This window comes from Panulirus ornatus, chromosome 5 (genome assembly GCF_036320965.1).
Source record: "Panulirus ornatus isolate Po-2019 chromosome 5, ASM3632096v1, whole genome shotgun sequence".
Classification (NCBI taxonomy): Eukaryota; Metazoa; Arthropoda; class Malacostraca; order Decapoda; family Palinuridae; genus Panulirus; species Panulirus ornatus.
This window is the reverse complement of record NC_092228.1, coordinates 43860472-44115471: the sequence shown is the minus strand read 5'-3', so window position 1 is coordinate 44115471 and position 255000 is coordinate 43860472. Positions and strand designations below refer to the sequence as shown.

Below are 255000 nucleotides of genomic sequence, written 5' to 3'. Positions count from 1 at the left end.
TTACGTCACACCAAGACTATGCTGTGGTGTGTGCTCACAACACCTTACCCTACCACAGAAATCCAACTTCGAGTGTGACTTTAACACAACGAAGCAAAATCCCTTCCATAAGTGTGAGGTTTTGGCCCAGAAATGTGAGTGTGGTGGAGTGACCAAATCTTCCCCTTCCTTCTGCTTCTTCTTTCTCCCTCTTCTTCTTCTTCCCCTTCTTCTTCTTCCTCCTCTTCTTCTTCATCCTCTTCTTCTCCTCCTCTTCTTCTTCCCCTTCTTCTTCTTCTTCTTCTTCTTGGGGAAACACACACACACACACACACCCATCCACCCACACAGCCAAAGGGATTTTGAGACACACACATTCTTCTTCTTCCTCTTCCTCCTCCTCCTCCTCTTCTTCTTCTTCTTCTTCTTCTTCTTCTTCTTCTTCTTCTTCTTCCCCTTCTTCTTCATCCTCTTCTTCTCCTCCTCTTCTTCCCCTTCTTCTTCTTCTTCTTCTTGGGGAAACACACACACACACACACACACCCATCCACCCACACAGCCAAAGGGATTTTGAGACACACACATTCTTCTTCTTCCTCTTCCTCCTCCTCCTCTTCTTCTTCTTCTTCTTCTTCTTCTTCTTCTTCTTGGGGAAACACACACACACACACACACGTCCATCCATCCACCACCCACACAGCCTGAGGGAGATTTTGAGAAACACACATACACACACACACAAACACACGAACCTACCCTCTCTCTCTCTCTCTCTCTCTCTCTCTCTCTCTCTCTCTCTCTCTCTCTCTCTCTCTCTCTCTCTCTCTCTCTCTCTCTCTCTCTCACCACCAACACCTCCTCCTTCTAAGATGGCCACGTCGCGTCCAGTTACATTACAAGGGCCTTGCGTCTCGCCTTTGCTTCCACTCACACACTCACACCTCCCACACACCCTCCCTCCCTTCCTCCTCATTAACAACACCTCCTCATTAACCAACACCTCCTCATTAACAACACCTCCTCATTAACCAACACCTCCTCATTAACAACACCTCCTCATTAACAACACCTCCTCATTAACCAACACCTCCTCATTAACCAACACCTCCTCATTAACCAACACCTCCTCATTAACCAACCACACCTCCTCATTAACAACACCTCCTCATTAACAACACCTCCTCATTTAACAACACCTCCTCATTAACCAACACATCCTCATTAACAACACATCCTCATTAACCAACACATCCTCATTAACCAACACATCCTCATTAACAACACCTCCTCATTTAACAACACCTCCTCATTTAACAACACCTCCTCATTAACCAACACCTCCTCATTAACCAACCACACCTCCTCATTAACAACACCTCCTCATTAACAACACCTCATTTAACAACACCTCCTCATTTAACAACACCTCCTCATTTAACAACACCTCCTCATTAACAACACCTCCTCATTAACAACACCTCCTCATTAACAACACCTCTTCATTAACAACACCTCCCTATTAACAACACCACCTCATTAACAACACACCGCCATACCCTCCTCATTAACAACACCTCCTCATTAACAACACCTCCTCATTAACCACACCTCCTCACTAACAACACCTCTTCATTAACCACACCTCCTTATTAACAACACACCGCCATACCCTCCTCATTAACCACAACTCCTCGTTAACCAACACCTCCTCATTAACAACAACACCTCATTATCAACACCTCATTAACAACAACTTCTCATTAACAACACCTCCTCATTAACCAACACCTCCTCATTAACAACACCTCCTCATTAACAACACACCGCCATACCCTCCTCATTAACAACACCTCATCATTAACCAACACCTCATTAACAGCACCTCCTCATTAACAACACCTCCTCATTAACAACACCTCCTCATTAACCAACACCTCATTAACAGCACCTTATTAACAACACCTCATTAACCACACCTCCTCATTAACCAACTACACCTCCTCATTAACAACACACCGCCATACCCTCCTCATTGACCACACCTCCTCATTAACAACACCACCTCATTAACAACACCTCATTAACAGCACCTCCTCATTAACAACCTCATTAAAAACACCTTCTCATTAACAACACCTCCTCATTATCCAACCACACCTCCTCATTAACAACACACCGCCATACCCTCCTCATTAACAACACCTCCTCATTAACCAACACCTCCTCATTAACCAACACCTCCTCATTAACCAACACCTCCTCATTAACCACACCTCCTCATTAACAACACACCGCCATACCCTCCTCATTAACCACACCTCCTCATTAACCAACACCTCATTAACAACACCTTCTCATTAACCACACCTCCTCATTAACCACACCTCCTCATTAACCACACCTCCTCATTAACAACACACCGCCATACCCTCCTCATTAACCACACCTCCTCATTAACCAACACCTCATCAACAACACACCGCCATACCCTCCTCATTAACCACACCTCCTCATTAACAACACCCCCTCATTAACCAACACCTCCTCATTAACAACACCGCCATACCCTCCTCACTAACAACACCTCCTCATTAACAACACCTCATTAACCACACCTCCTCATTAACAACACCTCCTCATTAACAACACACCGTCATACCCCCCTCATTAACAACACCTCCTCATTAACCACACCTCCTCATTAACAACACCTCCTCATTAACAACACCTCCTCATTAACAACACACCGCCATACCCTCCTCATTAACCACACCTCCTCATTAACAACACCTCCTCATTAACCACGTCATGACACTTTGATTTACCGTAATCCACATGATTATCACCAATCAAGGTTTAATTGGGTTTAAGCATCGTAAACCAGTTGGTTATTGATCAATGTGGATGGTATACACTGACCATGTGGATGGTATACACTGACCATGTGGATGGTATACACTGACCATGTGGATGGTATACACTGACCATGTGGATGGTACATACCATGTGGATGGTATACACTGACCATGTGGATGGTATACACTGACCATGTGGATGGTATACACTGACCATGTGGATGGTACATACCATGTGGATGGTATACACTGACCATGTGGATGGTATACACTGACCATGTGGATGGTATACACTGACCATGTGGATAGTATACACTGACCATGTGGATGGTATACACTGACCATATGGATGGTATACATTGACCATGTGGATGGTATACACTGACCATGTGGATGGTATACACTGACCATGTGGATGGTATACACTGACCATGTGGATGGGAGACACAAGAGAGAAATATTTCTCTCTTGTGTCTCCCCTGATGGTGTGATTATTACACGAAAGTGCACTTGGGAACTTTTAGTGCTTCATTTTCCCCGTGGACTCATGGGAATATCTTGATCACGCGCAAAATTGTGATCCTTTCCAATATATTCCAATATAATTGCGCACCGCGCAGGAGGAGGGTTATGTGGGTCCCACTTCTTTGGTGGGGGGCAATTGGAAGATGGGGTAGTTTCGTAATGGGGGTTTAGGGGGAGGCAGGATCCAGTAGTTGTGTCGTTAGCTCGCGCTCATCTCTATATATATATCTATCTCTACTTAACGACCATGAACTACTTAGGTGCTGACGAACCACCTCGTTGAAAACAACCAAAGAGAGTCCAACCAAACGAGCGGACATGGCCACACACACACAGAAGGCGTAACCCACACCAAAGAAAATAAAACAAAGGAAGGAATTAAAAACAGAACCACACAAAAAATGGTATAATGAAACCTTTCCACCAACTCAGTTTAAACTTTCATGCACACACACACACACACACACACACGCACACATAATTACATTTAAGAACTTCCGCCTTCGGAATTCCATTACAAGAGATAATTCTTCTCAAATATAATTCTTCTCAAATGTAATCATATTTAAGAACTTCCGCCTTCGGATTTCCAAAATATAATTCTTCTCAAATATAATTCTTCTCATATAGAATTATATTTAAGAACTTCCGCCATCGGAATTCCATTACAAGAGATAATTCTTCTCAAATATGATTATATTTAAGAACTTCCGCCATCGGAATTCCAAGATATAATTCTTCTCAAATATAATTATATTTAAGAACTTCCGCCCTCGGAATTCCATTACAAGAGATAATTCTTCTCAAATATAATTCTCAAATATGATTATATTTAAGAGCTTCCGTCTTCGGCATTCCATTTCAAGAGAGAATTCTTCTCAAATATAATTCTCAAATATGATTATATTTAAGAACTTCCGCCTTCGGAATTCCATTACAAGAGATAATTCTTCTAAAATATTATTCTCAAATGTAATTATATTTAAGAACTTCCGCCTTCGGATTTCCAAGATATAATTCTTCTCAAATATAATTTTTCTCAAATATAATTCTTCTCATATAGAATTATATTTAAGAACTTCCGCCATCGGAGTTCCATTACAAGAGATAATTCTTCTCAAATATAATTCTTCTCAAATATGATTATATTTAAGAACTTCCGCCATCGGAATTCCAAGATATAATTCTTCTCAAATATAATTATATTTAAGAACTTCCGCCCTCGGAATTCCATTACAAGAGATAATTCTTAAATATAATTCTCAAATATGATTATATTTAAGAGCTTCCGTCTTCGGCATTCCATTTCAAGAGATAATTCTCAAATATAATTCTTCTCAAATATAGTTATATTTAAGAACTTCCGCCATCGGAATTCCAAGATATAATTCTTCTCAAATATAATTATATCTAAGAACTTCCGCCCTCGGAATTCCATTACAAGAGATAATTATTCTCAAATATAATTCTTCTCAAATATGATTATATCTAAGAGCTTCCGTCTTTGGAATTCCATTTCAAGATATAATTCTTCTCAAATATAATTCTTCTCAAATTTAATCATATTTAAGAACTTCCGCCTTCGGAATTCCATTACAAGATATAATTCTTTTCAAATATAATTCTTCTCAAATATAATTCTCAAATATAATTCTTCTCAAATATTATTCTTTTCAAATATAATTGTTCTCAAATATAATTATTCTCAAATATAATACTCAAATATAATTGTTCTCAAATATAATTGTTCTCAAATATAATTATTCTCAAATATAATTATTCTCAAATATAATTCTCAAATATAATACTTCTCAAATATAATTCTTCTCAAATATAATTGTTCTCAAATGTAATTATTCTCAAATATAATTACATGTTGACTGGCGCAAGTAAATAATTATAACCCAGAGCTTCATATATTACGACGATTCCAAGACATATCTAAAGATGGAGTTAGACTAATGAGAAGATGCTAATAACTTTGTTCAATTCAAATGATTAAAAAAATTTAAAAAAGAGAAGAATACATCGGTAATATTTTGGAAAGCTGTGAATATATATATATATATATATATATATATATATATATATATATATATATATATATATATATATATATATATATATATATAAAATATCAAGTGTTTACTGAAAACCTTGATATAAAATATCAAGTGTTTACTAGAAAACCTTGATATAAAATATCAAGTGTTTACTGAAAACCTTGATATAAAATATCAAGTGTTTACTAGAAAACCTTGATATAGAATATCGTGTTTACTAGAAAACCTTGATATAAACTATCAAGTGTTTACTGAAAACCTTGATACAAAATATCAAGTGTTTACTAGAAAACCTTGATATAAAATATCAAGTGTTTACTAGAAAACCTTGATAAAGAATATCAAGTGTTTACTAGAAAACCTTGATATAAAATATCAAGTGTTTACTAGAAAACCTTGATATAAAATATCAAGTGTTTACTAGAAAACCTTGATATAGAATATCAAGTGTTTACTAGAAAACCTTGATATAGAATATCAAGTGTTTACTAGAAAACCTTGATATAAAATATCAAGTGTTTACTAGAAAACCTTGATATAGAATATCAAGTGTTTACTAGAAAACCTTGATATAGAATATCGTGTTTACTAGAAAACCTTGATATGAAATATCAAGTGTTTACTAGAAAACCTTGATATAGAATATCAAGTGTTTACTAGAAAACCTTGATATAAAATATCAAGTGTTTACTAGAAAACCTTGATATAGAATATCAAGTGTTTGCTGAAAAACCTTGATATAGAATATCAAGTGTTTACTAGAAAACCTTGATATTTATATAGATCTACCAACCATGTAGAGTCTCTTTTCATTGAAATGTTTGTCTTGACGACAAACAAACATAAACAAATTCTCTAAATAACAAATTAAAACCCAAAAAATGGAATCCATTCCTAAATTTCGGCTGGGGTGCACGACAGATGGCGGGGAGGTGTTGCTGACCCAAAAGTTTTTCCCTTCATGATTAACGCCTAAAAAACGGAGTAATATACATGGAAGATGTTCTTAAAAGCTGCAAGGGGTTAATTTGATCTTCCTTCTCGTGGGAAAATGGAGAAATGAGGCGATGCAGTACGTGGAAATGGTAGAGAAATGCAAATTAGTTAAGCGTCCTTCATATCCGTGGCCCAAACAGGGGAAGGCATGTGCTGGGTACTTTTATCCCAAGGACGAGAGCAGTCATGGGGGCAAGTCTTGGTCATTTAATTCATTTATCCCAATTTATCCCAAAATTTTTAGTTACCTAGTGAATCTATCGAGACTGAGATACTCCATCATACGTCTAGGCTGAGAAATTTTCAAATAGATATTCCAATTTGTTTTTAGTGGCTGACGAGATTGTAGCCATATGAGCTTAAATTAATCGACTTACTCGAAAAACCTGATATTAAGGACATTTATGATTCATAATATATTTGTTATTTAGAAGAATAGTAAGTCGATATAGTTGTTTTTTTTTTCTTAAATGCTTTTGAGGGAAAAAATTGAGGAGAACGTCGTTGTCCATCCTGGGAATAAAGTATCTCGTCGCCGTTCCCCCCACCCGACCTCCTCCCCCACCAGAAGGTGTCATGGTCTCTGGCCGCCATCCGGTTCCGAGTTCCATTTACATAATCCCCCTTTCCTCCTCCTCCCCTGGCGCGCCCTTGGGGTATATAAGGCAAGAACCTGCCGCGCTGGGGACTCCTTGTGTCTGCTCGATCTCTTCCCCAACGGGCGGCTCTTCAAGGTGAGAGAAAGAGAAAGAAAAACACCACAACTCCCCCACCGACTTGTTTGGCGGTGGGCCGCCATGTTGGCTCGAGTGCGCTGTGGCATAGAATTTTTAATTTCTCGATTTTTAAAAACTTTTCCAACATAGATTTTTTTTTTTTTTGATATGTTAAGGCGTTAGAGAAGAGTGTAGTATAGTTTCGTGTTCAATTGAGTGGCTCTGTCACGTGAACGAGTTAAAAGAAATGTTTTTTCATATATATATATATATATATATATATATATATATATATATATACATACATTTATATAGTGTTGAAGCTGAACTAGAGAACAAAGTAGCATTTATTTCTGTGTAAAATCGTAAAAAAAAAAATATTTTTTTTTTCTTACACTCGCTCCAAAGTTAAGGTCTATTGAGCTCTTCAGGTAATCATTGTAATTCAATTTGAAAAAAAAAAATTTTTGCGTAAAAATTTCTGGTAAAACACAACTTGCTTTGTGGTTGGCAAATTTTACCGTCTACGGAAATGTTAAAAATGGAAATATTTAAATTTTGTAAGATAATACGCTATGGATAGATCCATCAATTTTAAAAATTATACGTTTTATAAATTTTTTTGAGGGAAATTATGATTATTTCTGTTCTATTTTTTTGGGGGAAATTATGATAATTTTTGTGTTCTAATTTTTTGAGGAAATTATGATAATTTCTATGTTCTAATTTTTGGGGGAGGAAATTATGATAATGTAAGTGTTCTAATTTTTATGAAGGAAATTATGATCACTGTTTTCTATTTTTCTAGGGGAAATTATGATAATTTCTGTGTTCTCATTTTTTTGGAGGAAATTATGATCTCTTCTTTTTTCTACTTTTAGGGGTAATTATGATAATTTGTGTTCTAATTTTTGTGTAGGAAATTATGATCATTTCTGTTTTCTATTTCTTAGGGGAAATTATGATAATTTCTGTGTTCTAATTTATTGGGGGAAATTATGATCTCTTGTTTTCTATTTTTAGGGGTAATTATGATAATTTGTGTTCTAATTTTTGTGGAGGAAATTATGATTAATTCTGTGTTCTATTCATTACGGGAAATTATGACCATTTCTGTGTTCTAATTTTGGGGGGAAATTATGATAATTTCTGTGTTCTATTTTTAGGGGAAAATTATGATCATTTCTGTGTTCTAATTTTTATTTAGGAAATTATGATCACTTCTGTTTTCTATTTTTTAGGGGAAATTATAATAATTTCTGTTCTAATTTTTTAGGGGAAATTATGATAATTTCTGTGTTCTAATTTTTATGGAGGAAATTATAATGTCTTCTATTTTCTATTTTTTTAGGGGAAATTATGATAGTTTCTGTGTTCTGATTTTTTAGGGGAAATTATGATAATTCCTGTGTTCTGATTTTTATTTAGGAAATTATGATCACTTCTGTTTTCTATTTTTTAGGGGAAATTATGATAGTTTCTGTGTTCTGATTCTTCAGGGGAAATTATGATAATTTCTATGTTCTAACTGTTTTCCATTTATTAGGGGAAATTATGATAGTTTCTGTGTTCTAATGTTTTAAGGGAAAATTATAACAATTTCTATGTTCTAATTTTTTATGGGGGTAAATTATAATAATTCCTGTGTACCTTAAGATGGTCAAAAAAATGTTGAATCCTCTCTGACAACAATTATTATTGCCATATTCATCATTTATTGTTTATCATGTTATTTTCAATCACCATTTTTTTTTCTTCTTTTAATGGTTCTTTTTCGTCCTTGCAGGTTTTCAGGAAGGGACTAAAGGGACAAATTTAGATAGTGGCGACCGACAGCCACCTTCAGCCAATATATAACGCGCCAAAGCAGTAAGGTAATAAAAAAAAATTTATTCCTGATTTAAGATTTTTAATTATGACAGAGGGGCGCCATTGCATGTTGGCTCCCCCCTCTAATAAGGTCTGTCGAGGCCAAGGTGTAGTATTCAAATTAGGTCAGTTTTTCAGTAAGGGGTAAAATATATATAGAAAGAGTGTGTGCAGAAAGATGCTTCTGAAAAATTTTTATTTTTTTTTTAAATTTTAATTTTTTTCTAGAAAAAATTAATTTTTTTAAAAAATCTTTATTTTTTAATTTCTTTTATGTTGTAAATTGCTGCTTCGATTCTGTGTTCCAAAATTTTTTCGATTTTGTGTTCCAAAATTTTGGTGTTTTTTTTTATTATTTGTTAACGAATATGGGGATCAGATTGCTTCTAAAAAATTTCAATTTTTTTAGTTTTTTTAATGTAAATTGCTGTTTCGATTCTATCTTCCAGAATTTTGGTGTTTTTTATGATTTTTTTAACGAATATGGAGATCAGATTAGGACATTTGTAGTTTAGACTCTGGTTTTTAATGTGATTTGTGATAGAATGGTAAATTGAACGCGGGTTCCTCACTGTTCAATAGAAAATTGAAATTCTATAGGTTTTTTAAAATTGGTTTATTGAAGAATGACTTTATGAAAATTTTAATGATAAGGGCGATAGAAACGGGCATATCTTTGTATATTTGGTTTAATTTGGGTTTTATTTGGTTTAATCTTTGACAAAGAAAATGCCATGTTTTTTTTTAAAACAGCAGAGAATCGTTAAGTTGCAAATTAATGCAAGTAGTTCATACAAACAGGAATAAAAGAACCAGTAATTTGCCAATTGGTTCATGTTATATTGCTGTACCCTTCCCAATTCGATTGTTAATTAAGAAACGCGGTAATTAACGAATGCTAATTACAGTTTTTTTTAATTAACTCACGTGACATAATTGCCCATCGAAAGTCATCATTTTTTAAGGTAACACATTTAGTATAATTCAACCCTAATAGCCTAGTTAACATCATTAGTAGAACTTGATGGTAATGACTTAATTATATTACTCATATTTTGTCCCGCAACCGGAAGTAATATAACATAACGATACATATTTTTTTCAACCAATCACAACCATTTTTACATTTGTAATCGACCAATCACAGACATCCATACGTCTTGGGTTAGTCACAACCATATTTGCATACGTCTTGAGCCAATCAGAGCCTCTGTAAGTGCCTTCCCAAGGGACCAGGTCCACCAATCATGGCTCTCCTTTCATTTGGATATGTACATGTGTATGGATATGTACATGTGTATATATATGTATATGTTTGTGTATGTATATGTATGTACACGTTGATATGTATAGGTATGTATATGTGCGTGTGTGGACGTGTATGTATATACATGTGTATGTGGGTGGGTTGGGCCATTTTTTTGTCTGTTTCCTTGCGCTACCTCGCTAACATGGGAGACAGCGACTAAGTATGATAATAATAGAAAAATCTTCACTTGATTGTTACGATAGATACAAATGATATTTACGAGAAATAGATATGTTTTATATAGTTGGAAAAGAAACTATATTCTATGCAGAAAGAACTCTTGATAGAGATGGAGGAATGTTTATGTAAGTGGAGAATTGAATTTAGAACGAGTTTAGATAGATTGGCTATATAAATCCTAATTGGCTGAGCCAAAAGTGTGATGATGATGAGATTATGAAGAAAACGGTTCGTGGTTCTGGAAGGGAATGGCGATTGGGGGAAAAAAAAATATATGGTTGTGGGTGATTGTGGCTTTTTATAAGCCAGGCGTGGAGGACGTAAGTGTAGCACGTTAGAGGGTGTGTGGGGGTGTGTGTGGGAGAGAGAGAGTGAGAGAGAGAGAGAGAGAGAGATAGAGAGATAGAGAGAGAGAGAGAGAGAGAGAGAGAGAGAGAAGGGGATTTAGAACACTCAAAAGATGTCAAGTGATTTTTATAATTTTTTTTTCATGATTGAAAATTTTTTAGGCAATTACTTCAGATAATTATTTTTGAATTTATTTTTTTTCTTTTTTGGTAAAATGGAATTTATATTGAAAGTCATGTTCACCCACGAGTGGGAGGTCATGTTCCCTCACTGGTGAATACACAAACTCACTATCACTCACCATCAGTCAACTTTATAGAGGTGAAAATGTAAATGGAATTATATATATATATATTTTTTTTTCTCCAGCAAATTTAAAGAGAATAGGTGGACGAAAAAGACATTCGTGTGCAAATTGGCGTGACTTTATTGGCTTATGATTATAAAATATATATATATATATATATATATATATATAAAATATATATATATATATATAAAAATATATATAAAATATCAAGTGTTTACTGAAAACCTTGATATAAAATATCAAGTGTTTACTAGAAAACCTTGATATAGAATATCGTGTTTACTAGAAAACCTTGATATAAACTATCAAGTGTTTACTGAAAACCTTGATACAAAATATCAAGTGTTTACTAGAAAACCTTGATATAAAATATCAAGTGTTTACTAGAAAACCTTGATATAGAATATCAAGTGTTTACTAGAAAACCTTGATATAAAATATCAAGTGTTTACTAGAAAACCTTGATATAAAATATCAAGTGTTTACTAGAAAACCTTGATATAAAATATCAAGTGTTTACTAGAAAACCTTGATATAGAATATCAAGTGTTTACTGAAAAACCTTGATATGAAATATCAAGTGTTTACTAGAAAACCTTGATATAAAATATCAAGTGTTTACTAGAAAACCTTGATATAGAATATCGTGTTTACTAGAAAACCTTGATATGAAATATCAAGTGTTTACTAGAAAACCTTGATATAAAATATCAAGTGTTTACTAGAAAACCTTGATATAAAATATCAAGTGTTTACTGAAAACCTTGATATAAAATATCAAGTGTTTACTAGAAAACCTTGATATAAGATATCAAGTGTTTACTAGAAAACCTTGATATTTATATAGATCCACCGACCATGTAGAGTCTCTTTTCATTGATATGTTTGTCTTGACGACAAACAAACATAAACAAATTCTCTAAATAACAAATTAAAACCCAAAAAATGGAATCCATTCCTAAATTTCGGCTGGGGTGCACGACAGATGGCGGGGAGGTGTTGCTGACCCAAAAGTTTTTCCCCTTCACGATTAACGCCTAAAAAACGGAGTAATATACATGGAAGATGTTCTTAAAAGCTGCAAGGGGTTAATTTGATCTTCCTTCTCGTGGGAAAATGGAGTAATGAGGCGATACAGTACGTGGAAATGGTAGAGAAATGCAAATTAGTTAAGCGTCCTTCATATCCGTGGCCCAAACAGGGGAAGGCATGTGCTGGGTACTTTTATCCCAAGGACGAGAGCAGTCATGGGGGACAAGTCTTGGTCATTTAATTCATTTATCCCAATTTATCCCAAAATTTTTAGTTACCTAGTGAATCTAACGAGACTGAGATACTCCATCATACGTCTAGGGTGAGAAATTTTCAAATAGATATTCCAATTTGTTTTTAGTGGCTAACGAGAGTGTAGCCATATGAGCTTAAATTAATCGACTTATTCGAAAAACCTGATATTAAGGACATTTATGATTCATAATATATTTGTTATTTAGAAGAATAGTAAGTAGATATAGTTGTTTTTCTTTTTTTAAATGCTTTTGAGGGTAAAAATTGAGGAGAACGTCGTTGTCCATCCTGGGAATAAAGTATCACGTCGCCGTTCCCCCCACCCGACCTCCTCCCCCCACCAGAAGGTGTCATGGTCTCTGGCCGCCATCCGGTTCCGAGTTCCATTTACATAATCCCCCTTTCCTCCTCCTCCCCTGGCGCGCCCTTGGGGTATATAAGGCAAGAACCTGCCGCGCTGGGGACTCCTTGTGTCTGCTCGATCTCTTCCCCAACGGGCGGCTCTTCAAGGTGAGAGAAAGAGAAAGAAAAACACCACAACTCCCCCACCGACTTGTTTGGTGGTGGCGGTGGGCCGCCATGTTGGCTCGAGTGCGCTGTGGCATAGAATTTTTAATTTCTCGATTTTTAAAAACTTTTCCAACATAGATTTTTTTTTTTTTGATATGTTAAGGCGTTAGAGAAGAGTGTAGTATAGTTTCGTGTTCAATGGAGTGGCTCTGTCACGTGAACGAGTTAAAAGAAATGTTTTTTCATATATATATATATATATATATATATATATATATATATATATATATATATACATTTATATAGTGTTGAAGCTGAACTAGAGAACAAAGTAGCATTTATTTCTGTGTAAAATCGTAAAAAAAAAAATATTTTTTTTTTCTTACACTCGCTCCAAAGTTAAGGTCTATTGAGCTCTTCAGGTATTCATGGTAATTCAATTTGAAAAAAAAAAAATTTTGCGTAAAAATTTCTGGTAAAACACAACTTGCTTTGTGGTTGGCAAATTTTACCGTCTACGGAAATGTTAAAAATGGAAATATTTAAATTTTGTAAGATAATACGCTATGGATAGATCCATCAATTTTAAAAATTATACGTTTTATAAATTTTTTTGAGGGAAATTATGATTATTTCTGTTCTAATTTTTTGGGGGAAATTATAATTTTTGTGTTCTAATTTTTTGAGGAAATTATGATAATTTCTATGTTTAATTTTTGGGGGAGGAAATTATGATAATGTCAGTGTTCTAATTTTTATGAAGGAAATTATGATCACTGTTTTCTATTTTTCTAGGGGAAATTATGATAATTTCTGTGTTCTCATTTTTTTGAAGGAAATTATGATCTCTTCTTTTTTCTACTTTTAGAGGTAATTATGATAATTTGTGTTCTAATTTTTGTGTAGGAAATTATGATCATTTCTGTTTTCTATTTCTTAGGGGAAATTATGATAATTTCTGTGTTCTAATTTATTGGGGGAAATTATGATCTCTTGTTTTCTATTTTTAGGGGTAATTATGATAATTTGTGTTCTAATTTTTGTGGAGGAAATTATGATTAATTCTGTGTTCTATTCATTACGGGAAATTATGACCATTTCTGTGTTCTAATTTTGGGGGAAATTATGATAATTTCTGTGTTCTATTTTTAGGGGAAAATTATGATCATTTCTGTGTTCTAATTTTTATTTAGGAAATTATGATCACTTCTGTTTTCTATTTTTTAGGGGAAATTATAATAATTTCTGTTCTAATTTTTTAGGGGAAATTATGATAATTTCTGTGTTCTAATTTTTATGGAGGAAATTATAATGTCTTCTATTTTCTATTTTTTTTAGGGGAAATTATGATAGTTTCTGTGTTCTGATTTTTTAGGGGAAATTATGATAATTCCTGTGTTCTGATTTTTATTTAGGAAATTATGATCACTTCTGTTTTCTATTTTTTAGGGGAAATTATGATAATTTCTATGTTCTAACTGTTTTCTATTTATTAGGGGAAATTATGATAGTTTCTGTGTTCTAATGTTTTAAGGGAAAATTATAATAATTTCTATGCTCTAATTTTTTATGGGGGTAAATTATAATAATTCCTGTGTACCTTAAGATGGTCAAAAAATGTTGAATCCTCTCTGACAACAATTATTATTGCCATATTCATCATTTATTGTTTATCATGTTATTTTCAATCACCATTTTTTTTTTCTTCTTTTAATGGTTCTTTTTCGTCCTTGCAGGTTTTCAGGAAGGGACTAAAGGCACAAATTTAGATAGTGGCGACCGACAGCCACCTTCAGCCAATATATAACGCGCCAAAGCAGTAAGGTAATAAAAAAAAAATTTATTCCTGATTTAAGATTTTTAATTATGACCGAGGGGCGCCATTGCATGTTGGCTGCCCCCTCTAATAAGGTCTGTCGAGGCCAAGGTGTAGTATTCAAATTAGGTCAGTTTTTCAGTAAGGGGTAAAATATATATAGAAAGAGTGTGTGCAGAAAGATGCTTCTGAAAAATTTTTATTTTTTAAATTTTAATTTTTTTCTAGAAAAAAATTAATTTTTTTAAAAAATCTTTATTTTTTAATTTCTTTTATGTTGTAAATTGCTGCTTCGATTCTGTGTTCCAAATTTTTTTCGATTTTATGTTCCAAAATTTTGTTTTTTTTATTATTTGTTAACGAATATGGGGATCAGATTGCTTCTAAAAAATTTCAATTTTTTTTAGTTTTTTTTTTTATGTTGTAAATTGCTGTTTCGATTCTATCTTCCAGAATTTTGGTGTTTTTTATGATTTTTTTAACGAATATGGGGATCAGATTAGGACATTTGTAGTTTAGACTCTGGTTTTTAATGTGATTTGTGATAGAATGGTAAATTGAACGCGGGTTCCTCACTGTTCAATAGAAAATTGAAATTCTAGAGGTTTTTTTAAAATTGGTTTATTGAAGAATGACTTTATGAAAATTTTAATGATAAGGGCGATAGAAACGGGCATATCTTTGTATATTTGGTTTAATTTGGGTTTTATTTGGTTTAATCTTTGACAAAGAAAATGCCATGTTTTTTTTTAAAACAGCAGAGAATCGTTAAGTTGCAAATTAATGCAAGTAGTTCATACAAACAGGAATAAAAGAACCAGTAATTTGCTAATTGGTTCATGTTATATTGAAGCTGTGCCCTTCCCAATTCGATTGTTAATTAAGAAACGCGGTAATTAACGAATGTTAATTAGTTTTTTTTAATTAACTCACGTGACATAATTGCCCATCGAAAGTCATTATTTAACACATTTAGTATAATTCAACCCTAATAGCCTAGTTAACATCATTAGTAGAACTTGATGGTAATGACTTAATTATATTTTGTCCCGCAACCGGAAGTAATATAACATAACGATACATATTTTTTTCAACCAATCACAACCATTTTTACATTTGTAATCGACCAATCACAGACATCCACACGTCTTGGGTTAGTCACAACCATATTTGCATACGTTTTGAGCCAATCAGAGCCTCTGTAAGTGCCTTCCCAAGGGACCAGGTCCACCAATCATGGCTCTCCTTTCATTTGTATATGTACATGTGTATATATATGTATATGTGTATATATATGTATATGTTTGTGTATGTATATGTATGTACACGTTGAAATGTATAGGTATGTATATGTGCGTGTGTGGACGTGTATGTATATACATGTGTATGGGGTGGGTTGGGCCATTTCTTTCGTCTGTTTCCTTGCGCTACCTCGCTAACGTGGGAGACAGCGACTAAGTATGATAATAATAGAAAAATCTTCACTTGATTGTTACGATAGATACAAGTGATATTTACGAGAAATAGATATGTTTTATATAGTTGGAAAAGAAACTGTATATTCTATGCAGAAAGAACTTTTGATAGAGATGGAGGAATGTTTATGTAAGTGGAGAATTGAATTTAGAACGAGTTTAGATAGGATGGCTATATAAATCCTAATTGGCTGTGCCAAAAGTGTGATGATGATGAGATTATGAAGAAAACGGTTCGTGGTTCTGGAAGGGAATGGCGATTGGTGGAAAAAAGAAATATATGGTTGTGGATGACTGTGGCTTTTTATAAGCCAGGCGTGGAGGACGTAAGTGTAGCACGTTAGAGGGTGTGTGGGGGTGTGTGTGGGAGAGAGAGAGAGAGAGAGAGAGAGAGAGAGAGAGAGAGAGAGAGAGAGAGAGAGAGAGAGAGAGAGAGAGAGAAGGGGATTTAGAACACTCAAAAGATGTCAAGTGATTTTTATAATTTTTTTTCATGATTGAAATTTTTTTAGGCAATTACTTCAGATAATTATTTTTGAATTTATTTTTTTTCTTTTTTGGTAAAATGGAATTTATATTGAAAGTCATGTTCACCCACGAGTGGGAGGTCATGTTCCCTCACTGGTGAATACACAGACTCACTATCACTCACCATCAGTCAACTTTATAGAGGTGAAAATGTAAATGGAATTATATATATATATATTTTTTTTTCTTCCAGCAAATTTAAAGAGAATAGGTGGACGAAAAAGACATTCGTGTGCAAATTGGCGTGACTTTTATTGGCTTATGATTATATATATATATATATATATATATATATATATATATATATATATATATATATATATATATATATATATATATGCCTATGAGTCCACGGGGGAAAATGAAACACAGTAAGTTCCCAAGTGCACTTTCGTGTCATAATCACATCATCAGGGGAGACACAAGAGAGAAATATAACAGTCAGTGCGCATGTGCATGCGCACATGGCTAGAGAAAACGCGCATTCTCTCCGCTTGCGGGGTTCCCCCCCCCCCCCCCCTGCGCCGCTCCACACTTCCTGAAATTTGAAGAGGAGCCACAGCGCAGACCGTGACGTAATCAAGTAGGCGCGGAGGGGGAGTGAGGTGGTAGTGTGAGTGAGTGTCCACTTACATCCACCCAGCTTAGGGGGGGGGCGGGGGGGCGGGGTCATGCGCCACACTGCATGACCCCCCCCCCCATCTCGCTCGCTGCCCCAGCTCCCCTCCTCATTCAGGCAGCTCTCGTGTGTGTGTGTGTGTGTGTGTGTGTGTGGAGGCGCAGGCGCAGAAGCTGTTTCTCCTGCGCAGCGAGTGAGTGGGGGAAAAAGGAAGGAAGAGTGTGTGTTGTTGTGTGTGTTGTTGTGTGTGTGGTGTTCCACATATTGTTTCAGTCGATCGAGACAGTCTACTCTAGGTGAAGCTTTCGATCTAGCGTGTTCCTAAGGTGTCTCTCTCTATCTAGCTGTTGAGACAAAGGGTTCGAACCTGCTTCAGGGTTCGAACCTGCTTCAGGGTTCGAACCTGCTTCAGGGTTCGAACCTGCTTCATTCAGACAAACCCGAAGTTCCGGAACACGTCGTCGAAGCTGCATTGAACCCTCTGTGTGTGTGTGTGTGTGTGTGTGTGGAAAGGGAGCTGTGGTTTCGGGCATTATTACATGACAGCTAGAGACTGAGTGTGAACGAATGGGGCCTTTGTTGTCTTTTCCTAGCGCTACCTCGCGCACATGAGGGGGGAGGGGGATGGTATTCCAAGTGTGGCGATGTGGCGATGTGAATGAATAAAGGCAGACAGTGTGAATTGTGTGCATGGGTATATATGTATGTGTCTGTGTGTGTATATATATGTGTACATAGAGATGTATAGGTATGTATATTTGCGTGTGTGGACGTGTATGTATATACATTGTGTATGGGGGCGGGTTGGGCCATTTCTTTCGTCTGTTTCCTTGCGCTACCTCGCAAACGCGGGAGACAGCGACAAAGCAAAATAATAATAATAAAAAGATATACATATATATACATCTAATGGCCTTTGATCAATATGTAGATGTTATAGAAAAAGGGTTTGGTCGTGTTTCGAAGCCATTCCACCAACACAGGTTCGATCTTTTGAGAATGTGTGTTTGTTTATTTGTGTGTTTTGTTCAGAGGATAATTTGCATATGAGCCATTTTTTTTTTTGGGGTTGGTCGACACCGGAACTCTGAATGAGACTGGGGAAATATTTACATATATTTACATATATTTTTACATATATTTTTTTTTCTTTCTTTTTTTAATGAAGTCAGTGTAGCAAGAGGTGTAAAGTGTCGACCAGTTTTAGTGTTTAGGTAATATGAACCCGCTCCGGCCCTTGAACACTAGGGTACGACCCTTGAACACTAGGGTACGACCCTTGAACACTAGGGTACGACCCTTGAGCACTAGGGTACGACCCTTGAACACTAGGGTACGACCCTTGAGATCTAGGGTACGACCCTTGAGCACTAGGGTACGACCCTTGAGCCTTGAACATTAGGGTACGACCCTTGAGCACTAGGGTACGACCCTTGAACACTAGGGTACGACCCTTGAGCACTAGGGTACGACCCTTGAGCACTAGGGTACGACCCTTGAGCACTAGGGTACGACCCTTGAGCACTAGGGTACGACCCTTGAACACTAGGGTACGACCCTTGAACACTAGGGTACGAACCCTTGAGCACTAGGGTACGACCCTTGAACACTAGGGTACGACCCTTGAGCACTAGGGTACGAACCCTTGAACACTAGGGTACGAACCCTTGAACACTAGGGGTACGACCCTTGACCACTAGGATACGACCCTTGACCACGACGGTACGACCCTTGACCACGACGGTACGACCCCTTGAGCACGCCGGAACGCACGCCCTTTAGGTATGGTGATTGCCTAACCATTGAACTGGACCTTCCCAGGGAGTCGTACCGTGGTCGTCTTGCTGTTCGAGGGTCGTCTAGTCGTATCTAAGGGTCAAAGAGGAGCCTTAGCCTTACAGATGATGATGATGATGAGGGAAGAAAGAGACACACAGGATTCAAAACACGACACACCACCAAGAATTCGATCGCTTCTTTGGGCAATGCAGTCGCCTCGCTTCCTTTGTTTTGAGACAGTGCAAGAAGCCATCATTTAACAGTACCCCATACACACACACACACACACACACACACACACACACACACACACACACACACACACACACACACACTGGATTCAGGATTGAATTGGACGCGAACTGAGGACACACACACACACACACACACACACACACACACACACACACACACACACTGGATTCAGGATTAAATTGGACGCGAACTGAGGATAAATGGACTGTTTACAGACGTGATGGTATAGTGATGGTGGAGAATGGGGTTAATGATGGTGCATGACAGTGTTGGTGATTGTGGAATGTAGTGATGGTGATGGTGATGGTGATGGATAGTGATGGTGGAATGTAGTATTAGCCATAGTTTGTGGTGATTCGTAGTGATGGTGATGGTGGACTGTAGTAATAGAAGTGTTGGTGATAGTGGTGATGGTGGAATGTCGTTGTGGTGATGGTGAAATGTAGTAATAGAAGTGTTGGTGATAGTGATGATGGTGAAATGTCGTTGTGGTGATGGTGAAATGTGGTAATAGAAGTGTTGGTGATAGTGATGATGGTGAAATGTCGTTGTGGTGATGGTGAAATGTAGTAATAGAAGTGTTGGTGATAGTGATGATGGTGGAATGTCGTTGTGGTGATGGTGATAGTGTTCGAGGTGGAGGTAAGGTGTCTCATATTATCTCCCTGGAAAAACCAGTTGTATGTTCAGCTCTGCTTAGCATACATAGTTCACCTCTCCAATACCACCAACAGCTTTTGAAACTAGATGGGCAAAGGAAGGGAAACGAAAGGCACTGGACAGGACAAGGCATGGTGAAGAAATAGGAGACACAGGTACAAAGTGTATGGATATATGGCATCTGCCTTTCTAAAAAAAAAAAGGGGTTTGTTTTGGAGAAGGTTTTGCTAAATACGTGTTTGGAATGCCTTGTTTATCCACCTCCCTGCTGACTTGGAATGTAAGGGAGTTGGATGTAGGGATGATGTACGTTGGTACAGGATGGATGATAGCGAAGCTAAGGCGCTATTCATTAGGGATGTGGAGGACTGGACTGTCGACTAATATCCATCTAAGTCTTAGGTCTCTGAGGCTCCGTTGGGAGTGTGTGACATATATCTCTTGGACGGAATCAGTTCATCTTCTGTCTCTCTCTCAGTCTCTTTCTCTCTCGCTAGATTTACTTCGTCATCTTCTGTCTCTCTCTCTCTGTCTCTCTCTCTCTCGCTAGATTTACTTCGTCAAGCCATCTCCTGTCTCTCTGTCTCTTTCTCTCTCGCTAGATTTACTTCGTCAAGCCATCTTCTGTCTCTCTGTCTCTTTCTCTCTCGCTAGGTTTACTTCGTCAAGTCATCTCCTGTCTTTCTCTGTCTCTTTCTCTCGCTAAATCTACTTCGTCAAGCCCGCCAGCCACTATCCTCCGGAGTTTCAAACACACACATACACACACATCCTCTCCTCCCATCTCCCAACTTACCCCTGTGGACAGAATTTCATCCCACATCTTCCCTGGGTCACGTCTTCCATCCTGTGACTTTTGTGTGGCTACAGCTCCACCCTCTGACACGGGCGTCCTGTGATACCTCTGTCCCACGCCCAGCGTCCAGTGACCCTTTTTGAATGTCCCTTCCAGGCGATGGGCGGGAAGGCGAGGTGGAGGAAGCTGAAGCGTGTGGTCGGCCCGCTACCCCAAGTTGCCAGTAAACAACGATTCAAAAAGGAAAGGACCAAAATCAGAGACGCCAAGAGGAGAAGGATGGTTGAGGAAGAGGAAGAGGATGATGAGGAAGCAAGACCCATGCAGGGACAAGAGGACAAAAAGGGAGGCGCTGAAGAGGACGAAGTAGCAGCAGCTGCAGCCAACAAAACAGACGGGATGAGGAGCCTAGAAGGATCGAGTGAGCAGAGCGACGAGAGCCAAAGCGCAGACGAAACCAAAGATGAGGGAAGAGGAGGATTAGACGGTGAGGCGAAGACCATCCCAACAACCACGGTGCACAAAGAAGGGAAACAAGAAGCCAATGGCATAGAGGACCTCGTCGAACTCAAACCGAGCGTGGTGGCCACAGACCTCGACAAGGACTTCGATTCCCCTCTGGCGGAATACTTATACGACCCCCTGAGCGAGACGTCACTCGAGGAAGAGCTCAAGAAAGCCCGAGAAGACATCAGCGACTTCCCAATCCTGGAGGAGGTGAATAGCAAAGTCTACAGCCTTCACTCCAGCCTGAAGAAGACCTCCTCCTTCAAGAACGGGCAAGGAGGAGACAAATCTCGCCACGTGGACAGCGAAGTCGTCGGCAACAGCGAGAAATCCGTCAAATTCTTCATATCCGACGATGAGAGCGACAGCGACACTGCCATCTTCGTCGACGCCTGCCAACACACGATGGGCGGCGACGAGGATGGCCATATGATGGACGACGAAGGGGAGGTCGCCCTTGGGAACCCGAGAGCTATCGACGGGGAGGCGGAACCCGCTATGGAGGTCGTCCTTGAGAGTGGAGACATAGAACTGGTCATTGGCGACTTGGGCGGCGACGACGCTAACGTCACTGATGGCGAGACTTCGAATCCCCTCGCGGAAATCTTCGCCAAGGAGGAGAGTTCGGTGGCCACACAGACAACGCCCACGAGGGAACCTAATATGCTGGAAGGGGCAGCTAACCCTCTGGTCACCGACTTTACCACTCAGGCGAAACTGAATTCCTTGACTGGACAAAATGACATGGACACAATCAGCAAATCTTCGACCAATGACTCGACCGATGCTGACTCGACCAGCAGGACGTCTGCGAGCGACCAGGTCGACGCCGACAGCGTCAGTCGAACCTCAGCCAGCGACGCGGACGCCATCAGCAAAACCTCAGCCACGGGGTCTCTGGAACCCGACGCGGCCAAGAGAAACGTAACAGACAGTTCGGGCGATCCGAACGCGCTGACCACACCTTCGGGAACTGAATCGTCTGACTCCGAGAGCGCCAGCAGGGTGTCGGCCGTTCCCCAAGACCTTATGACGACCTCCGTCACCGAGATGAGTAAAACTGAGAGTCCCGTTGGGTATCTGGCGTCGCCCACTGGCTCAAGCCCGACCACGAAGACACAGAACGCCCCTAGGATATTCCTAGACGCGGCCACGACGACGTCCGCCAGCGAGTCTGGCGATGTGGACGTCTACAGCAAGACTTCGACGAGCGAGTGTGAGGGCGACGGGACGAGCCGGACGTCGGTGAGTGAATCGGGGGACACCGACAGAACCAGCAGGACTTCCGTTAGTGATTCTGAGGCGGACCTAACGAGTAAAGCGTCTGCTAGCGAGTACAGCACCGACGGGACGAGCCGTACTTCCGCCACCGAAACGGGAGACACGGACGACACGAGCAGGACGTCTGCTGGCGACACGCTCGAACACACGAGCAAGTCCTCCGTCAGCGAGTCGACGGAGTTCGATACGGAGAGCTTTTCGTCGACGACGGATCTCTCGACGCCGAAAGACGACACCGCCACCTTCAACTTGGACGGCCTTGTGAAAGCGGGAGCCGAAGAGCCACTTGAGATGGACGCGGGGACACCCGAAGTCCCTATGCTAAGTCCCACCGACAAAAGGGAGAGCGAGGAAGTCTTCGTCGAGCTGGGTCATGACGCTGACGCACGTCTCGTTGACGTGGACCACTTAGTGACGCCTGTGAGTAAGGTTGCCAAGGAGGCTGACGCAGAGAGCGTCTTCTTCAGTCTCTATCCAGAGTACCAGCCTGGCGAAGGAGACGACCTACAGGAGGACCAAGCTAGGACCCCAACGGGGAATCCGAAATTTCTATGTTTTCGAGGCAAAAGACAAGGACAAGGCGAGAGTCAAGAGGACATTTACATGGCCATGGAAAAATCAGAGACCAAGGGCGGCAGAAGCAAAGGGACCGTGCGTGGAAAGATCAACAAAATTCAACAGAGACTCTCCCAACCGAAGAAGTCTGAGGGAGAGAATAAGAACGTCTCTGAGCCGGAGGGATCTTCCTCACGTCAGAGCAGCGGGAGCAGCATTGACGACCAGCGCGAACCCACTTCGGGAACCTCGGACGAAGACCAGAAAGCCAAAGAGGAGGGCAGCAAGAGGAGCGACTCCGAGCTCTCCTGCCACGCCGCCGGAGGATGGTCGATGCCCGAAGTTCTGGATAGCACATCTTCCACTGCCTCTGATGGTAATGCCAAGGAGACCCAACACGCCCCCCTCAACCAGGACGACGTGGTATGTGCTCCTGGACGAGCTGGAGGCGAAGTAACCGAGCCAATGGAGGCCACAGCGGATGCGGCGAAGGACCCCGTCGCGCCAGTGGATCTGGAGGCGTCCAGCTTGACGGAGACTGGACAGGAAGCCCTGGAGCTGGAGAATAAGAGCAACGCCACCGTGAAAGATCGCAAGACCCTCGTCGGGAAGGCGAGGGATTGGATCAAGGGGGTCACGAGAATGGGGAGCAAGAAAGAGGACGCTGCCCTTGACAAGGCGAACGGCAAACCAGAACCCGCAAATGGTGCAGAGACGAACAAAGACGAAGCAAAGAATCCAGAACCTAAGCTGGAGGACAAAGAGGACACAAGCAGTAAGGAATCTTCCGTCACCTCAGAGACGAGGATCTCCGACGATGAAAAGGGGAGGAAGAGTGAAACCAACTCCACTGCAAAGTCCGACACGAATGACAACGAAAATACGAAGGAGACATCTCCAGAGGAAACTGATGAAGAGAAGCCCTCAGCCAGTAGCGAAGAAGTCAGTGCAGAGAGCCAGGAGGAGGTATCAGTGACCCCTGTCAATACGAAAGATCAAAACCCCGACCTGGAAAGCCCTAAACTGGAAACAGGTAACGTAGGAGTGGCTGAAGAAGTGATCGTACCTGAAACAGTGAATAAGGCAGAGAATAACAATCACAGGACTAACGAAGAGGAGAAGCCTGACGAAGAGGAGAAGGCTGACGAAGGGGGATTGGTCGACGAAGAGGGGAAAGCTGACGAGGAGGTGATGGCTGACGAAGTGGTGATGGCTGACGAAGAGGTGACGGCTGACGAAGAGGGCAAGGCTGACGAGGAGGTAAAAACTGAGGAAGTCATAAACGCAGAGGAGGTAGCGGCAGAACCCGAGAGCACCCCTGAAATGGTGGTCAACGCTGGAGGCGTAGAAATCGAAGAGGCACAAACCCAACTCGAAGAAAACGTCAGTCTAGAAAATGGTGAGGAAGTTACTGAAACAAACGCTCCGCCAGACGACGTACCCAAATCAGACGAAGAGGAAGAAGTAGTGCCACCCAGCACTGAACCCGAATACCTTGCTGAGAATACCAGGCCTGTGAAAGAAACTCCGGAAGAGACACTCGGCTCCACTGACAAAATAGAAGACAAGGCAGAAGTCGCTGGTGAGGCGAACACTGTTAATGGAGTCGGCGAGAAGCCAGAGAATGGCTTGGGGGTTGAAGAAGTCGTCTGCACGGAAACCAAGAAAGAGGAAATAGCTGAGGGAAATCCCGTGGGTGATAAACCCAATATTGAGACCGCCCCTCGTGAAAATGCAGAGGAAACCCCGAAGGAAACCAAGGATAAGGTCAAACGTCATCGTAAAACCAGGGAGAAGTCGAAGTCGCCCTCCGTCTACAAGGAAGGAGGTGAGAAGGAGAGAAGTCCAAGAGTGGCGCGAAAGGACAAGGAAGGGAAGTTGCTGAGCAAGAAGCGTAAGCACCGGCGTCGCACCAAGAGCCAGGAGGAACCCGAAGTCCAAACTACGGTCTTCCAGGCCACGGAGATCACACAGGAAGGAGAGAAGGAACCAGCGGCCCTCATCTGCCCTCCTGAGGAAGGTGGGAAGGGAGAGGTTCCTGTCCGCGATGATGCGCGTCAGATGGAGCCGACAGAGGGTACGATTCAACCCGATTCGGCGGACATGATCCTTCCACCTGAAGAAGACATACCCCAAGAAAAGACACTGGAACCAGAAGCTGTCCTTATGGATGGCAAGGAAGAAGAACCTACTCCGGAACAGGGTCTCGCCGAGGAGGACAGAGGAAGCCCTTCCACAAAAGGAAGAGGCTCTTCCAGAAGAGGATGTCGTTGAGAAGGCAGAGGAAGCCCTTCCAGAACAAGACGTCGTTGAGAAGGAAGAGGAAGCCCTTCCAGAAAAGGAAGAGGCTCTTCCAGAAGATTATGTCGTTGAGAAGGAAGAGGAAGCCCTTCCAGAAAAGAAGGAAGAGGCTCTTCCAGAAGAGGATGTCGTTGAGAAGGAAGAGGAGGCCCTTGCTGAACAAGACGTCGTTGAGAAGGAAGAGGAAGCCGTTCCAGAAAAGGAAGAGGCTCTTCCAGAACAGGATGTCGTTGAGAAGGAAGAGGAAGCCCTTCCAGAAAAGGAAGAGGCTCTCCCAGAAGAGGATGTCACTGAGAAGGAAGAATTAGCCATCCCGGAACAGGACGTCCCTGAAAAGGACGAAGAAACCCTTCCGGAAAAGGACGTCACTAAGAAGGAAGCAGAAGCCATTCCAGAACAGGAGGTCAAAGAGAAGGAAGAGGAAGCCCATCCGGAAAAGGAGGTCACTGAGAAAGAAGAAGCTTTGCCGAAAGAGGAAGTCACCGAGAAGAAAGAAGAGGCCATCCCAGAACAGGAAGTTAATGTCAAGAAAGAGAAGGCAGTGACCGAACATGATGTCAGTGTTCAAACCGAGGAGGTCCCAGCAGATGTACCACAGGAACCTCAGGCAGACAGTCGTACTTCGAGTCTGCGAAGGAGACGCTCGACCAAATCCAGCAAGGACAAGTTTTCCGACGAGTTCTGGAAGGAGAAATTAAGCAGCAGACACAAGAGGCATTCAAGACACAGCGAAGAGTCGAAATCCTTTGGCTCAGGGGAATATACCGGCCTGGATTACGAAAGCCCATCCAGGACCAAAAAGGGCAAGAGTTCTGAATCGAAGCACAGGTCGAGAGACAAAGAAAGAAGGGAAAAGACATCCAAGAGTGCTGAAGCTGGTCATGAGGTTCAGCCAAAGACAGAAGCAGAATCCACAGCAACTGTACCTGCAGAAGGCGATGCTGGCGACGCGACGACGTCTTTTACTGCCGCCGCTGCTACGTGGAGCCCCCGCGTAGGTCGGAAAGAGAGAAGGAGCAGTAAACGATCAGGTGATCGTAAGCGAGACAGAAAATCGTCAGACAAATTGGCGAAGGCAACCGCCGTGGATAAGACAGCACGTCAGCCCTCTGAAGCTGTGGTCACTTCGCCGACGCCAAAAGTCGAACCATCCGCGTCTGACACGCTCCTGAAGGAGGGACCACCTACGTCTCCCACGCAAGATTCGGCATATCCCGGTTCTGACACGGTCGTCTTGGAGATCAAATTCCCCGAGGGCATTTCGAAGCCCCGCTCTCCTTCACCACAGATCTACACTTGGCCGAGGGGACCATCAACAGCTGAGATGGGTGCCTCCGTGCCATTCTCAACTGTATCTGACGAAGGAACGCTTCAGATAGAAATCCCACCGCCCGCATCTACAGATTCCAGCACCGTCTTACTGGAGATCAAATTCCCCGAAGGTATTTCAATGCCTCCTTCACCCATACCAGAGCAGTATACATGGCCCAAGAAAACAGAAGAGGTTTCTGAACCTCTTTTGACCGTATTGGATAAAGCAGAGGTTCAGGCAGAGGTTCCAAAGATCGAATCGCCTGTATCTATGATGATGCAGGATATTGCTGCCGAACCAGCACTGTTGCTCGCTCCCTCCGTCACACTTCAACCCGAAGAACTGGCCTCGAGGCCGCTTCTCTCGCCCACCCTAACATTGAGGTACCCGGAGGGGATCTCGCAGCCACTGTCGCCAACGAAGCCTCTGTCTATTGATTCCAGCTCGGTCTTGCTGGAGATTAAATTCCCAGAAGGTATTTCCATGCCTCGTTCGCCTGTGCCACAGAAGTATACGTGTCCGAAGAAGCCTCCAGCTGCTGAGGAAGCCCCAGAAGTCCCTCCGTCTGTAGCAGATGAAGCAAAGGTTCAAATAGAGATTCCAAAGACGGAAACACCCGTGTCGAAGGCTCCGGATGTTGTCTCTGAACCAGCGTTGCTGATGGCGCCCTCCTTCACACTCCAACCTGAAGAAGGGATCTCGAGGCCACTTCTTTCGCCAACTTTAACATTGAGGTACCCAGAAGGTGTGTCTCAGCCACTCTCACCGCCCAAGCCTCTTTCTGTTGATTCTGGTTCTATTCTGTTGGAGATCAAGTTCCCCGAAGGGGTTTCGATGCCACGTTCACCGGTTCCCCAGAAGTATACTTGCCCCAAGAAACCATCAACAGATGAAGCTGTCCCCGAGCCCCTGGTAGCTGTACCCGAAGAAGTAAAGGTTGAGACTAAGATCCCAAAGATTGAAACACCACCTGTAACCCAGATACAGGAGGTGGTCCCGCCTGAACCATCACTGCTAACTCCTCCCTCCATTTCCGTCGAGTCTCAAGAGGGGATATCGAAGCCACTTCTCTCTCCAACCTTGACGCTAAGATATCCTGAAGGGATCTCGCAGCCTCTATCACCGCCAAGACCTCTCTCAATCGAGTCTGGTTCTATCTTGCTGGAGATCAAGTTCCCCGAAGGCATTTCGATGCCCCGTTCGCCTGTCCCACAGAAGTATACATGTCCCAAGAAACCATCAACGGATGGAGTCTCTGAACCCCTTCTAACGGTGCCAGGTGAAGCGAAGGAGGTTCCAGGCGAGTCTGAAATGCCCGTACCTTCAACCCCAGGATGTCCCCTCCGAGCCAACACTGCTAGTTCCACCTTCTGTGACGGTCCAGTCAGAAGAAGGGGTTTCGAAGCCTCTCTCTTTCCCAACATTGACGTTGAAATACCCAGAAGGAATCTCGCAGCCTTTATCGCCCACCAAACCTCTTTCAATCGACTCTGGTTCCATCTTGCTGGAGATTAAATTCCCCGAGGGCATTTCCATGCCGCGTTCGCCCGTGCCGCAGACGTACACTTGTCCCAAGAAGTCCACGACAGGTGAAGAAGCTTCTGAATCCCTTCTATCAGTATCGGAAGAACCCAAACTTGCGATCGGATCACCCGTGCCCAAGGCTCAGGACATGATGTCTGCACCCACGTTGCTGCTCGCCCCTTCCAGTGCACTCCAACCTGGAGATGGGTTCTCAAGGCCACTTCTCTCGCCGACCTTAACGTTGCGATACCCAGAGGGCATCTCGCAGCCTCTGTCACCCCCGAAACCTCTGTCACTCGAGTCTGGCTCTTTCTTGTTGGAGATCAAATTCCCCGAGGGGATTTCAATGCCCCGTTCGCCTGTCCCACAGAAATACACGTGTCCGAAAAAGCCATCAGGAGGGGAAAGCGTTCCCGAACCCCTTTTAACGGTATCAGACGAAGCACAGGTCAAGGCAGAGATGCCAAAGACTGAAGCACCAGTGTCTCAGGTCCAGGATCTCGCCTCTGAACCAGCTCCGTCAGTCACGCTTCCCGTGACCGTTCAAGATGAGGGTATTTCGACACCAGTTCCCGAACCAACGTTGAAAGCGAAACAGCCCGAAGCCCCCTCGCTTCTCCCACCGTCTACACCAGAAGAAAGTTCGCCGCAGTTGCCATTGCCAACACAAGAGGTCCCAAAGACCCCAGAAGAGACCTCCAAACCACGTCCCCCAAAGAAAAAGAAGACGAGACCACGCGTTATCATCCCCAAGGCAGGGTCTCCAACATCTCAGGTCATTAAGAGCTCGTCTGACCTCGCCCAGCCAACCTCACCTCCGATAACCTCGAAATCCTCTAATGGCATTTCTAAATCCACCTCATCATCACCTAAGGTAATAACCAGTCCGGTCTCGCCAACCAAGAAAGTGCCTCTGCCAAAACCAGTCAAATTGGGTTCCCCTTCCGGCAAGACGGCAACGTCTTCTTCGCTGCCAACGACACCTCACGAAGAAACCACCAAGACAATGCCGAAGACCCCGGAACCAAAAGAAATGTGTAGTTCCCCCCTCAAACAAGAGTCTTCAGAGGCAGCCACCCACTCCCCAAAGGTAGATTCTTCGTCACCAACAAGGCCAACGCCTCAGACCCTTCCAGTTTTGAAGCAGTCGAAGGAAGCATCAGAGAGTAGCCCTTCGGTTGAACCTAAATTAGTAGAATCACCCTCACCGCAAACCCCTGTAACACCCGAAACTCCTTGCAAACCCACTTCACAGAAAACGTCTTCGCGAACCAAGACTGAAAAGGTACAGTCACCCACTTCAGTGTCGCCAGCAACCCTACCCTCAACCACCACTGAAGAGGCGACAGACGTAACTACGTTGGCATCAACAGTGTCGAAGCCTCATAAAGTTAAAAGATCACTTCTATCCGCAATAGAAAAGATCACTCGAGAATCCTCCAAACCCTCACAAGAAGTTAAATCCCCAGTCGATTGTTCGAAACCCATAACACCTACGCCTGAATCTCCTTTGCGATCCTCAGAACCTTTTGTAAAGGCAGACAAACCTGCGCTCAAACCTAAGCCCTCCTCAACCTCGCCACAGATAGAGAAGTCAGTAACAGAAGACGCAAAGACATCCAAGGATGCTTCCAAATCCCCAGTAACGTATTATAAGTTGAAAGTGGAATACACCCACAAACCAGCAGAAGTTTCCAAGCCTCTGGCTGAAGACTCGAAGCTACTGGAAGAATCTGTACCATCACCAGGAGTCGAAGACTCGAAGCTACCATCAGACCACAAGCCATTGGCGGATCTGACCCCAATTGTTGAGGACGTAAAGCCACCAGCAGAGCTTACACCACCATCAGATGACCTGGAACCGCCACCCAAAGACTTGGAGCCTCAGGCAAGTGACCTGGAACCAACAACCAAAGACCTGGAACCACCATCAGTAGACCAGGAACCACCAGCAAAGGACCTGGTACCTCAAGCAGATGACCTGGAACCACCAGAGAAAGACCTGGCATCACAAGCAGAAGTCCAGGAACCACCTGTGGAAATCCAGGAACCTCCTGCAGAAGTCCAGGAAACACCTGCAGAAATCCAGGAACCTCCTGCAGAAGTCCAGGAACCACCAACAGAAATCCAGGAACCAACAGTAAAAGACCTGGAAACACCTGCAGAAATCCAGGAACCACCTGCAGAAGTCAAGGAACCACCCGCAGAAGTCAAGGAACCCCCTGCAGAAGTGGAGCCACCAGCAGAAATCCAGGAAGCAACTGCAGAAGTCAAGGAACCACCTGCAGAAGTGGAGCCACCAGCAGAAATCCAGGAAGCAACTGTAAAAGACCTGGAACCACCAGTAGACCAGGAACCACTAGCAGAAGACCTCAAACCACTAGCAGAGGTCCAAGAACCGCCAGCGGAGGTCCAGGAACTGGCGGCAGGAGACCTGGAACCATCAACAGAAAGGTCGCAACCACCAACGGAAGAGCCAGAAGAACCACCACCAGCAGAAGAAGTCCAGACACCACTGGCGAAGGACCTGGAACCACTAGTCGAAGACCCTGAACCACAGGTCCCTCCTCAACCACTGCTAGAAGAATCTGTCGCAAAGGAAGACTTCAAAGCGCCACCAGAGGACGTTAAGGCTACAAAGCCAAGTGCGACCCAGAAACTTAAACCTCCCGAAGCCTTAGCGGTTGTCACCTCCGTCATGACCAAGTTGAAGTCCACAGATTCCCTCAAAAAAGTCTCTTCCGGAAAGCTGGAATCCACTCCTTCAAAGATATCCTTATCTGCACCGAAAACCAGTTCCTCAACACTGAAAGTGGTGTCTCCTACCCCAAAAGTAACGTCCCCAACCTCCAAGATAGTTTCGTCTACACCTAAGGCAATACCAAAGACATCTGTGTCCAAAGTGTCCCCTTCTACACCGAAGCTCGTTTCACCCTCACCTAAGCTAACCACATCCACCACCAAGTTAATGTCGAGTCCACACAAGCTCACGTCGCCCTCACGCAAAATCACTTCACCCATGCGCACTGTCGCTTCACCAACGCCAAAGACAGAGTCCCTTGAAACTAAGGCGGGAGCTCTGCCACTAACTCCCTCCCAGATCTCTGACGCACAGCTTCTCAAAATGGTCAGATCAAGTCTTTCAGACTCGGTGCTCCAAAGCCAGCAAGAATCCCACAAATCCTCCGTCTCTCACATCCACCCAACCTCTTCGGAAGTTCCGAAAATGCCCTCTTCCTCTCCTAAGCCTTCACGGTCTCCAGCACGCAGGACTCTCGAAACAGAGCAGCCGAGTTCTATGTCAATGACCGGGGTTAGAATGAGTACCTCCGCCTCTAAGACAAGAAGATCTGAAGTCCCAGACAGTGATGTGAGCCTGCAAGACAGAGACATCCAGACGACTGACGCTACAGATGCACTCTGTCCACCACAAGACCTTCGTACCCCTCACGAAACCCATGTCTCTACTCACGAAATCCGCCTCTCCCCCCACGAAACTCGTCTCTCCCCCCACATCCACTCGTGCTACCCTCGCGAAGGGTCGCCCCCATCCAAAGAAGGATCCCAGTCACCTGGAACTGACCCATTAGGAAGGAAAATTCGCAGGAAAAAGCGACGTTAAATCGAAAAGGCCCCCACAGCCATTGGAGATGGCCAGGGGGGGTGTGATGAGCTTTACACTTAATTATTTTGCTCATAAAGCTTCATAGAGTATCTTGGTAATCTAGAAGACCTGTCAAAGGGCATCTGGGAGCACAATCAACCCACAGAGCCACTGGATCCAGCCCCCTCACTTAAAGAGAACACTCCATCTAGCCAACTTGGGACCCCCCTGCTCCCATGTGGAAGAAAAGGAGGTATTCCTATTATCTTTTTTTTTGAAGCCGCTGGCATGTTCCACATTTTGCATCTTATCCTCATCGCATTTGCTTAGTGAATTTAATACATGGTATGCTTATGACGAAAAGCCCATGAGAGAAATATATATATACATACAGTGTTGATTCACTTACAACTACTTACAGTGAGAGGGGGCAGTGTGTTTCGGGCGAAACTTAGGACGACCCTTCTGCAGTAGACAGTCCAGTGTCCTTCAGGCGAAGTGGTGATAAGGCACGTCTTGGTGACGACTAGTGAAGCAGATAATGGAGTCCACTGAAGCACCAAGTCGCTGCAAACTAAAGGCGTCTGATGGCAGGAGCAACCCCGACACCACCTTCTGCGGAAGTACTTGGTGATTTTTCAATGTGCTGTCACTTCCAATCAAGATCCTGCCATGGCCAGTGAAGGAAGAGCAATGTCCAGGGTCGAAGAAAACTCCCAGAACTTTTTTTATTTTATATATGGCCAATGCTTGGCATCTACTTAATCACTATGATGTTAATCGAAAACGAACCTTTATGTTATAGAGTAACCTATACTTATGTGATATCTTGCTGGTTTTCATTTAATGATGATAATATATTGATATTGGTAATTATATAATATGATAATATATTGATGATAATGGTAATAATAATTCTAATAATTCTAATAATAATGATAATATATTGATGATTATGGTAATAATAATTGTAATAATAATGATAATATATTGATAATAATGGTAATAATGATTATATCATAATTTTGATAATAATAATGATTATAGTAATGATAATAATACTGCAATAGTAATAATGATAATATATTGATGAAATAATAATAAGTTTAATGTTGATTCTTTAGTAGTTTTAATAATATTTGAAATAATTATACTAAGTTTATGCAAAATAATATTATTATTGGTAATGTTAATTAAAACTTGTTTGTATTTTATTGAATGACTATAAATCTTTTTATTTAATATTTATGTAAGAGAATGATGAATTATATTTGTTGATCCAAAGCTGTATTTGTTATTTGTTAATTAAATTCAGTAACGACTAAAAACAACCTTGTTAGTATTCCAACAATGAGTGGAAGAGGCATTAGTATCATATGAATGACAACTTGTGATTATGCTGGTATGACCTATGCCCAAGAAGTAATACTGACTCTTGAAACAGGTATATATCCACATCAGACCCATCCCTGGCATGTATACTCTTGGAACTTTAGTTATCATGACTCCTTTTACTCTTCTTTCCTGCAGTGTGGCTAATTTTAGGGTTTTTCTTTATAATTTGTTCCATCAGACCCATCCCTGGTGTGTATACTCTTGGAAGTTTAGTTTTCATGACTCCTTTTACTCTTCTTTCCTGCAGTGTGGCTAATCTTAGGGTTTTTCTTTAGAATTTGTTCCAGTCTCTGCTGGTACCATTCTTGTGGTGTTCCTTTGCACCCTTTCCAGCAACTCTTGTGTGTTCTTCAAGTGAGGAGATGCAACTGATCCCACATAGCTTAGGGTAAATATAAGTCTTGTTATCCTTCTAAACATCTCACAGTTCATGATTCTGACCAGAATATAGCACCTTTCCCTCATGATCCTCCTTACGTGTGGCTTGGGTGACATTGTTCGTGATGACCATAAATTCCTGTGATACTGAACTCAAGATATGGACTTGCTGAACTCTCTCATGGCTACATTATTCAAGGTAAAGTTAAGGTAAAGCAATAGTCCAAACATTGATGCATATTGCTTAGGTCTCTTTGCTGCATCTTGTAGTTCCTGCGACTCTCCACTTCCTTCATTATCTTAACATCACCAAACATATTCAAATATTAATTAACTTCATTTGGCAAATCATGAATAGTCGTAGCCCCAAACACTGAGACCCAAAGAATCCCATTTGCCATCCTTTCCACTCAACTTGAAAGGATTTCCTCAGTATGTGTTCTCCATTTCCTCCCATCTAGGCAGCTGTCAGTCCACTTGAGCAGCCTTCCCATAACCCCAACTTGGGTGTCTAGTTTCATCAGAAGTTTTCTGTGAGGTACAGCATCTAAGACCCTCTGGCAGTCTAGGAACATACAGTTTATCCACATATCCCTCTTTATCTTAAACCTTGCTTCCTTGTTCAAGAAGAAAAATCCAGTAGATGATATTTTCCTACTAAACCCATGTCGTCTCCAACCTCAAGTAATTCATATACTTACTCTTGTATATGCTATTTGATTACCTTTACTAACATCTTAAGTGTATGCATTCAGGGACACTGGCCAAAATCCTAGGCTACTTAACTATTAACCTCGAGTATTGATATAACTTTGGCCCTCCTCCAACCCATTCTATAACATTTCCTTCATGAGAGGTAATTCTAAACTTAATCCCCTCTGAATATAAATGGTGGGATACCATCTGGACCATAGTCTTTGTTTCTACTAGGTGAACTTATATGATCTCTCTAAGATATTTTCCCCTTCCACATCCAGTAGTTATGGTACCTTCAAGTGAACAAACGCTGACACCTTTTAATATGTCCTGTTTTGATTGCTTTTCCTTCTGATTCCTCTAAAGACTTAGTCCGTATCTCATTACTTTTTTAATTTGTGAAATTCCGTCTTTCATTCCTCACCTGGAATGAGAGGCATGCATGGGATAAAGTGAGCTGGAATAATATAGTACACAGAAGGCAAAAGGTTACAATGGTTTGAAACTTGGCACATAGAGCAATCTGGGGAAACAACAGACAGGTCTTTGGGGCATGGCTGTGAATGAGGGAGGCCTGGTTTTGGTGCATTATAACAGAGCAGCTGGTAATGTGAGAAAATGAGGCCATCTTTTCCTTTTCCTGGTACTATCTCACTATATGATGATACAGTTGTTTAGATTCTTGACCTTTCTCAAATATGGAAGATAATTAACTTCACCATTAAGGTAGGTAGTAGTTGGTAGCCAGCCAACGACCAGGGAAGTATATTACCAGTTACTACCCACCTGGGTATCAGTGGGGTTAGTGACAATTGCTTAGTGAGCCAGCTCTTCAGTGGATACCAAGTTCCATTCCTCTGATCCAGGTAACTGTCTTTCTGCCTCACCCATGTGTATTACTGGTATTGTCCATGTACAGTCTATCCTTGTCATATGTGACACTTGACAACACTAACTCGCACAGCTTATTCTACGTAATTAGATTTTCTTGTGTTGAGCACCAAGTGCTTAGACCTGCCTTTTGGCAAAATGGTAGGAGCAGTAGACAGTAGTAGCAGGTGGGAATAGGTAGAAAGATTTAGGTAAAAGTAGTGGGTAGGAGCATTACGAATTAGTAATCAGTAGGAACATCTGGTTGGAGCCTCTGCAAACACTGCACGAGTTATCCTCTGTCTGTGGCTTGGTAAGGGTGAGGCACTGGAGTTTACTAGTAATTAAGCCTGTATTGCTGTGGCCAAACTCTTGAGAGACTTCCAATTGGAACGGGCATTGGAGATATAGGTATCTAGATATATAGTTAGCTAGCAAGGATATCATGGTGACATTAACCCCATCCACAAAAAAAGAAAAAAAAAAACTTTCAGGATTCTCACTGTGGGAGGGCACTACCCCCATAGCCATTTTTGTCATTTCCCATCAGTGAGGGAACTTCAGGAAGACATATGGCCTCGCTTCTTCACATACCCTCTAGTTTTAAATAAAACACCTTTCCCTCAAAACCTATGTACTGTGATCTGAATTGCCTACTGGAGTATGTCCCAATTCAACTCACTGGTTCCAGTATTACTTAAAAACTACATTTTTTTTTTATATCCTATGCATGCCAATCACTCCCCAAATGCTTAGGCCACATTAACTCAAGGCCTCTTTAAATCCACCCTTCAATCTCCCACACACCCTTGCTCCTTTGCCTTTGGACACAAATTATCCACTCAGTCTCTATTGTCAAAACTTACTCAGGATTAGATATGATTTACTTATGAATGCAAACAAATAGTAGTTTCTGCGAGCCCAGTCCTAAATATCCCAGCGATTTTCTTGACTATACTTACAGAGATGGATAACAGTTTCCATAAAAATACTATATACAAGCTTGCATATTTATTAATAAATATGTCCGTATAAAAAATGAACATTCCATGTGTACAAATAAATCAACATTCTCTTGAGCACCTATAGGGAAAAATTACTGTTACAAAAATGCACTTTTACATTCTTCAGCGTACAGCACACTACAGATTTTCCTTTTACATTCTCCATTATAGTTTATGAAACAAAGTCTCTGGAACATAATTCTGATGAACCCATTACTGTACTCAATTCAGCAAGTGGAAATGGTGACTAAATAAAAGTATTACATTATCTAGTTTGAGGAAAAGTCAGCAAACTTCACAATTTTTGCAAACATGGGAAGTAGTAGCAAGTTCTGTTGATGAAATGTGCTTACAATGCAGTAATATACTTCAGCTACATCTTTTCTAGCAAAAATACAATATAAATGCTCATCCAATAACCAAGAATACATGTATATACTTATAAAATCAGAGATCATACTTGTAGAGTGAAAAGAATGCACAACATAATCTGTAAATTACTGGTAAACTAAAACTTCATCTAAGATTCCCTAAATCATAAGTCTCTCTCTACATGAAAGATTTTAACCAATCACACTTAAAGTATTGTAACCATTCAATCTCTTGCTAATATCAGTATCAATATCCCATTCCATGTCATCAAACCAAAAGTGTCATCCTTCAAACTTACAGCACTGTTAGAAGAAAGGTAGTCTTGAAGTGCTGCTTACATTGTCAACAACATTAGGCTTGTTACTGGTAACATTACAAGTGGTATTTTTCCCACTCTCATCAATATCAGTAGTGTTTTTCCCACTCTCAGTCAGGTTTGAAGTGCTACCACTCTCACTGGTCTCTGTATCTGTGCTCTCTTCCGTAGAGTCCGTGTCATCTGCCATATTCACAATCCCAGTGGAGCTGGTAGTGTCACTTCTGTCGCTATCCTCAGTTCTGTCGTCATTATCTTCCTCAGAATCTGTAGAGGTGGAACTGTAACTTTCCTCAGTCTCAGAATCCACATCACTATCAAGATAAAAAATATTATCCTTTGAGGTCTCAGAATCGGTATCTGTCTCAAAATCGGTATCAGTCTCAGATTCAGTATCAGTCTCTCCTGAAACAAAATATACATTCTCAAGGACAAACGAATTGCCAGTTTTCTCTTTGCTTAAACCAGCGTCACCTCCTATCAGACTGTCATATTGAGGAAAGTCCGAATCTTCTCCCTCTGATAATGTACCTGCATCAACCATGGTGTGTGGGTAATCAGGTGGGTTCTTTGCAAGCTTGGCTGGACATCCATGTTCTGCAGACTTTTTGTCATTTCTACAATCAAGAAATTTTTACATTAATGACGGGTAATCTTTAAACAATGTAAGGCATTTGTCATTTGAGAACCAAGCTGCCCAGACGGACCAAGTTCCTAAACACCAACCTAATGGACAGCTATAAAAACACTTTTTCACATTTCCTCCCTTTAACCATCCCTAATAGTCTTCCCTGTACCCTTTCAACTCACATAAATATAATCCTCATGAATTTCCAGTCCAGTTCAACATCAATGTGCATCAAACTTCCAAGAGAGTGATGCAACTCAATAGTACTAAGTTAGTGAGACACAAGATACAAATGTGTAACTGCAGAATAGCCAAAGTAAAGTATACAGGACACTAGCTAATATATATTTTCTATTATACTTTGTCGCTAAGTTGTACTCGCGCTTACACATGGTATCATAAAACAGAGGATTGTCACTATATAAGGCTTAGCTAGACTACAATCTTTATGAAAATGGAGGGAGATGAACAGAAAAAGGATGAATGGGATTTTGAGAGTTTTTCAGACAGGGAAAAAAAAAAGACTGAGGGGTAAAAGATGAGTCTTTTATGGTGATAAGCAAAACAGGAATTAAGGTTACTACAAAAGCATGATGATTGGAGAGAGAGAGAGAAATGTATGACCACAGAAAGTGTTAGAGAAACAAAAGGTGGATATTAGGAAAATGAACAATATAATCAAGGAAGACTATTTCAAAATCAAAGTGCCTGGGTCTATTGGGAGTAAGTCATTATGGGAGGAACAAGTCGGATGGTTTTCAACACTAAGAGGTTACTGAAGACCAAAACTGTTCGTAATGTGAGTGAAAAATGGCAGGTATACTACACTGGCAAAAGTCATAGACTTTTTCTTATCCAGTTACACACAACACCCATGTGTCAGTATAAATGGGAAGAGCCGAGAGCTCCAGTGCACTAAACCCAGAACTAAATGCAGAAACTCGCTCTGTGGGTTAGATGATCACAAGATCATCACCAAATGATGTAACGGCTGATCCAACAAAGTGACTGGATACCCAGGAATCATGAGGCACAAAGACAAATATCATTAATTTCATTATACACCAAAATACAAGGTTTATAATCTCTACTTTCAATACACATTATGAAAATATCATGTAATAAGCCTATACAATATAGCTATGGTCTTTCTTTACACTAGAAATCAACCTAAGCATACATTCAAACAAATATTCATTACCATAACAAGCAAGGCCATATTACATTTAATATTTCTACACAAATCTAATGAAAGATTCCAAACAAACCTGTCATCCATTAAGCTCTTCTCAACCTTCTTTCCCTGTTCTTCATCAACAGGTTGCTTTGTGGGCAAATTGCCTTCATTCTTGTTCTTAATGCAACCATGCACATCCTCCCAGAGTGCTAGGAATATGAAAACATAACCCAACCTGTAAAAGAGTAATATTTGTATAGGGAGTAACCTGACAAGCTAAAAGATTGCCACTAAACGATTTCTAATGTTACTAACAAGCATAGATATGCAATTAAATCCATCAGTCTTACTGCAATTCCACTTGTGACTATGGATACATTTGTAAATTCTTTGAACTACTCTCTTACAAATTTCACAAGTCTGAGAAATAATATTGGAGCTTATACACTCTTGTCTGGTCTAAGCTGACATCAGCCTTTGTTAATAGGGTATAGTTAATGAAAATCAAGCATCTGCATTTATGTTTCTTCATCACTCAAAAATTGTTAAAAATTATGTCGACCTTGAGATGGAAATTCGTAATTTCATTCAGAGACATTTTCCTTTGGCGTGTTATATATTTATTAGGTCCACACACAAATTTCTAATATCAACCAGCAGACAAGCCTCCTTGTAATTTTCCTGATGTGTTCTAGTAAAAGGCTGCGTACAAATATGTTGACGTCAAAGTACATTTCAATATCAGTTATGGTTAAGTTGAAAAATAGTTCACCTTTAATCCTGGCAAGCTTAATATTCAATTTCCATAAATTCTATGTGCAATATTCATAAGTAGCATTTAGATATATACATGGAGCCTAAAAAGTATTCCTTTTTGTAATAAACCCTTTTAAGTTCAACAGCTTCACTAATGTTGGTTATACCTCTGTACAGGGGGAAAAAAAATCATCTGAACATCCACAAATCATAGACAACAACAGAGAAAAAGGAGGAGTGAATGGTCTGGAAGTCCACCATCTGTGTGTCAACTTTTCTAAAGTGCAGTACAGAAAGAGGAGCCACATGAGCATATTTCCTTAACTGTCTAGTCATCTCGGCTTACTGGTTGGTACTTCACTGAGATGGCAAAGGTGAGTAGATTTGAAAAAGTAAATCTATTCTTGGTATATCTTGTGGAGTATTTCTTCTCTGGTTTAGTGCTCTAAACATCTTTCACTATGGATCTCTAAAATGCAAACATCAATGATCAAATACAATGAAAAAAAATACTTAAATCATTAATATTATTAGAACAAAATCAATTTTGATGATCAAAATAGTCCCCAGGACCTCTTTTCAAAGGCTGCTCTGCTTCCAGTATAGTAGGAAAATGTGGATACTGGAGTCTTTTGAAGAGACTGTGTTCCCAATGATGACTTTTTCCAACATGGTGTAACTTTGAGCAGCTGGAGAATTCACAGTTAAAAAAAAACAGCAAAAGGAATATATTTGAAAGAATATTTGATGTGGTCCAGAGTGGCAGTCACTGTTTCATTATTCTGGCTCTGTAGATAATCATAATCATCTTAAATAATAGTTAACATCAGAGGAAAATCATAAATATATTTAAAGGTCTAAGACTGTAATACATAAAAATCTGGAAAACATTAAGCAACGTATCATTGATCTAAATTAACATCAAAATTTTGCTTGAGAAAATTAATCTCATTTTACATTTTCTGGAAGTCATGAAAGATTCTTTTTATATAACAAAGGTTTTATAGAAGATAAAACTATGACAATGTGTAATTTCATTGCTTCATTTTTAAGAATTTCTTTTTAAGATTGTTATCTCGCATAGATGAAGTAACCTACAGAGCAAGATAACAATTACTGAACTTCACCATTACTTCTGCATTGTGGGGTTGGGCTGAAAATTCAGAATATATTATATATATATATATATATATATAATATATATATATATATATAGAGAGAGAGAGAGAGAGAGAGAGAGAGAGAGAGAGAGAGAGAGAAATGATTTGATAGAGAAGAGGTAGTAAAAGCTTTGTAAAAGATGAAAATTGGCAAGGCAGCGGGTTTGGATGGTATTGCAGTGGAATTTATGAAAAAAAAAAAAAAAAAAAGGGGGTGACTTGTGTTGTTGACTGGTTGGTTGGTAAGGATATCTAATGTATGTATGACTCAGGGTGAGGTGCCTGAGGATTGGTGGAATGCGTGCATAGTGCTGTTGTACAAAGGCAATAAAGGTGAGTGCTCAAATTACAGAGGTATAAGTTTGTTGAGTATTCCTGGGAAATTAAATGGGAGGGTATTGATTGAGAGGGTGAAAGCATGTACAGAGCATCAGATTGGGGAAGAACAGTGTGGCTTCAGAAGTGGTAGAGGATGTGTGGATCAGGTGTTTGCTTTGAAGAATGTATGTGAGAAAAACTTAGAAAAGCAAATGGATTTGTATGTAGCACTCATGGATCTGGAGAAGGCATATGATAAGAGTTGACAGAGATGCTCTGTGGAAGGTATTAAAAATATATGGTGTGGGAGGCAAGTTGTTAGAAGCAGTGAAAAGTTTTTATCAAGGATGTAAGGCATGTGTACAAGTAGGAAGAGAGGAAATTGATTGGTTCTCAGTGAATGTCAGTTTGCGGCAGGGGTGCGTGATGTCTCTATGGCTGTTTAATTCATTTATGGATAGGGTTGTTAGGGAGGTAAATGCAAGAGTTTTGGAAAGAGGGGCATGTATGCAGTCTGTTGTGGATGAGAGAGCTTGGGAAGTAAGTTGCTGTTTGTTGATGATACAGCGCTAGTGGCTGATTCGGGTGAGAAACTGCGACGCTGGTGACTGAGTTTGGTAAAGTGTGTGAAAGAAGAAAGCTGAGAGTAAATGTGAATAACAGCAAGGTTACTAGGTACAGTAGGGTTGAGGGACAAGTCAATTGGGAGGTAAGTTTGAATGGAGAAAAACTGGAGGAAGTGAAGTGTTTTAGATATCTGGGAGTGGATTTGGTAGCAGATGGAACCATGGAAGCGGAAGCGAGTCACAGGGTGGGGGAGGGGGTGAAAGTTCTGGGAGCGTTGAAAAATGTATGAAAGTCGAGAACATTATCTTGGAAAGCAAAAATGGGTATGTTTGAAAGAATAGTGGTTCCAACAATGTTATATGGTAGCGAGGCGTGGGCTATAGATTTAGTGCGGAGGAGGGTGAATGTGCTGGAAATGAGATGTTTGAGGACAATATGTGGTGTGAGGTGGTTTGATCGAGTAAGTAATGAAAGGGTAAGAGAGAGGTGTGGTAATAAAAAGGGTGTTTTGAAATGGTTTGCTCACATGGAGAGAATGAGTGAGGAAAGATTGACCAAGAGGATATGTGTCGGAGGTGGAGGGAACGAGAAGTGGGAGACCAAATTGGAGGTGGAAAGATGGAGTGAAAAAGATTTTGAGCGATCGGGGCCTGAACATGCAGGAGGATGAAAGGCGTGCAAGGAATAGAGTGAATTGGAACGATGTGGTATACCAGGGTCGACGTGCTGTTAATGGATTGAACCAGGGCATGTGAAGCATCTGAGGTAAACCATGGAAAGTTTTGTGGGCCCTGGATGTGGAAAGGGAGCTGTGGTTTCGGTGCATTATACATGACAGCTAGAGACTGAGTGTGAATGAATGTGGTCTTTATCTTTTCCTGGCGCTACCTCGCGCGCATGCGGGGGGAGGGGGTTTGTCATTTCATGTGTGGCGGTGTGGTGACGGGAATGAGTGAAGGCAGCAAGTATGAATTATGTATATGTGTGTGTACGTATATATATGTATATGTTGAAATGTATGTGGACGTGTATGTATATACATGTGTATGAGGGTGGGTTGGGCCATTCTTTCGTCTGTTTCCTTGCGCTACCTCGCTAACGCGGGAGACAGCGATAAAGTATAATTAATAAAATAAATAATATATGGTATAATAGATGGGATGGATAGACAAGGCCCTGGGTCTGGCTGGGGTGGATGTATCCTGCGGTCCTGGGACTTGCCTTGGTTCCCAAGACCGACTGCGTGGCCTTTGGTCCAGGGACCAACTGCGTAGCCTAGGGGTCCTAGGACCGACTGGGTGGCCTAGGGTCCTGGGACCGTCTGGGTGGCCTAGGGTCCTGGGACCGTCTGGGTGGCCTAGGGTCCTGGGACCAACTGCGTGGCCTTGGATCCCAAGGCCGACTGCGTGGCCTAGGATCCTGAGACCGACCGCGCGGCCTAGGGGTCCTGGGACCGACTGCGTGGCCTAGGATCCCGGGACCGAATGCGTGGCCTATGATCCTGAGACCGACCGTGTGGCCTAGGGTCCTGGGACCGACCGCGTGGCCTTGGGTCCTGGGACTGTGCGTGGCCTTGGATCCCAGGACCGACTGCGTGGCCTAGGTTCCCAGGACCGGCTGAGTGGTCTAGGATCCAGGGACCGACTGCGTGGCCTAGGTTCCCAGGACCGGCTGAGTGGTCTAGGATCCAGGGACCGACTGCGTGGCCTAGGTTCCCAGGACTGACTTGCTGGCATTGGGTCCCAGGACCAGCTGCGTGGCCTAGGATCCTAGGACCGAATGCGTGGCCCATGATCCCGGGACCGAATGCGTGGCCTAGGATCCCGGGACCGAATGCGTGGCCTAGGATCCCGGGACCGAATGCGTGGCCTAGGATCCCGGGACCGACTTGCTGGCATAGGGTCCCGGGACCAACTGCTTGGCCTAAGATCCTGGGACCGACTGCGTGGCCTAGGGTCCCGGGACCGACTGCGTAGCCTAGGATCCCAGGAACAACTGCGTGGCCAAAAATCCCAGGACCGGCTACGTGGCCTAGGATCCCAGGACCAGTTGGGTCGCTTAGGATCCCAGGACCAACTAGCTGGTATAGGGTCCCATGACTGGCTGCGTGGCTTAGGATCCCAGGACTGACTTGCTGGCATAGGGTCCCAGGACCAGTTGCGTGGCCTAGGATTCCAGGACCGAATGCGTGGCCTAGGATCCCGGGACCGACTGCGTGGCCTAGGTTCCCAGGAATGACTTGCTGGCATTGGATCCCAGGACCAGCTGCGTGGCCTAGGATCCTAGGACCAACTGCATGGCCTAGGATCCTGGGACCGACTGCGTGGCCTTGGATCCCAGGACCGACTGCGTGGCCTAGGGTCCCGGGACCGACAGCATGGCCAAGGATCCCAGGACCGACTGCATGGCCAAGGGTCCCGGGACCGACTGCGTGGCCAAAGATCCCACGACCGGCTGCGTGGCCTAGGATCCCAGGACCAGTTGGGTCGCTTAGGATCCCAGGACCAGCTTGCTGGTATAGGGTCCCATGACCGGCTGCGTGGCCTAGGATTCCAGGACCGAATGCGTGGCCTAGGATCCTGGGACCGAATGCGTGGCCTAGGATCCCGGGACCGACTTGCTGGCATGAGGTCGGGTCTGCCTGGTCCCAGTGGAAGCCATTTCCAGGCAGTCCATATATACCTAATAAATTCATGAAAAAAATGAGAAATCCCATTAAAAAAAATGCGATATCCCAGACCAGGCAGGACGTGAAGGCCCAAAGAACATTGCCTGGCCTCCAGCCTCCATTGGGATCTCCAAGAGATGAATGCTGAAAATAATCATATAAAATTGATAATGTACATATATATAGATATCATTTATACCCGGCTTTCCGAGCGCGTAGACCCATCAGCAGCCTCTCCCAGGGAAGCCAGGAGATAAGCCGCCATTTCCTACGGCCCCGCCCCCCTCGTCCATGGCGTACAAATCCATGAACAAGAATTTTTAAATTCAGATAATTCTCTCTCATCCATCACTCTACTGCCATCAGAGTGGAATAAAAATCATCCATCACTGTGCCTGAAAATAACTTACCACATTTTGATGCTCAGAAACTCCCTGAACTCGGGGAAATTCTTCAATTTCGCAGGAGAAATTTTCTAGACGAAGAAGCGCCCGCCAAGTCGAAGGACATCTAGATAAAATGAGTTTCGGTTCAATATTTCAATATATACTTGAAATGTATAATTCTATATACATTTTATAGGAGTTAATTAATCAAATGTTTTTATTAATATTGTATTAATAGAATTTCTATCTTATGAAGCTCCAAGCATTAAAGAAGACTCTAATAGTTTTTATTTGACTGATCGTCCGGCAGCATCTCTCCTTCCAACCCAGATAATATCAAGGAATTGAAGAATAATTACCATCGAGGCGATATATATCATTCATTTTACCCCAAAATAACCATGACATCTTCAGTTTACAATACCCAATAAAAATACTTTTATATATTCTTCCTTAACATCGCCGTAAAACACAAAATTGAGTTACAGAATTGCGATTTATCTTTTCAAGATTTTTTTTCCTGAATCATCATTTCAAATTCTCTCACCTGTCATGGACGCCCCTCAAGGCTTCTCTCATCTCCACAAATGGCGAAATGATGCGCGTAAAAGTTCAGTGATATGTATTTGTGTCTTTATCGACATAAACATTGATTTTAAGCTAAAGTAAGTTGAAAATGAGCTTATAATTATACGTATCTGTTGTCAGTGGATATATATATATATATATATATATATATATATATATATATATATATATATATATATATATATATATATTTTTTTTTTTTTTTTTGCTTTGTCGCCATTTCCCACGTTTGCGAGGTAGACTTAAGAACAGAGGACTGAGTCTTAGAGGGAATATCCTCTCCTGGCCCCCCTTTTTTTGGAAAAGAAAAAAATATATATATAATATAATATAATATAATATAATGTAATATAATGATCGCCGTTTCCCTCGTCAGGGAGGTAGCGCCAGGAAATAGTCGAAGATTGGTCCATCCACTCATATACATACATAAACGAACACGCACGCAAATATACATACAGATATACATATCAACATACACATATACATACATATACATACACAGACATACATACATATTCATGCTTGCCTTCATATATATTGGCCATAGAGTCATTTCTCGTGAATATAATGCATTTAGAAATGACCTTCACGCATCAGAATTAATGTATATTCAAATATCAATGTTGGAAAAGTTAATTAATCTAATCATAAAGTTAAAAGAAATTAAAATGAACTTGTTGCTTAATTACCGTATGACCCACCATTGTAGACTAATGGGGGAAAATAACTAATGTGTAAATGAATTCATTATATATTGGCAGGCGTCCATTTTCTTTTCCCCTTTGAGAACATAACTTTAGAAATTGAAATTGAATTTGGTAAAAATATTTAGATGGTCAGACTAATTTTATTGCACGAAAAGGAATTTATTTGTCAAAATATCTTTAATTTATTACTTTAATAAAGGTATGGAAAAGAAGAAAATATATGAAGAAAATGGGGTACGGTTATTTCCACTCTAGATGTGATTGTATGAACTTTTTTTTCGAGTGGTACCTTTTATACTAATTTTTCAATTCATTTTACAGCACCAATAACTGCTAATTAAATATTTTAATTATAACTGCCGTAAAAGAGTGAGATTAATTAGCATTAATGAGATAATTAATATTAATTCCTTAACAAACGCAAGACTTCAGAAGAAGGGTTTGTGGTTGTCAACATGTACCACATTACGGGCAGAGTTCTTTTGGCCAAATGGTGACTGTCACTTGTTGGTAAGTTGTCAAATTGTGAGAGATATGTTAATGCCACTTTTTTTTTTATACCGATTTGGATAATGAAGTGATACAATTTTACAATAGGAACACAGTTAAATGGTTTGCTAACTTAAATGCCTCGTGGGGAAGACTGCTGGTTCGAGTGTGTGATTTTAGCCCCTTATTTGAATCAAGTTTAGGGAAATGGTTGCTTTACATAGATCATTATGATTACAGAATTACCTCTATAGATTTAGTTTATCATGCTGATTGTTGTCTAATTAAGGCAATGGCGGTATGTTGGGTAATTCATGAATTTAAATCACTTGAAAGCTCGCCACACCTTCTTAGCAGTCAGGATTTTAATGATATTGAATAATCATGTTGGAATATATACGTCAGGCTTTAATGGAGATTCCTTGACAGCATGTCGTTGGATATCAACAAACAGCTGACACAGCTTGCTTCCCTCTCCTTAAATGCTGTTTTGGAGACTAGTCACTCCTTCCAGTTATTTGGCACCTATGGTACCCTAGCCCTTTTCCATGGTTTCATATACTTTTTCAGTTCCGCTCCTGAGCAGATTCAATCGACAAATCACCACCTCAAGCACCACTTCATCCATACTTTTTTCCATTCATTTTTATTTACCTCTTTTTTTTTTGTCTTCCTATCTTAGGTATCTCTTCATCCCTTTCCGTATCAATTTTGCGCGGAATATATTTTTCAAGTTAATAGAGTCATGATAAAAGATTAACGCATCTCTGTAATGCCATTCATGGTTGATAGAGTCATGATAAAAGATTGACGCGTCCCTGTAATGCCATTCGTAATATTAAAAACCACTTTTTATGTGTAATTTGTGATATATGTTTTTTCTTAACGAGACGGTATGGCTAGGCTGTTACATGCAGCATGTTTTGCAAAAATTCATATAGTTGCACGGATGTTGCTAGCCTCCAAGCGAGGAATCACCTTTGGTAGGGCTTTCTCATTGTCATTGGACAGGAGGACTCATCCAGGACATTTTTACTTCAAAGGAAGCAATCGGTTCTCAGCTTCTTTGCGGAGGCAGACTAGAAACTGCACGAGCACCTAGGCTATATTGTTAGTGATAATTTTATGCATATATGATTATTGTACGTAGTGGTGCATACTGAATAGATTCATTAAGTATTATCACAGAAATGCCATTATTCCTAAAACTTCATAGATTTTTTATTCATCTGAGTAAAATACTCAGAATTTTTTTATTAATACCTATGAAGTACATACTGCATCCTTTATGTTCTGTTGTTTTCTGTGATCATGTACCAAATGAATTTTTCGCATTATTGAAACAGATCACAGTGTAAAATCAAGGGTAGACGTCTTGAGGAATACATAGTTTTTTAACAAGAATTTTTCTTTCTTTTCAGACAGTATCTGGTCGAAATGAATAGTGATTTCTAAAATCTCCAAAATTCAGCTGTACTTGCCATCATTACCCAAAGTAAAAGGACTATCTTCATGAGAAATTCAACAAGTAAGTTGATCATAGTTTACGTAGTAATACTTTTGATATGTTTGATATGGGTAAATGAGCTTCTCCCAGATATATCAAGAGCAAAAAGGATCAGAATTGATTTTGATACAGTCAACTGATGGAATGGGATTACGATTTAGATTGTGGCTCTCACCAATTTCATCAAAAGTTCTTATTAGATTTTTTCAACATTGCGAAGCATGATTACTGGGATACCAAGTAATTAATAGATTTATATATTTGTTTACAATGATGATGAATTCAAAAGGTGAGATTCTTATTACTTTAAAAATTGTTATGTAAATTCAACATGTAAGCTGAGCATAGTGTACTTGATATTGATTTTTGAAATTTTTTGATATGGGTAAATGAGCTTCTCCCACTTAAGTCTAGCATAAAACAAGATCAGAATTTATTTTAATCAGTCATCTGATGGAAAGAGATTACAATTTAGATTGTGTCTGTCATTAACTTCATCGAAAGCTCTGATTAGATTTTTCAACATCACAAAGCATGATTATAAGATTGCAGATTGAGGTAGCAAGTAGTTGATAGATTTATATATTTGTTGACAATGATGATGACTTTAAAGGTAAGATTCTTATTACTTTGAATATTGTTATGCAGATTCAACAGGGAAGCTGAGCATAGTTTACTTTAATATTAATTTTGATATGTTTGATATGGGTAAATGATCTTCTGCCAATTAAGTTTAGCATAAAAAAAGATCAGAATTGATTTTAATCGGTCATCTGATGGAATGAGATTGCGATTTAGATTGTAGTTCTCACCAACTTCATTAGAAGCTCTTATTAGATTTTTTCAACATTGCAGAGCATGATTATAAGATTGCAAATTGGGACACCAAGTAGTTAATAGATTTATACATTTGTTTTCAAAGATGATGACACAAAAGGTAAGGTTCTTTTTACTTTGAATATTGTGATGTAAATTCAACAGGGAAGCTGAGCATAGTTTACTTGATGTTAATTTTGATATGCTTGATTTGGGTAAATGAACTTCTGCCAGTTAAGTCAATAGTAAAAGATCAGAATTGAATTGAAAACAGTCATCTTATGGAATAGGATCACTATTTTGGCTGTGGTTGTCACCAACTTTATTAAAATCAATTATTAGATTTTTCAATATTGCAAAACATGATTGTCATGCTGATTTTGTACCGAGTAGTTAATAGATTTATAAATTTGTTTACAAAAATGATGACACTAAAGGTAAGATTCTTTTTATTTTGAATATTGTGATGTAAATTCATCAGGGAAGCTGAACATAGTTTACTCGATATTGATTTTGATATGTTTGATATTGGTAAATGAAGTTCGACCAATTATGCCAAGAGGAAAATAGACCAGAATTGAATTTAAATCAATCATCTGATAGAAAGGGATTGTTATTTAGTTAGTGGCTGTCACCAACTTCATTAAACCAATTATTAGATTTTTCAATATTGCAAAACATGATTATCTTGTTGATTTTGTACCAAGTAGTTAATGGATTTATATGTTTGTTTTCAAAGATGTTAACTCAAAAGTTAAGATTGTTTTTACTTTGAACATTTTTACTTGCCTCTATTCATACATGTTAGTAAACATTCATTTTTTGTAATGTTATTTGTCACTTTTATAATTATGTCTTTGGTTTAGCACCTTATTATAGTGAAAACAAGTTAATTATTTGGTATCATGTTACTTGGTATTGTGTGATGAATTTTTTATTTGAATTACTTGAAACGAGAAAGTGTACCTTGTTACAATTTTTTGGTATAATAACAAAGAACATATTGTGAAGAAATGGGGTTAGAATTTTTAGGCCATACAACTGCAGCACATTTAATGAAGGATTTTGAGGTAGGAATTACTGTGCTTCTTGATATTGTGGTAGGAATTAGGGGTAAACTCCTTTGATGTATAAAGAATTATGCCAGTAGAATGGAACAAAGAATGCATGTCAGAGGAACCTTCTCAAATGGGTTGGGGTCACCAGAGGCATGCCATAGGGCTTAGGGAGTAACGTTCTTTGGACCATTGCTCTTCTTGATGTGTAATTAACTTAGAAGTTGCTGACTTCTAACTAATTACATTTCCTGAATGATGCAAATTAGAAGTCCTGAACTCGTAACTGAGTGCATTTCCCGGATGATGCCAAAGTCATGTGTTGTGTGCATGATTAACAAAATTCAACCTGAGTAAATGGAAAGTAATGAGGATGGGACATGGTGAGGGAAGACTCCAGAATAGATATTGAATAGGAGGAAATAAAGTACGGGAATTAGTGAATAGGAGGGACTAGGGAGTTAAATGTGTACCTAATCTCGTACCATAACTTCACCTCAAGCGAGTTACCAGTATTTAGGGGGCAAACTGTCTGCTGCCAAATGGTAGAACTGCTTTTAAGTTCATAGAAAAAGAAATTTTAGGAAACTGAAATATGTTTCATGTGTGTCCATCTCAGTTAAAGAAAAATGGTATAAAGAACTAGCTGAGAAGGTATAAGTAGGGTAACAAAGATGGTAAGATGGTGCTTAAATTAAGAGAGTTAAATTACAGTGAGAGACTGATGGCTATGAATCTGCCCACCATAAGATAGGGAGAAGTAAGGTTGACTTGATCTCGGCATTCTCATTTCAAAATCAGTTTGGTATGTAGAATTAACGTGAACATTTTTTTTTTTTCTTCATTGACAGTATGGTGGATGAATGGGATAAATGGAGTGATAAAGTTGTGAATGTTGGTAGTCATCACGCTGAAGAGTATTATAATGTTTGAAAGAGTTTAAGAGAAGAAACCCCATGATTATAGAACTCCTCTGCTATGATATTCATTTAGGTATTTGCATCAAACATTATACTTCTCGTATTGTCCAGATATCAGAGGGTGAACCAAAAGTAAAGTCCCAAGTTTCTCAGCATTTTCATTAAACAGTGGGATGCATTGAAACCATAAGTAGCACCTTTATTGAAATTGGAGGTTGCAGACTTCATGTGTTTCATGTAAGACCATCATGAAATATAGATAGTGGTAGCTGTACCTATTTGTACATGGAAGTATCAGGGAGTAATGTTTTCCTCCTGTGGTTACTGTGGTACCTTTGGAGTTGAAGACATAATTTCCTGAGAGGGCAGTGATTTTTACTGTATTTTCAGTATTTTTTCCCTTTTTTTTTTTTTGTCAGAGGCTTAGCCTTAATGGAAATATAAAAGGGTTAATGAAAGGAAAAATGAAGAGACAAGAAGTTTTTACATATATTGGAGGTGAAAAACCTGCTTTTTAGAAAGCGCTAAATCATAGTTATTGGGAAAGACACGAGAGGATAGAAAGTTCCAAAGCTTCAAGGTGTAAGGAGAAAACATGCCAAAACAATTACTGTACTGTATATTTTTTGTTAAGGGCTGTTCCTGATCCTCTTGCTCTTGTAAAACTTCATGTTTTCAGAAGCATAACTAACTTTATGTATCCTTTCGTAGTTATTTTTTTTCTATCTTATGGAAGAAATTATATATATTTTTCATACTTGACCACCATTTCCTGAATTAGCAAGATATTGCCAGGAACAGATGAAGAAAGGCTGCATTTATTCACAAAAATTCTATAGTTGTTATATTCAGTGCACTGATACCACTGTACCCTATCACCACCAGGCCATGGTTTCCCCCAGCTGCTTCATGTGCCTTGGTTTTCTTATATTATTTGCTTGTTTGTGTTTTTGTTCTTCGAAGAGTATTGCTTACATTTTTTGGTGTAATTTTCTTACTAGTTCCATCAATGCCTCTGCTGAAAAATGGTTTGTTTATATGATTTTCTTACTGATCCCATTCTGCTCCAGTCTTATTCCTTCTATATTTTTTGTTGTGCTATCTTTGTTATTCCAGTAATTTTTCAGATGCCATGTCCTGCTGCTTCCAGTCTCCCTCCCCCTTTGCTCCATATCCTATCATCATTCCGTATGTTTTCCTGTGGCACTTTCTCTATACCCTCTCTTGCTCTTTGTATCTAACTCGATCACTTATATTTGTCTTGTCTTTCATTTGGTGCCATTTTTTTTTGTATGCTCCATCAAATGTGTAGACACCACCAAACTGTAAGGCAAAAAGCTACAGCTGTTACCCCATTTACATTCAGAAAATTTATCGAAGTTCTTGCACACCTTGGAGTGTTATGAGCTCACAGTTATTGTTCATACATCCTTTTGCATTGAAATCTCTAAAGAAATACATTGTTTTACAAAGTTTCAAATGTTTATGTCAGCCACTTTTATTAAATGTGTATTCTAAGGAAGTGTTTACATTCATTTATGTATATTTATTATACTTGATCACCATTTCCCATATCAGCAAGGTAGTGCCAGGAAACAGAGGAAGAAAGACTTATCCACTCATATACGCATGACCATACACACGCACATACACATACATATACATATCAACATATGTATATTAATTATACTTTGTCGCTGTCTCCCGCGTTAGCGAGGTAGCGCCAGGAAACAGACGAAAGAATGGCCCAACCCACCCACATACACACATATATACATACACGTCCACACACGCACATATACATACCTATACATCTCAAAGTATACATATATATACACACACAGACATATACATATATACACGTGTACATAATTCATACTGTCTGCCCTTATCCATTCCCGTCGCCACCCCGCCACACATGAAATAACAACCCCTTCCCTCCACATGTGCGTGAGGTAGCACTAGGAAAAGACAAACAAAGGCCACATTCGTTCACACTCAGTCTCTAGCTGTCATGTATAATGCACAGAAACCACAGCTCCCATTCCACATCCAGGCCCCACAGAACTTTCCATGGTTTACCCCAGATGCTTCACATGCCCTGGGTCAATCCATTGATAGCACATCGACCACGGTATACCACATCATTCCAATTAACTCTATTCCTTGCATGCCTTTCACCCTCCTGCATGTTCAGGCCCCGATCACTCAAAATCTTTTTCACTCCTATCTTTCCACCTCCAATTTGGTCTCCCACTTCTCCTCATTCCCTCCACCTGTGACACATATATCCTCTTTGTCAATCTTTCCACACTCATTCTCTCCATGTGACCAAACCATTTCAAAACATCCTCTTCTGCTCTCTCAACCACACTTTTTATTACCACACATCTCTCTTACCCGTTCATTACTTACTCCATCAAACATATTTATCATCGTATACATGTACATATTCATCCTTGCTTGCTTTCATCCATTCCCGTGCCACTCCCCCCCACAGGAAACAGCACCACCACCCCCTGCGTAAGCGAGGTAGCATCAGGAAAACAGACAAAAAAGCCACGTTCATTCACACTTGGTCTCTAGCTGTCATGTTTAATGCACTAAAACTACATCTCCCTATCAACATATAGGCTCCACAGACCTTTCCATTGTTTACCCTAGACATTTCACATGCCTTGATCCAGTCCATTGACAGCACGTTAACCCAGGTATACTAAATCATTCCAGTTCACACTGTTCCTTGCGCACTTCTCACCTTCCTGCATGTTCAGGCCCTAATCGCTCAAAATCTTCACACCATCCCTCCACCTCCAATTTGGTCTCCTGCTTCTCCTTGTTCCCTCCACCTCTGACACATATATCCTTTTTGTCAACCTTTCCTCACTCATTTTCCTCATACGCCCAAATCATTTCAACGCCCCCGCTTCTGCTTTCTCAACCACACTCTTATTATTACCACACATCTCTCTTAGACTTTCATTACTTACCTGATCAAACCACGTCACACCACATTTTGTCTTCAGACATTTCATTTCCAACACATCCACCCTCCTCCATACAACCCAGTCTATAGCCCATGCCTCGCAGCCAATAAATATAGTTGGAACTACTATTCCTTCAGAAATGCCCATTTTCACACTCCCAGATAACGTTCTTTCTTTCCACACATTTTTCATCGCTCCCAGAACCTTTGCCCCCCCCTCCACCCTGTCGCTCACTTGCGCTTCCATGATTCCATTCGCTGCTATGTCAACTCCCATTTATCTAAAACACTTCACTTCCTCCAATTTTTCTCCATTAAGACTTACATCCCAATTAACTTGTCCCTCAACCCTGCTGAGCCTAATAGCCTTGCTCTTATTCACATTTACTCTCAACTTTCTCCTTTCACACACTTTTCCAAGCTCAGTCACCAACTTCTTCAGTTGCTCTCTCGAATCAGCCACCAGTGCTATATCATCGGTTGACAACGACTGACTCGCTTTCCAGGCCTTCTAATCCCCAACAGATTGCATACCTACCCCTCTCTCCAAAACTCTTGCATTCACCTTCCTAACCACCCCATTCGTAAACAAATTAAGCAACCATAAGAACAACACACACCCCTGCTGGTACAGACTAACCTGTACTGGGAACCAATCTCTTTCCTCTCTTCCTACTCGTATACATGCCTTAGACCCTTGATAAAAACTTCTCTGTTTCTAGCACCTTACCTCCCACACCATATACTCTTAAGGCCTTACACAAAGCATCTCTGTCCACCCTTTCATACACCTTCTCCAGATCCATAAATGCCACATACAAATCTATTTGTTTCTCTAAGTATTTCTCACATACATTCTTCAAAGCAAACACCTGATCACACATCCTCTACCACTTCTGAAGCCTTACTGCTCCTCCCCAGTCTGATGCTCTGTACATGCCTTCACCCTCTCAATCAATACCCTCCCATATAATTTTCAAGGTATACCCAACAAACTTATACCTCTGTAATTTGAACACTCACCTTTATCCCCTTTGCCTTTGTATATTGGCACTATACATGCATTCTGCCATCCTCAGGCACTTCACTATGATCCATACATACATTGAATATCCTTACCATCCAGTCAACAGCAACAGTCACCCCCTTTCTTAATAAATTCAACTGCAGTACCATCATCACTAAATTCACCTACCTTGCCTTATCATATCTGTTCTTTTATCCATTGCCTTCTACCCTTGCCACTGTTTATTCCGGTAACATCACTGTGAACATGCAGAAGCTCAAGTTTAGAGCTGAGGCTCCACACAAGCTGTGTTGCTAAAGACACTGGTGCAGTGTGTGGAAGGGAAGTTCATTGTCTGTGAGGGCAGATGGGGATTTCCTAAGGTATTGGTGTTCTGATGGTGTTGTATGAATGCAAGTTTTAGACCCTAAATGCAAAAGAACAGAAGAACATGGATGAATTGGAAATGAAATGCCTGAGAACAGTATGTGGTGTGAAGAGGCTTGACCACGTATAACAGCATAAGGCTGAGTTTTGTATGGAAGCATAGTCTGATAGAGAGAGCTGACTTGGGTGTGTTGAAATAGTTTGAACAATTGGAGATGATGTGTAAAGAAGGTTGATATAGAGGATCTGCTTAGTTGAAGTAGAGGGATTGAGAGGAAGGGGAATAATGGAAGGATGGAATGAAAGCTTTGATGTGCTAGGGCCTGAACATTTACAAGGATGAGAATTGTGCATAGAATAGAGCTAATTGGAATGCTATGCTGTCACCGAGATGAACCAGGTCATACGAAGTAGTCAGGGAAGCCCCTGAATTGGGGTGTGTTGTTTGGTTGTGTATGGTAGACTCTATTTAAGTGCATTATTCACAATAGCTAGAGTATATGTGAGCAGGTGAGGGTGTTGTTTCATCTTTTCCTAGCAATACCTTGCTAAAGCAGGAAACAGCAAGCAAGTATGGAGAAAGAGACATTGTCTTTCACAATGGAACCTAAAATACATTTTTTTTGACTTTTTGAAGTATCTGTGGTTAATTGCCCTCAATAGTAGCAAAGAAGTGGAGGTTTAATAGCGTTAGGGGCATGATGGATCTCAAAGTTGAAGAAAAGTACTTCTTAATTTTTTTTCCTTTACTTTGAAGGTTTGGTAATCATACAACAGTTATCATATACATTTATTCATGAATGGAATGTATTCACAGGTTACTTCATACAGGACATTGGAACACAAGCACAAAACCTACTTTTGAACATGGTTATATGGCATCCGCTTGAAATTTAACAAAATTATGCAAGCTTTAGCACATTAATATCTTTTATGCGGGCAACCTTGTTCATAATACAGTGAATGCTTGTGCCTTATTGCCTCTGTGCCACTTAATAATAGTCAACAGTATGTACATAATCTGCCAAGTCAGAAAATGCTATGCCACTCATGATCATACCATTTAAGCGTTATTATGATTTTTCTAATATTTACAAACTTCATCGTTTCCTCGAACTGTCAATAACCCATCACATTATTCAGTTCTCCAACATAGGGAAAGTATGTATCTTTCATACATACTATTAAGACTTTTGTAACAATACGACAGTGAGTCTCTGTAATAAATCACAAACTGAGAGATAGTAACATGAGTGGATTACCACTATTCCTGACTTTTAATCATACAAAACAGAGCTATTTTCCCTAACTGTCATGGCAGGTGACTATTTGCATCTAAAACTAAGTTTGCAAATATATTTATGAATCTTTTATAGCTGTGATAACTTTGGCAAGATCAGGGCTGGATATATAAGTTCAAGTATGACCACCTTCCTCTCATACAGCTTTTGTTAGGGTAATTGGGGAATATGTTTTTTTTTTAAATATATCCTCTGTTCAGGATGCAGTACCTGATGGAACTGCCAGGAAGTACCTGACCAATATTAAGATTTCATTTGTAAGGTGCATAGGTGCTGATATTGTTTACTGTTGAGAGTACAAATAGGGAAATATCCTGCCCTCACACTTTTTATAAGATGTTATTTTGAGCTAATACATCACTTTGCAACAAACATATCAACAGCATTTGAATACCCAAGCTCCGAATATGGTAATTGTGTGCAAGGCTTTTGTTCTGCAGCAAAAATTATTTCTTAAAATTCTCTGAAAAATCATGGCGCAAACTAGCTCGTCTGACCCACCTTGACCTTGGCAAAAATAAAACGTAACCATTTTACAACTGGTTCAATTAGACAGAGTTTAAAACTCTAATGATGCACTCTGTTTTATAATGATAAAGGTTCTTATTTTGAGATACTTAAATGTATACGAAAATATATTTATTTGTCAAACAATTCAACAATAACAGAGAATTATTACATCAAACTTTATTCAAAGTTTTCAACTCTGAATCAATCAACATTCCATTTATAATTGTTGAAAATAATTGTCCATGAGACAGATAGAGAAGGATTGTTGTGATTAATCTTGGGAGATGACTGTCAAAATTTATGTTTTACCTTTGTAGCCTCACTACACATCAAATTTAATAATCCTGCCAAAGAAAATTATTGATTTTTGTGTCACAGGATATTGAAAACTTTATCGACAAAAGACAATTACTGGGCTAGCAATAAATATCATTATGAACATTAATATTCAGCCCTGTAAAAACCGTTCTAGCAAGGTTACTAGAAACACGGGTAAATACTCCAATATATTGGCAAATATCCAGCATATTCTACCTAAGGCTACTATACAGGAACACTTAAAACAGTGGTTAAACTGCACGATTTCTGGCATAGGAATGACCTAGAAATCATCAGTGTACTTTACAATAGTTCAAGATGTCTGTCCAAATTTTGGCATTGGAATGTAGCTGCTGCAAAGGTAGTAGTATTCCATATATATTATTTTTTATGGCAACGATGGTTGTCTTTCTAAAAATGATACAACCCTAGAGCCACAAAACTCTTTTGCAGACTCGCAGTTAAAATGCCAAAGCCTGTGACAAATCTTTTCTCCCAAATCTTCTCATATTTTGAAATTATTCTAAACTTATCACTTGCCAATGAACCAGCAATGGCAAATGTAAATTTAAATTTGACATGCAAAACTTTGGTTCAGTTTCTGGACATACTAGACCCAAGTGTATATACCTTTTCAGTGGACAATTTTTTTTTATTTTTTTGAAAAATACTTCAAATATGAAAAATATTTAGCATGTTTTGGCTTTAAAATTTTTCATGCCTACTGGTTGGGGACATATGTTTCTAGTTGAACATCAGTCAGGTATAACACTGTTAAGGACAATTTTGTTTTTTACCAAACACCATCTGGCTCTAACATTGTCAGGACTCCTTTGTATGAAACTACTTTCGGTGGTTCATTAATCATCAAGTTCCCCAATTATGAATGAAACATTAGAACCCAACAATAGTGCAACTACAAATTGGCCAAGATAATGCACAAACTTACAGATAGTAGAATATGTATAATTCTAATTTCTTTAGGTTCATCTTTTCTAACTAGGGACTACACTTATCACTTAACCAATTCAAAAAAAATAGTAATACCTTTTGATATAAATGGAAGAACTTTTAGCTACATGTGTGAATGTAAATATCAACAAAAGGGATTCAATATCTTCATGGCTGCAAATGACACAACTAATGTGGGGGGGGGGAAAAAAAACCCGTTTGTATACCGTTACAAAGAAACCATTTTACCTAATATTTATGCAGTTTATATATCATTTTGCTTCAAGAGATTAAAGAATATGAACTTGAAGTTTCAGTGAAAGTTGTGACCACTGTAAATTTTCTCTCGTTTCCTAAAAGATATTGACAAGTTAATTGTTCACCTGAGCACTATACGTTTCATGTAATGGTCAAGATTGAAAGTAATTGTTTATTAGTTTTTGTGCAAATCTGACTATGAATTTTTCACCATTTTACGATGGTTAACCATGCACGAAATGAAAACTGCTTTTTGTATGTTAGTTAACCAGGCACAGATTTACAGCTACCACACTTCCTTTAAATTTAAAGTCTGGCTTTCTTAAACCTTGGGAGCAATTGTTACATTTATCCAGTGATGGGGGAATATTTAGTATGTAAGTGGAAAAGAGCAGTAATGATATTGAGCTTTTCAAAATGCAGTTTCCATGATGTGCCAAATTTTTCATGAAATTTGGTCATAAATAAAGCTCATACCAAGAGGCAAAGTTGCTCCTAATAAGATGAGGTCATCCCACTTCAAGGTTACCAATGAGCTCATTTCAGATTTTTTTTTCTTTTACCATTCTGTAACGGTTTCAAAACTGTACATATTTAACGTACTTCAAGGTACTTCCACAACACACCATGCTGAAAACTAATGGTTATAAATACAAATATCAGTAATCAAGATGCATTTGGTATGAAAGCAAGTATAATTTTACAAATAATGGGAAAACAAGAATAAAAATTGCCAGTTTTCTGCCACTTTTGTACTAGTATTAGAGTTTGAAAAAAGTCCTACTTAAATATTTTGGTAGAGAGTTTTCCATCATTCAAATTATGCTGAAAATGAATTCAAGGTTAAGTACTGTAAAGCAAGAGACATATTTTACCCCATTTATCAGTCATCATATCAGTTCTTTCCAATCCAGGAATTAGCCTGTATATAACCTACATCATAATCTTGTAGGTTAAACATCGTAAAGCACTAAAGCAATGTAGTTTATCAAAATTTATAGTATTTTCAGTATATGAATATACAGGGGGGCTAATAATGTATAGTGTTTAGACATCCAAGGTGAGCATAAACTGCATAGTGCTTGCGCTAATAAAGATGTCTTGATTTCGTGACCGAAATATATGCTATGAGCATGATCATTTTACAAAGTTAGATTTTGTGCAGCACCTCATGTGTCTTTAAAGAGAACTGATTATAAATGAGGTAAAATCTGTAGGTATGTGTAAGATAAAATTTGTATATTCTTACTTTTGAAAAGAATATGAATTAGGAATCTGCTAAATTCAGAATTAGGTAGCCAAGTTGTGTAGTTACTTTACATCTTGCATTCTGGGTAGTTGATTCATGATCCATTTTCTACTGTACAGCAGGGTGCCCCAACACTTAAGATATTATATGAAAAAGGAATTAACAACTGTGCTTTAGATTGGTACTTATGAAAACAATATCCCCACAAACAAATACAGGAAAAAAATCAAGCACAAAGATTAACTATGACAATTCAGGTTTGTGGAAAATATCAAGTCTATGATAATTTCCACATCAAATTCAAGGCACTGGAGAATATATACCTCCATCCACACTTAACCATTACTAGTATCTGGTAGATGTGACAGAACACTAAATTAGTTTCTGTGAAAATCATGTGTAGAGTAAGAATGCTCAAGTGAAAACCTGCTGCATGACCCAACAAAGAGCATGTGCAGAAGTTGAGTGAAAAAGTCCTTGATGATTACCAAGATATCTTGGGAATTCAATGAAAATGAAAGGAAAGGTTTTGAGTGAGTGAAACATGAAAAAAATATGGATATGCATCCTCATGTAGACCGAGATGCCATTTCTTTTCTCAGTAAGACGATGACTTCAAAATCTTCTCAGCTAACACCAGAATCATTTCATACTTGTAAGATAATAGTGCTAGATTATGAATATGGATCACAAGGTTAAAGTACAGCATTTACTTACCTTGATTTTGATTAGTGATGGTTATGCCATCAAAATATTTACAGGGCAGCCTACATTGGCTTAAGTTGTAATGCACAAACTAGGATAATATCCATGAATGCCAAACTTTCTCCAGCTACTTGTGGAATCCTAACATTATCTTTCAACTGATGCAATCTTTAAAACTTCACAGTTGTAGATCAGTGATTAAGATGCCATTCAATTAATAAATTCCGGGTAAAGAGATGATGGCTGCTGATATTTCTGTATTTTCTTAATTTCTTAGCCCAGCTAGCTGAGCTCAGTGACAAAAACCATCAGCAGAGTCAAGCTTAATGTAGATACATTGTTGGAGGTATCTCAAGAAACTTTGTTGACAAGATCCCTACTGGAAGTGTATTAAAAAAAAAGCCAACTCAGCATAAAGTCTTATCTAGACACATTATTATTTCATAACTGACTAACCACCTTGGAAATGGTACTTTCCATCAACAGCTAACCTTCAATATCACTCAAAAAGAAAATTTAGTCTCACAATGTATGCAGTATCTTATGTATTATGTATTTATATTTACAGTCTTTACAACATGTAAGTGATCGTAAGCATTAAAATCCACCAAAGGTAACAATATATTAACTATAAAAACATTGCACTAATGTTGAAAGGATCAGTCACTTTAAACATGCATACTTTTGCCATTTTATCTATATTTGCATGAACTCTCTTGTTACTGTATCATATTGAGTGGCACACACAGTATAACCTCTAAATTATTATACGGTCCTCACGTCAACCTACAAGAATAGTTTAATGAAGCTTTGAATAGATGAGCCCATCCATCATATTGAATGAGTTGCCATCAGGATGGAGAGTAATTGTCATACCCGATGTCAGCTGGGCTTCAAGGAACCCATAGTTATCAATTCCAATGATAACAGCTGATTCTGTCTGTCGATGTTCATTTTGAACTGTTACTGTTGCGTTTCTAGAATGAAAAAGCAGAGAGAAAATATATTTAATAAATCAGAGTTTAACAATAAGAATTAGCAATCAGAATACCACTCGTTCAGATTAATTTCAAGTATTTCATATTTGCATGACCTTGCCAAAAATCTTGTATATGTAAATAATGGAACTGATTACATGAGGATATTTTATATATTTCTACACATTTCTTGTTGGAAACTTTTGTTTTTATACCTTACTGCCTCTCCTGTCTTAGTTAGGTCTCCTCAGGAACAAACAAACATCATTCGCACACATTTAGACTAGCCGTCATATTTGTATGGAAATCAGAGCCAAGCTCAAGAGCCTATGCCAGACTTTATCTTGGCCACTTCATGTGCCCTAGTTCAACCCACTGACAGCTTGCTGCCCCTAGCATACCACAAAATGTGCCAAAATCATAGACTTCTTGTCACAGCCATGCCCTGTAAAGCTTTTATTATGTTTTTTCCTGATTACTTCATATGTTTAAGTTCATCTCATTGACAACACATCACCTCCTGAATACCCAACTGCTCCAAGTCACTTTATCACCTCATATCCTCCAGCATGTTCAGGCCACTGTAACTTAAAGCCTCTTTTACTCAATCCATCCATCGTCAGTTTTCCCCTCCTTGATCAACCCATCTTTGTCACACGCATCCTCTTCATCAGTCTCTTCTCACTCGTTCTCTCCATAAGTCTGATCCATTTCAGCACACCCTTTCCAGCGCACTCAAATATCAGGTACTATTGCACCTTTCTGTTACACTTTCACTTCAAACTAAACCTTCCTCACATCACAAATTATCCTTGAGCAATTAATTTTCAATAAATCTATCCTCTTTTGTGCTTTTGCATTTAAGGTCCTTTACTCACATCCATGCAACAATGTGACTTCTCTCTCAATGCACCCACAACTGTGCCACCCACCAAATGGTTTACTTCAGTTGCCAATGTTTCATCTGCTGTTGTGTGCACTCCCAGATATCTGAATCACTCCACATCTTCCATGGTCTCTCCACTCAGACTCACACTCAAACAGAGCTGTCTTTCTCCCTTGTTAAAGTTCGTACCAGTACTTTTATTCAGCAAAACACAACTTCCTCCTTTTATAAAGTCTCCCAAACTCAGACACCAGCTTCAACAGTTTCTCACTTAGGTCCACCACCAAAGCTACTGACTCAAATCCCAGTCCCTCTCCATCCCAAACAGAATGTAAAGCCACCTCTCTCTCTCTCCAAGACTTTTGACATTATTTCCTTTACCATCCCACTAATATGCAGATTTAACAACCATGGTAATATCATCACCCTTGATGCAGACCCACCTTCACTATAAATCACTTGCCTCCCTCCCTTCCTACTTGCACACATACTTTACTCCTCACTGTTTCTACTAGCTTAACTTTCACTTTTATTTGTAGAACCTTCCCCAAAGCATCTGTATTAACCCTATCATATGCTTTCTCTAGATCAATATATGCCACATGCAAATCCCTCTCTTTCAGTAAGCATTTCTCACAAATTTTTTGAAGAAAATACCTGGTTCACGCATCCCCAACCACTTAAAGCCAATTTGCTCCTTCTCAGTCTAATACTTTGCTCAGTTACCACCCTCCCATACAATTCTCCTTGTATATTTAAAAAGACTTTTACCTCTGTAATCTGAGCAATCACTTTTGTTCCCTGTGCCTTTATGTAGAGACACTAAACAAGCGTTCCCCTAGTACTTAGGCATCTCACCTTGAGCTAAACATTCACTGAAAATACTGACAAACAAGTTGATGACACTGTCACCCCCTTTCTTTTTGAGTTCAGTAGTGATGCCATCCACTTGCCACACTTTACCCTACATGAGGCTTTCACCACCATTTCCTTATTCATCAAACCATTTTACTATGATTCTCTAACACCACATCTTAAACACCCTGCATTTGCTCAGTCATTAGGGAAGTGATAAACAAGGAGAATTATATCACCTTACAAGAGGACCCAGACCGATCTCAAAGATAGTCTGATAAGAAGGCCTCAACACAGATATTATGCATGATGAAATAAGCTGCAGAAATCTGTCTCTAAGAGAGGTTTGGTAGTTGATATCCTCCCAAACCTACCTATCTACAAAGTTCCACATTAGAAGACTAGTATAGGAGAGAAACTGTCGGCTGACAGTTACTGAAGTTACATTCGAGTGTATGAATAAGGAAATATTCAGCAAGCAGCTCATATCCTATATTAGACCAGGTTCTTTGCTTTAGATTTAGTAGCCTTACATAAGGAAGCACAAAGAATTAATAAAGAAAGTCCAAAGGAGGGTAACAAAGATGGTATCTGAATTGAGACGGAAAGGTTAGAGGTCTTAAATATACTTATCAAAGAAGAAAGAAGAAGGAGTAACTTGATCACAACCTATTAAGTTTTTTATCCAGTTTAATGAGGTCAAAAGAGAACAGTTTTTCATAAGAGGCAAGGATATATGTTTTTATTTTTCATACATATTTGCCATTTCCTGTATTAGTGAGGTAATGTTCAGAACAGAGGACTGAGCCTTAGAGGTAATATCCTTACTTAGCCCCCTTCTCTTTTCCTTTATTTTGGAAAGTAAAAAAGAAAGGGGGGGGGGGGGAGAGGAGGATTTCCAGCTCCACCTCTGACACGTATATCCCCTTCATATATTATATACACCACATTAAATATTAATGTTATCTTGCCCAATTTTTGTATCTCAAGTATCTAAAACTTGAGATGAATGCTTAAAATATATATAAGCTTTCCGGTTGATGATCTGGTTTTCTTTCACATGAATATATACACAGTACCTTACCTCAAACTACATTGTAGTAGGTTGAAATACCATAAAGGTTATTCTTACCTGTGAAGCCAGTATTTGTAATAATGATGCTGCACTGCTCCTGGACCTTTAGTCTGGAAAACTTCAATTAGGTCTTCAAGAGCATTGAAAATTCTGGCCAAAAAGGATTCTCGATCAAGTTCACAGAGAGACGTGTTGTGCTCCTTACTGTGTTGCCGGACAGCATCATTGATGCAGTAAGTAGGGTTACTGTTAGACAGGTTGACTCCACACCCTAGAAATACTACTACATTGTAGTAGGTTGAAATACCATAAAGGTTATTCTTACCTGTGAAGCCAGTATTTGTAATAATGATGCTGCACTGCTCCTGGACCTTTAGTCTGGAAAACTTCAATTAGGTCTTCAAAAGCATTGAAAATTCTTGCCAAAAAGGATTCTCGATCAAGTTCACAGAGAGACGTGTTGTGCTCCTTATTGTGTTGCCGGACAGCATCATTGATGCAGTAAGTAGGGTTACTGTTAGACAGGTTGACTCCACACCCTAGAAATACATCTTACATTACATTTAAAACAAATTCTCTATGCATTGCAAGATACTGTTTTCGAAAACCTTGCATAGAAGAAAGTAGGAAAATAAAAAAAGTCAACTAGTACCTTGGCATAATGCACAGTCATTTTTGTTAAACAAAGGCTTATTTACCCTCATCAGAAAGTCAACAAATAATCTTTCTCTGATTTTTTTCCTAGTTGATCATCATTTCCTGCATTAGCAAGGTAGCACCAGGCAACAGATGGAAAAAAGCCTCACCCACTCTTATACAGATGCTCCCTGACTTATGACCTATGTGACCTACAACTACCCGGATATATGACTGGAAAAAATATAAATTGAATAATATATGTAAATATAAAATTTATGCTTGGTTGTACGTCCGCCAATGCCAATGGATGCATGCGTATGAGAGTGAATGTCAAATGATCTCAGCACTGTGTACATCACAGCATCTCTCTCAGTTCTTGCTCTCTCTTACCATCAGTAAGTGCATGTTATTCAAGTGAATCTAAAAAATTTTCGTTCTGTAGTAAACCATTTTTGTATTAATCCCCAAAGAAGATGACAAGTGAGAGGAAAAACCCATCACATGTTGATAGATCTGGCAAGAAGCAGAAGGTGCTCAATTTTGAATAGAAAATGAAGGTAATCGCCCAATATTAAGGAGGAAAAAATGTTAATGTGATTGCGTGTGATCTACAGTTTTCCCATTCGACAGTTTCTGCAACTTTAAAGAACAAAGAAAAATATGTGAAACAGTGAAAGGTTCAGCAAGCATGGTGTACAATAATAACAAAGCAGCAACAAGGGCCCATCCATGAAATGAAAAAGTTGTTGATGCTGTGGATGGAAGATCAGGTTAAAAAACGTGTACCACTAAGCTTACTAAAAATTCAGGCAAAGGCTAGAAGTCTTTTTGAGACTTTGAAGGAGCAAATGGGAGATTACATTACGAACTTCACAGCAAGTCATGGTTGGTTCAGTAGATTTAAAAGAAGATATAGCTTGCACAATGTTTGAGTCATGGGTGAAGCAGCAAGCGCTGATGAAAGAGCTGCTGAAAAGTTCATTGAAGGTTTGGACGAGTCAATCCATAAACTGAGGAATATTAAATAAAAGGTAAAAAGAAACTACAGAATCACAGAATAAAGCTGGTTGATAAAAAATGAGATAATCTTGATAGAAATTGAGTAGGATAAAAGAACGCTGTATAGGTACAGGTACACCACCGAATTTCCAGCAACTGATGGTTCGGCACCTCGCTTAGTCTGGACAAAATTATGATGGAACTTGAAAATACTATGGCCACCAGACTAGTTTACTGGGTGGCTACAGATAGCGTTGTGTGTAGGGCATGCTTATTTACATTCTTTACACTGTTCTCATTGGTGGTGATACCATGATTCTGTGAGATTCTTAGCTTATTTTACTTAAATTTAACCCTAGCTATGGCTTCTAAGACATTTGAGAGTGTCAGTCGTGGTGTCATACATAAACACCAGTCCATGTCGATCCAAGATAAAGTAGAACAGTTGATAAAAATGGACTGTGGTGTTTTGGTACGTAAGCTGTGTGACATGTACAGTATTGTTTCATCAATTGTTAATGATATAAAGAAGCATAGGGAGAAAATATTGAAATTCAATGCAGACAGTGATTCCAAGAAGCAAATGATGATTAGAAAAATTAAGAAAGATGGCAAGAGTACTGAGCACGATCGAGTGATGATGGAATGGTTTTGACAACATTGGAGTGATGGAGTGAACTTGTCAGGTAGCACGATAATGGACCAAGCTAAGTTGTTCGATAAAGAACTTAAATTACAACATGAGCGTGACTTTAGTGAATGATGGCTTTAAAGATTCAAGAAGCATCATGGAATTTCCATAAATAAAGTGTGTGGAAAAAAGCAGTCTGTAAACCATGAAGGAGCTGCCGAGTATGTGGACGAATTTGCGAAACTTGCAGCTGACGAGCACCTCAGTCCTGAGCAGGTGTATAATACAGATGAAACTGCATTATTCTGGTGATGCTCACCTAGGAAAACACTAACAACAGGAGACGAAGAAGACCCCACAGGATTCACACAGGGGTGTATCTAGGGGAAATAGTGCCTATGGCAAGCACTGAAATTGCGCCCTTGTCCAAATATATGAGACCAATATTTTTTATTCTTATTACCTCTGCCAAGGAGATTATGTTTTTACCAGTGTTTGTTTGTTTGACTTTCAACAAAAGTTATGAACAAATTTTGATGAAATTTTCAGGGAAAGTCAGAAATGACACAAGGACCAATTGATGAGATTTTGGGAGTGATCCGAATCATTGTCTGGATCCAGTATGCCAATATGGAAATATCAATTTTTGTGAATAACTATTGAACTAATAATGATATCAATGTGATTCCAAATGCCAAAGATATGTTTTCATGGTCAAGAAATCAAAATCTTTATGATCCAAATCATTGTCTGGACCCAGGATGCCATTACGCCACTGGCACCCCCCTCAAGTGGTGCCCAGGGCGCCTGCCCTACCTGCCATACCCTAGATATGCCACTGGATTCAAACAATGTAAGGGCAGACTTAGGGTGCTAACACATTTAATATTTGTTTAATTTAAATTTCTAGCAGTCCATGGTATACTTTAGACACATGGGAGATGTATGATTAGTGACTTAGAGGTGTGTTGATGAATTATTATTACGTGACCACGGTTGGTCCGGCAACATGGTTAATCTGACAAGGCTTTGGAACCAAGAGTGCTGGAAATCGGTGGTGAACCTGTATATGAATTCTCTATTCCATGTTGACATATGTCCAACTTACGTCAATTTCGAGATATGATGGGTCAGTCAGAATGGAACTCAGAAGTATGTTTGGAAGCATCTGTATATATATTTATATATCGAGGATGTAAGACATTTGTACGAGTAGGAAGAGAGGAAAGTGATTGGTTCTCAGTGAATGTCGGTTTGTGGCAGGGGTGCATGATGTCTCCATGGTTGTTTGATTTGTTTATGGTGGGGTTGTTAGGTAGGTGAATGCAAGAGTTTTGGAGAGAGGGGCAAGTATGCAGTCTGTTGTGGATGAGAGGACTTGGGAAGTGAGTCAGTTGTTGTTTGCTTATGATACAGCGCTGGTGGCTGATTCAGATGAGAAGCTGCAGAAGCTGGTGACTGAGTTTGGTAAAGTGTGTGAAAGAAGAAAGCTGAGAGTAAATGTGAATAAGAGCAAGGTTATTAGGTAAAGTAGGGTTGAGGGACAAGTCAATTGAGAGGTAAGTCTGAATGGAGAAAAACTGGAGGAAGTGAAGTGTTTTAAATATCTGGGAGTGGATTTGGCAGTGGATGAAACCATGGAAGCAGAAGTGAGTCACAGGGTGGGGGAAGGGGGCCAAAGTTCTGGGAGCGTTGAAAAGTGTGTGGAAGGCGAGAATATTATCTTGGAAAGCTAAAATGGGTATGTTTGAAGGAATAGTGGTTCCAACAATGTTATATGGTTGGGAGGCATGAGCTATAGATATAGTGCAGAGGAGGGTGGATGTGTTGGAAATGAGATGTTTGAGGACAATATGTGGTATGAGGTGGTTTGATCGAGTAAGTAATGAAAGGGTAAGAGATATGCATGGTAATAAAAAGAGTGTGGTTTAGAGAGCAGAAGAGGGTGTTTTGAAATGGTTTGGTCACATGGAGAGAATGAGTGAGGAAAGATTGACCAAGAGGATATATGTGTCAGAGGTGGAGGGAACGAGAAGTGGGAAACCAAATTGGAGGTAGAAAGATGGAGTTAAAGAGATTTTGAATGATTGGGGCCTGAACATGCAGGAGGTTGAAAGGCATGCAAGGAATAGAGTGAATTGGAACGATGTGGTATACCGGGGTCGACGTGCTGTCAGTGGATTGAACCAGGGCAAGTCCTGTGGGGCCTGGATGTGGAAAGGGAGCTGTGGTTTCGGTGCATTATACATGACCACTAGAGACTGAGTGTGAATGAATGTGGCCTTTGTTGTCTTTTCCTAGCGCTACCTTGTGCACATGCAGGGGAAGGGGGTTGTCATTTCATGTGTGGCGGGGTGGCGACGGGAATGAATAAGGGCATACAGTATGAATTATGTACATGTGTATATATGTATATGTATGTGTGTATAAATATGTATATGTTGAGATGTATAGGTATGTATGTGTGTGTGTGTGTGGATGTGTATGTATATACATGTGTATGTGGGTGGGTTGGACCATTCTTTCGTCTGTTTCCTTGTGCTACCTCGCTAACGTGAGAGACAGTGACAAAGTATAATATAAATATAAAAAAATATATATACATATATATTATAATACACCGAAATCAGAGCTTCCTGTCAACATCCAGGCCCCACAGACTTTTCCATGGTTTAGCCCAGACGTTTCACATGCCCTGGTTTAGTCCAATGATGATACATCAATCCCAGTATACCATATCATTCCAGTTCACTCTCCTCTTTGCATGTCTTTCACCCTTCTGCATGTACAGGCCCTGAACACTCAAAATCATTTTTTTACTTTATCCTTCCATTTCCTGGTTCTCCTTATTCTCTCAACTTCTGACTCATATTTACTCTTTGTCACCCTTTCCTCACTCACTTCTCTGTGATATTTCCTAATTTTCAAGCTAAAGCTGAAGTAGATGAACAGTTTGATGGATAAATAAGTGAAAGAGCAAATTGACTTTTGTCATAGACTGACAAACTATGAGCCAGGGTCCCTTTTCAACATAAACAATATTTCTTTTTAAGTGCCCAAATAAGTGACATAGCTGATGTAGTAGGGGATGTCGGGATGTCTGTGATGAGAGTCCTAAGGGGTTCAATCATTTGCTATCTGGGAATGATATGGCTCTGGTGGCAGCCTCCAGTGAGGAATCCCAGAGACTGTGATTCTTATGAAAGAGAATAACCTAGACAAACCTTTGATTGGAACTACAATGCATACAGTAAACTGAATTTAACAGTTTATAGGAGGAAAAAACTCGGTTATAATTAAGTTTAAATGATTTGTTTGTTGAACACTAACCAACATTTGCAATAATTTCACTCCCAATTGTTGAGGCCTCGACAATCACTCCTCCAATCTTGATATTAGTACCGACATAGATATCATTAGGCCACTTGAGGTGGATGGGGATATCAGCATAACCAGGAAGTTCTCTCACAGCTTGTACCACTGCTATGGCTATAAGATGTTGCAGGAAGGGAAGGTGTTGGCCCAGATTGGAGGAAAGTGCAATGTGCAGCTGCGTGGTAAACATGGCGCAACCCAAGGGAGACAGCCATGTATTCTTGGTACGACCTAGGAAAAAGATGGGGGTATAAGAAGAGTATCTAATAGAAACACTTTCTTTGAGCAGTTCTTCTTAGAAATGACCATTCATTCTTTGGAAACTTTATTAATCTGAAATCACTTTCACTAAATACCCTTAAATTATCTGTTGTCAGTGCAAGGGGTACTTTAAAAAATTAGAGGATCATTTCATCTCCATATGGTCAGTGTAGTCACAAAAACATCTTGCATAAATTTGTACACTAAAAAGATATGTATTTTATTTCACATCTCAAAGTGCAGTTGGGACACCACATTCATGCCTCCCTCATCCTTCTGTAATCTTGCGATGTTGGAGTGATTTTTCTTCCTATTTTTCGTTTTCTTCTTCATTTTCTTACCAATTTATATATAAGTTAATATGGATCCAACAATCACATACTTTCTGTGGGGTCACTTTATGCAGACAACCTTCAGGTTGATGGCCATACACCTACAATGGTGGTTGTAGGGGTACAGAGGAAATTTTTTCTTCATATCTATTTAGTGATGGAAGAGATCTCTATAGGCTACAAATATAAGGGTACAGTAGGTCAAGTGGATACCTAAACAGAAGTAGGAAAAGTTAATGCATCAATTGTTGTTGGCTCCCAGTCTTTAGGAGCACATCAATTCTTGTTGGCTGCTGTGTAAGGGTTAAAGAAGGATGAATAATTCCTCTATGAAGGAAAGAACAGAGGCAGCCTCTAACCTTTGCCCTGAGTTTGTTGTGTTGGTAACACAACTATGCCATGAACAAGGGAAGGAAGGCCTGTTGTCACTTTCATGCTGGAGGCCATCACATCACAATAGATCACAAGACGACCAATAGCTGTTGTCTTCAGAGTCTGGTGAAAGATGAAAATTATTTTCAGCAATTAGTTTTTGTAAATTTTCCAATAAATAGTAAGCAAGTGCATAAGTTAAAGTACTATACAAGATTTTTTGTGCTAAAGTGTTTCAGTGAAAGTATATATAAGCCTTCCATTGCTGTGGTACGAATAAAGTTCTGTACACGCCTTACAGATTTAATGAGTACTGCAGCAGGTAAAGCACCAAAAGAATATGGTGTTAGCAGTGGATTCAGATCTTTATTAGGAAGCTATTGAACAATACATGCAAAAATATTTATTGGGAGTTAGAAGTAAATGTTCCCTTAATATTTAATCTTTACCCTAAAGTTTCCAATTACCTCTGTGGTCTTCCAGACATTCTATCATCACCATAAAGGATAAGTTTCAGTAGGCAGGGCTACTCAAAGAGATGGTGTAGGGAATGGGGCAGTTTCCTTTATACCTTCTGCCTCAAGGTGTTTCCCAGAATACTTTAATAATGATTCTAGTATTGCAGTAACAACCTTGAACATACTGACTACAGCAACTGTGTCTCGGACATTAATCTCACTTTCCTTTGAATAATACTCAACAAAATTTTAATTTCTTTGTTTTTTATGTCTTTGCATAAGTACAAATACCAGTTTATTCAAATTTTGGGGATTTACATGTATACACAGGTGATGAGTATGAAGTGGCCCTGTCTAATCACCCTTAACCAGTTGGTAACTTGACTGCTGAAGAACAGTGCATCAATTTTGGAACTTGCACTTCAAACTGACTTACCTCAAAGTACTTAACAGTAGAGAAAGTTAGGGGGCAGGCATTCATAAGGATAGGCAATACATCCTCATCTGGCTGTCTCCCTGTCATTTCAGAGGTCACAAACTGGAGTGTTATATGAGGTCTCTTAAGCTCCTGGCCTTCCATGTGTGGTTTCAGTTTACTGAGGAGAGTCTGTTTAAGCTGCAATAATGGATTGAAATAAATGCTCCAGACACAAGAGAAAGATTACAACTCTGTGCATCATAGCACATTAAAATGTTTGGATATAACTTAGATGCAATTTCTGTATTTTGGGTCAAAAGTTTGATACCTAGAATTAGCATTCTCAGTTTTCTTTGTATTTACTGGGTCTCCATTGCATCCACAAGATATAGGAATGAAAAGCCTGGATGTTAGTGTACCTGACAAATTTAAACCACTGGATCTTGTTTTGGGGCATGCAGAGGATTTAGGCTTTAGCATTCATCAGTCAGATCATAATAGATTAGAAAATGTAACCTTTATTTCTTCACGTATTTATTCATGTTCACATTAGCAAGGTTGTGCCTGTAATAGACGAAGAATGACCTTTGTTCACATCCATTCTCTAGCTGTCAAGTATAATGACTGAAACTAGAATCATCTATCCACAGCCAAGCCCCAAAGACCTTTCTGAGGTCTCCCCCGATCTCTTCATGTGCCTTGGTTCTGCCACCGACAGCATGTTGCTCCCATTATATCACATACCTTCTGTTTGCTCTATCTCATACATGCCTTAACCCCCCCCCCCCCCCCAATCTGCATGTTCAGAACTGTTTCACTCCATCCTTCCATTTCATTCCTGGTCTTGTTCCCTCCACTTCTGATGGTAAGTGCTCTCTGTCACTCATTCAGGCCGAAGGACATTTGTCAAAGATGTCTCTTAAGGCAGTCTTTGTGAAAAATGTTATCTCCTTTGCCCTGTTGATATGCTATCATGGTGTCAGGGGACAAACTAACCCTGGAAGGAACTGTAAGTTTTGAAGTATGAAAATCTTTTTATCCAGGATGGTATCACACATGCTTTTTGCCAGTTGTGTTTCCCATTCCACCTTCCTCTTTTTTTAGGAAAAGCTTTCTCTAAATGATAGTGACCAGCATTGGTAAGAGATCAATGAATAACGAGGTGCATCTCTTCCTGTGAGCTGGGGACAATGACATCATTGCTTAGTGGAGAATGCTGGTTGATCAGAGAGTGAATCTGGGCCGAGCCATGCCATAACTACCTATCAGGAAGTTAATGAAGGAGGAAAGGCATTTATCTCACACATAAAATAGGGGGTCAAGAGGTTTCTAACTCCTAGAGGTCTGAGATAGCTCTAATGGACTGCAGGACAGCTTCCTGGAGAAAAATTATTTTTAATATTATAGGCATCACAGCTAGAGACTGAGTGTGAATGAATGTGGCCTTTGTTGTCTTTTCCTAGTGCTACCTCGCGTGCACGTGGGGGTAGGGGGTGAGCTATTTCATGTGTGGCAGGGTGGCGACAGGAATGGATGAAGGCAGCAAGTATGAATATGTCTGTGTATGTATATGTATGTATACATTGAAATGTATAGATATGTATATGTGTGTGTGTGTGGGCATTTATGTATATACATGGGTATATATCTTGGAAAGCAAAAATGGGTATGTTTGAAGGAATAGTGGTTCCAACAATGCTATATGGTTGCGAGGCATGGACTATAGATAGAGTTGTGTGGAGGAGGGTGGATGTGTTGGAAATGAGGTGTCTGAGGACAATATGTGGTGTGAGGTGGTTTGATCGAGTAAGTAATGAAAGGATAAGAGAGATGTGTGGTAATAAAAAGAGTGTGGTTGAAAGAGCAGAGGAGGGTGTTGTGAAATGGTTTGGTCACATGGAGAGAATGAGTGAGGAAAGATTGACAAAGAGGATATGTGCGTCAGAGGTGGAGGGAGCAAGGAGAAGTGGGAGACCAAATTGGAGGTGGAAAGATGGAGTGAAAATGATTTTGAGCGATCGAGGCCTGAACATGCAGGAGGGTGAAAAGTGTGAGGAATAAAGTGAATTGGAACGATGTGGCATACTGGGGTCGATGTGCTGTCAATGGATTGAACCAGGGCATGTGAAGCATCTGGGGTAAACCATGGAAAGTTTTGTGGGGCCTGGATGTGGAAAGGGAGCTGTGGTTTCGGTGCATTATACATGACAGCTAGAGACTGAGTGTGAACGAATGTGGCCTTGTCTTTTCCTAGCGCTACCTCGCGTGCATGCGGGGGGAGGGGGTTGTCATTTCATGTGTGGAGGGGTGGCGATGGGAATGAATAAAGACAGCAAGTATGGATTATGTACATGTGTATATATGTATATGTCTGTGTATGTATATACATGTGTATGTGGGTGGGTTGAGCCATTCTTTCGTCTGTTTCCTTGCGCTACCTCGCTAATGCGGGAGACAGCGACAAAGTATAATAGATAAATAAATAAATACATGTGTATGTGGGTGGGTTGGGCCACTCTTTCGTCTGTTTCCTTGCACTACCTCGCTAACGCAGGAGACAGTGACTAAGTATAAATAAATAAGAACTTGTTACTCCTATTCCAATATCTAAAACTCTCCACAATTTTTCATCTCTTTTGATGGCTTTATAGTTCCACCCAACAACACAATAAATATACTTTTTTATAGTAACCAACATACCACAGGCAAAGTCATGCCCCACTCATTGCCATCGTAGGTGAAAGGTAAGATGATAATTATGAAAGAAAAATAAGGCAGGGATTAATAATTTCTCCTCAGATGTTTGCTTTGATCCAATAAGAAATGATAGGGTTAAGACGGAAGAGTGGTAGTAAGAGTGATATATGAGAAACCTGAAAAGGGTGTTCTGAAATGGTTTGGATGCACAGGGAAGAAGAAAAAGAGGGTATACATGTCAGCAGTGGAGGGATCAAGGTAAACGAGGGAAACCAAGGAGGTTGAAGAATGGAGTGATAGGTACTTTGAGGGGTCAGAGGTGTATGGAATGGGAAAGAGTGAACTGGAGCAATGTGATATACAAGTGGGTATGTGTTGGCAATGGGCTGAACCAGGGCATATGAAGTGGTAGGGGAAACCATGGAAAGGTCTGCCGGGCCAGATTGTGGAAAGGGGAACCTTGGGTTTCGGTGCATTATTCACAGCTGGAGAGTGGATGTGACTGAATGGGGCTGATCTTCACCTGCTCTCTTGTCTCTCCTATCATTCAAGACCTGCTTTCTTTTTAAAGGGCACGTTTTCTGCTCCCTCAAAGACTTCTAGATTCTTCTTTTTATCTTACTTTATCTCTTCCACCTATTTTTTTTCAGTTTCTTCTCACCTTATTTGTTCATCTCTAGTCTTTTTTTGTGTTTCAATTGTCGAGGCAAAATTCTTTTTCATTCCTAGGTAGCTCACATACTCAAAGAGCTAAGACATACACATGCACACACGTACATGCATATAACACATACTCCTATAGATGTCACAGTTGAGAAAGATGAGGGACAAATCTGTGGATAAAGGGCTGTGATAAGCAGGACCAGAGTAGCTTAAAGAAGAACTGAAAAATGAAAAGATTGATCAAATTTTTTATGAACTTGAGGAGGTCACTAGGAAGACAAGTATTGTGTAAGGCAAGCTATCAAAATGTTTATAAGATTTACAAAAGTGGCTGGCATAACCAGACTCCTTGTGGTTTCGATGTGAATCAAAAGTCACCTTCAACATTCTTGTATCAAGGGAGCACAATTTCAACAAATAAAGCTGTACGAGCCCCTGAAGAAGGAGTCCTGGGGTTATATGATATAATGAAGCAGAGCGAAGACAAAAATTTGAAAGGATTTCCAAGTTGAATCCAGTTGCCCCTAGGGACTAACCTCATGTCTCCCTAAGAAGTATGCTGGACTATAAGCAGATACTGAAGTTAGTGTGGTGGTGTCAAGAATCAGTTCTGAGGACAACAGGTCCCTTAGTATTTCCAGTCGAGCCTCATTGCTGATTGCAAGTTTCGAAGTACTCTCTGATGTAGCAAAGCATTCCCTTGGATCACGCTCCAGATGTACCTGTGAAAAGAATTATGATTTGGTATTATACTATCAGGTCTGAAAATTTGTTGGAAAAGTAAAAGAAGTTAAGAAAAATCTACTTTCAACTATGCTCAGTTCACAGGTATTCAGAGTATAAATTTTTTTGTATTGGACTGTCCATAAGGGTATACATTTATGCCAATACTATAATTTTTTGTAGACAACTTTTGTTATTCACTGGCCTTGAAGAACAGCTACCAATTGTGGGGCTACCACAGTCTGTCGATGGAGTGCATCATGACCTCATTTTGTTCTTGTGATAAGCGTAGCATCAGCAAACATTTGTGTTACATTGCATGATGTTCATTCATTATGGAGAGAGAAGGTCTTATGATGATTACCGTAAATCATATAAGGAATGTACTAAGTCTCCCATGACATATGAGACATGCCAGTTTTAATCACCAAAAAAACTTTTATCTCCAGAAGAGTGTACAATGAGCATGAGATACATCTCATTTTGTAAAGAAAAACAGTTTTAACCCTCATTGAGCAAAAACCCTGTCTGGTGCTTGATGGACCCTGTACATGGGTGAGAAATAAAAGGACTTGTCAAAAATTTACTTATTATACAATACTGTGTATCAGTAAACATTATTAACATATCACCTGTGAGAACACTGCTATGCCTTTACCCCCGTCGACCTTGGCAGAGAGTAGGGAAGGTGCCCCCCAAGTGTCATCTGTTGCTAAGATCTTTAGGTTAAGGCGGTGCTGACTTCCATGCTCATCAATAATTTCCACATGAGTCGGCTCAACACTAACAGCTGACCTGTATGAATTATGTACAAATGACAAAACCAGTTAGTAGAAACACAAAGTATTTAAGCTCATTACAGTAAGTTATGTCTACAAATAGCTTTCTGTCTTCAAAAACTCTCCAGGGTGGTGTACCATGAGCAATGAGTGATATGTCAGATCCCCAAGGGTTGAAAGCCTTATAACCTCTTGTTTTTTTGTGAGATAAGTCTCTCACCCATCCTTAACCCTTTGGGTGCTATGGACAGCTATATATGTCACAGTAGCCGGGTGCTATTGGCTTCTGTCTAAATACTTTATTTCCTGCCTCAAGTTAAATTCAGTCTGCATTGCAGACTTTATTGGCTGCCCATTGATAGCAACCCAAACAAAGCATAATCAGTGAAGCAGTGTTTAGGGCCTCTAACGATCACAGTAGAGTCTGCAGAGCTTGGTGCATTTATAATTCTCTGCGGAACATGTTCCTGCTGGAAAATTTCTTAGCTGTCCTTTAATGGTAAGGGTAATAAGGTAATCATCTATCTAATAAAGGGGTCCCCTCCGTATTCCATTTGGGAGATCCAGCTTTTTAACAAATCTCCTATAAATGGTAAGGCAATCTCCCATAAAGAATAGAATCAAACCCTTCCTGATAGAATCATAACCAAATTCCAGGCCCATATAAAATACTTATTAAAGATGAATGAAAATACTATGGATGATGGTATTAAAGAAAAATTAAAAAATACACACAAAAATAAAAGTATTGGTCAGGTTAGCCATGACCAAGCAAAAGAGCATGAAGTTACCACCATACTGTGGGAGCTGTCGCCAGACATATTCGCAAGAAGCAACAAATGTCTTACAATTTGTCATGGAAAGAAAATATTAGAGAAATTGTTCCAACACTTCTGAAGGCCACAATACATCATCAGACATCAATTGCTAGTTTGCACTGTGCCATCATGAGCAAGTGACTGATGAGAGAGGGTAGCCACCTGGTATTACCCCACCTTCACTCCATGACATCACAGACCTGGATAGGTTACTTCATGGTCATGGAGTATCTATTAATAGGTGTCTTCTATGTTTTATGATCAACAAAGGGGAGAATCCTCATTGATACACATTATTTTTTTGGGGAAAAAAAATATTACTTTAACCCCTGGTGAACAAGTCCATACTTAGATGTTCACAGGGACACCTGCCCTTAAAAGAGAAATTACTGTATAAAGTAAAAAATGAAAGACAGAGGCTTTAAGAGAAAGCTCCTGCGTGGCTCCTTTTTCTGTTCCCACTTTTGGAGTGATAACACAGGAGGGAAGAAGATTTAGTCTCCTGTTCCAAACCATTTTAATCACCTTCTATGGTATGCTGAAGGTATGAGTATACTATTCATCTTCCCCTATACCCCAAGAACAATCAGGTTTTCATGTGCTGGTAATATTCTTTCTTCTGTGTCCCCTAAGACAATTGGTTTTACATTAATAAACCAAACATAAAATTCCATACCTGGTGCCTTTGCCTTTACTATTTTCCAAGTCTCGAGAAAATCGCTTGTGTTGAGGTGATGAATGAAAGCAATGTTGATGGTGAAGAAGTTGAACACTGGACCACTGACGGTAGCTAATGGACACAACTGCCTGTTCCTGAACTTCTACAGTTCCTGAGGAGGTGTAATTCAAAGTCATGTATGATTCTTGGCGTGTGACTTATATTAGCTATGATAAAAGAGTTCCCAATCACACATTAGTAAACGGAGAAGCTTAGTTACATATCATTAGCTATCAACAGATTAACATCCATTATCAATAAAAGTGTGAATTAAAGTAAACTTCAAAGCAAAGGGTAAATACTGCCTGCAACCATATAATCTAAACTGAAAATGGCCAGTGCTTCTTAACAAAAGAAAGCAATATGACTCAAAAAAAATTTTGAATTGGAGCATATACTGTCAAAATGTTTGTGTGAATGTATGTAATTTCCTATTCATACTCTATAAGGAGTGAGTTTTGTACTTGAAGGGCCCCATCATGAGCATTCTTTGCTGCTGTACAACCTTTTAAATTTCTATATACTGTCTGCAAATACATCTTTATTCAGTTTATTCCATTCCTCACACACTCTTATCGTACAAATATTTTTTGCTTAATTTCATGTTATGTCCTCTGGTTGTTCTATTCTTATATCTCTTAAAGAACTGTTCACCACACATCATCAATCTGTTTTGAAAACTTAAAGAGTGTGACCAGGTCATCCTTTACTCTTCTGTCTTTCAATATGGGCAAATTTAAAGCCTCTAGCCTTTTCCTGTACTTCAGCTTTCATAATTCTGGTGTGTCTTTGTGTGTAATTACATATTTGTACTGAACAGAGAGTTTCATACTTGTGGATCTCCCTTCTCTTGAACATTATCTTTTGTAATACAATCTTTTGACCATATGTATGATCCTCTTTCAGTTTATTCCATTTAACTACCACTCTTATGCCACAAAAGTTCTTACTTACATCATATTTAACAAGTTTCTTGCATAATTTCATGTTGTCCTCAGGTTGTCCTGTCCTTAAATCTTTCAAAGAATAGTTCACTCTGTACACCATCAATTTGGTTTGAAAACTTATGTCATCTCCGAAGTCCTTTTTACACACAGATTCCTGAAGCTTATTTCCTGCAAGATAATAATCTTATTGAGGCCTTATTTCACTGTCATATCCACATTACTCCCGTAGAATTTCACCAACCATGTTTCAGACCAACTTTGGAGTCTGTTTAGGTCCCTTTGTAAGTTGACTTTACTCATGACCTTTGCATCATCTGTAAACATATTCAAGTGAGAGTCCATACCTTCTGGCAAGTCATTCACATAGATCAAGAAGAGGAACGATCCCAAAATAGAACCCTACAGCACTCCATAGGTGACTTTGACCCATTTGGAGAAGGGTTCTCTGATATGTGTCCTTTGTTCCCTTTCACTAAGATAATCTGTCACTTACTCCTGCCTGTTGATCTAGATTTTTAACTCTACTTCCATATAATAGTCTCATATGCTTCTGGCAATCCATATACAAACAATCCACACAGCCTTGTGTTTTGTCTAAAACAAAGCTCATTTTCTCTTAGTTAGTAAGACGGTACATTACAAATGACCTCCAGTCCTTGAAACCATATTGTCTCACACTTGATTTTTCTTCTTTAGTCTTCCATTTGCTTTCTAATATTTTCCTGTACCTTACAGACCACAGTTTTCAGGGGGACTTGCCTTTAATTCACCATTTCTTCCCTCTCCTTTCTTCATTGATAGGTATAAAGTCAACCCTTTCCCACTCCTCTGGCACTTTGCCTTGCTCCAGCAACATCTAGAACAGATTTCAGTCCATACCTTCTGGCAAGTCATTCACATAGATCAAGAAGAGGAACGATCCCAAAATAGAACCCTACAGCACTCCATAGGTGACTTTGACCCATTTGGAGAAGGGTTCTCTGATATGTGTCCTTTGTTCCCTTTCACTAAGATAATCTGTCACTTACTCCTGCCTGTTGATCTAGATTTTTAACTCTACTTCCATATAATAGTCTCATATGCTTCTGGCAATCCATATACAAACAATCCACACAGCCTTGTGTTTTGTCTAAAACAAAGCTCATTTTCTCTTAGTTAGTAAGACGGTACATTACAAATGACCTCCAGTCCTTGAAACCATATTGTCTCACACTTGATTTTTCTTCTTTAGTCTTCCATTTGCTTTCTAATATTTTCCTGTACCTTACAGACCACAGTTTTCAGGGGGACTTGCCTTTAATTCACCATTTCTTCCCTCTCCTTTCTTCATTGATAGGTATAAAGTCAACCCTTTCCCACTCCTCTGGCACTTTGCCTTGCTCCAGCAACATCTAGAACAGATTTCAGTGGGTCTGTCTTATGTACCTGCACATATCTTCATCGCATGGTGAAATTTCACCTGGACCATGAGTCTTTTAAGTATTCTGTTAGTCTTTTCTGGATATGTCAATACTTGCTAAAATCTCCTCCCCATCCCATCTCACTAGTGTTGGGTCTATTGTGTTTTCCATTAGGAAAACACTTTCGAACCTGTTATTCAGTTTCTCACATATCCTCACATCATCCTTCATAATTCTTCCCTCTGAATCCCCTCGATAAGATGAGAGGAATTTTCCCAGGTTATATACTTTTTAATTGTGTGCATCATGTATATATATTTCACCTGTAATAATTTGACTACTGTACTTTGAAGATGTGTTATATGAAAGATTTCTCAAATCGTCTTAACATGTTCCTGTGTTTTTTGTTGTGTATTATTATTATAATTACCCCAGGACCAAAATCTATGAAAGGCTCTTATTGTTACCTAGGATCCCTCTGAAGATTTGTGCCGCCCTAGGCTGTGCCACCTCCAGTAGTAGGAAAATGTAGACTCCTTTGGAGTGAAAAGCTCTTTGACGAGACTTTACTCATGATACAGCCTTGCCAAAGCTGAATTTCCACCTTCATTCAGTTCATTGACAGCACATCCCTCCCTGTATGCCACACAACTCCAGTTTGCCGTGCACACCTTACACCCACCTGCATGTTCAGGCCTTGAGCACTCAAACCCTCTCCAATTTGGTCTCCTCATTCTCCTTGTCCCCTGCACTTCTGACACACATACCCTCTTTGGCAGCCTTTCCTCACTCATTCTCCCTGTATGTCCAAAACATTTCAGCTCTCTTTTCTTATTAGTTTCTTACTCAATCAACCCTTTGCACACCACATATTGTCCTCATACATTTAATTTCCAACACATTCACCTTCTTTCATACTTTCTCATTTAGAACTCTCCTCATACATTTAATTTCCAACACATTCACCTACTTTCATACTTTCTCATTTAGAACTCACAGCTCGCATTCGTAAAACACTGTCTGGCTTACCACAAAGTAGAAATGAAAATCTTCTGCTTTACACCTCAACATCCTATACTTACAGATTCCCCACTACTAGCAGTCACAACACTGACAAGACATAGACACCAAAACTGTCCAACAGGCACTTAACAGTTGCACTCCCAAACACTGCCCCACCAGACAGACACCTAACTGAAACCACACTCTCCATACATATATGAGTTACTCTTTCTCCTCCCTGCTCTGGACATTACCTATCTCTGTAACATTGCAAACATCAGTTTTAACATATCTCATGACTCCTTATGCCCCAGGTGTAACTTACATGCTGAAGACACAGAACACTTATTGCAAACATCAATTTTAACATATCTCATGACTCCTTATGCCCCAGGTGCAACTTACATGCTGAAGACACAGAACACTTACTCTTTGTTGTCCTCCATTCACCTCAGACAGATATGTACAGAACATCACTGCACTCCTTGACCTAAGGTCCCACCCAGTGGATATGGCTAACTTCCTGAGTGCTGCAGGAGCTTTGTAGAAGGGGTTCCATAGGCAGAAAGATAAAGGTATATGGATTCATATGGACTCCACCTACTTGAGGTTGAAACATGAGTGAAAAGTTGCCTAGCTGACAAAAGGTAGTTCAGTCTTACTGGAAAACTTCTTGCTCCAGAGGAGTCCATCAATTCTTTGTCTTTTACTGCCGTTCAACATTGAAGTTGCAGGAGCCCAGTAGAAGGGGTCCTAGGGCTATATATAATAATAATCCATGCATGTTTATATGGGAGAAGAGTAGTACACAGAGTAGCTATCATATGTTACAGCACCCAAACTGAAGAATTCATTGGAAAGCAATAAACTGCTTATCATTAGTTTATATGAGAGCCTGCAAAACTACAACATCCATAATCATAACTATATCTTGATCTGCATTTATTCTGTTGTTTGTAACAGAATAAGAATTACGGAAGGAAGAAATTATTTATATAAAGTTATTGAATTAAAAAACTTCTCCAGAGATAGCACTACAATTTTAACTTGGGAGACAAAGGTTGACCCTTATATTTGGGCAGGGTTGGCAGGTCTTTATAGGCTTTGTGAACCACAGTAAAGATACCTAAATTATGCAAATCCTTGTTATCCTCGGGACTGCTTTTCTTTTAAAATTTGGGAACAGCAAAGTGAATTTTTCTTCCTTTGTTTCTTGATTCTCGATCAATTTGGAAGAGGTCATGAGTATAACTTACATGCATGCTGGAGGTAGATGATGCGGACAAGTAAAGAGTTCAGTCCTCATGGTCAAACACTGCTGACATCATATAAAGCCTTAATACATGTAATTCAACTTGTGTATAGTGCATCTCCAAAGCCCAGACTTACATGAAGAATTTATTTACCTTTTGTTCAACAGATGTTCAAATTGCATGACATGAACTGACGAAAAAATAGCCTTTAGTCCAGAGAATTCATGGCTATGTGTACACAAGTTTGATTCATACAATTAAAATATTTGTAGAGCTAAAGGTAAGGAGTATATTCTGTCTATAAGTCTGGGATTTTGAGACACCTTGTACATCTGTAATAAAACATAATGCTATACCAATAACTTCGAAGTTGAAAGCTTAAATTATTTTACACAGGTGTAGCCAGTCCTATGTACCTACTGTACAATAAAAAATAAACACATCTAGGGACTATCTGCATTTAAACAAATCTCTTGCTACTTTACCTATCTAACACATTATGGAAACTGAAGCAAACTAAAATAGGTTTAAGGCACTGTAAATAAAAAAAAAAAAAGATGTTCTTGCAACAATTGAAGACGCTACAAAGCCGTACATTTCTAAGAAGAAGCGATGGATATAGTGCAAAAACTGCCAAACACATATAGCTACAAGCTAATAACAATGTCACACGTGCATTCTAAACAACAAATGTGGGGTCCTATGCGGGACTGGGTGTTAGGATGACAACATATCTGGGAGGAAATACCTGAGGCTACAAGGCTAGAGGTCCAGGGCAGCTCGAAAGCTAAAACCCATAGCACCGAAAGGGAAGAAGATTCCATTATTACAATGTTAAATGAGTATAATACAGTATCTGGTACCTGGGTCATTACCTAAAATATAAACTATTCTATAGACTCCAATTTTATTTGCTATAAAGAAACTACTAATTCAAAAATATTAAAATTTCAGCCCAGAACCACAATTAGTGTTTAACCTAATAAAAAATAAAAGGTTCCAGCCTCATCAAGTTAATAAAATAAGTCACTAGGAAAAAAAATATAAAGATATATATATATAACTACAAATAAGAAAATATATAATCTCATGAAGGAAACCTCTTATTTCATCAGAGAACATATGAAAAACATATCAGTACCAAACAAATCAATACCAAAGTCACACAATGGAGAAAACAAAGTTTTATAAATTCAAAAGATAATAGAGTTTCTAATGAAAGATACTCATTATACTTATCAAGAATATGAATACAAAACAAAACAAAAAATTAATTAGCTAATATCTTGAAGGAGGCTGGAGAAATAATGGTTTGATTGCAAGTACAAGCATTAAGAAATCACTAAAGCTTTCATCAATACCAAACTGGAAGGAAAAAAGCACAAAAAACAGTTATGACAATCATTCAGGGTCATGCTACCTGCCCTACCAATAAATTTCAACAGTTGCAGTTCAGGTGAAAAAATATATTGAACAATCTTTGCTTCAAAAAAAGGAGAAATAAGAAAAACAATCTCATCATAGGTCAAAACTTCTTCAGCATTGCAATACAATATGTACTAAGTTTAGATGACATCAATTCCTAAGTATAAAAATCATTCATGACATAAGGACAAAAAAATTTCATCATGACTGAAATATACTGATAATATCTAGGGTTTAAACTTGAAAGTGCGGTTAGTAAAAAATGTTTTATCAAGAAATAAGATGAGGAAACAAGAATGTTGCCAATAGAAACTTGATTAAACAGGTAGGGATGCTTTCAACTTACCAAAGAGGGGGACGGCCATATTCAGAAAATCTGAACACACGGAAAATACTCGGCCTCCTTGAAGGAGATACCTGTTGTGGATACCACAATTTATAAAACAAGATTTAGATTCAATGAAACATTGAAATATTCGTTAAGGTACATGTTGCGGACAACGTTTGGAATTTACCAAAGAAATTTTAGATTTATTAAAGGAAATACAAAAATACTTTGTAAAATGCCTGTTGCAGATATTGTAACTTTCAAAACAAGTCTTAGATTCAACAGGTGTATAATTAATAAATGACAATTAACAACCATGTACAGAGAGGGAGTTTTACACTCATAAGGCCCTATCTCTTGAACCTTCTCTACCATCATACAACTTTATAAACTTCTGTATGTTGTCAGCCTTTACTATTTCCTCAGTCAGTGTGTTCCATTTGTCCACCACTCCTACAGTGTCCAAGTATTCTTTACATTTTTTTAACAAGTGTCTTGCATAATTTTGTGTTCTCTGGCTGTTGTATCCCTACATTTTTCAAAGAACTATTCACTGTCTACATTATCAAAATGGTCTTAAAACTTAGTGGTTATCATCAGGTCATTTATTTATTATCATCAGGTCACCCATCACTCTACTCTCTTACTTAAGAGTGCAAATATAAGGACTAGCCTTTCCCTGTAATTCTCTTCTCTGACTTTTTGTACCTTATTTGTAGCCCTCTTCTGGACCTTCTCTATTAGGTCTTTGCACTTCTTTAGGACAGGTAACCAAACTTAAGAGGGAAATTCTAGTTTTGGCCTTATTTACAACAGTAACAGCTTGTTGAATATTTCCTTATCCAAGAACTTGAATGCAATTCTAATATTTGCAAGTAGGAAATTGGTCTCCTTAATTCATCCTTAGGGTGGAACTCAGGCAACATGTTAGTAATGATGTCAACCCTCATGTGTCTCACATGCAGGTTCCTGCTGCTTATTTCAGAGGGGAAGGAAACATTTGACAACATGCAGCTGCCATGGTAAATACACTTCAAGGGGTCATCACCAGTATTGCAACCTTTACACTCGGCAAAGCTACAAATTTTGGTCTTAGTCATAAAATCAGCAGTTCCAGGGGATGACAAGATTCACTAGGTGGGGAAATTATGATATAAAGGCAAGATAGGGACAACAGATCCTCCAACAAAGAGAAAGTAATTCAGGCTTCCCCTTAGGCCAACATGTGAGGCTTCCAGTAATTAACAAAATTCTTTTAAGTTAGCGAGCAAGTAACCTTTAAGAAATTTTTTTAAAAAGCCACCATAAAAGCATGTACCAGAAGCAAGCACTACAAATAATCATACCATCACCCTTTTCCCTTGTTCACTCACCATGCTATCAGGTAGTGCCAGAAAGCAGACAAAAAAGGCCGCATTCTGTCACACTCATTCTCTAGCTGTCATGTTTAATGCACCAAAACCACAGCTCCCTGTCCACATCCAGACCTCACAGACCTTTCATGGTTTACCCCAGACGTTTCACATGCCCTGGTTCAGTCCACTGACAGCTCATTGACCCTGGTATACCACATCATTCCAGTTCACTCAATTTCTCACCCTCCTGTATGTTCAGGCCCGATTGTTTGAAAAAATCTTTTTCACTCCATCCTTCCACCTCCAGTTTGGTCTCCCACTTCTTGTTCCCTCCACCTTGGACACATATATCCTCTTTGTCAATCTTTCCTCACTCATTCTTTCCATATGTCCAAAGCATTTCAACACACCCTCTTCTGCTTCTCAACCACACTTTTGTTTCCACACATTTCTCTTACCCTTTCATTGCTTACTCGATCAAATCAACTCACGCCACATCTTGTCCTCAAACACTTCATTTCCAACACATCCACCCTCCTCCGTACAACCCTATCTATAGCCCATGCCTCACAACCATATAACATTGTTGGAACTACTATTCTTCAAAAACATACCCATCTTTTCTCCGAGTTAATGTTCTCTCCTTCCACACATTCTTCACCACTCCCAGGACCTTTGCCCCCTCCTCCACCTTGTGGCTTGCTTCCGCTTTCGTGGTTCCATTCGCTGCTAAGTCCACTTCCAGATATCTAAAACACATCACTTCCTCCAATTTTTCTCCATTCAAACGTACATCCAAGTTAACTTGTCACCTCAACCCTACTGAATGTAATAACCTTTCTCTTATTCACATTTACTCTCAACTTTCTCCTTTCATACACTTTTCCAAACTCAGTCACCAACTTCTGCAGTTTCTCACTCGAATCAGCCATTAGAACTGTATCATCGGTGAACAACAACTGTCTCTTACCAAGCCCTTTCATCCCCAACAGACTGCATACTCGCCCCTCTCTCCAAAACTCTCGATTACCTCCCTGACCACCCTATCCATAAACAAATTAAACAACTATGGGGACATTACACACCCCTGCCGCAGACCGACATTCACTGGGAACCAGTCACTCTCCCTTCTTCCTACTTGTACACATGCCTTACATCTTTGGTAAAAACTTTTCACTGCTTCTAGCAACTTACCTCATACAACATATACTCTTAAGACCTTCCACAAAGCATCTTTGTCAACCCTATCATATGCCTTCTACAGATCCATAAATGCTACATACAAATCCATCTGTTTTTCTAAGTATTTCTTACACACATTCTTCAAAGCAAACACCTGACCCACACATCCTGTAACGAATTTCTTTTTTTTTTTTGTCATAGGGAGAGGGTACTTCTTTGGTATTGCACATTGTGTTTTAAAAGTTCTCTCAAATAGATGTAATATTACCTTGATGCATCCCCACTTGTTCCAAAGTATTTGCTCACACCTTTATTTACTGATATATGTGCATTGTTTCCATTGTAAGAACTTCATAGCAACCTGAAGTCTTTCATGCACACTATATGGTGTTAGGGCTTTTCATATAGCTTTCCTATTAACTTTATCGTATGCATCTTCCATACCCATAAATGCGAAATACAATTCGTTCTCTTTCACAGTAATTTTCTCCATTCCTGCTCAGTTGCAAAATTTTGATGTCCACCTCCTCTATAAACATATCAATTTCAATATTAAATGCAATTCCCTGCATTCTGAGCATAATTTCTCATGTAGATTTTTCCTAAATCATTTCTGCTAATAACCCCTTTTAAAATTCAGTAAACTGCATACTAGATTGGTTACTACATACCCAAAACTGCAACTATTGAAACCAGGACAGTACTGTATGTACAAACTATAATAGTTAGTCACTGTAGGTACGTACAATACATCCAGGAGAACCATTTGTGAAAAATTAATAAACTTGGCACGTGTCAGTTGGTGCATATCCTTTTACTGAAAACCATCTCATCAGTAACCTCAAAATTCAGCACAATAATTTAGGTTTGTCAGAAAAGAAACAAAGTTAGTTTAAATGTTTAACTAAATACTACATTCCTTTTTCCTCTCTCAACCTATGTCATCTCACTTTTTTCTTATTTTTATTCCTTCTCACTTGAGTACTTTCATATAATAAAATTTTCTCTTTTCCTTTCATATTACCTGATAAATACTGTAGACACATGTGCAGGTACATCACCACACACCACCAACAGTGTGGTACTTCCAGACCATGGAGATTTAAATGCCATCTCATCTGTCAGTTGGTACACAGTATATCTGAGGAAACATGAGCAGTGAATAAGTAGTACCTGTCAATGCTGTGGAAAATCAGGACAACATGCAGGTTACAACTGTAAATATTGTCTGTGAAATCAGTCATGCTGAAGGCAGTTTCACGTACCCTCTTCAAGGTTATTGTATAGAAGACTTGGCATTCATAGATGAAGAAAAATGCCCTAATCACAGTAAAACAAATAAACCTCTTACCATTAAGTTTAGATAACTAAGACAAAATGAATTTGTATGCAGCAGGTGCAAACAACACAGGCAATACAATAGGAGTGAACAATAATGTTTATCATTACATGATTATTTTTCTTTTACAAAACTGTATGTTAATGTCCAACAACAATTACTGGGCTGGTTGAAAGATGATAATACAAGGGAATATAGTTTCGTTCATACTTCATAGAAGCAGATTTTCTTATTTTTTTACACTTGTCTGCTATTTCCCAGTGCAGTGTGGCAGTGCAGCTACCTCGTATGTTCTCATCCATTCTCTTGGTGTCATTCATAACCCACCAAAACCAGAGTCCGCCAATATATTCTATCATAAACAACATTTTTATTCCTATGCAGCTGGGATAGAGTATAAAGACATACACCATTTTAAGAACTATGATCCCCAACCCTTCTCTTGCAGGATAGGAAAGTCTTCTTTTCTATTGTTAGGCATCAAATTGGTAGATGTTGGCCACATCAAGGATAGGCATGTATACACACACACACACAAAGTGAAAGAGCCATGAGATGTGCTTTGATGACATAGGCTGCAATGTAGCCAACCAGCCAGCATTTATAAGGTCATCAGTAAACAGCAACTGATTCACATCCTAGTTGCTTCCCTCCATCCCAGTTGACTACTGTCCCTTTCCAGAACACTTGCTTTTAACTCCCTCACTAGCCTATTTATAAACTGCCTCTGACATTGCATAACCCTTGACACACTTTGGAACCACTCATCCTCATCTCTTCCTGTTCACACACATGCCTTGCTGTCTTGGTGAAAACTCCTCTGCTTCTAGTGGCTTTCCTCTTGCTGCATATACATGTAGCATTTTCCTCAAAGCATCTCTATCAACCTGTCATATACTCTCTCCAAATCTGTAAATGCTATATACAAGTCCTTCTCATTTTTGCAACAGTATAATATATGAAAATAATGTAGGATATGAAAATGAGGAACAGAGGGGTAAGAGTACACCTCCTTAGAGAAATGAGCTTTATACTGTGGGGACTTTGGAAATAGCATGATTTACATATTGTGATCTTCAATGTGAGTTTCTGTAATGGTTGCAAAAATTGCATTTAACTTAGTAAGTTGGCCACTCATAAAAGGAATCTTGTTTGTCTTTTGCAATTTAAATAAATACAGATATGTTGGCATATCTGCATATCTGGTAAATTATATGGGAGGGTATTGATTGAGAGGGTGAAGGCATGTACAGAGCATCAGATTGGGGAAGAGCAGTGTGGTTTCAGAAGTGGTAGAGGATGTGTGGATCAGGTGTTTGCTTTGAAGAATGTATGTGAGAAATACTTAGAAAAGCAAATGGATTTGTATGTAGCATTTATGGATCTGGAGAAGGCATATGATAGAGTTGATAGAGATGCTCTGTGGAAGGTATTAAGAATATATGGTGTGGGAGGCAAGTTGTTAGAAGCAGTGAAAAGTTTTTATCGAGGATGTAAGGCATGTGTACGTGTAGGAAGAGAGGAAAGTGATTGGTTCTCAGTGAATGTAGGTTTGTGGCAGGGATGTGTGATGTCTCCATGGTTGTTTAATTTGTTTATGGATGGGGTTGTTAGGGAGGTGAATGCAAAAGTTTTGGAAAGAGGGGCAAGTATGAAGTCTGTTGGGGATGAGAGAGCTTGGGAAGTGAGTCAGTTGTTGTTCGCTGATGATACAGCACTGGTGGCTGATTCATGTGAGAAACTGCAGAAGCTGGTGACTGAGTTTGGTAAAGTGTGTGAAAGAAGAAAGTTAAGAGTAAATGTGAATAAGAGCAAGGTAATTAGGTACAGTAGGGTTGAGGGTCAAGTCAATTGGGAGGTAAGTTTGAATGGAGAAAAACTGGAGGAAGTAAAGTGTTTTAGATACCTGGGAGTGGATCTGGCAGCGGATGGAACCATGGAAGTGGAAGTGGATCATAGGGTGGGGGAGGGGGCGAAAATCCTGGGAGCCTTGAAGAATGTGTGGAAGTCGAGAACATTATCTCGGAAAGCAAAAATGGGTATGTTTGAAGGAATAGTGGTTCCAACAATGTTGTATGGTTGCGAGGCGTGGGCTATGGATAGAGTTGTGTGCAGGAGGATGTATGTGCTGGAAATGAGATGTTTGAGGACAATGTGTGGTGTGAGGTTGTTTGATCGAGTAAGTAACGTAAGGGTAAGAGAGATGCGTGGAAATAAAAAGAGCGTGGTTGAGAGAGCAGAAGAGCGTGTTTTGAAATGGTTTGGGCACATGGAGGGAATGAGTGAGGAAATACTGACCAAGAGGATATATGTGTCGGAGGTGGAGGGAACGAGGAGAAGTGGGAGACCAAATTGGAGGTGGAAAGATGGAGTGAAAAAGATTTTGTGTGATCGGGGCCTGAACATGCAGGAGGGTGAAAGGAGGGCAAGGAATAGAGTGAATTGGATCGATGTGGTATACCGGGGTTGACGTGCTGTCAGTGGATTGAATCAGGGCATGTGAAGCGTCTGGGGTAAACCATGGAAAGCTGTGTAGGTATGTATATTTGCGTGTGTAGACGTATGTATGTACATGTGTATGGGGGTGGGTTGGGCCATTTCTTTCGTCTGTTTCCTTGCGCTACCTCGCAAACGCGGGAGTACAGCGACAAATCAAAAAAAAAAAAAAAAAATGTTGGCATACATCAAGGATGTTACATATCAAGTCTAGGAACTGTTATGGGGTTTTTCCATGAATATGTTCCGTGTTTTCACTGTTTTAGTGGATTGGTCCTTTTTGAAATAGGTAGCATGTTTTCAAATCGTACATCATTTCTTTCTCTGAAAGTACCCTCATCTCCATCTGAACCCATGTCTACATCTGATAGTTCTCTAACCCATTTGATTATTCGTCTGTCTAAAAGGTTTCTGTTCAAGTCTACTTAGCCTCTTTTCTCAAAATTGAAATGGGGCATATTGTGATTGTCTCAAAATGTGCACAGTACTGTATTGTGTTGGCCTTTCCTTATAGTGCCCTGGCAGTACTGGATTGAACTACAACTTTCTTCTGGTGATGATTTAAAAGACATTTCTGGCTGACAGAATTCACATCATTCTTCAAAAAGGTATTTGCATTTCTTTTGCAAGGCAAGGCATTTTTTGGGATTGTTAGAAATTTTGTTTTCCCCTGCATGATACATCAGTGCTGCCAAACAAGCATACATCATTCACAGGCACAAAAACTTATTAGTGAAATGTGTTCCAGTTATATTTGATCTCAAGTTTTCCTATAAATATACACATCACAGTACTAGAGATATGTTTGGAAAATCTTTGAAGTTAGGTTTTGATGTGGCTGTAAAGGGTAGCCTGAAACTCATAATAAAGACTTAGCATTTCATCAGTCATTTACTTCATCAACTTCTAAGCTAATACTTCTATTATTTTTTTATTATTATTTTTTTTGCTTTGTCGCTGTCTCCCGCGTTTGCGAGGTAGCGCAAGGAAACAAACAAAAGAAATGGCCCAACCCACCCCCATTCACAATGTATATACATACACGTCCACACACGCAAATATACATACCTATACATCTCAATGTACACATATATATACACACACAGACACATAAATATATACTCATGCACACAATTCACACTGTCTGCCTTTATTCATTCCCATCGCCACCTCGCCACACATGGAATACCATCCCCCTCCCCCCTCATGTGTGTGAGGTAGCACTAGGAAAAGACAACAAAGGCCCCATTCGTTCACACTCAGTCTCGAGCTGTCATACAATAATGCCCGAAACCACAGCTCCCATTCCACATCCAGGCCCCACACAACTTTCCATGGTTTACCCCAGACGCTTCACATGCCCTGATTCAATCCACTGACAGCACGTCAACCCCGGTATACCACATCGATCCAATTAACTCTATTCCTTGCCCTCCTTTCACCCTCCTGCATGTTCAGGCCCCGATCACACAAAATCTTTTTCACTCCATCTTTCCACCTCCAATTTGGTCTCCCACTTCTCCTCGTTCCCTCCACCTCTGACACATATATCCTTTTGGTTAATCTTTCCTCACTCATTCTCTCCATGTGCCCAAACCATTTCAAAACACCCTCTTCTGCTCTCTCAACCACTCTCTTTTTATTTCCACACATCTCTCTTACCCTTACATTACTTACTCGATCAAACACACCACACCACACATTGTCCTCAAACATCTCATTTCCAGCACATCCACCCTCTTGCGCACAACTCTATCCATAGCCCACGCCTTGCAACCATACAACATTGTTGAAACTACTATTCCTTCAAACATACCCATTTTTGCTTTCCGAGATAATGTTCTCGACTTCCACGCATTCTTCAAGGCTCCCAGGATTTTCGCCCCCTCCCCCACCCTATGATTCACTTCCGCTTCCATGGTTCCATCCGCTGCCAGATCCACTCCCAGATATCTAAAACACTTTACTTCCTCCAGTTTTTCTCCATTCAAACTTACCTCCCAATTGACTTGACCTTCAACCCTACTGTACCTAATAACCTTGCTCTTATTCACATTTACTCTTAACTTTCTTCTTTCACACACTTTACCAAACTCAGTCACCAGCTTCTGCAGTTTCTCACATGAATCAGCCACCAGTGCTGTATCATCAGCGAACAACAACTGACTCACTTCCCAAGCTCTCTCATCCCCAACAGACTTCATACTTGCCCCTCTTTCCAAAACTCTTGCATTCACCTCCCTAACAACCCCATCCATAAACAAATTAAACAACCATGGAGACATCACACACCCCTGCTGCAAACCTACATTCACTGAGAACCAATCACTTTCCTCTCTTCCTACACGTACACATGCCTTACATCCTCGATAAAAACTTTTCACTGCTTCTAACAACTTGCCTCCCACACCATATATTCTTAATACCTTCCACAGAGCATCTCTATCAACTCTTATCATATGCCTTCTCCAGATCCATAAATGCTACATACAGATCCATTTGCTTTTCTAAGTATTTCTCACATACATTCTTCAAAGCAAACACCTGATCCACACATCCTCTACCACTTCTGAAACCACACTGCTCTTCCCCAATCTGATGCTCTGTACATGCCTTCACCCTCTCAATCAATACCCTCCCATATAATTTACCAGGAATACTCAACAAACTTATACCTCTGTAATTTGAGCACTCACTCTTTTTGCCTTTGTACAATGGCACTATGCATGCATTCCGTCAATCCTCAGGCACCTCACCATGAGTCATACATACATTAAATAACCTTACCAACCAGTCAACAATACAGTCACCCCCTTTTTTAATAAATTCCACTGCAATACCATCCAAACCTGCTGCCTTGCCGGCTTTCATCTTCCGCAAAGCTTTTACTGCCTCTTCTCTGTTTACCAAATCATTTTCCCTAACCCTCTCACTTTGCACACCACCTCGACCAAAACACCCAATATCTGCCACTCTATCATCAAACACATTCAACAACCCTTCAAAATACTCACTCCATCTCCTTCTCACATCACCACTACTTGTTATCACCTCCCCATTTGCGCCCTTCACTGAAGTTCCCATTTGCTCCCTTGTCTTATGCACTTTATTTACCTCCTTCCAGAACATCTTTTTATTCTCCCTAAGATTTAATGATACTCTCTCACCCCAACTCTCATTTGCCCTCTTTTTCACCTCTTGCACCTTTCTCTTGACCTCCTGTCTCTTTCTTTTATACATCTTCCACTCAATTGCATTTTTTCCCTGCAAAAATTGTCCAAATGCCTCTCTCTTCTCTTTCACTAATAATCTTACTTCATCCCACCACTCACTACCCTTTCTAATCAACCCACCTCCCACTCTTCTCATGCCACAAGCATCTTTTGCGCAATCCATCACTGATTCCCTAAATACCTCCCATTCCTCCCCCACTCCCCTTACTTCCATTGTTCTCACCTTTTTCCATTCTGTACTCAGTCTCTCCTGGTACTTCCTCACACAAGTCTCCTTCCCAAGCTCACTTACTCTCACCACCCTCTTCACCCCAACATTCACTCTTCTTTTCTGAAAACCCATACAAATCTTCACCTTGGCCTCCACAAGATAATGATCAGACATCCCTCCAGTTGCACCTCTCAGCACATTAACATCCAAAAGTCTCTCTTTCGCGTGCCTGTCAATTAACACGTAATCCAATAACGCTCTCTGGCACATATTCAGTATGCTATTTTCCATTGCTAAACCACATAGAACATAAGGAATCCTTTTAAAACAAACCCAAACTTGAAAAGTTTATATCTTTGATCATCTAGTATGTTGACAATTTACATTTTCCTTTTGCTGTTATTTGCCTTTGAAGTTTTTCTTTTTCTTTTCTTTTTTTCATACTATTTGCCATTTCCCATGTTAGCGAGGTAGTGTTAAGAACAGAGGACTGGGCCTTTGAAGGAATATCCTCACCTGGCCCCCTTCTCTGTTCCTGCTTTTGGAAAATTAGAAAAAAAAAAATTATATGTGAAGCTACACTCCAAAATGAGTACCAAATAGTTTATAGCATAAAACCAGGTAACAGCATATCAAACAGTAATGTCTTACCTATCCTGGTTGAGGCAATGTAAGAGGGTATCCTTAACTGCTGTGAAATATTCTGTTTTATTTGCAGCATACACAAGGACATTAGGGGGCTTTTCCGTGAAGTTGTCGATGTTCTTTCGGCAGGGTCCTTCTTCCTCCACACGCATAAGCGGTGTTCCTGGGGTAGCATCACTTGACGGAGACCCACCTGTGACCGTTCAAATTTCAAGTAATACATTACAGTCTCTACAGATGACAAACCTGTTTATACTCACAACCATTTTGCCTTAATCTATCACACTATTATATCTGGATGTCCCTTGCTTCTCAGTATGCTTATACTTACCTGCTGGATCATACACACTTCTGGCTATTCCTTCCACATCCAATTCTACCCTAAATCTGTATCATCCCAGTACTCCATCTTTTCCTTTACCTATCAAGTGTCGTCACAACATTACAGAGATATTAAAGTTCTTGTAATTTTTTCTTCTGTACCATCAAGCACATTTTCCTCCAGTATTTCTAGTCCTTGCTGTTAGGTGCTTCATTCTCTAGTAATTTGTTCATAAGGTGCTCATGGAAAAAAAAATCAGTATAGCCTCCTCAACCCTCTCCAACTATGCATGGAAGATGCCCAAATGAATCTTGTGCTTGTGGGAATAAGAAAAGCAGGAAAACCATCGATTAAATATTTTGAAGGGGTTTGATGCTGGTCAGTGTGGTGGTGATATTATCTGAGCTCTTGGGTTGCCCGCAACATCTGTGAGAACAAATCTTGAGCATGCAAACAGACATATCTGTAGATAATTGAATAAGTTGTTGTCATTATCATTGTAATTAAAAGCTGTGATTAGGCTGACCATCAAAATAAAGTCTTGAGTCATTGCCACATTGTGGCTATTGACACCAGCAATGTTTCCAGGTACACTTGCTCTCATAACTCAAACTGATTATGATTTGTGTCGTGGAAAACCCATGAATGGAAAAATGAAAATATTCCTCAGGCCTTCAGATTGAAGGCCAGAAACAAAAATGAAGATGCAAAAGCAAAAGGTCAAGCAAGTCTATGCACTGCCTGTAAAAAGTTGTAAGTGACTGTGAATTACAGGTCACCTAGCCTACCTTGTGGATAAATCTCATCTTGGGGGATAATGCTCTTTTAATGTCCCACTGAGCAAATGCTTTCTCAGATGCTCATATGGCTTTGTTCAAAACTGAGAAAGTGGAAAGTAGTATGGTATATTTTTTTCAGTTTTCACACTCTTATTTCTTGGTTAGCTTATTTCTTGGTTAACTTACTCTACATCTTAAGAACCTATGGTAATACAGACCTGTGGAAGTTGACATGACACGTTTGGCTGGTGAGAAAACTGCTGCTGAGGAATGAGGACGCCTGAAGGGGCTGGAGGTGAAACTGGAGCTGTGTGGAACACCTCGAACAAAAGGTGACCCAGTACGCTGAAGATTTGGATTTGATGATGCTGTCTCCCGCAACCCTGAAAGATGCATGTTGTGTGGTAGACTGAGCTTTTTACCAGTAGGAGTATGGTGGGAGCTTCGTCTACTAAGGGTTTCTGGGTAAGCTTTATCCATATCTGATTCTTCAACCAAACTCCAAGATGACCCACTTTGAGAGTCATTCCTGGCATGTAATTCATTAAGGTATTCCTGATACTCCTCCTGTGTTCTGCTGGATCTAGGGCTTGTTTCAGGCAGCTCAAATAAAGTCTCCACAGAGATTTCTCTGTGTAAACGGAAACTTCCCTCTCGAGAGAATGGGCTTCTCCCTGGAGACCTTCTGCTTTCTGAACAGTGCTCTCTGATTTTACCACAAACAAGAATTTCCATAGAGGATGATCTCTTATTAAGCTGTGTCAAGATGCGTGAACCCTCTTTCCGTTTTGACACTGGTGAGAGAGACACCCTGTTGAGGTCAGCTCCTTCACTCATGGTTCTACTGCGCTTTTCAACTTTTGGTTTGAAGCCTATTGTAACTGAAAAGCTACTGTTGGATCCTCGGAGAGCTCGGGTACCCATGACAGGAGTCGGAGGACTCATATCTCTACTGGCAGGAAGACTAAGGGAGGATGCTGAAGCAGGGATGACCATTCTCTTAGGAGAGGTATGAGGAGATGTCTGCGGGGATGAATGGGTTGACGACAAAAGGGGGTTGTCTACAGACTCCTGGCTGCTTGAAAGATGTCGGGTAAGGACATGTTTGTACAATCTTGGTGAAGGCTGAGTACCAAGGCTGGCCATACGGGGATGACTAACAATTCGCTTTGGCGATGACTGGCGGCTTCCAACTGGACTTTCACTATCAGATCCCGAAGCTGCATATCCAGCACTGCCTCTGCATATGGTTGTTGTTACACCCATACCTGCCACATTACCTACTTGGTTCATACTAACAGGACCACTAATTACAGGGCGTGTTTTGCCATTGGTTGCTACAGGGCTATGTCTGGCATTTTCTAAATCATTACAAGAACCATTAACAACATTACCTTGTTCCCCATTTTTCTTCTCATCAAGAAGCGGGGACTGGGTGTTGCTTTTATTCTTCCTCTCAAACTTTCGGAAAAGAGAGGGAGATGACAGCTTTTCCTGTGATGAATCCTTGTCTTTATCCTTCTCTTTTTCCTTAGATTTATTCCTCTTCAACAACCCCTTCAGTGACAGCATAGCAAACTTCTTCTCACTGGTTCCCACTAAATCCTTATCTTTCTTTTTTTTCTTACTTTTCTCTTCCTTTTCTTTTTTCTTTTCATCCTTTTTACTTGAGGCCATCGATCCTGCAGGGAGGGTAACACTTCTGTGCATTTCTTTATTTGGGTCAGTTTTATCCTTATTTTCAATGTCAACGGACAAAATTTTTTTACGTGCCCCCCGGGCTTTCTGCTGAGCAGTTACTTGATCAAAATGTGGAAATTTGTCTAAGGAACCTTGTGATTTTAAGCTGACTTTATCACATTTCATATTTAGGTCTTCAGACTTTGCACTGGTTCTTGATCCTAATTTATGAGTGTGAGATTTCTTTTTATCTGTATCTCTCTTAAGGCATTCTAATGATCCACCTATTCGACAGCTGGAGCCAACAGACCCTAAGTCTGGCTCCAGATAACTCTTTGAAGTTGAGGACCCATGACTGTCAAGTGTCAGTGATGATAATTCCTCACTTCCATATTTTTTTAGCTCTGGATCAGAAATCTTGATAGGCGAGAATTCATTCGATGAAGTTTCTTCCAGACTTCCTCCTTGACATTTCAAAGGAGTTGGAGATGCAGCTTCTTCACTCTCGAATTTTTCAGTCCTGTAAACATTTTGATGAGTATGCTTCTTCACTTTAGAGTCAAGTATTTTCTTATCAGTTGCTGGTATACTTGTATTCTCAATTACTGAACTTTCTTCGTCAGTTCCCTCTATGGAAATTGAATTTGATGAGGTGCAAGTATCTACAGGTAAACTGGAAACTGGTACTGGAAATTTCCGTATGGCAGACATCAGTGCAGATGATATCACAGGAGATTCTTGAGGTGTACTATCTGAGTTATCTAAGACTTTTACAGATGCTTGATGGGTAGGTGATGCTGTTGTGTCAGTTCTTTCGAGGTTGGCCATACGGAGCAATCTGGGTTTACTCTGTTCGCCAGTTTCCTTTGGTGTTGGTTTACTTGAATAGCTAACATCTTGCTCTGCATAAATGTTCTTCTCCTCTTGTAAGTGACAGCCTTTTGCTTTGATCATTGCTTTAGTGGACAAATTCAGTACAGTTTCTGTTTGTGGATGAATATTTACATGATTCTCTTTGGAAAAGCTTTCTTCCTTTTGTAACCTAATTTCATCATCTGGCAGATGTTTTTCATGTGATTCTGGAGATGTAAACTGTAAATCATCAACTGTCCTTTCAATATGTAGCATATCAGGAGTCTTTGATTCCATGATTCTTCCAGACACACATTTATCCTCCATTTTTTCCAAAATACTATGCTGATACTTTTTTTTTCTTTTTGGTTCCAGCTCTGTGAAATGTGCAGAGATGGGGCGACTAGCAACCCAGCCTTCTCTTTTGACTTCACTTTGTATCAAATTTTCAGGACCTTCTTCATCCAAATTCTTATCTACTTTGACCAGTTCATCAACTACACCTTGACTTTCTTTTCCTGTTTTCAGAGAGACCATTGCCTCTGCATCCTTAATCATTGCATATTGTTGCGGAAAAATAGTTACATTACTATCCTCTTTAGCCATGTCTACCTCGCCATTGGACTTTAGTAGCAAGCTGTGTTTACTTAATTCATTTATCCCTGTGTCTGCTGACATGAGCACATTACCGGATAAATTACACATATCCGGGACCTCATTTGAAAGATGTGTTATCACGTCTATAGGAGCAGCTGAGTGATTCCAGTGTATTGTTCCTGATTCTGGCAAGGAGACTGTCCCTGATAGCTGCATTACTGACTTACCAGTTTTGTCAAACTCTTCAGTATTGACTTTACTTGTTAGCTTTTGAGATGAACATTGATTAAACTGTAACAACTCTTTATTCGTTGCCATCCATTCAATCTCTTTATTCATGGTTGAATGTTTTGCTGGGACAACTGCAAATACACTCATTGCCATTTTTGGAGGAGAAATTCCAATCTGGTTTTCCATATCAATCTTTGGGCAGTAAATCACAGGCCTACCATCAAAGATATAGTTTTCAGTTGGAGGTAAGAAGACTTCATCCTCAAGGTCTGAAACTCCACTTCTGCTGGAATGTCTGCTTGGCCTGTCTGAAGTACCTGTGCTGCATGTTTCATGAGTATTACCACTTGATTTATCGCTAACTTCACTCTTGGAGGTACCTGATGTCACAGACACAATTACATCAGTATTAGAACTTACCTTTTCTTCCTTTTTTGAATTGCTAATACAAGGCAAAGATGGTGATTCTCCTGAAGACTTTGATTTTTCAACCCCATAAACATTTTCATACTGAGCAAAATCTTTGACTAATGTATGATTTAGAATCTCCGTGTTATGCTTACCACATGATTCTGCCTTAACTGAAGCATCAGCTAGCAACTCGGACTCATTTAACAATTTTAGTTTGTCTGCAATGGATAGGTGAAGTCCTGCATTGCTTTGCACAGAGTCAGCTAGAGTAACTTCACTGGTATTGCTAAATATACAACCCAGCTCTTCATGTGCTGCCACAATTTCACTGGATTTCATTTCAGCTGTGTTTTCATTGATTTCATGCATACTATCGTATGGTTCACTATATCTAGTAACTAAATTTTCACTGGGCTTGGTATCTTGATCCAGAGCAACAGTCATTTTTCTGTCAACTTGTTTTATACATTTTTCTTCTCTAGAATCATTCTGTGATTTAACAGAAAGAGGTATCGTCTGCTGGCCTTCCGAGATTATTAAGTTTGTATCATGAGGGCTTAACTCTTCATGAATTACCTCTTTATCATTAATCCTAGCTTCAGCTACAGAATGAACTGCACCTTTACCATAATCACTACTTTGAAGTGTACTCCCACTCATGTCTATTATGGGCTTCTCAGCTTTCTCATCATCAGAAGTTCTCACAGAGGGCCCCGAAAATTCAGATGGCTCTTCTTGTGATCCTTGAGAGAGGAACTTGGCACTATAATCATCAAATGACCTCCTGGATATAACTGTGTCTTCTGATGAAAGGGACTCACTTGTTTTCATTTTTGATTCATTCCCATCGTCAGAGAAACATTTAACTGCTTTTTCATCTAACCTCATTGCAAATTTTGATTTTGACACTTCAAGATCTGATGCCTCACTGCAACTGCCTGCAACTCTTCTTGATACTGAATCCTCAGCAAAATGCTGTAGCGGATATTTTGGAGGTGATAAATCTGATGAGTAATGAATGTGATTTGATTCAACAGAAGGTAGCTGTTTATCATGTATATCACGAACAGCATAATGAGGAGAGTTATCTAGAAAAGGAGATGGAATGCCAACAGAGTCGAGGTCCAAGTCAGGGGGTTCAGTATTGTAAAACTTCAACAGGCCATTATCCTGATATGAGGAGTCTGAGATACTCCCTCGAGCTGACCCTTCCTTAGAAACAGGTCCACTTTCCACTAAGGTTACATCTCCAGCACTTAAAGATAGTGTTTCCATATCATCTGAGAGAGTGTCAGTTACTAGAAAGCGATCAGTATCAGTGAGGTCTAAGCTGTCTTTTGATTTACTCAGAGAAACTCCACTTTGGTTATCAAACCCACCATCTTCAGTTGTGCCTTCATGAGCCACAGGTTCTTTGAGACTTGAGAAGCCAGACTCGGCAACAGATTCAACAGGACTTGGGAATGGCTTTGTAAGAGATGGTGTAACAGTATTATCCTGCTCATGCATCATCACCTCTACACCTGAATCAAACATGGAGCTGCCATTAATTTCCTCTTCCCTGTTTTCATTACATACATAGGATGCACTTCCTAAGGAGTCTGCTGAAGCATCTTGCTCTTTTGATATATTTACAAATTCGTCAGCCTGCCCCTCTTCACCTGGTGAAATGGATGTATTTATGCTGTCCCCTAACTCCAAGAGGGCTAGACTATGAAGTGAGATGGCATTAATACGCTCCTGTCTGATTAATTCTATTTTAGCAGCTTTCAGTTTTTCAGAATCTGGAGGAGCTCTGGTCAGCTCTATTGCTATATCATCTGTAAGGCTTTCTGGCTGTGATGTCAGCATTCTGTAAGGCAACGATTCAAATGAGCTCTCACTGGCTGTGCTTGATTTGGTGTTCAGTTTATGTATATCCTTTAAGCACTTTGGCCTCTGAGACAAAGTATCACCATTTGTATCTGATGATTCCTTTCCATTTACTTCATCAATCCCTTCATGTATAACTATATCTGTGGTTGGGTGATTACTGGAATGCATGGTGTCACCTATTTTACCATTATCTAATTGGTTATTCTGGTGTATTTCATGTAAAATAATGGGAATATCAGTGAAGCTTTCATTTTTGTTGAAGGAAGACTCATGACAGAAGTCACTGTTCTGCACAGAAACAACACAGCTATCCTGAGATACAGTTGTAACTGAGTTGCATTCAAGTACATTCAGGGATGAGGTATGGCTTTTATCACTTTCATGCACTGCCACATCACTATGTTTATCATCATCTCTGTATGCTGTTCTGTCTACATTATCAGTACTCCTAACCACTATGTTCTCTAGGTCAGATTCCTTGCCTCTGACTGACACTGGAGAAAATTGAACTTCTCCAATGACAGGTCTGTCTTTGGTTGTGCCTGCAGACATTTCTTCAATTGTGACAGGCTTAACCCTATCTTTTTGCTTTTCCCAAAGCATTTCAAGGATTTCTTCACTCTTTGTTACTGCTGTATCAGCATGCTTTTTACTTGTTGCAACTGGTGCATTACTGTCCGTTTCCATGTGGATATTTTTACTTTTTTGCATTACATCAGTATGCTTTTTTGATTTTGTAACTGGTGTAGTGATGATAACTTCACCATGTGTTTTCTCACTCTTTTTATCTGTTATCTTAGAAATCTTTTTAGCCTTCATGACTGGTTCATAAACCTTTGTTTCCGTGGGCACTCCCTCAGTCTTCTCTAGTATCACATCACCAACTTGTATCCTCTCAGTTATTGCTGCTTTAACCCTTGCCTCATTACTGTCCGAGTGAACATTATGAATAGTTACTATGGCTCTCCCTTTGGCAAACTCGTTATCAAATGCAGTCAAGCTCTTTACCTCATCTTCATTACTAACAGGAATATCTATACAACTTTCCCTTTTTATAGCTGGTGGAATAATTTCATCACTCTTTATCAATTTTCTCTCACTTTTCCCAGATGATCTAACTGGCACTTTACAGTTTGCTGCACAAATAGTTTTCATTTTCTTCTCTTTACTCCTTGGAATATCTGGGATGTGTTCACTTCTTTTTGTAAAACACTGATTATTTACGGTAGGGATAATCACAGGTTTTACTATATCATTAGGGGTTAGGTCTTCATTGCTTTTAAAGTATGGCATTGTTTCTTCATCATTATCTTCAAGAGTGACTAAAGTCTCTTCCTTCCTGACATTCGAAAATTTATGTTCATCAACTTGCTGTGCAATTTTCATTGCAGGAGTTATAAGATCCTGTTCATTGTTCATTGTGGAAGTAGCTTTAGACACCTCAGTCATCAAAACAGTTATGTGCACATCTTCGTCATCTCTCCCTTCTAGTATAGAGGCAGGCTCTTGCATCCCAGGAGGATGGTCACTTAACTGCAGGGAATTGTCACTGATGCCACTGGTTAAGGGATGCAAAAGAGTTGGACTTTCTGACGGAATTTTAGGAGACAAGTAGTGACATTCTGGAGACTTTCCAGATTTAACAAGGTAATTTTGAACAATATTAGCTAGGTTGTCTTTTATGATACTTGTAGCTCTACTCAAATCTGCTTCACTTCTAATTCTCACTGGGTATTTTTTTGGCTCATGAGTGATGACTACTTCATCATGAGTGCCTGAAAAGGAGTAATCACAACTTGGGTTATCTTCATCACTAACTGAACTCAAACTCTTTTTAATCCATTCTTTTCGCTCCTGTGCACTGTTCAGTGCCCTTTGGTAATATTCAGCTGCTTCTTTAACAATTTCTCTCTCTTTTTTACCAGGCTGTGCCTGCTCTATTCTTTTACAGAGAACACTTCCAGAAAGACATGTGTATGGATACTTACACCCCATCCTATCTTTTTTAACTCTTGGTAATGTGCTTCTTGTTTCATGGTTCTGAGATGGACCATTTAAACACAAAATGCTTTGTTCATTGGCACAGCTGCCATTCACTACTTTGTGGGCATCCTCTGATTCCTGCCACAAATCTTCCATTGGGTTGGTAACAATTGAGCATTGCTTCTTTTGTTGATTTTCTTCCATTTGCGTAAGGACTCCCCTTACAGATAATGGCTGTCCTGATACTACCTGGTTTCCAGAGATTGCCCATCCTCTAGGATAAAAGTTATATACATTACATGGTACATCATCAGCATCAGATGTTGGATAATCACTGATGCTGTCATATGATGACTGTGGGTCTAGACTAGATGCATGTTTATCACTGTCACTGGATGACTGGGGATTGATAGTGGTGGATGTGTCTGTGGCACTTTCGCCGGATGACTGGTGGCGCAGAAGAGCTGACAGTAATGGAGGACGCAAGGAGTTACTACATAATCCTATATCCCCACATCCTGTGGTTGTTGGCTGGCCTGCAAAAAGATAAAGAGCTTTATTAGTAATTAAAAAAGATTATATAAAATTTCTCAAACCAATTATTATGAAATATTAAGCAACTTTAGGTCAGAATTTATAAGGAATGAAAGAATGCTTGACCAATTATTCAACCACTAAAGATCATGAGAAATATATCAGAAAAACAATGAAAATGATTTAGTAGTTCTAGCCACTAATGATATCACATTAACTTAAAATTTACTCAGAAAAATTCATTTGATTACACTAGTTTGTGCACTTTGACTGTAGGTTCAGTAAACGTTAGCTATATTTTCCTATCTACCTGAGCCCAGAAATAGCAAGGTGAAACCACTTCCAACAAAGTATCCACCTTTCTAATGAACCCATTTTGTAACAGCCCTAAAAAAAATTAGCGCAACAATCATCAGACTGGTTTTTGCCATCAAATTTCAAGGCAACTGAACTTGGTCCTCAGCAAACCAGCCATCTAATTGCCATCTGGACAAAAAAAGCCAGGTCAAGTATAAATGATTATTAGGGTGGGCTAAAGTTTGGTATAAGCTTCCATTAAATTTCTAAAACTGTAAAACTCTCTCAAACTAAAATTAATTTATTGATCCTTGCATTATTCAAAGCACATATGTTAGTAGACTGGAAAGATATCTGTATTTATAAAGAGATAGCACAATCAGTTTCTCTACTGGTGTAAACCTATGTCTTTCCAACTGATTCAAATCTCTTCCTTGCAAGTCTGGACTTCATGCACTAATATGCTATAAAATTTTGGTTTCCTGAAACAAACCAACAGAATCAGATATGGGAATATTATGTTCTCTAAGATGCCAGAGAGAAGTTGATGGTGTAGCTAATACCTTTGTAAAAGTTTGGACTGCAAGTGGGTCAAAGTGTTTTAGGCAAAAGTTTGATGTGTTGTCAAGGCCTGTTGCAGGAGAATTCCCTTCAGAGCAGTTATGGCTGATGAGTATGATTATAAGGAAAGCCTAAATAGATATTTCTTTTGTTTTGAATATATGAAGCATATGAAGCTAACGACTTATTAATATATGAGTGTTAAGCATCTTCCGTAGCAATTTATGAAATATTTAGCCCAAATCACATATAGATAAGCTTATTTACTGGGCCATGGTTAGTGTATATGCCTTATTTTCAATCTTGTGGCCCACTGACAGTAAGGATAGCCTCTTAAGTGACCCACTCACTAGCTTAGGATGCCCATCACCACTTAGAGGATACACAGAATTCAATCTTATATTAAGCCCTTTTATCCACAAAAAAATTGCAGAGTACAGACACTTAGTACAATACTACACCATGTTGATTAGTAACATTCAATACAATTTTTGACAGAAAATAATCTAGTTCCATTTGTTCATCTGTTTCTCAGGTATGTCACCATAAAATTATTTTAGCAGCTGTTTCATGTGGGGAGGGAAGAGAAGTCTGCTTGGTCTTGAAAAGCTTTGCAATATTTAGCAGTATGGCTTGCTTTTTTCTTTCCCCATAAATTTATATAAAGGCATGTAAAGCATCTGCAATCATTCTAGAGAACATCAGGGCACATCCACAGTCACTATGTATGTCATTAATGAGGGCTACAGCTTTGTCTTAATGGTCGAACAATTGTGTTAAGTTCCTGGTTGTGAATCTGCTTGTGGTAGGGGATGTACATGGGTACCAGTATTTTCCCTCTACTCTTGCAGTTCTCTGCCTCTGACAATTGGAAGGAGGCAAAGTGTCAGCCAACTGTTCCCACCAAGGTGACTATTAGGAAGTGGAATATGATTCCAAACATTTTTTACTTCACTTGTGGGATGGAAATCTGGTATTAAACATTATATAAGGATTATGACTGAAAATCCTTCCAGTATCCTTAAATATTTTTATTGGAAAAGAACATTCTAAATGGTAAATTGAAAATAATATTTTTCTTCAAATCTGTCTAAAGTTACAAAAGCCTTTGCATTTTTTTAAAAGTTTGTATATTTTTTCTTAATTTCCATATTTATGGTGAAGTATTGCTCTGTAAGCTTTGGGCCACAGGATCTTTTAGAAATAGCCCCTAGGTATAAAGGAACTCTCCTCACACCACATTGCTCTCAAACATTTCATTTCCAACACATTCACCTTCTTCCATACATTCCCATCTATAGCCCATGCCTCATATCCATAAAGCACCAGTATCATCAAACATACTCAATTTTATCCTTAAAGACATTCCTCAATGTGTGTGCGAGACCTTTTCCCCCTCATCCACCCTATATAAATATGACTCACTTAAGCCCCCATGGATCCATTTGTCACCATATCCACTCACAGGTATCTAAAATACTCCACTTCTATGAATTCTCTCCATTCAAACTCACACTCCAAATATCCAGTCTCTTTTCATTGCTAAGCATAAAAAACTTGCTTTTATTCACATCTACTCTGAACTTTCTCTTGTCACACACACTTAAAAAATCAGACTCCATCTTCTGCAGTTTCTGACTTGAATCTGCCACCAGCTCCATGTCATCATCAAACAAGAACTGACTTTCCTCCTAGGCCTCCCAACCCTTGCATTCACCATTCACCACACTTGCTACCCCATTCATACACATTAAATAGCTATGGTGACACCACACCCTGTTGTAGCCCCCATTCAATCCTTCTCTCATGTGTTTGCTATTTGCCCATGTGAAAGCAAGGTAGCACCCAAGACCAGATGATTGAGCGGGCTTATAGGAAGAAAATCTTTGCTTGGTTCCTTTTTTGTTCATTCTTTGAAGATTAATATAGGAGGTGATAATATAGGAGATGAGGATTTTCAGTCACCTGCCCCAGCTCCTTGGTCACCTTCCGACATGCAGGGCATGCCTTATCCCAATGGATGATATTCATATATATAGATATTCATTTATTTATTTTATAATTACGCCAGTGCCAATTTTTACAAAAGAGTACTGGTTTTACTTAGGACCTTTCCAAAGGCTCCTGTTGCTCAAAACTGCACAACTTCCAGCAGCAGGGAAATTTAAGACACATTTCGAACGAGAAATTCTTTGACGAGACTGTGTTCCCAGTGATATAGCCTTGCCAAAGGTGAATTCTTACTTGTGGAGTAACTTAGGTAGGGAGGTGAGGTAGTACCAGGAAAACAGAAAAAAAAATGCCACAATTGTTCACACTCAGTCTCTAGCTTCCTATCCACATCCAAGCCCCACAGACCTTTCCATGGTTTACCCCAGGCGTTTCACATGCCCTGGTTTAGTCCATTAACAACACGTCAACCCCAGTATACCACATCGTTCCAATTCACTCTATTCTTTGCACACCTCTCACCCTCCTGCGTGTTCATGCCCTGACTGCTCAAAATATTTTTCACTCCATCCCTCCACCTCCAATTTGGTCTCCACCTCTGACATGTATATCCTCTTTGTCAATCTTTCCTCACTCATTCACTCCATGTGACCAAACCATTTCAACACACCTTCTGCTCTCTCAATTCCACTCTTTTTGTTACCACACATCTCTCTTATCCTTTTGTTACTTACTTGATCAAACCACCTCACATATTGTCCTCAAGCATTTCATTTCCAACACATCCACCTTCCTCTGTACAATCCTATCTATAACCCATGCCTTGCATCCATATGATATTGTTGGAACTACCATTCCTTCAAACATACCCATTTTTGCTCCGAAATACATTTTTTCAACACATTCTTCATCGCTCCTAGAACCTTTGACCCCTCCCCCACCCAATGACACACTTCCATAGTTCCATTTGCTGCTAAGTCCACTCCCAGATATCTAAAACACTTCACTTTCTCCAATTTTTCTCCATTCAAACTCGCATCCCAACTAACTTGTCACTCAACCCCAATGAACGTAATAACCTTGCTCTTATTCGCATTTACTCTCAGCTTTCTCCTTTCACACACTTTTACAAACTCAGTCACCAATTTCTGCAGTTTCTCACTCAAATCAGCCACCAGTGCTCTATCATTGTTGAACAACAATTGACTCGCTTCCCAGGCCCTCTCGTCCCCAACAGACTTCATACTCTCCTCTGCTAAACTCTTGCATTTATCTCCCTAACCACCCCAACCATAAACAGATTAAACAACCATGAGGACATCACACACCCCTGCTGCAGACTGACCTTCACTGGGAACCAATCACTCTCCTCTTTTCCTACTCATACACATGCCTTACAACCTTAATGAAAACTTCTCACTACTTCTAGCAGCTTACCTTCCACACAATATACTCTAAGGACATTCCACAACTCATCTCTATCCACCTTGTCATATGGAGTGGGGTGCTGGAAATCCTCCCTTCCTGTTTTTACTTTTCCAAAAGAAGGAACAGAGAAGGGGCCAAGTGAGGATCTTTCCCACTATGACTCAGACTCGGTCATTTGTTCTAGATGCTACCTCACTGATGCGGAAAATGGCAAATATGTGTGAATATATGTGCTGAAAATCAGATATTCAAGGACAGTAGGTGGTGTGAGGTGGTCTAATTGAGTAAGTAATTAAAGGGTAAGAGAGAGGTGTGATGATAATAAGACTGGTTGAGAGAGCTCAAGAGAGGGTGCTGAAATGGTTTCGACATATAGAGAATGAACATGAAGTTGACAAAGAGGATATATGTGTTAGGAATGGAAGTGACAAGGATAAGGGGGAGACTAGATTGGAGATAGAAGGATGGAATGAGAAAGATTTTGGATGAACATGCAGGAGCTTGAAAGGCATGCATAGGTTAGAGTGAATTGGAATGATGTGGGGCCATGTGCTGTCAAGAGACTGAACTAGGGCATGTGAAGCAGCCAGGAGAACCCATTGAAAGGTCTGTTGGGCCTCGTTGTGGATAGGGAACTAGTTTCAATGCATCAAACATGAGAGTTAGAAAATGTATGTAAATGAATGTGGCCTTTCTTTGTCTGTTCCTAATGTTACCACACTAATGCAGGAAACTGTGAACAAGTATGAAAAATGATATTCATACTGTCTGCATACATAAAGCATACACTTAAATACATCCACATATTTGTTTTTATGCATATACTTAATTTTAAGAAACAGTAAACTTTTGATTTTATCTTTGATCATTGATCAAAATGACAACCATCTATGGACTTCAGACCATATTTATGATAAACTACACTTTAGTCTCTTTTTTAATGTACTAGTCATAGAATATGTCACCATTTTTATTAAATATAAATTATGATTGATATTATATATATATATATATATGTATAAAAAATCAGTCAAGCACATACTTAAAAATCAGCAATTTTGAATCAAGATCTGTATACTTATATTTTTACTTAGAGTGAGCAAAAAAGTGCAAAATAAGAAAGTGAGTGCATCATTCAAATTTGCTGATTATATCACAGGGATGCATTTTAAATGTCTTTTCAGCTGAGTAAATTGTATAATTTTCAACATCAGTATCTTTATTGATAAACTACTCTACTAGCATCTTACTTTCATGTTTAGGGCCTGATAAAATAGTTTTAAAAGTCAAATATAGAAGCTCAACTGATGCAACAGTGTAACACACATCCCCATACTGATATTCTAAGAGAAAAACAAAACAAACAAAACAAGAACTTACACCCGCACCTAGAACCCCCGCACTCCCGACCCTCAGCATCAATGATCTGTTAGGGAAGTTTTCTTGCCATCCGGGGAATCTATTGCGACAGGCATGTGGTGACCAGAAACACCAACGTCAGATAAAGTCAAAAAGAACCCCAGTCTCACTTTGTAGAGGGAAACAGAGGAATGAATGATTTACAAGCTTAAGGATCAAGAGGGTAGGTAAAGTGCTACATGTGGAATTTTTAGAAGAGGAAATGGATAAAGATAAGAGAAACTCAGAATAAAAAGAAACTGGAGTTTTGAGAAAAATAAACACAAAGAGGACCTGAAAATGAATATCATGATGACTAAAACAAATCACATTACATGCTCTATCATGCTTGAGTTGTGTGAAAAATAATACTCTAGAAAATAAAAGCTGATCTGAAAGTAATATCTAACTGCACAAGAACAGTGCTAACAGTAACAGTGATATGCACTATACATGAGCAGACTATTTTCTAACAAAATCAGTGCATCTATTCACATAATCAAGGCAGGAGTAACTGATATTATTCAAACTTTTAAGACAATACAGTTTATGAAAAAAATCCAAAATTTTGCCATGTGGCTTAAATGAATAAAATAATAATAACACATTCAGAAGTAGCCATGGGAGCTAAGTTTGAAAAGCTTGCAGTAAGGAAATTTACAATCATATAGGTACCCATGGGCATTGCTGCCTCACTGCATGAATGTGCAGACTGAACTCCCTTGCTAGTTGGTGTATCTGGACTTGGAGAAATTTTTGGAAAGTGTTGCCAACAGTGATTATTACGGAATTTTCTAATGAAGCACAACCTATCAGGCATCAATCACACTTCATATCTATAAGAATCTATAAGAATATACAAATGAGAGAGAGGTACTTTATATTTCTTGATTTGGTATCATACTAAATATCCTTTATTAACAGCAACATAGATACAAATACAAGTGGATGACAAAGTAATACATAACAACGGGGAGGGAAGGAGGGAGTCAGAAAGATATGAAATTTATTCACTAGCGTGGTGACAAAAGGCAGTGCTAACTGAAGTCAGGTACACAGGTGACTACTTTAATAATGCAGAAAGCAAATGCAACAAGCAAGAGGAGCATAATCGTAAAACCTAGTATTAATAGGTATGTTTTTCATCAATATTATGCATGAAGAAAGATACGGGGTCAAAAATGTAGATTGCAAAGTTTATAAAACTATTTCTCTCAGAGGTAGTGTCCTGCGAGTAGTGAGACCTTTTGGATAATTTGGGAGTTAGGGTTTATAAAACTTCCTTCGTGTTGGGTTCACCTTCGACAAGAGTCACCACATTCAAGACATCAAAGACCCACTCACTCCAGGGGATACCTGGTCTGCTCATTAGCCAAAGATATGCAGATCAAGTAATGAGGAAGAGTTTTAAAAGAAATGGGAAGGATATTAAAAATCAGAAAACTATTCACAGAACACCATCAGAAAAGGTTTCTCAGATTTCAAAATTTAAATTTCTCTCCTTTGCCAGTTTGCCCCAGGGAGTTCCCTAGGGCATAAGAAAACACTCAAAAGAGGAAGCAAATACTCTATAAAAATGATTTAGAGGCACACCAGAAACCGACCCTCCGAAAGGAAGAATCTTGTCATATGCATGGAAGAACCACCATGTCTAGACAAACGAAGCATCTCACAAAGGTGTTAGATAAATGCCAAAGACCTCTTTTTTCTTTTTCAACAGTTTTCTTAGAAAATGACTAAAGTAGAGATCACACTCCTCACATCATGGGCTGCAATGTATAGAGCAGGATGAGCTAATACACCAAGTTTTTAAACAATGTAGAGATGTTCCTCTCTGAAAGGGATATATTTTTTGACAGCAAAAAAGTGCTAATCTCTTGAAGAAGTGTTTTGAGAGTTGATGGCACAAGATGGATTTGCAGAATTAGCATTTCCACTTTTGGTTGATTCTAACCTATATCATTAAAAAGAAAGTTTTTCTTGTGTGGATACTGTGTGCTTTGTCAGTGACGGGAAGGTTTCACATAAAGCAGAAAACATCTGCAGCAACTTTAAACCATATTTCAAGATGATATAAAGGGAGAAGAATGAATGAAGCAGAAGCTTAAAGGTCTTTAGATCCCATTTGGACTAGCAAGTCTTGAGGAAACAAAGAGGAACAAAAGAATAAAAAGAGGAACTCCATCCTTAACTTACTTGTCAAACCCTCCTGGAGAAAGTCCAAGACAGATTAACTATGATTTTATCCATTTATTCATAAATTGCTGCAGGATCTCTTTCAAAGAAATTTATGTCTGTGAATATCATTCTGAAATTGCCAACAGAAAGACCTAGCAATATATAATGGGAAGGAGTCTTAAGTCTCTTCTAACAAGATTAGCCTAAAAATCTTCCAGGAGAAAAAGGCAGTCTGGAAGGCCTAAGAAAAGCCTTAGCCCATCACCCCAAGCTGTCTGTATTGGTAAGCTTAGGAACCTCAAAATAATGTTAAAGAACACTGAGACTAATTGTTTGAGCTCTGTTTGGCACCAAAGAAGTTCTCATTTTTGGAGAAGACTGTAGATGTGAGAGTGTACTGTTAAATAAAATCAGTCTTACTCTGTGTTGGCATATAAGTTATCAACCATCCTGCAGATACTCGACTTCTACTGATAGGGGAGGAGAAACTAGCAATAATGGGGTGGGGGATGACCAACAGTAAATTTGGCTTGGTCATCTGTTCAGAACACTACTTAGCTCACCAGACAATGGCAAATGTGTGAAAAAAGCAAGAAAAGCTTATGATAAGCCCAAATATATGTGTATCCTTGTAAGTCTAACCAGAGCATACTAACAGTCCACCAAACCTTTACGAAACTATTTTTTTTTTTATATTATACTTAACCGCCATCTCCCGCATTAGTGAGGTAGCTCAAGGAAACAGACGAGGAATGGCCCAACCCACCCACATACACATGTATGTACATAAACGCCCACACATATACATACATATACATTTCAGCGTATACATACATATACATATATATACACATGTACATATCCATACTTGCCGCCTTCATCTATTCCCGTCGCCACCCCGCCAAACATGAAATAGCATCCCCCTCCTCCAGTGAGGCAGCGCCAGGAACAGACGAAAAAGGCCCCATTCGTTCACACTCAGTCTAGCTGTCATGTGTAATGCACCAAAACCACAACTCCCTTTCCATGTTCAGGTCCCACAGACCTTTCCATGGTTTACCCCAGACATTTCACAATCCTTGGTTCAATCCATTGACAGCACGTCGACCTGGTATACCACATCATTCCAATTCACTCTATTCCTTTCGCCCTCCTGTATGTTCAGGTTCCGATTGCTCAAAATCTTTTTTACTCCATCCTTCCACCTCCAATTTGGTCTCCCAGTCCTTCTTCCCTCCACCAAGAGAATTCTGGGCTGCTGAGTGGATGAGTACCTTGGAGCAAGTGAGTTGGTGACATCATCACTATGGGGAACTCTAATTGAAGTCATGCCTGAAATAAATGACCTGCTGCTACTACAGATTATTGATTAGCAATAGGTGGGGAATGCTTTTGGTACCTCTTCACTTGAACAGCGTGATAAAGGGTCTAAACCCAAAAGTATCCAAAAGATATCACTGCTTGCAGGACAAACTGGCTGAAGAGAGAAATAATCTTATGAAATTTTATGCAATACTGGTACATCTACCAGTGCTGATATGTAACATGATTTTTTTAGATTTATCCCAAAGGCAATCATCTACAAGGGCTTTGATTACAGTAATATTCTGATTTATGCTTTAAGTTGGAGAAACTCGGTTAACAAATGTCTCCTCTAACTGACCTGCTAACTACATCTTCAATAATGCAAAACAATATTCACATTTATAAACACAATAAGCAAGTTTGAACTAGGTTTTTTTTACTTGAATATAAATATACCTGGATAGCTTGTGGGTGAGAGACTTCGAGCAAGCTCCATCTGTGTAAGTGGGATCCTATCCATATTCCAGGGGCCTGGAGATACACTTTCTGGGATGCTCAGTGGGTCCTCCATAGTTGATGGCTTACCCACAACTTCAATTGCTGAAAAAAAAAAATCCTATCTGTTCATTTGTGACTGTTTAAAGAAATGAGTGCAAAATATCATACACTTTTTATAGAGACAACTGAAAAGAAAATTTAAGAAAATGTAATCTATGGCAACCCTTTTATTGCTCTGGCTATATGAAGCTCTACGTTGCAGCTCTGCACATCGTTCGACACTTTTTAACTCATCATCACGTTAAATACACCAATTACCCAAAGATGTCAGTAGCAGCATATCACTGCAGTGAGAATAAAAACGTGAAATTTTAGAAGGCAGAGCTAGAACTATAACAGAATGTTTTTAGGCATTTTATGTCATCACTTTTTCAATAAACTGGAGATTTCCTTGTAGCTACAGATATGTGACACTTGAATTTTGCTATTAATAGCTGTAAAGTCATCAGCATGTACTTATTTTCTCATGAGTACAGTATGTCATAGTAATGATATTTAACTGCATTTTTAATATCATAGATGGTAATATATATAGGAAATTTACCATAAAACCTTTTGGTAATAAAAACAAGACAAGCTACAGCATAAATTTTATTGTTACTAAAGGTAAATAAGGGAAAGGACTTAGATGTTACAGTCCGATGACCTAAAGTCAAGTAAGCTATGCACAGAAGCAGTAAAAGAAAAAAGCAAATGTAATTTTTGGATTCATAGGTATGGCACTGGAAAACAAGAAACTAATCTTTGCTCTTTATAATTCACTGTTGCATCCTCACCCTGAACATTGTGTTTAGTTATGGTAACCCTGTTTGAAAAAAAAAGACATAGCCAGGATGATAAGAGTACAGCAGTGAGCATCCACAATGATTCCTGGAATGAGAAACAGATCCTTTGAAAAAGGTATGAAAACTTGATTTTATATAGCCTGGAAAAGAAAAGTTTAAGAAATGATTTTAAAAAAGTAATAAAAATGCTCCAAAGGCTTTGACAGTCAAACGAAGAAGCTACTTAGGTAAGGGTTGACTAATTTCACTCACGGTAAAGGATGCAAACTTCATGGGCAACTGATTGACTTTTAAACATGGCAAATTACTTTATCTTCAACAAGATTAAGATAAGGAATAATTTAGCAACTTGAGTACCTGATAGCAGCTTCATGTATAGGTGTAAGTACAGACTTGGTAAATATTTACTCTGCCTCAGACCAACAAGTGACATTATTTGCACCTTCCTAGTTATATAATACATTTACCTGTGTTTTTCTACATCTGCATGCTTTTCCTCTCTCATATCTCCAAATTTCTGATCTCCTCCGCTACCATACACAACCTCGAAAGGACTCAATTGTTTGTTCCTGTTTGAATTCCTGTATATTCCTTTGTTTAAGTTTGTGAAACTATTACAGTTTGTTTACTATAAATTGGCAGACTTGGACACAAAATAATACATCCTGCCAGTGAGGGCAGAAAACAGTTATAGTTTAAAGAATATACTCTGTGACTTACTAAGTATTTTCTTTATGAGGAAGTCATCATCAATAAGTAGGGCATTGTTGAAGAAAGCTTGGATCATCGCAAGTAATTGGGGTGGTGTTGTTATCACAATAACCCCAAATACATCTCGAGCTTTCCAGGCATATGGTTGAGATAAATGTTCCACCTGTAAGCAAAACTGGTAATACAATGCAATTCAATGAAAGAAAATGACTTGAACCAGTGAGTATATAAACTTGAAAAGTAAAAAAAAAAGTAATGACCTTCAGGTATCTTACTGACACTTTTATGAACAAGAAAGATGGCTACATTTATGAAAATGGCATTACAGTTTGAAATAAGGATTGTTCAATGGAAGTTAGATTATATGTGTATAGTGGCTTTGATGATACTGGAATACAGGCTAAGATAAAAGAAGAAATTAAAAAAAAAGGACATGTACCATCAGCAGTGGAAAGATTTGTTGGAAGCAGTAGTTTAACCTACACCACTGCATTCCCATGAAAAATAGAACTGCAACAGATGACAGGCTTATACGATATTGTTAGAGGAGACATCTCTTTAGATATGTTGGAGGAATTCTGAGGTGCTGGATATATGAAGTTGTTTCAATTCACCATGAAGGGTTTCCTAAATTACTGAAGCCCATTCTCTGAGAGGTGCTGAAGCACCGACAATGTGTTCAAAAGGATTCCCAAATACTTACAAATGGTGGAAATGAGCTTGGAAAAAGCAATGCAAAACAGTTAGATTGCTGAAGTAACACTGGAAATGTTGGAGAAAACATGGAGATATGAAAAACGTTTTGGAAAAGCTGGAGCATTATGTAGGTATGAATTGCAGGATTGAACATGGTCCAAATAAAGTCTCTCCAGATGTGCCAAAGCAGTGTGCATTGACACGACATACCACTGGAAATATTGCTCTTAAACTTATCATTGTTTTTACCAGTAAGCACTGCAGGTATTCTCATCAGCATAGTATGACAATGAAATAATGTTTTTAACCGCATTTTCAATATCATTTATGATAATGTATATGGGCAGTTTACCATAAAACCTATCGAAAATTATGGAAACCTTAAGTTTATCAGAAGAGGTCTCTCCAATATATTCCAGTAAAGGACAATATCTCTTCTGGAGGATTAAGTATTGTGTACTAAGTATTATACACATAAGTTGGTCTTTACCATAACATGACAGTCAACTGCAGGCTCGTCATCTCTTTCTCGGTAGGTGGCTTCAAGAAGAACTGTAACAGTTCCTGATATCTCTGATTTTTTGCTGGTGGCAGTCCCATTTTCACTGGCTGGCTGGGGAGCCTTTCTGAATGTGGAGGTGCTAGGGTTGTCAGATGAGGAGAGGAAGAGGGTCCATCGCTGAAGATCCACACATTGCTGTAAACGTACATGGTGTGCATTAATTTTTTGCACTGTGATCAACTGTACATTAAATTTTCTCCGTGATTTCCATGACAGCCTAAGAACACTGGAATATCTCGGTGAATTAGTGAATCATATTTAGCATCACATACCCACAGATCCTCTCTACACCACCAAACACTTAACAAAACATATGCACACCAAAATGCCTCAATAAGCACTAAACAGCTGCCCTCCTAATTCTGTCCTGAACAGCATCCAACCAGTCATACACCCATTTGAAATCACACTTCCCAGACATATACAAGCCACTCTTTCTTGTCTACATTCAGGACATCACTATCTCTCCAGAACTGTGAACACCAATTCATCATATCTTAATACCCTTCATGCGCTCAGTGCAACATCCACTGCTCACTTGCCCTAACCTTGCCTGACACAGACATGGGGTGACTGCAGAGTATTCCTGTACTCAATTAGCTTAATCAGATGAGGAGTTGAAGAGAATAGTTAGCTGCCTTAATGATATATGCATTAGGAGATTGTTGTAAGTAAATATGTGTAAGAGCATGTAACAAAGTGATAATGGTTAATTCGTACTCCATTTGGATGATGATGGAGGGAAGGATGAAACTAAAGTCATGCAATGGAGAACTGAGGAAGCTATGAATGCTCTGTAACAAAAGATTAAATGTCAAGAATTTAAAAATACAATGTGCAGGCTTGCATAATGGATAGTTTGTCACAACTTTGTTTGGATGAGAAGAAATCTGTTTCTGAGGCTTAAAAAAGCAAAGCAAAGAAAGACAAACTAGTCTGGCGCACCAACCTTTGGGGAAATGATAACTGCCTGCTTGTTGTTGTCACGCCAGAGCAACTGTCCCAGGGTACCTTCACTGCTGTTCTGACAGAACAGGGAGGTGCCACATGGTTCATTCACAGTTACCCCACCTGCTTAAAAGGAGATTATCAAATAGTTTCTTCACAGTCATCCCTTCCCCCATCTACTGAAAAGTAAATTATCAGTTTCACAGTTTCACTTCATTGTATGCCCCTTTCATAGACATACTCTCAACAGTGAATTTCTCTAAGAGCCTTACAGAGCAGAGCACAACAATATATTAAGATTTTGTATATATTAAGATTTTGCATCACCTTAGTCTAAACTGAGACTATGATTATATCCTTTTCCTTCTAATGACACATCCTTCATGTTAGTGGGAATTTACCCATAAGCACATGCCAATGATAGCTTGTGCTACTTAATTATGGACTCATGTAGCCCTTAAGAAAACAATTCACCCTCAGCCAGATGCATACTGTAGATCTGGGTCATGGGTACTGGAGCCAAAAAGACAGCTCATGCAAGCAATGGCCAAAATATTTTCTGTAGAGCAGAGAAGGAGAAGCATCATCATGGCAAACAGAAAGGGATGATTCGAGAGAGACTAGAGGAGTTTGGTTATGAAATTTTACGTAAGATGAGCCAAATGCTCGGGGGTTATTTATCCACTTTACACTGGCATTTTTTTTCCCCCAACTGATAATGACTAGGTTATGCTCATTACACTGGTGAGAGAAAGCATGTACACCAGTAGGCTTAGATGAGGAGGTTGCTGGCATTCACAATTGAGGTGGCTAGGGTTTGTTTGGTTTCCTAGCATTTTATGAACTTACCTGTTCTTTTTTTTTTTTTAGCTATTCAAAACTGATTAAAAACTATTCTGTACAAAAGATTTTAAAACCTGTTGAAAGCACACTGAAACACATGCACCTGATTGTTTAGAATATTTATGCATAACATAAATGTAATTATAGCAATGTAGTAGGTTTACTTACCATGGATCATAATTTCAAAAATGCTGTTACATAGGAAAAAGTTTCTTTTACCATATTTTCCCGTCCTTATTATCGTTACACAAAACAGGCAGACAGGTGAAAATCATGCTAAAATGAGACTTCCACAGTGGAACAATACTCGTCTGGAATTTTACTGAAACAAGTAGGGGTCTAAAACTATGAAGGCTTTTTAGTTGAAAAAATTCCCCTCTTTTTTAGGTGCTTCAACATTGATGAATTAAGAATGATTTCATGTTGGAAGTTACATCTCCACTAGCAAATATGCTGTTTAGATAACATATAGAGTACTTATACAGATAGTTGGGTAAAACAGATCTTACCAGTACTTGAAGTCATGATATCTTGTACAAGTAAGGATGAGTGAGGCTGTGAGAGGGCTTTAGCCATAAGCATGACAGCCTCACTGTGCCGCCAGCCTCGCAGCATGCGGCACAGTAGCCCACACATTGACAGCATTTTGACTTGTACTAGTGGAAGCTTGTTGGACACTGTATAGCTAGTTTCACATATCCTCTGGCACTGAAAATATTATTGTTGTTAGATATTTCTGCATTTTCACTTCTATTTCCCCTACAAAACATAGTTACTAGTTAAAAGATAGGTTTCAGAAGAGAGGGCAAGGTAGGTAAGAAAAACAGCAACTTTGAAAATTTGCTCATTGGGATGCCACCTCAGAGAGATATTTACTTGTTCCTCAAAACTCGCCTCTCTCTCCAGGGTCAGTCTTTCATGTTCCCTTTGAGAATATACCAAAATAGAGGAGTAAGGTTTAAAATTTTTTGAAACCAACAGAAAACTATCATTTAACCAAATCTCTGCTTTGAAGGGGGGTGAGCCCATTAAATATTAAATATTACTTATAAAGACCAAAGTGGAAGCTACCTTCTGACATTATGCCTTTAGCATACTGGCCAGGATGAACCGAGAAAACCCATCTTAATAATTTAAGATGTACCTTGAGAGGTGAGGGGGGTTTCATGCTTCCTAGGTGATGGAAAAGTTGTTTCCTGAAATAGTCTCTGATGGTCTCAATAAACCCTCTCAGAGATAAGACTGGACATCAGGCATGATGATCTTCAGCAAGAATCTTCCATGAAGTCATCAGAATAGGTGCACACACAGTATTTTAAAAGCAAGTCATTTGTCGTTTGTCCAATTACCTGCTTGTACTGTATGGGACGTTTTACACTCTTGGGGTCCCATTCCTTGACCATAGTCTCAAAGAATTTTCAGATTTCTTTTCATATACTAGGATGGGCCACAGAGACTATACTGCTGTTTAAGAGCTAATACAGCACCACACTAAAACAGTGTTACCCAAGAGTTCTCCCAGCATCCTTCAAGGGTTCTCTGAAATTATGTACCGGCTGAAAAAAAATACGGAAGTCCGGTAGCTCATAATTTATAAATGGAATGGAACTGTTTTAACTTGAGCTTGACTAATGATTACCACAAAAGTGCTTATGAATTAAAAGATTATCTTATATCTTAATAAAAAGAGGGAAAGAATTGATGAAGATTGGGGTTCCAAAAAATATTACTCATTGCTTACTGGGATCCTTGACCAACAAAAGGTTGAAAACACTGAACTAAAATGATAATGTCTGCTATTTGCCAGTTACAGGAAATCCTTATTGTCTCATCTTTCATGAATCAGTCCCATTTGTACTTCTTCTTAAAGCTATGCTCTTTAATTAAAATATCACCAAAGCCCCAACAACTATTTTGTTGCACTCTCAAATGCATGATATATACATTTCAGAGAGTAACATCAAACCCCACTAATAGCCATCAATCACAACTATTGACTATTTCAAGGTTATTCATTACATTTATTCCTTTTACCCATTTCACTCTTTTCCTTTTTCCCTACTTTTACATTCCTGCCTGTATAATGTGAATGAGGCACCCCTCATTATTTTCACTACTCTGACAGTCAGACCTAACTAAAAAATATTAAATGCTTTATTAATGTTTTACGATTTACTGGTGATTCATGACAGTTTAAAATGTGGTAATGGTTGGTAAACAAGTTTGTTTAAATCCCTATATATTGCCACCCAAACTGGAAATGCGAGAGATATGATGCTGAATGAATTTACAGTGCATGTTAAACATCTGATAACCTATTCATAGTCATTGTTTTATATTTAGATCTGAAAAGGGCAATCCAGTAAAATATGATGTTTAATGAAATTCATACATGTCTTAGGGCATAAGGTGAATCTTCAGTATATAAAATTTTTCTTGATATCAGGATTCTTTTGCGGTTGTAAGCATGCAATATTTGTAAGGCTGCCCCAGAGCCTGGCCAGGCTTAAATGGTAAGCTTAACTTACGTCATCACTAACAAGAAGGCAGTGACCACTTTTGTAGCTTCCCTTGCCAGGTTGGATCCTATACTGGTGTTCAGGAACCTCTGACTAGTGTATGGGTTCAGTACAAAACACCCACATAGTGAGCTTTGTCTTGCTATGACTTTCTATTCAACACATGCAGTATTATGAGAACACTATTACCTTGTGCTATATAATATATATATATATATATATATATATATATATATATATATATATATTTTTTAATAAATTCCACTGCAATACCATCCAATCGATGGGGGTGACTGTATTGTTGACTGGTTGGTAAGGTTATTTAATGTATGTATGACTCATGGTGAGGTGCCTGAGGATTGGCGGAATGCGTGCATAGTGCCATTGTACAAAGGCAAAGGGGATAAGAGTGAGTGCTCAAATTACAGAGGTATAAGTTTGTTGAGTATTCCTGGTAAATTATATGGGAGGGTATTGATTGAGAGGGTGAAGGCATGTACAGAGCATCAGATTGGGGAAGAGCAGTGCGGTTTCAGAAGTGGTAGAGGATGTGTGGATCAGGTGTTTGCTTTGAAGAATGTATGTGAGAAATACTTAGAAAAGCAAATGGATTTGTATGTAGCATTTATGGATCTGGAGAAGGCATATGATAGAGTTGATAGAGATGCTCTGTGGAAGGTATTAAGAATATATGGTGTGGGAGGCAAGTTGTTAGAAGCAGTGAAAAGTTTTTATCGAGGATGTAAGGCATGTGTACGTGTAGGAAGAGAGGAAAGTGATTGGTTCTCAGTGAATGTAGGTTTGCGGCAGGGGTGTGTGATGTCTCCATGGTTGTTTAATTTGTTTATGGATGGGGTTGTTAGGGAGGTAAATGCAAGAGTCCTGGAAAGAGGGGCAAGTATGAAGTCTGTTGGGGATGAGAGAGCTTGGGAAGTGAGTCAGTTGTTGTTCGCTGATGATACAGCGCTGGTGGCTGATTCATGTGAGAAACTGCAGAAGCTGGTGACTGAGTTTGGTAAAGTGTGTAGAAGAAGAAAGTTAAGAGTAAATGTGAATAAGAGCAAGGTTATTAGGTACAGTAGGGTTGAGGGTCAAGTGAATTGGGAGGTGAGTTTGAATGGAGAAAAACTGGAGGAAGTGAAGTGTTTTAGATATCTGGGAGTGGATCTGGCAGCGGATGAAACCATGGAAGCGGAAGTGGATCATAGGGTGGGGGAGGGGGCGAAAATTTTGGGAGCCTTGAAAAATGTGTGGAAGTCGAGAACATTATCTCAGAAAGCAAAAATGGGTATGTTTGAAGGAATAGTGGTTCCAACAATGCTGTATGGTTGCGAGGCGTGGGCTATGGATAGAGTTGTGCGCAGGAGGATGGATGTGCTGGAAATGAGATGTTTGAGGACAATGTGTGGTGTGAGGTGGTTTGATCGAGTAAGTAACGTAAGGGTAAGAGAGATGTGTGGAAATAAAAAGAGCGTGGTTGAGAGAGCAGAAGAGGGTGTTTTGAAATGGTTTGGGCACATGGAGAGAATGAGTGAGGAAAGATTGACCAAGAGGATATATGTGTCGGAGGTGGAGGGAACGAGGAGAAGAGGGAGACCAAATTGGAGGTGGAAAGATGGAGTGAAAAAGATTTTGTGTGATCGGGGCCTGAACATGCAGGAGGGTGAAAGGAGGGCAAGGAATAGAGTGAATTGGAGCGATGTGGTATACAGGGGTTGACGTGCTGTCAGTGGATTGAATCAAGGCATGTGAAGCGTCTGGGGTAAACCATGGAAAGCTGTGTAGGTATGTATATTTGTGTGTGTGGACGTGTGTATGTACATGTGTATGGGGTGGGGGGTTGGGCCATTTCTTTCGTCTGTTTCCTTGCGCTACCTCGCAAACGCGGGAGACAGCGACAAAGTATAAAAAAAAAAAAGAAAAAAAATATATATATATATATATATATATATATATATATATATATATATATATATATATATATATATCCCTGGGGATAGGGGAGAAAGAATACTTCCTATGTATTCCCTGCGTGTCATAGAAGGCGACTAAAAGAGGAGGGAGTGGGGGGCTGGAAATCCTCCTCTCTCTTTTTTTTTCTTTATTTTTCCAAAAGAAGGAACAGAGAAGGGGGCCAGGTGAGGATATTCCCTCAAAGGCCCAGTCCTCTGTTCTTAACGCTACCCCGCTAATGTGGGAAATGGCGAATAAAGAAAGAAAAAAATATATATATGTATATATTTAGAGGTGTTACCAGACTCCACCTGTGCAAGGTTACACCATAAATGAAAAGGAACCTTTAGTAAGGCTGTATCATTGGAAGTAAAGTCTTTTCAAAGAAATTTTCACTCAAAAGTTTACATTTCATTGCTCTTGGAAATACAGTAGCCTTGCAATGAAAAACCTTTAGAAAAGTGTGTGTGTGTACCTATGTATATAGATACATATTTATTTATTTTTTGTACATATTTCCCATTTCCCACATTAGTGAGGTAGCTTCATGATCCATAAAAGCTACATACAACTTCTTGCCTTTTGCTAAATGCTCTCCCATGGACATCTTTACTACAGAAATCTGATCCACACATCCCCTGCCTTTCCTGAAACCCCTTTGCTCTTCACTTATTCTGCATTTAGTCACTTCCATAACTTTATCAGTTAATAATTCTTGCATACACTTTTCCTGGTATACTTAACAGACTTATTCCCCTATAATTGCTACATACATATGAGGGAATGAGGCAATTTCTTCATATATTTTCCCCATCATCATTCAACTGTATTATGGTAAAATTAGGATGAGCCAGGATTAGTGATGATAATAAACATGCAAATACATCCCATAACTGTCACAACAAAGGTCATGGTGAACCAAAAACACATCCTTAGAACCAATGGAGACATATCACACAAGAGGAGTTTGTTTCGTTATAGAAAGAAGCAAGTGCATCAAAACACTATAGAAACGGGGAGGTGACAACACCCCTTGAGGAGAGGTCATCACCAGATTATGTGATGTGTACGGCTGTCATAGTAGCACACCCCAACCACAAGCTCATACCCTGGGTAATGTTGAGGCCTATGTAACCTGTGTCTTGGTTGTTATATTATTCTTGTATAATGATCTTTCATTTCATGAAAAATCATTTTCCAATTTACTCTGCTATTTCTCTATTTAAAATATATTTTAGCGTTTGGGGAAAACCATCAGGTTTGAGCACTAAGGCAAAATGTTTTGTCAATGAATCTTTTCTTTTTTACATTAAAGTTTGTTTTACATGCTCATGAGAACCCAACTTAAGCTGTTCGTACGGCTTAGACTGTGTTATGCTGGTATATCTCTATATATTTTGGTATATTTCTGGGTTTTATTGTGCTCGCTGGAGACTACGTGTAATGGTTGACTGTTGGAGAGGTTGGGTGGTGGCTCCACTTGCCACTCTGCAAACTGTGTCTGTCTGTTCACACCTTTGGGGTCCTCGACATGATGGTGAAATTATGGTACGACTGCCGTATTTCAGTTATATCTTTGTCAATTAAGGAAATTAAGATAAATCATGGCTCCCACGGGAAGTACTGTGAGGTTTTCACCTGCTCTTGTTAATTTCTACGAATGTGTGTCTCCGACGTTAATGTACCGCACGTTTTCCCTGATTTTCAGACTCCCTCCCATTCCCTTTTTAATTGCCTTAGGATAATTAACACTCCACTGATCTACTTCTACTAAGTGTAGAACTCCATTTATGTGAGTTATTAGCCCATTTATTAGTTATTCTTTTGAGTCCCCCAAGACTTCATTCATATACTTACCCTTGGCTGTCACTGCCAACCAGAGACGTAGATGAAATTCCTCGGTGACGTCCTTAAACATCATTGAGACTAAATAATTTATCATTTATCCGTAGTTATCAACATAAATGTAAATAATTCATCGTCACACACGTACCTACGAGACAAACCTCCCAGGACACTACGGTATTCCATTCCCCCTCAATGGCAACCATCCTCCAGCATTCAGACATTTTTGCGAGACAGTAGAAGCCACTGACGCACTACCAACTACTACTACTAACTGCCCAACAGCCATTTAAACACACACACCAGAACCCCCACGACCATCACTGGCCTAGTTATCTGAACGTACCAGTTAAACCCTCTCCCCCACTCCAAAAAAAAAAAAAAAAAACCCCTCTCTCTCGTACACCCATCTCTCATCCTTGTCAGCCACACTGGTGTACCTTCGCGGGCCCTCCTAGGCCGCCGGGATACTCACTCTCCCACGGGGACATGGCCGTGAATCCGTTAAGGGTGCATTTCGGACGGTATGTAAAAAAAAAGGAGAGGTGGAGAGAAGGCGAGGAAGAGCCACAAACCTCCCCAGCACAGACCAGCTGATCACTGTCGTCTGATCGAACTTCTGCTAGGCCGGGGTCAACACAGCCTCCAACGTGTTTATCTCCATAGATTTAAATCAAATAATTCATTACAACTCATATAATTCCTCGGGATACGCGTATTTAAAAGTTTTAATTCACCCTAGGGTCTTATTTTTAATTGTTGAGTTTATAGGGTTTGTATTCAGAACTTGGGTTGACTTATTCCAAGCCCGTGTAATGACCGCGGGACATACGAAATATTTTAGTACACCAATGAGCATAAATATTTTTTTTTTCATATTTGAAATAACCTTAAAGTCACTCGTATTGAAATAAATTTAACATATCGGCTTCATGAAAATCACGTCGTTTTCAATTAGTCTTAATTGGTTTGCGATGAGATGCGGATTAAGAACAGATTAGGAACATTCTAGCAAGCGTCACACGAGACGAATGATGATAATCCATGCTTAATAAAGAATGAAAACTATTTTGTGTACTGAGGACACGGTCTTACACTAATTTCATCTAAGTTCACGAATAATTTGCATTAGACACGGCCTAGGTTGTACAGGAGGATCTACAAGTGTTGTGTTTACGCCCTTATAGCCAGCGTTCAATGGGTCATTCATACGTGTTGATATTGTATGTACTATTGTAGTGAGCAGTTTTATTATTTCATTTTTGATGCATTTCACTTCTTTTTATGGCATTATCTCTCTCTCTCTCTCTCTCTCTCTCTCTCTCTCTCTCTCTCTCTATATATATATATATATATATATATATATATATATATATATATATATATATATATATATATTGTAAGTACGTATCACCAATGATACCAAATGTCGTTTTCCATCACTTTCGCATTATTAAGTTGCACATTTGTTGTGCTCAATTTAACATACCAAAAGACAGCCACTTAACTGGGTTAAATGTGAATTAACATATAACATAGATTATGATAAGAAAAACATTCAAAAATAAGAATTAAAATTTTTTTTTAAACATCACTTGATCTCCTTTGTTGTGATAGCGCAACACTGTACAGCCATTACCTAAGGGAGACATATTTAATTTTACTTATGATACTCCATATTTACCTTTATTTTCGGGTCCTTGTTTAATATTAAGATGGGGGAGGAAAGCCTGTACATTAGGGCTATTCAATTGGCGGCCCGTGGGCCAAATGTGGCCCTTTTAAATGGTTTTTCAGTGGCCATTTTGACAGACTCAAGAGCATTAGAATAAATGAAGTATATTCATTTATTTAAGTGCTTACGAAATTCTACATTGATTTTTATCATGATTATCTGTATTGATTGGCTTAATTGAATATGTTATTAGTGGTAATTATTTGTTGAATGAAGTGTTTAGATAAGAAGAATGGAGTTAAATAATGTATGGCCCTCCCATCAATTTGAGTTTCATAATTCAGTCCTATTCCTAAAGTAATTGAATAGCCTTGCTCTACAGTATTTGTTATATATATATATATATATATATATATATATATATATATATATATATATATATATATATATATATATATATATATATATATTTTTTTTTTTTTTTTTTTTTTTTTTCATACTTTGTCGCTGTCTCCCGCGTTTGCGAGGTAGCGCAAGGAAACAGACGAAAGAAATGGCCCAACCCCCCCCCCCCCATACACATGTACATACGTCCACACACGCAAATATACATACCTACACAGCCTTCCATGGTTTACCCTAGACGCTTCACATGCCTTGATTCAATCCACTGACAGCACGTCAACCCCTGTATACCACATCGCTCCAATTCACTCTATTCCTTGCCCTCCTTTCACCCTCCTGCATGTTCAGGCCCCGATCACACAAAATCTTTTTCACTCCATCTTTCCACCTCCAATTTGGTCTCCCTCTTCTCCTCGTTCCCTCCACCTCCGACACATATATCCTCTTGGTCAATCTTTCCTCACTCATTCTCTCCATGTGCCCAAACCATTTCAAAACACCCTCTTCTGCTCTCTCAACCACGCTCTTTTTATTTCCACACATCTCTCTTACCCTTACGTTACTTACTCGATCAAACCACCTCACCCCACACATTGTCCTCAAACATCTCATTTCCAGCACATCCATCCTCCTGCGCACATCTCTATCCATAGCCCACGCCTCGCAACCATACAACATTGTTGGAACCACTATTCCTTCAAACATACCCATTTTTGCTTTCCAAGATAATGTTCTCGACTTCCACACATTTTTCAAGGCTCCCAAAATTTTCGCCCCCTCCCCCACCCTATGATCCACTTCCGCTTCCATGGTTCCATCCGCTGACAGATCCACTCCCAGATATCTAAAACACTTCACTTCCTCCAGTTTTTCTCCATTCAAACTCACCTCCCAATTGACTTGACCCTCACCCCTACTGTACCTAATAACCTTGCTCTTATTCACATTTACTCTTAACTTTCTTCTTCCACACACTTTACCAAACTCAGTCACCAGCTTCTGCAGTTTCTCACATGAATCAGCCACCAGCGCTGTATCATCAGCGAACAACAACTGACTCACTTCCCAAGCTCTCTCATCCCCAACAGACTTCATACTTGCCCCTCTTTCCAGGACTCTTGCATTTACCTCCCTAACAACCCCATCCATAAACAAATTAAACAACCATGGAGACATCACACACCCCTGCCGCAAACCTACATTCACTGAGAACCAATCACTTTCCTCTAAATTGTTTCTTACATTTTTCATATGTATATATATGTATGTGTGTGTGTGTGTGTGTATGTGCGTAGGTGTGTGTATGTGTGTGTGTGTGTATATGTATATATATATGTATATTATCCCTGGGGATAGGGGTGAAAGAATACTTCCCACGTATTCCTCGCGTGTCGTAGAAAGCGACTAGAGGGGACGGGAGCGGGGGGCCGGAAATCCTCCCCTCCTTGTATTAACTTTCTAAAATGGGAAACAGAAGAAGGAGTCACGCGGGGAGTGATCATCCTCCTCGAAGGCTCAGAGTGGGGTGCCTAAATGTGTGTGGATGTAACCAAGATGTGAAAAAAGGAGAGATAGGTAGTATGTTTGAGGAAAGGAACCTGGATGTTTTGGCTCTGAGTGAAACGAAGCTCAAGGGTAAAGGGGAAGAGTGGTTTGGAAATGTCTGGGGAGTGAAGTCAGGGGTTAGTGAGAGGACAAGAGCAAGGGAAGGAGTAGCAATACTCCTGAAACAGGAGTTGTGGGAGTATGTGATAGAATGTAAGAAAGTAAATTCTCGATTAATATGGGTAAAATTGAAAGTTGATGGAGAGAGGTGGGTGATTATTGGTGCATATGCACCTGGGCATGAGAAGAAAGATCATGAGAGGCAAGTGTTTTGGGAGCAGCTGAATGAGTGTGTTAGCGGTTTTGATGCACGAGACCGGGTTATAGTGATGGGTGATTTGAATGCAAAGGTGAGTAATGTGGCAGTTGAGGGAATAATTGGTATGCATGGGGTGTTCAGTGTTGTAAATGGAAATGGTGAAGAGCTTGTAGATTTATGTGCTGAAAAAGGACTGATGATTGGGAATACCTGGTTTAAAAAGCGAGATATACATAAGTATACTTATGTAAGTAGGAGAGATGGCCAGAGAGCGTTATTGGATTACGTGTTAATTGACAGGCGTGCGAAAGAGAGACTTTTGGATGTTAATGTGCTGAGAGGTGCAACTGGAGGGATGTCTGACCATTATCTTGTGGAGGCTAAGGTGAAAATTAGTATGGGTTTTCAGAAAAGAGGAGTGAATGTTGGGGTGAAGAAGGTGGTGAGAGTGAGTGAGCTTGGGAAGGAGACCTGTGTGGGGAAGTACCAGGAGAGACTGTGTACAGAATGGAAAAAGGTGAGAACAATGGAAGTAAGGGGAGTGGGGGAGGAATGGGATGTATTTAGGGAATCGGTGATGGATTGCGCAAAAGATGCTTGTGGCATGAGAAGAGTGGGAGGTGGGCTGTTTAGAAAGGGTAGTGAGTGGTGGGATGAAGAAGTAAGAGTATTAGTGAAAGAGAAGAGAGAGGCATTTGGACGATTTGTGCAGGGAAAAAATGCAATTGAGTGGGAGAAGTATAAAAGAAAGAGACAGGAGGTCAAGAGAAAGGTGCAAGAGGTGAAAAAAAGGGCAAATGAGAGTTGGGGTGAGAGACTATCAGTAAATTTTAGGGAGAATAAAAAGATGTTCTGGAAGGAGGTAAATAGGGTGCGTAAGACAAGGGAGCAAATGGGAACTTCAGTGAAGGGCGTAAATGGGGAGGTGATAACAAGTAGCGGTGATGTGAGAAGGAGATGGAATGAGTATTTTGAAGGTTTGTTGAATGTGTCTGATGACAGATTGGCAGATATAGGGTGTTTTGGTCGAGGTGGTGTGCAAAGTGAGAGGGTTAGGGAAAATGATTTGGTAAACAGAGAAGAGGTAGTAAAAGCTTTGCGGAAGATGAAAGCCGGCAAGGCAGCAGGTTTGGATGGTATTGCAGTGGAATTTATTAAAAAGGGGGGTGACTGTATTGTTGACTGGTTGGTAAGGTTATTTAATGTATGTATGACTCATGGTGAGGTGCCTGAGGATTGGCGGAATGCGTACATAGTGCCATTGTACAAAGGCAAAGGGGATAAGAGTGAGTGCTCAAATTACAGAGGTATAAGTTTGTTGAGTATTCCTGGTAAATTATATGGGAGGGTATTGATTGAGAGGGTGAAGGCATGTACAGAGCATCAGATTGGGGAAGAGCAGTGCGGTTTCAGAAGTGGTAGAGGATGTGTGGATCAGGTGTTTGCTTTGAAGAATGTATGTGAGAAATACTTAGAAAAGCAAATGGATTTGTATGTAGCATTTATGGATCTGGAGAAGGCATATGATAGAGTTGATAGAGATGCTCTGTGGAAGGTATTAAGAATATATGGTGTGGGAGGAAAGTTGTTAGAAGCAGTGAAAAGTTTTTATCGAGGATGTAAGGCATATATATATACATATATATATATACACACACACACACCGCGGGAGCCTAGCGGTAGTACTCCCGTCTATGGCACGGGGGTCCCGGGTTCGATCCTGGCTGTTGGAGGTTTGTATGTTCTATGAAGGTGTGCGTGCGTGTCGTAGAAGGCGACTAAAAGGGAGGGGAACGGGGAGCTGAAAATCCTCCCCTCTCTTTTTTAATTTTCCAAAAGAAGGAACAGAGAAGGGGGTCAAGTGAGGATATTCCCTCAAAGGCTCAGTCCTCTCTTAACGCTACCTCGCTAACGCGGGAAATGGCAAGTAGTATGAATATATATATATATATATATATATATATATATATATATATATATATATATATATATATATATATATATATATATATATTCACCGAGAACCAATCACTTTCCTCTCTGTGTATGAGTAGGAAGAGAGGAAAGTGATTGGTTCTCAGTGAATGTCGGTTTGCGGCAGGGGTGTGTGATGTCTCCATGGTTGTTTGATTTGTTTATGGATGGGGTTGTTAGGGAGGTGAATGCAAGAGTTTTGGAGAGAGGGGCAAGTATCGAGTTTGTTGTGTATGAGAGGGCTTGGGAAGTGCGTCAGTTCGCTGATGATACAGCGCTGGTGGCTGATTCGTGTGAGAACCTGCAGAAACTGGTGACTGAGTTTGGTAAAGTGTATGAAAAGAAAGCTGAGAGTAAATGTGAATAAGAGCAAGGTTATTAGGTACAGTAGAGTTGAGGGACAAGTCAATCAGGAGATAAGTTTGAATGGAGAAAAACTGGAGGAAGTGAAGTGTTTTAGATATCTGGGAGTGGATTTGGCAGTGGATGGAACCATGGAAGGGGAAGTGAGTCACAGGGTGGGGGAGGGGTCGAAAGTTTTGGGAGCGTTGAAAAATGTGTGTAAGGCGAGAACATTATCTCGGAGAGCAAAAATGGGTATGTTTGAAGGATTAGTGGTTTTAACAATGTTATATGGTTGCGAGGCATGGGCTGTAGATAGAGTTGTGCAGAGGAGGATGGATGTGGTGGAAATGAGATGTTTGAGGACAATATGTGGTGTGAGGTGGTTTGATTGAGTAAGTAATGAAAGGGTAAGAGAGAGGTTTGGTAATAAAAGAGTGTGTTTGAGAGAGCAGAAGAGGGTGTATTGAAATGGTTTGGTCACATGGAGAGAATGAATGAGGAAAAATTGACAAAGAGGATATATGTGTCAGAGGTGGAGGGAATGAGGAGAAGTGGGAAGCCAAATTGGAGGTGGAAAGATGGAGTGAAAAAGATTTTGAGCGATTGGGGCCTGAACATGCAGGAGGGTGAAAGGCATGCAAGGATTAGAGTGAATCGGATCGAAGTGGTATACCGGGGTCGACATGCTGTCAATGGATTGAACCAGGGCATGTGAAGCGTCTGGGGTAAACCATGGAAATTTTCATGGGGCCTGGATGTGGAAAGGGAGCTGTGGTTTCAGTGCATTATACATGACAGCTAGAGACTGAGTGTGAACAAATGTGGCCTTTGTTGTCTTTCGCAGCACTCACTTTTATCCCCTTTGCCTTTGTACAATGGTACTATGCAAGCATTCCACCAATCCTCAGGCACCTCAACATGAATCATACATACATTAAATAACCTTACCAACCAGTCAACAGTACAGTCACCCCCACTGCAATACCATCCAAACCCGCTGCCTAGCCGGCTTTCATCTTCCGCAAAGCTTTTACTATCTCTTCTCTGTTTACCAAATCATTCTCCTTAACCCTCTCACTTTGCACACCACCTCGACCAAAACACCCTGTATCTGCTACTCTATCATCAAACACATTTAACAAACCTTCAAAATACTCACTCCATCTCCTTCTCACATCACTACTACTTGTTATCACCTCCCCATTAGCCCCCTTCACTGAAGTTCCCATTTGTTCCCATGTCTTACACACTTTATTTACCTCCTTCCAAAACATCTTTTTATCCTCCCTAAAATTTAATGATACTCTCTCACTCCAACTCTCATTTGCCCTCTTTTTCACCTCTTGCACCTTTCTCTTGACCTCCTGCCTCTTTCTTTTATACATCTCCCAGTCATTTGCATTATTTCCCTGCAAAAATCGTCCAAATGCCTCTCTCTTCTCTTTCTTTAATACTCTTACTTCTTCATCCCACCACTTACTTCTTCATCCCACCACTCACTACCCTTTCTAATATGCCCACTTCCCACGCTTCTCATGCCACAAGCATCTTTTGCGCAAGCCATCACTGCTTCCCTAAATACATCCCATTCCTCCCCACTCTTCTTACATCATTTGTTCTCACCTTTTTCCTTTCTGTACTCAGTCTCTCCTGGTACTTCCTCGCACAAGTCTCCTTCCCAAGCTCACTTACTCTCACCACTCTCTTCACCCCAACATTCTCTCTTCCTTTCTGAAAACGTCTACAAATCTTTACCTTTGCCTCCACAAGATAATGATCAGACATCCCTCCAGTTGCACCTCTTAGCACATTAACATTCAGAAGTCTCTCTTTCGCGTGCCTATCAATTAACATGTAATCCAGTAACGCTCTCTGGCCATCTCTCCTACTTACATACGTATACTTATGTATATCTCTCTTTTTGAACCAGGTATTTCCAATCACCAGTCCTTTTTCAGCACATAAATCTGCAAGCTCTTCACCATATCCGTTTACAACACTGAACACCCCATGTACACCACTTATTCCCTCAACTGCCACATTACTCACCTTTGCATTCAAATCACCCATCACTATAACCCAGTCTCGTGCATCAAAACTACTAACACACTCACTCAGCTGCTCCCAAAACACTTTCCTCTCATGATCTTTCTTCTCATGCTCAGGTGCATATGGACCAATAATTACCCATCTCTCTCTATCCACTTTCAGTTTTATCCATATCAATCTAGAGTTTACTTTCTTACACTCTATCACATACTCCCACCACTCCTGTTTCAGGAGTAGTGGTACTCCTTCCCTTGCTCTTGTCCTCTCATTAACCCCTGACTTTATTCCCATGACATTCCCAAACCACTCTTCCCCTTTACCCTTGAGCTTCGTTTCACTCAGAGCCAAAACATCCAGGTTCCTTTCCTCAAACATACTACCTATCTCTCCTTTTCTCTCATCTTGGTTACATGCACACACAATCTGAGCCTTCGAGGAGGATGAGCACTCCCCATGTGACTCCTTCTTCTGTTTCCCCATCTAGAAAGTTAAAATACAAGGAGGGGAGGGTTTCCAGCGCCCCACTCCTGTCCCCTTTAGTCGCCTTCTATGACATGCGAGGAATGCGTGGGAAGTATTCTTTCTCCCCTATCCCCAGGGATAATATAATTTTATATATTATATATATATATATATATATATATATATATATATATATATATATATATATATATATATATATATGTGTGTGTGTGTGTGATTTTTTATAAGGATTCTTTGGTATTATTGTATATGGATCTCCGTGGGCAAATTATATTTAGACATGACACTGAGGGACATAGTGTTATAGTTAGGAAAGGTATCTAGGCCCTAAGGCCTGTTAGTTTAATGGTCCCCAAAATAAGAAGACCCACCCTTCCTTGAATGATCTCAATAGCCTTGTCTCAAAATGAGAAGACTCAACTTTCCTTAAATGATCCCGAGTATTGATAGCCTCGTCCCAAACTGAGAAAACCCACTTTCCCTTAAATGATCCCTGATCTTGATAGCTTCATCTCAAATGAGAAAACCCAACTTTCCTTAGGTGACCCCTGATCTCAATAGCCTTGTCCCAAATGAGCAGACCCAACTTTCCTCAAATGTTCCCTGGTCTCGATAGCCTCATCCCAAATGAGAAGCCCTAACTTTCCTCAAATGTTCCCTGGTCTCGATAGCCTCATCCCAAATGAGAAGACCCAGCTTTCCTTAAATGATCCCTGATCTCGATAGCTTCATCCCAAATGAGAAGACCCAACTTTCCTTAAATGATCCCAAGTCTTGATAGCCTCATCCCAAAATGAGAAGACCCAACTTTCCTTAAATGATCCCGAGTCTCGTTAGCCTCTTTGGCCATCTGCTTTTCCTTGAATCATTCCAGGACTGGATTGCCTTGGTCCCTTGAATCATTCCAGGATCGGATAGGCTTGGTCCCTTGAATCATTCTAGGACCGGATAGCTTTGAGGGGCCATGAAAATGAGATCCGACCCATATTTAGATATTCCAGGACTTGATACCATGAGAGGTCCTAGAAATCCTCCTATCTTACAAGTTGCTATCTGACCTGTTGAACAGCTAATTCTCCAAGCTTCGATTACGAGTGACTAATTGTAAATCTTTGAAATAAGAGCAATATGGTCATCTTGACCATACAGCGACCCAACAAGCATCAACTTACTACCCTCCCGATACACCCTAAAACTCCACTCAGGCGAACATGCATTTATATAAAAGCAATTTTGCAAATGCTGAGAGTATATGAATGATTATAGAGTTTAAGATATTAGGCCTTCATGAGTATAGACCTATTCTAGTTCTGTTGAAGTTGGTGCTTAATATTAAGTATGCTAGACCATTTCCCTTTTCCAACCTTGATGCAGAATCTCTGCAATAGTTTTGGCTGATGAACAAGGCGGGATAGAGTGTATAGGCTGCTTACATTTAAGGAACGTCTTTCATGTTTAGATGCTCTTTGGGTCGAGTAATTCCCCACCACTGTTGCCCTTGATGAATACCGTTTTTCAGGGACTTATAGATTGCTTCTTTGTGGTGTCTGTGTTAGTCATCACTTTGAGAAAAAAAAGCTGGTGTTCTAACTTCCAAAGGCTAGAACAAGGAGGACTAAAGGTTAAGCTTACTTAATGCAGGTTCCTTTGGAAACAGCTGGAGCTTTTAGGTCATGTAAGAGCTGTGACCCTTTTCCCATCCTGAAGACGTTGGACAGTGTCAGATATTTCGTAGATTGAGCATGATTGCATAGGGCGTTTTTAGCAATCTTGCAAGGAGAGTCAGGTCATTAACAGACCTGCCCAAGAACAACTAACATTTGTGTGAAGTACAGCACAACAAGAACGATTTGAGAGACTTCAACTTCTGTTCCTTGGGTTTCCCAGTTGTGTATAGCAGTCTGCTACATCAATTGATGCTCCAGGGTCAGGGCATAGGTGTGATAGAAAGCTGTCAACTAGAAGCTGTGTACATAAGTATCTAAGAGGCAGAATCAAGTTATGTAACCACTAAGTTGGAGGCTTTTGGGTATTTGAGCATTTTAGGGCTTTGAGTTATAGTTACCAATCAATGTTTTAACTGATTATGCTCTGAGTAGGAGTATCAGAGGAAAGCTGGAGTTTTGATATCAAATGATTCAGGAGTTCAGTCCCACCTTTAAGTATATGTAAGGAAGAGCCAGAATGGCAACTGGTGCTTGCCTGAGTATGATAGTCCGGATGAGGAGTAAGTTCCTCATTCACAATTACAGGCCCAAATATATATATGAGTGGGGAAAACCAAGAACCCTTCAGTGTGATGTTTGTTCCCCAAAAGCCCTTAATCCAGAACAATTTGTTACGTAGACCTGCATTTTCTAGATAGGTGGTTTGCAAGGTAGGGAAGTCTGTCAACTCGTGGTTCCACAAGACTTTGTCTATAATGTTTTGATTTATGCTTGATGTTCATGGGAGTGCATATCCAGGTAAAGATTGGAAAGTAATGCAAACTAGGTTGAGGTATTTCTGGCCAAGGATGGCCAAAGACACAGGGAGACATGTTGATGGGTGCCATTCACTTGCTGTTTATACAATGAATGTTACAGCACTGGCACCAAACGTTCCATCAAAGTATTTGTGGAGCACGTGGAGAGATCTAGATTTGCAAGAGCAGAGATGGATATGTCTGAGGATCCATGATGTGAGGCAGGCTGATGATGTAAAAAAAGGCAGTGTTAAAGAAATGTGAGGTCATAAGTTCAATTTGATTGAGAAGGCTGACCAAAGATAACTGAAATGCTTTGCTGATATGGATAAGTAATGAAGGACTGGTTAACCCTGAAGTGGGCATAGTCCACAAATTCTGTGATGGGGGCACAAAAAGAAAAATCCTTTGTAAAATGATAGATTGGAATTTAAAAGTAATGAAAAATAGTTATATTATCATCTCTTTCTTGGCTTGATCCAGTTCTTAGTGAGCATGGTGGATGTTGAATAATGTATATGACAGCTCCAAATGTGATAGGAATGCATGTAGAAAGTGTTTTTTTTTTCTGTTGAGCTTCTTTTCCTAATGTACAGTGTTAGTGGTATATAGTTTGGATATATTTGGAAATATAACATCTTCCAGTCTAACATTATGGGTGATGGAGACTGAGTAGAAAGTGTTGGGAAAGCTTTGGAGTGTCAGCATCTGAACATTCAGGAGGGGGAATGATGTGCATTAAATGGAATGCATTGGATCAGTGTGGTATTTGAAGAGTGAAGTACTGTTAAAAGCCGAACCAAGGCGCATGAAACAGCCCAATTCGGTGAGGCTTGGCTGTGGATTGCGGATCTTGTTTGTGTACATTATACATGGGAGGTACAAATTGAATGCGTGAATAGGGCCATTGCTCATCTGAAGAAAAAAAAATCTGTGCTTGGCCCCTTATTTTGTTCCCTTTTTGAAAGTTAACAGGGGAAGGAATGTTTTCCAGCTCTCAGTGCTCCCACCCCTCTTAGTAACTCTGCAGCATGCCAAAAATACCTGAGTAGTACTGTTTCTTTACAATCCCCATGGAAAGCAAAGAAATTTCTAGGACTTCATCCATTCATGTCCACTCTCTTCGTCAAGCAATATGCATCAAAACAAGAGCTTCCATCCAAAGCAAAGCCCCATGTACCATTCTGAGGTTTCCCCTGATAATTAACTTCAGTCTGCTGATAGCATGTTGACCTCATGTCACATTGCTCCAGTTCTTTCTCTTCTCTGCCCATTTTGCCCCCTCTTGTATGTACAGGCTCCATAACTCAAAGCTGTTTTCACTCTGTATGTCAATCTCTTTATCGTCAACCCCCCATACCCTTGTTACCTCCACTTCTGTCTGTCAAGTATAGTCTCTTAGTAAGTCTCCCTTAGCTCATACTCTGCATGTCTCAACCTTCCAGTAATAATTATAATAATTTTTATTTTATTTATTATACTTTGTCGCTGTCTCCCATGTTAGCGAGGTAGCACAAGGAAACAGACGAAAGAATGGCCCAACCCATCCACATAAACATGTATATTCATACACGTCCACACACGCACATATACATACCTATACATTTCAACGTATACATATGTATACACATGTACATACTTCATACTTGCTGCCTTTATTCATTCCCGTCGCCACCCCGCCACACCTGAAATGACACCCCCCTCCCCTGCACGCGCGCGAGGTAGCGCTAGGAAAAAGACAACAAAGGCCACATTCATTCACACTCTGTCTCTAGCTGTCATGTATAATGCACCGAAACCACAGCTCCCTTTCTACATCCAGGCCCCACAAAACTTTCCATGGTTTACCCCAGACGCTTCACATGCCTTGGTTCAATCCATTGACAGCATGTCGACTCGTGTATACCACATCGTTCCAATTCACTCTATTCCTTGCACGCCTTTCACCCTCCTGTATGTTCAGGCCTTGATCGCTCAAAATCTTTTTCACTTCATCTTTCCACCTCCAGTTCGGTCTCCCACTTCTCCTCGTTCTCTCCACCTCTGACACATATATCCTCTTTGTTAATCTTTCCTCACTCATTCTTTCCATGTGAGCAAACCATTTCAATACACCCTCTTCTGCTCTCTCAACCACACTCTTTTTATTACCACTCTGACACATATTTCCTCTTTGTCAATCTTTTCTCACTCATTCTCTCCATGTGACCAAACCATTTCAATACACCCTCTTCTGCTCTCTCAACCAAACTGCTTTTATTACCACTCATCTCTCTCACCCTTTCATTACTTACTCGGTCAAACCACCTCACACCTCATATTGTCCTCAGACATCTCATTTCCAACACATCCACCCTCCTCTGCACAACCTAATCTATAGCCCATGCCTCGCAACCATATAACATTGTTGGAACCTTTATTCCTTCAAACATACCCATTTTTGCTTTCTGAGACAATGTTCTCACCTTCCACGCATTCTTCAACGCTCCCAGAACCTTCGCTCCCTCCCCCACCCTGTGACTCACTTCTGCTTCCATGGTTCCATCTGCTGCCAAATCCACTCCCAGATATCTAAAACACTTCACTTCCTCCAGTGTTTCTCCAGTCAAACTTACCTCCCATTTGACTTGTCCCTTAACCCTATTGTACCTAATAACCTTGCTCTTTTTTTTTTTTTTTTTTTTTTTTTTTTTTTTTTTTTTTTTTTATACTTTGTCGCTGTCTCCCGCGTTTGCGAGGTAGCGCAAGGAAACAGACGAAAGAAATGGCCCAACCCCCCCCCATACACATGTACATACACACGTCCACACACACAAATATACATACCTACACAGCTTTCCATGGTTTACCCCGGACGCTTCACATGCCTTGATTCAATCCACTGACAGCACGTCAACCCCTGTATACCACATCGCTCCAATTCACTCTATTCCTTGCCCTCCTTTCACCCTCCTGCATGTTCAGGCCCCGATCACACAAAATCTTTTTCACTCCATCTTTCCACCTCCAATTTGGTCTCCCTCTTCTCCTCGTTCCCTCCACCTCCGACACATATATCCTCTTGGTCAATCTTTCCTCACTCATTCTCTCCATGTGCCCAAACCATTTTAAAACACCCTCTTCTGCTCTCTCAACCACGCTCTTTTTATTTCCACACATCTCTCTTACCCTTACGTTACTTACTCGATCAAACCACCTCACACCACACATTATCCTCAAACATCTCATTTCCAGCACATCCATCCTCCTGCGCACAACTCTATCCATAGCCCACGCCTCGCAACCATACAACATTGTTGGAACTACTATTCCTTCAAACATACCCATTTTTGCTTTCCGGGATAATGTTCTCGACTTCCACACATTTTTCAAGGCTCCCAAAATTTTCGCCCCCTCCCCCACCCTATGATCCACTTCCGCTTCCATGGTTCCATCCGCTGACAGATCCACTCCCAGATATCTAAAACACTTCACTTCCTCCAGTTTTTCACCATACAAACTCACCTCCCAATTGACTTGACCCTCAACCCTACTGTACCTAATAACCTTGCTCTTATTCACATTTACTCTTAACTTTCTTCTTCCACACACTTTACCAAACTCAGTCACCAGCTTCTGCAGTTTCTCACATGAATCCGCCACCAGCGCTGTATCATCAGCGAACAACAACTGACTCACTTCCCAAGCTCTTTCATCCCCAACAGACTTCATACTTGCCCCTCTTTCCAAGACTCTTGCATTTACCTCCCTAACAACCCCATCCATAAACAAATTAAACAACCATGGAGACATCACACACCCCTGCCGCAAACCTACATTCACTGAGAACCAATCACTTTCCTCTCTTCCTACACGTACACATGCCTTACATCCTCGATAAAAACTTTTCACTGCTTCTAACAACTTGCCTCCCACACCATATATTCTTAATACCTTCCACAGAGCATCTCTATCAACTCTATCATATGCCTTCTCCAGATCCATAAATGCTACATACAAATCCATTTGCTTTTCTAAGTATTTCTCACATACATTCTTCAAAGCAAACACCTGATCCACACATCCTCTACCACTTCTGAAACCACACTGCTCTTCCCCAATCTGATGCTCTGTACATGCCTTCACCCTCTCAATCAATACCCTCCCATATAATTTACCAGGAATACTCAACAAACTTATACCTCTGTAATTTGAGCACTCACTCTTATCCCCTTTGCCTTTGTACAATGGCACTATGCACGCATTCCGCCAATCCTCAGGCACCTCACCATGAGTCATACATACATTAAATAACCTTACCAACCAGTCAACAATACAGTCACCTTGCTCTTATTCACATTTATTCTCAGCTTTCTTCTTTCACACACTTTACCAAACTCAGTCACCAGCTTCTGCAGTTTCTCACCCGAATCAGCCACCAGCGCTGTATCATCAGTGAACAACAACTGGCTCACTTCCCAAGTCCTCTCTTCCACAACAGACTGCATACTTGCCCCTCTCTCCAAAACTCTTGCATTCACCTCCCTAACAATCCCATCCATAAACAAATTAAAAAACTATGGAGACATCACGCACCTCTGCCGCAAACCGACATTCACCTGGAACCATTCACTTTTCTCTCTTCCTACCGGTACACATGCTTTGCATCCTCGATAAAAACTTTTCACTGCTTCCAGCAACTTGCCTCCCACACCATATACTCTTAATACCTTCCACAGAGCATCTCTATCATATGCCTTCTCCAGATCCATAAATGCTACTTACAAATCCATTTGTTTTTCTTAGTAATAATAATAATAATGATAATAATTAACAATAATAATAATAATGATAATAATAATAATAATAATAATAATATATTATACAAGCGCTACCTTGCAAATGCGGGAGACAGCGACAAAAAAAAAAAAAAAAAAAATTATACTTAGTCGCTGTCTCTCGCATTTGTGAGGTAGCACAAGGAAACAGACGATAGAATGCCCAACCCACCCACATACACATGTATATATACATGAAATGCCCACACAAGCACATATACATACTATACATTTCAATGTATACATACATATACATACACAGACATACGCATATATACACACGTACATATCCATACTTGTTGCCTTTGTCCATTCCTGTCGCTGTGCATATATGAGGTAGCGCTAGGAAAAGACAACAAAGGCCACATTTGTTCTCACTCAGTCTCTAGCTGTCATGTGCAATGCACCGAAACCACAGCTTCCTTTCCACATTCAGGCCCCACAAAACTTTCCATGGTTCACCCCAGATGCTTCACATGCCCTGGTTCAATCCATTGACAGCACGTTGACCCCGGTATGCCACATCATTCCAATTCACTCCATTCCTTGCATGCCTTTCACCCTCCTGTATGTTCAGGCCCCGATTGCTCAAAATCTTTTTCACTCCATCCTTCCACCTCCAGTTTGGTCTCCCACTTCTCGTTCCCTCCACCTCTGACAACCATATCCTCTTTGTCAATCTTTCCACACTCATTCTCCCTATGTGACCAAACCATTTCAATACACCCTCTTCTGCTTTCTCAACCACACACTTTTTATTACCACACATCTCTCTTACCCTTTTATCACTTACTCGATCAAACCACCTCACACCACACATTGTCCTTAAACATTTCACTTCCAAGACATTCACCCTCCTCCGCACAACCCTATCTGTAGCTCATGCCTTGTAACCATATAACATTGTTGGAACCACTATTCCTTCAAACATAACCATTTTAGCTCTCCGAGATAATGTTCTCACCTTCCACACATTCTTGTACACTCCAGAACCTTCGCCCCGTCCCCCACCGTGACTCACATCCGCTTCCATGGTTCCATCTGCTGCTAAATCCTTTCCCAGGTATTTAAAACACTTCACTTCCTCCAGTTTTTCTCCATTCAAACTTACATCCCAGTTAACTTGTCCCTCAACCTTACTGAACCTTATAACCTTCCTCTTATTCATATTTACTCTCAGCTTTCTTCTTTCACACACTTTACCAAACACAGTTACCCAGGAATACTCATCAAATTATTCCTCTGTAATTTGAACACCCACCTTTATCCCCTTTGTACGAATTGCCTTCGTACAATGGCAATATGCATGCATTCCACCAATCCTCAGGCACTTCACCATGAACCATACAGAAATTGAATAGCCTTACCAACCAGTCAACAATACAGTCACCCCCTTTTTTAATAAATTCCTCTGCAATGCCATCCAAACCTGCTGCCATGCTGGCTTTCATCTTCCGCAGAGCTTTCACTACCTCTTCTCAGTTTACCAAACTATTCTCCTTGACCCGCTCACTTCGCACACCACCTCGACCAAAACAGCCTATATCTGCCACTCTATCATCAAACACATTCAACAATGCTTCAAAATACTCACTCTATCTCCTTCTCACTTCAACACTACTTGTTATTACCTCCCATTAGCCCCTTCACTGATGTTCCCATTTGTTCTCTTGTCTTACGTATTTTATTTACCTCCTTCTAAAACATCTTTTTATTCTCCCTAAAATTTAAAGATACTTTCTCACCCCAACTCTCATTTGCCCTCTTCTTCACCTCTTGCACCTTTCTCTTGACCTCCTGCCTTTTTCTTTTAAATATCTACTGTTTGAGAATTTCACACTTCCACGATGCTGATGTATTTTATATACTAGTAATTCAGTATGATTTTTTATGAAACATAAAACATTTCCGCTGAATGCAGATGTACAATACTCTATCATAAATCTGCTGAGTTTTAGTATTCAGTACATAATTCTTCAAGCCATCAGTTATGAAAGAATAAGAATGAAATAATTTATTTTCTTTCACACATAGTAGGCTGGCATCCTTCCAAAAAAGAATCTGTCCATGTTATTAACAAGTTGATATCCATGCATAAATTATAATGTATAATTCCAAACATACATGACTGATCAAAGATATCTGTATAGATTGCACCTCAGTGAAACAATGAAGTTTTCAACAATCTCAGGAAGAAAATACACAGCATTAATGTATAATAAAACGACGACTCAAAATCTCTCCTTAAAACTATCTTTCACAAGGCCTACTTTAATACATGAGAAAATAACAATGCAACCCTTACATCAGTTTTATCATTCCCATATTATGAAAAAATAGAGAAATGAGTGTTCTACTATAATCCAAAACTATCAAAATTTAAACGTAGCTTGATCACACAACAAAACAATCTCTCTGAAAGTTTAACATTTATCTGTGGGGTAGCAATTGCTATATTTCATTTACTCCCCATCTCCAAACCATACTACAGTATTTGTACTCAAGATATTGCATTGTAAATAGCACCAATGCCGACTTTTCTGTGATCAGCAGTTTTTAGTTAACACTGAGAAGGGCATGAAAGCCTGCTACAAAGAATCACATCATCCGTGCCAGAAATGTAACCATTTAATAACTAAATAATAACTGACACAAAGATTACAGGATTTCTTCTATGATAAAGTATTATGTATTCATAAAAAGCAGTCAGCACTACTATGGATGTATTCATACTGAACTTTTTTGTCAAAAAATCTGTCATCGATATAAAAACTGTACACCCCATAACAAATCCTACCATATTGTATAGGAAGTACAAGAATAAAATGCTGCTTTTTAACAATAATGAACTAACTTACTAAAATATCATTAGATGATACAAGTTTTAAATGGTCCCATTTAGCAACTCCTTCCACATTACAAAATACTACTGCTTCAAATGATCATACTGGAGACCATTAATCCTAAAAAACAATAAAATCAATCATAGTTAAATTTCATTTTTCGTACCTGTCAACATTTCCTGCTCAAATGAGGTAGCAGCAGGAGCCAATGAGCAATGGCCTCTCTTGATCAAACCCACTCTCTCGCTGTCATGTATATAAAGTATGGAAACAAAAGCTTCCCATATACAGCCATGCTTCACAGATTGTTCCATGATGTCACATGATTGCTTCATATGAGATGATTCAGTCTGCTGATAATACATTGCCTGCTGTAACCACAGCACCCTAATTCATCAATCCCATGCATGCTTCTCACCTTCCTGAATGTTCAGGCTCAAATAACCCAGAGCCTGTTTCATCTTGTTCTAGGTTTCCATGTCTCCCTTGCTTCTCGTCCATCATACTCTCCATAAGGCCAAGCCATTGCAGTACATCCCAGCCAGTTCTATCAGTCATACTCTGCTCAATGCCACACCTTTCTCTTACACTGTAATTTCTTATGTAATCAGCCTGCTACATACTGTCTCCAGGCATTTCATCTCCAACATGCCCCCTCTTTTGTTCTTTTCTGTTTAGGGCAACAAGACTCCCAGACATACAAAGATGTCAGGATCACTGTACCTTACCAACAGTCTTTTCCTTCCACAAACTCCTTAATGCACCTAAGACCTGTGCTCCTTCTCACACCATATGACTCTGTTCAGCCTCTATAGTTCCATCTGCTACCAAGGTCAATCGAAGGTATCAAAATCACTTCACTTTCTTGAGGTTCTTTACATTCAAACTTTCTCTCAAACCATCCTGTTTTATCACAAAAATATATTTCAGACTCTTAAAGCCTAAAAACAGGGAAGTCCTTTGGGCTATTGGTCATACTTTCTTGCTGCCGACAAATTCGTAGACACTGGGCCACAATCTGAAAAAGAAAAATATGCCTTCTTATTTCCATCCTGCATCAGTTAATTTCATTTAAACACAGTTCAATGCCATCAAGATACTTTGACCTCCACTACCTACCTTTCTGGTTTCTGATGGAATAATGATACCATCAATGAGTACTCGTGAAGCCTGGTACAAGGAGCTACCAACAGGAAAGTTGAACGCTGATAGAGGTTTTCTTTGTTTGCCTGCCTGTGAGGTATATCAAATCATTAAAATTAAAATTTTAGAGATCTTGTAATATTATACAGCACAGCAGCCTATACAGAACCTCCTTTGTACTCACTGTAAGCTTGAGACACTTCTGATGTTTTTGTCATCAGGTTATCTTTCCTATACAGACTACCTCATTCTGTCCACACTTATATATGAATCTTTTCCCATTAGCCTTAGACACATTTTTCTTTTCATTCTTTCCAGACCAGTTTAGTTACATCTTTATCTTTACCAGAAATTGCTGCTGAATCTATAACTGTGTTACTAGCACTTGCAAGTTCATTTCCTGTCGCGTTCTTTCCATCATGACGTTTTTTTCCCTTTCATTTACAATTTTGATGACTCGAAGATTTCATCTTTACTGCTGTGTGCAATTTTGCTTCATTTTATCAGATGCTTTATTTTTTATACAACCCACAATCTGAAGAAAAGCTAAGAGGAGACAGAAGAATGGAGTGAAAGGAGGATCTGGGGGAACTGGAGCATGCATTGGACTGAATGTGTTCGAGCAATGTAGTACAGGAGGAAACATGCTGTCAGCAGACTGAATCAAAGCATATGAAGTGCTTAAGGTAAACCATGGGGTAGCTTGTGGGGTTTGGCTGTGTATATACATAGGAATGCAAACAGCAACAGAGCACTGGGTCCTCTTGTGACAGTGGAAGAGATCAGAAACAGATGAATGTAGTTAAAGTTAGGAAGCAAATGGGTAGCTTAAGGAGAAATACCTGTAAACTTCATATGTAACTAAGGAGATGCAAAATAATGTCACTCAAAGACATGAAGTAAACTTTGTCAAGCCTGATCTTAAAAATATATATCGTGTTGCTTTCAATTGCAGTTACTGGTATATCTTTCCATAAGTTAACAAGCCTGTTGAAGAAACAGTACTTCACTTCTTTCTTAGTAAAAGTTTGCCCAGAAGTTTTTATTTATTACTACAAGGAAATCAGTTGCATCTAGTCTTAATTTAATAGCTGCATAGACTGAGATTACTAAAGCGTTTGATAATTATGAATACTTGTATTGAATTATCTTTTGACCTCCTCTCATCCAATCTAACTTTAAGTCATCTAGCTGGTGGTTCTCATAGGATTTCTTTCTTTCTGGTTGTGTGGTAGTTTCTGGTTTTGACATATTCTACACGAGACCTAGATGCTAGAACAGGTGAAAATGAGACTACTGACTGATTCTTTCTTATAGTGCCTTGCTGAAGGGGGAAAGGCAGCTAGGATATATGCATATAAGAAAAATTTCTGCCTACATATCTCCTGTACAGCAAAGGTGATGCTGAGACATGGAGGTCGGGGTCTGGAAATTTTCTCCTCCCTGTATTATCTCTTTCCAGTATAAAGGACAGAAGGATCTGCTATATAAGGTTATTTCATTAAAGGCTCTGTTTCTCACTTTCTAATGCTACCGTGCTGAGGGCAGAAAAAAGTGAGCAGACATAAAAAGAAAAACTGCAGGAAGCAAATCATCTGGGCTCCATACTTTAATGGTTGTCATCTGCAGACTGAAGGGCAAATTTCTAAAGAGCAAAATCATTACAAGGAAAACAGATTAACTATATCTGTGTTTACCTTCAGAGCAGGTTCATTTTCCTTAGGTTTTGGAGGTGCAGGTGGAGGATTAAGTGTATGAGTCACATCTGACCCAGGCCAAGAGAAGATGAAATTTGGGGAAAATGATGGTCCACACTGAGGAGAAAAATTTAACACAATTATCAACTGAAGCAAGGTCACTGCAGATACATGTGAAGCATTCCATATTTGATGCACTGCATTACATGAGGATAACTTTTTTGAAACACGATAATTGTACCTGAACAAATAGTGAACCACAATAAAACATGCCTATGCCTTATATCAGAGATAAAAACACAAAGACTCTGCCACATATGAAGGTAAATTGCCAATATGAGTGGATAATATCTTAAATGATCAGCCACCAGGAGCTTAGTGATTACGAGCCACAACAACTTGAATCCATCATTCAAGACACAACCTGCCCTAATTATCTATCAGTATTAGTATATCCAAAGATATGTTTAGATTTTTTTGCAAACCATTTTGGCAAAAAAGAATCATACCATTGTATAGTTATCATCTCCATGGCAGTTACCAATGTTGACTGTAATCTTTGGTACAGTGACACAGGAGACTGCACCTATCATAGCTGCTCTCCCCTTTGTAGCTTGATACAAGTCTTCTGTACTTAAGCCTTTGGTAAATGCCAGATGTTCTTCAACAGGCCCAGAGTTCTGTAAAGAATATAATAAATATGTGAGTTTTGAGGCATGGAAAACTGTCTAGAGCAGTATTCTGACACCCCATAACCCCTTTATTGGTGAGATAATGTCTGTTACCCCTTTTGAATCACCTATTAGGTGCATTACGTAATAACATTGATTTAGCCTGGGTTCACCCCATGACAATACAAAACTTCCACTTGGTGATATCATCCTTTGGCCTTAAATACTGACTTTCCTCATAATTCTCAAGATCTATGAATACAAACTGCTGAAATGTGAGACAACAGTCAGTTTTTATTTCTATTTGAGGTTTGGAGGTTGGTTATGAAGTGAAGAGACCATTAGAGAGTTGAGTGCCAAGCATACTGACATAAGATTTTTGTGTCATTACACAACTGTTGAAAGTCTGTGGTTGCAGAAACTTCGAAAAGGGGTCCTTGGGGTTATATAAAAATAATAACAGGATGGATGACTTGGAAGGTAATGCATAGTTTAGAATGAAGCATCTATTGAAAGATCAGTCAAGGTCAATGGGGTAGAACCCTTAAAATGGAGACTTGACCGACTGATATCCAACACTGAGTGGCACAACTCTTGGGTGAGACTTTGAATCATCACTCTGGGAGAACACTACTCTAGTCCCTTGGAAGGGGCTTATACAATTTAAGTCTTTAATGGAGGAAAAATAACACAGAACCAAGAAATATAAAAAAAAAAGAGTTTAGGGCTTAAAGGACTTACAAGTAAATGTACAGCCTATGCTAACACTACAACTGATGTTCACAAGATGGAATGCTATGTAAAGAGAAACTGGCCATACTGTAGAACAGGTGCACACATCTCATGTTTACACACCAGAAACCACAACCTCGACAAGGTAAATAAAAAGTGGATTACCTGGTACATAATGCACTGTGACCGAGGGAAGTCTGACGAGGATACTTACCCAAGTAAGTACGAAAGAAGCCAATAAACAAGAGCTGAAGTGGAAATAAGACTGGTCAGAACTGACAACCAGGGGATGATGACCATTGCTGGGTGGAGGTTGTTTTATTGGCAAGATAGTGGACCCAGGGCAATCCCAAATCCTTTTACCACCTGTGCTGGTTAACAATGGGTAAGAGGCATTTACCTCACCCTTAAGGCAGGGGGATAAGATATTTTCCTAAACCTGGGGATCGAAGATATCTATTGTGGTTTAATGAATGGGCCAATCCTGAAGAGAAATTTTCCTCTATTGCTTAAAAAGATGTTAGCGCAGAAAACGTTTTTAAGACTATTCTTTCTATGCCTAGATGGCAAAGTATGAGATACAACATTTCACATATCTTGTTCAAACACTAGTGGTCATATATTAATGTTTAACAGTATTGCAACCTAACCCCAGCACACACTGTCCAACAAGTACTGCAAACACTTGCCAAGCATTGGACTTCTTTCCTATCTCTATCTTGGTGAGTTATGTCATCTTTTCCAAAACTTAATGCAGGGCAGTACAATAAGAATCTTTTCTATGCATTTCAACAGTTGATTATCTTCCTCTCAAATATTAAGTTGTATCAACATCACTTAATTTGTTTGCATGAGAATTATGCACATACACTATCTAATGCAAGAAATAGTTGCTGCATGTTTTTTTTTCCTTAGTACCAATGGTCCTTTGCCTGGGGTGTAGATTTGTTCAATTTTGCTTCACATGATAATGTTATGATCGATCTAGCCCTTACAAAAGCCTGATGATACATATGCTTAAAACAAACGTTATTCTTTTCACTAACAGGTCTGTATTTACTTTAGACTTGCTGGTCATATTCATTGACATTTGACCTCACAACTAAGTGCAATTAAATTTTTTCTGGTTGAAATAGCTCTTCTACAGGTACAGACGAGTTCTATCTGACATTTTGTATCTCGCATGTAAACATCATGCAGATACAGCTGATATCTGGTTGTATCTCACCTGTAAGAATATTAGTGGTAACTGACGCTGCTGACATATCTGTACAAAGTGTGAACCTTTAAGACCATCCTGGTATGTCAGAGGTCCAGCATTACCTATGACACCAACACATCTCCTGTAAAAACAAAATGTGATTAAGAGCTAAGTATTTATATTTTATATTTATTATACATAATCGCTTTCTCTCGCGTTAGCGAGGTAGCACAAGGAAACAGACGAAGAATGGCACAACCCACCAACATATATGTATACATAAACGCCCACACACACACACACATGCATACCTACACATTTCAACGTATATATACATAAACATACACAGACATATACATATATACACATGTACCTATTCATACTTGCTGCCTTCATCCATTCCTGTCACCACCCTGCCACACATGAAATAGCATCCCCCCCACCCCACCCTGTGAGGTAGTGCTAGGAAAAGACAAAAATGCCACATTCATTTACACCCAGTCACTAGCTGTCTTGTGGAATGCACCGAAACCACAGCTCCCTTTCCACATCCAGGCCCCACACACCTTTCCATGGTTTATCGCAGACACTTCATGTGCCCTGGTTCAATCCACTGACAGCATGTCAACCCCAGTTTACCACATCGTTCCAATTCACTCTATTCCTTGCACGCCTTTCACCTTCTTGTATGTTCAGGCTCCAATTGCTCAAAATCTTTTTCACTCCATCCTTCCACCTCCAATTTGGTCTCCCGCTAAGTACAAAGTACTAATCTGATATAAATGCCAGTCAGTTTCGGTTATGCAAGATCTAATGAAAATTTATATGCAGGCTTCAGTCATAAAATGTTGTTTCTAGTGAATTTTAAATTCAACCAGTTGATTAAACATGACCTCTTTTCCCAAATCTGTGTTGTTTTCCCTTTTGTAATTTTTCCTTTGCAAGCAGTCATTGATTTGCTATCTGATTACCTTTTCCAGTGTTTTACAGACAACACTCGACAGAGAAACTGGCCAGTTTAAGTCAGAGCAACTTCTTGGTCACCTTTCTCAAAGATATGTATGATAGTTGCCCAAGAGATTAGGTGAGAAAGTAGACAAATGTTGTTCAACAGAGGTTAGGCCGGATCAGACATTGTGAAAACTGCAGAATAGAAACTGCTGGGTCTAGAAGCAGTGTTATTATTGGTGGGATGAGTTTTGGTGATTTAATAACAGTTAATTGGGATCCTGTGAACTATTCAGCCCACTTCAATTAATGGAACCATTCCAAATCAACACTACAGTAGAATTATTTTCAGGAGCCTCTGTATGTTCAACAATGTAAAACTAAAATTTTGGTTAAAGAAGTAAGTCGGTTCCACGTTGTCATGTATATAAATGATGAAAAGAATGTATATAACTGTGGACTGAATATTAGCAATCCAAGTGTGAGGCAAAAAGAAAAGACAGCAACCTGAGCCAGGAAGGGCAATGTGACAGCCACTGTAGAGCACAAATAATAACTTCATTGGTATGCATCCCTCAAATGTCAAGATGTGATAAAAATAAACTCAAATCTAGGCCATGTATTGTACTGGGAGATCAGAGATCATCTTGCCTGGAAGATACCTGCATTGAAACAACAAAGAATTCATCATAATTTAATTAAGTGACTTTACCATGGGCAAATTAAGCAGTTTTGTTCAAGCCAGCACAGATATGACATGTCATCTCTTGCTATGACTGCTCTTTATTTTACCAGTATCACTTTCAGTAAAGTATTAGCTAAAAGCTGCAAAGCTTGAATGGGTTTTCTACCCAAAAAATACTTCCTTCAGAGAAGCTGAAAAATATGTAGAGCCTTTCTGCCTCCTATGTTACTATACACATGGGCAGTGGATTACCGAAGACGGGAGTGTTATCAACATTTGCAGTAGTCTACCTGAAGTAAGTTGGGACATACTTGTAGTATAGTCTTAACTTTTCAGGTCAGTGTCATAGCAAGGGGTAGAAACTAAGAGGAATGGTGAATCCAAGAAAGAGTTGGAAGGATGGACTGAAGGAGGCTTTGGGATACTGAGACTTGAACATTCAGGAGGGTAAGAGGTGTACTGAGGAGGGGATGTACTGTCAGTGTGCTGAATCATGGCATGTAAAGCAGTTAACGTAAATCATGGAATAGGTTGCTGGGTTTGGCTGTGATGGTAGGCAGAGATGTACAAATGAGACCATTGTTTGTTTGTTCCAGATGCCACACCACCAAGGCAGCAGACTCAAATAGGTATATATATATATATATGTGTGTAAAAAAATCATTCAGCATGTAGCTTCTCCTCCAACTGACATGGAAAAGCAAGTCTTGGCTACTAAAAAAGGGGCACAAAAATCACTCATTACAGAATATATTCTTACCCCTCAACAAAAGCATATCCTGTTATTAGGTTAATTCCATATAGCTCCTTAAATTCTCGAAATCTTCCACCATCCACAATCCTCCCAATCACCGCATAAAGTTTGCTTCGGTCTATGGATGGTATCCCACTCAGAGCTGAAAATCAATAAAATGAATTCAGAGTAACTAAATGTTTAAAATGATACTAAAAAGAAAAAAAAGAAATCTAACGAGTCTAAAAAATTAACAAAATAATGTAAACCTTGAAAGCCAAAGAAAAAGGAAGACTATCAATATTTGAGCCATAAAATGATGCAACATTTTGATAAACTGCTGAGCTAAGCTAATAACTTACACTGCTGAGATAAGCTTATAACTCTACAGCTAATTTACACTATGCTGCAATGCCATTTTCAGTAATATAAAATGACAAACATTTATCTATGCAATGTTAAAACATCCAAAAATAAAAGAAACACAAAAATTACCATCTAATACATCAGCCTTCATGGGCAGCTCTTCAGAGTCTAATGGTGCAGGAGAGACTTGGTTAACATTAAGTGTGGCAACAATATCCCGCACAACTTCAAAACCCTCTTCTTCTGTACCAGCAAAGTAATCTGTGACGCCACTGACGCTAGAGATGATTAAGAAATATCACATTTAATCATGCAAAGTAGTTTCATATATGTCAATCAACAATGATAAATATCCAACATAACTTTTAGCAAAGAGTGGAATAGCTCACGCAAACTTTCCTCTTCATATCACAAATTACACCCAGTCATACACATACTCCGTCATTATTTCTCATTAAAAAATGTAGGTTTTGAAAACTGATAACCATTCAGCAGCAGCTTTCTCATTTTGGGCCTCCCCTTGGCCAATTAAAGACCACCAGAAAGTAATCTTTTTGGTCTGCAGCCTCACTGTATCATTGCTCTTGGGGAGACACATGGTGCTAGTCTGAGCTTTCCAATGTAATCCTAGCCATATAAACTGGCTAGAAATAAGCAGGATTTGTCTAGGTTTAAGACAAAATCCACATTTGCCCCAATTTTTTTTTTCGAAGCATCTTTCACTTCCTCCTTCCATCTCCTTTTTCCTTTTTCTTGTTCTCTCCACTTCTGACATGTATACCCTTTTAGTCATCCTTTCCTCACTCAATCCTCTCCATATGTCCAACCCATCTTGGCATACCCTCATCTGCAGGCAGCAACTGACTCTCTTACAGGTCCTTCCATACATACTGTAGACCCATCCCTTGCTTCAAGATCCTTACTTTTACCTCTCTCTGGTGTTCATGACAAAAGGTTACTATCCTACTAATCTTTATCTAATTTTCTTAATATGACGATGGTCTCAGTTGCAAAATGCTAAGGGCTTTTCTGTATAAAAAGGTGATTAACATTACAACACGAGAAAAGGATGAGTCTTTAAAATTAATTTCTTTTAGATGTTTCATATTATATATTATGTATATTATATACCCACTGGGAATAGATAGAAGGAGAGAATTGGTGGAAGAATGCATGGAATAGTGAATGCAAGGGAAGCATGTAAGGACATGTGGAGAGACTTTTGCCGTGGCCACCCCCTTGATGGGAGTGCCTGAAGGGAATAGCTATCAAAGATATAGATAGATAGGTAGATACCAACAGATAATAAAACATGTTACTGATGTTATGACTAGAGATATGTTTCCCATAAAATATGCAAAAACTTTGTTTTATGATGTCAGCTTACCTATTATAGTATGGAATTCACAATTAAGTACAGAAGATACTTTGTAGTTTCATTGGTATGTACTGATACTCTTAAAATATCTTATAATACATAGTATATCAGGGGCCCACCAACTTCACTTCTGTTTTATGGAAAATCTCATTTTACAGTAAAGCAGAGAGTCCATCTTTTACAGTCTTTTCAGACAAAACAGCACGTGATAAAGACCAATTGTGTGACCAAACAGCCCTCAGTTGTGATTCATATATTTGTCTTGTTGAGATATGTCTGGAATTCCACTTGGATAGATCTACGAGTCTGAAACCAAAGGGATAGTACTGCACAATTCTGTATTGGCATATACCCCATACCCGAATAGACCATTTTAAACTACACCTTAATAGTACTGTACTTCTCTCAATACCTGCAATGTAATGTGGCTCCACCCAGGTCTTCTGCAGATATGTCCTCACCCGTGGCTGCCTTCACGAGAGGTGGGCCACCCAGAAAGATGGTGCCAATGCGTGTTACAATTGCAGCATCTTCACACATGGACGGTTGATATGCTCCTGCAGTTTGCAAACCAGGGAACTGATATAACTCTTCTTATAGTATACTGCTAGATATATTATCACATTCATTCTTTGATAATTGGTACTTTTTTAAACTCCATGTTAGATTTATTTATTTTATTTTATTATACTTTGTCGCTGTCTCCCGCGTTTGTGAGGTAGCGCAAGGAAACAGACGAAAGAAATGGCCCAACCCCCCCCCTACACATGTATATACATACGTCCACACACGCAAATATACATACCTACACAGCTTTCCATGGTTTACCCCAGACGCCTCACATGCCTTGATTCAATCCACTGACAGCACGTCAACCCCGGTATACCACATCGCTCCAATTCACTCTATTCCTTGCCCTCCTTTCACCCTCCTGCATGTTCAGGCCCCGATCACACAAAATCTTTTTCACTCCATCTTTCCACCTCCAATTTGGTCTCCCTCTTCTCCTCGTTCCCTCCACCTCCGACACATATATCCTCTTGGTCAATCTTTCCTCACTCATTCTCTCCATGTGCCCAAACCACTTCAAAACACCCTCTTCTGCTCTCTCAACCACGCTCTTTTTATTTCCACACATCTCTCTTACCCTTACGTTACTCACTCGATCAAACCACCTCACACCACACATTGTCCTCAAACATCTCATTTCCAGCACATCCATCCTCCTGCGCACAACTCTATCCATAGCCCACGCCTCGCAACCATACAACATTGTTGGAACCACTATTCCTTCAAACATACCCATTTTTGCTTTCCGAGATAATGTTCTCGACTTCCACACATTCTTCAAGGCCCCCAGAATTTTCGCCCCCTCCCCCACCCTATGATCCACTTCCGCTTCCATGGTTCCATCCGCTGCCAGATCCACTCCCAGATATCTAAAACACTTCACTTCCTCCAGTTTTTCTCCATTCAAACTCACCTCCCAATTGACTTGACCCTCAACCCTACTGTACCTAATAACCTTGCTCTTATTCACATTTACTCTTAACTTTCTTCTTCCACACACTTTACCAAACTCCGTCACCAGCTTCTGCAGTTTCTCACATGAATCAGCCACCAGCGCTGTATCATCAGCGAACAACAACTGACTCACTTCCCAAGCTCTCTCATCCCCAACAGACTTCATACTTGCTCCTCTTTCCAAAACTCTTGCATTTACCTCCCTAACAACCCCATCCATAAACAAATTAAACAACCATGGAGACATCACACACCCCTGCCGCAAACCTACATTCACTGAGAACCAATCACTTTCCTCTCTTCCTACACGTACACATGCCTTACATCCTCGATAAAAACTTTTCACTGCTTCTAACAACTTTCCTCCCACACCATATATTCTTAATACCTTCCACAGAGCATCTCTATCAACTCTATCATATGCCTTCTCCAGATCCATAAATGCTACATACAAATCCATTTGCTTTTCTAAGTATTTCTCACATACATTCTTCAAAGCAAACACCTGATCCACACATCCTGTTAGATATTCAAGCAAATTCATTTTACAATTTGTAATGCAACTTTCAAAAGTATGGCAGTCCATATTTCACTTTAACATACTAGGTATGGATTGAGGATGTGCTAGTGATGTTGCAGAGACTGAATATGATTCAACCCATTACATGGAAATGGAAGAATAATAATAAATAGACAGGGGTCAGTTTATTTCTCCACTGTATGTCTTACATATTACATATTTTATAACAGTCTTACTGCAATGAAAATGCCACCTGTATATATGTGTGTCCCATGGGAAGATGTTACCGGACTCCACCTGCTCGAGGTTACACTATAGGTGAAAAGTTACCTTTGGCGAGACCATATCTTTGGGAGTCCAGTCTCATCACAGAACTTCTCTCCAAAGGGGTTTACATTTCCCTGCTTCTGCAAGTCACACAGCTTTGGGAAGTAGTAGCCTTTAGAAAGGTCCTAGGTACCACTGGCATTCTTATATTGAAATTGATCTTGGGGTAGTTAAAAATAAAATAAATGTCTTGGGAAATTCCCATCCACCAGTATATGTATATGGACTGAGATTTCTCCTTCACAATTTCAAGGCTTTGTTCTCGATAGCTAGCACAGAGGTAAGAATATGGGTGCTGAATATCAGCACAAGGCAAATCTGACTTGTGTTGATGTTACTGCATTGCTACAGATTTCCTTATTTTTCTGTTATATTAAGTATTTTATTTATTTTATTTATTATACTTTGTTGCTGTCTCCTGCGTTAGTGAGGTAGCGCAAGGAAACAGACGAAAGAATGGCCCAACCCACCAACATACACATGAATATACATACACATCCACACACGCACATATACATACATATAATATAAAGTATTCTAATATATTCTCTTAGGAATGAATTTTTCTCATGCTTGTTCCGAGTGATCTGTTAAGTGTGCATTGCAGCTTTGTTATATAGATCCCAGGGGATAGGGGAGAAAGAATACTTCCCATGCATATCTCACGTGTTGTAGAAGGCGACTAAAGGGGACGGCAGCAGGGGGCGAGAAACCCTCCCCTCCTTGTATTTTAACTTTCTAAAGGGGGAAACAGAAGGAGGACTCACGCAGGGAGTGCTCATCCTCCTCGAAGGCTCAGATTGGGGTGTCTAAATGTGTGTGGATGTAACCAAGATGAGAAAAAAGGAGAAATAGGTAGCATGTTTGAGGAAAGGAACCTGGATGTTTTGGCTCTGAGTGAAATGAAGCTCAAGGGTAAAGGGGTAGAGTGGTTTGGGAATGTTTTGGGAGTAAAGTCAGGGGTTGGTGAGAGGACAAGAGCAAGGGAAGGAGTAGCATTACTCCTGAAACAGGAATGGTAGGAGTATGTGATAGAGTGTAAGAAAGTAAACTCAAGATTGATATGGGTAAAACTGAAAGTGGATGGAGAAAGATGGGTGATTATTGGTGCATATGCACCTGGGCATGAGAAGAAAGATCATGAGAGGCAAGTGTTTTGGGAGCAGTTGAGTGAGTGTGTTAGTAGTTTTGATGCACGAGACCTGGGTTATAGTGATGGGTGATTTGAATGCAAAGGTGAGTAATGTGGCAGTTGAGGAAATAATTAGTGTACATGGGGTGTTCATTGTTGTAAATGGTGAAGAGCTTGTAGATTTGTGTGTTGAAAAAGGACTGATGATTGGGAATACCTGGTTTAAAAAGAGAGATATACATAAGTACACGTATGTGAGTAGGAGAGATGGCCAGAGAACTTTATTGGATTACGTGTTAATTGATAGGTGCGCAAAAGAGAGGCTTTTGGATGTTAATGTGCTGAGAGGTGCAACTGGAGGGATGTCTGTAGAGGTTTTCAGAAAAGAAGAGAGAATACTGGGGTGAAGAGAGTGGTGAGAATATGTGAGGTTGGGAAGGAGACTTGTGTGAGGAAGTACCAGGAGAGAATTAGTGCAGAATGGAAAAAGGTGAAAGCAAAGGACGTAAGAGGAGTGGGATGTATTTAGGGAAGCAGTGATGGCTTGCGCAAAAGATGCTTGTGGCATGAGAAGCATGGGAGATGGACAGATTAGAAAGGGTAGTGGGTGGTGGGATGAAGAAGTAAGATTATTAGTGAAAGAGAAGAGAGAGGCATTTGGATGAGTTTTGCAGGGAAATAGTGCAAATGAGTGGGAGGTGTATAAAATAAAGAGGCAGGAGGTCAAGAGAAAAGTGCAAGAGGTGAAAAAGAGGGCAAATGAGAGTTGGGGTGAGAAAGTATCATTGAATTTTAGGGAGAATAAAAAGATGTTTTGGAAGGAGGTAAATAGAGTGCGTAAGACAAGAGAACAAATGGGAACATCGGTGAAGGGGGCAAATGGGGAGGTAATAACAAGTAATGGTGATGTGAGAAGGAGATGGAGTGAGTATTTTAAAGCTTTGCTGAATGTGTTAGATGATGGAGTGGCAGATATAGGGTGTTTTGGGCGAGGTGATGTGCAAGTGAGAGGGCTAGGGAGAATGATTTGGTAAACAGAGAAGAGGTAGTTCAAGCTTTGCGGAAGATGAAAGCCAGCAATGCAGTGGGTTTGGATGGTATTGCACTGAAATTTATTAAAAAAGGGGGTGACTGTGTTGTTGACTGGTTGGTAAGGATATTTAATGTATGTATGACTCATGGTGAGGTGCCTGAGGATTGGCAGAATGCATGCATAGTGCCACTGTACAAAGGCAAAGGGGATAAAGGTGAGTGCTCAAATTACAGAGGTATAAGTTTGTTGAGTATTCCTGGGAAATTATATGGGAGGGTATTTATTGAGAGGGTGAAAGCATGTACAGAGCATCAGATTGGGGAAGAGCAGTGTGGTTTCAGAAGTGGTAGAGGATGTGTGGATTAGGTGTTTGCTTTGAAGAATGTACGTGAGAAATACTTAGAAAAGTAAATGGATTTGTATGTAGCATTTATGGATCTGGAGAAGGCATATGACAGAGTTGATAGAGATGCTCTGTGGAAGGTATTAAGAATATATGGCATGGGAGCATTGAAGAATGTGTGGAAGTCGAGAACATAATCTCGGAAAGCAAAATTGGGTATATTTGAAGGAATAGTGGCTCTAACAATGTTATATGGTTGCGAGGTGTGTGCTATATATAGAGTTGAGCGGAGGAGGGTGGATGTGCTGGAAATGAGATGTTTGAGGAAAATATGTCGTGTGAGGTGGTTTGATCAAGTAAGTAATGAAAGGGTAAGAGAGATGTGTGGTAATAAAAAGAGTGTGGTTGAGAGAGCAGAAGAGGGTGTTTTGAAATGGTTTGGTCACATGGAGAGAATGAGTGAGGAAAGATTGACAAAGAGGATATATGTGTCAGAGGTGGAGGGAACGAGGAGAAGTGGGAGATCAAACTGGAGGTGGAAAGATGGAGTGAAAAAGATTTTGAGTGATCGGGGCCTGAACATGCAGGAGGGTGAAAGGCGTGCAAGGAATAAAGTGAATTGGAACGACGTGGTATGCTGGGGTCGACGTGCTGTCACTGGATTGAACCAGGGCATGTGAAGTGTCTTGGGTAAACTATGGAAAGTTTTGTGGGGCCTGGATGTGGAAAGGGAGCTGTGGTTTTGGTGCATTATACATGACAGTTAGAGACTGAGTGTGATCGAATGTAGCCTTTGTTGTCTTTTCCTAGTGCTACCCTGTGCACATGCAGGGGGAAGGGGTTGTCATTTCATGTGTGGTAGGGTGGCGACGGGAATGAATAAAGGCAGCAAGTATGAATTATGTACATGTAAATATAAGTATATGTCTGTGTATGTATATATATGTATACGTTAAAATGTATAGGTATGTATATGTGCGTGTGTGGACGTGTATGTGGGTGGGTTGGGCTATTCTTTTGTCTGTTTCCTTGTGCTACCTCGCTAACACGGGAGACATCGACAAAGTATAATAAATAAATAAATAAATATATTTTTTTTTTGTTTACAGTGGATGACCATGCTGGTAAAGTATGGTTTAGGGTGGAGCAGTTGAGGTATTTAGAGAGGATACTATGGGATTCCTTTTTTCTTGTCCTAATCTGGTACTAATAATTATTCTGAGGGCATTTTGTATGTTCGATGTTTTTGTGTTGATGTCCACTGTATCAGTGTAATAGTTATTATAGGAAATTTGTCTTTTGATATCCCATCCCCTTTTTATCTCCCACTGTACATTTCTTGAGTCACAGCTAGTATTGTCAGTGTTCTCTTGCTACAAATTCCAACCCCTAGCTGATATTTGTAACAAATGTAATGTAATTTCTGGTATTTCCTGAACTTACAACACCTTCCCTTCCTTGGTAAGAAGGGATTACCAGATGCAGAGTACCTCATTCCTTTCTCTTGGTACTTGTACTGCTTCATTACTTTTTAAGTAGGTGGTACGAAAGTTTAAAGGTATCCCTCTCAAGTCTTGATCTTCCATCTTTAGTACTAAAATTTTTTCCATCTTCTCTATAGGTATCTCACGCTTGGTATTCCCTTTGCCAATAGTGAGGTCGATTGAGCTACAGAGGTTTAAATCTTTTCTTCTTTCCTCCTTATTGAGCATACCCTGGACTCACTGTTGGTGAGGAATTACTGCTACTTCCAAGTCACAAAAGTATCTCCACCTTGGTTACAAGATTTTCCATTTTCTTTCTTCTCTTTCATATTTGTTCAAGAGAGTGCCAGGAACAGAAAAAAAAGGCCACATTCACTCACATCAATTATGCTCGTCTTAGATTCTTCATGGGATGTTCTTCTGGGACATCTGAGTGGTACTATGATCCAAAATATCAGTGCCAAGGAGAAGAATTGAGCCAGAAAGTCAGAAAGAGACAATGCACTAAACAACAACTTGAATTGACATGTGGCAGGGGTAGCACTCATACCACAAGGTTTCCATGATTTACAGGAAAAACCTGCAGTCTTATGTAGTTCAAGCACCCAAAATATGAATTAACAGGGACAAGAACTTTTACAACTTCATCATCTATCTGCAAATCCTGTACCATCTATACTGAATTTTGATGGTAAAAAGTAAATTGTTTGCACCTGAAACTTAGAGAGAGGGAAGGGTGTATAAAAACTTATACTATACACACAAACATATAAACATACAGACCGACAATGGTAATAAATGGCACCCTTCATGTTTCAAGAAAAAAAAAATTGCAACTTACCCCCTGCTGTACAAGAACCACAAACAATAGCAAGCTGTGGTATCCCTGCTGCTGACATTACTGCAGGATTGCGGAAACCACGGCCACCATGATTCTTATCAGCAAATAATTCAGACTGAAATGAAAGAAGTGATGTGCTCAGCACCTACTTCTCCTTCATGTTACATCAAAATCCTACATGTGATAGCACGTTTGTTTATAATGCAGCTACTAGAATAAGAAAAATAAATGCATCTACCCTACACTCTCGGTATGCCTAAATTAACCTAGGACATTCAAAAAGAGGATATCTTCATTACCTTATCTTCACTAAACCCTTAATACCACCAGCCTCTGAATAACCCTTACGAGTTTGGTCTTAGAAAGTCTACCATCGTTGCAGCTAGGAAATCTATTTGGTCATCTATGTCTTGTAGAGAACTATTTGAGGAAAATATCTATATCATACCTGAAATTCACATTCAAGCTTAGCTGTTATCATTCCAACACACAGCTTATTAAACCACTAAAACCCAACAACTAGACTGCACTTTTACCCAACAGACTGCAGGTCAAATTTGCTAGATTTTTTGGAAACTCGCTTAAAATGGCAACATTGACATATATATTTTCTTCAGTTGTAGTTGGTGTTATATTTTTCATTTCCCTCATTTCAGGTAAATCACGCATAAGGGAACACATCTTACTATGATACATTTACACTACTACTACAGCAAGTCAAAGGAAAAAAATTTCTTTACACAATTCACCTGAAGGGGAAGAAATCCACCAGCAGAGTCCACTATATATACAGAGGGAAGACGATTCATGGCACTGATTGTCTGCGATCTCAAGTTTTTGGTAACAGTGATTGGATAGAAAGTTCCACTCTTTACAGTTCCATCATTAGACATTATTACACAATATCTTCCTTGAATTTTTCCAATACCTGCAATGTATATTATATTTATTTTATGACAAAGCTTACTGAAAGCTAATGTTTAAGACATACATCTTATCATGAAGTCCCATATAAAACTATTCCAATAAATTATATAAAAGTCACTGAATTACTTTAATTTCAGGAGTTGATATGACATTAAAAATGTATTCCAGAGGCATGAGTTATTATTACTGTATATAGGGCATCATTATAAATATAAGTTAATCTTTGATCTTTGAAACAGTACATGATAAGGTTTACTCATGATTCAGTTTAGAGACATACCACTAATGGTGCCAGCTGCAGGTACATCCCCATATTCCATGCCAAGACCAGCCAATAGTGATAGCTCTAAGAAATCACTATCATCATCGAGAAGTTTCTTGAATTTATCTCGCACCAGCATCTTGCGATTCCTTTTGACATGTAATGCTATTCCTTTTTCTCCACCTGATGAAAGAATGCAAGTAATCAGCACAAGAGGAAGACAAACCCAGCAATGCTTGTTTCATGCCACTCTCTGGTGTAACTTTCAACTTCTCATGATCAACTGAATCTTTTATCATATTGCTTATGTCCTGAATTGGAGTTGGACACCCTAATTGTGCAAGACTAATTCTCACAAAAGGTGCATGGTCATAAGCAAATGATTCTCTCCAGGTATACAGAAATGGAGATAAATATAAAAAGAGAAAAATTATGGAATTGGTGAAATAAATCAAAGTGATGTCTCTGAAGATGACTGAAATAGTCTCTTACTTTGTGCACCTAAGGAAATAAGGCTGTCATACGATGCAGGTTGATAACCATCATGTCAAGTACTGCAACTCGTGACATTCAAGAGTGTGATAACTTGCCACCTTATCAATCAGCATTTTATAATCCTATGATACAGATAAAAAACTATACTGTTGAAAGATAGAGTGTACTGATGCTTGTATACGCATGCACTTGTGTATAAAGACCTATATGCACAGTACAGGGAAGGACTTCTGTAATTGTGGGAGTGTACTGATACTTGTATACACATGTACATGTGCATACAATACAGAAATGGAGATAAGTATAAAAAGAGAAAAATTATGGAATTGGTGAGAGAAATCAAAGTGATGGCTCTGAAGATGACTGAAATAGTCTCTTATTTTGTGCATTAAAGGAAATAATGCTATCATACGATCCAAGTTGATAACCATCGGTTCAAGTACTGCAACTTGTGACATTCAAGTGCATGATAACTTACCACCTTATCACTTAGCATTTTATATTCCCATGATAGATAAAAGAAATATACCATTCAAAGACAGAGTGTACTGATGCTTGTATACACATGCACATGTGTATGAATACATATCTGTATAGTACAGGGAAGGACTTCTGTAATTGTGAGGCCCCATATCTTGAATATTCCCTATGACATATTATTATAATTTTTTATTTCTTTTATCATACTTAACCACTGTATCCTGCGTTAGCGAGGTAGTGCCAGGAAACAGATGAGGAATGGCCCAACCAACCCACATACACATATATATCTACATAAATGCCCACACACGTACCTATACATACATATTCATACACAAACATTTACATGTATACACATGTACAAATTCATATTTGCTGCCTTCATCCATTCCAGTCACCACCCCGCCACACACGAAATAGCATCCCCACCCCTCCCACAAGGTACTGCCAGAAACAGACAAAAAAGGTCACATTTGTTCACACCCAGTCTCTAGCTGCCATATGTAATGCACCAAAACCACAGCTCCCTTTCCACATCCAGACCCCACAGACCTTTCCATGGTTTACCCCAGACACTTCACATGCCCTGGTTCAATCCATTGACAGCACGTTGACCCTAGTGTACCACATCGTTCCAATTCATTCTGTTCCTTGCACGCCTTTCACCCTCCTGTGTATTCCGGCCCCGATTGCTCAAAATCTTTTTCACTCCATCATTCCACCTCCAATTTGGACTCCCACTTCTCCTCGTTCCCTCCCCCTCAGACACATATATCCTCTTTGTCAATCTTTCCTCACTCAATCTCTCCATGTGTCCAAACCATTTCAACACACCCTCTTCTGCTCTCTCAACCACACTCTTTATATTACCACACATCTCTCTTACCCTTTCATTACTTGCTTGTTCAAACCACCTCACACCACATATTGTCCTCTAACATTTCATTTCCAACACATCCACCCCCTCTGCACAACCCAATCTATAGCCCATGCCTTGCAACCACATAACATTGTAGGAACTACTATTCCTTTCAAACATACCCATTTTTGCTCTCCGAGATAACGTTCTCGCCTTCCACACATTCTTCAACGCTCCTAGAACCTTTGTCCCCTCCCCCACCTTATGACTCACCCACTACCATGGTTCCATCCGCTGCTAAGTCCACTCCCATATATCTAAAACACTTCACTTCCTCCAGTTTTTCTCCATTCAAACTTACCTCCCAGTTTACTTGTCCCTCAATCCTGCTGAACCTAATAACCTTGCTCTTATTCACATTCACTCTCAACTTTCTTCTTTCACACTTTTTACCAAACTCAGTCACCAGCTTCTGCAGTTTCTTACCTGAATCAATCACCAGTGCTGTATTATCAGCGAACAACAACTGACTCACTTCCCAAGCCCTCTCATCCAGAACAGACTGCATACTTACCCCTCTCTCCAAGACTCTTGCATTCACCTCCCTAACCACCCCTTTCATAAACAACTTAAACAACCATGGTGACATCACACACCCCTGCCGCAAACTGACGCTCACTGGGAACCAATCACTTTCTTCCTACTCGTACACATGCCTTACATCCTTGGTAAAAACTTTTCACTGCTTCTAACAACTTACCTCCCACACCATTTACTCTTAAAACCTTCCATGAAGCATCTCTATCCACCCAATCATATGCTTTCTCCAGATCCATAAATGCTACATACAAATGCATCTGTTTTTCTAAGTATTTCTCACATATTTTTTCAAAGCAAACACCTGATCCACACACCCTCTACCATTTCTGAAACCACACTGCTCTTTCCTAATCTGATGCTCTGTACATGCCTTTACCCTCTCAATCAATACCCTCCCATACAATTTCCCAGGAATACTCAATAAACTTATGCCTTTGTAATTTGAACACTTTTTATTCTCCCTAAAATTTAATGATACTCTCTCACCCCAACTCTCATTTGCCCTTTTTTTCACCTCTTGCACCTTTCTCTTGACCTCCTGTCTCTTTCTTTTATACGTCTCCCACTCAATTTCATTTTTTCCCAGCAAAAATCGTCCAAATGCCTCTCTCTTCTCTTTCACTAATACTCTTACTTCTTCATCCCACCACTCACACCCTTTCTAATCAACCCACCTCCCACTCTTCTCATGCCACAAGCATCTTTTGCGCAATCCATCACTGATTCCCTAAATACATATCATTCCTCCCCCACTCCCCTTACTTCCATTGTTCTCACCTTTTTCCATTCTGTACTCAGTCTCTCCTGGTACTTCCTCACACAAGTCTCCTTCCCAAGCTCACTTACTCTCACCACCCTCTTCACCCCAAAGATGTTCTGGAAGGAGGTAAATAAAGTGCGTAAGACAAGGGAGCAAATGGGAACTTCAGTGAAGGGCGCAAATGGGGAGGTGATAACAAGTAGTGGTGATGTGAGAAGGAGATGGAGTGAGTATTTTGAAGGTTTGTTGAATGTGTTTGATGATAGAGTGGCAGATATAGGGTGTTTTGGTCGAGGTGGTGTGCAAAGTGCGAGGGTTAGGGAAAATGATTTGGTAAACAGAGAAGAGGTAGTAAAAGCTTTGCGGAAGATGAAAGCCGTCAAGGCAGCAGGTTTGGATGGTATTGCAGTGGAATTTATTAAAAAAGGGGGTGACTGTATTGTTGACTGGTTGGTAAGGTTATTTAATGTATGTATGACTCATGGTGGGGTGCCTGAGGATTGGCGGAATGCGTGCATAGTGCCATTGTACAAAGGCAAAGGGGATAAGAGTGAGTGCTCAAATTACAGAGGTATAAGTTTGTTGAGTATTCCTGGCAAATTGTATGGGAGGGTATTGATTGAGAGGGTGAAGGCATGTACAGAGCATCAGATTGGGGAAGAGCAGTGTGGTTTCAGAAGTGGTAGAGGATATGTGGATCAGGTGTTTGCTTTGAAGAATGTATGTGAGAAATACTTAGAAAAGCAAATGGATTTGTATGTAGCATTTATGGATCTGGAGAAGGCATATGATAGAGTTGATAGAGATGCTCTGTGGAAGGTATTAAGAATATATGGTGTGGGAGGCAAGTTGTTAGAAGCAGTGAAAAGTTTTTATCGAGGATGTAAGGCATGTGTACATGTAGGAAGAGAGGAAAGTGATTGGTTCTCAGTGAATGTAGGTTTGCAGCAGGGGTGTGTGATGTCTCCATGGTTGTTTAATTTGTTTATGGATGGGGTTGTTAGGGAGGTGAATGCAAGAGTTTTGGAAAGAGGGGCAAGGATGAAGTCTGTTGGGGATGAGAGAGCTTGGGAAGTGAGTCAGTTGTTGTTCGCTGATGATACAGTGCTGGTGGCTGATTCATGTGAGAAACTGCAGAAGCTGGTGACTGAGTTTGGTAAAGTGTGTGAAAGAAGAAAGTTAAGAGTAAATGTGAATAAGAGCAAGGTTATTAGGTACAGTAGGGTTGAGGGTCAAGTCAATTGGGAGGTGAGTTTGAATGGAGAAAAACTGGAGGAAGTGAAGTGTTTTAGATATCTGGGAGTGGATCTGGCAGCGGATGGAAACATGGAAGCGGAAGTGGATCATAGGGTGGGGGAGGGGGCGAAAATTCTGGGAGCCTTGAAGAATGTGTGGAAGTCGAGAACATTATCTCGGAAAGCAAAAATGGGTATGTTTGAAGGAATAGTGGTTCCAACAATGTTGTATGGTTGTGAGGTGTGGACTATGGATAGAGTTGTGCGCAGGAGGATGGATGTGCTGGAAATGAGATGTTTGAGGACAATGTGTGGTGTGAGGTGGTTTGATCGAGTAAGTAACGTAAGGGTAAGAGAGATGTGTGGAAATAAAAAGAGCGTGGTTGAGAGAGCAGAAGAGGGTGTTTTGAAATGGTTTGGTCACATGGAGAGAATGAGTGAGGAAAGATGACCAAGAGGATATATGTGTCGGAGGTGGAGGGAACGAGGAGAAGAGGGAGACCAAATTGGAGGTGGAAAGATGGAGTGAAAAAGATTTTGTGTGATCGGGGCCTGAACATGCAGGAGGGTGAAAGGAGGGCAAGGAATAGAGTGAATTGGAGCGATGTGGTATACCGGGGTTGACGTGCTGTCAGTGGATTGAATCAAGGCATGTGAAGCGTCTGGGGTAAACCATGGAAAGCTGTGTAGGTATGTATATTTGCGTGTGTGGACGTATGTATTTACATGTGTATGGGGGTGGGTTGGGCCATTTCTTTCGTCTGTTTCCTTGCGCTACCTCGCAAACGCGGGAGACAGCGACAAAGCAAAAAAAAAAAAAAAAAAAAAAAAATTTGAACACACCTTTATCCTCTTTGCCTTTGTACAATGGCACAATCCTCAGGCACTTCACCATGATCCATATATACACAGAATATCCTTACCAACCAATCAACAATACAGTAACCCCCTTTTTAATTAATTCCACTGCAATACCATCCAAACCTGCCACCTTGCTTTCATCTTCCCCGAAGCTTTCACTACCTCTTCCCTCTTCACCAAACCATTCTCCCTGACCCTCTCACTTTGCACACCATCCCCGACCAAAACACCCTATATCTGCCACTCTGTCATCAAACACATTCAACAAAGCTTCAAAATATTCACTCCATCTCCACTTCGTCACTACTTGTTATTACTTCCCCATTTGCCCCCTTCACCGATGTTCCCATTTGTTCTCTTGTGTTTCGCTCTTTATTTACCTCCTTCCAAAACATTTTTATATTCTCCCTAAAATTTAATGATACTCTCTCACCCAAACTCTCATTTGCCCTCTTTTTTACCTCTTGCACCTTTCTCTTGACCTGCCGCTTTCTTTTATACCTTTCCCAGTCATTTGCATTACTTCCCTGCAAAAATCGACCAAAGCCTCTCTCGTGTCTTACCTACCACCTTTCTCATGCATCTTTTGTGCAGTCTTTTGCCATTCTGCACTCAATCTCTCCTGGTATTTCCTCACACAACTCTCCAAGCTCACTGTACTCTCACCACTCTCTTCTCCCAACCATTCTCTCTTCTTTTCTGAAAGCCTCTACAAATCTAAGCCTTTGCCTCCACAAGATAGTGATCAGACATCTCTCCAGCTGCCCAGCACATTAGCATCCAAAAGTCTCTCTTTTACATGCCTATCAATTAACACATAATCCAATAACGCCCTCTGGCCATCTTTCCTACTCACATATGTATACTTATGTATATACATACATATATACAGCATGGTGTTAACCAAATCTGCCTCCAGCAAGGTTATGTCATTATTAGTGGACAAAAAGGAGGGGGAGTCTCAACATGGAACTTTTCATTCCAAAGGAATCCATCACTATCCTTCTTAAGACTGCCGGAATCCAGTCTTGAAGCTGTGGAGTATCATGTAGTCCCCAAAAGAAGTTCACTGAATTAACTGGTGGAAAATACTCAAAAGTATATGAAAACAGAAGCAGGCTATTATTAAGTTATAGTAATCAATTCAGCGACAGGTTGCCACAGGTAAGATCATCTCATAAAACTGTTCTCTGTTCTGAAGTAAAATTCATCTTAAATTTAACTTTATAATCAACCATACATAATGCTATCTAGTTATAATAATGCTACAAAATCTGATCCAAGTATGCTGAAAAATTTCAAAATTACAAAGTTGGTCATGTCAACAGAGTTCATCAATCAGTAAGATTTTCCTTTGAATATATTCTACAAATACTGAAATATATGAAAATTCATGAACTATAAAATAAATGTTTCAGTGTAAAAAGTACCAGGGAAAGATGACTCCTCACCTCCTGCTAGACATATTTTGCTGAGCTGTTGAACCTCACTGAGTTTTTCTTCTGCTTTTGCCTTGCCTTCTGCCAACTGTGGACAAGAGGTATCAACTGTATCCTTCAGTACAGGGAATGGCCTTGACTGAGTTGAAAAACCTCTGGCTACAGAGGTGCTGCTCGACTAACAAGTTGCTTGATAAACATTGCTTTGCCAAGAAATTCTGAAAACAGGAAATTCACAATTTCTGTCTTGATCAAGTGTTGATGGCACAATCTAACAAAGAATCAATAAATCCATATGGTTACCTTTATCTTGAGACTGCCAAGTTAATATTGACTTGTTTTTTCCTCAGGAGATGTGGCTCAGAGATGAAATTCTCCTGAACAACCCTTTTATATGTATCATATAACATTTCACAAATTACTGGTGGATATGCATAAGTAAGGGTGAATGAAGTTTGGGGATTTACGGGCATTCATAGATCATGTCAACTAAATGATGTGCAAAGGACAGAGGGTTGGATATGAATATGTTGAAAGGGACAGCAATGGGAATGTCAACCCATCGTTATTTTTATTACTCTGCATTCCCTTTTATAGGGCTCCCACAGCTTCAAGGCTGCACTCAAGACAGAACCAGGGAAATGATGTACTCCTTTGTAGCGAAAAGGCCCTCAACAAGGCTGTCCTCCTCTCCGTCTATTGATGATGAAATGGTCTTGCTAAAGGTGACTTTCACTTTTGGTGTAAACACTTGCAGTCAGATGTCTAATCAGGTTAAGTTAGTTTTGCTGTTTTTGCATATTGTCCCATGGGGCGACTCTCCTGTGTACAGCTGGTACCATTTTTGCACAGTAGTATGATTGGTCAGGCTGGTGGGTGAAGTTAATGGTAAGATCGTGAGTAAGGTCTTGCAAAGGTTTGAAGGTTTATATAAGGGTGAGAAGTGTCTTGCACCACTCTTTGAACTCCTCATCATTTGTGGCAAGTTTATGAAATTAAGTGAGGTTGATGTATAATGTTGAGGGCGAGGTTGTGCATGAGACTGAAGATTATGTTTGGGAGAAGGATAGCCTCGTATATAGTTTTTCCATTTTGTCCAGTTGGGGTGACTCCTCTGTGGGGCTACAAGCACTTCTGCACAATGGCTCGATTGATGAGGTTGAAGGTTAAGGTTGTGGGTAAAGTTTTGCGAGTCTGAAGATTATGTAAGGGGGAGAAGTGTCCTGAACTCTTTTCTTTACACTTTCTCTTGCATGGCAAGGTGGTGAGGTTGAGAGAGATGAGGGTGAGGTTGATGAATAATGATAAAGGGTATGGTTGGGCCTGAGTGGGCAGGATTGATAACAGAACAATGGTCTGTTTTACTGTTTTAGATCATCTTGTCATAGGATGCTTTTCTAAACTGAGGCATGATCGCTGAGGTTGAAGTGAGGGTGATGATACGGTTGATTGCTGAGGTTGATGATACGGTTGATTGCTGAGGTTGATGATACAGTTGATCGCTGAGGTTGAGGGTTAGGTTGAAGGTGAGGGTGATGATACGGTTGATTGCTGAGGTTGAAGGTGAGGGTGATGATACAGTTGATTGCTGAGGTTGAGGGTAAGGTTGAAGGTGAGGGTGATGATACAGTTGATCGCTGAGGTTGAGGGTTAGGCTGAAGGTGAGGGTGATGATACGGTTGAAGGTGAGGGTGATGATATGGTTGATTGCTGAGGTTAAAGGTGAGGTTGATGATACAGTTGATTGCTGAGGCTGAAGGTGAGGGTGATGATACGGTTGAAGGTGAGGTTGATGATACGGTTGATTGCTGAGGTTGAGGGTGATGATGATACGGTTGATTGCTGAGGTTGAAGGTGAGGGTGATGATACGGTTGATTGCTGAAGCTGAGGGTGAGGTTGAAGGTGAGGGGTGATGATACGGATGATTGCTGAGGTTGAAGGTGAGGTTGATGATTTGGTTGATTGTTGAGGCTGAGGCTGAAGGTGAGGGTGATGATATGGTTGATTGCTGAGGTTGAGGTTGAAGGTGAGGGATGATGATTCGGTTGAGGGAGAGGGTGATGATACGGTTGATTGCTGAGGTTGAGGTTGAAGGTGAGGGGTGATGATTCGGTTGAAGGTGAAGTTGATGATACAGTTGATTGCTGAGGTTGATGATACGGTTTATTGCTGAGGTTGAGGTTGAAGGTGAGGGTGATGATACAGTTGATTGCTGAGGTTGATGATACGGTTGATTGCTAAGGTTGAGGTTGAAGGTGAGGGGTGATGATTCAGTTGAAGGTGAGGTTGATGATACAGTTGATTGCTGAGGTTGATGATACGGTTGATTGCTGAGGTTGAGGTTGAAGGTGAGGGGTGATGATTCGGTTGAAGGTGAGGTTGATGATACAGTTGATTGCTGAGGTTGAGGTTGAGGGTGAGGGGTGATGATTCGGTTGAAGGTGAGGTTGATGATACAGTTGATTGCTGAGGTTGATGATACGGTTGATTGCTGAGGTTGAGGTTGAAGGTGAGGGGTGATGATTCAGTTGAAGGTGAGGTTGATGATACAGTTGATTGCTGAGGTTGAGGTTGAAGGTGAGGGGTGATGATTCGGTTGAAGGTGAGGTTGATGATACAGTTGATTGCTGAGGTTGATGATACGGTTGATTGCTGAGATTGATTGCTGAGGTTGAAGGTGAGGTTGATGATACGGTTGATTGCTGAGGTTGAAGGTGAGGTTGATGATACGGTTGATTGCTGAGGTTGAAGGTGAGGGTGATGATACGGTTGATTGCTGAGGTTGAAGGTGAGGTTGGTGATATGGTTGATTGCTGAGGTTGATGATACAGTTGAATGCTGAGGTTGATGATACAGTTGATTGCTGAGGTTGATGATACGGTTGATTGCTGAGGTTGAAGATACGGTTGATTGCTGAGGTTGATGATACAGTTGATTGCTGAGGTTGATGATACGGTTGATTGCTGAGGTTGAAGGTGAGGTTGATGATACGGTTGATTGCTGAGGTTGATGATACGGTTGATTGCTGAGGTTGAGGGTGAGGTTGATGATACGGTTGATTGCTGAGGTTGATGATACGGTTGATTGCTGAGGTTGATGATACGGTTGATTGCTGAGGTTGAGGTTGAAGGTGAGGTTGACGATACGGTTGATTGCTGAGGTTGATGATACGGTTGATTGCTGAGGTTGATGATACGGTTGATTGCTGAGGTTGAGGGTGAGGTTGATGATACGGTTGATTGCTGAGGTTGATGATACGGTTGATTGCTGAGGTTGATGATACGGTTGATTGCTGAGGTTGAAGGTGAGGGGTGATGATACGGTTGATTGCTGAGGTTGATGATACGGTTGATTGCTGAGGTTGAGGGTGAGGTTGATGATACGGTTGATTGCTGAGGTTGATGATACGGTTGATTGCTGAGGTTGAGGGTGAGGTTGATGATACGGTTGATTGCTGAGGTTGATGATACGGTTGATTGCTGAGGTTGATGATACGGTTGATTGCTGAGGTTGATGATACGGTTGATTGCTGAGGTTGATGATACGGTTGATTGCTGAGGTTGATGATACGGTTGATTGCTGAGGTTGATGATATGGTTGATTGCTGAGGTTGATGATACGGTTGATTGCTGAGGTTGATGATACGGTTGATTGCTGAGGTTGATGATACGGTTGATTGCTGAGGTTGAGGGTGAGGTTGATGATACGGTTGATTGCTGAGGTTGATGATACGGTTGATTGCTGAGGTTGATGATACGGTTGATTGCTGAGGTTGATGATACGGTTGATTGCTGAGGTTGATGATACGGTTGATTGCTGAGGTTGATGATATGGTTGATTGCTGAGGTTGATGATACGGTTGATTGCTGAGGTTGATGATACGGTTGATTGCTGAGGTTGATGATACGGTTGATTGCTGAGGTTGAGGGTGAGGTTGATGATACGGTTGATTGCTGAGGTTGAGGGTGAGGTTGATGATACGGTTGAGTGCTGAGGTTGAGGGTGAGGTTGATGATACGGTTGATTGCTGAGGTTGAGGGTGAGGTTGATGATACGGTTGTACGTGTTGAGAATCAAGTACCCTGGCCTTCGTGGCAGCTTGGTGAGGTTGAGAGTGAGGTTCAAGGCGGGGTTTATAATGTTGTGGAGGAGGTTGACGTCAGGCCAGGTTGTACGTCGTCTTGGGGTTGGAGACACAAAAAAAAAAAGTCGACCTTTAAACCCAAGAGTCCACTGGTTAATAGTCCATATCTCACCAAACGAGGCTAAATATATAACTACTCAGAGTACACTATAAGGCAATTCAACCTCATCCTTGCTGAAATAAATGACCACCGGACTTGTACCTTAGCCTTTATGAGGGACTGAAGACGGCGCGAGGGGCTTACTCTCCCTTCTGGAATTCGTACCACAACTTGGCGGCCTCATCAGCTGATCCCTCATCAACAAATCGAAAGACAAGTGAAGGACACAAAGCACAAAGGGGGGTGTTATGATAAATATTATTAATTACATTAATTATGGTAGAAATAATTGTTTTCTGGTATGGTACCAATACTGTTTTTTATGTATATGTAAAATAGATTCATTTTAGTACTATTGCGAGATTATGTGATTGCTATTTTTGTGCTAACTAGACGTTTAGCTGATTGCTATTTTTGTGCGTAACTAGACATTTAGCTGATTCCTATTTTTGTGCTAACTAGACATTTAGCTGATTGCTATTTTTGTGCTTAACTAGACCTTTAGGTGATTGCTATTGTTGTGCTTAACTAGACATTTAGCTAATTGCTATTTTTGTGCTTAACTAGACATTTAGCTGATTGCTAATTGTGTGCTAATTACTGAGTGTGTGCTAACTAGATATTACATGATTACTAATTGTGTGCAAACTTGACCTTAGGTGATTGCTAATTGTATGCTAACCGGAGGTTAGCTGATTACTAATTGTGTCCTAACTAGACATTAGCTGATTACTATTTGTGTGCTCATTTCTTATTGTGCTAATTGCTAATTGTGTGCTAACTAGGCATTAGCTAATTGCTAATTGTGTGCTAAATAGGCATTAACTAATTGGTAATTGTGTGCTAACTAGGCATTAGCTAATGGCTAATTGTGTGCTAAGTAGGCAATAACTAATTGCTAATTGTGTGCTAACTAGGCATTAACTAATTGCTAACTGTGTGCTAACTAGGCATTAGCTGATTACTAATTGTGTGCTAACTAGGAGAGAGACTTGCACTCGTGTTATCTCCTCTCTTAACATTGGCTATATATAACCTTTGCCACTAGGGGAGAGTTTTACACCTGTTATCCTATCTCTTAACCATGAATATATACGATACATTCAGTACTGCACTCTCTCTCTCTCTCTCTCTCTCTCTCTCTCTCTCTCTCTCTCTCTCTCTCTCTCTCTCTCTCTCTTCTCTCTCCCTCTCTTCTCTCCCTCTCTTCTCTCTCTCTCTCTCTCTCTCTCTCTCTCTCTCTCTCTCTCTCTCTCTCTCTCTCTCTCTCTCTCTCTCTCTCTCTCTCACACACACTAGTCTAATCCATATGAAGTTATGCAGAATAAATTATCATGTGCAAGTTTATATCTTTACTTGATATTCAACCTCAGCCTAATGTAATATTTGTCATATAGTTCTAAAGACTCGATCCAGTTCATAATTACGTTTTCCATGCAGACTAACCTTATGTTTTGACCCTGTCTCTCCTTAGCCTTTGGTATGGTAGTGTTAAATGTTTAAGACTTCAGACTTTCTCGGTTAGTTTATTAGGTTAGTCATCTTCTAGTAGACCTCACAGTTAGATAATCTAGTCTTACTTTTTCAAACTGTTTTATGGAGGTCTTTTAATGTAACCATCTTGGTTCGTTAGTTCTATATAAGGACTGATTTTAAGGCCCAGCCAAATATATATATATATATATATATATATATATATATATATATATATATATATATATATATATATATATATATTTTTTTTTTTTCTTTTTTTTTCATACTATTCGCCATTTCCCGCGATAGCGAGGTAGCGTTAAGAACAGAGGACTGAGCCTTTGAGGGAATATCCTCATCTGGCCCCCTTCTCTGTTCCTTCTTTTGGAAAATTAAAAAAAAAAACGAGAGGGGAGGATTTCCAGCCCCCCGCTCCCTTCCCTTTTAGTCGCCTTGTACGACACGCAGGGAATAGTATATATATATATATATATATATATATATATATATATATATATATATATATATATATATATATATATCTTATCCCTGGGGATAGGGGATTAAGAATACCCACGTATTCCCTGCGTGTCGTAGAAGGCGACTAAAAGGGGAGGGAGCGGGGAGCTGGAAATCCTCTCCTCTCGTTTTTTTTTTTTAATTTTCCAAAAGAAGGAGCAGAGGGGGCCAGGTGAGGATATTCCAAAAAAGGCCTAGTCCTCTGTTCTTAACGCTACCTCGCTAATGCGGGAATGGCGAATAGTTTAAAAGAAAGAAAAGATATATATAAGAATGGCCCAACCTACCCACATACACATGTATATACATACCCGTCCACACACGCAAATATATATACCTATACATGTCATCGTATATATATATATATATATATATATATATATATATATATATATATATATATATATATATATATATATACACACACAGACATATGCATATATACCCATGTACATAATTCACACTTGCTGCCTTCACTCATTCTCGCTGCCACCCCGCCACACATGAAATGACAACCCCATCCCCAGCATGTGCGCGAGGTAGCATCAGGAAAAGATAACAAAGGCCACATTCATTCACACTCAGTCTCTAGCTGTTATGTATATTGCACCGAAACCACAGCTCCCTTTCCATATCCAGGCCTCACAAAACTTTCCATGGTTTACCCAAGACGCTTCACATGCCCTGGTTCAATCCATTGACAGCACGTCGACCCCGGTATGCCACATCTTTCCAGTTCACTCTATTCCTTGCACGTCTTTCACCCTCCTGCATGTTCAGGCCCCAATCCCTCAAAATCTTTTTCACTCCATGTTTCCTCCTCCAATTTGGTCTCCCACTTCTCGTTCCCTCCACTTCTGACACATATATCTCTTTATCAATCTTTCCTCACTCATTCTCGCCTTGTGACCAAACCATTACAAAACACCCTCTTCTGCTCTCTCAACCACACTCTTTTAATTACCACACATCTCTCTTACCCTTTCATTACTTACTTGATCAAACCACCTCACACCACATTGTCCTCAGACATCTCATTTCCAACACATCCCCCCTCTTCCGCACTACTCCATCTATAGCCCATGCCTCGCATCCATATAACATTGTTGGAACCATTATTCCTTCAAGCATACCTATTTTTGCTTTCCGAGGTAATGTTCTCGCCTTCCACTCATTTTCAATGCTCCCGAACTTTCGAAGCCTCCCCCACCCTGTGACTCACTTTTGCTTCCATGGTTCCATCCGCTGCCAAATCCACTCGCAGATATCTAAAACACTTCACTTCCTCCAGCTTTTCTCCATTCAAACTTACCTCCCAATTGACTTGTCCCTCAACCCTACTGTACCTAATAACCTTGTTCTTATTCACATGTATTTCAACTTTCTTCTTTCACACACTTTACCAAACTCAGTCACCAGCTTCTGCAGTTTCTCACCCGAATCAGCCACCAGCGCTGTATCATCAGCGAACAAGAACTGACTCACTTCCCAAGCCCTCTCATCCACAACAGACTGCATACTTGCCCCTCTCTCCAAAACTCTTGCATTTACCTCCCTAACAACCCCATCCATTAACAAATTAACAACCATGGAGACATCATGCACCCCTGCCACAAACCGACATTCACTGAGAACCAATCACTTTCCTCTCTTATTACTTGCACACATGCCTTACATCCTCAATAAAAACTTTGCTTGTAAAAACTTGCCTCCCACACCATATATTCTTAATACCCTCCACAGAGCATCTCTATCAACATCATATGCCTTCTCCAGATCCATAAATGCTACATACAAATCCATTTGCTTTTCTAAGTATTTCTCACATACATTCTTCAAAGCAAACACCTGATCCACACATCGTCTACCACTTCTGAAACCACACTGCTCTTCCCCAATCTGATGCTCTGTACATGCCTTCACCCTCTCAATAAATACCCTCTCATATAATTTCCCAGGAATACTCAACAAACTTGGACCTCTGTAATTTGAGCACTCACCTTTATCCCCTTTGCCTTTGTACAATGGCACTATGCATGCATTCCGCCAATCCTCAGGCACCTCAGCATGTCATACACACATTAAATATCCCTACCAACCAGTCAGCAACACAGTCACCCCCTTTTTTAATAAATTCCACAGCAATGCCATCCAAATCCGCTGCCTTGCCAGCTTTCGTCTTCTGCAAAGCTTTTACTACCTCTTCTCTGTTTATCAAATCATTCTCCCTAACCCTCTCACTTAGCACACCACCTCGACCAAAACACCCTATATCTGCCACTCTATCATCTAACACATTCAACAAACCTTCAAAATACTCACTCCATCTCCTAACATCACCACTACTTGTCATCTCCTCCCCATTAGCCCCCTTCACCAATGTTCCAATTTGCTCTCTTGTCTTACGCACTTTATTTACGTCCTTCCAAAACATCTTTTTACTCTCCCGAAGATTTAATGATACTCTCTTACCCCAACTCTCATTTTCCCTCTTTTTCACCTCTTGCACCTTTCTCTTGACCTCCTTGCTTCTTTCTTTTATACATCTCCCAGTCATTTGCACTATTTCCTTGCAAAACTTGACCAAATGCCTCTCTCTTCTCTTTCACTAATAATCTTACTTCTTCATCCCACCACTCACTACTATTTCTTATCTGCCCACCTCCTACACTTCTCATGCCACAAGCATCTTTTGCACAAGCCATCACTGCTTCCCTAAATACATCCCATTCCTCCCCCACTCCCCTTACGTCCTTTGCTCTCACCTTTTTCCATTCTGCACTCAGTCTCTCCTGGTAGTTCCTCACACATGTCTCCTTCCCAAGCTCACTTAATCTCACCATTCTCTTCACCCCAACATTCTCTCTTCTTTTCTGAAAACCTCTACAAATCTTCACCTTCGCCTCTACAAGATAAGGATCAGACATCCCTCCAGTTGCACCTCTCAGCACATTAACATCCAAAAGTCTCTCTTTCACGCACCTATCAATTAACATGTAATCCAATAATGCTTCCTGGCCATCTCTCCTACTTACATATGTATACTTATGTATATCTCTCATTTTAAACCAGGTATTCCCAGTCATCAATCCTTTTTCAGTACACAAATCTACAAGCTCTTCATTTCCATTTACAACACTGAACACCCCATGTATACCAATTATTCCCTCAGCTTCCACATTGCTCACCTTTGCATATATATATAAATATTATTTTTTTATTATTATTTTGCTTTGTCGCTGTCTCCCGCGTTTGCAAGGTAGCGCAAGGAAACAGACGAAAGAAATGGCCCAACCCACCCCCATACACAATGTATACACACACACACGTCCACACACGCAAATATACGTACCTATACATCTCAAAGTACACATATATATACATACACAGACACATACATATATATACCCATGCACACAATTCACACTGTCTGCCCCCATTCGCTCCCATCGCCACCTCGCCACACATGGAATACCATCCCCCTCCCCCCTCATGTGTGCGAGGTAGCACTAGGAAAAGACAACAAAGGCCCCATTCGTTCACACTCAGTCTCTAGCTGCCACGCAATAATGCCCGAAACCACAGCTCCCTTTCCACATCCAGGCCCCACACAACTTTCCATGGTTTACCCCAGACGCTTCACATGCCCTGATTCAATCCATTGACAGCACGTCAACCCCGGTATACCACATCAATCCAATTCGCTCTATTCCTTGCCCTCCTTTCACCCTCCTGTATGTTCAGGCCCCGATCACACAAAATCTTTTTCACTCCATCTTTCCACCTCCAATTTGGTCTCCCACTTCTCCTCGTTCCCTCCACCTCCGACACATATATCCTCTTGGTCAATCTTTCCTCACTCATTCTCTCCATGTGCCCAAACCATTTCAAAACACCCTCTTCTGCTCTCTCAACCATGCTCTTTTTATTTCCACACATCTCTCTTACCCTTACATTACTTACTCGATCAAACCACCTCACACCACACATTGCCTTCAGACATCTCATTTCCAGCACATCCACCCTCCTGCGCACAACTCTATCCATAGCCCACGCCTCGCAACCATACAACATTGTTGGAACCACTATTCCTTCAAACATACCCATTTTTGCTTTCCGAGATAATGTTCTCGACTTCCACACATTCTTCAAGGCTCCAAGGATTTTCGCCCCCTCCCCCACCCTATGATTCACTTCCGCTTCCATGGTTCCATCCGCTGCCAGATCCACTCCCAGATATCTAAAACACTTTACTTCCTCCAGTTTTTCTCCATTCAAACTAACCTCCCAATTGACTTGACCCTCAACCCTACTGTACCTAATAACCTTGCTCTTATTCACATTTACTCTTAACTTTCTTCTTTCACACACTTTACCAAACTCAGTCACCAGCTTTTGCAGTTTCTCACTTGAATCAGCCACCAGCGCTGTATCATCAGCGAACAACAACTGACTCACTTCCCAAGCTCTCTCATCCCCAACAGACTTCATACTTCCCCCTCTTTCCAAAACTCTTGCATTCACCTCCCTAACAACCCCATCCATAAACAAATTAAACAACCATGGAGACATCACACACCCCTGCCACAAACCTACATTCGCTGAGAATCAATCACTTTCCTCTCTTCCTACACGTACACATGCCTTACATCCTCGATAAAAACTTTTCACTGCTTCTAACAACTTGCCTCCCACACCATATATTCTTAATACCTTCCACAGAGCATCTCTATCAACTCTATCATATGCCTTCTCCAGATCCATAAATGCTACATACAAATCCATTTGCTTTTCTAAGTATTTCTCACATACATACTTCAAAGCAAACAGATGATCCACACATCCTCTACCACTTCTGAAACCACACTGCTCTTCCCCAATCTGATGCTCTGTACATGCCTTCACCCTCTCAATCAATATCCTCCCACATAATTTACCAGGAATACTCAACAAACTTATACCTCTGTAATTTGAGCACTCACTCTTATCCCCTTTGCCTTTGTACAATGGCACTATGCATGCATTCCGCCAATCCTCAGGCACCTCGCCATGAGTCATACATACATTAAATAACCTTACCAACCAGTCAACAATACAGTCACCCCCTTTTTTAATAAATTCCACTGCAATACCATCCAAACCTGCTGCCTTGCTGGCTTTCATCTTCCGCAAAGCTTCTCTGTTTACCAAATCGTTTTCCCTAACCCTCTCACTTTGCACACCACCTCGACCAAAACACCCAATATCTGCCACTCTATCATCAAACACATTCAACAAACCTTCAAAATACTCACTCCATCTCGTTTTCACATCACCAGTACTTGTTATCACCTCCCCATTTGAGCCCTTCACTGAAGTTCCCATTTGTTTCCTTGTCTTACGCATATATATATATATATATATATATATATATATATATATATATATATATATATATATATATATATATATATATATATATATTATTAGAAAGATCATGAGAGGCAAGTGTTTTGGGAGCAGCTGAATGAGTGTGTTAGTGGTTTTGATGCACGAGACCGGGTTATAGTGTTGGGTGATTTGAATGCAAAGGTGAGTAATGTGGCAGTTGAGGGAATAATTGGTATACATGGGGTGTTCAGTGTTGTAAATGGAAATGGTGAAGAGCTTGTAGATTTATGTGCTGAAAAAGGACTGATGATTGGGAATACCTGGTTTAAAAAGCGAGATATACATAAGTATACTTATGTAAGTAGGAGAGATGGCCAGAGAGCATTATTGGATTACGTGTTAATTGACAGGCGCGCGAAAGAGAGACTTTTGGATGTTAATGTGCTGAGAGGTGCAACTGGAGGGATGTCTGATCATTATCTTGTGGAGGCTAAGGTGAAGATTTGTATGGGTTTTCAGAAAAGAAGAGTGAATGTTGGGGTGAAGAGGGTGGTGAGAGTAAGTGAGCTTGGGAAGGAGACTTGTGTGAGGAAGTACCAGGAGAGACTGAGTACAGAATGGAAAAAGGTGAGAACAATGGAAGTAAGGGGAGCGGGGGAGGAATGGGATGTATTTAGGGAATCAGTGATGGATTGCGCAAAAGATGCTTGTGGCATGAGAAGAGTGGGAGGTGGGTTGATTAGAAAGGGTAGTGAGTGGTGGGATGAAGAAGTAAGAGTATTAGTGAAAGAGAAGAGAGAGGCATTTGGACGATTTTTTGCAGGGAAAAAATGAAATTGAGTGGGAGACGTATAAAAGAAAGAGACAGGAGGTCAAGAGAAATGTGCAAGAGGTGAAAAAAGGGCAAATGAGAGTTGGGGTGAGAGAGTATCATTAAATTTTAGGGAGAATAAAAAGATGTTCTGGAAGGAGGTAAATAAAGTGCGTAAGACAAGGGAGCAAATGGGAACTTCAGTGAAGGGCACAAATGGGGAGGTGATAACAAGTAGTGGTGATGTGAGAAGGAGATGGAGTGAGTATTTTGAAGGTTTGTTGAATGTGTTTGATGATAGAGTGGCAGATATAGGGTGTTTTGGTCGAGGTGGTGTGCAAAGTGCGAGGGTTAGGGAAAATGAGTTGGTAAACAGAGAAGAGGTAGTAAAAGCTTTGCGGAAGATGAAAGCCGGCAAGGCAGCAGGTTTGGATGGTATTGCAGTGGAATTTATTAAAAAAGGGGGTGACTGTATTGTTGACTGGTTGGTAAGGTTATTTAATGTATGTATGACTCATGGTGAGGTACCTGAGGATTGGCGGAATGCGTGCATATTGCCATTGTACAAAGGCAAAGGGGATAAGAGTGAGTGCTCAAATTACAGAGGTATAAGTTTGTTGAGTATTCCTGGCAAATTATATGGGAGGGTGAAGGCATGTACAGAGCATCAGATTGGGGAAGAGCAGTGTGGTTTCAGAAGTGGTAGAGGATGTGTGGATCAGGTGTTTGCTTTGAAGAATGTATGTGAGAAATACTTAGAAAAGCAAATGGATTTGTATGTAGCATTTATGGATCTGGAGAAGGCATATGATAGAGTTGATAGAGATGCTCTGTGGAAGGTATTAAGAATATATGGTGTGGGAGGCAAGTTGTTAGAAGCAGTGAAAAGTTTTTATCGAGGATGTAAGGCACGTGTACGTGTAGGAAGAGAGGAAAGTGATTGGTTCTCAGTGAATGTAGGTTTGCGGCAGGGGTGTGTGATGTCTCCATGGTTGTTTAATTTGTTTATGGATGGGGTTGTTAGGGAGTTGAATGCAGGAGTTTTGGAGAGAGGGGCGGGTATGAAGTCTGTTGGGGATGAGAGAGCTTGGGAAGTGAGTCAGTTGTTGTTCGCTGATGATACAGCGCTGGTGGCTGATTCATGTGAGAAACTGCAGAAGCTGGTGACTGAGTTTGGTAAAGTGTGTGAAAGAAGAAAGTTAAGAGTAAATGTGAATAAGAGCAAGGTTATTAGGTACAGTAGGGTTGAGGGTCAATTCAATTGGGAGGTGAGTTTGAATGGAGAAAAACTGGAGGAAGTGAAGTGTTTTAGATATCTGGGAGTGGATCTGGCAGCGGATGGAACCATGGAAGTGGAAGTGGATCATAGGGTGGGGGAGGGGGCGAAAATTCTGGGAGCCTTGAAGAATGTGTGGAAGTCGAGAACATTATCTCGGAAAGCAAAAATGGGTATGTTTGAAGGAATAGTGGTTCCAACAATGTTGTATGGTTGCGAGGCGTGGACTATGGATAGAGTTGTGCGCAGGAGGATGGATGTGCTGGAAATGAGATGTTTGAGGACAATGTGTGGTGTGAGGTGGTTTGATCGAGTAAGTAACGTAAGCGTAAGAGAGATGTGTGGAAATAAAAAGAGCGTGGTTGAGAGAGCAAAAGAGGGTGTTTTGAAATGGTTTGATCACATGGAGAGAATGAGTGAGGAAAGATTGACCAAGAGGATATATGTGTCGGAGGTGGAGGGAACGAGGAGAAGAGGGAGACCAAATTGGAGGTGGAAGGATGGAGTGAAGGGGATTTTGTGTGATCGGGGCCTGAACATGCAGGAGGGTGAAAGGAGGGCAAAGAATAGAGTGAATTGGAGTGATGTGGTATACCGGGGTTGACGTGCTGTCAGTGGATTGAATCAAGGCATGTGTATGGGGGTGGGTTGGGCCATTTCTTTCGTCTGTTTCCTTGCGCTACCTCGCAAACGCGGGAGACAGCGACAAAGCAAAAAAAAAAAAAAAAAAAAATTATTAGGTACAGTAGGGTTGAGGGTCAAGTCAATTGGGAGGTGAGTTTGAATGGAGAAAAACTGGAGGAAGTGAAGTGTTTTAAATATCTGGGAGTGGATCTGGCAGCGGATGGAACCATGGAAGCGGAAGTGGATCATAGGGTGGGGGAGGGGGCGAAAATTCTGGGGGCCTTGAAGAATGTGTGGAAGTCAAGAACATTATCTCGGAAAGCAAAAATGGGTATGTTTGAAGGAATAGTGGTTCCAACAATGTTGTATGGTTGCGAGGCGTGGACTATGGATAGAGTTGTGCGCAGGAGGATGGATGTGCTGGAAATGAGATGTTTGAGGACAATGTGTGGTGTGAGGTGGTTTGATCGAGTGAGTAACGTAAGGGTAAGAGAGATGTGTGGAAATAAAAAGAGCGTGGTTGAGAGAGCAGAAGAGGGTGTTTTAAAGTGGTTTGGGCACATGGAGAGAATGAGTGAGGAAAGATTGACCAAGAGGATATATGTGTCGGAGGTGGAGGGAACGAGGAGAAGAGGGAGACCAAATTGGAGGTGGAAAGATGGAGTGAAAAAGATTTTGTGTGATCGGGGCCTGAACATGCAGGAGGGTGAAAGGAGGGCAAGGAATAGAGTGAATTGGAGCGATGTGGTATACCGGGGTTGACGTGCTGTCAGTGGATTGAATCAAGGCATGTGAAGTGTCTGGGGTAAACCATGGAAAGCTGTGTAGGTATGTATATTTGCGTGTGTGGACGTATGTATATACATGTGTATGGGGGGGTTGGGCCATTTCTTTCGTCTGTTTCCTTGCGCTACCTCGCAAACGCGGGAGACAGCGACAAAGTATAATAAAAAAATAAAAAAATGTATATATATATATATATATATATATATATATATATATATATATATATATATATATATATATATATATATTTATTATATTTATTTATTTTGCTTTGTCGCTGTCTCCTGCGTTTGCGAGGTAGTGCAAGGAAACAGACAAAAGAAATGGCCCAACCCACCCCCATTCACATGTATATACATACACGTCCACACACGCAAATATACATACCTATACATCTCAATGTACACATATATATACACACACAGACATATACATATATACACATGTACATAATTCATAATGTCTGCCTTTATTTATTCCCATCGCCACCTCACCACACATGGAATAACATCCCCCTCCCCCCTGATGTGTGCGAGGTAGCGCTAGAAAAAGACAGCAAAGGCCCCATTCGTTCACACTCAGTCTCTAGCTGTCATGTAATAATGCCCGAAACCACAGCTCCCTTTCCACATCCAGGCCCCACAGAACATTCCATGGTTTACCCCAGATGCTTCACATGCCCTGATTCAATCCATTGACAGCACGTTGACCCCGGTATACCACATCGATCCAATTCTCTCTATTCCTTGCCCGCCTTTCACCCTCCTGCATGTTCAGGCCCCGTTCACTCAAAATCTTTTTCACTCCATCTTTCCACCTCCAATTTGGTCTCCCACTTCTCCTCGTTCCCTCCACCTCCGACACATATATCCTCTTGGTCAATCTTTCCTCACTCATTCTCTCCATGTGCCCAAACCATTTCAAAATACCCTCTTCTGCTCTCTCAACCACGCTCTTTTTATTTCCACACATCTCTCTTACCCTTACATTACTTACTCGATCAAACCACCTCACACCACATATTGTCCTCAAACATCTCATTTCCAGCACATCCACCCTCCTGCGCACAACTCTATCCATAGCCCACGCCTCGCAACCATACAACATTGTTGGAACCACTATTCCTTCAAACATACCCATTTTTGCTTTCCGAGATAATGTTCTCGACTTCCAAACATTCTTCAAGGCTCCCAGGATTTTCGCCCCCTCCCCCACCCTATGATTCACTTCCGCTTCTAGGGTTCCATCCGCTGCTAGATCCACTCCCAGATATCTAAAATACTTTACTTCCTCCAGTTTTTCTCCATTCAAACTTACCTCCCAATTGACTTGACCCTCAACCCTACTGTACCTAATAACCTTGCTCTTATTCACATTTACACTTAACTTTCTTCTTTCACACACTTTACCAAACTCAGTCACCAGCTTCTGCAGTTTCTAACCTGAATCATCCACCAGCGCTGTATCATCAGTGAACAACAACTGACTCACTTCCCAAGGTCTCTCATCCACAACAGACTGCATACTTGCCCCTCTTTCCAAAACTCTTGCATTCACCTCCCTAACAACCCCATCCATAAACAAATTAAACAACCATGGAGACATCACACACCCCTGCCACAAACCTACATTCGCTGAGAATCATCACTTTCCTCTCTTCCTACACGTACACATGCCTTACATCCTCGATAAAAACTTTTCACTGCTTCTAACAACTTGCCTCCCACACCATATATTCTTAATACCTTCCACAGAGCATCTCTATCAACTCTATCATATGCCTTCTCCAGATCCATAAATGCTACATACAAATCCATTTGCTTTTCTAAGTATTTCTCACATACATACTTCAAAGCAAACACCTGATCCACACATCCTCTACCACTTCTGAAACCACACTGCTCTTCCCCAATCTGATGCTCTGTACATGCCTTCACCCTCTCAATCAATATCCTCCCACATAATTTACCAGGAATACTCAACAAACTTATACCTCTGTAATTTGAGCACTCACTCTTATCCCCTTTGCCTTTGTACAATGGCACTATGCATGCATTCCGCCAATCCTCAGGCACCTCGCCATGAGTCATACATACATTAAATAACCTTACCAAACCCGTCAACAATACAGTCACCCCCTTTTTTAATAAATTCCACTGCAAATACCATCCAAACCTGCTGCCTTGCCGGCTTTCATCTTCCGCAAAGCTTTTACTACCTCTTCTCTGTTTACCAAATCATTTTCCCTAACCCTCTCACTTTGCACACCACCCCTCGACCAAAACACCCTATATCTGCCACTCTATCATCAAACACATTCAACAAACCTTCAAAATACTCACTCCATCTCATTTTCACATCACCAGTACTTGTTATCACCTCCCCATTTGAGCCTTCACTGAAGTTCCCATTTGTTTCCTTGTCTTACGCATATTATATATATATATATATATATATATATATATATATATATATTATATATATATATATATATATATATATATATATATTATTAGAAAGATCATGAGAGGCAAGTGTTTTGGGAGCAGCTGAATGAGTGTGTTAGTGGTTTTGATGCACGAGACCGGGTTATAGTGTTGGGTGATTTGAATGCAAAGGTGAGTAATGTGGCAGTTGAGGGAATAATTGGTATACATGGGGTGTTCAGTGTTGTAAATGGAAATGGTGAAGAGCTTGTAGATTTATGTGCTGAAAAAGGACTGATGATTGGGAATACCTGGTTTAAAAAGCGAGATATACATAAGTATACTTATGTAAGTAGGAGAGATGGCCAGAGAGCATTATTGGATTACGTGTTAATTGACAGGCGCGCGAAAGAGAGACTTTTGGATGTTAATGTGCTGAGAGGTGCAACTGGAGGGATGTCTGATCATTATCTTGTGGAGGCTAAGGTGAAGATTTGTATGGGTTTTCAGAAAAGAAGAGTGAATGTTGGGGTGAAGAGGTGGTGAGAGTAAGTGAGCTTGGGAAGGAGACTTGTGTGAGGAAGTACCAGGAGAGACTGAGTACAGAATGGAAAAAGGTGAGAACAATGGAAGTAAGGGGAGCGGGGGAGGAATGGGATGTATTTAGGGAATCAGTGATGGATTGCGCAAAAGATGCTTGTGGCATGAGAAGAGTGGGAGGTGGGTTGATTAGAAAGGGTAGTGAGTGGTGGGATGAAGAAGTAAGAGTATTAGTGAAAGAGAAGAGAGAGGCATTTGGACGATTTTTTGCAGGGAAAAAATGAAATTGAGTGGGAGACGTATAAAAGAAAGAGACAGGAGGTCAAGAGAAATGTGCAAGAGGTGAAAAAAGGGCAAATGAGAGTTGGGGTGAGAGAGTATCATTAAATTTTAGGGAGAATAAAAAGATGTTCTGGAAGGAGGTAAATAAAGTGCGTAAGACAAGGGAGCAAATGGGAACTTCAGTGAAGGGCACAAATGGGGAGGTGATAACAAGTAGTGGTGATGTGAGAAGGAGATGGAGTGAGTATTTTGAAGGTTTGTTGAATGTGTTTGATGATAGAGTGGCAGATATAGGGTGTTTTGGTCGAGGTGGTGTGCAAAGTGCGAGGGTTAGGGAAAATGAGTTGGTAAACAGAGAAGAGGTAGTAAAAAGCTTTGCGGAAGATGAAAGCCGCAAGGCAGCAGGTTTGGATGGTATTGCAGTGGAATTTATTAAAAAAGGGGGTGACTGTATTGTTGACTGGTTGGTAAGGTTATTTAATGTATGTATGACTCATGGTGAGGTACCTGAGGATTGGCGGAATGCGTGCATATTGCCATTGTACAAAGGCAAAGGGGATAAGAGTGAGTGCTCAAATTACAGAGGTATAAGTTTGTTGAGTATTCCTGGCAAATTATATGGGAGGGTGAAGGCATGTACAGAGCATCAGATTGGGGAAGAGCAGTGTGGTTTCAGAAGTGGTAGAGGATGTGTGGATCAGGTGTTTGCTTTGAAGAATGTATGTGAGAAATACTTAGAAAAGCAAATGGATTTGTATGTAGCATTTATGGATCTGGAGAAGGCATATGATAGAGTTGATAGAGATGCTCTGTGGAAGGTATTAAGAATATATGGTGTGGGAGGCAAGTTGTTAGAAGCAGTGAAAAGTTTTTATCGAGGATGTAAGGCACGTGTACGTGTAGGAAGAGAGGAAAGTGATTGGTTCTCAGTGAATGTAGGTTTGCGGCAGGGGTGTGTGATGTCTCCATGGTTGTTTAATTTGTTTATGGATGGGGTTGTTAGGGAGTTGAATGCAGGAGTTTTGGAGAGAGGGGCGGGTATGAAGTCTGTTGGGGATGAGAGAGCTTGGGAAGTGAGTCAGTTGTTGTTCGCTGATGATACAGCGCTGGTGGCTGATTCATGTGAGAAACTGCAGAAGCTGGTGACTGAGTTTGGTAAAGTGTGTGAAAGAAGAAAGTTAAGAGTAAATGTGAATAAGAGCAAGGTTATTAGGTACAGTAGGGTTGAGGGTCAATTCAATTGGGAGGTGAGTTTGAATGGAGAAAAACTGGAGGAAGTGAAGTGTTTTAGATATCTGGGAGTGGATCTGGCAGCGGATGGAACCATGGAAGTGGAAGTGGATCATAGGGTGGGGGAGGGGGCGAAAATTCTGGGAGCCTTGAAGAATGTGTGGAAGTCGAGAACATTATCTCGGAAAGCAAAAATGGGTATGTTTGAAGGAATAGTGGTTCCAACAATGTTGTATGGTTGCGAGGCGTGGACTATGGATAGAGTTGTGCGCAGGAGGATGGATGTGCTGGAAATGAGATGTTTGAGGACAATGTGTGGTGTGAGGTGGTTTGATCGAGTAAGTAACGTAAGCGTAAGAGAGATGTGTGGAAATAAAAAGAGCGTGGTTGAGAGAGCAAAAGAGGGTGTTTTGAAATGGTTTGATCACATGGAGAGAATGAGTGAGGAAAGATTGACCAAGAGGATATATGTGTCGGAGGTGGAGGAACGAGGAGAAGAGGGAGACCAAATTGGAGGTGGAAGGATGGAGTGAAGGGGATTTTGTGTGATCGGGGCCTGAACATGCAGGAGGGTGAAAGGAGGGCAAAGAATAGAGTGAATTGGAGTGATGTGGTATACCGGGGTTGACGTGCTGTCAGTGGATTGAATCAAGGCATGTGTATGGGGGTGGGTTGGGCCATTTCTTTCGTCTGTTTCCTTGCGCTACCTCGCAAACGCGGGAGACAGCGACAAAGCAAAAAAAAAAAAAAAAAAAAAATTATTAGGTACAGTAGGGTTGAGGGTCAAGTCAATTGGGAGGTGAGTTTGAATGGAGAAAAACTGGAGGAAGTGAAGTGTTTTAGATATCTGGGAGTGGATCTGTCAGCGGATGGAACCATGGAAGCGGAAGTGGATCATAGGGTGGGGGAGGGGGCGAAAATTTTGGGAGCCTTGAAAAATGTGTGGAAGTCGAGAACATTATCTCGGAAAGCAAAAATGGGTATGTTTGAAGGAATAGTGGTTCCAACAATGTTGTATGGTTGCGAGGCGTGGGCTATGGATAGAGTTGTGCGCAGGAGGATGGATGTGCTGGAAATGAGATGTTTGAGGACAATGTGTGGTGTGAGGTGGTTTGATCGAGTAAGTAACGTAAGGGAGTAACGTAAGGGTAAGAGAGATGTGTGGAAATAAAAAGAGCGTGGTTGAGAGAGTAGAAGAGGGTGTTTTGAAATGGTTTGGGCACATGGAGAGAATGAGTGAGGAAAGATTGACCAAGAGGATATATGTGTCGGAGGTGGCGGGAACGAGGAGAAGAGGGAGACCAAATTGGAGGTGGAAAGATGGAGTGAAAAAGATTTTGTGTGATCGGGGCCTGAACATGCAGGAGGGTGAAAGGAGGGCAAGGAATAGAGTGAATTGGAGCGATGTGGTATACAGGGGTTGACGTGCTGTCAGTGGATTGAATCAAGGCATGTGAAGCGTCTGGGGTAAACCATGGAAAGCTGTGTAGGTATGTATATTTGCGTGTGTGGACGTGTGTATGTACATGTGTATGGGGGGGGGGTTGGGCCATTTCTTTCGTCTGTTTCCTTGCGCTACCTCGCAAACGCGGGAGACAGCGACAAAGTATAAAAAAAAAAAAAAAAAAAAAAAAAAAATATATATATATATATATATATTTATTATATTTATTTATATTGCTTTGTCGCTGTCTCCTGCGTTTGCGAGGTAGTGCAAGGAAACAGACAAAAGAAATGGCCCAACCCACCCCCATTCACATGTATATACATACACGTCCACACACGCAAATATACATACCTATACATCTCAATGTACACATATATATACACACACAGACATATACATATATACACATGTACATAATTCATAATGTCTGCCTTTATTTATTCCCATCGCCACCTCACCACACATGGAATAACATCCCCCTCCCCCCTGATGTGTGCGAGGTAGCGCTAGAAAAAGACAACAAAGGCCCCATTCGTTCACACTCAGTCTCTAGCTGTCATGTAATAATGCCCGAAACCACAGCTCCCTTTCCACATCCAGGCCCCACAGAACATTCCATGGTTTACCCCAGATGCTTCACATGCCCTGATTCAATCCATTGACAGCACGTCGACCCCGGTATACCACATCGATCCAATTCTCTCTATTCCTTGCCCGCCTTTCACCCTCCTGCATGTTCAGGCCCCGTTCACTCAAAATCTTTTTCACTCCATCTTTCCACCTCCAATTTGGTCTCCCACTTCTCCTCGTTCCCTCCACCTCCGACACATATATCCTCTTGGTCAATCTTTCCTCACTCATTCTCTCCATGTGCCCAAACCATTTCAAAATACCCTCTTCTGCTCTCTCAACCACGCTCTTTTTATTTCCACACATCTCTCTTACCCTTACATTACTTACTCGATCAAACCACCTCACACCACATATTGTCCTCAAACATCTCATTTCCAGCACATCCACCCTCCTGCGCACAACTCTATCCATAGCCCACGCCTCGCAACCATACAACATTGTTGGAACCACTATTCCTTCAAACATACCCATTTTTGCTTTCCGAGATAATGTTCTCGACTTCCAAACATTCTTCAAGGCTCCCAGGATTTTCGCCCCCTCCCCCACCCTATGATTCACTTCCGCTTCTAGGGTTCCATCCGCTGCTAGATCCACTCCCAGATATCTAAAATACTTTACTTCCTCCAGTTTTTCTCCATTCAAACTTACCTCCCAATTGACTTGACCCTCAACCCTACTGTACCTAATAACCTTGCTCTTATTCACATTTACACTTAACTTTCTTCTTTCACACACTTTACCAAACTCAGTCACCAGCTTCTGCAGTTTCTAACCTGAATCATCCACCAGCGCTGTATCATCAGCGAACAACAACTGACTCACTTCCCAAGGTCTCTCATCCACAACAGACTGCATACTTGCCCCTCTTTCCAAAACTCTTGCATTCACCTCCCTAACAACCCCATCCATAAACAAATTAAACAACCATGGAGACATCACACACCCCTGCCGCAAACCTACATTCACTGAGAACCAGTCACTTTCCTCTCTTCCTACACGTACACATGCCTTACATCCTCGATAGAAACTTTTCACTGCTTCTAACAACTTGCCTCCCACACCATATATTCTTAGTACCTTCCACAGAGCATCTCTATCAACTCTATCATATGCCTTCTCCAGATCCATAAATGCTACATACAAATCCATTTGCTTTTCTAAGTATTTCTCACATACATTCTTCAAAGCAAACACCTGATCCACACATCCTCTACCACTTCTGAAACCACACTGCTCTTCCCCAATCTGATGCTCTGTACATGCCTTCACCCTCTCAATCAATACCCTCCCATATAATTTACCAGGAATACTCAACAAACTTATACCTCTGTAATTTGAGCACTCACTCTTATATATATATGGACTTTACGACTTTGTTTTTCCTTTTAGATTGACAGGGTTTGAAGGACTTGGGACCAGAATGTGTTTGTCCGACAGGGTTTGAAGGACTTGGGACCAGAATGTGTTTGTCCATCTTTCTAAGGGCCACAAATATCAGAACTAGGGAAAATTTAAGGAAAAGAGGGACCTCTCCTCTCTTTTTCAGCCCCCATCTCTCAGGCTTTCAGGCCCTGGGATAATTTTGGGAAAGGCGTATCTTTTCATCGCAACCCTTTCTACACCTAGTCAACTACAAGAGAGTTAGTTTAAGTTCAGTGGGAACCTCTCATTTTTGCCACACCCACCCCCTCTCCTTCCCCAGGCTATTAAGCCATGGAATAATTGATAGAAAGTTGAATCATATTTTCAGAGTTTCTGTCAGGATATCGGGCAAGGGGATAATTTCATGAATATTGGATATTCTCATTTTCAGGATCCTTGTACAATTGGGCCCCTTAATATACCCCTGCTTTCATATGATTGGATAGCTCATTAATTAAATGAATAAACCTATCAGCACCCACTGCAATGTTTAGTTACCTATTTGAAGCAAATATGAATTTTCAGCTTATGGTGAAGTCGCGTGAGATAAATCTAAGTTCCTCAAGATCGCTATTCGCTAACATCCTTACCATCCACCAGTATGACATCTAAGCACATTTATTAAAGAGTCAGAAACTGTGGAACTGTTGATCTGCATCGTATGCAACAAAACCATACGTCCCTAAAGAATTTGTATTTCTAACTTAAGTCTAAAGTTTTACACACACTCACACACATACACTGAATTGGTGTTCGTGAGAAATCTCTAACTCTCATGTGTCTAGATAGTGTAGTTTTACATTTGTGTATTTGGATGGGTGGTGGTGGTAGTGGGGTTGCTGTAATATAGGGGATAAGACAGTAGGAATGATTTGTAAGGCAACTTCCACAAACTTCAAATAACCATTATCCCTCTAAACTGAAGGCAGTACAGCCACATGTCAAGGACAGAGCAAGCTGAGCACAATTAATTTGACAATTTCTGCTGGATGTTATTCCAGTAAAAGTCCAGGATGCTTCTTCCTCCTTGGAACTCACCACATCTTTACATTTCATTTCCAGGAAATGACAAAAGCCAAGCTATCTGCCACTTGGTAGTCCAGCCATAATCTTTCACACATGCTTCCAACAAATTCTATCTTTGAAGATAGGGGAGAAAGAATAACACTATCTTTGGAGATAGGGGAGAAAGAATAACACTGTCTTTAGAGATCAGGGAGAAGGAATAACTTCCAAGTATTGTGTCTCGCTAGATGAGATCATAAATTTCATTCAGTCTATCCATCTATTTATATCTCTGACTCCCATTCCCTCCAGGAACTTCCATTAAGGACATGTCCATGGTAGAGTCCCCACTTATCCCTTTCTTTAAATGCCTCCCTGACGTACACCATTCCTCACATTCTTTCACTATTTCTTACCCTGTGGTACTCTTCCACAGTATTTCCCACGTCACAGGTGGTCTTCCTCTTCCACCAACCTCTGTAATCATACTATCATATACTTTCCTTGTAAACTTCCTATCCTGCAATCTTTGCACATTCCCAAACCACCTCAAAGTATTATGTTTCACCTACTCTACCACTCCACAATTAATTTCCTTTGCATTACCTGCCATACCAAAGTTTTCTTCATTCCATCTAGTTACACAAATACTCCTCTCAATAGCATATTTCTATACCTAGATTCTTAACCTTTGTTGTTCATTCCATGTCCATGTTTTAGCTGCATATGTCGGGTGTTGGGAGGACTGTGCTGTCCCGTAATCTTTTCTTTACTTCCATACGTACACCTCTACACCTTCATTGTTACATTAAGGGACCTAATGACTCTTCTACATGTACCTTCTCTCCCTTATCTCTCCTCTATCACCTAACTTGCCCAAGGTAGCTCCTTGATACTTAAATTGAGTCACCTCTTCCAGTCTTTCTCCCCTCCTTATCTACAACACAGTTTAATACACTTTCTTCTCTTCCTCTATATGGCTTTACAAAATCAGTACTTTTGGTTTTCTTTCAAATTCCATTACTGTACTTTTTCTCACATTTACCATCACCTACCCTCACTTACAAGCTTAATAAAACACACAACCTTCTGCAACTCCTCTTCACTATCAGCAAACAACACAGTTTCATCTGCAAACACACTTGTCACTAGTGACCATACGTCACCAATCTCTACACCCCTTTTCCTTGTTTGGCTTTCAACTAACTTATCATTCCATACATACATATGTTAAAAAGCCATGGTAACATCACACAGGCCTGCTTTACACCCACATGCACACTGAAACTTTTGCTCATTGCTCCATCTACTCTTATACATGCATTTGGCTTTTACACCATCCAAGAATTGTTCCCCGACACCACTTATCCATAACATATCCTATGAAGCCCAGACCCATAAAAGCTGCATATAGCTTCTCACTTTTTGCTAGATTTCATTATATATGAAAAATAACTTACTTGAAGAATTATAAATCCATAATCTTAATGATCGCATATGACTAATGTTTCGTAGTGCAGCATATTAATAAATTTTACAGTCCTGAATTTCATAAAGTTGTTCAGATCATAAGATATATTAAAAATTAGTGAAAGGTATCATTCTAAACACCAACATAGCTTCATCAGACAATATATTTTTTGCTAACTGCATCTTCCAGTTACCTCTACAACCCACATACTGTTATAAGCCTCATTATACTTTTAATGAGTAAAGATTTTTACATCATAAACAAATTCAGAAATTAAGTACAGTACTCAGTTAATGAGACCAATTGTTCTGTAAGTTGTCTTTGTAACAATTTAGATATTTGGCATACTGGTAACACTGTTCTCCTGTGTACTTTTGAAACATATTCACATCTAATTGCTAGGTAAACTTGCATAAAGTAAGGTATTTTTGAATACGAACCACTAACCATGCAATATGGTAATGAGACACAGATAAAGTTCCAAAAAATGTATCATTATCTGTAGGAGGGTAACAGTAATCACATACAACTGTTGTTTGTAAAATTAATTCCTGTAAGTTGAAAAGATTTATATGGCTGGTTTTGTCTTAGTAACATGATATGAGTATGAGGTTGCTTGATGTAATATATATAAAAAGTCTTTCATTAATGCATACATACACATACTAAGAGATACAAAAACACACAGACATTCACAGATGCACACAAACATCTACACAAAGAAAGGGATAATCACATATTATTATTATTATTATTATTATTATTATTATTATTATTATTATTATTACGGTATTATATATAACCTCAGGACTCCTTTTATGGAGTCCCTGAAACTTCAAGACTGCACTACAATCAGAAGTAGGGAAATGTTATACTGCTTTTGTGGTGAGAAACTCCTCGATGAGTAAATTTTTTTTTCTTTTCAAATGGATGATAATAGAGCCTTGCTGAAGTGACTTTTTTCTCGAGTGTAACCACAAACAAGCAGAGTCTGGCACCACCTGAACTGAATACTTTTTTCATGCTTGTATGTTGTCTCTAATTTAGCAAGCTAGCAACAAGAATAGGAAAAGAATAGCCTCATTTGCTAAAATCCACTATGTATCAGGTAAATGTCAAAATAGTTTTGAAGTGCATGGATAAGGAAATATTTAGCAAGCAGTTCACATCCCGAATAAGGCCAAAACTGGACTACATTTTTCAAGTTTGGTCACTGCACCTAAAGAACCAGAGGGAGCCTGGCTCTCATAGGGGCTGGAGGGATAACAAGCCTAACCCCCTAGGCCTAGAGCTTAGGTTCCTCCACCAGTGGGCTGCCTTTGAGCATAGGACTAGCACCCTTTGAGTTGTAGGGAGGTCTAGTCTCAAACAACAACCTAATGGAGCTAATGGAGAAAGTCCAGAGGAAGGAAACAAAGATGGTGTCAGAATTATGAGGGCTGAGTCACAGAGAAAGGCTAGAAGGGAAGTAACTAAATGTGTCTATAAGAGAATTTCAAGACATTCTTTCTTTTCCCTATTTGTTTGCCACTTCCCGTGATAGTGAGGCATGAATGTTACCAGGCTCCATCAGTATGAAGTTACACTGTGAGTGAAAAATCCCCTTCACTGTGGCCATACCACCATCATTTGACAAAACAGAGAAGATTCTTGTCACGAACATTTTTACTCCAGAGGAGTCCATCTTTTTCGTGCTTTTGATTGAAATGCAGCCTTGAAGCTGCAGAAGCCAAGAAAAGTGGTTTTGCAGTTGCCTTATAATAATAATTATGATAATAATAATAATATGAATGTAAGTATGCACATATGTATTACTTTCAAGCAAATGGTATGATGTAGATGTGACTTTATAATACTGCAGCCTATAATTCTGAAAATTTACTCTTGATTATCACAAGAGGGGATGTATGTGAACAAATGCAAAACTCTAAGTAATTCCTCAGGAACTCTAAGTTTTCTAATTAATGTGCAAGTCCACACTTATCTACAAAAATAAAGTTAGGTATTTCAAATGTATAAAATGTTATGAAGTAAAGATCGACAAAACAAGTATATCTTAAATAAGTATATTTGTTGGTCTTGGCATGAAAGACATGAAAAAACTCATCACATAATATCAGCTGTGTAGAAAAATATGGACAGTTAAAATGGATGTAACAATACATTAGAAAATTCAAAAAGCTACAGCTAAACTGAATTTGCTTTTTATCTAACATTGATTGATTACTGAACTAACATGTATCTGTCTCATACCTCAGAGCTGGCATCTCTAGAAAGGTAGGACAGCCAAGCTGAAATCACTCAACAGCTTTCCGTTTAATTTTTATCAAAATGACAAAGGGACAACAAAAAATTATATTTCTCAAATTAAAGACATTTATATTTCAGCAATAAAGACAAGATATACAAATATTAGATTCTACGTCACAGATATGTGTATGGAAAGTATTTTACCAAAATATTTGGAGGAAAATGAATTTTTTGGTAGTACATTAAACACCAGCTATGCATTGCCAGCCAATAAACACTGGCGTGGACTATGTCATCTGCTTTTGTGCTCACTAAAATTACCAATGCAGGCACAGATAAAAAAGCAGTGACATATACACCTTAAGCCAAGAATTTACAATCTAAAATTAGTATCAGTAGCTGAACGCATTACCCGTGTTGATCTATAATATTATAAAATATCTGCAGCAGTTGCTTTGTTCTCAAAAACTTTTCACACGAAATTAACATTCAGGTATTCATTCAAATAAGTTTTTACTATGACTAATGTAATGTTTGTCTTTCCTTCTGCTTTACTCAGATTTGTGTCCCTCTGTTAACCTTTTGTCACAGTAATGTTACTTGCTTCTGTTGCATCAGAAACTTAGAAGAAGAAAAAAAATGTCCTGCAACTTGAGCAGAAAGGCAAAGATAACTAGCAGAAAACTTATTCACACTGCCCTATGCACTAAGGTTTCATAGGATTATCCTTATACATATGTTGTTTATCAGCGAATACAAATAGCTCTCCCACATGATATAATACATTACACATATGCAACAGTCTGAACTTTTTTGTTGATGACTGAAAAAAAAAAAGGCAGCACACAAGATGAATACATCTGTTATATTCATTTAAACACAAATGATTCTGTCAATATCTAAAGGTAGACAGAATTTAATATAAATACAGAATATGATCAGTATTCCTGAATATGCATTTTCTGAAAATAGAAACTACTGGAAATTCTTAAGAGCCTTTTGCTGCGAGTTGCGTCAAGCAACATCACAGTTTGGTGCATGTTCATCTAATAAGGATGACTCCAACAAATGGCCCACTGATTATTTGTATCCCAGAGGAGGGCAGGAGCCACAAGTGCTGAGCACCTACTCTTCGTGTAGATCATCAGTCTCTATTAGACCTAACAATGAGAGAAACGGTGTAATTAGAGTAATTAGGAAATGTTTATAAGGCATGTTTTAAATCATAAAATGCATCTGTTACTACTGTCTTGGGCAGAAAGAGAGGACAATAGTGACAGATCCATGTTTAATGGAAAAAGGAAGTGATGGTGAAAATGAAACTGAAGTTGGAAAAGATGTAGTTGATAAAAATGTATTCCGTATCTTTCATCTTTTCCTTTTTGAACTATTAATAACAGCCAGACATGCACATTACTATCAGCAATAGGAAGCATTCATAAGCAGAGCAATATAGTTAAGGGAATAATACTAAAATGAGTATTGTCAAGGACACTGCAAAGGAATGTTTTAAACTTAATTCACTAACTTGTGAGTGAGAGAAAAAAAATCATCCACAAAATATGAAATCAATAAATTCCAAATGATACTTTCCCACTTAGCAGTTATTACAAGTAATGCTTTCATACCTTGCAATTATATCAAATTTATTTCTCAAAACTCCCAAACTTTTTTCACAAGATTATGCTGAAAATTACAAGTAGCCAGATGGAGGAAAGAGGGTAGTCAAGAATGAGCTGGCATACCACTGTTGGATTATCATGAAGCTAGAATAGTTTGTAATGAGAAATTAGCATTTTGTCAGATGAGTACATAAAGCACATATTAATTACGGTACAAACTGAGAATGGGGTATAAAGAGGGAAGTGGTCTTACCATATGAAGAGGGATGTGAATACTTTACCACTGCTATTCACCTAGCCACAATTCATCGCTGATCAAACAGTCAAATAAAGACATTGCTACAAGTGCAAATACTTTACCAAAAGAAAAATTGAGATGCTTAAGAAGACAACTGTTACAATAAAGTAAACAACAAATTATGATAAAAAGGATTTAGAGTAAGTGAGATTCAGAAAATAAACAAAACTATGATAAAGCAGTTTTTCAATTAATTTAGATATGTAACTAAAATTAAAGATAAGAGAGAGGGAGTGTGAAAGTAATTTGCAAAGAATGACAAATATGTCCTCACAACCAGTGTAATCATGGAAGAGTGTAGGGAACTATGGAAAGACAGGAACGCTCAGGGAATATTCTTTTGGATAAAAGATGGTAGCTTATAATATGAAGATCGATTAGCAGAGAGCACCATATTATATTCATAATTACCTCAAGACAGAACAAGACTAACAAACAAGCTTCAAGGTAGTATAAAACAGCAAGAGTAAAAGACCCACTGTGTACTAAATGTTTATGTATTGGCCATCAACAAATGTAGACTGCTTAGCTACATAAATGTATAGAAAAACAATTCATATTTGAAGTTTAATATAAACATGCAGGAGGGTGAAAGGCGGGCAAGGAATAGAGTGAATTGGATCGATGTGGTATACCAGGGTTGACGTACTGTCAGTGGATTGAATCAGGGCATGTGAAGCGTCTGGGGTAAACCATGGAAAGCTGTGTGGGGCCTGGATGTGGAAAGGGAGCTGTGGTTTCGGGCATTATTGCATGACAGCTAGAGACTGAGTGTGAACGAATGAGGCCTTTGTTGTCTTTTCCTAGCGCTACCCCGCTCACATGAGGGGGGAGGGGGATGGTATTCCATGTGTGGCGAAATGGCGATGGGAATGAATAAAGGCAGACAGTGTGAATTGTGTGCATGGGTATATATGTATGTGTCTGTGTGTGATATATATGTGTACATTGAGATGTATAGGTATGTATATTTGCGTTTGTGCACGTGTGTGTATATACATGTGTATGGGGGTGGGTTGGGCCATTTCTTTCGTCTGTTTCCTTGCGCTACCTTGCAAACGCGGGAGACAGCGACAAAGCAAAATAAATAAATAAAGTGAAATTCTCTCTCAGTCAAGAAAGAGTAAGTTGGCTCGCTATTTGGACTTTTGACCTCTCAACTGTAAGGGTCATTAAGGATGCCTGCTTCAAGTTAACCTTGAACACTTTCCGGTATTTAGGAGAAATCTATATACCCTTATTACATGTATGGTCCTTCAGAAACATTAAGTTGAAGTTATCTATTTATATTAAAAGAATGCTGTTACATCCTGTAATGCATGAGTATGTGAAAATCTAATCAATTGGAGTTTTACCAATTTCCCAGGAATAATATCTGCATTTTTTTGATTTAACAAAATTTGTACTAATCTATCTTCATATTATATGGTGCCATCTTTTATCAGTAAAATGTAACCTCATCAGTAAATGCACCAAAACACAATGACATAGCCTGATTAAAAAGATGTTATAATCCTGAAATGGATGATTTGAATGACACCAAATGCAGGATGCAAGAGTTCAACATGAAACATCACTTGATAAAAGAGAGAGGGGGAAATATATGAATCATTGATTCAAAAGATAAAAAACTTGCGTCAACAAATGTAAATTCGGGAGCAAGTGGCATATATATCTGAATTGATTCAAAAGATAAGAAAATTGTTTTATCAACAAATGCAAATTCTGGAAGTGGTTGATGCATTAGGTGCGGTGTAGGAATGCTCGGTTGCCTCAAGTTTGACAAATATTATACAAAATCAGTTTTATTCTTCCTCTGTGAAGTATACACACACACATAACTATATGAAAACCAACAAAAACTACACTAAATAAAACAGACTGTGAAGTGTTAGACCAGACAAACTGACTGTGGTGGAAGGTAGAAGATATATTGGTGAAGATACAACTAAAAACAAGGAAATCAACAGGGAGAAAATAGTGGTATAAACAACAGTTAACAATGAAATTATGAAACATATTCCAAGAGAATGTAGTGAATTACATAACTGAGCTAACATCGATGACATGAAAGACATTCGAGGAGAAAGCAGTGCAATAAATAGCAGAGATAACAGAAGAAACAGACAAACTAATTAGGAATGAGTACGACATACTGTGCGCACACTACCTCTGAAGAAAATGTAAATTTGACAAATGTTGATATGCACACTCATTATTCTGCAATAAAATGTATTACTATGTAGCTACCACCCCGAAAGGATGTAGGAAAGTTAATTTTAAGTTCAGACTCCCAACAGCATACAGCCACCTTAACAAACATGGTGACTGTAAATGAGTAAATAAATACCAATTTCTGCAGCCACCCTAAAAGAATAGTGCAGTTAGATATGGGATTACCATTTCAAAGGTCACAAGTGACTGAAAGATAGTACATGATAAAGTATGGAACAGTCTAAACCAGAATAATTGTAAAGGGTTCAATGAAGAGTAGGCAGAAAGTAGGGGACTTTGGGAATATCGAGGGGATATCAAGAGAACATAGGAAACAAAGGAATGTGTGGATTGACATAATTGGAATCAGTGAGAATATTCTCAAAGGTTAAAAAAAAAAATTAAGATTTTCAGTATTGGTTCATTTTTCTGTAGTATTTGACCCAAAGTTACTTAGATTTAGCAGAGAATTCATACTATGATTCCTGCATGCTCAGCAAATGCTGCATACAGCATAATCTTGTCTTATCAAAATGTATGAAAGTTACATTTGAACTTTATTGTCCACAAATGAAAATAATCATGGCACAGTTTAAAATTTCTTTTAGCCCATTTCGCTAGTCCCTCTTATTGCATCTGGACCTCATTATGTTGATAAGTATGCTTGTTGGTGTTATGATGTCGCACAGCCAAAAGCATTCCACCATGGAACTGCACTCGCATGAAAAAGATATTGTGACACTTGTCCTCTGATATCCGAGCATTGTAATGTGTGACCAAGGCATCTCATTCTTTTATTTCTGACTTTAATGATCCAGAGTATGCCAAGTAAATTATCTGTAACAAAAGGATGGTCAGCACAGTGGAGACAATTCAGACCAATATATATATATATATATATATATATATATATATATATGAAGATGTGGAGTTAACGGGGTGGAAAAAGTGAATAATAAAAACATGAAGACTATATGGCATTTATACAAAGTAACAGCGTGGGCAGAGATTCATTAAATATGTATCTTTGCAGTATAAACAGCAACTACAGCTGAGCAAGTAAAAAATATAGCAAGAAAAAAGTGAGAGTATTGGTGTTATAAAAAATCCTTGTGAAGAGGTTCAAAGAAAACATAAAAGACTGTGTTATGTGATGGAGGTTCTGCGTAAGCATCCTTGCTGTAGTATGAAAAGGTATACAAAATTTTTTTCATTATATTTTCCCGTACGGATAAAGGCAAAGAATACAACCCACATAACTCCTATGCGTTGTAAAAGGCAATAAGAAGGGCAGGGGGGGGATCCTGAGTCTTCCCTCCTGTATTATCATTTTCCAAAGGAGGAACAGAGAAGGGAGTAAGCGAGCATTTTTTCCTCTTATGCTGAGCCATCTGCTCCTGATGCTACTTCACTAATGTGGAAAACAGCAAATAAATATGAAAGAGATAAACATATCAAAGGTGTGCTATGGAAGCTACTACTTTGAATGAAATATAATGAAAAAATGTAATTAAACAACTTTTATTCTTGACTAATAAACATACTGTATTTTGTATTCTGATTTCATCGTGGATCATAAAAAAAAGTTTCATTCCTGTTCATCCACAAGCTATGAAAAAAACAGTTACAGAAAACAGTAGTTATAAAATACAGAAAAGCTACTAAGTGAACTAACAAGAAGGGCTTAATACAACTAGCTGGAAGCATGGATGACTAGAGGGAAATTCATGTCAAAAACACATAAAGCCAACAAAATGTATGAAAAAGAAAAAATAAGTAACTGAAGTTATAACAAGCTAAATATTTTCCAATACAAAGGAAGGCCATACCATACACCCTTCTGCTAATTAATGCACCCCTGAACTTGTAAACTATAATACATATACCAAAGGGAATAATGGACCCAGTTTTAATGACATTTTCTGTCAAATGGCTTGGAAAATTATATATACATAGTCTAGCACCAAGTTGAAATAGTTCACATACTGTACTTGTACAGTTTGGCTCTGACTGTTCAGGAATAGAGCTGCATAAATTCATGTATCAGTTCAAATGGTCTGTGCAATAGCTAAACTCTCAAATCAGTCTAATACATTTCTTTTATATCAGGGACGTTTTACAGCTTATCCCAAATTCCAGGTATACCTCAGGGGAGACATGAATAAATGAAATCTAGCATGTGTAACTTGCTACTCGGTGCCTTAAAGTGAAGCTTCTGGTAGTAATTTTCCAAGAAAAGGATGTCCAGGCATAAATATCTTTACTATCACAGAGTTCGAAATCCACATACTGGTAGCCCAAGTAGTCCAAGGCATCATTCAAAGTGACGATTTTTCACTGTCCTGTACTTAGATCCTTCTTGATTACTGCCACTGTGAATCCCTTCACTTTTTAAGTTCATGTATTTCTACACTTGTTCGGTAAATGGCCAAAGCACAGCAATGCTCTTTTTTAACTTTTGCAAAATGCTTCTTTCAAACTTATATTCTGTGGTTTTTCATTCATTCCATTCTCGGTAACTTGCTTCACTTTACAATTTTCTTCGTAGGTGGACACTTAACCATCTTTCTACCATTGTTTGTGCCCAAACAGCATAAATCAGTGTGGGCTTCTTAAGTAACTACTTAAACCATCTAAGTTTCCCTAAAACATTTTCTTCTGCAGTTTCATGAACATCATGGTATTTCATTCCTTTCATTCCATCTTTACTGGCTACATTACTTCTAATTCTATTTATTTGTTTATCAGTCAAAATTTACAGTCTCCCCTTGGATGGGGGCTATGGTGATTCCTGATACATATACATTTCTTCTTTTATCACACCTCTCAGAAACGTTTCTTTAATGCTTGTACCTCGAGCTGAACCACTTCATATTACCTGCATATGGAAACACTCTCAGCCTCATTCACTATATATTTCTATTTTCAACTATGCTTCTAAAATTATATCTTGAATACCATGCACTTAACATCTAGTATCTTCTAAAATGTATGCCTCAAAATCAAAATATTCTAGACTACATACCTCAAGCATCGAATCTTTTATGTAAACTTAAAATCCTAAATCCTCTTTAGTGTACATCCTGGATTTAAACATTGCCTGAATTTCCTTCTTTTATCAAAAAATGAATGTGACGTACTTAAATAAACATAATCTTTGGTTGTCTGCAATAGAAATAACAGGCAAGTTTGATAAACAGATCATGAGATATCAATATCAAAAGGTATACAGATAAAGCAAAACATAAAAGTGAAATAATGGCTATTAGATCAGCAATGTTTCGTACTTCAACATTATTTTCCGTCAAAATTAATCTATATCTACAAAATCAATCAATAAACTATAGCATCATCTCTCATTACAGGACATAGATGTTGAGAATATAGACAGAGGGAGAGACAGACAGATTCTGTGTATCTAAATACACTTCCTTTCAATACTGCATTCATGTGCAACATACATAAACTACTTTATGAAAACTGTACTGAAAACTTTGACGAGTCTCATTAATTCGTAAAATTTTCACATGCCTCTCTTGAGTCTGGATCATGAAACACTCATTAGGTTTCAAACAGTTTGGTCATCAATCCCCCAACTTGTTCATTCTTTCCCAACCAAATTGGATATATTTCCAAATAGTAAATTAATATTCAAAGGGTCAGCTGAAGGCAATATGCAGTATCATTTAACAAAATCCAAATTACTTTTCTGAAAAGAAATATTCCTTGATACTGTACAGTATATGCAGTTGTTGAATATATCACTTCTTAAGATGACCTGTTCATCAAAATAGGCAGGCAATAAATTAAATGACTTCTCATCCATCTGGAGTCTCTGCATATTCCACCATCTCCACTGAAATGGCTTCATATTTCCTAAATTTTTTAATTTTATGGGTCTCATAGAAGCTTCTTTCTGTGGTTAGAATATAAAATAAAATGTGGCTAAAATGAATCTATACTAACATAAATGGACATTAACTGCTTATGTTAAGAGGTACAGTAGTAATCATACAGTAATATCTGAGGCTGTATTGTGGGGAGTAAACCAACCTACGATCTACTAAGATGTGTTTCATGTCATGTGGTCCAGCCTCCCACAATCCAGTACTTATATCTATACAACTTTCCTTCATGCTACATTGTCTCGATTCTTTAACAAAATCTCGGTGTTTTTTCCATCTTGCTTTTTCACACCAAATGAGACCTTAACTTCTTCCAATCTTTTCCTCTATCTCAAAGGTACACCAAGCTGGAAGGAATTCTAATACAAAATTCTAACTTTATTTTGAATCTAAGGACTTTCCCAGTGGATGAGAACATGTACATGTAACATCCAAACTGAGAAACTAATCCTAGTTATTATAAACACAAAAGCTCCGCTTCAGTGACAAAATTAGCTAAGAGAGACCTCAAACTTGCATTCACCCTTTCTTTCCTTGATATAAAGATATGCACCTTAATAAAAAGTTTTGAAGGCCACCAAAAGCAAGCATTGTCACAAAAAGCTGTACATTGGCTGACAAAATGAACTACTTTCTAACAACCATTCAGTGAGCAAAGCTGTGTGTACTGATGCGAGACCTTATAAATATATTAGCACCACATGCTGCGCCACATACATACATTTGCATGTTGCTATTGTCAGTAGGTACATCTGAAATCAATTAGATTTAACAAATTATACCCGACTGCATTTCTCCTAATCAAGACCAAGATGGGAGTCATTCGTCATCTTACCTGGGGTTCTGAATCACTGCAAATACAAAGTATTACAGTGCAAACAAAGTATAGAGGTAGTATGCTGGCTGGCTAAGGTAATCCATGGAGGCATATCCACATGATATTATGACTGCCTTTTCTCCCTGAACTACAGACTGGCTCCTGCATACTTGATACTTTTCCTCCAATGTTCTTTTCCTATATCCCATTTTTTTTGTTTTTGTTTTTATTGTTTCTCTCACTTGTCTGTATTTTCACATTTACTTGAATGCCTACTTGAGCATACTTGCAGAAAACCCAAACTCTTTTGACACATACCATTTTCTAAATGAAGGTGCTTCGCTTACGTGATAGCTAACCATCATGCAGAATTCACAGGAAAACATTTTAGAAAATACTATTGGGTATTGAACACCTAAATATAGGATTATCCTGTGAAATGTTTGGGGAACATCCTGCAGTTACTCTCCTATTGAGATGGTGGGAAAAGGTGTTCCTAATGTAGATAAAAAAAAACTCTTACTCTGTATCTAACATCTTAACATTTACTATTGTCTTGTTCAACCTGCAAGTGATGACACCAAGATAGAACCTAATGTACACCCACAATGGGTTTAATACTGAATTATCCCAGACTTCTTTATTTCCTAAATCTTCGTCATCTACTTGACTAAACAATCAGTCTGTCCCAAACTTCTTTATTTCCTAAATCTTCGTCATCTACTTGACTAAACAATCAGTCAGCTACTTATATAGGCTCTGAAGGATGAAAAAAAATCACTTTCCTACTGCAAGCAGAGCCCTATGAGCAACTAAGATAAAATCTGATGGGGAGGGGAAAGGGCGAAGAAGCACAGAGCATCTCAAAAAGTTGATTGTGTACCACACTTCTCCAATTTGCTCTATCCCTTGCACACTTCACACCCTTCAGTATGCAACGAAGGCATCTTTCACTCCATTCTTCAGCCTCCTCTTTGGTTTCACCCTTTCTCTTGTCCCCTTCACTTATAACATATGTACCCTCATAGTCAGCCTCTTCGTATTCATCCTATCCATATGTCTAAACCATTTCAGCACACCCTCTTCAAATCTCTCAGACATACCACCCTTACTACCAAACCTCTCTCTCTTACCCTGTCAGTTCTTGTTTGATCAGTCCCACCTCACACCACATATTGTCTTCAAACATTTCATTTTCAGTACGTCCACCCTCTAGAGGCATACATTCTTCATTTAAACCCATGCTTCACACACAAGACCAAACGGGACCACAATACCATCAAACATATTTTTGCCCTCACAGACAGTGACCTTTCCATATATTTCTCAGTGTGCTCAATACCTTTAGCTCACTTTAGTGCCAATGGTTCCATTTGCTGTTATATCCACTTCTAGGTATGTAAAACTTTCGACTTCCTCCATTCAGATTCACATTTATGGTTCCATTTGCTACCACCTCCACTCCTAGGTGTCTAAAATATATCAGTATTTTCCTCAATCGACCATATCTGCCTCTTTCCACTAATGAACTTAATATAATCTTGCTTTTATTCATAAATTATTCTCAACTTTCCCCTTTCCAACACCCTTCCAAACTCAAAAACTACCTTCTGCAGTTTTTTGCTCATATTTGCCATCAGTGCTGTGACATCAGCAAACAATTGACTCATCTACCCCTACGAACTACAGTCAGTTGGGAGATCACCTCCCTCATCACCCAGTTCATAAACAGATTAAACAGCCACAGAGACGTCACACACCTGCCGCAAGCTCTGCAAACCCACCTTCACGTACGACCACTCACACTCCTCTTTTCCTACTCACACATTCATCTTCCTCTCTTTGTAAAATTCAATGCTTCTAGTAGCTTTCCTCCCAAACCATATATTTGTAATACCCTCCACAGAGCTATCTCCAAATCCATCAAAGACCGATATTAATCCTCTGTTTCTCCAGATATTTTTCAGACATACTTCAAAGCTAACATCTAATGAATACATCCTTTGCTTTGAAGTATGTGTATGAAAAATATTTAGAAAAACAGGATTTATTTCAGTCATTTATGGATCTGGAGGAAGCGTATGATAGGGTTGTTAGAAATCCTCTAACCACATTGTTCTTCTCCAGTCTAATGCTCTGTGCATGCCATCACCCTCAAAATCACTTATCTCCCACACAACTTCACTGGTATATTCCAACAAACCTCTTCCTCTATAAATAGAACATTCACTTTTGTCCCCTTCACCTTTATACACTGGTACTATACAAGCATTCCATCAATCCTCATGCATCTCACCTTGAGCAATACACACTGTGAAAATCCTAACTTACCCATCAGCAGCACAATCAACCCCTTTCTTAAGAAATTCAGCTACAATCCCATCCATTCCAGCTGCACTGCTGCATTTCATCTTACGTAAGGCTTTCACCACTTCTCTTTTCACCAAACCACTTCCCATGATGATCTCGCTTCACATACATTTATGTATATTTGTAATCATTTACATTTCCTACCTTATCAGTGTAGTGTCAGGAACAGGTGAACTAAGCCTCATTTGCTTACATCTATACTTTAAGAACTATTCAGGGCCAAATCCTCTTAATCTGAGGAAAGTCATGAAGCACCATATAATTATATCCTGTAAGAGGAATATCATTATTGCACTAGATCAAATAATATATAGATTTTTTTGCTCTGATGTTCGTGGTGATCTTATGGCCTCATACTTCTACACCCTACATCCAAAAGACCATTTTAACTGACTCGGTTTTATTTTTATGGTTACCCTGCAGAAGCAAGCGACAATACTTGAAACAATTTGCACAATTCTGCATGAATGTCAAGCATACACGATGGTGAAGCACTACCTACTGTATGAATACACTGAGGTGACTGTTTTAGCTGAGGTGACATAAGCAGATAAGTTGAATTGTGTTTAATACAACTGATGGAGTGAAAAATGGTTATGATACAGAAAGAGAACTTATCTGAAAATAAGAAAATTTGCGACATCATAATCTAGGTGACTACTGTGAAAACTTTATACTTTTCCATTACTGTATTTCTGTGTCTGTGCATCCCTGGGTGACTGAAGGCAACCAGTCTACTACCTACTTATAGTACCCAATAAAATTATACAATTATTGAAATGTCATAATTATGACTACAGGTATTTCCTATCATCATCATCATCTTTTTCATCCTAGGACGTTTAGTATTTGTTGTTATCAGTTATTCTAGAAAAAATGAACTGAAATTAAAACTTAGTTGGATTTTTTTGGTTTACTCATCCTTCTGCTCACAAAGTAGTTTCTGTATTGGAAGCTGTGGTAGTGCTGGAAGCTATAACATCTGTAGTTGAACCTTTCCTCCCTCTGGACTCTCTTTCCTTGCTAGGATTTGGGGGAGACCGGTGAATAGGAGGAGTAAACACATCTTGATATGGAGATCGTGCGTTGAATGGAATTTTGTAAACAGCTGGTGAGGATGGTGTAAAGTTGGAATTTGTTCTATCAATTGTTCTACTCACGTTTGTGGAAACAGATGGATAACTAATATGCTGTCGTGGTACATGGCTCTGATGAGGAAAAGTACTAGACATTACTACTGGAACATGACTAGAGGAATATGTTGAGGAAGACTGCCTAGACAGATTTGATGTTATACTGTGGCTTACATTATGATACGGTGATATTACTGATGCTGAAACGGTGGTCTCCCCCATCAGTCTGGATGATTGTGAGGTATGTACATTTCCTTCTACACTATCAAGAACTCTAGCAGGTGCATCTGTACTATTTTGGGTCGATGATTTAATTACCATAGATCTAGTTGGAATCAAAGGCAATCTACCAGGTGAATCCTGTGGTGATGTTGCATTACTCGTCTCACTTTCATAGCTTAGGGAAGCACTAATCAAGGATGACGGAGTGGAAGGAGTCCCTGAGTCATGCCCTTCAGCTGCCCAGTCCCAAGCACCTCCAGAGTGGGAGGCAAATGTGAAGGTCCTGGCTGTGGGACTTTTTAGCAAAATATCGGGGGATGATGGATCAATATGTCTGACAGGAGGATCTTCATCTGCTTGGGCTGTTAACTGATTAACTGGCTGACTTTTAGATCTTGTGTGCTGTGATAGGTTCATTGCTTTACTAGATACATGTTCAAGAGAAGACAGTTTTTCTGAGGATGTATTTTTGGACGAATGACAATATATACAGGTTGACTGCACCTTCCCTGTCTCCCCAATATATGAAGGTAGCACCTGCGTTCCAACATCCACCACATTAACCTTGAACCTTGAATTACTATTCCTATTCAATCCATCATCCTGATCAAATAAGTGATTACCATTCAATTCTTCATTTTCATCAGCCTGAAGGATATCAACAACAGTGTTCTCACGGGTCTCGGATTTGGGGGAACCACAGGCACAAGTAGAACAATGGCGCCTAGCTCTTTCACGCTGTCTTTCCTCCAAAACTGCAGCCATAATGGCTGCAGAAACTGCATCAACTGGTTCTTCCTTTTCATTTTGCTCTGGAAAGAAAAGAAAATTATTTTCTAACAACAAGCGCAGCTCAAAACTGCATGTTTGTTCAGTTTTTCAGCTTTCTTGGATGTGCACTTTCTCACTATCCCTCTACCTGACATGGGTCTACATGATGCATATACTTTCCACTACCCTTACATCTCTAAGAAAATACTTTCCAAAATTGTCCCTCTGTGTCACATCTAGTCTCCTCCTGAAACCACTTATGTAATGTTCTTCCTAACTCTCTTCCTGTGCCTAGCAATTTCTCTAATCCTACACTACTTCAAGTTCATCCCCATACTGCCAGTCTCCCATGGTGTACTTCTCTTACCATGACCTACTATGTAAAGAGCTGCACTCCACAGCAGCTTTGTCTATGTACTCTTAAACTATCTTAGCATCATCTCAATTCTGTACGATCCTAGAAATTAACTGAACACACCTGCATACTTATTAACTGAGTAAACCATTGCAGTTGGTGGAAAAGTCGGGATTGGGACTTTAATGACCTTCATCTCTGGTTTTGGGTTGTCCCGTGGTTCTCGTGCTAGACGAGATTTGGCTTTCTTCTGTACATCCAATGGAAGCTGAAATACAGAAAATGCATTGGTATGTCAGCTGAATGAGTCTTATGGTGTTGGTAAATTAATATAAAAGGAGGCTGCATTGAAATCTGTTAAAATTCAACAAAACAAGAGTTTCTAATATCACTGTTAACTATAACTCGATGCATATGGTAAGCAAATCCAATTTTGAAAAACTCGTAGTAGTTTAACTTGTTGCTGAGATAGTGTACTAATTTCCAGGTCACTTTTGTGTGAAAAGGACAAAATAGCCATGTAAATGAAACCTAGATGGCTATATAAATCTAATGACTATCCTCTCACCCTAAGAGCAAGGAGATATATGGAAGAGAATTCATCACCTCAACACCTTGTAGCATTATAATTTCATGGTTTTATGAAAGGTCACACTGGCTGGGAAATATAACATAATCGAAGCTCAGCATTTGATTCATGGCTATGCTCCTGTTGTCTTTACCAAAGTCGAAGCATTTAACTTGCAGGTAAACCAACCTGCATTTATGCATTACTACATGAGAAGCATGCACCACATGAACAACACTTACCGAGTCTAGTTTATGAGCTGCATATCTGGATGGATTACACTGAAGAAGCTGGATGGCCAGGTTAAGATCATTTTTGTAACGGTCCTGGAATTTTGAAACAAGGCTTTTTTTAAGTTTTTGAATAGTTGGTAGTCATACACAGCAAGGTAAGTTTGATTAGAACAGATAAGCAGTGATTCTTCTTTATTCCCATAATCTATATGTCATTACAAGTAAAAGTTAACCTCCCACCCAACTCACATTCTCCTGCTTGAGCCTGTTGATAGCCTGGGCAGCAGTGGTTAGGGCAGTGGTAAGGCTGGCTGTATCAGCAGCCAAGCTTGACTTCTCACTCTCTGTGCGGTCCACTAAACGGAGGAGCTTGTCTTCTAGCCCTTGGTTAACCTTTTGTAGCCGTTTATGAGCCTCCAGAAGCCTGAGGATCATGTAAATTACAGTCACTCTTGATTAAACCTTTCTCAGTTTTCTATAATTTGGCATATCAAGCATCTGCTCTTGTGGCTTACTTTGACCTCTTCTGATTTCGAAACCAAATCTATATCAATATGCATCTGCATTTCACTGCCATTATTACCATACAGTAACTTTGTGAATACTCATATAAAATTATGATGCTTAATTATTGCCTGAATGTTACACAGTGGTGGTGTTCACCCCATTTGAGGCAACAATGAGCAATGAAAATAACTATGCATATATTTAGACTGTGTTTACACTGTGGTAAGTAGCAATGGAAAAATTAAGTTTACGACTGTGAAAAACTTTTGTTTTTAGACGTGAAACACTGGGACATGCCTGTAATTTCTTTGGCATTATAGAAACCCATCACATGGGATGTCAAACTACCAGAAAGAGTGGTCACCTCTACCTCAAATAACAAGCTGACCTGAAACCTCCAAACAGCAAACTTCCAGCCTCATTTAAGTTGCTTTACCTCCTGCAGGTAACTTGTTTTGATGGTGAGAGCAAACCCTCTGGTTCTTCTCAAGACAAGTATATTCGTAAACTTGCAATAAATGTGGCATGGTTGGTTGCCTAAGGACAAAACATATGCTTTAAAGGATGAAAAATCATTTCTCAACTGGAAGAAAAGCCCAATGAGCATCTGAGAGAGTACATACTGGGACTGCACAATGGCAGTCACTGGTGAGCATTGTTAAGGACGGTGGACTAGCAGTGATTGATGTTGGGGAAGAAAGTTAAAACACCATTTCATCTCAAAATATGGCATATCTAGAAGGATTCACCTTTTCTGGCCACCATAATACTTATGTGGCCAGCTGATGCATGTTCATAATGTAAAACAACCTGCCTATGTCTACGACATCATGGCATGGACATGAGTGCTGCTAAGTCAGCCGCAGCCACCATTATTCATTCATTGCTTAAGTTTGTAACTCAGACCTGGATGCAAAAAAACAGTTTTCCTAAAAAAAACTGCACAGATTGGAGTGAAAATGGAAAAAAAAATAGCACAGATGGAAGGAAAATGGAAATAGTAACACAGATGGGAGGGAAAATGGGTAAAAATGGTATAGATGGGAGAAAAATTGGAAAAAATAACACACTGAAGGGAACATGGGGAAAAATAGAACATGAGAGAGAAAATGGAAAAATAAAACACAACTGGGAGGGAAAATCTGGAAAAAATAGCACAGATGGGAGAAAAATTTGGGAAAAATAACACAAGGGATGGAAAATGGGAAAGAATAGCTCAGACAATACGGTAAATGGACAAATATAACATAGAAGAAAGGAAAAATGAGAAAAACTACTGAAAATGGGCTATGAAAAATAAATGGATGCTCACAGGGCTCTGCTAAGAGTAAAGAAAAAGATTCTGTCCTTCAAAACCTGTATTTCACTTTTGTGATGATACTAGCAGAAAAGTACAGAAAATCAAGAGGAAAGATATCCAAATTATGGATCAGTTCTTAAAGAACAAATACAGACACCTACTACTTCAAAAGCATTAAAATATTCTTATGATATTCAATACACAAAAAGTTGTAAAACTTAACGTAATGGTAAAGCTGTTTAGATATTCCAAAAGTTTAAGCAAAATAACCTGAGATTTGTAAGAGTTAAATCTACAGTATCTTTAAAAGATCACAAACATTCTTAGGAAAAACTTTTGACATACAAGAACATTATTTGTATATTTTTCATTTTTTCTGCAAAATCAAGTTTACTGGTCTGTTTTTATTACAAAGATTTACTGTAAATTAAAACTGAAATTTTAGATATTTATTTGTGGCAATAACAACCCAAAGTGCACATACATGGCAGTGTATGCTTCTGTTTATACAATACCAATAGTGAATGGCATTTCAAACTAATATGAAAGTTAATATGAAAAGGGTGAAAGGGATGGTTGCAGATTATGAGACACTTCGTTTAACAGATGTGACTCTGTTCGTCAGTCTCTTTCATTTGGTAGCTACTTATATGATCCATTTATCAGGACCTGTAGTTCCACTCTCTATTCATATAACAGATGTGACTGTTCATCAGTCTCTCATTTGGTAGCTACTTAGATGAACCATTTATCAGGACCTGTAGTTCCACTTCCTATAAGAACAGACCTTAACCAAAATAAATTGATCCAGCCCTTTTTTCTGCTGATTGGTCTGCAAAAAAAAAAAAAAGAAAAGAGCCCTTCAAACCTTGTTATGGCTTCTCATTTTCTTTAGAATGCACAAGCATAGGGTTTAATCTGTCAAATCTTAGGTTTACCACCATACTGGACAAACTGCAAACTTCCAGATGATTCTTACATTTACAGTAGTTAGACACAATGCCAGTGTCACCCTGGAAGCACAGTGGAAGCTGGAACTATAAGTATTTGCTAACCTTCACTGACCATAAGATGTTGCTACTGATCCCAAGCTAAGCCGAAGAATGAGAATATCTGAGGTCAATGGCTAATTCACATCTAGACCGTGCAAAACACTCATGGCTTCGGTGAGGTATCATACTCACGTCAGTTTAGAGCCAGTTCAAGGTCTTGCTGAGCAGAAACTTTCTGAACAGAAAAATATCATATTTTCTCAAGGTACTAGTTTCATCATTCTCATAAGCAAAATAAAAATCAAACTGCTGCCGTAAAGCCTGTGCTAAGGCCTGTGAAACAACCTTGCAAAGCCCAGGAGAATCCCAGGTATGTGGAGAGAACTGTTAAAAGCAACAGAAAGTTTCTTGAGATGCCTCAGAGATCACTGAGGATTAAAGCTGTTAGTTACTTCTTTATTTTGATGCTTGTAAAGACAAATAGCTGCTAAAGTCTGTTCCTTTTTCATGTGCTATTTACAGCTTCATCCCAAGTTCTAAGGATCCAGAGAGAACAGTCATTTTTATCCATGAAAATAACTAAATGTGAGGATTCTCTTCATTCAAAAAAAATTAAAATGGACCAGTCATTCCATGTGTCTAGCTGATTTTGTTGATGGCTTCTCTATGGCAAGTAAACCCTAAAAATAAATGTTTAACCATCATCTGCTGCAAGCTGAACAATCTCCTCAGGAAGTGCGGTGAGGCAATGAGAGTCCTGATAATGATTCAGTTCAATATGGAACATACATGGAGTGCTCACCGAGGCTAGTCATTTGAGGATGAGATGACACAGCTAATGAGCAGTTTGACTTCCTATACAATGGTGTCTGTTACTGCCAGACTTTTGGGCAAATCCAAGGCATGTATCTATGGTTTGCTGTTATGTACAATAGAAAACTGGTTTTCAGGCATGTTTTGTGTTACTGAAAGAATAGTACAACCCATACTACTGTAAGCAAGTGAAAAAAAAGTGTTAGAGGATGATGGTAAGAAATACACATTTTTTGGATCAAAGGGGCAGATGAGAGGATTCAGAACAAAGGAAATATAGATTTGGGAATGGAAGATAAAAAAGTAAATGTTGAGGTGGTATGATGATAAATAAGGAATGAGTAAATGTAAAATGATTAATAAAATAATTCATTAATCATGTGGATGGATTCAGTTATCAAAGAGAACAGGTGAAGTTGTGGGACAATATGAAGCACTCTATGTGGAACAGCAACATAAGAAAGGTGACTTAGTATGAGTACAAGGGGAAATCAGGAAAGAGGTGAACAGTGAAGAAATGTGTAATCCACGGGTGCAAAAGTTTAGTGAATGGGTGCTATTTCAGGGGATGAGAAAGAATGAATAGGAAAAGAGTAAGGCAGTACACATAGGACAGATATAAAAGAATGGATGACTATGAAATGAGGGTCTATAAAATGGTGGGTAACTGTGACATTTGGGGTAAATTTTGCAGGACCATCCTGCTGTGTGAAATTATTTGTTCAGTAAAATTTAGTATAAAATATGTGTCAAGACCAGGGCTTTAGCTAAGGAAAAACTCTGTGGCATCTTGGGCCTTTCAAGAAAAATTTGTGAAGGTCTGGGAAAAATTTGGTGGCTAATACCTCTGAAAACTAACAAAATCCTAAATGACAAAATTGGACCAAAATACAAAAAGAAAAAAATCTTAAAATTAAAGAAAGAAAGAAGAAGTAAGTCTTACCTTTAATGTCCTGTTAACCTGGTGACATAATCATGGCTTATTAATCTGATATTTTTCACAAATCAAGTTGGAAAACAAGAATTCTTCTGGAAAGGACATATATAGATATAATCATATATATATATGATGTTTACTGAAGTTTATCATTCATTAGAGACACCAGTTTTTTTCTTAAATCTTTGGGACAAAACTGGTACATCACAGTTGGTTTAAGCCCTGGTCAGGACTGGCTAGATGTAGCTTAACACTGTGAAGATAAATGCTAATGATGACATCCATACATGGACACCTCCAGTCTCATTAAAGGGCCAGTGATTTTTCAATCTGAAGTGGATTATGAAATCTGAGTCATGATCAGGGTTTTCATACGGGAGAAGGCTATATTTTCTTATATGCGACTGCTTCTCCCGCCTAAGCGGGGTAGCATTAGTAACAAATGAATAATGGCCTAATTTGCATCCCTCCACACTCAAAGCTGTGAGGTATAATGTACTGAAATGAGAGCCTACCATCCATAGCCAAGCCCCACATACTATTCCATAATTTACCTACGAAGCTAAATAAGAAGGCAAGATTCTTAGTAATTAATCTGAGTGTTATTTTGTAGCAATGTCTGGAGATGATACGTCACTGATTATCCTACTTCAAAGGCAGATTATAGATTATACAAAAAGAGAAACTCTACGTGACCTGAGATTTCTAGGAGCAACTTCAAAGACTAAAGACAAAATGAAAAGAAAGTTAGGTAGTGTGGGTGCAAAATAGGTGCCAGTACAAATGAATGTGAAAGGCTGTGTGTGCTGACAGCTGATAGTGAGCAACTACATGTGCATTAGTGCTGGCATAAATGTGATGGAGTAATCATGTCAAATTAATGTCCGGACATACAGATGAGAAGAAGCATGTGTCAGAGGGATGCTAGTACTATAAAAGTAAATGAAACAGTACATGCACTCCAGAATAGAAGTACCAAAACATAAACAAATGTGCTATTACTCAAGTTGCATACATGACGATATTCCAGAAGAACTGAACCAACCAACCTTTAAACTACTGCTTTCCAGTCAGTTTGTGAAAGATTTTGCTGTTCAGCATATTATCAAGAAAGGATTAGATAATGATATTCTACATTACCCAAGACAAACAGTGATATTGCTGATGATCTAGTGAGGGTGAGGAAATCTAGAAACATATAAGGAGCTCTCAATATGCAGTCTACATGCAAACAGCATAATCTGTAGTTTTTCCTACAAATTGGTAGCCCTAGTAGGTGAGCAAAATGACATGATTTTACAATAGCATGATATGGAAGACGCTGAATATATTTGTAAATCTATTAGAACAACGAGACAGAAAATCAGTAATGGGTGGAAAGACTCCTTTCCATGTCATGGGCGAATGAGTAGTGGGTGCAATTATTCTTTGTGTTTATTGGGTTTATCGTGGTGTAACCCCATGCTGGTGGAGTCCGGTAACCCCTATATACAAAATTTCAATCCTATAGCCCCAGGACCTATTTCACAATGCTCCTTCAGCTTTAAGGCTGGACTGCTATCACTACTATGGATAAAATGGATTCCTCGGAAGTGAAAGTTTCTTTGATGATATTGTAATTCTTCTCTTCTACTGATGATAATACAGTCTAACCAAAGGCAACTTTTAACTCATGGCATAACTCACTCAGAGTTCACTAGCCTGCTTCAGCACCTCTTGACTGCACATCTCCATATCAAAAGTATTCCGAACTTCTATTATTTGTAGACTTGCACTTAGCAAGTCTACCAAATCAAGCTGGTTTTCAAGATGCTTCCCTTCTTTGTCTCAAACCTTCCATTGTTGTTAGGTGAGCTTTTTTTTTTCTAGGAATGAAGGGCAAGAGAGAATTCTAGTTCAAAAACATGCTTTTCACTCGCTTAAAGCTAATTTTTTTTTCTTTAGCAAAATCCTTAGATGTTCTTGCAACCCAAATATCACTGCCAACTTATTTGAATAATGTCATGGCCTTCTAATATTTCCCACTGTAAACCTTTGGTTTCATCTTTCATCTTATGTAAAATCCTTACTTTCATTGCAGTAAAATTGTCCTGAATGAGTTTTACTCTCTGAAGTCGCCCAACCACTGTTCCACACACATTTACCTAATCTTCTCACTGACTAAGTATGTTACCTCATATTCTATCCCTTCATCTTCCAGAGAAGTGTACACTATGTACATCATCAAACTGATGTAAAAACTTAGAGGTTGTGATCAGGTCATCCCCCCTAACTCTCCTTTCTTCCATTATGGGCAAATTTAAGGCCTCTGTATTTCACTGTCTCCTCCCAGCATCTTTCTTACGTATAAGTATAATGTTTGCCCTTTTCCAGCAACATTTTGAATATTATTCCAGCTGGTTTATCACATGCATCTGCACACATTTTTTGCACAAATGGTGAAATTTCATCAGGACCATGAGCCCTCTTATATTATAATGGTGTCTTTACCAGTTATCTCAGTCCTTTCATGTGTAATGAACCTCTTAGATTTCTATGAGAGGGTGAGATCTAATTTAGACATTGGAGAAAGCTGTGTGGATTGTTTGTATCTATCTGGGCTGCCAGAAAGCATTTGATGCTATTACACAGGAGGCTGATGAAGAAGGTGGATAACCTGTAATGAATAATGGGAAGACCCTTTCAATGGAAAGATTATCTTTGTGGAAGGAAAACAAAGGACATGTTAGAGGAGCTTTTTCAAAATGGAATGCTACAGGCTTCTGCTCTGGGACTCTTATTCTTCTTGATGTAGGTGAATGGCCTAATTCCAGGTATGGAGTAGTACTTAAATGTATGATATGTTTGCAGGTGATGGTAAGTTTAAATACCATTTTATCATTTCATACAAGCATTTATTCTTAAATGCACACATGAAGAGAGATAATGCAGCCAATACAGTGCTACTGTGTAAAAATAGAGATGGGGCCCCATGAGCATAGATTTCCTTCTCTGTACTGCATATATCAGTAATTACAATTCTTATTTGCCTCTTGACTAACTAGCTATAGAGAAGTGTTATGCCTTTCATGGGCTCCTCAACTAATGTGCCTCTTTTCCACATGGATGGGAAAATACTAAATAGAAACTGAACACTACATTTGTTGGGCAAAAAGAAATCCACACCAAAAGTCTTTGTTGACACCATATTTACAAAGGACATCAAAGTCCTCTACTCGGTTGCATAAGCAAACCTTGATTTTTATAATGAATCCAAGCTACCCAAGCCATAAAAACAATATACAAGAAAACCCTACTTCACTGAAGTTAAAATTTCTGCAAAGAAGCTTAAGAAGTTTGTATAATCCACAGTTTGGAAAATTAAGAAGACTGTGAGGGTTATGGAACCCAAAAAAGCTTGTATATCTTGATACACTTATGCACATAGTGACAGAGAAGACAAATAACAATGAAGCTTCGGACATGCCAAAATTTAAATTCCTGGCATATTCATAACTTTGATGAACCAATTGGAATCTTAGAAAAATTTACTGTGACAATTCAGAGGTATAAATACATCAAGCTGAGGTGGCAGTGGTGCACAATACTGTCAAAGAGGGGTGGAGTAAACTGCTAACTGGCCTAGCCAATGTGTATGGTTGAATTAACGGTTAAGAGTCAACTCAGCTCATGGCTGGTTAGAATTCAATGGTCAATTCAATGGTCAATGACTGGAGTGACCATGATGTTAGGAAGTCTGAATTCATACTCTACAGGTTACCCACACCAACACTGGTTGCAAAGTATATTTTGCCATCGTTAACATTAAATGAATTTCTGTGAATAAGGAGAGGCGATGGTGGAGAGGAAGTTCATATGATAGTAAAAAGACAGAGTGAGGGATTGTGTGTCTGCAAGTAGTGTGAAATTAAAAGAATATAATATGTGAGGGAACAGTAATGTTTGAAAATGGGACCTGCATGAATCACTGTACTTTATAGGAAGTAAAAGCACATCAGATACATGAAAACAGGAAAATACTCAATCATGCCTGTACACCTTACGTGTTTACAATGGTTATAAAGAAATACATGGGTGAAAAACAATGTTCTGAGATTCAAATGTGTGTGTAAAAGAATGTGGGACTTTTAATATCATGAGAACTTTATATATAGTTTATTTGTATGCAAGACTCAAAATTTTAAAAAGAATAATAGGTTAGTAATGCACAAACGGATTCATTGCCGAGTAGTGTCCTGTTATTAAAACATAACTTTTCCATTCATATGATGATTTCAGTGGAAGTACAGTTGCAATGGTACAGCATATTTATTAAATTTCAAAGCTTTTGTGAAAACACTTTTATCAGCAATGAACACGTGTTCATGCTTCTTGTCACCTAAAAAAAAGATCAAACTTTACTAAAAGCTTCTAGATGCTTAATTATTTCTTAAACTTTTGAAGTGAATATGGAGTGGGTGGTCCAACATGAAACCAGTACAGAAGACAGCACAGACACACACATAAGTGCAACACGAGGAGAAGGGGTTGAAAAGTGCCATGACAAGTCTGTTCTTACCTGTCATATTTATCCTGCCAGTGGTCACACTGTGCTCTGAGGACAGCAACCTGGCCCTGAGGGTAATGATCTGGGCGATCTTGTGCCATCTGTGCCTCCAGCTGCACTATGGCTACGTCACGATCCAGCAGGCGTCGCTTCAGCACCTCTACTTCACTCCTCAGAGCTGCTGTGCTTACTCCACAGTTTACACAATCACCCCCCTAAAAACAGGAAAAATAAGTAAAATAATGAAACTTAGTTACACTGCATACGTAGAGAGTCTCGGCAATATCATGCACATTAATCAGATTATCCAAGGTTGAAACTGCCATGAACTATGCAGATAAAATGGTGCTCCAGCTGGGTGAACTTAGGATAAAAGACCAACAACAATTTATGTTCTCAAATTCTCAAGTGAGAGGTGATAGTTCACTTTTCAGATATACAATATTGTCTCTCAAAGAATAGTGTAGAGCCCATGAAAGTTATTTCTTTCTACAAGAGAGGCCGATGGGCACAATGCTAGTTTTATATAATGGTTTACTCATCATCTGCCCTTAAAGGAAGAATCACTTTTCCCTCCCATCTTGCTTATCTAATGTCGCAATAACTGAAATGTATTAGTTAACAATGTGAATGAATGAAACAAAGGATAGCAATGTTATAAAAATTCAAACACATCAGAACAATAAAGCAATAATAATATTTTCACAAAATGAATGCATAGGGAATATGAGCACAGGAACCTGTGCAAAGAGATGGAAAGTTGTCTTATGGGTATCTGTGCATAACTAAAGAAGGAAGTAACACACGCCTTCCAGTTACTCACTGGGCGGGCACAACACGCACTCCTCACCTGCTGGCCATAACCTCTGCTCATCTCTCTGGCTGTCCCTCATAAACTCTTAACTTGGTCACCATCTGAAACAGAGCAGTTATCTTAGGAGAGACGAACGAATCATACCAGTTTAAAAAAATTCTGTATATATCCAGGATGATCCTGGATCATCTAAGTCAGTACAGCAAATTGAGACAATGGAGATCTGATATACTTCAAGAAACCTCAGTACCACTGATAAAATATCTACAAAAACTTATCATTCACAGTGAGAAAGGTACACTATTTAAAATTCTAGTTGAGATTCACATCACTATTCACTTGAAATGTATTGTGATTACGTACTGAAAGACGGCAGTTTTGGAGCTTGATTTGAAGCATTATATCTTATTCATTGATATCAGATACTGAAAGTTATGTGTATAAGGGAATATATGGCACTAAGTAATGTAAAAGTACATAATGAATATCAAAAGAACCGATGAAAACCTCACGAAGTTGCTACAATTTAGAGAAAGGCTTTGGATTGCAAGGACGCTGGGATTTGTCATCTGTTTCGGACATATGGCAGTATGTGCACAATGTTCAATCAGCATTTGATGTATATTTCCACTAGAATCTTGACCATTAAGATAAATTGTGACTGCTTGGGAGGTGAAGCGAACTTTTCATAGATTCTGTCAAGTTTTAACAGGTGTATTAATACCTATTTCTACATTAATTAACCCCACATTTACCGTAATGAACATAATCTTCACTGATATTACAGTTTATTGTTAAGTAGAGAATAATGTTCACTGATATTACATTTTTATCATCCATTGGAGAATAATGTATGATGTTCAGAATCGTGCTCCACAACCGTCCTTATATTCTGTCAAGACTATAACAATATTTATGAACGATATCACTCATTAACTAAAACTAAAAGTGATGTAGAGTTAAAAGTGAACTTTGAAGGACATTTTGGATCTATGATTAATAGAAAATAGGATGAGTTATACTCGAGATACAAAATTCTGACAGAAACGTCACAATATGGCCTTCCAACGGAGAGACCCAGCCTTAATGTGGATTTTCAATGACCTTACACACAGACAGGGATATATTACACTTGTCAGTAGCTTAGATATCAATAAACGAATTATTAAATGGCCTAACAGATGTATCTGGTGCCTGGAGTATGTATTTCAAGCCAGACTCGCTCAATGGGTACATTATATATCACAAGGTCTATGGAAAACCCAATACCCCTAGAGTGTTTGTGGTAAGTCTTAAGGGGTTATAATATACTAGATCACCTCCTATGGATATAAGGGATGAAAAAAACACCCGTCCAGGGAAACGGGTCAGTATATCTGTGAAACCCGCTTAATGTGGGATATTTTTAAACAGCAATTCCCTCCTGAGGTGACACTAGGGAGGGAATGAACCTAGATGGCCTTATAGGGTAACCTAGGTGCATTGAACACCCCATATATGCCACTACACTGACCACACACACACACACACCACACACGTAAACAAACACACCACCAACCTCACTACTACACACACACACACACACACACACACACTTCACCTTGACCCAGTCCACCTACACCTCACACTCTCACTCATATCTCTACTCTCCCTCATCTACTCACGAGTGTAGAGGGTGAACGAGGGGGTAAAAGTGTTAAAAAAAAGGGAGGGAAAGGGAGAGAAATTTGTTAAAGTCGACTGGGAGGAGCAGGAGGAGGAGGAGATGACCCCCCTCGGGCGCACAGCTGACGACGGCATCAATGACAACACACCGACCACCCCGCCATCTCGCGGCCGCTTCGCCAACTACCGTACCTTGAAACCCCAATTTAAAGTCCATTTTTTTTATCCAAATTCCACCCATATACACCCTCCAGATCGCTATACACACCTCTAATAGGTACTATTAAAACTTAGGAATGATGTAGAATGTGTATGGATGGAGTGGGTTAGTCCCTAACTTCGTGATATGTGTAAGATAAGGAATTTATCTTGAGTGCCACGTCTTATTGGAAAATCCCTTCATTGCTGCCATATTTTAGATCATTTTTTCCGTCTATGGTCTCCCGTTCCACCCATACTTCCCTCATTTACTACCGTTACTTCAGTGAGATACTTGGAATTATATGGTACATCTACTTAACCTTTATAAGTGTGTGTGTGTGTGTATGGTGTGTGTGTGTGTGTGTGTGTAGCACTTCCTACTTTACAACGTAATTTATTTTGTTTATATATGCAAGATTCTCATATACTATACACGTTTCGAGTTTTTATGTATATTTGTAATTCATGTATGGATTATCCTCATTTCATTACAGCTACTTGAGTAAATAATTGAGGTTAATTATCAATTATGAGTTATCACTTTATTCAACATGATGCAACAGTATCATTATACCGTAATATATATATATATATATATATATATATATATATATATATATATATATATATATATATCGTACAGTATAGTTCATATATCACAATTCTTCCTTTCATACCATACAATAACTTTTTTATGTATTGTGAAGATTAGAAAACTAATTAAGAAAACTAATTAATGGGGATCTAGGATAATAAGTAGAGTTAGAGGCAGAATGATAAGATATTTTGAGTAGAGGTCAGTGGATGAAGAAGGAAGGCGAGTTTGGAAAAGGATTCTATAGGAAAATGGTAGTAATGTTTGATGAAACATGACTGAAACCTACTTCAGGGAACTGATTGGAAATGATTATTTTTTCAAGTCGTAAATCGCGCTTGATGGCTTTATTCACCTTATACATGTGGTCTGCGGGAAGTCATATATTATTTATTTTTATTTATACTTAACCGCCGTCTCCCGCGTTAGCGAGGTAGCGCAAGAAAACAGACGAGAAATGGCCCCACCCACCCACATACACATGTATATACATAAACGCCCACACACGCATATATACATACACATACATTTCAACGTATACATACATACATATACATTTCAACGTATACATACATATACATACACAGACGTATACCAATGTATAGACACATGTACATATCCATACTTGCCGCCTTCATCCATTCCCGTCGCCACCCCGCCACACACGAAATAGGATCCCTTCCACCTCTATGCATTTACGAGTTATGGCCGTAAGATACGACGCGACGCATCTCGAGTCTCACATGTAGTGGTAGATACACCTATTATGTGGTGGTAGATATATCTATTATGTAGAGGTAGATATATCTATTATGTAGTGGTGGATTTATATAGGTATCTATCTATCTATCGGCGCTGGTGTTGCCACACCCGGTTGTGGTTCTTCCACAACCACTTCAAACTCGCCAGTTTACAACTATGGCTGCAAGACTTGTTTACAACTATGGCTGCAAGACTTGTTTACAACTATGGCTGCAAGACTTGTTTACAGTTATGGCTGCAAGACTTGTTTACAACTATGGTTGCAAGACTTGTTTACAGCTATGGCTGTAAGACTTGTTTACAACTATGGCAGCAAGACTTGTTTACAACTATGGCTGCAAGACTTGTTTACAACTATGGCTTCAAGACTTCTATACTACTATGGCTGTAAGACTTGTTTACAACTATGGCTGCAAGACTTGTTTACAACTATGGCTGCAAGACTTGTTTACAACTATGGCTGCAAGACTTGTTTACAACTATGGCTACAAGACTTCTTAACTACTATGGCTTCAAGACTTGTTTACAACTATGGCTGTAAGACTTGTTTACAACTATGGCTGCAAGACTTCTTAACTACTATGGCTTCAAGACTTGTTTACAACTATGGCTGCAAGACTTGTTTACAACTATGGCTGCAAGACTTGTTTACAACTATGGTTGCAAGACTTGTTTACAACTATGGCTTCAAGACTTGTTTACAACTATGGCTGCAAGACTTGTTTACAACTATGGCTGCAAGACTTGTTTACAACTATGGCTGCAAGACTTGTTTACAACTATGGCTGCAAGACTTCTTAACTACTATGGCTTCAAGACTTGTTTACAACTATGGCTGTAAGACTTGTTTACAACTATGGCTGCAAGACTTGTTTACAACTATGGCTGCAAGACTTGTTTACAACTATGGCTGCAAGACCTGTTTACAACTATGGCTGCAAGACTTGTTTACAACTATGGCTGCAAGACTTGTTTACAACTATGGCTGCAAGACTTGTTTACAACTATGGCTGCAAGACTTGTTTACAACTATGGCTGCAAGACTTGTTTACAACTATGGCTGCAAGACCTGTTTACAACTATGGCTGCAAGACTTGTTTACAACTATGGCTGCAAGACTTGTTTACAACTATGGCTGCAAGACCTGTTTACAACTATGGCTGCAAGACTTGTTTACAACTATGGCTGTAAGACTTGTTTACAACTATGGCTGTAAGACATGTTTACGTAAAATTGGTTCTGATAGCAGGAGTTATGTTTCTTCAGTTAGCATCAGTACCACTGTAGCCCCAGTTTCAGCTCCCCCCAAGTGTAAGTCCATTTTCTGAAACTCATTTTCAGTCAGCTGTTATGAAAACGTCACTTAGAATTAAACAATCTTAGGTGAGTAAATGAGAGACATATATTTCTTTATGTTTATCATATATTATTTCATGTCTTCCAAGCTTATCTTCTTATTTTCTCATGTAGAAAAAGGTGAAATCGTGTTATCATGTTACTAAGAGTTACTAAGGGTTATATATATATATATATATGTATATATATATATATATATATATATATATATATATATATATATATATATATATATATATATATATATATATTCCTATGAGTCCACGGGGGAAAATGAAACACGAAAAGTTGCCAAGTGCACTTTCGTGTCATAATCACATCATCATCAGGGGAGACACAAGAGAGAAATATAACAGTCAGTTGATATACATCGAAGAGACGAAGCTAGGACGCCATTTGGTAAACATGGGATTGTCCAAAACATGAGGATGTGATTATGACACGAAAGTGCACTTGGGAACTTTTCGTGTTTCATTTTCCCCCGTGGACTCATAGGAATAAGCCAAGCTACCACAGTGGTGCAGGAGACCCTTATGGATAAAAGTGTCTCCTATGACAGGAGGGAATTGAGCTAAGAATCGCATCTCCAAATTCCTCTCTCTCTCTCTCTCTCTCTCTCTCTCTCTCTCTCTCTCTCTCTCTCTCTCTCTCTCTCTCTCTCTCTCTCTCTTGTGTGTGTGTGGCTTCCTCTTCATCACTTTGCTTCCTCAAATCTACTACTACCTCTTCCTCCTCCTCCTCCTCCTCCTCCTCCTCCTTTATTACCACCGTTCTCCCATAAGGTCCTGTTCTGTCTCCCTTTTTATTTCATTTAAGTAACAATTCCTTTCCAACACGTATTGAAATGCACCCGTAGGCTCCTAACCAAGAGCTCCATCCCTTGTCTGCCTGGTTTCAAGGTCCAATTTGGATCACCTCTCGCCCAAGGGTGTGTTGGAGGGCCTTTGGAGGTAAACCTCCTCCTTCAACTCAAACGTAGGATGGGGGATGTTTGTAGTTAACTATATAGAACCTGGTTACGTTTATATAGACTCAGAACACCCAATTTCAAAGTCTCCCCTCAAACCCAATTTCTGCCCATCTTATTTCAGTCCCTACAACCCGTATCTTTGCCCATCTATTTCAGTCCCTACAACACGTATCATTGCCCATCTATTTCATTCTCCACAACACGTATCTTTGCCCATCTATTTCATTCACTTCAACTCGTATTTTTGCCCATCTATTTCATTCACTTCAACTCGTATTTTTGCCCATCTATTTCATTCACTTCATCTCGTATCTTTGCCCATCTATTTCATTCTCCACAATACGTATCTCTGCCCATCTATTTCATTCTCCACAACACGTATTTTTGCCCATCTATTTCATTCTCCACAACACGTATCTTTGCCCATCTATTTCATTCTCCACAACACGTATCTTTGCCCACCTATTTCAGTCCCTACAACACGTATTTTTGCCCCTCTCTTTCATTCACCACAACTCGTATTTTTGCCCATCTATTTCACTCTCCACAACACGTATCTTTGCCCATCTATTTCATTCTCCACAACACATGTCTTTGCCCATCTATTTCATTCTCAACAACACGTATCTTTGCCCATCTATTTCATTCTCTACAACACGTGTCTTTGCCCATCTATTTCATTCTCCACAATACGTATCTCTGCCCATCTATTTCATTCTCCACAACACGTATTTTTGCCCATCTGTTTCATTCACTTCAACTCGTATCTTTGCCCATCTATTTCAGTCCCTACAACACGTATTTTTGCCCATCTATTTCATTCACTTCAACTCGTATTTTTGCCCATCTGTTTCATTCTCCACAACACGTATCATTGCCCATCTATTTCATTCACTTCAAATCGTATCTTTGCCCATCTATTTCATTCACCACAACACGTATCATTGCCCATCTATTTCAGTCCCTGCAACACGTATTTTTGCCCTTCTCTTTCATTCACCACAACTCGTATTTTTGCCCCTCTCTTTCACTCTCCACAACACGTATTTTTGCCCCTCTCTTTTTTTCCCTCCTTCATGTCTTTCCTAACAACTACAACCTCGTCCCTTTTTTTAAAAAGGCAGATTTTCCACAACCTCTCCTCTTCGTATTATTTCTCTCTTTCTCAGACCTATTCATATTTAGATGGGAGACCCCAGTCTCGTTGTGGAACTTCGCTTGTGAGTGGCGCCTCCAGCGTGCAAACAAGAAAAGAGAAAAATGACTTGAGAATAGACAACAGAGTTTTGGAGGAGCATTCTTCACCCGATACCTCCCCTTTTTGGGAAGGTGATAATACAGGAGGGAGAGGACTTTCAACTCCCCTTTCTCTCTCTCTCTCTCACACACACATACACACACCTTTTAGCTGCTTCCCCTGATGCTTTATGACATACACAACACTTTAAGGAACAGATGAATGAGCCTTCATGTTTTAAAATCCTCACTTGGTGTTTTTTTTCCTTCTTTATTTTTTTTTCAACTGTGATAACACAGGAGGGGAGGATTTTCAACCTAACCCCCTCTGCCCTCCACTTGAAAATAAATTCCCACCCTCTTTGGCTCCCCCTGGTAACTTCTAATGCACCTGTCACTATATATATATATATATATATATATATATATATATATATATATATATATATATATATATATATATATATATATATATTCCTATGAGTCCACGGGGAAAATGAAACACGAAAAGTTCCCAAGTGCACTTTCGTGTAATAATCACATCATCAGGGGAGACACAAGAGAGAAATATAACAGTCCCCCCTGATGATGTGATTATTACACGAAAGTGCACTTGGGAACTTTTCGTGTTTCATTTTCCCCCCTGTGGACTCATAGGAATATCTTGATCACGCGCAAAATTGTGATCCTTTCCAAAAAAAAAATATATATATATATATATATATATATATATACATTGTAGTTTTTGTGGCAGGCTGTAGAACTTGAATTAGACAACACCTTTATCTCTATGAGTTAAATTGCCACCTCTTTCTTTTGTTTTCGTAATCTATTCTTAACTCTTATTGGGTGCTAATATTCTTATAGGTCTTGTGTGTATACGTGTGTGTGTGTGATCATGACGAGGCTTCTCAATTCACTTTAATTACGAAAGGAGATCAGGTGAATGGAGAGATGGTGTTCTTTTTGGGGAGATAATGGAGATAGAGACACACTCAGGTTCCGAGTTCCTTTTGAGAGATAAAGACACACACTTGGTTATAAACATTCGAACAGGTTCATCTGGATATCCTTTTGAGGGGGAACTTCCCCTTCCTCTCTCTCTCTCTCTCTCTCTCTCTCTCTCTCTCTCTCTCTCTCTCTCTCTCTCTCTCTCTCTCTCTTCCATCTGGGAACTTTCTCGTTTGTCCCCTTCCTCTCTCTCTCTCTCTCTCTCTCTCTCTCTCTCTCTCTCTCTCTCTCTCTCTCTCTCTCTCTCTCTCTCTCTCTCTCTTCCATTATCCCTCCTCCCCCCTCACAGTTGCTCCTGTTTACCACCTCCTTCCTAAACCATCTTATTGGCTGTTTGGCGTAGGACTCGTTCCTTGGTCCTCCTGGTTCCTGTTCCTGTTCGTGCCGTCCCGATTTCTATTTCTGTTCCTGCCGTTCCGATTTCTGCTCCCGTTCCGTCGTCTGTTCGTGACGTCTGGAATGCGCCTGGATCGCGCTCTTGTATACACTCGTCTTAATCGTCTTTCCAGCTTCCCAGTCGGTTTGAAGAGCCTCATAACGGCGGATTGGCTGATGAGCTGGAACCTCCTGTTCTTCGCGCCTTCGAGGCGGACTTCGTACTCAGCTGGACTGCAAGAGAGGAAGAGATAAAGCATTGGTTACAAGATGGTCCCCCCAAAAATGGATTTGTCAATGCACAGTAGCTCTCTCTCGTTCTTTGCAATTGCAGAGCATGCAAGGCAAAAGGGATCAGACTCTTTTTGACAATGATGCATGACGTGTAATCTTTTGCCCCTTGAAGTTCAGTGTTCACTTCACTGTCTTTTGTTTTTGTGATTTTTTAACAATTCTAGTGGGTTGCCTCAGGGATGTATTTTTTTTTAGGGGGGTCATTGCTATTCCCGAGTCCTGTCAATGAATTGCTAAGAGTGACATCCCCCTTGACTGTGTTTGTGGATGATGACAAAGTCGTGGGGAGGCGAAGTGAACGTCAAATAGGAGTGCTTTCACTTACAAGGGGACCAAGACAAAGTCCCAAATTGGTCTGATGACATAGTCCACGAAATTCGACCCGAGTAGATGTAATGAGGATGGGATACTGTGAAAAGAAGGCCTTGATTTGAATATTATCTAGAAGGAAGTTGAGCTTCAGGAATCTATTTATGAGAGAGCATTAATAATAGACATTGTCCCTAACTTGTCACCAGAGTTGTGCACTAGGAGAAGTTTAAATGAGACAAAGTGTCTGCTGGCAGATAACAAAATAGCATTCTTGTAAGGATGTACTTAGCAAGCTGGGTCACATCCTACTATATAAAGCCAGAAAAATAGAACATGATTATCAGCTTTAGTGACCAGATTTAAAGGAGCAAAGAGAGCAGATAGAAAAAGGTCTGGAGGAGGGCAACAAAAATGATTATCAGTTTTGTTGACCAGATTTAAAGAAGCAAAGAGAGCAGATAGAGAGGGTTCAGAGGAGGGCCAACAAAGATGATTATCAGTTTTGGTGATCAGATTTAAAGAAGCAAAGACAGGAGACAGAGAAGGTTCAGAGGAGGGCCAACAAAGATGCTTATCAGTTTTGGTGACCAGATTTAAAGAAGCAAAGACAGAGAAGGTTCAGAGGAGGGCAACAAAGATGATTATCAGCTTTGGTGACCAGATTTAAAGAAGCAAAGAGAGCAGACAGAGAAGGTTCAGAGGAGGGGCAACAAAGATGCTTATTAGTTTGGGTGACCAGATTTAAAGAAGCAAAGACAGAGAAGGTTCAGAGGAGGGCAACAAAGATGATTATCAGCTTTGGTGACCAGATTTAAAGAAGCAAAGAGAGCAGACAGAGAAGGTTCAGAGGAGGGCCAACAAAGATGCTTATCAGTTTTGGTGACCAGATTTAAAGAAGCAAAGAGAGCAGATAGAGAGGGTTCAGAGGAGGGCAACAAAGATGATTATCAGCTTTGGTGACCAGATTTAAAGAAGCAAAGAAAGCAGATAGAGAAGGTCAGAGAGGGCCAACATAGATGGCACAAGAAATAACTGAGCTGAGTTAAAGGGAAAGGGTTGATGATGCCATGAAGTTGAACCCTCATGGAAGAGAGAAGAGTAAGGGGTGACTCATGAAACCTATCTGATGATGTCAAATGTGACCAGTTCTACGAAAGATGCAAGGACAGAACATGTTATCAAGCCAAGAAACTTGTTTGAAAAGATTATCAAGGAAAAAGAATCCCTTTATAGTGTACAGCTCGTGAGTCAGTATGATAAACTAGATTGTGAGAAACTAGTTTTTGAGACTGTGAGTGTGAGCTGCACTTGCGAATTTGAAAGAACCTCTGATCAAGTTTAGAGGAAAGAAATTTGTGAGACATAATTGCATGGGATTCTTGGTCGATTTGTGAAGGCTATGGAAAGCCTTCATTATGAAAGAAGCACCTGTGTAATGATAGTAGGCAGGTGAAAGATATATGAAAGAAATGATTCACGTCAGACTCGAACAAGAACCTGCTATTTATTCTGAGTTGCTTTTCCCATGGATCATGAACAGTTAGCTGATATGTTTTTTGTCATACTATACCATAGCGGTTTAGTAGATAAACGTGGAAAAATTGGTATAATTTACGTATCAGTGTCATAAAGAATTTAAGAAAATTATATATATATATATATATATATATATATATATATATATATATATATATATATATATATATATATATATATAGAAGTCCTAGCTACGTCTCTTCGTTGTATATCAACCAACTGTTATATTTCTTTCTTTTAACTCTTCTGATGATGTGATTATTACACGAAACTGCACTGGGAACTTATCGTGTTTCATTTCCCCGTCGACTCGTAGGAATATATATATATATATATATATATATATATATATATATATATATATATATATATATATATATATATATATATATATAAAGTCACTAAATCACTGGTGACAGTAACAACATACAGAGTACAAATGGTACTTACATCCAAACGCCTAGTTGGGTCATTAGTCACTGGTCGTTTGCTTGTCTGTCCTCTTGGCTATGTCCTCTTTTTTTAGGGCATAACCCATATCCCAAGTCATCTCTTTCTAGCCTCTTAAAGAATGGGGGAAAAAAGGAGCAAAGATTTGAAACGAGAGATTTTGAGATACTTTCTAATGTGTGGGGTTTCATAAGCCTGCCAGTTCTGTAATCATGTACTTTAGCCACAGAATAATTGCTGGTACAGAAGAATTAGTCTCAGGTTATAATAATTGCTGGTACAGAAGAAATATTTGTAGTCACAAGAGTCTTTTTTTTATTAATCATTCTTGAATGAGGGGGGTTAAGTACTATTTTTTTCCCCCTGATGCAAATGGACGTACATTATCTGAGTCGTGTAGATTATTTTTGTTGTGTATGTGATTCAGGGGTGGATACTCCAAAGGTATGATAAGAATGTATGATGAATTTAATGTATCTTAGAACTGGGCCAGTGCAGGGGTGGACGAAGAGACTCCAAAGGTATGATAAGAATGTATGATGAATTTAATGTATCTTAGAACTGGGTAGGAAGAAATAGAAAATGGGAGAGAATGTGAATCTAAGATTATGAAAAAGAAACACAGTTCTCTGTATATATCATGTGTCGTCCAATATAGGGATGATTCAGTAACACCTAATTACTGTCAGGTCAATTACGTTGGTGTGTAATTAAACAGGAGTAGTCAAACTAAAGATACTGTCGTATTTCTGTTTGAGAGTACACATTAACATCATGATAAATAACATGCAAAATGACATTCATACATCAAATAAATATAGAGAACTGTACAACACAATTGAGTCATTTTGAATAAATAAATATACACGTCAATATCATAAATAACTCACTACTTAGTTTCCAAACTATTGATGATTATCATTAACTGGGTCATAACGATTGCAATCACCTATTCCATTTCATTCCATTTGAGGAACGAAAATAAATACATATAATTAGATGATAATCTGTAGCAATAATCCAAGAGTGGATTATTATCATAATTAACATGAAGATCATATATCTGTAAACAAAAAAAAAGTTTTACAATTGCTTATTCGTTACAACACTTGTGTTGAAGTTTACATACTCATCCTGCTTACAATAAAAAGAACAAGACACCTTTACAAATTGACTTCAACAGATTACAATCATTCGTAAGACTTGTTCAAAATCGTACAGCTGTTACTTTTCTAAGGAACTGTGGCGACTACATGGCATTTAAAAATCTGCTCGGTAATTAATTGTTACCCCTCATGACACATAGATTCATTTGGACATTTAAAGAAGTAACCATGTCCTTAACGAGTTATCCCTGGGTATACCCCACTCACCAGTGACTTGAGGTGTTTTGCTCTTAGTCAAAGCCAAGCTTAAACCCGTACTGAAAAGAATGTCGTGGGAATCAAAAATAGAATTCAGGTTAGTTTACAGGAGCCCCATGCATATTCCCAGAGTAGATAAGGAGCTTTTTGATTGGTTAATAGATGTCTTTAATGGATGTGATGTAATTACAAAGAGGATGTTTAAGAAGCCAGGTTAGGGAGAATTCCTTTTCCTGGTTGTGTGGACTACATAAACCTGCTTGACAGTGCCTAGATACGATTTTGTCGAGAAATATGAATATATTGGACTTATGTTTCAAACTTAGAACAAGACTTTCGTCAAATTAGACCATGGCTAGGGGGGAAGAAAAAGGCCTTGATACAAGCGATTGTTGATGACATTGTACATTTGAGGTAAGGTCTCTTTAAATGCTGGTTAGGACGACAATCTTAATGAAATACCAAGTTTTTCGACCAAAGTGTGATGAGGTATTCATCATTCTTGACAAGAGTTAGGGGAGGGGGGGGGGGGACATATCTGTCAATGAAAACGGGATGGGTGTTACCTTAGTGAAGATTGTGTATGGTAATGAAAATGGGATAGGGGAAGGCTGTGCTGGTAGATAGGAAGATAGATAGTCGATTTCCAGAAATGGATGAAGGAACACTGAAAGAACAACATTGGAAAAACTCATAGAAAGAAAAGCAACAACAGACAGACTATTTAGATGTGCTTAAAGAAAACGATAACATACGTCGTTGTCAATATATATATATATATATATATATATATATATATATATATATATATATATATATATATATATATTGGAAAGGATCACAATTTTGCGCGTGATCAGGCATATTCCTATGAGTCCACGGGGGAAAATGAAACACGATAAGTTCCCAAGTGCACTTTCGTGTAATAATCACATCATCAGGGGAGACACAAGAGAGAAATATAACAGTCAGTTGATATACAGTATTATATATAATATTAAGGTTAATATTAGTGAAGGTCTATATTATATAAATTGGATAACTATTGTTGATAAGATTTGTAAACAATTCACCTTCTTGTCCACATAATAAGTTTATGATACGCTTGTTGTCTGTCTTAGACAATTACATGTTTTCCAAATGGCGTCCTAGCTACGTCTCTTCGTTGTATATCAACTGACTGTTATATTTCTCTCTTGTGTCTCCCCTGATGATGTGATTACGACACGAAAGTGCACTTGGCAACTGATCGTGTTTCATTTTCCCCCCGTGGACTCATCGGAATATACCTGATCCCGCGCAAAATTGTGATCCTTTCCAATATATATATTGGTGGATATAGATAAAAATAATCCGAAAGAATTCTTATAGTTTTGGTATAAACAAAAGAATTAATTAACGTAAGGACTGAAGATGGGGCTCTTGTAAGAAATGACTTTAAAAGGTAACTTTCTCAGGTGTGATTACCGCCTGAGACAGAACTCGTGTCCAGATATAGAGATATAGAGACAGTAGAGGTCTTAGTTCTCTCTCAAGACTACAAGTAATTGATCATTGGACATTATTTCTATCCTTCTGCATCGTAGAATATCTAATAAGTAGGCCCAATTTAACTTTTCCAATCTCAGAATGGGAAAACAATATGACTTTTAAGCATTTTTTTGTTCATATCAAATTCCATTTTGACCATCTCATGTTCACACTTCAGCCTCTCTCAGTATGTCGGTGGCGGAGGGACGTACGTGGCCAGACGGATGGCCGAGCGCATGCGCAAGACGAGGAACGACTTAGGGTAAAATAACATCTGAATGGATGCGAATTGTATCGTCTTGTACAGGTTTTCGTAGTTGGGGTGAGCAGCCACCGTCAGATCCTGGTAACGGGGCCTGCAACAGGGATGGACACCATTAATCGTGACAAGTTTTGTGTGGTGCCGCCGGGAATAGACGAAGGACAATGGCCCTTCATTCGCTCACATGTATTCTCGAGCTGTCATTCAGTATCGAAATCACAGCTCCCTATCCATAACCAGGTCCCTACAGACTATTTTATAATCCAGGCTGCTTCACATGTCCTAGTTCAGTCCATTGACAGCACGTCGCCCCCTGTATACCACATTGCTTCGATGCACTCTATCCCTTCCACGCCTTTCACCCTCTTGCATGCTCGGGCTCCGATCACTCAAAATCTTTTTCACTCCAGCGTTCCATCACCAATTTGGTGTCCCCTTTCTTTTGTCCCCCCCATTTCAGACACATTTACCCTCTTCATACGTCCTTGTTTATTACTACGAAATCACATTTAGTCTGTGTTTAATGTGAATTATCAATTATCAGTTGTCAGTTATAATGTTTTCTACTTATTCCATAAGGCCTTTCGTACCGTCTTATGTCACCATTTTATTTTCTTTCTTGTCAGTGTAACTTACATCCCATCATTGCAATTGCATCATCAACCCATCACTGCATACGTATCATCAACCCATCACTGCAATCATATCATCAACCCATCACTGCAATCATATCATCAACCCATCATTGCAATCATATCATCAACCCATCACTGCAATCATATCATCAACCCATCATTGCAATCATATCATCAACCCATCACTGCAATCATATCATCAACCCATCACTGCAATCATATCATCAACCCATCACTGCAATCGTATCATCAACCCATCACTGCAATCATATCATCAACCCATCACTGCAGTCATATCATCAACCCATCACTGCAATCATATCATCAACCCATCACTTCAGTCATATCATCAACCCATCACTGCAATCATATCATCAACCCATCACTTCAGTCATATCATCAACCCATCACTTCAGTCATATCCTCAACCCATCACTGCAATCATATCATCAACCCATCACTTCAGTCATATCCTCAACCCATCACTGCAATCATATCAATAACCCTTTCTTATCACCCTACCTTGATGATATACAACATTTTATCAAATACATTTTCACAACCATATGCCTATAAAACCTTCACAACATCTAAAATTTATTTGTTCAGTTCTTAGCTCCTCAAAAATGAAGAAAAAAATATTGGTATTTAAATTCTATTTATTTATGCAGTTCCCTTTGTGATAGTATGATAGTATATAAACAGGCAACAGTCAATTGATCATATATATATGTTATATTTATTTCTTATACTTAATTGCTGTTTCCCGCGTCAGCGAGGTAGCGCCAGAAAATAGACGAAGAATGGCTCTTTCATTCATATACACATGTGCGTATACATAAACGCCCATACACGCACATATACATATCAGTATATACATACACATACATACATTGACTGTATATATATATATATATATATATATATATATATATATATATATATATATATATATATATATACATATTTATATTTCTATATTCATACTTGCTTGCCCTCATCCATTCCCGTCGCTACCCCGCCACACAGGAAACAACATCCCCTCTTCTCTTTAAGTTAATGACATGCACATACGCCCACATGCAAATTTGGGTTGTAAAAACCATTCATCCCGCGCTCTGGTAACTGTAAGAGCCGCCAGTACCTGCTCTGCTTCGGTTGTGATACAACTTGTGACCCTGTACCACACACAACTTGTGACCCTGTACCACACACAACTTGTGACCCTGTACCACACACAACTTGTGACCCTGTACCACACACAACTTGTGACCCTGTACCACACACAACTTGTAACCCTGTACCACACACAACTTGTGACCCTGTCCCACACACAACTTGTGACCCTGTACCACACACAGCTTGTGACCCTGTACCACAACTTGTGACCCTGTACCACACACAACTTGTGACCCTGTACCACACACAACTTGTGACCCTGTACCACAACTTGTGACCCTGTACCACACACAACTTGTGACCCTGTACCACACACAACTTGTGACCCTGTACCACAACTTGTGACCCTGTACCACACACAACTTGTGACCCTGTACCACAACTTGTGACCCTGTACCACACACAACTTGTGACCCTGTACCACACACAACTTGTGACCCTGTACCACAACTTGTGACCCTGTACCACACACAACTTGTGACCCTGTACCACAACTTGTGACCCTGTACCACACACAACTTGTGACCCTGTACCACACACAACTTGTGACCCTGTCCCACACACAACTTGTGACCCTGTACCACACACAACTTGTGACCCTGTACCACACACAACTTGTGACCCTGTACCACACACAACTTGTGACCCTGTACCACAACTTGTGACCCTGTACCACACACAACTTGTGACCCTGTACCACACACAACTTGTGACCCTGTCCCACACACAACTTGTGACCCTGTACCACACACAACTTGTGACCCTGTACCACACACAACTTGTGACCCTGTACCACACACAACTTGTGACCCTGTACCACAACTTGTGACCCTGTACCACACACAACTTGTGACCCTGTACCACACACAACTTGTGACCCTGTCCCACACACAACTTGTGACCCTGTACCACAACTTGTGACCCTGTACCACACACAACTTGTGACCCTGTACCACACACAACTTGTGACCCTGTACCACACACAACTTGTGACCCTGTACCACACACAACTTGTGACCCTGTACCACACACAACTTGTGACCCTGTACCACACACAACTTGTGACCCTGTACCACAACTTGTGCTTGTGCACTGGGAATCGAAAACGATTTATATTTTGCGCCATTACACTCGGGGAGAAAGGCACAGATATACGTTGGGGGGGGGGGGGGGGTTGGTGAGGGAGGAGAGAAAGTGAAAGAAGAAGGACGAAGAGTTGTGAATGAAAGAAGGAAGGACGAAGAGTTGTGAATGAAAGAAGAAGGACGAAGAGTTGTGAATGAAAGAAAGAAGGACGAAGAGTTGTGAATGAAAAAAGAAGGATGGACGAAGAGTTGTGAATGAAAGAAAGAAGGACGAAGAGTTGTGAATGAAAGAAGGAAGGACGAAGAGTTGTGAATGAAAGAAAGAAGGACGAAGAGTTGTGAATGAAAGAAGGAAGGACGAAGAGTTGTGAATGAAAGAAGGAAGGACGAAGAGTTATGAATGAAAGAAGAAGGACGAAGAGTTGTGAATGAAAGAAAGAAGGACGAAGAGTTGTGAATGAAAAAAGAAGGAAGGACGAAGCGTTGTGAATGAAAGAAGAAGGACGAAGAGTTGTGAATGAAAAAAGAAGGAAGGACGAAGAGTTGTGAATGAAAAAAGAAGGAAGGACGAAGAGTTGTGAATGAAAGAAGAAGGACGAAGAGTTGTGAATGAAAAAAGAAGGAAGGACGAAGAGTTGTGAATGAAAAAAGAAGGAAGGACGAAGAGTTGTGAATGAAAGAAGGAAGGACGAAGAGTTGTGAATGAAAAAAGAAGGAAGGACGAAGAGTTGTGAATGAAAGAAGAAGGACGAAGAGTTGTGAATGAAAAAAGAAGGAAGGACGAAGAGTTGTGAATGAAAAAAGAAGGAAGGACGAAGCGTTGTGAATGAAAGAAGAAGGACGAAGAGTTGTGAATGAAAAAAGAAGGAAGGACGAAGAGTTGTGAATGAAAAAAAAGGAAGGACGAAGAGTTGTGAATGAAAGAAGAAGGACGAAGAGTTGTGAATGAAAAAAGAAGGAAGGACGAAGAGTTGTGAATGAAAAAAGAAGGAAGGACGAAGAGTTGTGAATGAAAGAAGGAAGGACGAAGAGTTGTGAATGCAAGTTAGAGCAGCGTGAGGGAATGAGAGGGGTGAAATCCCCCTTCCCTTCTCTCTCCCACTTTGATTATTTCCCCCAGGTCAACCAATAGGAAATAAGAGGGAAGCAAAGGGGAAAAAATATCCCCCCATTTCTCCCACTGTTTATTATCCCACAGTTCACGCCACTGTTTCCACAACAGCAGTGGTGGTGGGCTGGCTATGGCACATTTTTGAGGTAGGCTGCGACATCAGACGCCCCTCCTGCTAGAGAAATTCCCTTGGGCTTCGAAGGCTGGGACCTGCCCAACGCTTCAGGATCCCCAGCGAACAGGTATTTCAGAACGGAATAGTAGTTAGCTTCTGTGCCGAACTGTGGGATGATCTTGTCGTAGGAGGCCACCTCAAAGGCATCTCGCAGGAGGAGGGTCATGAAAGAGGCGTTGGAGAAGAGGTGTTGGACCACGAATTCAGTGGTTCGTTGCTGGGACAAGGTTCGGTTCCCGTAGTAGGCCATGTACTCAAACAGTGGGCTGGGGAGTGAGTGTGAGAAGATATGGGGACAATGAGTGAATGAGTAACATCACTGAACTAGTCTTTGAACTAGAACATTTTTTTTTTTGTGTGTGTGTGATTGAACTTCTGGATAACGTTTTTGTCTATGCACAAATTACACACATGTATATATATATATATATATATATATATATATATATATATATATATATATATATATATATATATATATATATTCCTATGAGTCCACGGGGAAAAATGAAACACGAAAAGTTCCCAAGTGCACTTTCGTGTAATAATCTCATCATCATCAGGGGAGACACAAGAGAGAAATATAACAGTCAGTTGATATCAACTGACTGTTATATTTCTCTCTTGTGTCTCCCCTGATGATGTGATTACGACACGAAAGTGCACTTGGCAACTGATCGTGTTTCATTTTCCCCCCGTGGACTCATCGGAATATACCTGATCCCGCGCAAAATTGTGATCCTTTCCAATATATATATTGGTGGATATAGATAAAAATAATCCGAAAGAATTCTTATAGTTTTGGTATAAACAAAAGAATTAATTAACGTAAGGACTGAAGATGGGGCTCTTGTAAGAAATGACTTTAAAAGGTAACTTTCTCAGGTGTGATTACCGCCTGAGACAGAACTCGTGTCCAGATATAGAGATATAGAGACAGTAGAGGTCTTAGTTCTCTCTCAAGACTACAAGTAATTGATCATTGGACATTATTTCTATCCTTCTGCATCGTAGAATATCTAATAAGTAGGCCCAATTTAACTTTTCCAATCTCAGAATGGGAAAACAATATGACTTTTAAGCATTTTTTTGTTCATATCAAATTCCATTTTGACCATCTCATGTTCACACTTCAGCCTCTCTCAGTATGTCGGTGGCGGAGGGACGTACGTGGCCAGACGGATGGCCGAGCGCATGCGCAAGACGAGGAACGACTTAGGGTAAAATAACATCTGAATGGATGCGAATTGTATCGTCTTGTACAGGTTTTCGTAGTTGGGGTGAGCAGCCACCGTCAGATCCTGGTAACGGGGCCTGCAACAGGGATGGACACATTAATCGTGACAAGTTTTGTGTGGTGCCGCGGGAATAGACGAAGGACAATGGCCCTTCATTCGCTCACATGTATTCTCGAGCTGTCATTCAGTATCGAAATCACAGCTCCCTATCCATAACAGGTCCCTACAGACTATTTTATAATCCAGGCTGCTTCACATGTCCTAGTTCAGTCCATTGACAGCACGTCGCCCCTGTATACCACATTGCTTCGATGCACTCTATCCCTTCCACGCCTTTCACCTCTGCATGCTCGGGCTCGATCACTCAAAATCTTTTTCACTCCAGCGTTCCATCACCAATTTGGTGTCCCCTTTCTTTTGTCCCCCCCATTTCAGACACATTTACCCTCTTCATACGTCCTTGTTTATTACTACGAAATCACATTTAGTCTGTGTTTAATGTGAATTATCAATTATCAGTTGTCATTATATGTTTTCTACTTATTCATAAGGCCTTTCGTACCGTCTTATGTCACCATTTTATTTTCTTTCTTGTCAGTAACTTACATCCCATCATTGCAATTGCATCATCAACCCATCACTGCATACGTATCATCAACCCATCACAGCAATCATATCATCAACCCATCACAGCAATCATATCATCAACCCATCATGCAATCATATCATCAACCCATCACTGCAATCATATCATCAACCCATCACTGCAATCATATCATCAACCCATCACTGCAATCATATCATCAACCCATCACTGCAATCATATCATCAACCCATCACTGCAATCATATCATCAACCCATCACTGCAATCATATCATCAACCCATCACTGCAATCATATCATCAACCCATCACTGCAATCATATCATCAACCCATCACTGCAATCTATCATAACCCATCACTGCAATCTATCTCACCCATCACTGCAATCATATCATCAACCCATCACTTCATCATATCTCAACCCATCACTGCAATCATATCATCAACCCATCACTCAGTCAATCCTCAACCCATCACTGCAATCATATCATAACCCTCTTCTTATCACCTAACCTATGATATATACAACATTGTTATCATAACATCAATTTTCACAACCATATGCCTATATAACCTTCACACATCTAATAATCCCTTATTTGTCATTCTTCAACTCCTCTCATACATCAACCCATCACTGAAATCAATCATCAACCTCACCATCATTCATCAACCATCACTCATCGTTCTCAACCCATACTGCAATATTCACAACCATCACTGCAATCATATCTCAACCATCACTGCAATCGATCATAACCCATCACTGCAATTTTATCAACCATCATGCAATCATATCATCAACCATCACTGCAATATATCCTCAACCATACTGCAATCATATCATCAACCATCACTCAATCGATCATCAACCCATCACTGCATATATATCAACCCATCATGCAAATATCATCACCATCACTGCAATCATATCGTCAACCCATCACTGCAATCATATCATCAACCCATCACTGCAATTGTATCATCAACCCATCACTGCAATCATATCGTCAACCCATCACTGCAATCATATCATCAAACCATCACTGCAATCATATCATCAACCCATCACTGCAATTGTATCATCAACCCATCACTGCAATCGTATCATCAACCCATCACTGCAATCATATCATCAACCCATCACTGCAATCATATCATCAACCCATCACTGCAATCATATCATCAACCCATCACTTCAGTCATATCATCAACCCATCACTGCAATCATATCATCAACCCATCACTGCAATCATATCATCAACCCATCACTTCAGTCATATCATCAACCCATCACTGCAATCATATCATCAACCCATCACTTCAGTCATATCATCAACCCATCACTTCAGTCATATCCTCAACCCATCACTGCAATCATATCATCAATAACCCTTTCTTATCACCCTACCTTGATGATATACAACATTTTATCTAATACATTTCCACAACCATATGCCTATAAAACCTTCACAACATCTAAAATTTATTTGTTCAGTTCTTAGCTCCTCAAAAATGAAGAAAAAAATATTGGTATTTAGATTCCATTTATATATGCAGTTCCCTGTGTGATAGTATGATAGTATATAAACAGGCAACAGTCAATTGATCATATATATATGTTATATTTATTTCTTATACTTAATTGCTGTTTCCCGCGTCAGCGAGGTAGCGCCAGAAAATAGACGAAGAATGGCTCTTTCATTCATATACACATGTGCGTATACATAAACGCCCATACACGCACATATACATATCAGTATATACATACACATACATACATTGACTGTATATATATATATATATATATATATATATATATATATATATATATATATATATATATATATATACATATTTATATTTCTATATTCATACTTGCTTGCCCTCATCCATTCCCGTCGCTACCCCGCCACACAGGAAACAACATCCTCTCTTCTCATTAAGTTAATGACATGCACATACGCCCACATGCAAATTTGGGTTGTAAAAACCATTCATCCCGCGCTCTGGTGACTGGAAGAGCCGCCAGTACCTGCTCTGCTTCGGTTGTGATACAACTTGTGACCCTGTACCACACACAACTTGTGACCCTGTACCACACACAACTTGTGACCCTGTACCACACACAACTTGTGACCCTGTACCACACACAACTTGTGACCCTGTACCACACACAACTTGTGACCCTGTACCACACACAACTTGTGACCCTGTACCACACACAACTTGTTGACCCTGTACCACAACTTGTGACCCTGTACCACACACAACTTGTGACCCTGTCCACACACAACTTGTGACCCTGTACCACACACAACTTGTGACCCTGTACCACACACAACTTGTGACCCTGTACCCACAACTTGTGACCCTGTACCACACACAACTTGTGACCCTGTACCACACACAACTTGTGACCCTGTACCACACACAACTTGTGACCCTGTACCACACACAACTTGTGACCCTGTACCACAACTTGTGACCCTGTACCACACACAACTTGTGACCCTGTACCACACACAACTTGTGACCCTGTCCCACACACAACTTGTGACCCTGTACCACAACTTGTGACCCTGTACCACACACAACTTGTGACCCTGTCCCACACACAACTTGTGACCCTGTACCACAACTTGTGACCCTGTACCACACACAACTTGTGACCCTGTACCACAACTTGTGACCCTGTACCACACACAACTTGTGACCCTGTACCACACACAACTTGTGACCCTGTACCACACACAACTTGTGACCCTGTACCACACACAACTTGTGACCCTGTACCACAACTTGTGACCCTGTACCACAACTTGTGACCCTGTACCACACACTACTTGTGACCCTGTACCACAACTTGTAACCCTGTACCACACACAACTTGTGACCCTGTACCACACACAACTTGTGACCCTGTACCACAACTTGTGACCCTGTACCACACACAACTTGTGACCCTGTACCACACACAACTTGTGACCCTGTACCACACACAACTTGTGCTTGTGCACTGGGAATCGAAAACGATTTATATTTTGCGCCATTACACTCGGGGAGAAAGGCAAAGATATACGTTTGGGGGGGGTTGGTGAGGGAGGAGAGAAAGTGAAAGAAGAAGGACGAAGAGTTGTGAATGAAAGAAGGAAGGACGAAGAGTTGTGAATGAAAGAAGGAAGGACGAAGAGTTGTGAATGAAAGAAAGAAGGACGAAGAGTTGTGAATGAAAGAAGGAAGGACGAAGAGTTGTGAATGAAAGAAGGAAGGACGAAGAGTTGTGAATGAAAGAAGGAAGGACGAAGAGTTGTGAATGAAAGAAGGAAGGGCGAAGAGTTGTGAATGAAAGAAAGAAGGACGAAGAGTTGTGAATGAAAGAAGGAAGGACGAAGAGTTGTGAATGAAAGAAAGAAGGACGAAGAGTTGTGAATGAAAGAAGGAAGGACGAAGAGTTGTGAATGAAAGAAGGAAGGACGAAGAGTTATGAATGAAAGAAAGAAGGACGAAGAGTTGTGAATGAAAGAAGGAAGGACGAAGAGTTGTGAATGAAAGAAGGAAGGACGAAGAGTTGTGAATGAAAGAAGGAAGGACGAAGAGTTGTGAATGAAAGAAGGAAGGACGAAGAGTTGTGAATGAAAGAAAGAAGGACGAAGAGTTGTGAATGAAAAAAGAAGGAAGGACGAAGAGTTGTGAATGAAAGAAGAAGGACGAAGAGTTGTGAATGAAAAAAGAAGGAAGGACGAAGAGTTGTGAATGAAAAAAGAAGGAAGGACGAAGAGTTGTGAATGAAAAAAGAAGGAAGGACGAAGAGTTGTGAATGAAAGAAAGAAGGACGAAGAGTTGTGAATGAAAGAAGAAGGAAGGACGAAGAGTTGTGAATGAAAGAAGAAGGAAGGACGAAGAGTTGTGAATGAAAAAAGAAGGAAGGACGAAGAGTTGTGAATGAAAAAAGAAGGAAGGACGAAGAGTTGTGAATGAAAGAAGGAAGGACGAAGAGTTATGAATGAAAGAAGAAGGACGAAGAGTTGTGAATGAAAGAAAGAAGGACGAAGAGTTGTGAATGAAAAAAGAAGGAAGGACGAAGAGTTGTGAATGAAAGAAGAAGGACGAAGAGTTGTGAATGAAAAAAGAAGGAAGGACGAAGAGTTGTGAATGAAAAAAGAAGGAAGGACGAAGAGTTGTGAATGAAAGAAGAAGGACGAAGAGTTGTGAATGAAAGAAAGAAGGACGAAGAGTTGTGAATGAAAAAAGAAGGAAGGACGAAGAGTTGTGAATGAAAGAAGGAAGGACGAAGAGTTGTGAATGCAAGTTAGAGCAGTGTGAGGGAATGAGAGGGGTGAAATCCCCCTCCCCTTCTTTCTCTCTCCCACTTTGATTATTTCCCCCAGGTCAACCAATAGGAAATAAGAGGGAAGCAAAGGGGAAAAAAATCCCCCCATTTCTCCCACTGCTTATTATCCCACTGTTCACGCCACTGTTTCCACAACAGCAGTGGTGGTGGGCTGGCTATGGCACATTTTTGAGGTAGGCTGCGACATCAGACGCCCCTCCTGCTAGAGAAATTCCCTTGGGCTTCGAAGGCTGGGACCTGCCCAACGCTTCAGGATCCCCAGCGAACAGGTATTTCAGAACGGAATAGTAGTTAGCTTCTGTGCCGAACTGTGGGATGATCTTGTCGTAGGAGGCCACCTCAAAGGCATCTCGCAGGAGGAGGGTCATGAAAGAGGCGTTGGAGAAGAGGTGTTGGACCACGAATTCAGTGGTTCGTTGCTGGGACAAGGTTCGGTTCCCGTAGTAGGCCATGTACTCAAACAGTGGGCTGGGGAGTGAGTGTGAGAAGATATGGGGATAATGAGTGAATGAGTAACATCACTGAACTAGTCTTTGAACTAGAACATTTTTTTTTTGTGTGTGTGTGTGATTGAACTTCTGGATAACGTTTTTGTCTATGCACAAATTACACACATGTATATATATATATATATATATATATATATATATATATATATATATATATATATATATATATATATATTCCTATGAGTCCACGGGGAAAATGAAACACGAAAAGTTCCCAAGTGCACTTTCGTGTAATAATCACATCATCAGGGGAGACACAAGAGAGAAATATAACAGTCAGTTGATGTACAACGAAGAGACGAAGCTACGACGCCATTTGGTAAACATGTGATTGTCCAAAACATGGCGTCCTAGCTTCGTCTCTTCGATGTATATCAACTGACTGTTATATTTCTCTCTTGTGTCTCCCCTGATGATGTGATTATTACACGAAAGTGCACTTGGGAACTTCTCGTGTTTCATTTTCCCCGTGGACTCATAGGAATATATATATATATATATATATATATATATATATATATATATATATATATATATATATATATATATATATATATATATATAATTTTTATATATCTATAAGAAAGTCTTTTTTGAAAGATAATGGTGATTTGCATCTTACACTACAGTTAAGAAGCCTAAGGACAAAACCACTATATCCAGAAACCTGACCACAACATACATAAGTGCTTATTGATGACCCGCATATAAGTAACTATCTATTTTACTTTGTAAGTAGACTTGTGTCAGTAAAACACACAAGACTCACAAGCTATTAAGTTCTTCGCTGACCACCATATCATTGGATCTGAGCTTGAATAAAGTGAGGACGTTCCCTAGGTGTCAAAGATTGGTCAGTCAAGTAAGTTGCTAAGTCAATAAGTCTATCAAGTAGGTCACTTTTTTTTAAGTCAATAAGTCTATCAAGTAGGTCACTCTTTTTTTAAGTCAATAAGTCTGTCATGAAAGCAGTGTGGGGTCATCGCAAGAAATATTGAGCTAATATATCTTTTTTTTTGAACTCTGAGTGACAATGATGGCTCCAAGGCCATTGAACATTCACAAGTGTCTTAAAGTTATGTTGTCATGTTTTCCCCGTCGTCAGTCAGACCTACCTGATGATTCGAAAGTCAGACATTTCGGCTCCAAATCGGTCAATAGCAGGTCAGGGTGTCAAATTGGACAGCGTGGAGACCAGTACGAACTCTAGCTATCCCGGAATTCTCTCGGTAATCAATGATCACGTCCAATGGACCAGTTAGCCAGTGACCTCGTACCTGTGTGTGCGGAGGGAGGGAAATGGTACTTTATACTTTTCGTTTGGTGTGAGTGGTTGCCCTTTTGAGGCGGGTGTGTAGAGACAGTGGGGGAAGTAACGTAAGCAGAGCTGCATTCTCCGAAGCCAGATCCGCTCCTTCTCTCTTTCTGTACCTGTGGAATTTACACTTGGAGGTTTCCGGTTAGACACCACTACACTTACACCTCTCTTCCTCACTCCTATCCATACCTGTCGATGATGAAATCAATGAGTCTAGAGCTGTTGCCATCGGCTTCTGCTACAGCATGGGCAGCCACGGCTGTCAGTGTCGAGTTGATAGTTTTTACACCCATGTCTGTATGGAACACCAACTCGATGTTGAGGGGGCCATACACATAGTGGCTGCGAACCTGCATTCCAAAAGGACTTGTTAAATCAAGACTTAAAAAGATCATGTCAAAATATGATGTTTCTTTTTAGACGAGCAAAAGAGCTAGCACTGGATAGATCAAGGGGAAGGAAAGTGAGTTGAAGTATGTAGAATAAAACCATCAGCAACAAGGGTTAAGTGTTGAAGACAGACGATTGTTTAAGGCGAGAAGAAACAGAATAGGAGACAGAGAACACCCCCAGAGGGACGCCTCCTTCGATATGGGAGAATGTACGAATGACAGAGAATAGGAGAGGGGGGGTGCTAACTGGCCCATGTTTCTGTTTTGAACTTAGAATCCAAAACAAGGCACAAGAAGGCGAGGTTACTCGATCATGGACCACTACAATAGACCAGTTAGAGCAAAAGTTATAGCGTTAAGTGACAGAGGAGAAAGGGGAGAGCCAAAGGCTGGAAGTTTGGAGAGCAGAGCCTTGTACTACCACAACTTTTTGAATGCTATGGAGATGATGAGAAGCACTTGGAAGGGAAGACCAGATATGTGTCGAATAGGAGAGAAGATCAGTAGAGGACATGACACCGTGAGATACTGGACATTAGAGAGAATGAACTGGAACTATTTTTTTTAAGTTGAGTTGCATTAGGGGAGTTTCGAAAGTCCAAACCTTTTAAGGAATGAGGACTTCCCAAAGTCTATATCACTCAAGGCTATACCAACACCATGAGTCATGAGTTCCCTGCATAACTGTCCAATATCAAAATACTGACAGTAACTGACCAGATTTCAGAAGCAGAGCATTTCCTATATATATATATATATATATATATATATATATATATATATATATATATATATATATATATATATATATATATATTGGAAAGGATCACAATTGAGTGTGTGATCAAGTATATTCCTAGGAGTCCACGGGGAAAGGAAACACGATAAGTTCCCAAGTGCACTTTCGTGTCATAATCACATCATCAGGGAAGATACAAGAAAGAAATATAACAGTCAGTTGATATAAAATAAAAAGATGTAGCAAGGACGCCATTTCCCCGTGGACTCGTAGGAATATATATATATATATATATATATATATATATATATATATATATATATATATATATATATATATATATATATATATATATCCCCGTATTTTGAATCACACTTCGTGAATTTCTTTAAAAAGACTTTGAATGACCACTGAAGTGAATCTCTGCTATACAATGCCACAGTGATATATTTTTACCCCTCAAAAATGCCACAACAGAACATGGATGACAGTTGATAAAGGAGATAAATGATGATAAAGTGAGCATTAAATGAGAGGTGTTTTGTCTCCTCAATTCCTTACCAGGGTCGTGTTGCCTGCTATCTGCACTTCAGCATTACCAAATCGTCTGATGTTCGTCAGGCCACGTATTACACCGCCACCAATAGCGCTGCCTCGCTGTCTGTCGATCAACAAATGTCCCGGATGTTAGGACGAGAAATATGAAGTCTACGACCCAGAAAAAAAAGGGCAAATTATATCTACTTCCATCGCTTCTGCTGAGAAGTTTATGTGCAGGCTTGGATTACAGAATGTTTGTGGGGTAAAATATGTGTATATATATGTAGTCTTCGATGTGTCATATACATTGGAATACCAGCAAATGGGAGCGATAAGAATGATAATGAAATCTGAGTCTCTGATGCCGATTTATTCACTGAAAACAAGGCGAATCATGCCATGAGAAACCATACATTCATTCACCAAAGTAAATCTATGCATATGTCGACATAGGTCAATATATTTTCTATTAATTCACGTAAAGGGATAAACAGAGTCTGGCTTAAGGTTTGAATGTTAAATTGGTATGGGTATCTGGTCTATCTTGTAATATGGAGTGAGGAAAAGCCATTTTGAGTACGTGATTAGAGCATTTCGTATATTAAGAAGGGTTTGAAACACAATTATACCCTTAGAACTCCCTTGAAAAGGGTGTTCTATCTCCCAGAATATTGTATTTCTCTGAAGATTCCATCTCGCAGAATATTGTACCTACCAGAAGACTCAAAATATTTGACCACCAGGAGCCAAGTGAGGACACCTTCCCCCTCCTCTTCCTCCTCCTCCTCCTCTTCCTTCTTCTCCTCCTCTTCCTTCTTCTTCTCCTCCTCCTCTTCCCTCTTCTTCTCCTCCTCCTCTTCCCTCTTCTTCTCCTCCTCCTCTTCCTTCTTCTTCTCCTCCTCCTCTTCCCTCTTCTTCTCCTCCTCTTCCTTCTTCTCCTCCTCCTCCTCCTCCAATCCTCTGGCACTTCATTATCCATACATGCACTAAATATACTCACCAACCAATCATCAACACTGCCACACCCTGTTTTCTCAGAAGATTCAGTCATGGTCCCATCCACACTGTGATTGGAAGAGGCGATAGAGAAAAGGTTTAAAAGGTTTGATATGCCACTACACACACACACCCACCCACACACACACACACACAAGAGACGTGGAGGCGCGCCCCGTGAGTACAAGACTTCCTCCCCCTGCACTGTACAAGAAGATAGTTACATAAAGGTGATTAAGTTCATATTGATAGCAATTGGGGTTAAGTCCTTACCTTCCCTCTCGAGCTGGGGTGCTTTCATTGAAAGCAGGAGAAGCAGGTTTGGTGTCATTCTGTTGGCCATTTCGTCCAGCCCTTGTCGACACATGTCTGTAAGTGATATATATTTTTTATCATTTTTTTCATTTTATACTTTGTCGTTGTCTTCTGTGTTAGCGAGGTTGCGCAAGGAAACAGACGAAAGAATGGCCCAACCCACCCACATACACATGTATATACATACATCTCCGCACACGCACATATACATACCTATACATCTCAACGTATACATATATATATATATATATACACACACACAGACATATACATATATATACACATGTACATAATTCATACTGTCTGCCTTTATTCATTCCCGTCGCCACCCCGCCACACATGAAATGACAACCCCCTCCCCCCGCATGTGCACGAGGTAGCGCTAGGAAAAGACAACAAAGGCCACATTCGTTCACACTCAGTCTCTAGCTGTCATGTAATAATGCACCGAAACCACAGCTCCCTTTCCACATCCAGGCCCCACAGAACTTTCCATGGCTTACCCCAGACGCTTCACATGCCCAGGTCAATCCATTGACAGCACGTCGACCCCGGTATACCACATCGTTCCAATTCACTCTATTCCTTGCACGCCTTTCACCCTCCTGCATGTTCAGGCCCCGATCACTCAAAATCTTTTTCACTCCATCCTTCCACCTCCAGTTTGGTCTCCCACTTCTCGTTCCCTCTACCTCTGACACATAAATCCTCTTGGTCAATCTTTCCTCACTCATTCTCTCCATGTGACCAAACCACTTCAAAACACCCTCTTCTGCTCTCTCAACCACACTCTTTTTATTACCACACATCTCTCTTACCCTATTATTACTTACTCGATCAAACCACCTCACACCACATATTGTCCTCAAACATCTCATTTCCAGCACATCCACCCTCCTGCGCACAACTCTATTCATAGCCCACGCCTCGCAACCATATAACATTGTTGGAACCACTATTCCTTCAAACATACCCATTTTTGCTTGCCGAGATAATGCTTTCGACACTCACACATTCTTCAACGCTCCCAGAATTTTCGCCCCCTCCCCCACCCTATGATTCACTTCCTCTTCCATGGTTCCTTCCGCTGCCAAATCCACTTCAGATATCTAAAACACTTCACTTCCTTCAGTTTTTCTCCATTCAAACTTACTTCCCAGTTGACGTGACCCTCAACCCTACTGTACCTAATAACCTTGCTCTTATTCACATTTACTCTCAACTTTCTTGTTTCACACACTTTACCAAACTCAGTCACCAGCTTCTGCAGTCTCTCACATGAATCAGCCACCAGCGATGTATCATCAGCAAACAACAACTGACTTACTTCCCAAGCTCTCTCATCCACAACAGACTGCATATTTGCCCCTCTTTCCAATATATATATATATATATATATATATATATATATATATATATATATATATATATATATATATATATATATTTTTTTTTTTTTTTTTTTTTTTTTTTTTTTTTTTTTTCCAAAAGAAGGAACAGAGAAGAGGTCCAGGTGAGGATATTCCCTCAAAGGCCCAGTCCTCTGTTCTTAACGCTACCTCGCTATCGCGGGAAATAGCGAATAGTATGAAAAAAAAAAAAAAAAAAAATATATATATATATATATATAGATAGATAGATAGATAGATATAAAAAGTCAGTGGGCACCTTTTGGCTACCAGTAGCGATAGACTGAACACAAACAAGTACAATAACATAAGAAATTGCATTTTTTTAAATGCCCAAAACCTGAGTCTTTCCCCACAACAGTCAGTAATAATACCTTTAATTCCTTACCCAACTTGAGGTAAAGGACTATGGGTGTTAAACTAATTTAAGATATTACTTCAACTGAAGTTTTATCTAGTGAACGTAATTCTACTTAGTCTTAAAACTTTAAAAACACAGGAATTTGACAAACTTTTGTGCCCCTACCCCATTTTGAAAAACCTTAAAAACACAAGAATTTGACAAACTTTGGCCTCTCTCTCTCTCTCTCTCTCTCTCTCTCTCTCTCTCTCTCTCTCCTCTCTCTCTCTCTCTCTCTCTCTCTCTCTCTCTCTCTCTCTCTCAAATTACACCTAGTTTTAAAAGCCAGAATGTTTTTCACAATAGATGAAATTGACATGGCGTGAAGCACTCACTCCACTATCCCACGGTCGTAGACCCGGAAGTAGAGAGGATCCATCCTTTTCCTTTTAATCTCTGCCACCATATTGACCATCACTCCATCCACGAAAGCATTGAAGCGAGCGTCTGGGCCATACACGCCCTTGTAGATGAGGGACAAGTGACCTAGTGGGTGGAGGGAGAGAGAGGTAAAGACAGATAAGGTGTGACACAGATAACACGAATGGGGGTGTATCTTTTTTTTTAAACTGGGAGGCTAATTCTAAGTGAAAAATCTACTTTCCATGATACAGTATGTTAGATGAATGTCTATTTCAGTTATAATGAATGTCTATTTCAGTTATAATGAATGTCTATTTCAGTTATAATGAATGTCTATTTCAATTATAATGAATGTCTATTTCAGTTATAATGAATGTCTATTTCAATTATAAGGAATGTCTATTTCAGTTATAATGAATGTCTATTTCAGTTATAATGAATGTTTGTTTCAGTTATGATGAATGTCTATTTCAGTTATAATGAATGTCTGTTTCAGTTAGATGAATGTCTATTTCAGGTATAATGAATGTCTATTTCAGTTATGATATATGTATATGATTACACAAGCAGTGTTCTGTCAGTGTCTGATCCCTCAAGTCTATGGAGAGATGTTTGGGGGTGTTGGTAAAGTATATTATCAAGGGATTTTTATGAATTTTGCCCTAGAGTGAAGATAGTGTCGGTGATATAATGGTATTATACAAGAAGCAGAGCTCAGTTATCGTACATGTTACTATTCAACATCATATATATATATTTTATACTGGCATTATTCAAAATCATATATATTTTCTACACGTATTATTCAAAATCAGATATATATTTTCTACTCATATCATTCAAAATCATACATATTTTCTACACATTATTCAAAATCATATATATTTTCTTCACACACACGTATTATTAAAAATCATATATATTTTCTTCACGTATTTTTTAGAATCATATATATTTTCTACACGTATTATTCAAAATCATATATATATTTTCTACTCGTATTATTCAAAATCGTATATATTTTCTATACATATTATTCAAAATCATATATATTTCCTACACGTATTATTCAAAATCATATATATTTTCTACACATATTATTCAAGATCATATATATTTTCAACACATATTATTCAAAATCATATATATTTTCTACTCGTATTATTCAAAATCATATATATATTATCTACACGTATTATTCAAAATATATATTTTCTACTCACATTATTCAAAATCATATATATTTTCTACTCTTTTCTTTCTTTCAAACTATTCGCCATTTCCCGCATTAGCGAGGTAGCGTTAAGAACAGAGGACTGGGCCTTTGAGGGAATACCCTCACCTGGCCCAATTTTCTGTTCCTTCTTTTGAGAAAAAAAAAAACGAGAGGGGAGGATTTCCAGCCCCCCGCTCCCTCCCCTTTTAGTCGCCTTCTACGACACGCAGGGAATACGTGGGAAGTATTCTTAATCCCCTATCCCCAGGGATAATATATATATATATATATATATATATATATATATATATATATATATATATATATATTTTCTACTCATATTATTCAAAATCATATATATTTTCTACTTGTATTCAAAATCATATATATTTTCTACTCGTATTATTCAAAATTATATATACTTTTTACTCGTATTATTCAAGATTATATATATTTTCTACTCGTGTTATTCAAAATCATATATATTTTCTACTCGTATTCAAAATCATATATATTTTCTACTCGTATTATTCAAAATTATATATACTTTTTACTCGTATTATTCAAAATTATATATATTTTCTACTCGTATTATTCAAAATCATATATGTTTTCTACTCGTATTATTCAAAATCATATATATTTTCTACTCGTATTATTCAAAATCATATATATTTTCTACTCGTATTCAAAATCATATATATTTTTTACTTGTATTATTCAAAATCATATATATTTTCTATTCGTATTATTCAAAATCATATATATATTTTTACTCATATTATTCAAAATCATATATATTTTCTACTCGTATTATTCAAAATCATATATATATTATCTACTCGTATTATTCAAAATCATATATATTTTCTACTCGTATTATTCAAAATCATATATATTTTTTACTCGTATTATTCAAAATCATATATATTTTCTACTCGTATTATTCAAAATCATATATATTTTTTACTCGTATTATTCAAAATCATATATATTTTCTACTCGTATTATTCAAAATCATATATATTTTCTACTCGTATTATTGAAAATCATATATATTTTCTACTCGTATTATTCAAAATCATATATATTTTCTACTCGTATTATTCAAAATCATATATATATTCTACTCGTATTGTTCAAAATCATATATATTTTTTACTTGAATTATTCAAAATCATATATATTTTCTACTCGTATTATTCAAAATCATATATATATTTTTTACTCATATTATTCAAAATCATATATATTTTCTACTCGTATTATTCAAAATCATATGTATATTTTTTACTCGTATTATTCAAAATCATATATATTTTCTACTCGTATTATTCAAAATCATATATATTTTTTACTCGTATTATTCAAAATAATATATATTTCTATTCGTATTATTCAAAATCATATATATTTTTTACTCATATTATTCAAAATCATATATATTTTCTACTTGTATTATTCAAAATCATATATATATATTTTCTACTCGTATTATTCAAAATCATATATATTTTTTACTCATATTATTCAAAATCATATATATTTTCTACTCGTATTATTCAAAATGCATATATATTTTCTACTCGTATTATTCAAAATCATATATATTTTTTACTTGTATTATTCAAAATCATATATATTTTCTACTCGTATTATTCAAAATTATATATATATTTTCTACTAGTATTATTCAAAATCATATATATTTTCTACTTGTATTATTCAAAATCATATATATTTTCTACTAGTATTATTCAAAATCATATATATATTTTCTACTCTTATTATTCAAAATCATATATGTATTTTCCAAGCAATGGTAGATTTTCAAGAATGTTAAGCATAAAGATGAGACAGAATATAATGGGTTAGGGAAATGGGTGCTGCTTCCTATAGTTTTTTTTTTTTGGATGGGGGACCTATTACACGAGCATGGACCGTTATAATGCCCTAATTTATTTGTTAAGACAAAATCT

General features: G+C 39.5%; 6 protein-coding genes and 1 long non-coding RNA gene across 21 annotated transcripts in view; 2 read left to right on the top strand and 5 right to left on the bottom strand.

The window, feature by feature from the left end:
* Positions 1-12808: 12808 nt before the first annotated feature.
* Positions 12809-33258, top strand: LOC139748748 (uncharacterized). The gene is given in 6 exon segments (XM_071662169.1): positions 12809-12947; positions 14684-14771; positions 21032-25488; positions 25490-28345; positions 28347-32212; positions 32381-33258. Coding segments are annotated over 3 exon segments (10941 nt in total). The 5' UTR covers positions 12809-12947; positions 14684-14771; positions 21032-21034; the 3' UTR covers positions 31978-32212; positions 32381-33258.
* Positions 33259-36294: 3036 nt separating this feature from the next.
* LOC139748746 (uncharacterized) lies at positions 36295-44791 on the bottom strand. Its single transcript, XM_071662168.1, has 3 exons — positions 44675-44791; positions 38887-39030; positions 36295-37607 (listed from the first exon to the last, which is right to left on the bottom strand). The coding sequence occupies exons 1-3, from the start codon at positions 44677-44679 to the stop codon at positions 36980-36982; spliced, it is 777 nt and encodes a 258-aa protein (XP_071518269.1). The 5' UTR covers positions 44680-44791; the 3' UTR covers positions 36295-36979.
* A 1567-nt stretch (positions 44792-46358) lies between these two features.
* On the top strand, positions 46359-161304 carry LOC139748747 (uncharacterized). Its single transcript, XR_011712817.1, has 3 exons — positions 46359-46458; positions 47859-47965; positions 161033-161304. It is a non-coding gene; the product is annotated as an uncharacterized lncRNA (long non-coding RNA).
* On the bottom strand, positions 55892-125328 carry Hcs (holocarboxylase synthetase-like protein). Of its 8 annotated transcripts, none has more exons than XM_071662163.1 (19): positions 125175-125328; positions 118892-119090; positions 117541-117665; positions 116520-116726; positions 115343-115496; positions 113736-113879; positions 96218-104164; positions 94905-95091; positions 87999-88115; positions 84456-84526; positions 83433-83471; positions 78041-78194; positions 76400-76562; positions 75581-75766; positions 71703-71882; positions 70796-70931; positions 69799-70074; positions 64257-64470; positions 55892-61383 (listed from the first exon to the last, which is right to left on the bottom strand). In XM_071662163.1, exons 2-19 carry the CDS (start codon positions 119025-119027, stop codon positions 61206-61208), a joined length of 10614 nt encoding a protein of 3537 aa, XP_071518264.1. In that variant the 5' UTR covers positions 119028-119090; positions 125175-125328; the 3' UTR covers positions 55892-61205. The 8 variants fall into 8 exon arrangements, 7 of the variants coding, with proteins under 7 accessions (XP_071518264.1, XP_071518258.1, XP_071518259.1 ...); XM_071662160.1 differs by lacking the exons at positions 55892-61383; positions 64257-64470 and adding an exon at positions 64480-64738 and having other exon boundaries at positions 96218-96382; positions 97394-104164; XM_071662157.1 differs by lacking the exons at positions 55892-61383; positions 64257-64470 and adding an exon at positions 64477-64738.
* Positions 142861-172762, bottom strand: LOC139748745 (uncharacterized). 3 transcript variants are annotated; one of them, XM_071662165.1, is made up of 13 exons: positions 172642-172762; positions 168307-168512; positions 161584-161748; positions 161126-161304; positions 160377-160491; positions 153585-153729; positions 151924-152072; positions 151456-151591; positions 149090-149204; positions 146968-147138; positions 146459-146575; positions 144738-144851; positions 142861-144636 (listed from the first exon to the last, which is right to left on the bottom strand). In XM_071662165.1, the coding sequence occupies exons 3-13, from the start codon at positions 161702-161704 to the stop codon at positions 144553-144555; spliced, it is 1446 nt and encodes a 481-aa protein (XP_071518266.1). In that variant the 5' UTR covers positions 161705-161748; positions 168307-168512; positions 172642-172762; the 3' UTR covers positions 142861-144552. The 3 variants fall into 3 exon arrangements, with proteins under 3 accessions (XP_071518266.1, XP_071518267.1, XP_071518268.1); XM_071662166.1 differs by lacking the exon at positions 172642-172762 and adding an exon at positions 172377-172536; XM_071662167.1 differs by lacking the exon at positions 168307-168512 and having other exon boundaries at positions 172642-172663.
* Positions 172763-194002: 21240 nt separating this feature from the next.
* LOC139748743 (brain-enriched guanylate kinase-associated protein-like) lies at positions 194003-222348 on the bottom strand. Of its 5 annotated transcripts, none has more exons than XM_071662156.1 (8): positions 222189-222348; positions 220561-220625; positions 219723-219925; positions 210865-211039; positions 210625-210708; positions 209938-210082; positions 209312-209500; positions 194003-197267 (listed from the first exon to the last, which is right to left on the bottom strand). In XM_071662156.1, the coding sequence occupies exons 2-8, from the start codon at positions 220582-220584 to the stop codon at positions 197233-197235; spliced, it is 855 nt and encodes a 284-aa protein (XP_071518257.1). In that variant the 5' UTR covers positions 220585-220625; positions 222189-222348; the 3' UTR covers positions 194003-197232. The 5 variants fall into 5 exon arrangements, with proteins under 5 accessions (XP_071518257.1, XP_071518256.1, XP_071518252.1 ...); XM_071662155.1 differs by having other exon boundaries at positions 220534-220625; positions 222189-222334; XM_071662151.1 differs by lacking the exon at positions 194003-197267 and having other exon boundaries at positions 207115-209500; positions 220534-220625; positions 222189-222334.
* A 6046-nt stretch (positions 222349-228394) lies between these two features.
* Positions 228395-255000, bottom strand: part of LOC139748742 (uncharacterized) — a 58291-nt gene continuing 31685 nt past the window's right edge. The window contains exons 5-9 of one of the 2 annotated variants that reach the window (XM_071662150.1): positions 251778-251928; positions 249592-249687; positions 248344-248443; positions 246841-247001; positions 228395-228929 (exon numbers count right to left, since the gene is read on the bottom strand). In XM_071662150.1, coding sequence (XP_071518251.1) covers positions 228644-228929; positions 246841-247001; positions 248344-248443; positions 249592-249687; positions 251778-251928 — 794 coding nt within the window. In that variant the 3' untranslated portion in view covers positions 228395-228643. Of the gene's footprint in view, positions 228930-244771; positions 245293-246840; positions 247002-248343; positions 248444-249591; positions 249688-251777; positions 251929-255000 lie in introns of those variants that run through there. The other variant, XM_071662149.1, reaches the window with a different exon arrangement.

What these genes read in the sequence shown, in the direction of transcription:
- LOC139748745 (XM_071662165.1), bottom strand. Translation starts at nt 161,704, where the DNA reads ATGCTGGTGCGAGATAAATTCAAGAAACTTCTCGATGATGATAGTGAT. An exon ending in TGCAGCTGGCACCATTAGTG is followed by an intron (nt 161,305 to 161,583) that starts GTATGTCTCTAA and finishes TATACATTGCAG; the next exon opens with GTATTGGAAAAATTCAAGGA. An exon ending in GTGGATTTCTTCCCCTTCAG is followed by an intron (nt 160,492 to 161,125) that starts GTGAATTGTGTA and finishes CTTTCATTTCAG; the next exon opens with TCTGAATTATTTGCTGATAA.
- Hcs (XM_071662163.1), bottom strand. Translation starts at nt 119,027, where the DNA reads ATGCTGTCAATGTGTGGGCTACTGTGCCGCATGCTGCGAGGCTGGCGG. An exon ending in CTCACCCACAAGCTATCCAG is followed by an intron (nt 104,165 to 113,735) that starts GTATATTTATAT and finishes ATCTTTTTGCAG; the next exon opens with GCCAGCCAACAACCACAGGA. An exon ending in CATTGCCTCAACCAGGATAG is followed by an intron (nt 88,116 to 94,904) that starts GTAAGACATTAC and finishes ATGTTTCCTCAG; the next exon opens with ATATACTGTGTACCAACTGA.
- LOC139748743 (XM_071662151.1), bottom strand. Translation starts at nt 220,584, where the DNA reads ATGAGCAGAGGTTATGGCCAGCAGGTGAGGAGTGCGTGTTGTGCCCGC. An exon ending in GTGCGTGTTGTGCCCGCCCA is followed by an intron (nt 219,926 to 220,533) that starts GTGAGTAACTGG and finishes TCCTGTTTTTAG; the next exon opens with GGGGGTGATTGTGTAAACTG. An exon ending in TGGCAGGATAAATATGACAG is followed by an intron (nt 211,040 to 219,722) that starts GTAAGAACAGAC and finishes CATGATCCTCAG; the next exon opens with GCTTCTGGAGGCTCATAAAC.
- LOC139748746 (XM_071662168.1), bottom strand. An exon ending in AAGAGCTTAATGGATGACAG is followed by an intron (nt 37,608 to 38,886) that starts GTTTGTTTGGAA and finishes TCTTGATTGTAG; the next exon opens with AAATGACAAAAAGTCTGCAG.